The 288,358-nt window shown below is 41.3% G+C and overlaps 10 protein-coding genes and 1 long non-coding RNA gene across 14 annotated transcripts; 2 read left to right on the top strand and 9 right to left on the bottom strand.

Annotated features, from left to right (window-relative positions):
* Positions 1–24,323: 24,323 nt before the first annotated feature.
* LOC308090440 (uncharacterized protein) lies at positions 24,324–32,338 on the top strand. Of its 2 annotated transcripts, none has more exons than XM_080435627.1 (6): positions 24,324–24,453; positions 27,733–27,834; positions 28,858–29,109; positions 29,385–29,558; positions 30,098–30,361; positions 30,590–32,338. In XM_080435627.1, exons 1-6 carry the CDS (start codon positions 24,375–24,377, stop codon positions 32,059–32,061), a joined length of 2,343 nt encoding a protein of 780 aa, XP_080291753.1. In that variant the 5' UTR covers positions 24,324–24,374; the 3' UTR covers positions 32,062–32,338. The 2 variants fall into 2 exon arrangements, with proteins under 2 accessions (XP_080291753.1, XP_080291752.1); XM_080435626.1 differs by having other exon boundaries at positions 29,382–29,558.
* Positions 32,339–60,219: 27,881 nt separating this feature from the next.
* LOC308090567 (uncharacterized protein) lies at positions 60,220–112,495 on the bottom strand. Of its 2 annotated transcripts, none has more exons than XM_080435793.1 (6): positions 112,381–112,495; positions 81,483–81,547; positions 80,380–80,502; positions 77,102–77,273; positions 63,032–63,133; positions 60,220–62,030 (listed from the first exon to the last, which is right to left on the bottom strand). In XM_080435793.1, exons 2-6 carry the CDS (start codon positions 81,543–81,545, stop codon positions 60,802–60,804), a joined length of 1,689 nt encoding a protein of 562 aa, XP_080291919.1. In that variant the 5' UTR covers positions 81,546–81,547; positions 112,381–112,495; the 3' UTR covers positions 60,220–60,801. The 2 variants fall into 2 exon arrangements, with proteins under 2 accessions (XP_080291919.1, XP_080291918.1); XM_080435792.1 differs by lacking the exon at positions 112,381–112,495 and adding an exon at positions 82,738–82,893.
* LOC308089985 (uncharacterized protein) lies at positions 86,733–88,280 on the bottom strand. The gene is made up of 2 exons (XM_080434986.1): positions 87,166–88,280; positions 86,733–87,106 (listed from the first exon to the last, which is right to left on the bottom strand). Exons 1-2 carry the CDS (start codon positions 88,237–88,239, stop codon positions 87,095–87,097), a joined length of 1,086 nt encoding a protein of 361 aa, XP_080291112.1. The 5' UTR covers positions 88,240–88,280; the 3' UTR covers positions 86,733–87,094.
* Positions 100,446–202,698, bottom strand: LOC308090122 (uncharacterized protein; the record flags this gene model as incomplete). The annotated part of the gene is made up of 11 exons (XM_080435157.1): positions 100,446–101,737; positions 108,393–108,494; positions 153,418–153,516; positions 154,100–154,198; positions 155,836–155,937; positions 163,737–163,838; positions 168,562–168,660; positions 190,843–190,944; positions 193,877–194,119; positions 200,328–200,429; positions 202,626–202,698. 11 exons carry the CDS (start codon positions 202,696–202,698, stop codon positions 100,446–100,448), a joined length of 2,415 nt encoding a protein of 804 aa, XP_080291283.1.
* Positions 114,171–125,002, bottom strand: LOC308090579 (uncharacterized protein). The gene is made up of 5 exons (XM_080435806.1): positions 124,840–125,002; positions 118,397–118,495; positions 117,387–117,485; positions 115,792–116,073; positions 114,171–115,551 (listed from the first exon to the last, which is right to left on the bottom strand). Exons 2-5 carry the CDS (start codon positions 118,461–118,463, stop codon positions 114,812–114,814), a joined length of 1,188 nt encoding a protein of 395 aa, XP_080291932.1. The 5' UTR covers positions 118,464–118,495; positions 124,840–125,002; the 3' UTR covers positions 114,171–114,811.
* On the bottom strand, positions 138,327–140,626 carry LOC308090035 (uncharacterized protein; the record flags this gene model as incomplete). The annotated part of the gene is made up of 2 exons (XM_080435061.1): positions 138,327–139,757; positions 140,621–140,626. The coding sequence occupies 2 exons, from the start codon at positions 140,624–140,626 to the stop codon at positions 138,735–138,737; spliced, it is 1,029 nt and encodes a 342-aa protein (XP_080291187.1). The 3' UTR covers positions 138,327–138,734.
* On the bottom strand, positions 186,698–188,593 carry LOC308089913. The gene is made up of 3 exons (XR_013933574.1): positions 188,204–188,593; positions 187,846–187,925; positions 186,698–186,916 (listed from the first exon to the last, which is right to left on the bottom strand). It is a non-coding gene; the product is annotated as an uncharacterized lncRNA (long non-coding RNA).
* A 3,784-nt stretch (positions 202,699–206,482) lies between the features above and the next one.
* On the bottom strand, positions 206,483–207,079 carry LOC308090121 (akirin-2-like; the record flags this gene model as incomplete). Its single annotated transcript, XM_080435156.1, has 1 exon — positions 206,483–207,079. The coding sequence occupies one exon, from the start codon at positions 207,077–207,079 to the stop codon at positions 206,483–206,485; it is 597 nt and encodes a 198-aa protein (XP_080291282.1).
* A 5,843-nt stretch (positions 207,080–212,922) lies between these two features.
* LOC308090120 (scavenger receptor cysteine-rich domain-containing protein DMBT1-like) lies at positions 212,923–220,804 on the bottom strand (the record flags this gene model as incomplete). Its single annotated transcript, XM_080435155.1, has 6 exons — positions 212,923–212,978; positions 214,589–214,903; positions 216,285–216,599; positions 216,965–217,160; positions 218,828–218,977; positions 220,700–220,804. The coding sequence occupies 6 exons, from the start codon at positions 220,802–220,804 to the stop codon at positions 212,923–212,925; spliced, it is 1,137 nt and encodes a 378-aa protein (XP_080291281.1).
* A 5,433-nt stretch (positions 220,805–226,237) lies between these two features.
* LOC308090119 (chymotrypsin-like protease CTRL-1) lies at positions 226,238–241,886 on the bottom strand (the record flags this gene model as incomplete). The annotated part of the gene is made up of 8 exons (XM_080435154.1): positions 226,238–226,245; positions 226,350–226,653; positions 226,740–226,876; positions 227,400–227,668; positions 227,790–227,924; positions 240,690–240,760; positions 240,978–241,008; positions 241,861–241,886. 8 exons carry the CDS (start codon positions 241,884–241,886, stop codon positions 226,238–226,240), a joined length of 981 nt encoding a protein of 326 aa, XP_080291280.1.
* Positions 241,887–252,512: 10,626 nt separating this feature from the next.
* Positions 252,513–271,303, top strand: LOC308090593 (uncharacterized protein). 2 transcript variants are annotated; one of them, XM_080435827.1, is made up of 12 exons: positions 252,513–252,564; positions 254,026–254,122; positions 255,788–255,973; positions 264,049–264,201; positions 265,872–265,912; positions 266,236–266,429; positions 267,088–267,262; positions 267,756–268,124; positions 268,584–268,665; positions 269,347–269,532; positions 270,373–270,525; positions 271,145–271,303. In XM_080435827.1, the coding sequence occupies exons 1-12, from the start codon at positions 252,528–252,530 to the stop codon at positions 271,182–271,184; spliced, it is 1,713 nt and encodes a 570-aa protein (XP_080291953.1). In that variant the 5' UTR covers positions 252,513–252,527; the 3' UTR covers positions 271,185–271,303. The 2 variants fall into 2 exon arrangements, with proteins under 2 accessions (XP_080291953.1, XP_080291952.1); XM_080435826.1 differs by having other exon boundaries at positions 265,872–265,932; positions 266,244–266,429.
* Positions 271,304–288,358: the final 17,055 nt, after the last annotated feature.

Raw genomic sequence — 288,358 nt, 5'->3', positions numbered from 1 at the left:
TACGGGCTTGGGAGCTTAAATTCCAGGTTAATCTGGGGGGGGGGGGGGGTAAGACTCTCGTAGAGATTACAAAAAATGTCAATCGATAAAATACATCTAAGAGTGTCTTTATCTAAGGCTATAGCTCCATAGCAGCAGCAGCAATACATTGATATACATTGTTTTGTAGGATGTTGTTGTTGACGTCACTTTTATCATATTAACCCTATAGTTACATCAGCTTTTATAGCATTACTGTGGTTAATCTCCATAATAAGCAATGAGGTGTAAACGTATCTTGTAAACCAGTAGGATCTTTACTCTGTCCACAGTAATGTTAATGTGATTGTTAAGTGAAGTTAGAGCTCCATCTTCATGAATCATTGAATCCTACCAACTAAACATTTGTCATGCTGTAGTGTGTCAGGCTTAGACCATCAAGGTAATACATTGAAAATTGTTTCCCTGTCTTGATCATGGGCTGCAAATTAACAGTTTAGCTCCAAACCCACCTTTAATTGACAAAGGTTTTCTCCTAATTTCTTCAAATTATATAGCGTGTATACTTCAAGTTTATTGTTAAATCACAATTTTACAAAATGGCAAACACGCCTAGGGAACATTAACTCAGCTCTAAATACTGAAAAGGAGAGAAAACATGTCTATGATATGAATACAAGCAATAGATCGTTTGACAGACCCGGCCTATATTTTCTTTTTTATGTGTTGACAAATGTTGGACACAAGTTCGCACAACATGCGGTTTGGCACTATTGTAATAGATTTTTCATGAAGAATAAGGCATTCTAATGACATATTTGGTCCTATGTAAGTCTGCCTCCGAGCAGATGTGAGAAAGAGCGTGCCCCCTGCAAAATTCCCAGTCAAAAAAGATGAATGAATCAGACTATTTACATGGGAAGTTGTGTAAATGCATTTACGTAAAAAATATGGGCGTAAACAGCTTAGTGAATCGTGCCCAATCGGGATGCATCATTATTCAATACGTTGTAGATCTGCTCAGGCACGCCGATTTATGTGCGCGGCCATGGGGGCTCAACTCAACCCGCAGTAGCCCCGCCCCCCCACCCCCTCAGCCTCGACTGAAAAAAAGTATGTTTCTCTGTCTGGGCTATTGTTCTAGGTGTCAACGGCGCGTTAACACCTATCTGCGCCCCGCTATAATAATGGTAATGGTAATGGTACTGTAAGTTTGAGCCTGACAAACCAGAAGAACCAATTGGGCGTGGGGGCGCTGGCCCCGAAGCCCCCCCCCTATCGGCGTCCCTGGATCTGCTATTTTCAGATCACCAACGTATTATAGGTTTAAACTGGTTGCACTGATTTTGATGCTGTACATTTTGCTGGGGCTCCCCTGGAACCCCCTCAAGGACCCCTGGGGGTCCCCGTACCTCAGTTTTAGAACCACTGTATATTAATATATAATAATAATATAATATTAAGTTAGGAACTAGTTAGGCAAAAAAAATGTTACAACAACGCATAGGCGCGCTGTCTCTAGTGGCTCTACGTCCACTAGAGCCGACTCAGCGCCGTTCGAGTTATGTACCGATAGGGACAGAATCGTAATTTACCCCCCCCAGGCAGTGCCAGCGCTTAGCACTATTTTCCACCACAGAGGAAAGCCGGCCAGTGCTATCCTCTTGGAATGAGACGCAGTGACTAGGGGTGAAGCAGTTCCGCGTGCGTCACAGAAGGGGGCGTTGCCAAGCTACTACGATCAGGTAGGAAAATGACACGCGGGAGGGGGAGGGACTGGGTCAGGTGGGTGGTGCTAAGGTGCCAACCAGGTATACTTAATGAACTGGTGGATTTGTCCACATACAAATATAATTTTAAAGTTTTGTGAAGACTGAACTAGACCAACACTCTGCGACAGTATTTGCGAAGGCCTCACAGGGCGTTTAATTTCAATAAATTGCACAGTGGAAGGGGGGAAACCCTGCTGCCATGGAGGTGAAGACATTTTAAATAAACAAACACAACTTCTTCCCCTTTGTGGCTCTGCGTCATAATTGTCCTAATCTCTCAAGAACAGATTTGCGCGTTAGCTTACAAGTGGCCGTGCCTTCAGATCAGGAAGCAGACCGCGCTTTACCCAATCAAATGTAGTGGGTGGGATTTACTGTCTGTGCGCTCCCTTCCCACTGAAAACAAACCGAAACTCATTTAACAATAGCGTCCTTGGAGAAAACAAAACCACGAACGATGTTCACATTTTAACTTGCTCTTTCATCATAGAAACAAGTGGGCTTATAACCAAAACGATCCATGTTCTCTGGGAGAAGTGGTGTTAGTGTTCCGTGTAGAAATATTGTTAGTGGGAATGAAAACATAAGCGCACCACCGTAAGTGGAGCGCTGAGGGCAGACCAAAACCCCGGTTTCCTTGCGCACAGGTGCTCCATTCAGCTCGTCCCAGAGCCAAGTGAAAGAGTAAAAAACAGCAGAGGGTGCTGTTTTTCATTTTTATTTGGTGATGGGTTCCCAGATTGTAATTTTCCATATGTTTCTCCGTCACGCCCACTGCGTGGGATTCCAGTCCATGAACATTTCCATAAGTCAGTGTCGGGTCCTATGTTGCCTAGAACAGAAACACTAAAGTTATTGCACCAAATAATGAGGAGGAGAATAAGTGGGGAGGTTCCCTTACCGCCTGTGCACCTGTCTGGTCAACGTGGCGAGTCAGGCCACACTGGGGCAGAGACGGTGCTTTTGTTCTGCTGGTGCGCTCCCCAGCTGGTTGATTCCATTGGTGGATTGGCAGGTAGTGTCCCGCAATGACGCAGCCCAGCTGGGGGCGTGGCCTGCTTGGCCCTGCACCGCCTCTGCCCCACTGACTCCTCCCTGTTGAGGTGCTTACCTGACAGGCGGTTGCCTAGCGACACTCCAGTTTACTGTACAAGTTTTGGAAAAATATTCTTTCTCCTTATATTATATTGATACCCAATGATCATGTTTTAGGGGAAGTAGAACCATGGAACCCTAATGTCCTTATTAAATTCCTTCATTTCAGACCAGTGTGTGGAGTCCAGACTGCAGGTGAAGATGAACTCTCCAGACTCAGCCAGGGACATTTCTATTAAACAGGAACCTGAAGACCACCCGCACCTCAGTATGTTTAATGTTCTCTCTCTTTCTTAAATTGTTTCTGTTCTATCGTAGAGCTGTCGCAATGTAATTTCTTTACTATGCAATAATCATATATATCATGGTGCATCGCATTTGAGTCTATCTTTTGACACATTTCCATGTGTAGTCTTAAAGGGATATTTCACTTTCAAAAAAACTTTTGGTCATTTTATTGTCTACTCACGCTTTTGAGAGCCCCCCAGACCGTTTTTAAGTTGCTTGATTCAGTATTTAGATATTCGATATTCATTTTATCAGACACGCACCCTTCCTATACAAACCCATTATAACTTCAAACTCCATTTTTAACATGTTAAATTCATCAAAAACACCCGTCCTTGGTTCTGGTGACTCACCCTGCCCTCCTAATATGCGAGGGGGCCGTGTTTTTTCGATTACTTTTTTCATTTATTTTTTATATTTTTTTTGGAAAATGAAAAAATGTAATACAATAAAAAAAGAAAAAAAGAAAAAACACGGCCCCCTCGCGTATTAGGAGGGCAGGTTGAGTCACCAGAAGCAAGGAGGGGTGTTTTTGATGAATCTAAAATAGTTAGTTTTAAGTTATAATGGGTTTGTATAGGAACGGGGTGTGTCTGACAAAATGAATATCAAATATCTAAATACTGAATCAAGCAACTTAAAAACGGTCTGGGGGCTCTCAAAAGCCTGAGTAGACAATAAAATGACCCAAAGTTTTTTTGAAAGTGAAATATCCCTTTAACTCATTCAGTGCTATTGACGTGTAACACGTCCATTGTTTCCGAAGCCCAGAGTGCCAATGACGTGTAACATGTCCAAACAGTGTTTCCAGTTTTTACGCTAGATGGCGCTGTTTCCCAACCTGTGATCCACCATTTCACTTCCAGGCACACAAAGAAACAGTAGATCACATGATCGCAAAATCTCAGTCACCATTCCCTTCCTTGTTATTCGATTTGGGAAAACGTCTGTATCTTGCCTCCCTTGTTCTCGTCTGAATTTTTGGCCAGACATGCTATATTAAACGGCCAATAACTAGAGAATGGACAGTCGAAATGAGACATTTTGATTTTTGATTTTTTTGCGGAAGCACATTAAAAACCTCCGTGTTTAGCAACGATCGGGGGATCGATCATACTGGAGATAAATATTCTGTGACTACTTAAAAAGGTTAGACAAACGAGAAATCGCACTACTGGCCATTATTTATTTATTTACTTGGCACAGCATGAGTTAAGTTAAGCATGAATGATTCCCTAATGTGAATCCTATAATCTTTGCACCCAAGATTCATATGTTGGAGAGTTGGGCTTAGGCCATTTTGCCTTTAGCGTCTGCAAATATTATTGTTATTCTTGACACCACTCGGTCTCCAGTTATTACTCTTTTAACGCCATTGACTCGAAAACGCGTCAATTGCTACTTAATCCACCCACGGCTTTGACGCGTTGGACGCGCGTTCATTGTTTAATCTCTGATTGCGCTATGCTGCTTAATATTCAATCTTGGTTTCGAGTTCCACTTACTTCACCCACATCTGCATCCGGTTTCATGACCTGGGTTCCGTTTCCGGTTTATATATTTTTCCCCCGGTCATTTTCGTCCAGAATAGGGGGAAAAACGGTTTTTCACACGGTATAATAAACGAACGGACAGGTTCTCTTCTATAGTCTATGGTCTGGGTGACGATCAGTCATCGCCGTCGTGTATCACATCGTAATTTTGGCCGATCGGACAATCTGAGACCACGTCACATCCGTTTTGATGTATTTAACTGTTTGACTGGGTGTGTGGGGTGCCAGTGAGTCAACGAGCTGATCAAGCTGTCATTTGCTGCTCTCTAGTGGCGGATTTGTGCTACGTCTTTAAAAAAGCACTCTGATAATTTATTTTCATGAAAAATTACAAAATATAAATAAAAAAACACAAATTGCTGGCACTGGGGGAGTACTTTATGAAAATACTCTGGCAGTCAAAGAGTTAAAGTCCTTATTCAATTGCTTCATTTCAGACAAGTGTGTGGAGTCCAGACTGCAGGTGAAGATGAACTCTCCAGACTCAGCCAGGGACATTTCTATTAAACAGGAGGAACCTGAAGACCATCCACACCTCAGTACGTATTGTTACTAAACGATAATCTCGGCAAAAAATATAATGACAATTATAATATCTGGATATTCATAGCCATCATTAAATATCACTCAATATTCCTTTTTAGCATGTTTTATTCTCATCACAATATCCAAAAGCATGTCCTCTTTTTCACAAATGCAATACAAAGGAAAAACTGCAACAAATTGTACATTTTTCTACAGAGTAGCCGTAGACCAAAGCATATATCACATACTTTAAATCACATATGTTCGCTGTGTGACTGTGTGACTGTTATAAATATTGAGCTCGAAAACTCATCTGTGATTGGCTCAGAGACACCCAGCTCCTGTTTCACTGGGTATTACGTTAAGATATGGTTGCAAAAAGTCATTTCAGCTGGTCTATAAAGGACGACTTTACCCATTTTTAACCTATCTTCATATAATAGATCCTCACTAATGCTCTCGATAAAATGGTTACATTTTTTTTTGTCTGAGAGAAAGAACACAAACACAAACACACCGAGCCTGGGCCCAAGCCCAGACCCAAACACACACCAGACCAACCAAACAGCAAAGGACAGAAAAGGGAAAAACACACAGGTGAGAGACAGAACACCAACTGGAAAACACTGAAAATCAAAAAGAACCACACTAGTAAAAGAACTGGGCCACGGCCCTAAGGCCAGTAGCTAAACACCGGAACAAGGCAACCATTCTTAAAGAGACTAAAACGGGCAAAAGGCCCTGTAAAGGACTGGCCCAATAAGCGGCTGGAAACAGCACAGAGGCAGGAGGTAGATTGCAACCAAAGGGGCTTTTATTCATCCAAAGTGCACATACAGGATAAGAGCATCAGAAGCAAAAGGTGGCATGGTGGTCGGCAGCTCCACCATGTCCTAATACTAAAACTAAAGCTGAGTGCGTTTGTTTCTGGCAGCCTTTTATACTCAGCTGAGCCAATCAAGTGTCAGTCAATCAATTGTGGGTTCAACCATGTTGCAGGTTACCTCAAACATGCAACAAATCTACACCACACATTCCATTAAACATCTGCATCAATACCCCTGGTAAATACATATAACTTAAGCACCCTATTGCAACACAAACTTTATCACATTATTAGCAGCTTCCAATATACAACACAAAACCCCACTCTCTCTTCTACTGTGGTCCAGTCCAAACCCATATATGGTGCTCGGGCACCCTGGGGACTCTTTTGCCCGAACACCCTGGAACAGACAGACATAAAATGCTGTGCAAATATAAATAAATCAATAAATACTGTTACAATATATATGTGCAAAATAAGTGGTGTGCAAAATAGTGCCAATTATAAGTAACGGAGGACCTCTTCGTTGCAGGCCCCAACAGTCTAAAACAGAAAGACAAAGGACCAAATAAGGTCTTAGCTGGAAATAACTGGGCAAACGGCCCTACAACCAGTAGAAAACACTGGACCAAAGGTAAACTTTCTAACTAAACCAGACATGCTATATTAAACGGCCAATAACTAGAGAATGGACAGTCGAAATGAGACGTTTTGATTTTTGATTTTTTTGCGGAAGCACATTAAAAACCTCCGTGTTTAGCAACGATCGGGGGATCGATCATACTGGAGATAAATATTCTGTGACTACTTAAAAAGGTTAGACAAACGAGAAAGCGCACTACTGGCCATTATTTATTTATTTACTTGGCACAGCATGAGTTAAGTTAAGCATGAATGATTCCCTAATGTGAATCCTATAATCTTTGCACCCAAGATTCATATGTTGGAGAGTTGGGCTTAGGCCATTTTGCCTTTAGCAATATTATTGTTATTCTTGACACCACTCGGTCTCCAGTTATTACTCTTTTAACGCCATTGACTCGAAAACGCGTCAATTGCTACTTAATCCACCCACGGCTTTGACGCGTTGGACGCGCGCGTTCATTGTTTAATCTCTGATTGCGCTATGCTGCTTAAAATTCAATCTTGGTTTCGAGTTCCACTTATTTCACCCACATCTGCATCCGGTTTCATGACCTGGGTTCCGTTTCCGGTTTATATATTTTTCCCCCGGTCATTTTCGTCCAGAATAGGGGGAAAAACGTTTTTTCACACGGTATAATAAACGAACGGACAGGTTCTCTTCTATAGTCTATGGTCTGGGTGACGATCAGTCATCGCCGTCGTGTATCACATCGTAATTTTGGCCGATCGGACAATCTGAGACCACGTCACATCCGTTTTGATGTATTTCACTGTTTGACTGGGTGTGTGGGGTGCCAGTGAGTCAACGAGCTGATCAAGCTGTCATTTGCTGCTCTCTAGTGGCGGATTTGTGCTACGTCTTTAAAAAAGCACTCTGATAATTTATTTTCATGAAAAATTACAAAATATAAATAAAAAAAACACGAAAATTGCTGGCACTGGGGGAGTACTTTATGAAAATACTCTGGCAGTCAAAGAGTTAAAGTCCTTATTCAATTGCTTCATTTCAGACAAGTGTGTGGAGTCCAGACTGCAGGTGAAGATGAACTCTCCAGACTCAGCCAGGGACATTTCTATTAAACAGGAGGAACCTGAAGACCATCCACACCTCAGTACGTATTGTTACTAAACGATAATCTCGGCAAAAAATATAATGACAATTATAATATCTGGATATTCATAGCCATCATTAAATATCACTCAATATTCCTTTTTAGCATGTTTTATTCTCATCACAATATCCAAAAGCATGTCCTCTTTTTCACAAATGCAATACAAAGGAAAAACTGCAACAAATTGTACATTTTTCTACAGAGTAGCCGTAGACCAAAGCATAGATCACATACTTTAAATCACATATGTTCGCTGTGTGACTGTTATAAATATTGAGCTCGAAAACTCATCTGTGATTGGCTCAGAGACACCCAGCTCCTGTTTCACTGGGTATTACGTTAAGATATGGTTGCAAAAAGTCATTTCAGCTGGTCTATAAAGGACGACTTTACCCATTTTTAACCTATCTTCATATAATAGATCCTCACTAATGCTCCTGATAAAATGGTTACATATTTTTTTGTCTGAGAGAAAGAACACAAACACAAACACACCGAGCCTGGGCCCAAGCCCAGACCCAAACACACACCAGACCAACCAAACAGCAAAGGACAGAAAAGGGAAAAACACACAGGTGAGAGACAGAACACCAACTGGAAAACACTGAAAATCAAAAAGAACCACACTAGTAAAAGAACTGGGCCACGGCCCTAAGGCCAGTAGCTAAACACCGGAACAAGGCAACCATTCTTAAAGAGACTAAAACGGGCAAAAGGCCCTGTAAAGGACTGGCCCAATAAGCGGCTGGAAACAGCACAGAGGCAGGAGGTAGATTGCAACCAAAGGTGCTTTTATTCATCCAAAGTGCACATACAGGATAAGAGCATCAGCAGCAAAAGGTGGCATGGTGGTCGGTAGCTCCACCATGTCCTAATACTAAAACTAAAGCTGAGTGTGTTTGTTTCTGGCAGCCTTTTATACTCAGCTGAGCCAATCAAGTGTCAGTCAATCAATTGTGGGTTCAACCATGTTGCAGGTTACCTCAAACGTGCAACAAATCTACACCACACATTCCATTAAACATCTGCATCAATACCCCTGGTAAATACATATAACTTAAGCACCCTATTGCAACACAAACTTTATCACATTAGCAGCTTCCAATATACAACACAAAACCCCACTCTCTCTTCTACTGTGGTCCAGTCCAAACCCATATATGGTGCTCGGGCACCCTGGGGACTCTTTTGCCCGAACACCCTGGAACAGACAGACATAAAATGCTGTGCAAATATAAATAAATCAATAAATACTGTTACAATATATATGTGCAAAATAAGTGGTGTGCAAAATAGTGCCAATTATAAGTAACGGAGGACCTCTTCGTTGCAGGCCCCAACAGTCTAAAACAGAAAGACAAAGGACCAAATAAGGTCTTAGCTGGAAATAACTGGGCAAACGGCCCTACAACCAGTAGAAAACACTGGACCAAAGGTAAACTTTCTTAAAGTGACTTAGACGGGCAAAAGGCCCAAAACAGAAAGGCAAAAGCAAAACTAATAAGTGTCCCGTACGGGATGTATGGGACATTTAAGGAGAAAGTGGTCAGAGCGACCGCAATACAAAAATAACTTATTCTTAAAGCAGTGCTCCCTCTCCTCCCGAGACTGGCGCCCCGGCTCCTGGTGTGGGGAGTGACCGCGGCCTTCTCTCTCTCCGGACGGGAAACGAGCCCGCGCTCCGGCCGGAGACAGACGACGAATCCCCCTCTCCGCGGGAGAACGCTGGCGGCGGCCCTCTCTGTCCGGGGACAAACGACAATCCTCTCTCTCCGCGGGGGCGGCTTGGCGGCGGCCCTCTCTGTCCGCTCTGTCCGGGGACAAACGACGATTCTCTCTCCACGGGGGCGGCTTGGCGGCGGCCCTCTCTGTCCACTCTGTCCGGGGACAAACGACGATTCTCTCTCCGCGGGGGCGGCTTGGCGGCGGCCCTCTCTCCCCGGAGGCAAACGCACCTCCCTCTCCATCGAACGACGCCGACGGCGACTCTCCCTGTCCGGGGACCCACGACAGGTTCTCGACGTTCCCTCCCCAGAGACAAACGGCGCCACTCCCTCACCCGGGATGGCGAACGACCCTGGCGGACTCTCTCCAGGGACCGCCGACGCTGCTCTCTCTCCGGGGACCGGCGTCGGTTCTCTCCCTCGGCGGAAGGCGAACGTCCGCCCTCCTCCGAACGAAGTTCCCACTCCTTGGCCAGGTACCATATGGTCCCACCCGTCCGGGGCAGCGGCCCAGGCTCCCGTTCCATCGATGCTGGCCCTTGATGGGTCGGCTCGCCCGCCAACGGCTCCCACCTCCCGTGGACCGGCAGCGCCGCACGGCTCCTCCTCCCTCGGGTCCGTTTGGACCGACGTGTCAGCTGCTGACGCTCGTTGGGGCCCCGCCTCCAGCGTACGAACCCGCTGCAAAACTCCCTGGACTCTCGACCGGATCCCTGCCTGGCCCTCCAAGACGCTGGCCTCCAGCGCGTCCAAACGAGCGTCCATCCGGCCCAGGGAGTCCAACGCCACTAGCCGCGCCTCGACCCGGACCAGAGCATTAAAGATCTCACCCATGGTGAGCTGCTGCAACTCCAGGACTCCAACTCCCGGCCCGTGCTGAATGGCTGTTAGATACTGTCAGGGACCCGACCCAGATAATACTTGGACCAATAAACGGAGCACAGAACCAGGAGAATGCAGAAATAATATCCTTTACTTTTCAGTTAGTTAACACAGGAACAAAGTTACACCTCGGCAGAGGGAAAAGTAACAAAGGCAACGGCAGGAAACAAACACAGGGAGAGTTTGACACGGTAAACAAAAACAGTAGGTCACTCGACATAAAGTTTTCTAACAGCACTGGGCCAACAGAGAACGCCTGGTTAAAAGGCAATGTCAATTGTTAATCAGTGGCACAGCGCGCAGCTGGGCGCACAGCTGTAGCCTGTCTCCTCATCACCAGTAAAGAAGGGGGGAAGGAGCGAGCCAGGGTGGCGCTTGCACGCTCACACGCATTTAGTCAGCATCTGTTGTCTCAGACACTGCCACTAACTACGTAGATCACTTTTTTTTTAAATGTATTAACTCTCTCAGTATTTTTTACTTTACTAGAGTATTTCCAGTACTTTTACTTCTACTCCACTACACCTCAGTCACTGCTATAACTACAGTATATAAAATTCTTGGCCTAAACCGAATACCGAATATAGACAACACTTGGCCGAATGGCTGAAAATTATTATTTAAAAAAAATATATATAAAAAAAATTAAACGGAATGCAGCCACTCTACTCCTCCAGATGAGAGACGCAACTGACATATACTTCTCCATACAACGGTGTTTTACCGGATTTGTGATGCTATTGAAAAAGCCTTCTCTCCAGGTAGAGTTGAATGATGGTCCTCTATGCTAATGACCTTGGCCGTGGCTTCACGGCTTGGTCGTTGTTCTCACAGAACAAGTTTGTCCAGTATTCAGACCCAGCATCAGTGCATAAGAAGTTGTTGGCAGCCTTTTTTTCCTCTCTCTCGTCTTTTTTCCATTAAAAGGTAGTAATAAATGGTGTTTTCTAAAATCACATCGCGGGCCAGATTTGACGACGTCGCTCATTCGTTTAGATGTGGAAAAACGTATTGGCAGCGTGCACAAGAAATGTGGCGCTGATCGGTACAGTGGTTTGTGAAATTAGCCCCAGACACACAGACAGATTCACAGACTAATGTATAGACATACTGTACAGGGCCTGGTCATGAAAATAAGTGTACATACATTTTAAGCTACGACCCATTAACTTTCACTAGACATGTCAAGCTTTTGTGTTTGGAGGCACTTCTGTTTCATAACGTCATGCACTTCGTGGCATGAGCTATGATTGGTCTACTTTGGAGGTGACATATATACATACTGTATATGCAGACAAATCCAGTTGTATATAGCTTGGCCTACTGATTGATTGATTGATTTAATACTTTATCAGTCAAACAAGGTAAACAGCATGGAGGTACAGTAAAACATTTAGGCTAAAAGGATAACACAAAAATCTTTAATGATTCAAATTAAATATTTGTTCTATCACTGTAATTCATGTGTTGGGTAATATAACTAAATATATTGATTCAGGTTACTTTTAAAATATGTATTTTGCTATAATCTTGCTAACACTTTCGAGCCTGCTTTAGAGTTTCCAGAACCACCTGTAACAACCTGTACTTATTTAGTAACTGTTTTGTCAGTCTTGGTAGGTAATAGCTATTTACATGGAACAATAGATATACATTTTAGGAATCTGGTGTTCACTATTATGTTATTTTCCTGCTCCTAGCCATCCTGCACATGGTTGTGTGTAAAGAGGAGGATTCTCCTGAACAGAAGAGGAGCCCCAGTCTGCTCCAGGAGGAACCAGAGCCTCCACACATTAAAGAGGAACAGGAGGAGATACTTCAAAGACCAGAGGAGCCTGATGGATCAATGTTGACATTACTAGCAGTGAAAAGTGAAGTTGATGATGAACACATCTCTTCACACTGCTCTGAAGTTGAAGTTGAACTTGAATCTGACACTGAAGTCACTGAAGACAGTGATGATTGGGGGGAGACAAGTGGAGGTGTTCACACTGGAGAAAAACCTTTCCTCTGTAAACTGTGTAACAAGAGTTTCAGCCGTTCATCTAACCTGAAGCGACACCAGCGTGTCCACACTGGAGAAAAACCTTTCCACTGTAAACATTGTGACAAGAGTTTCAGTGAGTCAGGTTCCCTGAAGACACACGAGCGTGTTCACACTGGAGAAAAACCTTTCCACTGTAAGCATTGTAACAAGAGTTTCAGTTGTTCAGGTGACCTAAAGAAACACCAGCGTGTCCACACTGGAGAAAAACCTTTCCACTGTAAATATTGTGACAAGAGTTTCAGTCGGTCAGTTCACCTGAAGACACATCAGCGTGTCCACACTGGAGAAAAACCTTTCCATTGTAAACATTGTGACAAGAGTTTCTTTCAGTCAGGTCATCTGAAGACACACCAGAGTGTCCACACTGGAGAAAAGCCTTTCCATTGTAAATATTGTGACCAAGGTTTCAGTTGTTCAGGTGACCTAAAGAAACACCAGCGTATCCACACTGGAGAAAAACCTTTCCATTGTAAACATTGTGACAAGAGTTTCAGTCGGTCATATGATCTGAAGACACACCAGCGTGTCCACACTGGAGAAAAACCTTTCCATTGTAAAAATTGTCACAAGAGTTTCTTTCAGTCAAGTCATCTGAAGACACACCAGCGTATCCACACTGGAGAAAAACCTTTCCACTGTAAACAATGCGACAAGAGTTTCAGCTGGTCAAGTACTCTTGAGACACACCAGCGTATCCACACTAGAGAAAAACTTTCCATTGTAAACATTGTCACAACAGTTTCAGACAGTTAAATGACATGAAGAGACACCAGCGCATCCACTCTGGAGAAAAACCTTTCCACTGTCAACATTGTGACAAGAGTTTCTGTCAGTCACGCCAACTGAAGACACACCAGCGTGTCCACGCCGGAATAAACTCTTGTCACAGTGTTAACAGTGTGAGAAGAGTTTCAGTCACTTAAGTGCTCTAAAAAGATATCAGTGCATTCACACCAAGGGGGAGAAAAAAATCGTTCCACTATAAATCAGCTCATTGGGAGGATCAAATTAAACGGCTGCATGAGTTGGATAGACAAGCAAAAATATCATGAGATTTATAATGCTCCTGTCATTAGAAGTTTCCATTAGGACTCATCTTGTGGAGTCCTTCTCCATCTCTTTTGTTTTTTTCTTATTTTAAAACATTAATACAATCAGTTTAGTGTTAACAGTAACTTTTTTTCTTTATTCTTTTACTTAAAGGTATTCCAAATTATTGCGGTGTTATTTATTTATTTATATTAAAATGACCATGTAAACCATATTGATTGTATAAGGTAGGACTGTTTCTCCAGAATTTGAGCTTGATATCATGATTTGCTGTGTGCTATTACATGCTCAATGAATGGTGCAGCATTTCAAGTACCTTTCTTATTTAATATCAGTTAACTGAGGTAAAATACTTTGCATGTATGTTTTATGAATTATGACAGTAATTGTTTCACTTAATGAAATGGCTATGATCATTATTAAGTTGTATTACATTATTAAATTGTGATGTGAATCTGAATCAGAACCGGCTTTATTGTCACATAACAGGTTTACACTACAGAAATAAAAAAGTGGGTGAAATTAGATTTTGTGCAAGTTCTGTCGTTTTTATTTCCAAAAATGAAAGGGTAGAAGAAGAAGGGGGAGATCAATCAAAGACACAAACAAATGATCTACTAGTACCTGGGGTAAGATATAGAGGTGCGTGAGCAGAGCAGCAGATGTATAATGTACATGATATACTATGGCGTGGACGTTAAGGTCTGTTAAGTATGTCAATTAAACCATTTCAATCATTTTAATTATATGCTGGTTAACTGAGGGATGTATTTTTTTTTATGATTCATGATTAATAATTACACCTAATGTAATGACTATGATCACTATTAAGTCGCATTACATGATTAAGAGTGTGATGTGATAGCAAATTAAAGCCTGTGCAAAGCCATACAGCACACACACATATGTTTAAGATGTTTTATTACTATGCAATAAGTCTAATGGATTATTATCAGGAAAGTGAAATATAAGCTATGATCTCTTAACATTACTATTTGGGATGTGTGGAAGAATTTAGTCTGCAGGCACAATTCAACTTTAGTGTCACATCACATGATTACAGATGTAAAAGAGTGGGTGAGATTATTTTCGTACAAGCTCTCAACATCTACAGTAACAGGAAGAGTTAAAATAGAGAAAGAATATAGAAGAAAGAAACAAGTAAAACAAAAAAGACTAAACAGGAAGGAACAACTGTATGCATCTCTAGAAGTATACTGTTGACCAGTGACTCCAGGAAACAACACTGATGATGTGTCCAAGTTTGTGCATTAGTAGATGTTTTGTTAACTGAAATACTCTGGGAGTACCAGTGACCAATGGGTGACGACCACGAAGAGCGTGGTGACATCTAAAGAGACAGAGGACGGCCGGAGAGACGGCAACCCGGGGTGGTGTAGGGCTTTCACCAACTAGTATAACCACTAGTCGACCTTGTTGGTAATAGTCAAATAGTTGAATAGTTTTCTTTCATTGTTTTAATGCCATAGTAATGGCCCATTACTATTATTATTATCCTATATAATCCCCTTTTGAGTATCCTTGGAGAAGCTGCTGTGCTGCTGTGCCAGAAGCACTTCCCTTAAAACGGCATGAAAATAAAGGCAGGAGGATATTATTAATAGTAATGGCATTAAAACAATGGCATTTTTGAACACATATATATTATTATTATTATTATTATTATTTTTTTAAGTCGACTAGTCGACTACCACTGGGTCAAATTAGTCGACCAGTAAAAATCTCTAGTCGTGAAAGCCCTAGGGTGGAGAGGGTTGGCAGCCCTAACCACTTCTTCTGAGGGGAAGAACCCAAAGCAAGCTACATACTGAGGTAAAACCTGTAACATTCAAGTTTAAAAACCCATCAAGGCAGAATGAGATGTTTGAAAGCGACAACGACGACACAACGCACAGAAGTCACTTCTGGTCAGACGCAGGAGGAGCCAGGCCCGGAGGCAACCCAGAGCCAGAGCCTCCTACTGTCGCCAACACCTGCTGCCAACAGCTCACCTGCTACCCTAAGCCCCAAGAGACAGTGGGGGCAGTAGCATGCCACTTGGACACAGGCCGGGGTCTGATCAGCTTCGGTCGAGACGCCTGGAGGAGGGTGCTTGTTGCAAGACCCGAAACACCCAGTGACTCAGGAAGCAACGCTGATGATGTGTCCAAGTTTGTGCATCAGTAGATGTTTTGTGAACCTATGTAACATTTGTTAATAAACCAACAGAGCCATATCTGCAGACAGGACTGATCTTGGCCCTAGATCTTGGCACACAATAATATGAAATTTCATGATTAGTTACACCATTTTAGGTCAGCCTGACCCATTGCAATTCATCCATTACAATCAATCTATCTTACTGAACTGTTTCTTGTTTCTCAGAAGTTCGAACATTCTGGTTCAATAACCAAACTCAACTATTTGGAACATACATTGCTTTGGAACTTGTGATAATCTTACTGTGTCACAGTCTGAATATACCATACAGTCTGAATTTATTATAGACATATTGATATAGTTACATAGTTTGAAAATTATATGGGTAATAACATGTTTAATACAAGGTATGTTTTGCATCCTGTAACATGGTATATGTTAGTTCATGTTGTATCCTGCATTTCTATGAGACGTGATCAGACCTGTGCAGCATCAATGTGCACTGATGAAAGTTGTGATGGATGTAGGGCTGCAACTATCCATGACTTTCTAAGCAATTCATCTATAGATTACTTTTCTGATTAATCAAATAATTAGAAGCGTTTTTTTTCTTAATGTTTTTACTTCTCAACAAATTGATTGACAACATCAGTCCTATGTCTGTGTCGTGTAAGACATGTGCAAAAATATTGAAAATAGCTGATCTACAAGCTCAAAACGCATCGCACGGTGACGTGTCGAGAGCTTGTAGATCTGCTATTTTCAATATTTTTGCTTTTGATTATTAATCGGTTAATTTATCAAATTAATGATTAACATTTATTTTTTCAATAATAATTTGAATTGATTCGTTGGATGAACTGCTTTACTCCTAGATGGATGTTCTCTTGTCCACAGGTCTGGAAGGTCACATAGTGTTACTGTATATAAACAATGGACAGTACCCGAGACCAGCAGCAGGGGGCGGCAATACACCAACTGGTGTCTAGACAAAGTGTTCGTCAGAAGAAGAACATACCCACAATGCAGTAGTGAAAACAACATGGTGGTGTGTTGACCTGACACTTTCGAACGGGCTTGAGGTGCTGAAGCACAGGGCACCAAAAGAAGCAGCTAAAGGAGCGCTACAACATTGAAACGCGCCGGTGAAGCGTCATTTTTTTTTCGCCCCCCCCCCCCCCCCCCTTGACAAAACGCTCCCGGGGGGCACCGAACCGGGTCCAAGCACCAGGCACCACGAAGGGTTAATCCGCCCCTGCATAGATTTATATAAAAGTAAAATACAAAGAAAAGTCAAACGTGTCGTTTCTAGTGTCGTCGTTAAGCAGCAGGAAGACCTTTGTTAGCAGCTCAACCACTGAAACACAGCAGGTAAAGATCAACTCATTCATGTTGGGTTTCATCTGTTTGTATTATTAACTCATCATTAATATGGAACATAAATCTAATTGCTGTTACTTGCTAGATTATAATGCATGTGATCAGAAAAACATAACAACCAGTACTTAAAGCAATGAGGTTAATGGGGCGTCACAGGCTCTTAGAAGGTGGGGGGGATGTTTTGCGGTTTTGGGCGGATTTTGATTTCTGTTTTTGGCAACTTTATTTCGGTTTTAGGGTTAGGGTTTGGGTTAGGTTAGGGTTATGTTACTTTATTTAATTAAGCAATATTACACGAGAGGGTGTGCTTTACCGTCATTATTCCGTCATTGTTCCGCGAGCATCACTGAAGTGATCGCAGTTGTATAAACTGCGATTATACAACAGTTACCAACAAAACAAATGTATTCATACCGTGCGATACCTGGCGACGCGTTGTGAACTTGTAGATCGTCTATTTTCGCCGTGCTGTTTGTTTTCGTCTGTTTGTTTTCCTACCGTGGGACCCCAGCCAGCACGCCCACGTGGGTCCCATATGGGTTCAAGGTGGGCTAAACCATATGGGCCCCATGTCAGCGGGATCCACTTGGGTCCCATCTGGGATGCCCATGTGGGCCTTACGTGGGTACTACCTGGGCCCCATGTGGGCTTTAGGTGGGTTCTACCTGGGCCCCACATGGGCCCCATGTGGGCTTTAGGTGGGTAATACCTGGGCCCCACATGGGGCTTTAGGTGGGTTCTACCTGGGCCCCATGTGGGCATTAGGTGGGTACTACCTGGGCCCCACATGGGCCCCATGTGGGCTTTAGGTGGGTACTACTTGGGCCCCATGTGGGCTTTAGGTGGGTTCTACCTGGGCCCCAACTAGGCAAGTCTATATGGGACCGAGGTGGGTCCCAACTGGGATGCCCATGTGGGCTTTAGGTGGGTTCTACCTGGGCCCCACGTGGCCCCCAACTAGGCAAGTCTATATGGGACCGAGGTGGGTCCCAACTGGGATGCCCATGTGGGCTTTAGGTGGGTTCTACCTGGGCCCCAACTAGGCAAGTCTATATGGGACCGCGGTGGGTCTAAACTGGGATGCCCATGTGGGCTTTAGGTGGGTTCCACCGGGGCCCTAGGTGGGTCCCATATGGTTTCAAGGTGGGCTAAACCATATGGGCCCCATGTCGGCATGTCAGTGGGATCCACTTGGGTCCCATCTGGGATGCCCATGTGGGCTTTAGGTGGGTACTACCTGGGCCCCACATGGGCCCCATGTGGGCTTTAGGTGGGTTCTACCTGGGCCCCACGTGGGCCCCAACTAGGCAAGTCTATATGGGACCGAGGTGGGTCCCAACTGGGATGCCCATGTGGGCTTTAGGTGGGTTCTACCTGGGCCCCAGGTGGGCCCCAACTAGGCAAGTCTATATGGGACCGAGGTGGGTCCTAACTGAGTTTGTTTGTGCAATGGTTCCTTTGATTTCCAACGTGGGTCCTAATAAGATTTAAATATAAATAAAATAGATTAAGCAGCAAACATGAACCGTGTTAATTCTTGTAAGCACACCTAAAGTAAAAATTGGGTATAAGATTTTACACGTCTTCAGTTTTACCAGGATGAAAATAGACAATATATATATTTTGACAAATGTATTAAAAACAATATTACAAGATAATGAAAATACAATGACAATAAAGAGAGATGGCACACACATCAAATGTGCAAGTGTACATACAGTATATACATAAAATCACAAAAATGCAAAATAATATTCTAAGCCTTCTCTGCATCCTTGTGTTCTTCAGTCCTCCTAATAGAAATGACAAGAAGCCAACTGTTAGAAATTATAGAATTATAAAACTTTCCATTACTGTATATGCTGTGGCATGCCATCAGAATCAGAATCAGAATCAGGTTTATTGTCACATCACAGGTTTACAAGGTAAAAAAGTGGGTGAAATTCGTTTGTACATCAAATGTGTTGCCAAATTACATTTAAAGTTAGACAGATAAAGGAAAATTAAATACCCAAACTTACAAACATCATTAAGAAGCAGGTCTCTGAACTTCCTCTTGCCGTTAGGCGCAAAAAGGTTGAACTGGAGTGCCAAATCATGTGAGAGGAGGTACGACATTGGTAGCATCATCCAGTGAAGAGCCTCCGATATCTCCAACCATGGCAACTTTAGCCTGGACAAAACAATCATTTGCATCTACAAGAAAATAAATATTCAAAATGTTAAACTTTAAACGTAAACCATATAATGACCGGTGTTCCCAGGGGTCTATACTTGGGCCCCTCCTTTTTTTTCTTCTACTCAAAATCTCCTAGCCAGAAATGTTGCATTGTGAGCTTGTAGATCTGCTATTTCACTGAATATTTGCCTGATTTGACCTCAAAACAGTCAGCTGCCAACAGTCTGTAAAGCTGTCATTGTAGCACATGGAGGATTATTTGATTAACAGAAAGTTTGAAGAATAGAGCTGTTATTCTAAATAGAAATAGTGGTTTTCTTTCTTATCAATGTCTTGGCATTCACCAAGACAAGCAGGAAGAATGCCCAAACTGAGCAGCATAAAACAGCATAAAAATAAAGTTTAGCTTGAGAACAGAGTAATGCACAATCTACTACTTAAAGAGATCAGTACAGCATTTAAATATTTACTTACTTAGTTATGAAAAGAGAAATCCATCACAAGGCAATCCTCCTCTCTGCTTTGCTCCTTGAGTCCTTTGTCAGTTTAAATTTGAATTTAGTGGACAAAAAGAGGGGGCCTTTAGGACCCAAAGCAAACATCACCAGCCTTTATCAACATAACCTGTGCTGATGTAAACATTCGACTTTCTAAATGAACACCCGAGCGCGCGCGCTCTCTCTCTCTCTCTCTCTCTCTCTCTCTCTCTCTCTCTCTCTCTCTCTCTCTCTCTCTCTCTCACACTCCGTCTTTCTAAAAGGAAGAAATGTGTGTCCCCACTGCTGCCTAAGCTCTAAGGCTATTTTTTGTTTTACTTTTCTGACTAATCCATATTACAATAAAAATTTAAAACTAACCTTTAACACATTGACCGCCAGAGGTTAATCTCATAATGTACTCACCAGTGCCAACATTTTATTGTTGTTTTTAGTTTGTTTTTTTTCACGTCGCCATAGATCTTGTTAAAATCCTTAAGATTGAGCTGCGCACTGTTTGTAAACATCGCGGACATCTCCCTGCGTCTACCAGTCCAAACCGCATGTCAAACGGAGCTCCATGATTGTAGTTAGAGCGGATTATGTTAAACAGTGATCAGCGAGGAGAAAAACTACAATCGTAGAAAATGGCGTTACAGTGTGCGCTTTAGAATTGAGGCCAACAGGATCTGCAAAACGTGATCCTGAATAATTCCATTTCCGGTGGTGTTACGATGAAATCTGCCGTACTAGAAAATTGAAAAGTTTTTTTATCGAAAAAAAGGAAAAAGCACCACAGCCCGTAGGCTACGGGATCGGCGCTGTACAGTTGGATTTATCGGCCCGTAGGCTACGGGCCCGGCGGTGAGAGTGTTAAAGAAAGAAATAAACTAAACCATCCACCCCTCCTTCCCCACATGGCTTTGAAGTGATAATTTGCTTACCCATTGTTTCATTGTTACTATCTGTGTGTGACCCCCACAGGGTCACACACAGATAGCTATTAATAGGCAGCCATTAATAGACATTTATACTCAAATCTAAGAAAAAGTGAGTTGGGTAGCTGCCCCTTTCACCACTTAAACCCTTAGTAAACTTGTACTTGGTCTGCTCTTTTTCCCCCCTCTACACCAAACCTCTTTGCCAAAAATAGATCTACAAGCTTGAGCTTGTAGATTGGTTTATTAGCCAGGGATCCTTTTAATGGTTACCAGTTAAACGGTTAACAGTTAAACAGTTAACCTGCCATGGCCATCTCTAATAAATAAATAAAAATACTTAAAAACTTAATGTCCAATCTGTATGGTAGAGTATGTTCATACAATATAACTTATACTATATAGACAATTGGGGTGGTTGCATTTTGTCTCCCTGCTCTTCTATTGAGACATTTCGATTGTGTCAAAGGTCATGTCTCACCTAGACACAGGATCTGACACAAATTCTGACCTGATGGTCAAGATTGAAATCATCCCCTGAGAATCATCCCCTGAGCAGGCAGGCTCTATCTTAATGGTAAAATATGTCAGCACTTGTGCAGGAAACTGGGTTAAAATCCGGGGTAGAAGAGGAAGATATAGTACAACTTAAAATGGGGTTGAATATTTTGTCCGTCTTTTTGAGCTTGTAGATTGGCTTTTTGGCCTTAGCGTTTAGTTTGGCAGTGGTAAAACAAAAAACAAAAACAAATGTTTCTGTTTACACATTAATCGATTTATAGTGAGTGAGTGAGTGTGCGCGTGCGCGTGTGTGTGTGTTCCAACCCATGCCCAGTTAGCCCATATGTACATGCCAGTTAGCCCACATGTACTCCACGTGGGAATCACATGGGCTTGCCCACTTCCAACCCATGCCGGTTAGCCCACATGCAGAACACGCGGGAACCACGTGAGCTTGCCCGCTTCCAACCCATGCTGGTTAGCCCACATGCATACCACGCGGGAACCACGTGGGCTAGCCCGCTTCCAACCCATGCCGGTTAGCCCACATGCAGCCCATGCGGGAACCACGTGGGCTTGCCCGCTTCCAACCCATGCCGGTTAGCCCACATGCAGCCCATGCGTGAACCACGTGGGCTAGCCCGCCTCCAACTCATGCTGGTTAGCCCACATGCAGCCCACGCGGGAACCACGTGGGCTAGCCCGCCTCCAACCCATGCCGGTTAGCCCACAGGCAGCCCACGCGGGAACCACGTGGGCTTGCCCGCTTCCAACCCATGCCGGTTAGCCCACATAATTTGCCCAGTTCAAGCCCATGCCCACTTGGTACCCAAGTAGCCCGCATTGGGCCCATATGGGTCCCACGTGGGCGTGCTGGCTGGGACAGCGTGACGTCACAGCACAGCTGTGCCATATATGGTCTAATCAGGGGGGGGCTCGTTAACAACAAGACTACACTGACTACAAAACTGAAAAACGCTAATAAGAACAATATGCAAGTATAATCAATGTATGTATTGCGCTGGTCCTGGCCCAGGACTCCTGGTTGCCTGATTATGGATCCCACCAACGCTCCAGGATTTAGACCCGCCTTACCTGTCTGATTGGCTCCCTGGCAGGCATAGTTTTACTGAGGTTAGGGTTAAGGTTAGGTTTAGGCATAGTCTTACTGAGGTTAGGGTTAGGGTTAAGGTTAGGTTTAGGCATAGTTTTACTGAGGTTAGGGTTAGGGTTAAGGTTAGGTTTAGGCATAGTTGCAAAAACGAGAACTGTCAATCACAGCGACTACTGACCAATCACAGCAGGGTTTGCCAAGAGCTAGAGTGGGATCCATAATAACGCCTCCTGGTCTTGACAGTGGTGGTGAAAGGTAGTGTCCTCTGGATGAATCTCTTCTTCAGCGGTGGTCTCTTCATGTTGCAGTTTAGTAATGAATGGCTCAAGCTGCTCTCAGAGCCCCTTTTATGCCAGGTGACAGGTGATGGCCCAGACCCCCACCCCTCGCACCCCATGAAGACATTTGCATCACTATAGGCGAGGGTCGCTCTGCTGAATGGATAGTGTATTGGCTGTCTGGCGGGCTAACGGCCCGACGGCCAGTTTTCTGTTTGGATATTTTTTCACTGCCTGTTTCTCAGTCAGTCTTTTACTTTATTTTCTAGGGGATGCAAGATTTTAGTTGGGCAGGCGGGCCGCCTGCCTTGCCTCTATGGTGGGTACGCCACTGGTCGGAACTACCTGTTGTATATAATGTAAGGTAAAGCACACCCTCGAGTGTAATATTGCGATTATACAACAGTTACCAACAAAACACATCCAAATGTATTCATATTGTGGGGCAATTCATAATAAAAATGTTTCGCTATTATCCGTTTCCCTGTAAAGAGAAGAGTTTATTTGACTGAGACATTAAATAGTCCCTGTAGCAGCGCTCTGAGGCACCGTCTCATCAACACAGCTGAGCTATCAATGCTTGCGCAGTGGAATGAATTCCAGTAGGCTATATGCTCCGTCGTACGACCGTGTCACCAAAATAACTGATCTACAAGCTGACAACGCGTCGCGATGGCGACGCGTTGTGAACTTGTAGATCGGCTATTTTCGCTGTGCGATACCAGGCGACGCTGTTTGTTTTCGTCTGTTTGTTTTCCTACCGTGGGACAGCGTGACGTCACAGCACAGCCGTGCCATATATGGTCTAATCAGGTGCGGACTGCAGTGCGGAGTGATTTATTAATGTGATTTATGTAGATGCACGGACCCCAAGTGTGAAAGTGCAAAGACTATTTTGAACCTACTTCAAGACTGTCAGATAATATATGACAGTCTTGTATCAAGGCTAGTACATGAGTAGGCTCTTTACTCTGTCCACAGTAATGTTAATGTGATTGTCAAGTGAAGTTAAACATTTTGTCTAAACATTTGTCATGCTGTACAGTGTTGCCAGATTTTGCGAGAGAAATAAGCAACCAGGTCTATGAAAACAAGCCAAAGAAGCGATTATAGGCCACATTAAACCTATGCATCAGATATTTGCCAGACCCAGGGGGTCGGGCCTACATGAGGCTTTGTCGGTCCCCCTCTCCAAACGTTTTCGTCCATACATGGGCATAAAATATATTTGTCGGTCCCCCTCTCCAAACGTTTTCGTCCACATTGGCATAAAATGTATGGTGGTTGCCAGACTCAGGGGGTCGGGCCTACATGAGGCTTTGTCGGTCCCCCTCTCCAAACGTTTTCGTCCATACATGGGCATAAAAGAGGTCTGTCTTCTGTCCTCTTTTTGATTGGCTAAGCTTAGCGTGACGTAGTGCTCTGATCTTTCAACCACTAGGGGTCTGGCAGTACCAGGTCTCCTGGTTCCCTTGTTGAAAATAGACGATCTACAAGCTCACAACGCGACATGTTGTGAGCTTGTAGATCTGCTATTTTCAAAATAATCTTGTAACATTTCAACAACACAAAACTGGTAAGGGGGCCCCTGGCACCAAATGTTTTTTAGATGTGGGAGTAGTCTCCAGTTTAATAACTGGAGACTACTGTGTCCAGTCAGTAATGTCCTTTTCAATTCCTTCATTTCAGACCAGTGTGTGGAGTTCAGACTGCCGGTGAAGATGAACTCTCCAGACTCAGCCAGGGACATTTCTATTAACAGACATGCAAAAGTGTCACTTTTCAGCTACAGTCACCTTTTTTAACCCAAATAGGGCAATTGTGTGACACCTGACCCGAAAGAAAACAACATGTTGTCACCTTTTTCACCTCGGGGCTGTTTGCATGCCTGTATTAAACAGGAGGAACCTGAAGACCATCCACACCTCAGTAGGTTTCATTGTTGTAGAGCTGTTACAACAGACTTGACACTTTGGCACTTGACTTTGGGCTTCAGGGAGTTGTCAAAGTACACATATGTAAATTAGCGGGTGCTTATAACAAAACACATGACAAAACTAGAATGTCATTGTGAAATGGAATGCAGCACAATATTTTCATTTATTTATTTTTGTCTCTGTCAGGCCGAAGGCATGGCAGAGACTATGTTTTGCACCCTGCCCGTCCGCCCGTCCATCCATCCGTCCATCCGTCTGTCCGTCTGTGAACAGCTAATCTCCGGCACCGTTGCCTTGATCACAGTGAAACCTGATGCCAGAGCAGAGGCTATTTCCTAAATGGTTCACATGGGCCTGTTATTGCGCCACCAGGAGGCAGATTTTTGCAAAACATTTTTTTTACAGTACTCCTACAGATTGTTTCCAAACATCATGCAAATCAGTCCACAGTACAGTCATTAAACAAAATGGGTCTTTCAGATTTTTCATATTCCATCCTGATTGGCTAAGATTGGCTTCCAAAGTTTGCAGGATTGCTCCGTTTTGAACAAAATGCCTCAAATCATGAACACAGCGAGCAACTTCCGTGAACAAAGGCTGAAAAGACGCCGACTTATGTAAATAACTCCTTCAGATTTTATCCAGATTTCACGCTAATCGGTACACATGATCTTTATAGTCATGTGATTAAGACGGATCTGTTTGATTTATCATATTCCATCCTGATTGGCTAAGATTGACATCTAAAGTTTGCAGGAGTGGACAGTTTTCAACAAAATGCCACAAATCATGAACACAGTCCAATTTCGGTGAAACTTTGCTCGCATAGTCGCACTACATTGAGGAACAAATGCCACCCTTTTAATATCGCCCTATTATAGCGCCACCAGGAGGCCGATCTTTGCTAAATTACAAAATTCCTCCTAGAAATGTCATCATGCAAATCGGTACACATTGGCCCTCATTTATCAACGCAGCGTATAAACCGGCTTATATTTTTCCATATATTCGGCCGTACACCAACGTCGAAGTCACATTTATCAACGAATCCTACACAGCTGATCCGAACCTACATTTGGTCCCAGGCTTGATAAATGTCACGGCTGAAACCTAGCGTCATTTAAATAACACGCCCTTAAATATTCTCAAAACGCCCCGATTTTACGACATGAAGAAGGACCAGAATACGACCAAAGACATCAAAAGCCAATGAGAAAGAGTTTCCCCCGCCTGCCTCGCCACACACGCACACGCCCCCTCTCACTCACTCACTCACTCACTCACTCACACACACACACACACACACACACACACACACACACACACACACACACACACACACACACACACACGCCCAGCTGTGTTTTTCATGTATTGTAATCCCTACCGTAGCGGTACAATCTTTGTCACGTAGGCTTGTAGCCTACATGAATGACATATTATGATACCAATCACATCGCCATGAATGGAATACGTTTGTATATTAATTTATTTAACCCATACCGAGCAGTGCACAAGCAGTCATGTAGGATATTCCCCGTGAGACGGCAGTGGTTTCGGTCCGTCACGTTAATAAGAGATTGGAGCGTCGGGTTTATATCCTTAACCCATCCAGGTTGTATAGTCTTCAAAACTCTCTATGACATAACTCCATAACATAGGACAAGCTACTGTAAGTTTGTACACCTCACTGTCCATGAAAAGATCGTCGGCAGTCCCGACCGCGGGACTCCCGAGTCCCGACGCAAAAGCGCTTGTATATTTTGAAAATAGCAGATCTACAAGCTCACAACACGTCGCGATGCGACCCGTTTTTGAGCTTGCAGATCTGCTATTTTAAAATAGCCAATGAAACTGAATGACTGTTAAAGCAGTTTGTTTAAATTACTTTATAAAATGTTATATTTTCGCGAGGGGCACGGTGGCACAGTCGGTAGTGCTGTCGCCTCACAGCTAGAAGGTCCTGGGTTCGATTCCCGCAGGGGACGCTGTGGGCGCTGGGGGCGTGTTCTCTCCTCCGCGTCATCAGTGCCCATACCCTAGGTGGGGTTGGCGAAAGGGCCTTTCTGTGTGGAGTTTGTATGTTCTCCCCGTGTCTCCTAGGGTAGGTACCCTCACAAAAACATGCAGTAATCCTGGTCACTATACTGCCTCCCCCTGGCCAGCCGGGGCGCCTGATGGAGGGGAAGGGAACTGGTTGGAATAACGTGTTCCTTCCACGCGCTACGTCCAACCAGGGAAACTCTCCCCTGTCAGGTGACAAGAAGGTCAGTTGGCTCTCATGCATTGAAGGAGGCATGAGCTCGGCCCTGGCCTCCCTAGGTTGGCAGAGGGAAGGTAGTGCCCAGGATTACATAGACAATTAGCACTGGGTGTAAAAAATAGGGTTACAAAATCGCGGGATAAAAATTTAAGAAAAAAAAAAAATGTTATATTTTCACAGGGATTATTTATTAGTGTAGATATACATTTAGGAGTGGATTATGTGTCCAGATGCCTGTCAGACAGTCAGACAATGCTGCTCCGCAGGTCTACAATGGAATAAACGGGCGCAGCCAACGTCAACAACTGGTCTCGACCAGACGTGAGATCTCAGCGTACGGTAGGATGAAGCCCACGTCAGGATATATTGATAAATGCCGAAAGGTGCGGTGATCTCGCCCTACGCCCATTATTTGGGCTGCACCGCGTTGATAAATGAGGGCCATTATCTCTATAGTCAAGTTATCAAGACGAATCCGTCCATATTCCATCCTGATTGGCCAATTCTGAACATTGCTGGTCCACAATAACATACCTGACCTGGCAGAGACCTGTGCTCTGAGGAGCACTTTTTCTAGTTTAAATATATTTTATAATTGTTGGACACATTGTCCTCAGTACTGATGAAGTAATAACTTACAATTTTGTTTGCACCCTATGTTTTCAGTGTTTTCCTTTAAACCATTTCTACAACTCTGACCCATCAAAGGTCCATATTACTGTCCTATAGTAATCATTCTTGGTGATGAGGTGGGCGTATAAGGATGCTTGGCTGCAGAAACGTTAAAAACAGATGGGCTACTTTCAACTTATTCTCTTTACTTTAAATCATTATTGTTATTCATCACTAATATACTGTATAAGCCTCGTAATCTTTGCACCCGAGATTCATATGTTGGAGAGTTGATCTTAGGCCATATTTCCTTTACATTCTGCAAATATTATTGCTATTTTTGACACCACTGGGTCTCCAGTTATGAACTTATTCAATTCAATTGCTTAATTTCAGACCAGTCTGTGGAGTCCAGACTGCAGGTGAAGATGAACTCTCCAGACTCAGCCAGGGACATTTCTATTAAACAGGAGGGACCTGAAGACCATCAACTCCTCAGTAAGTTGCATGTGCTCTCTCTTTCTTTTCTTTTTTTCCTTCTTTCTTTCTGTTCTGTTGTAGGGCTGACACAATGTCTTATTTTCGCTATTCGATAATCATAGCGAAACATCTTGACAATGCTAATATCTCAATATGTATAGCCATCATACCAATACCTCTAAAAATATATATATATCTTTAACATTCAAAAGCACATTCTCTTATGTGTGAATCCATGTAAAAAAAAAATAGAAAAAAAAGGCAGCATATAACTTTAGAGCTTTGACAGGCTTTTTCTCTGCTTCTTGATTTAAGGTTCAACCACTTGAACTCTAGCATCCCTTTTCTGGGTGGAACAATAGAGGGTTAGCTCACTAAGTATAGAGGGTTTAAGTCATTCTATCAGATGTGAAAAAATACCTATTTGGCCTACTGGCATTGTGCAAACATTTGGCACTGATCAGTACAGCGGTTTGTCAAGTTTGCCCCGAATACACAGACAAACACATTCAAAGACTCACAGAACCATTTCTAGATTTTAAACTATGACCCAACTTCAAGGGTGGAGAAGTTTGTTTCATGATGTCATGCAGGTAAAGCCATGAGCTGTGATTGGTCTACTTTTGAGGGGAAATACATACATTACATACTGTACGTACAGGTGAACCCTGTTCTCTACAGCTTGACCTAACAGCCTAATTTACCCAAATCAGAGCTGATGTGTGAAGTTTAATGGATTAATATTGTTTCATAATTTAATTATTCAAATTTGCTGAAACAACATTCACTTGTTTGGTGAAGGAACTAAATATTAAATTCAAATTACATTTCAAATTATATTTAGCTAAAACCTAAAACATGATTTTTTGGAATTCCAGAAACACCTGTAGTAACCTGTAGTTAGTAAATGTTTGGTCAATCAAAGTAGTTGATAGCTCATTTTGTACATGGAACATGGACGATTTGGAAATTGTACATCAATGGAAATGATGTACATTTTAGGAATCCAGTTTCACTATCATGTTATTTTTCTGCTCCTAGACATCCTGCACATTGTGTGTATAGAGGAGGTTTCTCCTGAACAGGAGAGGCGCCTCAGTCTGCTCCAGGAGGAACCAGAGCCTCCACAGATTAAAGGGGAGCTACTTCAAAGACCGGAGGAGCCTGATGATGATGATGATGATGGAGTTGATGATAAAGACATCTCTTCACACTGTTCTGAAGTTGAAGTCAAGCTTGAATCTGACACTGAAGTCACTGAAGACAGTGATGATTGGGAGGAGACCAGTGGAGGTCAGTCAGTGTTAAACACAGGAACAGAACTTACATGGGTGGGGAAAACTGGGAGCTGTTATAACGGCTAAATTGGGGAATAAAAGATGAAGATAAAAAAAAACGAAAATCAGAAATATTAACAAGGACATAGTGATCCTTACCAATGGTAATTCGGTCAGATTCAAGTTGTATCTCACCAGTTGCCTCTCCCCCTCTCTCTTCTGCCCCCCCCCCTCTCTCTCTCTCCCTCCCTGTCTGTCTGGCTGGCTGTCTGTCTGTCTGTCTCTCAGAAGTGAGGTCCCAGTCTTCCCAGACTCAATTCTTCTCCTGTTCTGAGTGTTCATGCTCCTGTCCGTCTCAGGTCTTCCTCCACAAACACATCAGGAGGAGACACAATGACCTCTACTGCCAAATGCTGAGGAATGGAGTCTGGTCACCTGAAAACACACCAGCGTATCCACAATGGGGTAAAACCTTTCCATTGTACACGGTGTGACAAGAGTTTTAGCGTTTCATATAGTCTGAAGAGACACCAGCGTGTCCATAATGGACAAAAAACATTCCACTGTACAAAGTGTTACAAGAGTTTCATTTTACCTGAAGACACCAGCGTCTCCACACTGGAGGAAAACCATTGCACTGTAAACATTATGACAAGAGTTTCAGTGAGTCAGGTGACCTGAATCTTTCACACATACAACTGCTAGATTAAAAACTTTTGTTAGAATTGTCCACTCTTTCAATATGTTTAGTGATTGACAGCTTGAAGAGGCGATTAGTTGAACATGCAAATGAACACTTTTGTCCCATCGCAACACCCAGCGACCAAAATGACGCGATTCAAGTGACTGGAAAGATTGTTCATCTGTCAGTGGGAATGCACCTTAAGTAGGTGATACCTCCTTTTGTACATGGAATGGGCTGGGCTGTCATGGGGGATGGAAATGTTTGTTTACACTTCAGGAATCCAATGTTCACTATCATGTTATTTTTCTGCTCCAACTAGACATCCTGCACATGGCTGTGTGTAAAGAGGAGAAGAGCCCCAGTCTGCTCCAGGAGGAACCAGAGCCTCCACACATCAAAGAGGAACAGGAGGAGTTACTTCAAAGACCAGAGGAGCCTGATGGGTCAATGTTGACATTACTAGCAGTGAAAAAAGAGGATGATGATGAACACATCTCTTCACACTGTTCTGAAATTGAAGTCGAGCTTGAATCTGACACTGAAGTCACTGAAGACAGTGATGATTGGGAGGAGACCAGTGGAGGTCAGTCAGTGTTAAACACAGGGATAGGACTTACATGGGTGTGGAAAACTGGGAGTTGGAATAAAAGATGTTGATGAAAAATACAATTAAATCAGAAATATTAACAGGGAAGCTGTAATGCTCGTAAACAACGGCTTTCAAGTTGTATTTGTACTCACCATTTTTAACCAGCTCCTCCCCTTCTATCTTCCTCTCTCTCTCGCCCTTCTGCCCCCCCTCCTCTCTCAGGAGTGAGGTCCCATTCTTCCCAGACTCAGTTATTCTCCTGTTCTGAGTGTTCATACTCCTTCACATCTCAGCTCTTCCTCCATAAACACATCAGGAGTAAACACAACGACCTCTACCGCCAAATGCTGAAGAATGGTGAGATCACCTCATCAGCCTGTCAGCAAATCAACAGCTCTACAACCAGCCCGAGACAAGGAGAAAAACCATTCCACTGTAAATATTGTAACAAGTGTTTCACTGAGTCAGATTCCCTGAAGACACACCAGCGTGTCCACACTGGAGAAAAAAAGTTCCACTGTAAACATTGTAACAGGAGTTTCAGTCAGTCTTGTAATCTGCAGAAACACCAGCGTGTCCACACTGGAAAAAAACCTTTCCAGTGTAAAAAGTGTGACAAACGTTTCAAGCAATCAAATGACCTGATGAAACACCAGCGTGTCCACACTGGAGAAAAACCTTTCCACTGTAAAAATTGTAACAGGTGTTTCAGTGAGTCAGTTTCCCTGAAGGTACACCAGCGTGTCCACACTGTGATAAAACCTTTCCACTGTACAAAGTGTGACAAGAGTTTCACTTTATCATCTAACCTGAAGACACACCAGCGTATCCATACTGGAGAAAAACCTTTCCAATGTAAACAGTGTAACAGGTGTTTTACTGTATTATCTTCTCTGAAAACACACCAGCGTCTCCACACTGGAGAAAAACCTTTCCACTGTAAAATCTGTGACAAGAGTTTCAATCAGTCAGGTCAGCTGAAGAGGCACCAACATATCCACACTGAAGAAAAACCTTTTCAATGTAAACATTGTGACAAGGGGTACTGTGAGTCAAATGATCTGAAGAAACACCAGCGTGTCCACACTGGGATAAAACCTTTCCACTGTAAATATTGTAACAGGTGTTTCAGTGAGTCAGTTTCCCTGAAGGTACACCAGCGTGTCCACACTGTGATAAAACCTTTCCACTGTACAAACTGTGACAAGAGTTTCACTTTTTCATCTAAACTGAAGACACACCAGCGTGTCCATACTGGAGAAAAACCTTTCCAATGTAAACAGTGTAACAGGTGTTTTCCTGTATTATCTTCTCTGAAAACACACCAGCATCTCCACACTGGAGAAAAACCTTTCCACTGTAAAATCTGTGACAAGAGTTTCAATGAGTCAGGCCAGCTGAACAGACACCAGCATATACATAATAGAAAAAAACCTTTTCACTGTAAATATTGTGACATGAGTTTCAGTTGGTCAGATGACCTGAAGGCACACCAGCGTATACATAATGGAAAAAAACCTTTCCACTGTAAACATTGTGACAAGAGTTTCAGTTGGTCATCTGACCTGAAGAGACACGAGCGTATCCACACAGGAGAAAGACCTTTCCACTGTAAACATTGTAACAAGAGTTTCAGTCAGTCAGATCACCTGAAGAAACACCAGCGTGTCCACACTGAGGAAAATCCTTCATAATGTTAACAGTCTGAAAAGAGTTGCAGTCAGTTAAAGGGATATTTCACTTTCAAAAAAACTTTTGGTCATTTTATCATCTACTCAGGCCTTTGTGAGCCCCCCAGACAGTTTTTAAGTTGCTTGATTCATTATTTAGATATTTGATATTCATTTTATCAGACACGCCCCCTTCCTATACAAACCCATTGTAACTTCAAACTTCATTTTAACCATGTTAGATTCATCAAAAACACCCGTCCTTGGTTCTGGTGACTCACCCTGCCCTCCTAATGCGTGAGGGGGCCGTGTTTTTCCGATTACTTTTTTCATTTATTTTATTAAAATGCTTTATTGTATTTTATTTTTTTTCATTTTCCAAAAAAAATATTTAAAATAAATGAAAAAAGTAATTGAAAATACACGGCCCCCTCACGCATTAGAAGGGCAGGATGAGTCACCAGAACCAAGGACGGTGTTTTTGATGAATCCATCATGGTTAAAATGAAGTTTGAAGTTACAATGGGTTTGTATAGGAAGGGGGCGTGTCTGATAAAATGAATATCAAATATCTAAATAATGAATCAAGCAACTTAAAAACTGTCTGGGGGGCTCACAAAGGCCTGAGTAGATGATAAAATGACCAAAAGTTTTTTTGAAAGTGAAATATCCCTTTAAGTGCTCTGAAAAGTGTGCATTCTCAGGGAGAAAGAAGAATCCTCTATAAATTAGCTCACTGGGAGGATCAAATTAAACATCTGTGTGTTGGCAGGGAGTTGGACAAACAAACGTATTATAGAGATTTATACTGCTCCTGTCAACAGAGCTGTTGTTTTCTTCTTTTAAAACCTGACAACAATTATGTTTGAAATGTTAATGGTAACATTTTGTTTTAGTTTGTTTACCTAGAGGTATTTCAAATTATTTACGAGTAATTCATTTATACTATAATAGATAGAGAATGTGACGTTGCACTATCGAAAGTAATGGCTTTAAACCACCCAAGATGGCGCCATCGGCTCATTGAACAGTAGAACAGTTTTACAAGAATGTTAGTTTTTATATTATGATTTAATGTATTTTTTCTGTACATTTACAATTACTTTACTTATTAAATATCAGTTAAGTGAGGGAAAAAGTACTTGAATGTGTTCTTATGAATTATTACAGTAATTGTTAACACTTAATGGAAGGGCTATGATCATTATTATTGTGATGTGACAGCAAATTAAAGAAGCCTATGGAAAGCACTCTAGCGCACGCGCGCACACACACACACACACACACCTGCAATATGTTTCATTATGCTATAAGTGTAATGAATCATTATTAGGGAGGAAGTTTCGATCTCTTAACATTACTATATGTTGCGGAAATGTGCTTAATTGGCATCAATCCAAAATGGCCACCAATTTCGGTCAAAAAGCCATATAACATGGTGAGTCCAACTTTCATTCGTCTGAGATTTTAATTGACTTCCAAATACATTTTGAGGAAATTAATTAAGATAAATATCAACAACAAAAAAGGGCATTTTTGAACCAATATAACAGAATTACAATTACTTTGATGTGAAATGCTATTAGAATATCTGGTAATAAAATCCTGTAGTTCTGTAGGACTTAGTATGTTGTTCTGGTGACTTAATAGAAATGGTCTGTGAAGAAAAAAAACTTCTGTTACAATTACTTTGATTTTGAGGTCCAAAAGGAAATAACAAAGTCATTATATTCATGTCTTTGTGTTTTAGCTCTGACTCCAGAGCGCTTACTAGTGGACTCATTAGTCATGGTGGTTTTAGTGGACTAATTGGTTTTGTTAGCAGAAGTTAGTTTAAATAAAAATGTCAGACCATGCTTCTGTTTCTGTACGTTGATGATACTTTTTTAGTTTCCTCTTTTTCCCCCCATTTTGTGTCAAAAATTTGTTAAAAAGAAGTGTTCAAAAGTGGTAACAGTATCTATTATAGTGGTTCTCAAACATTTTCATGTCAAGGACCCCCAAATAAATATGTAATAATCTCAACATATTTTGTGCCGCCATTTGCATATCTCTGCTGTTCGGCCGGAACCAGCTAAATCCAAAATGGTAATTGTTCAGGAAATGAAAAACAAAATATCAATTTTTCAGAAAATGAAGAAAACCTTATATTTTTAAAACAAAGCAATACTGCCTCATCAAACTTGGTATTGTGACTTTATATATTATCAGATACTTGCATGTGTCATTATATTATCACCACTTTACCCAAATCCAGTGCAAGTGGAGTTAGGAGGTTTTGTCCATCATTGATAAGAACAGCTGGCAATGGATCTCAAAGCTCACAACACATCACAACGCATTGTGAGCTTGGAGATCAGCTATTTATGGTGAGCGCCATCCTCATATACTATAGATCGACTTAAACAACTTTTATTTTAACATACATTGTAAACAACCATGGATCTAACAAACAATTCTGCCTCAATACTCAATCATGTATTTAACAAAAGCGATCATGGCACACCAACAATAAAAAAATGGCATATAAATACAAAATACATTCATGAAAAATAGAATCTTTAGCCTATCAAATCTGTAGCCTACTGCACTAACAATAACAACCACAGTTGAATTTACCTATCATATACCTGTCAACATTTTATTATCACACTGTTGTGTGTTGTGTGTTGCGTGTGTGTGGTGGGTGTTTCTTAGTGCTTTAGATTGTCATAAAAGCTGTGAAAGTCTTTTGGCATGATCTCCTTGAGCTCTTGGAGATGTTTGAAACAAACTCCTGCACACACTCATTCTCTGTCCATTAACATTTAAAAAGAAAACAAGAGCAGATGACCTTTGTGAAGACACCCTTCTCCTCTTTACTGGGGTGACATCTATCAAACCTTGCACATACATTCTCTTCTCTTCCCAGTTTATGTTCTCCCAAAAGCATTGAAAAATCTTCTCCCTGTCTGCCTCATACAGAGCAGAGCTTCTCTGAGAGCCTGAGAGGAGGGGGGAGTTGTTTGTTTTTGACGGACAGTTTGAGCTCCAGATAGTTTAAAGGAGTTTGTTTTATTTCTGATATACTGTATGTCTCCAAAAGTATAACAGATAAAAACAGTGTATTTTTTTACATTCTTTGTTACATATTAACCTAACAATTGTCCATGATGTTCTTCACACATTTTGTTTAATTGAATCATGTTTATTATTTTAATGTAAAGTGTCTTAATCCTGAACTGTGTGAACATACCATCATATATCATTCATTACCTTCAAATAAACATAACTTAGTTTAAAAAAAAAAGGTGTCTATGTGTGAAATGTGTGGCTATGTCAACTTGTGTATGTTAACGACTTAAACCTTTTATACTTAGTTGACCGGAATCCCACAGGGTTCTGTACTTGGCCTCCTCCCTTTTTCCCTCTCAGTGTAATTTGAAGAGGAGAGGATCGGGTCATATCAACACACTTAACTTAAAGGAGGAGTTCACCCAAAAAATGATTTATTTTCTATCAATTGCACACCCCATGAAGCCTTGAATACATGGATTTATTTTGTTTTTTGTCGCATTCCTAAGCCAATAATTTGATGCCCGGGTGTATTTCCGGTAGGAGACACAAATAATCTACTTTGTGTCTCCTACCGGATACATTAGCCGGTAGGAGACAGGAATCAAATTATTAGCTTAGGAATGCGACAAAAACACAAATAAATCCATGGATTCAAGGCTCCATGGGGTGTGCAATTGATAGAAAATAAGTCATTTTTTGGGTGAACTACTCCTTTAAACATTATAGCAACCTACATCAGTCTTGGTGTGTGTGTGTGTGTGTGTGTGTGTGTGTGTGTGTGTGTGTGTGTGTGTGTGTGTGTGTGTGTGTGTGTGTGTGTGTGCGTGCGTGCGTGCGTGCGTTATCCAGGTCAAATAAAGGTCAGGTATGTCTGACTTACTTGTGTATATGTTACAGTATGATTGGAGAACCAGTACGATTGAAGAATGCGCGCTCGTTTTTACCACCCACCCAGCACTAGAGGGAGCCACAAGCCAGGCTTGTGCACAAACATATATGGCCACACACACACACACACACACACAGTCACACACACACAAACACACACGCGCACGCGCTCATGCTTTTTTTGGTTTATTGAAAGCAGGACTGTTTAGATACTTTTATTGTGTTCTGGCTTTTGTTTTACTTTCTCCCTGACACACACACACACACACACACACACACACACACACACACACACAGTGATCCATGAAAAGAACTATTCTGTCCCTATCGGTTTACAAATCAAACGGCGCTGAGTCGACTAGTGGAGCGTCGGCCGGTCACCGCGGGCACTCGCGCCTGGAGGCGCGAGGGCGCGCTTCCTCGGCCTCAAGCTCCACTAAGTCGGCGCGCCGTGCGTGTGAACGCGTGTTCAGCGTTCCCCTCATAGATATTATGGTTCCCCTAGCGTAGCTTCCTGGTTGCTATGTGGGGGGGAACAACAAAAGACAGGTCTCCGTCGGCGCATCAAAGCCCCGCCTCTCCGCGCTCTAGGAGAGGACGGGACGGTTTAAAACGCGAGGAGGAGGAGGAGGAGGAGGCTCCTCTTCCTCGCGAGCCTCGCGTAATAACCCCCCGCCTCGCAGCGCCGTCCTCCTCCTCCTCGCGAGCCTCGCTAATAAACCCTGTCTCGAAAAGCCCCGCCTCGCCCCGAAGGAGCCCCGTGCCTAAAAACGAGCGCTCTGTCTTCAATCGTACTGGTTCTCCAAACGTACTGTGACATATATATATATACACATATATATATATACACACACACACACACACACACACACACACACACACACACACACACATATATATATATATATATATATATATATATATATATATATATATATACAAGTAAGACGCGCGAACGCGGGACGCGGGACGCGAACGCAGCGCGAAAAGAACAATAAGAAGAATAGAAAGGAATGAGTAATTGTAGAGAAGTGGGTGGTACAGTTAAATTAGTGAGAACAGGGCCGCCACAAGAAGGCTCCATACCGCTAGCCCCATTAGTTTTTTTGTCTTTTTTAAATAGTTATTTTTTTAATAATTTTTTTAAACTGTCCTCAAACTAAGGCGTTTTCAACTTGCCATCCGGCCTGAAATATGCACAAATGACATGGAATTCTTAGATATCCCAATAGATGAACTCGTGTACATGCTTTTAGATGTGTTTTTTTTTACTGTAGCTGCTATATTTCTCTCAGAGGAGTGTAATTAGTCACCGAGGGGCACTTCTGTCAGCAGCCAATGAGAGTGTGAGTCACATGGGGGCGCGGCTGCACACAGGGTGCACACAGGAAGTGCACACAATACTGCACACAGACACACAGACACACAACCCGAGCACGGTTTCATAGTAAGCTCCACTTCCGCTGCGTTCGCAATTAAATTTCAGTGATGGGATATTTGACATGATGCTACACACTCGTGTACAGTAGGTGGCGATATGCACCTTTAAGTTGGTTGCGAACCGCCAGTAAATAAGAGAAGAAGGAGTAGGGTGTGTTGCAACACGGATGAGAGAGAGGGACGGACAGACACGTACCCAGTGTTTCTCCCTCTCTCGTCCGGGTTGAAACATCCATCACGTCCGTTGTGAACGAGAGAGCCAAACAAACAGCAGAGAGTGAACGTGATACAGAGAAAGTTTGTTATATTATGAGTTTGCAGTGAACAAACCTTTGTGTACCTTGTGTCTGAGATTGTCTTTGTACGTCTGTGTAAAGTTGTGAAAACAGGAGGAATATACACACGAAGTTCAAAGACTGTTTGTATATATATATATATGATATTTTATTGTTGTAAACCAAATGTGAATAAGTTAAAAGGTGTCATTACTCAACCAGTAAATTGCCACAGTTACATGTGACTCAGTTGGCCACCGTCACACCAGTACTGGATCCTTCCCCGGCTTATTGAATGGCAAAATCCATGCCCTTTTGCATCCAACTGGCATACATCATTCACTCCAAATTGTATTAAAAAGTATCATTACCCTTTTTAAAGACTCAACTGGCAGCTGACAAAACATGGCATAACATAACTGATCTTTCCCTGGAGCTGTATATCCAGTATCTTGCAAAGCTATTTGTAATTCTACCATTGTAAAATCCACATCTAGAGCTGACATATCCTTCTCCCTCTTCTCCCTCACATTTTCATTCTCTCTGAGTACCCATTCCTTTTCCGGTCTATGCATATTACCCAAATGCTCACCACTATGTACTGCAGCAAAGGCCCTGCCTAACGCATCTGCTTTCTCTTTATCTGCCAAAACCAGTCTCTCTCTGTCAACTAATGCTGAGAATTTAACTGTTCCTTTTCCCACTCATCCTCTTAAACATAGACCAAACCTCCCCCAACTCTACTCCTCTGCCTATGCTGGAACAGAACTCTCTCCATGTCTTCTTTTTTGCATACTTGATTGTCCTACGAGCTACTGCTCTTTTCCTTTGATAGCCTACTCTGTAATATTCTCTTGGGACAGGTTCTTTCTCAGTTCTCTAAAATGCTTTATCTCGATCCTTCACAATCTGCTGCACTCCTCATTCCACCAAGGCACTACTTTCCTCTTACCCTGCGTTGTTCTTTTTGGGATACCCACCTGTGCTGCATTAATAATATGTTGTGTAACTTCATTTGTACACTCCTCTATACTTCCTTCTAAAGTTACTAACTGCACAGACTCTTCACAGCACACCCTAAATTTCCCCCAATCAGCCTTTTTAAAACACCACCTAGTAATGGTACTGCCTTCTTGCATATACACACTTGTATTCACTACAGTGAGGATCGGAAAATGGTCACTTCCTATGGTTGACTTTTCCTTAACAACCCATTCACAGGCATTTACCAAACTAACTAATCTCCACACCAAATCTCCGTCCTTTATACATTCCCAGCCATTTCTTTGAACATATCTGCTGTTAACATCTGACATGGGTTATAAGAATTAATTACCTTAATATTGCATTCCTCCCCTGATCTACATACTTCAATAATAACAGATTATATATCTCTCAATAAAGGAATCCTCCTATAGCCTAGCCCATCTTTAATAAACGTAGCACACCCTCCACCAGGGGCCTGTTCCTCAAAAGGTGAATTAAAAAAGCCTGGCCTTAAGCCAAATCCAGGCTTGACAAAGTCGGGTCCGAAAAGCCTCGTTTATTCCGTTCCTCAGACGCCAAGCCAGGCTGAAAAGGAGCAACTTTGTCGAGCTAGGCTATGTCAAGCTAGGCTGTGTCCAGCCAGGATAACGAAGCCAGGCTGAATGGGCGGCGATTCCCCGGCGACGTATTTCTATAAAAGACCATGAACTCAAGCGCAGATTCCTTGAACTTGACCAATCATGGCAGCGGGGAACAAAACTCGAGCAGCGTTTTTCTCTGTGGCCGAACAGCAGCAGCTCATGCAAGCATATGAGGAAGTCAGACATGTTATCAACAGAAAAGGAAACGCGACCGCAATAAATAGATCCAGTGAGAAAGCGTGGCAAAGTATTGCAAGCACACACAGAGTGTGTTTGTGTGTGTGTGTGTGTGTGTGTGTGTGTGTGTGTGTGTGTGTGTGTGTGTGTGTGTGTGTGTGTGTGTGTGTGTTTGCAACGGACGGGCAACGGGACGGACGGGATGGGACGGGACGGGACGGGGGGACGGGGGGGTTGACCGCGACGGGATGAACGGGGGACGGGACGAGACACGCAATAACCCCACATTTGCAAGACCACTTTGGTAGAGATTTGGGTTGTGTAGTTACCTTGCCATCATGATGTAACTCCAAAGGTGGACAAGAAATACCAAATAATTTCTCCATTGACTAGAAATTGATAATTTAAAATATGCTCCTTATTGACTTACAAAGAGGCTCCTTTAAACCTGTAACTAATAATTTATATATATATTTAAATATATGTATTTATATATATGTGAACAAGGCCGTAATTGTATCACATTTGACTTGCAATTATCTTGAGGTATTGCACACTCTATTTGTCCTTTAATAAATAATTCAATATCAAACTCACAACAATAAAATATCAATGCACAGTAAAGTGCTGGGTGCGTAATTATTGTGAGTTTCAGTCTGAATATTGTTTAGTTTGTCGACTACGCCACTTTTTTTATAGAGGAGAGTCCCCTTTAAATACACCTTTACTTCTACAGGCTTTCACAGGTTCGAGTTACTGGTAAGTTTCAATACTTTGGTTTTGAGAACACACTTTAGAAAATTCCCCTGAGAAACTGGACACGGATGCAAAAGGTATCAAAAAGGTAAGTATATTTATTGGTCCCTAATACAGTGGCTTCTGTGCCTTAAAAACAATCAAAATAACACTATACTAATAAAACCTAACTAAAACACAACAAAGTAATTTACACAACAACTATAAAATGAATTATAAAGTTGTGCAAATTACGCAGGGCTTGGTCAACAGGTTTGCAATTAGCAGGGGTTTCTGTGCAACAATACTTCATAAGAAAAGTGCTGTGCCAATAAAGTGCTTTGAGATACTCAACACGTTTCGTTTCAGGGGGAAATGCTGCATGTCCATATATGGGGGTAAGTAGGAAGAGGGTTTATGCCAGTCGTCTTTGTCTTCTTTTCTTCTTCTCTCCTTCTGCAATGATAGAAACTATGACCAGTTCACTGTGCATTGGTAAAATACATGCGCGTTTTCACAGTTGGTGGTTTATACAAGGATGAACGTTGCATGGATCGGTACTTACTGACAGGCCAGGCTTTTACACCTGGCGCTGAGTAGGTTGCGTATGCAACGTTTATCACCACTCTCCGTCTCAGCGCTCCTTTTATGGTCTGGTCTCGGTTCGTATGGTCCTCTGTTTATGGTCTGGTCTCGCTCTCTCTTCCTCCCCTTCGGTTCATAGATAGGTACACCTCGGCTTCCAACTGCTTGGTGGCTGGTGTAACTCGCTCAAGTTCCCTCACTTTATTCCGGGGCTCTCATACAACCTCCTCCTCTGCTTCCTCTCTCCGTCTGACCCTCCTTCTCTCTGGGCTCTGCTTCTGCTTTCAACTGTCCCGCCTCCTCTTTTATACCTGTCAAAACCACACCTCTCTCTTCCTTCATTTGTCCGTGGTGACATAATGTCTGGGGACATTGGCCATGACCGTGGCCTTGGGCGGGACCTCGTGACCACCTCTCTGCCACTGAATGTCTCTCAATGAGTGAACCAAGGGACCGGGGGAAAACAATTGTAACCCAATACAGTGCAAAACGGTTGTACAAAAATAATAAGATGGTGGTTAAATGAGCAAATAATTATACATTAAGCACCAATAAAAACATTTACAAAAGTTTTAAGAAACCCCCGTTTCACCTTTGTCACATTCCCCCCTACTTTTCCGTTGGCAGTCCCTGACAACTGGTTCTAATCGTCATGTCCATACCTCTCAGGTGGCTGTCCTAGGTTCGCTCTTCCAGAGCGTCGCGGACCTTCAGGTTCCCTAGGACCGGGAAAAAACCCTATATAAGGCGGCCATACAGGTCCCACCGGTTCTGACACTGGGGCAGGTGCGGGGCTCTCCATCGGGGACCTGGGGGCTATACACACTTTTAATGCATTCCTATGGATCGTTTTATCTCGCCCTCCTTTCTCAGGTCGGATCCTATATACTAACCCCGCATCCCCCACCCTCTCCAACACCACAAAAGGTTCTGGGTCCCACCATGGGCCCAGTTTACCTTGTCCCTGGCGGTTCCTGTTTCGCACCCATACTCTCTCTCCAGGCAATAGCGGTGGCATGCCAGCTCGGCGGTCATAAACCTGTTTACGCTGTGCTGCTATATTTACCATTTTTTTCTCTGCTGTCCTATACGCTGTGGCCATTCGTTTCTGGTGATCCTGCACCCAATCTCCCACTCCCATTCGATTCTGTGACAGCGGTACTCCTAATGCTACATCTACCGGACGCCTCAGATGGCGACCGAACATTAAGAACGCAGGGGCATAGCCTGTAGCACTATGTTCAGTATTGTTATAAGCATGTACTAACTCAGGTAGGTGTTCATTCCATCTTCCTTGGCGATCAGTATCTAAGGAGCGCAACATGTTCAACAGGGTTTGGTTAAACCTCTCCACCCCCCCATTACCAGCTGGGTGGTAAGGGGTGGTGCGACTCTTAGTAATACCGTAAGTATGACACAATTGCTGCATTAATTCAGATTCAAAATTTGGGCCTCTGTCAGAGTGGAAACGAGCCGGGCAGCCAAAGGGCTGGATAATATGTGTCCAAAGCGCACGGACAGTCGTGGGCGCTGTTTGGTCACGCGTTGGAATAGCCCAACTGTACCGAGTAAACAAATCGGTTGCTACAAGAATATTCTGCCATGCATCATTAGGTCTACCTAATGTGAGGAAATCAATAGCCACTACCTCCATAGGATACGACACTTTAAATGGCTGTAAGGGGGCCCTCGGTTCTAACCTGTCCTTCAGTAGGCTGCAGGCGACACAACCTCGCTGGAACTGGCGCACCGCCCCCTCCATGCCCGGCCAGTAGAACCGGCGCCGAAGCTGCGCCAAAGTCCGGTCTAACCCGGCGTGTGCCGCAGCCACATGGAGTCCTTTCCACACCTCCTCTCGTCGCGCTCCTGGACAAACAAGTTGTGAGGATGTTTCTTGTGTATGTTGATCAGTCACTTGCCTATATAACACATTGTCTCGTATGCGTAACCTGTCCCATTGTCGCAGCAGCTGTCTGGCTTCCCGTGACCAACCCTTCTTCTCCATAAGAGTAGGCAGCCTCCTCCGCTCTACACAACTCCTCACCATTTGGATGTCTGGATCCCGATCCTGTGCTTCCCGCCACTCAGCTCCAGCCCACCCATCCTCCCTAGCCACCGGCGTCAACTCCACCACGGCCACTCCTACAGGTTGAACAGGGAATCTAGACAGGGCATCTGCATTTGCATTGTTTTTTCCAGGTCGGTACTTTATGTCGTATGTGAACGATGCTAATTGGGCCGCCCAGCGCTGTTCCACAGCGCCTAGTCGAGCTGTTTGAAGATGCGCAACGGGGTTATTGTCTGTATATATTGTAAACTGAGCGCCGGTTAAATAATCCTTAAATTTTTCTGTCACGGCCCATTTAAGGGCCAAGAGCTCTAACTTAAAGGAACTATAATTTGCATCATTTTGCTCGGTCGGGTGTAGACTTCGGCTGGCGTAGGCAATCACTCGTTCCTGGCCATCCTGGACCTGCGCCAGAACCGCACCGAGCCCACGGCCACTCGCATCAGTATATACCACAAAAGGCTGGTCATAATCTGCGTAAGCCAGTATTGGAGCCTGCGTGAGGGCAGTTTTTAGAGCATTAAACGAATTTTGGCATTCAGGGGACCACACTATTTTACACTGGTGGGACTTGACATCATTTGGGATTCCGATTAACAAACTATTTAGTGGCCTAGCTATAGCAGCAAACGAGGACACAAAGCGGCGATAATACCCGGCCAGACCTAGAAAAGCGCGGACCTCACGGACAGTCGAGGGTGGGGACCAATCTCTTACCGCCGCCACCTTTTCAGGGTCCGGTCGCACTCCCTCCTTGTCTACAACATGGCCCAAGAATTTTACCTCCTTTTGGAGGAGCTTGCATTTGTCCAAACGCAACTTCAGTCCGTGTCTCCACAACCGCTCGAAGACCTGGTCAAGGTGCTGCATGTGAGAGGAGAAGTCAGGTGAATAAACAATAATGTCATCAAGGTACACTAATAACGATTCTGTCACCTGGCCACTCAAACATCGCTGCATTAGTCTTTGGAAGGTTGCGGGGGCGTTACATAACCCAAACGGCATCCGCTGGAATTCGAACAGTCCTAGGGGGGTGGTGAACGCTGTCTTCTCCCGATCCCGAGGGTCCATGCCCACCTGCCAATACCCGCTAGCCAGGTCGAGTGTGGAGAACCACTGGGCTTTGGTCAGGCTCGTTAAGGTCTCCTCGATCCGAGGTAAGGGGAAAGCATCTTTGTGGGTTACTGCATTCAGTTTTCGGTAGTCGACGCAGAAACGCCAGCTGCCATCTTTTTTCTTCACCAGGACAATGGGCGCTGCCCATGGACTGCAACTTTCTTTTATCACTCCCTTGTCCAGCATGTCACTCAGTAGAGTCTTCATTTCTCTGTACATGGAGGGCGGCAGCGGTCGGTGCCTCTCACGAATGGGTGCCGCGTCTCCAGTCGGTATTTGGTGCTGTACAACGTCCGTCTGCCCGAAATCCTCATCATGGACTGCAAACACCTTCTTCCATTTACACATCATCGCATGCAGCTCCTTCCTCTGCTGTTCAGGTAAGTCATCTCGTCGGGTCAACTCCTCCATCTCCTCAGGTAAGGTCTTCACTGGTCCATCGTCTTCTATGCTCACCAGGGACACTTCCACTGCTCCATCGGTTTCCAGGGACAGGTTCAGGTCTCGTCTCCCGCGGACGTCGGCCTCCTCCACCGGATACAGCTTCCCTAATTTTTGATATCGGCCCACGGACAGGCTATACGAGTGGGGGTTGCAAATGCGCACTGGGACTCGACCATTACGCACGGTGACCAACGCTCGGGCCACTCCCAGATCCTTCCCTTCCGGTATGGCCTCCATCAGGGCCTCGTATTCTGCTCCATTTGGTCCTTTCCATGCACGGCCCCATACTACTAATTCACTGCGGGCGGGGACTCGGATTCTCCGCCGGCCGACAGGCCACACATAGCCCAACGCTCCATCTTCGTGGGTTACGGCTTCCACCCTCCTACAGGCGGCGAAGGCTTCTCTCCATGGCGTCCTCTCCTGTTGGCATGGAAACACAGACCTCCCAGGTAATTTAAATAGTGCGTGCCACACGGCGTGGACCACATTCATTCCAATTATCAGCGGCTGGATACAATGTTCATCTTTCATCTTTCACAATTACTATTCCTCTTCCAGGTATCTTCAGTCCTTCTAATTCTAAATCGAATATGGCATAGCCAGAGTATGGTAAATCGAGACCATTCGCTGCCCGTAGGCTAAACACCAGAGGCCCATTTTCCATCTTTTCTTGTGAGAACTTTTCGTTAAACAAACTCTGTTGCATCAGCGTTACTTGGGACCCCGTATCTAATAAACCCCGCAATTTGACTCCCCCCATCATTATCCCAATTGTCGGACATTCCCCAATAAACACTTCATTGGCCCTTAACTTTTTCAGTGAACGTTGCACCTCTGCCCCCCGGACCTCGGCGACAGGGCGTACTAGTTTAACTGAGCTCGATCGGATCTACAGAACCTCGCTATATGACCAGCCTGCCCACACTGTCCACATATCGGCCTACCTCCTTCATCCCATTCATAGCGCTGAGAGGCCGTGTACCGTCGTTCAGGTGGGGGCGGAGTGCGAGATCGTGCGTCAGCGGTGCCAGTGCGGAGGAGCGGTCTGATTTCTTTCATGAGTTCCTGCGTGAATCCTTGCATTTGGGTTTTAACGTCGTCCATGATTTCCTGTTTTAACTTTTCTCTCCAAGCGGGGTCCTGAGAGGGTTTGGGGACAGAAATAGGATTAACAGCGTGGCACATTATTTCAGTAGTTCCATGTTCAGCATCTAACAGACAGGCTTCTTCGCGCAGAGCAGCAAAATCTTCATCAGGGTGTCGTCGAGCATATACTTTTAAGGCTTGGCCCAGAGGGCCCTCAGCTAAGCCCATAATAAACTGATCACGAAGAATGGCATCGGAGGGAGCGGTGCCTGAGTCGTGTCGCCGCAGCCCACAAAACAGCTCTCTAAGTCTCAGGATATAGGTTTGTACATTCTATCCTGCACGCTGTGCGCACCCATAAAATAAAGAGCGCATTTCTGCGACTGAAACAGTTTCTTTATATAAAGTGTCTAAGTATGTAAAGATTTTTGCCACTGTGTCACGTTCGCCATCATCAACCACACTAATTTGCCGTTTAGCTTCGTTCGTGAGTGTTTTGATTACAATAGCAACTTTTTTTACTTCTGTTAGTTCCTGGGTACTTAATAATCCTTTGATCTGCTCTTTCCATTCCTTATATCTACTCTCACCTTCTGTACCACCAAAAGTGGGCAACCACGGGGCACCGGGATACACTGGCATCATCATCATTATAAAGCAAAAACAAAACACAAAAATAACAAAATAACAGTACAGTTTCTCTTAAGGGTTTTTTCTGTGTGTTCTCAACCAGTCCTGCCGCGCTACGCCAAATATGTGAACAAGGCCGTAATTGTATCACATTTGACTTGCAATTATCTTGAGGTATTGCACACTCTATTTGTCCTTTAATAAATAATTCAATATCAAACTCACAACAATAAAATATCAATGCACAGTAAAGTGCTGGGTGCGTAATTATTGTGAGTTTCAGTCTGAATATTGTTTAGTTTGTCGACTACGCCACTTTTTTTATAGAGGAGAGTCCCCTTTAAATACACCTTTACTTCTACAGGCTTTCACAGGTTCGAGTTACTGGTAAGTTTCAATACTTTGGTTTTGAGAACACACTTTAGAAAATTCCCCTGAGAAACTGGACACGGATGCAAAAGGTATCAAAAAGGTAAGTATATTTATTGGTCCCTAATACAGTGGCTTCTGTGCCTTAAAAACAATCAAAATAACACTATACTAATAAAACCTAACTAAAACACAACAAAGTAATTTACACAACAACTATAAAATGAATTATAAAGTTGTGCAAATTACGCAGGGCTTGGTCAACAGGTTTGCAATTAGCAGGGGTTTCTGTGCAACAATACTTCATAAGAAAAGTGCTGTGCCAATAAAGTGCTTTGAGATACTCAACACGTTTCGTTTCAGGGGGAAATGCTGCATGTCCATATATGGGGGTAAGTAGGAAGAGGGTTTATGCCAGTCGTCTTTGTCTTCTTTTCTTCTTCTCTCCTTCTGCAATGATAGAAACTATGACCAGTTCACTGTGCATTGGTAAAATACATGCGCGTTTTCACAGTTGGTGGTTTATACAAGGATGAACGTTGCATGGATCGGTACTTACTGACAGGCCAGGCTTTTACACCTGGCGCTGAGTAGGTTGCGTATGCAACGTTTATCACCACTCTCCGTCTCAGCGCTCCTTTTATGGTCTGGTCTCGGTTCGTATGGTCCTCTGTTTATGGTCTGTCTCGCTCTCTCTTCCTCCCCTTCGGTTCATAGATAGGTACACCTCGGCTTCCAACTGCTTGGTGGCTGGTGTAACTCGCTCAAGTTCCCTCACTTTATTCCGGGGCTCTCATACAACCTCCTCCTCTGCTTCCTCTCTCCGTCTGACCCTCCTTCTCTCTGGGCTCTGCTTCTGCTTTCAACTGTCCCGCCTCCTCTTTTATACCTGTCAAAACCACACCTCTCTCTTCCTTCATTTGTCCGTGGTGACATAATGTCTGGGGACATTGGCCATGACCGTGGCCTTGGGCGGGACCTCGTGACCACCTCTCTGCCACTGAATGTCTCTCAATGAGTGAACCAAGGGACCGGGGGAAAACAATTGTAACCCAATACAGTGCAAAACGGTTGTACAAAAATAATAAGATGGTGGTTAAATGAGCAAATAATTATACATTAAGCACCAATAAAAACATTTACAAAAGTTTTAAGAAACCCCCGTTTCACCTTTGTCACATATATATATATGTATATGTATATGTATGTGACATTTTTTATAATATTTTTAAAAAAATGTAATATATTATCAAACATCTAACAACAATATGAACTATAGTGTTAACAGAGTGACAATGACATATCACATGAGTCATTGTGAAACAATTATGATTCATGGTCACACACTATTTCAGTAATATAATTAAATTGATTATATCTTATTGTATTTATTTCATTTTATTTGAATGCAATGTCATTAAAATGAGTCCATATTCAAACACATGTGTTGAATTAACTGTGGAAAAACTTGAAGAACAAGGCACTGGATTAAGTAAGCTTGGCTGTTAGCCTGCTCCTGACTGTAGTATTGGCTTATACTGGTTGGTAGGAACCTTTGTGAGGAACCTTTGTGAGGGAGCATTTGTACACGGGGGGACACGCTAATAAAGTACACCAGACCTACAGCAGCATCGTGTGGCTCTCCGTCTATATGTATATATGTTACTATATATTGTGGTACACATAACCACTCAACATGGTATCAGAAGTGGATAGTATTACGCGCCAGTAGTAGCGGGTATTTTTTTTGAACCCCGTTTGTTGTTTTTACGTGAAAGTAACGTCGTCCTAGCTTAGCATTTTAGCCGGCCGGCTAACGTCACAGCAGCGCCATGAATCAGTTTCAAGTTCCCCCACCGGAGAAGTTCTCATTCAGTTCGGAGGATTGGCCTAAATGGATCAAACGTTTTGAAAGGTTTCGGATTGCGTCAGGATTGGAGACGCAAGCAGACGAGAACCAAGTTAATGCTTTGATCTATACTATGGGAGAAGAAGCAGAGGACATACTCGTTTCACTGCACCTGACCGCTGAGGAAGCGAGCGTGTACACTACAGTGAAAGAGAAGTTGGATGCTCACTTCATAACACGCAGAAATGTGATTTTTGAGAGGGCCAAGTTTAATCAAAGACATCAGGAAATGGACGAGACTGTGGACGGCTTCATAACGACGTTACATTGCCTTGCTGAGCACTGTGGATACGGAGCCCTGCATGATGAGATGGTGAGAGACAGACTGGTGGTCGGGTTGAGAGATAGAAAACTGTCAGAAATGGACCCTAACCTGACGTTGATAACGGCCGTTACCAAGGCTCGACAGAGTGAGCAGGTCAAAAAGCAACAGGAAATGCTAAAAAGTAATTTTAAAGGGGACAGTATGAACACACAGCTTGACAGTATGTATGCCCAGCAGCGAGGTGGAGCAAGATACAAGCAGGCCAAGCCACAATTCTCTCAGCCTCAGTCATTCAAGAAAACTGCACAGACAGAGGCCTTCAATAAGAGACAGTGTAAATGGTGCGGTGACACCAGAGGCCACAGTATGCAGCAATGTCCAGCTAGAGAGGCGGTGTGCAACCACTGTAGGAAGATTGGACATTACGCTAAAGTGTGCAGAGCCAGAACGGTTCATGAGGTGAACATTGCCTCACTGACGGAGGACGAAGCTGCCTTCCTTGGCTCTGTGACTACTACTGTGGATGATGGTCCATGGATGACAGAGATAAAAATGGACGACTGCAATGTAGTGTGTAAAATAGACACAGGTGCAGATGTGACAGCAGTGCCAGAAACACTCTACAGCCGGGCCCGGTTCAATAAACTAGAGAGAACAACAAAGCACATATATGGACCGGGGGGGATGGCATTGAATGTGAAGGGCAAGTTCACAGCTATGCTCTGTAAGGGAAACAGACACACAGAGCAGGACATCTATGTGGTGGAGGCGTTGGCCACACCATTGCTGGGCCGGTCAGCTGCCACGGCCCTGCGTTTAGTAGCCAGATTGGATGCTGTCAGCCTGTGCTCAAAGGAGACAGTAAAAGCCCAATTCCCAAAACTTTTCAGTGGCCTGGGGAAAATGCAGGGGGAATACAAAATTGTACTGAAGCCTGGTGCAAAGCCTTTTTCCCTCTCTACAACCAGGCGCATCTCCCTCCCCCTTCTACCAAAGGTGAAGGAAGAATTGGACCGTATGGAACAGCAGGGGGTCATTTCAAAGGTGGAAGCACCCACCGATTGGTGTGCGCCCATGGTGGTGGTCCCCAAGCGTACAGGGAAGGTCAGAATCTGCACTGACCTCACAGAATTGAACAAATCGGTCATGAGGGAGAGACACCCACTCCCCTCAGTAGAACACACGTTAGGACAGCTTGCTGGGGCCCGAGTGTTTTCTAAACTGGACGCCAATTCAGGCTTCTGGCAGATCCCTCTCTCCAGTGAGTCCTCTCTGCTCACAACCTTCATAACGCCGTTTGGACGGTACTGTTACAATCGTTTGTGCTTCGGGATTTCTTCTGCACCAGAGCACTTCCAGAGGCGCATGTCACAAACACTCGAGGGCCTGGATGGTGTTCTGTGTCAGATGGACGACGTGCTCATCTGGGGGTCCACACAAGAGCAGCACGATGAAAGGCTGCACGCAGCACTGTTAAGGCTTCAGGCAGCTGGGGTCACGCTAAATGAGAAGTGTGAGTTCTCCAAGAGACAAATAAAGTTCCTGGGGCAGGTCTTGGATGCATCAGGTGTAAGTGCTGACCCTGACAAAGTGGATGCTGTGAAAGCCATGACTGAGCCCAGCAATGTTAGCAAGGTGAGAGGACTGTTGGGGATGGTAAACCATCTCGGCAAATTCTTGCCCCATTTAGCCGAGAAAACCCGTCCACTGAGAGACCTGCTAAAGAAAGAAAACATGTGGATGTGGGGGTCCCAACAGCAGGAGGCTTTCAATCAACTCAAGAGAGAGCTAACGACGCCCCCTGGCCTAGCACTGTACGACGCCAATGCCGAAACCCTGGTCTCTGCTGACGCATCATCATATGGACTGGGCGCTGTCCTCCTCCAAAAGAATGCAGCCCAGGGGTGGAGACCGGTGGCGTATGCTTCGCGAGCCCTCAGTGGTACTGAACAGAGGTACGCACAGATAGAGAAGGAGGCACTGGCCTCCACGTGGGCCTGCGAGAGATTTGCTGAGTTCCTCATTGGAAAAGACTTTCACATCGAAACAGACCACAAGCCTCTGGTCCCCCTCCTCGGCTCGAAAAGCTTAGATGAACTGCCACCACGCATACAGCGTCTTCGAATGCGTCTGATGAGATTCTCATACACTATATCGCATGTGGCAGGAAAGAACATTGCAACAGCAGATGTGCTGTCCAGATCCCCAGTAATCAGCACAGCAGAGGGGCTACGTGAGGCTGACATAAACCTCTATGCGGACTCTGTCATGTCAAGCCTGCCAGCTACAGAGCGGAGGCTCAGGGAGATACGGACTCACCAGGATAACGACACCACACTCCGCCAGCTGAAACACTACTGCATGGACGGCTGGCCGGATAAATTCTCAGTTGAACGTGAGTTTCAGCCTTTTCTGCCATTCTCAGGAGAGTTAACTATACAACAGGGTCTACTGCTAAAGGGGGAGAGGATCGTAATCCCAAAATCACTCAGAGCAGAGATATTGAGCAAGCTGCATGAAGGACATCTTGGCACCACAAAATGCAGAGAGAGGGCTAGACAGTCTGTGTGGTGGCCAGGCCTCAGTAAGCAGCTGCAAACGTTGGTGGAGACCTGTGACGTCTGCGCACGTGAGAGAACAAACCTTAGAGAACCAATGATGCCCACTGAATTCCCTACAGGACCATGGTCCACTGTGGGAGCAGATCTCTTTCAGACAGAGGGAAAAAACTACTTAATGATTGTAGATTATTTCTCAAGATACGTTGAAGTTGCCAAACTGGAAAAGACAACGTCTGAAGCTGTGATCGTGCATTTCAAGTCCATATTTGCCCGGCATGGTATCCCAGCGGTGGTGCGGTCAGATAATGCTGGCCAGTTTGCATCAGAAAGCTTCCGCAAGTTTGCACGGGACTGGGGCTTCAGCCGTGTGACGTCCAGTCCTCGTTTCCCGCAGAGTAATGGGGAGGTGGAGCGAGCAATAAAGACAGTCAAAAAGCTGATGAAGAAGTCAGGTGACCCCTATCTCGCTCTCATGGCCTACCGTGCTACCCCACTAGCTAATGGATATAGTCCCACCGAGCTCCTCATGGGGAGGAGAATCAGAACACCTGTTCCAGTCATCCCGTCCCTGCTCGACCCGGTGTGTGTGGACATGAGACAGCTGAGAGAGACAGAGCAAGCGTACAGGCAAAAGCAAAAACAAAACTACGATCGACGACACAGGGCACACGACATGTCTCATCTGCACCCAGGTGCACATGTGTGGATCAGAGACACTATGGAACGAGGCACAGTGGTCTCTACAGCAGACACACCCAGATCCTACATCGTGGAGACACCAGGAGGCACCCTACGGAGGAACAGGTTTCATCTCTCTCCAACCCCAGTGGCTCCGGAATCTGCTACAGGCCCGCCTGACACATCGGCAGAGACAGACACCGCTCCAGCAGCAGCGACGTCGCCGCCTGTCTCACCAGAGGTCCAGGGTCAACATCTGCAGCAGCCCAGTCCAGCGGTGGTGAGCCGATACCCATCCAGGGTGAGGAGGCTTCCAGGGTACCTACGTATGTATAACACTGAGTGAGCATGGGGCAGAATAATCCCCACACTCAGTAGAAGTGCTGGGCAGTCTACCCGACACTTCTTTAAAAGTAAAAAAAAAAAAAAAATGAAAAGGGATCCTGAGATACAATGACTTTTCCTCACGTTAAATGCACTGTTATGTTGTTCAGTCAAAAAAAAAAAAAAAAAAAAAAAAAAACAGAAAAGAAAGACTGAAGGTTATGTTGTTTATTATTATTCTATTTGTTATTCTGGAAAAGAAAGCAATAAGAAATGTTTTGATGTTAAGACACCACCAGAGAAAGAGACTCTATCCCAGAAAGGAGGATGTAGTATTGGCTTATACTGGTTGGTAGGAACCTTTGTGAGGAACCTTTGTGAGGGAGCATTTGTACACAGGGGGACACGCTAATAAAGTACACCAGACCTACAGCAGCATCGTGTGGCTCTCCGTCTATATGTATATATGTTACTATATATTGTGGTACACATAACCACTCAACACTGACCAGGCTAACTTCACAGCTAAATTGCCATGGTAACTAAGCTAGGCTTGCTTCAATTCTCTTTTGAGGAATCGGATATGGCTAAACTTAGCCAGGGTGAACTGGCTAAACTAATCTTCAAGATAATTCACCTTTTGAGGAACCGACTCAGCTCTAATCCTGGCTAAATTAAGCCAGGATAGGTGGTAAAGCCAGACTTTAGCTCTAATTCACCTTTTGAGGAACAGGCCCCAGTTTGGTTATCATTACTTCTGTCTTGTTTAATTGAACTATACCCCGGAATAACAAAATCTAACTGAGGCCTTAACCATGTTTCCTGTACACATACCACATCTGGAACTACTTCTAATTTATGCAAATACTTTTTAAATTCCTGTCCATTAGCAATGAGATTTTGTGCATTCCACTGTAGTATGTGAAGGACCATGATAAAAGCCTTAATCCCCATCTATAAATTGTGGATCTTCCTCCATCAGTGCAATTATCTGATCTACTGTAACATCTTTCATGCCAATATCGTCAGTGTCCAGCTGGGACCAGCTAACTCCTTTTTCAGTTTTTTTTTTTGTTTTTCATAAATCAACGCTATTGAACCCCCTCTACATCTGTGTAATTTTTTTTTTAAATATAACATATGAAAAGTATTAAAAGGCGCCTCTGACGAAAACTCCTAACTCCATTGGACCCTCAAACTGTCCGTCAAAAACAAACAACTCCCCCTCCTCTCAGGCTCTCGAGAAGCTCTGCTCTGTATGAGGTAGACAGGGTGAAGATTTTTCAATGCTTTTGGGAGAACATAAACTGGGAAGAGAAGAGAATGTATGTGCAAGGTTTGATAGATGTCACCCCAGTAAAGAGGAGAAGGGTGTCTTCACAAAGGTCATCTGCTCTTGTTTTCTTTTTAAATGTTAATGGACAGAGAATGAGTGTGTGCAGGAGTTTGTTTCAAACATCTCCAAGAGCTCAAGGAGATCATGCCAAAAGACTTTCACAGCTTTTATGACAATCTAAAGCACTAAGAAACACCCACCACACACACGCAACACACAACACACAACAGTGTGATAATAAAATGTTGATAGGTATATGATAGGTAAATTCAACTGTGGTTGTTATTGTAAGTGCAGTAGGCTACAGATTTGATAGGCTAAAGATTCTATTTTTCATGAATGTATTTTGTATTTATATGCCATTTTTTAAATTGTTGGTGTGCCATGATCGCTTTTGTTAAATACATGATTGAGTATTGAGGCAGAATTGTTTGTTGCACTCAACTGTAGAAGAACAACAGTGGTAACAGTTAGATCCATGGTTGTTTACAATGCATGTTAAAATAAAAGTTGTTTAAGTACAGAATTCAGCTTGATCTATAGTATATGAGGATGGCGCTCACCATAAATAGCTGATCTCCAAGCTCACAATGCGTTGTGATGTGTTGTGAGCTTTGAGATCCATTGCCAACTGTTCTTATCAATGATGGACAAAACCTCTTAACTCCACTAGCACTGGATTTGGGTAAAGTGGTGATAATATAATGACACATGCAAGTATCTGATAATATACAAAGTCACAATACCAAGTTCGATGAGGCAGTATTGCTTTGTTTTAAAAATATAAGGTTTTCTTCATTTTCTGAAAAAAATATATTTTGTTTTTCATTTCCTGAACAATTACCATTTTGGATTTAGCTGGTTCCGGCCGAACAGCAGAGATATAATGTAGCTGCTTTCACTAAATCCTTAATTCAGTCAGTTCTTGAATTCAACTGTGTTGTAAAATTGATGGCGTGACAAATGAAAGCCACAAAGTTCATTTTTTCCCACTACAATTGACTCATCTTTGACTTTACGGTTGTGATCACCCACATTCTGTATAGATGTCCCTATCATTTCTTGACTTTGGCTCTGACTTTCTGCAGCATGCCTTTCATATGGCAATCCCCTCTCACTCCTGGTGAACACTCCTGTCGCCCGTACCTCCTGCAATGCTTCTGCATACGACATTTTCTTTATCATCTTCACTTTCTGCACCTCTCTGGCTTCTTTCTGCACTACACATCCTCCAAATGCAGCACTGTGATCTCCTCCACAGTTACAGCACTTAATTGGGGCATTCTCTTCACATTTCCCATATTCATGCTGCCCTCCACACCTGGCACCAGTGGCGGAGCGTCCGGGGAGGCGGCCGCCTCCGGGCCCGCGACCCTGGAGGGCCCGGGCCGTCAGATAATAAATCAGTAAAATCAGGCAAAAATAAGAATTAAACAACATAACCCTAACATTACCCTACCCTAACCCTAAAACCGAAATAAAGTGACAAAAAGCCCCCCAAAAAGTGACCGAATCCGCCCAAAGCCCGCAAAATTTTGCACGCGCACGGGACGTGCACCCTGCCTGCACACCTTAATTTTCCCTTACACTGCTGTGCAGTATGTCCCATTCTTTGACATGCAAAGCACCTGAGCGGATTGGGAATAAATTCCCTCACACTGAAGTTCATATAACCAATTTGAACTGATTTGGGAAGTGTTTTCTCAAACTGTACAACAACAGATAGTGTCTCCTTAAGAGTGACCCATCCCTTTACTCATGAGTCTTGTAGCCTCAACAATTTTACCTCCTTTACTCTCCATCTTAACCTCTTCCATAGTCATACTGGGGTCATACCTATGTTCCCCGGACCTATGTTCCCCCACTAAGGTTATGGTTAGGGTTAGGTTTAGGTTAGGTCCTATATTCCCCGCTCTCCTAGGAAAGCGGGGAACATAGAACCTGGGGAACATAGAACCTGGGGAACATAGGTACGGTCCCGTCATACTCATAGGTACTCCTGAAATGACCCCCTTTAACTTAGCTACTGCCCCGGGAACATGTGCCTTCATAGCTTGTCCATCAAGTGTATCCATTTTAAGTATCTTCTCTTGCTGTTTTCTCCCGTTTGCATATATCATCACTTTCTTGTTGTTCAAAATCCTAGCAAATTGAATTGGACCAATAGCTTTCGTTATCGCTTTGGTAAGTTTAACCGGATGACAGTGCCCTCCATCCTGGTTAAATTCAATTATCACTTTCCACTCCATTTCTTGTTCCTTCTCTTGCTCTCTTCTTACCCTCTGACTGTCTTTACGCTTTTTGGATCTGTAATCCTCACTATCCCTGTCCGACCAACTTTTATGCCTCTGCTCTCTCCCTCCATCTCTCTCTCTGGCTCTCTTCTTTCTTTTAACTTCTTCCCAATCCATTTCCATTTCCCTTCTCCAGCCATCTGAGGTATCCGACATGATGCTACAGTCAAAGTACAGCTTATGCGAATCCGTCAAACAAACTTTCAATATTACCGCCTCCGCTCACTGTTTCCGTGTCCGTCCTGTCTCCACACAAACAACACTAACACACCCTACTCTTGAGTTCCCGCAGATTATTAACCCCACAAATGCTGATTTACATTAGCCTGGTAAACCCTCCCTCCGGAAATCTCATTTCCATTCAAATGGAAATGAGATTTCCGGAGGGAGGGTTTACCAGGCTAGGTTTACATTATAAACATGAAACATTGTTTTCAATAGAACTGTTTACATACAGTTCTGAGTTTTGTTTATTGTACCAGAATGTTCTGGGAAACAAACAGTACTGTAAGATAGATTGATTGTAATGGATGAATTTCACTGGGTCAGGCTGACCTAAAATGGTGTAACTAATCATTAGATTTCATAATATTGTACACCAAGTAGGGCCATAAGAAGGTATAAAACAAGACCCACAAAGCTGTGTTATCAGTTCTGTCTGCAAACATGGCTCCGGTTGTATATCATCAAATGTACTGTATATAACCTATATAATTTATATACTTCTGAAGATGCATATACCGTACCAGTTTTGTAATCTATTTTGTTTTACTTGTTTGTTTCGTCTATATTATTTCTTTATTTTAAGTCTTCCTGTAACTGCAGATAACTGTGACTGTAATCATGTGATGTGACAATAAAGTTGAGTATTCTGATTCCTGCCTCAAGAAGAAATTCTTCCACACATCCAAAATAAAGTAATGTTAAGAGATCATAGCTTATGTTTCACTGTCCTGATAACAATTCATTAAACAATTCATAATAATGAAACATATTGCATGTGTGGCCGCATTAAACAATTCATAAGAATGAAACATATTGCACGTGTGTTCATGCATTAAGTGCTTTCCATAGGCTTTAATTGTCTCCACCAGGCCAAAAGGCATGGCGAGAGAGTATGATTTCCCCCTGTCTGTCCGTCCGTCCGTCCGTCTGCGACCAGCTTATCTCCGCCAGACCGCCACCGTTGGCCCGGTCGCTGTGAAACTGCGCAAACACACTCCCTGGATGCCACAGCAGAACCTCTGCCTGTCATAACGCCACCATGAGGCCGACTTTTGCATAACGCATTTTTGGATATTACTCCTACATATTTTGTCCAAACAACACGGGCATCGGTGCACAGCATCTCTATAGTCATGTGATCAACACGGATCTGTCCGATTTACTATATTCCATCCTGATTGGCTATGATTGGCTTCCAAAGTTTGCAGGATTGGTTTTGAACAAAATGCCTCAAATTCATGAACGCAGCATGCGATTTCTGTGAAGTTTTCCTCATAGATTCCCACTTGGCCCAGGAAGAAATGCCACTTGAAAACTTTCCAATCAGCCTCATGGTGGTGCTATAACAGGCCGATTCACGTTTTTACCTATAACACAGATTTATAGGCCCACTAGGCCGAGGAATAAATGCCCCCCATTTCACATTGGCCTGTTATAGCGCCACCAGCAGGTCTAATTTAGCAAACCCCATTTTTCGAACAAAATGCCTCACATCATGAATGCAGTGTCCGATTGCTGTGAAAGGCCTAAGAAGAAAAGGCACCCTTTTCACATTGGCCTATTATAGCACCACCAGGAGGCCATAATAACCTACCTGACCTGGTGGAGACTTGTGCTCGGAGGAGCAGTTTTTCTAGTTTGCTATCACATCACAATATAAATGTAATACAACTTAATAATGATCATAGCCCTCCCATTAATTGTAACAATTACTGTCATGATTCTTTAAAAAATGATATGCACAGTATTTTCCCCTCAGTTAACTGATATTTAACATGCCCATTCATTGGGCATGTTACAGAACACATCAAATCATAATATTAAAATTAAGATTCTGGTAAAACAGTTCTAGCTTATACAATTGATATGGTTTACGTGGTCATTTATAATTAACAAAATTAATAACACCACACTATTGTGCAAAAAATATATATTGTCCTAAAAATAATGTTACACTTCTAAATGATTGTTGTAATTTTTTAAAAGAAAATAAAAAAGCTTGGGAATGTATCCTAAAGATGAGTCCTAATGAAAACTTCTGTTGACAGGAGCAGTATAAATATCCATTATATTTTAAAATGTCTATCCAACCCCCTGACAACATACAGCTGTTTAATTTGATTTAAGTAGTTGTTTAAGTACAGAATTCAGCTTGATCTATACTTAGTATATGAGGATGGCGCTCACCATAAATAGCTGATCTCCAAGCTCACAATGCGTGGTGATGTGTTGTGAGCTTTGAGATCCATTGCCAGCTGTTCTTATCAATGATGGACAAAACCTCCTAACTCCACTTGCGCTGGATTTGTGTTTGGACAAAACTCCTAACTCCACTTGAGCTGGATTTGGGTAAAGTGGTGATAATATAATGACACATGCAAGTATCTGATAATATATAAAGTCACAATACCAAGTTTGATGAGGCAGTATTGCTTTGTTTTAAAAAATATAAGGTTTTCTTCATTTTCAGAAAAACATTTATTTTGTTTTTCATTTCCTGAACAATTACCATTTTGGATTTAGCTGGTTCCGGCCGGACAGCAGAGATATCATATAATGAATCATCATATCTTATTAATGAATGTGTTCACAGACAGACAGGCTACATACAGATAGATAGATAGATGGATATAATATTTGTTTTTATGCTGCTGATAGATATAGATATATTAGTTTTTATGCTGCTGATAGATAGATAGATGTAGATATAATATTAGTTTGTATACTGCTGATAGATAATCTATTCCTTTTTATCCAGCTGTTGCATCATGTGACATTCAGTGTAGGCTGCTTGATGGTGAGTTAGTAGTGTAACAGACTGCTTCAGACAGAACATCTGACAGTCAGTGGTGGACTGTAACTAAGTGTACTTAAGTACAAATTTGAGGAATTTTCACTTTACTGGATTATCTTAAATTTTCAGTACTTTTACTTCTACTCCACTACATCTCAGAGGCAAATATTGTTCTTTTACTCCACTACAATTTAGTTACTTTGTAGATTTGTATTATTACAAAACACGCATTAACCACTTTATCCCTATATAAATAGCCGATCTACAAGCTCACAACGCGTCGCTTTGCGACCCGTTGTGAGCTTGTGAGTATTTCTGCATTGCAGTACTGATACTTTTACTTAAGTACTTTTTCCACCACTGCTGACAGTAGCCTATTACACCTACCTACCAAGTAACAGTAGACTAGCAGGTCACACAGTGGATCATTGATATACATATGCATCCAGCTAATGTTAATTCATGGTGTTGATAAACTTTTGTAAGCGAGGTGCGAATTGTTGTTTTTAATCGATACGCAAGGTCCGTCGATCCATGTGCGTGCGTGCACTCTTTATGCGGGGACACCTTGGCTGTTTCACCCGCGTTTGGTTAAAAGTTATATCGAGTGACGTTCGAACATTGCAAACTTTGCAATTAACTTTAGTTTGCACCGTGTCGGTTTTGGAATATCCAAATGAGCCTGACTCTCCGTCCATTACTGCTGTTGTGCAGACTGACAAGAGCGACGACGCCGCCAAGAAGAAAGGGGTGGGGACTTTGGGAGCCTGTGTGATGAACACAACAGATCTTCAAGCAATCAATGCGGTCCGGACGTGCGGTCGAGACGCGTTGTTAGCTTGTAGATCTGCTATTTTTGACGAACGAAACCGTCGTACTACAGAAGTATAAATTAAGGTATAGAACTGCAAATCATAGAATGTGAGTGCACACTCTATGACTGAGTGACTCACTTTATGACGATAGATATATCTCTGAAAACGCATATCGTGGGGACATTCTATCGTCTCGATATTGTGATAACTATTGTGATAGTTATCACAATATCGAACACCCCTAAGCTCAGGTGTCTTTAGATTGCCTAACCCACTGTATCTCGTCATAATGTCTACAGTGGAAAGGTTTTTCTACTAAGATCTTCCACACATCCAAAATGTCGTAATATTTGGCGATCATAGCGTTTCACCTTCCTGATAATAATCCATTAACCATATAGCATAATAATGAAACATCTTCTGTGTGCATGCTTTAATTTGCTATCACATCACAATGTAATAATGTAATACAACTAAATAATTAACATAGCCATCCCATTAATTGTAACAATTACTGCCATAATTCATAAAAAAACTGCATGCACAATATCTTTCCCTCAGTTAACTGATATTCGATAAGTAAAATAATTGAAATAGTGCCCCATTCATTGGACATGTAATAGAACACAGAAAAATGACATTAAATCATAATATAAAAACTACAACATTCTAGTAAATCAGTTCTACCTTATACAATTGATATGGTTTACATGATCATTTATAATATAAATTAATACCAAAATAATTTGCAATACCTCTAGGTAAAAAAGAAAGAAAGTTACCATCATAAACTGATACAAAACAAAAGAGCTGGGGACTGACTCCTACCTAATGAAGTCCTAATGGAAACTTCTGTTGACCGTAGCAGTATAAATATACATGATATTTGTGCCTCTCTATCCAGCTCCCTGACAACATACAGCTATTTAATTTGATCCTCCTAGTGAGGTGATTTATATTGGAATGCGTTTTCTTTCTTCCCTCCTTTGGTGTGAATGCATTGATGTCTTTTCAGAGCACTTAACTGAAACTCTTGTCACAATATTTACAGTGGAAAGGTTTTCATCCTGTGTGGATACACTGGTGTGTCTTCAGTGAACCTGACCAAATGAAACTCTTGTCACAATGTTCACAGTGGAAAGGTCTTTCTCCAGTGTGAATACGCTGGTGCCTTTTCAGGTCAGATGACCGACTGAAACGCTTGTCACAATGTTTACAGTGGAAAGGTTTTTCTCCTGTGTGGATACGCTGGTGTGTCTTCAGTGAACCTAACTCAGTGAAACGCTTGTCACAATGTTCACAGTGGAAAGGTCTTTCTCCAGTGTGAATACGCTGGTGCTTTTTCAGGTCAGATGACTGAATGAAACTCTTTATACAATGTTTACAGTGGAAAGGTTTTTCCCCAGGTTTTTCCCCAGTGTGGATATGCTGGTGTCTCATCAGGTGAACTGACTTATTGAAACCCTTGTCACAATGTTTACAGTGGAAAGGTTTTTCTCCTGAGTGGACACGCTGGTGTGTCTTCAGGTCAGATGACTGAGTAAAACTCTTGCCGCAATGTTCACAGTGGAAAGGTTTTTCTCCTGTGTGGATACGCTGGTGTGTCTTCAGAGAACTTGAAGTAGTAAAACCCTTCTTACAATGTTTACAGTGGAAAGGTTTTTCCCCACTGTGGACATGCTGGTGTGTCCTCAGGTCAAATGACCGACTGAAACTCTTGTCACAATATTTACAGTGGTAAGGTTTTTCTCCTGTGTGGATACGCTGGTGTGTCTTCATTGAACCTAACTCAGTGAAACGCTTGTCACAATGTTCACAGTGGAAAGGTCTTTCTCCAGTGTGGATACGCTCGTGTCTATTCAGGTAAGATGACTTAATGAAACTCTTATTACAATGATTACAGTTGAAAGGTTTTTCTCCATTATGGATCACCTGGTGTCTCTTGAGACAATATGAACTGCTGAAACGCTTGTTACACAGTTTACACTGGAAAGGTTTTTCTCCAGTGTGGATACCTCCACTTGTCCCCCCCAAATAATCACTGTCTTCAGCGACTTCAGTGTCAGATTCAAGTTCAACTTCAATTTCATAGCACTGTGAAGAGTTGTCTTCATCATCACTTTTCACTGCTAGTAATGTCAACATTGACCCAACAGGTTCCTCTGGTCTTTGAAGTAGCTTCATCTGTTCCTCTTTAATGTGTGGAGGCTCTGGTTCCTCCTGGAGCAGACTGGGGCTTCTCTGCTGTTCAGGAGAATCCTCCTCTTTACACACAACCATGTGCATGATGTCTAGGAGTAGAAAAATAACACGATATTGAACAATGGATTTCTAAAATGTAAAACTATTCTTCCTTTGTCCATGTTCTATGTAGAAAATGAGCTATTACCTACTTAGATTGTCCAGTTACTAAGTAAAGGTTATTACAGGTGTTTCTGGAGACTGACAGCCTGAACAAATTCAGGCTTCAAAGTTTTAGCAAGATTTCAGCTAAATACATATTCTAAAAAGTAATCTGAATTGATATATTTAGTTACTTTACCCAACAAATGAATAATGGCGTTAAAGCAAATATTTAATTTGAGTCCTAAAATTATTAAGCAATATTAAAACAATGCTTCACATGTGAGCTCTGATTTGGGAGTAAATTAGGCTGTAGGCCAAGCCGTATACAACAGGTCTGTCTGTCTGTTTGTTGTCTGTTGTCTGTCTTTACAGTCTGCCACTTCCAAAGTAGACCAATCACAGCTCATGCCGCTAAGTGCATGACGTTATGAAACAGAGCCACCTCCAGACATGAAAACTTGATATTTCTGGTGAAAAGTTTGGAAGTACATTACATTTACATTACAGTCATTTAGCAGACGCTTTTATCCAAAGCGACAATAAGTGCATTCAACATAGGTAGGCAAGGAAACTACTAATCACCTTAATCACTTAATCACCTTAATCTTAAGTGCATTTTCTTCTGAAACAAGCAACTAGGAGTATACCTAGCGCTAAGGTAAAAGTGCAATATATCAGCTACCTACTTAAACCTACTTAAACCTCTTAAACAGAAGAAGTAATTAAACACCACCGTAATAAATCTAGCACTGTGTGTGTTGTTCCTAATCAGACACCTTGAACACCTTAAACAGGAAGTAGTTTAAAATCTATGTAAACAGATTTTTATGATGTGGCTCTGTATGTCTAGACATTTTTGTTTTACCATTGTTATTGCAGTGCAAATTTGATATTGTGACAGTCCTACTGAACAGAAAATATGAAAGAAAGATAACATGAAACTTACTGAGTTGTGGGCATTCTTCAGGTTCCTCCTGTTTAATAGACATGGCCCTGGCTGAGTCTGGAGAGTTCATCTTCACCTGCAGTCTGGACTCCACACACTGGTCTGAAACGAAGGAATTGAAAAAGGACTTTAATGACTTGAGACCTAGGCTAGTGGTCTCAAGAATAACAATAATATTTGCAGAAGATAAAGGAAATTGTCCTAAACCCAACTGGGTACAAAGATTATGGGATGTATGTTGGGGAATAAATCACTCTTAAGCCAAGATTACATAAGGACAAATGTGTCGATGGACTCTTTTGATGCAAATAATGGTCTCAAGTGAATAAGGTGAAAGTCGTTTTCTGTTTCTGTTTTGAATGTTTCTGCAACCAAGCAACAATATATGTCCACCCTTCCACCATTTATAATCCCACCCCACCCTCCCAAACAATGAATGCACAGACAGAGTTCCCTTTCACTCCGTCCCTAAAAGCCAACATGATGGAAAGAGAGCCTTTGGCCAAACAGATTCAACAAATCCAATTCATCTTTTTGGAAACACTTTGGTTTCAAGGTGTCTGATTAGGAACAACACACACAGTGCTAGATTTATTACGGTTGTGTGTGTGCACCACAAGACAATTTGTTTAATCATCTGAAATTCAAATACAGTGGTCTATGGCCAAACAATGAAGCAGCAAAAACATATTTTAGTTCAATACTTGATATTTCCAATCAGTGAGTACAGTATACATGTTAAATAATCATGATCGCTATATTGACGCGCTATGAAATAGATCATGGGGATACTGAAACTGTTAAGATCTTCCAGGAAGCATGACTGCACTGAGCAAGTTTTATGGCAATCTGCCCATTACATTTTGAGACATTGTGTGTGCAGGTGTAAGGTTTGACCTAAGGGTGGCGCTAGAGGAAAGGACATTTGGCAACAAATTAGTAAGGTTCCTCTCTGCTGAGCACATTAAAGATGTTAGTAATTTTGTATTTGATGTTTTAGTGTTGAACAGCTCTATATTCTGATAGCTATTGCCTTCATGTCTCAGATGTTCCTCCGTAAACACATTGCTGTATAGAGTATTTGTTCAGTAACAGGGGTCTCTCAATCTCCCTAGCTTAACAGAAAATACTGTTTCAGGTCAGATTACCAATCTTAGCCAATCAGGAGAGAGAAGTCATACAGGATACAGGATAAACAAGTGAAACTGGAAGTGGTTAAAGGGTCTACACCATGAAAATCACTTTTTTCTTGGTTTTTTGTATTTTTTTGGGGTCCCCATTGTCTCTTGTACCAAAAATTTTTTTTTTTTAAAATTCAGTCATTCCTTCTCATTTCATGGATTTCCAGAATGGGCGTGTCTGAACAGGCGATCTCAGAATGGAAATGTTCATGATGTCACAAACATTTTTGATGGCAAACCCAATGTTAAATGAAAAGTGCCCGAATCGCTCCGAAACTTTTTAAGTGGTGGTCTACGAACAAATACTTCGGGCTCGGATTTTGGCTCCGCCCCCCGGAAGTGGGTGAAACAGGCACCTCAAACACTTGGTGGAATTGTTCAAAAATGTTCAAAGTGTTTTTTTTCCGATTTTGTATTTTTCTTAGATGCTTCTTTCATGCAGAATTTTTGTTTTTTTGTTTTTTTTTAATATTCTTTTAATATTTTTTTAATATTTTTTTAATATTTTTTTATAATAAAACAGACAGAATTGCTCAGTAGCCCCCCCCTGCCCAAGAGGACGTTTTGGTATTGCAGCTGAAAGTGCTGTATAAGCCAGAGACAATTGACTTGGGATGAGTATATCTGAGTGATGATTTAGGCTCAAACCTTTTGAAAAAGGTTTGAGGGACATACACCATATCATATTAAATATCAAATATTTGTTTTAAATTCATGGTGTAGATCCTTTAAAGATAAAAGAATGAGGAGGCACCATTTAAACACTTACTGGAACACTCCTGATTGGGTGAAATTGGCAACCCACCTCACAATGTATTTTCTGTTTATTAAAAAGCTGGAGACACGGGGAGGCCTCTGCTACTGAACAAAAACTCTATAGTGTTTGTTCTGTAACACTATAGAGAACCAACCATGACCTCTCTGGTCATCTGGTAAAGGTCTGCTTTCAGTCCCAGAGACAAAATAAAAGTTTTAACACGGTAGCTCCCTTCAACATATTTATTGTTGGTACCACCAACCGAGCTGAGCAACGTTTCGAGCACACTGCTCTTCTTCTGACTGCTTTCAGTCGCTAGAATCAAAACTTAAAATAGAGAAGCAGCATGTAGTTTTCATGCACCACATTTCTAGAACAAACTCCCAGAAAACTGCAGGTCTGCTACAACTCTGTTCTTTTAAATCACAGCTAAAATTGATCGATTGAATACTTTATTAACAGTTTGCAAAGACAAGCACAGGGAAGTACAGTTTTTTTTAAGCCCAAGAAAGCACTGTGGCTGTTTTCCATTGGGGTCCTTTGTACTCAATTCCTCGAAACATTTAATGACAAATATACACTAGTATGCAAAAACATCATATAAACGGGTAAAATAGGGTAGAATTGTTTAATTCTTCTTCTGCACTGTACATTTACTCTCTTATGTTTCAGTTTTATTTGTACTTTTGTTTTTACTGTACTGTATTCTAATGCCCTTTTAAAACGTGTTTCCTTTGCTTAATGTTTTATGTAAAGCACATTGAAGTGCCTTGTTGTTATAATGTGCTACACAAATAATAAACTTGACCTGCCTATTTTTTTTATTTTTCATTTTTGTTGGCCTTAAATATTGCTGCTGTTCCTCTATCTATGCAGATATATTTTTGTTTTTGATGGTTGTTTACATCATTGGAAAGCCTTTTTGTTACGACCTGACTCAAGGTTGCAACAAAAGGGAGACACAGGCACAGTTAAAAGTGTATAAAAGGTCTTTATTTAAAGATAAACTAACTAAACAACAAACATAACACATCAGTAAATATGAATGAGCATCAGTGTGAAGGCAGTGTATGTAATGGGTGCGAGTGTATGTGCAGTGTGAACGTTGTAAGGTGTAAACCAAGGTAGGTTAACAAACAAACTGGGGAGAGAAGAGAAGAGAGAATCTGACAGAAAGAGGACTAAAGCCCTCAGAGCAATAGGCTCAGGTGCTCCAGATCAGAGCTGATGGCCTCCCAGCTCCACCTACCAGGCATTCAACAGACTAGCACTGATAGACAGAGTGGGAGGGCGTCACAATGGCCATGTTGAGATCATATAGTTTAAAATATATTGTGTCTCTAGAACTCTTACTGAATTGTCATCCTGAAACGTTTTTTAAGTGAAAAGACGCTGTCTGCACCTGCAGCCTGGACTCCACAGAGTCTGAAATGAAACAATTTAACCCAAGAGTTTGGCATTAATTAAGAAGAGAAACACCTCAAACACTCAACATCAACAATAACAGACAATAAGGAAGGATTAACTTATTTAATCACTTTTCAACTGGGCAAGTTGCTGTTTCACAGAGCACTTATCAACTATAATTAACCTTTTCACTTCAAGTTGTCCAGCATCAAAATATTGTTTGGAAAAAAATTATAATAATGAACAACCTTCTTTTTCATGTGCAGCACATGAAAAATTAAAAAGAAAAATACATCAGCAAAGAATTGATAAGTCACTGACGAGTTTGTGGAGCTGTAACGACACGTGTATTAAAAGTCTGAGAATGGACTGATACAATTTGAACATGATGTTTAAGCTAGTTCTGACATGATGCATGACACAAGAGTTTCTAGTTATCGCAACATTAGTGAGACTCCATGGCGTTTCTAAAGGATGGAAAGGATGGAAAGGGTCATCAAATTTACCATTTACATTACCGTGTCCAAATTTACTTTGAACTGGATTTTAATTGGATGAGCAAGTAAAACATGGCTCTTGCAGTATTATCCTTCAGAACTTTTTAAGTAGGCCTACAGTCTGTCTGGTTTAAAGGAGAATTCCGGACAAATTAAGTGTTATCTTTCATGTCTCGTTACTCACCTAGCGACGTAAAAAGTGGCGTTCTTTTTTTCCATATATTCCCCTGTCGTCATTTTTTAAACCCCCTCCGTTGTCATAATGGGAGCTGGATGCTTGTTTCTTTCCAGAACCTGGCAACTCGTGTTGCCAGATTCTGGAAACAAGCAACCAGTGTTAAATCGTTCGCCATTAACGGCAGGCTCGCAGGAATTTTCAGCGCATGTTTGACTATCATGAGACTCTACAATGAATTGTAGAAGAGAAAAAAATAACATTGCATCGGTTATAATAGACGAACTTCACTAACCCACGTGCTCCCATTATGACAACGGAGGGGGTTTAAAAAATGACGACAGGGGAATATATGGAAAAAAAGGACGCCACTTTTTACGTCGCTAGGTGAGTAACGAGACATGAAAGATAACACTTAATTTGTCCGGAATTCTCCTTTAAGAAAACAGACAATATATAGTTAATGCCAGTTTTCTTGTGCAAGATATAATCGTTTTAACCCATTCCTTCTGGTGTAAACGTGTGATGTGACGATGAACTTGGTATACACACTATATCATTTGTTTATGATAATGCTAATACATAATGATGATAAAACAATAAATGTGTTAGAGGCCAAACTGACCATTTGCAGCCCATGAAGAAGACAAAACTATTTTCAATGCCATACATTACCTGATAGGTCATTCTATGCCTGACAAACTACAACTACAGCATGGCATGGTGACACGGATCTGTAAAACTTTACTGTGCAAATCCTGCTCATTTACAACCTAATGAAGCTATACGTTTGCACCTCAGTGATTACATGGAGATTGACCAATGACATGCTATAGTATTCAACATTTATGTAATGTAACTAGGGTTCAGTGGTGAAAAGTAACTAAGTACATTTACTCAAGTAATGTTCTTAAGTACAAATTTGAGGTACTTTTACTTATACTGCTTCTACTCCACTACATTTAAGCAGCAAATACTGTACTTTTTTACTCTACTACAATTATTTGAAAACTGTAATTACTGTGAAGATTTTGATTATTATTACAAAACATGCATTAACCACTTCAGCCCTATGCATACTTAGGCTATTTGAAAATAGCCGATCTACAAGCTCACAACGTTTGGAGCTTGTAGATCTGCTATTTTCAAAGCATCTTTACACATTTGGAAACTTGTAAAAGGGGAAATTCTGCCAAATTAGTACTTTCAGTACGTAAGTATATTTCAATGCGAATACTTTTGTACTCTTTCTCAAGTACATTTTGAATGCCGGACTTGTACTTGTAAGAGTATGTCTACATTGTGGGATGAGTCATTCTAGGCCTGACACACTACAGCATCAGCGTTGCCATTTCTGCTAATATTATAAGCAACTTGCAACTCTGTAAAGTCGCTTGTAAATATTGGTAGTTGTGTTTTTTGGGGCTTGTTTCTAAAGTCCAGAACTGGGCTTGCTTCCCTAATGTTGTTTAAATCAGTGGTTCTCAAACATTGTCAAGTCAAGCAAGGACCCACAAAATTGACATGAATTGACCCACCCCCCCTCATCTAAAAAACATTTTGTGCCAGGGGCCCCTTTACCAGATTTGTGTTGTTAAAATGTTTCAAGATTATTTTGAAAATAGCAGATCTACAAGCTCACAAAGTGTTGTGTTGTTGTGAGCTTGTAGATAGTCTATTTTCAAATATCCTATGCATACATTTAAATGAGAATTCCAGTCATTTTAGATGTTTGCTTTGATGTGTCGCTAATCACTCACCAAGATACAAAGAGCCGTTGAATTTTTCCAGAGAAGCCCCTGTTGTCCATTGTGGAGACCCCTTCCACTGGCATAATGGAGTAATGCGGATAAACAAAAATCGCCTATTTTAGCAGCTCCAAAGTTTTTTATTTCCACTAATCCTCATTATGCAGTGTACTGACACTCAAACATGCACTGAATGTCCCTTATGAGCTGCTGTTCATGCAGAACGACATGGAGCTGGTTGCTTGTTTCTCTCACAGAATCTGGCAACACCGAGGACTAGCTTCACGTCCTTCTGCATGAACGGCAGCTCATAAGGGACATTTAGTTTATGTTTGAGTGTCAGTACACTGCATAATGACTGGAATTCTCCTTTAATGTGGCCTAGTCGCTTCTTTTAGGCTTGTTTTCATAGACCTGGTTCCTTATTTATCTTACAAAATCTAGCAACACTGTACAGCATGACACATGTTTAACTTCACTTGACAATCACATTAACACTGTGGACAGAGTAAAGATCGCTGCCAACACTCCTGGATCCGGATCCAGGAGAAACTCCCCAAATTCAACAGAACACAGGAAATTTAGAGATGCTCCGATTAATCGGCAACCGATTACAATCGGCCGATAATGCCTCTATCGGCTTTTATCTGAGTTATAAAAAAACCAGATAAAAACGGGCCGATCAGATGGCGTTTCAATATAGTGAATTTTATAGAGTGCATGGCTGTCTCTCGATGTTATGAAACTTCATTGGCTCCCAAGTTTCCTAAGGGGGTGTGTCAGTGGCGAAAGAGCGACTCTAGTCTCTTCACACTGCGGCGCATGTGGGTGAAAACAAAAACAACAATGGCGTAGCCGGTCTGGAAGTTTTACAAAGTGTTGGAGAAGGACATAAAGTTTGCCGTTTGTAATGTGTGTGCGAAGGAGGTACCTCGTGGAGGATTGCTTCCAAAGTATTTCAACACCACGAACCTCATTAGACATTTGAAAGATCATCACACCAAGGAATATGGCGAGTATAAAATATTAGCGAGCGCTAAGGCAGTGAAAGAGAAAGAGCGAGCAGCAACCCAAACGCCACTCACTCAGCTGACCGTAACGGAGACATTGAATCAAAAGAATCCCTACAGCGAGACAGCAAGAAAAAAAAAGAATTCAATAAAAAAGTAATGGTATTCATATGCCTCGATCATCAGCCGCTGTCTGTTGTGGAAGATGTCGGGTTCAAACGCCTCGTTTCCAGCTTGGATCCACGATACACGCTCCCAGGTCGTAAACATGTCACTGATGTTTGCCTGCCGGAATTATATATGACCATATACAGGCACATCGAAAGCCTTATGGCGGACGACAAGATCGCGTCAATCGGCTTCACGAGTGACATTTGGAGCTCGAGTGTGTCTCCTTTGTCCATGCTAAGCCTAACTGAGCAGTTTATTGATGAGAAGTTCGAGATGAACAGAGTTTTGCTTCACTCACAAGAGTTTTCTAGGTCACACACCGCGGAAACTATCGCTGAGGCTTTCAGAGCCATGTTCGCAGCATGGGGGATCCCAAAGAAAAAAGTGCACGTCATTTTACGGGATAATGCTAGGAATATGGAGAAGGCTATGAGGGATGCAGGTTTCCCAAGTCTCCCGTGCATGGCGCACACACTCCAGCTCGATGTGAACGAGGGCTTTTAAACATTTTAAACATTCCAATCTTGCCTACTCCAGACGTCCCCACCCGGTGGAACAGTACTGTTGCTATGCTAAAAAGTTTACTGGAACAGAAACGTGCCCTATGTTCTTATGCAGCTGACTATGATTTGCCAGCAGGGTTCACCACCAGCCAGTGGAAATTGGTAGAAAATATGATTTCACTGCTTGACCCCTTTGACGAGCTCACAAAAACGATAAGCAAATCAACTGCATCAGCTGCAGATGTTATTCCATCCGTCAGAGCTTTAATTCGTCTTCTGGAGAAAACAGAAGAGAGTGACCATGGTGTGAAAACAACCAAAGCCACCCTCTTGGAAGCTGTGAAGAAGAGATTCAGTGGCCTTGAATCAGAGCGTCTGTACACCCTCGCTACAGCCCTAGATCCAAGGTGAGAACGTCACATTCCTCTGTGTCTGTGTCTGTGTCTGTGTGTGTGTGTGTGTGTGTGTGTGTGTGTGTGTGTGTGTGTGTGTGTGTGTGTGAGAGAGAGAGAGTGGGAAGAGAGACATTTATTATTATTATGATTATCTAGTAGCTTTGGCCTAAATGATTGATAAAAGGGGCTATGCTTAAAGATAACATTGAACAATAGTGTTGTGTTGTGCTATCCTGTAGTGTAGGATAGGATGGTTTGCATTTCACTCAAATTCACCTACATTTCATTTACAAATGAGTACTTAATATAAACTGTATAGAATAAAAACACATTTGGACTATGCTATGAGGCCAGGCAAGCAATGAATAATCAAAACATGAGTTAAAGGGGAATTTTGGACTAAAGTTTTCTTACCTTTTCTATGACGTTATGATATCTTAGGATGAATGGTACAGTAGAAAATTTTCATAACTCCACCCCTGAGCCGCCACAGCTTAAAAGGTGCGCGGATAGGCCTTAGGTTAGATCACATATTTTAATAGCTTTTTTTATTTTTATTTTTTTTAGATCTGACGTTCATAGTGACAGAACACTGTCCCCAAAAAAAAAAAAAAAAAAAAAAAACAGAAGTCTCGCTAGACGAGATTGAAATCTCGAGATTTCAATCTCGTCTAGCGAGACTTCTGTTTTTTTTTTTTTTTTTTTTTTTGGTTGCATAGTGTTCTGTCACTATGAACGTCAGATCTCACCAAAAAAAACTAACCATTACCATTGGTTCATCCTAAGATATCATAACGTCATAGAAAAGGTAAGAAAACTTTAGTCCAAAATTCCCCTTTAAGCATGACATTTAAAGTCCATCATGATGAATTAATAATGAATGTTTAATTTTGTTTTGTTCTGATAGGTATAAAGACAGATTTTTCCACGGCGCCCTCAAGCTACAATTACGCGGGCTGCTTTCTGACGTCCTGGCCACTGCAGAGGAGCAACAGACTGGTGAGGAGAGTTCAGCAGCGAGCGGCTCAGACGCCGAGCCCCCACAGAAGGTACCACGAACTGGCTTGCATGCTATGTATGCTGAACTGTTGGCTGAAGATGGGCAACATGAAGCTGCTGACAACGCAACATCATCTGAGATAACTCTGTATCTATCAGAGCCAGTTATCCCAGACAACGAACAGCCACTTGCTTTTTGGGAGGCCAATAAAGGCCGCTTCCCTGCTCTCTCACAAGCAGCACGATCCTATCTCTGTGCACCTTGCACAAGCGTAGATAGTGAGCGCCTTTTCAGTACAGCAGGACTTATTGTAGATGAGAAGAGGAACAGGTTAACTCCCAAAAATGCTGAGATGCTTATATTTACCAAGGTAAATCTGCCATTCATGCTGCTTAATCAGAAGAAGTAAGCTTTGTGTCTGAACTCCAACCCCCCCTTCTCCCTATCTTTCTAAAAGTCACAAGAAATGCCTCAGCTGAGATAATTACAGGAGATATAGCCATTAGCCAGGCCTACAGATAGAGCTGCAATGTTTTTTTCTTTCTTTTGTATTTACTGTGCACCTTATTGCCCATGGCTCTCTCCCTACTCTCTAAAGACCACAGAAACTACCTCAGCTGAAATAAATAGATACTACTAGATAGGCCTACAGACAGAGATAAACTACCTCAGCTGAAATGGTTAGATAGATAATAGGCCTACACAGATATTAGATCAATGTTTTTTGTTTGTTTATTGCTGTGAACTTGTTTGCCCACTTATTATTCTGTCTGACAAACTGTTACTATATTTTGTATTTTTGCTATAGCCTGTTTATGTTGCAGTTTGAGTTTACTTTTTGACAGGAAAGCTACAGTATAAGTTCTGTCTCCAAGAGAGTGTCTCTAGAGAGAATGTTGCACATGTGACAGTTAATTAGTTATTCTCATTTTTATTTTATGATGTATTTATTTTATTTTCCCCCCAAAAAAGCTTGTATACAGTAAGCTGTTGATCTCTATAAGAAAGAGCCTCTAGAGAGAGTGAAATGTTTATTGTTGGTGCACATGTGTGTTGTGCAGAATGTGCACATAATCTATTTTTTATTTTAAGATTGAATACATTTTTCCACAGGAAAGCTACAGTTTACACTACAGTCTGTAAGCTCCAAGTTGTGTCTCTAATAGAGAGTATGTAGAGACTGAGTGAAATGTTTACAGTTGTCTGTTGGTGCACATGTTGTGTGTTGTACACATAATAATGTTTGAGGTTTTTATTTTACCAAAGGTAAGCTACAGTTTACTGTAAAGCTCCAAGTTGTGTCTCTAGTCTCTAGTGTGAACTGAGATATTGTACGTTGCCTCAGCCTGCAATAAAACGGTTATTTTAATTTAATCATGATACTAATGATTAAATACACAGATATAGATACATGATACTACACAGATAGTCATTTAATTCATGATACTTTCTCATCTCCTAATTTTTATAATCTGCATACTCAATGTTGTGTAAGAAGAATCATTAAATATATAAATGCTGCTACAGTAACAGAATAAATAGAAGAATTTATGGATTTGACGCTGTGATCGGTATTATCGGGATCGGCAGATAACTGTTTTCAGTGATCGGTGATCGGCCCCAAAAATCGTAATCGGAGCATCTCTAAGGAAATTACGTCTACTATGTTAAAACGTTTCTGGGGGAGGACCCCCCGCTTGGGGGGTGTGGTCAGTGCATGCCATCATACAGAGATATTAACTTTTAAGTAATGCATGGTTATTATTAAAGATGGGTCTTACATTGCTAAAGTCATCAAATCAATTTGTATAGACCTAACTTTTAGCATTTTAATGGATGAAATTGTACCTCCGCCATCAATAAACTCCTCAAACTCATGGACAGCATCTCTCCCCTCCCGGACCTCAACCTGACTCCCCCTCACTCAATATCCTCATCCTCCTTGACCTCAGTGCTGCGCAGTGAACGCCTCAAATCCACCCTCGGAATCACCGGCACTGCGCTCTCCTGGTTCACATCCTACCTCTCCGACAGACATCATTGTATTTCCATAAACAACTCCAAATCCAACACAACCTCTGTCACCCACGGTGTCCCCCAGGGCTCAGTGCTTGGCCCTCTCCTGTTCATTATGTATATCCTCCCCCTCGGACAAATCCCTCGTCGCCATGGCCTTAGTTTCCACTTCTATGCAGACGACACACAGCTCTATCTCCCCTCCAAAACCATCACTGCTACCACCCTCTCCACCCTCACCACCTGTTTGACTGACATTAAGTCCTGGATGCAAGAAAACTTCTTAAAACTAAATTGCAACAAATCTGAAGTCCTCATTATCGGTACAGATGCCCTCCACAGCATGCTCCACTCACAATTTCTCCCTTAATATCGACGGCTGCATTGTCACCCCCTCCACCAAAGTCCGCAACCTTGGTGTCATCCTGGATCCCACCCTCTCCTTCCAATATATTTTATATTTGAAACCTGAACGATTAAGTACGGACCCCCAAGTGTGAAAGTTCAAAGACTATTTTGAAATAACTCCAAGACATATCATTATGACCGTCTTGATCCAAGGCTACTCATGTACAAGCGACGTTTGCACCTCATTGCTTATACGGAGATTAACCATTACATTGATAATAAACTGCTCAATAAAGTTCGGAAACTTAAAGTAATACTAGGTAACTTTTTCAACAAAACTAAAGTTAAATTGTATATCTTTTGTGAGTGGCAAAAGTTTCACAACACCCACTCCATGAATTTCACCCCCGAAAGCCTTTTATACATATATTTTCTATTGAACGGTGATATGCACCGGTTTCCTGTTTGGCCAGGAACTACCGCATCGGTTTCCTGTTTGGCCAGGAACTACCAGGCTAATAACAAAAGGGAAACTCACGCTGATTTTAAGAGATTGTATGATTTGAAGGTCGAAAAACAACAGAAAAATAAAACACAGCTCACGGTAACTAAAGCTCCACTGGCTAAGAGAAACGATCCACAGATCGTATAAAACAATTAAAAGAACGCTTTTTGAAACGCTTCCGTCTTCCGGTGAAAACAAATGGAATTCTGGGTAACAGAGGAATAGACAAACGGCCTGCAGTGATGGTAATGACCAGCAGAGGCTGCTAAAAATCGTTGCACTGTATAACTTTAACTTCGGTCAATTATATCTCCCCTTTAATAATACCAATTGGTATTGTGTTTTATATCATTTTTATTGTTGATTAGTCACCTTTACAACAAGGTATAGCTTGTAAGGATCGGGCATTCGTGGAATGAGCAACACAGCTAAACGTGTGGGTAGCGCCTCCAAAAAAAATGCCCAAATCACCCAATATGCTTCTGTTGGTAATCGCTCTTCTTTTGAGCAACCTGCCAGCACACACCTGCTGGCAGGGTGTGTGACTGTCACAGGTGTGTGACTGGCACCTGAACATGGGGTCTGCACCTTTGTTGAGTTTGTGTGGCAGCAACACTGCCACCATGGAAAGATGCCAATTTTGTCCCTTCAGGATAAGGCCTGTGCAATAGGGAAATGAAGCTGGTGTTCCGTTACGCAGATTACGCATTATTTGATGTCAGCCCTGGTACCATTTGCAGGCAGGTGTGTGCCAGTCACAGGTGTGTGACTGGCACCTGAGCATGGGGCCTGCAACTTGACATCTGTCTTTGGTACCGTTGTGCAAATCTTGCCTGTAAGTCTATGGTTCCTCAGTGTAGCAAGGGGTCTTGGGTTGTTGTCTTCCTTGTTGACTTCACCAGTCTCACAGAACTTGGTCCTAAGTTTGGAAATGGTACCAGGGCTGACACCAAATAATGCTGTCACTCTGCATAACGGAACACCAGCTTCACTTGCCATATTGCACGGGCCTTATCCTGAAGGGACAAACATGGCATCTTTCCATGTGGGCAGTGTTGCTGCTTGGAGCTTACACAAACTCAACAAAGTTGCAGAACCCATGTTCAGGTACCAGTCACTCACCTGTGAGGCAGTCACACACCTGTGACTACTGGCACACACCTCTCAGCAGGTGTGTGCTGGTAGGTTGCTCAAAACAAGAGCGATTACCAACAGAAGTATATTGGGTGATTTTGGCAATTTTGTTGGAGGCGCTACCCACACCTTCAGCTGTGTTGCTCATTCCACGAATGCCCGATCCTTACAAGCTGTACCTCGTTGTAAAGGTGACTAATCAACAATGAAAAAGATATAAAATACAATACCAATTGATATTATTAAAGGGGAGAAATAATTGACCGAAGTTAAGTTTCCGAAATTTTTTGAGCAGTTTAGTTAAATCAACAACATATGTTGCAAAACAATGTATGTATAGTAGAGATGCGCGGATGGGTTTTTTTGTCACCCAAATCCGCGTTAACAAGTTCATTATCCATCCGCCATCCACCCGCGGTACTTATATCATCCTATTTATAGATCCGCACCAACCGCACCAAATAATTGTTATTTTCCTGACGTTAGTTTTCTTATAAACAGTGTTACTCACCACTGTCGCGATGCAGTGACTGTATACAATCCACAACCATGGTAACAACAAGCGCACGTCTTCATTAAGTTACTTTCGCTTTCAACCACTTTGTTGCCATGTCAGCTTTTTATAAGCTTTTTATAAGCGACTTTTAATATAATAAACTTTATTTATATAGCACCTTTCATGACATAAATGCAGCTCAAAGTGCTTTACAGAAAAAGAAAGAAAAAGTGAAAACAAAACACAGAGCAAAAACAATGCTCTGTGTTGCGACTTTTGGGCTTGTTTGGCACTTGTTTTGGGCTTGTTTTCATAGACCTGGCTACTTATTTCTCTCGCGACCTGGCAACACTGGCTGCCTGGAAAGCAACATGTCGTGAGCGGCTATTTTGTGCCTGGTGTAAAATGACGTAATATTAAAATACTACAAACGCACACACGGTGAAATTTAGTGCTTTTTAAAAGCTATTATAGGCCTATAGATTGATATCATTAATTTAATTCCCGCATTATTTCACCCGCGGTTTATCCAATATGAATTAATAATTATATTTGATTGACCCAAATCCACCCAAACTGCGGTTAACTGCGGCAACCGCGGCTAAAACCGCGATCCGCGCATCTCTAATGTATAGCTAAATTAAGCATATTTTGGACTTTTATTTTTTGCTTTCTACATGGCTTACCAAGTGCTACGAAAGAAAAGGAGGCCTGGGCCTGATCTCACCTTGTTCACGGAGGGGAACCAGGCGGTACACCTTGTAAGGCTCAGGGATGTCCCGCTGCCACCGACCAGAGACCTCACTGAACTCTTTGCTTTTGTTAAGGGCACAACGCATTCGTGTCTTCCAGTTAGCTGCAGTGTCAGAACCAGAACCTTTCTTGTACTCTGCCCATGCCTGGAGGAGGAAGGAGGAAGGGAGGGGGGTCAGTCATGTTTCAAAAGGCTCCAAATACTACGGGACAGAAGCCCCAGGCAAAGCGTGCTCTACTGTCAATTGATCAAGAGAAGGACAGACGGGTGCAGACTCTCAGTGAACAGTCTATCCACAAGTTTCCTAGGGCGTTGTGGGCATCACTTCCTGTCGATTTCATTGGATATCATTGTATTTCATTGTATCAAATCGACAGGAAGTGATGCCCACAACGACCTAGGAAACTTGTGGATAGAAACAGTCCACACTCACAAGGTGGATTTTATTTGTTTTTTTTTAATTTACCACAGCAGCAGTCATGACAAACTGTTTTTGTGAGTGTGGACCGTTTCTTTTTTTTTTTAAAGATGAATTTATTGACAGTACAAAGTACATCCACATTCTAAAGGATATTGCAAAAGGCTCTCATATTTCTGTCCTCATACTTTGTATCATGTCCAGTGTTTTGTGTGTATTTATACAGGCGGGTAGCTCTGTGTGTGTGTGTGTGTGTGTGTGTGTGTGTGTGTGTGTGTGTGTGTGTGTGTGTGTGTGTGACATGATTCTTACAGTGCATTTGTGTTGAACCATCATCAGAACAACTTGATCCTTCTATGTAGTAACATCACCTGACCTACAGAACTTTACAGTAAATATATACAGTAGGCTACTACTGAATAGACCGATTGCTAAGCTCCACCCCTCAATGCCCTGCCACGCCTATGTTAGACATTCTGAGAGCTTTTTTCCCACTGACTTGAATGGGGATATCACAGATTTTACACATAAAAGTATCAACAATTTCTGGAGCCAGAACTCCAAAATGTCATCCTCATCTCGTCAACAAAGCCTACAGTATGCATGCCATTACTATTTCAACAAACAAAATACAGGCAAATGTTTTTCACTACCAAAAGAAAGATGGATCTATGGCAGTAGCCTGGCATGGCCACACTAATATCACTGCTAATCTGCCAAGGGCAAATTGTTTTTGCAATGGCAGATTCATCTGGAACTAGGCTACTATGGCATGGGTCTTCAATGTTTTTCAGGCCAAGGACCCCCTAGCTGAGAGAGACAGAGAGAGAGAGAGAGAGAGAGAGAGAGAGAGAGAGAGAGAGAGATAGATATGAAGCAGGGACCCCCCCCTGCATATTGTATAAAATTGTTCATAGATTTCATAGATAGCTTCATAGACTTGTTTGACAGCACTATCATCAGTGTATGTTGGATTCATGTTAATATAATTCATGTTAATTTTCAGACATTTCAACCCCTTCAGTGCTAATGAAATAAAAAAATTATTGCAAACTGTGCCAGCCAAAAATACATAGTTAAAAAAAAGTGCTCAGGAGCCGAGATACAGCCCTTTTCAGTAATAAGTTAAACAAGAAGTGAATGGAGCAGCAAATCTTCAAATGATGATATCTTGGGTTCTGAAAGTTTTTTTCAGTTTTCTTTTTTTACATATTTTTTCAAAAACACGTGAAACACGTCAATGGCACTCAATCCGTCAATACTTAGTAAACTTGACCTTTCACTCTGTACTTGGTCGGCTCTTTTCCCCTCTACACCAAACCTCTTTGCCAAAAATAGCCGATCTACAAGCTTGTAGATCTGCTATTTTTGGCTAAAGATCTCTTCAGAATTAAATAGGAATGCTACGGTTCAAGTTAATGAATGTAGTAACTCTGAGGACCCCCTAGGGGTCCCGGACCGCAAGTTGAAGAACCCTGATCTAAGGCATCCAATATCAATCAACGACATTAACTCCATCATCACCAGACAGGAGTGTTTTATAGACCCAACCTATAAGTAAAATGCAAACGATATTTTTCTTTCTTTCTTTCTAGCTAAGAGGAATCGGAGGAACCGGATCCAACATTGAGGAACCGGAATCGTTTCCATCACAATTGGAACTGTTTCATGAACCACAGGTTTATCACACCAGTGGTTCTAAAACTTAAAAATGTCAAGGACCGCCATAACTCTGAGAGTGTACAAATGGAATCAAATTTACCAAATGGACCTCTGTTTCATGTGTACACTCTCATCCAGTGCCACATGACGTCAAGTGGCCTGACACCCCGTGCGCCACATGACGTTTTTTGGAAAAACATGTTCAGAACCCAAGATATGATGATTTGAAGATTTGCTGCTCCATTCACTCTTTGTTTAACTTCTAACTTAAAAAGGCTGTATCTCGGCTCCTAAGCCCTTTTTTTTTACAATGAATTTTAGCTGTGGCACATCATTAAAGGGAACCGTTTAAGAATCAGACCGTTAACCCATTCAAACCGGGAACGCATCCCGTGTAACCACTTTATCCATATGTTATACTTTAGCTATTCAAAAATAGCAGATATACAAGCTCATAGCGCGGTTGTAGATCTGCTATTTTTGAATGATCTTCAACACTTGTACAAATATTTGACAATATATATATTTTTAAAGGGAACATTTTTGACTCAAATCTTTGCTTCTGGGGGGTCCCTGGAACAACATATTGTTATATACATAATATATATGTATTCAAAGATTTGACCAAAATGTTCCAATATTTTTCAAAAATAGCAGATCTACAGGCAGTTTTTTTTTTTTCTCCACGATTTCTTTTCACCGACTGCCAATTGCCTATGTAATCCTGGGTGCTACTCTCCCTCTGCCAGCCTAGGGAGAGGCCAGAACTGAGCTCATGCCTCCTTCAATGCATGAGGAGCTAGCAAGCCGGTTCTTATCACCTGACAGGGGGGAGTTTCCCTGGTTAGACGTAGCGGGTGGAAGGAACACGTCATTCCAACCAGTTCCTTTCCCCTCCATCAGGCACCCGGCTGACCAGGGTGAGGCGGTATAGAGACCAGGAATACTGCATGTTTTTAGTGAGGGTACCTATCCTAGGGGACACGGGGAAAACACTCCACACAGAAAGGCCCTTTCGCCAACCCCACCTAGGGTATGGGCACTGATGACGCGGAGGAGAGGAATAGCCAAAGTATAACATATGAATAAAATGACACAGATGCGTTCCTGGATTTAATGGGTTAAGAGGGAATCATTAAAGTCCCAAAGGATCCCAACTGCGTATTCGTACCTTGAAGAAGGCTGCGTCCTCGTCGCTGCGGAAGTCCTGCTTGCCAGCGTGTTTCCATGGGATACGGAACATGGTCTTGTTCTCATCGTCCCACACCAGGCCTGGATACTTCCCACTGTTGACCTGGAGTCACAAACATCACCACCATCAACACCGATACCAAAGATACAGTGTTTCCCCTATTATGCATTTAACCGTGGTGCACCACCACAGCTTAAATTTGAGCACCAGTTAACATTTTCTGTAAATCATTTTTATATTTATTTTTTACAATGGAAAATGGTTCCATCTTATATGTCTGTACTATTTGTGACATAATTTCATAACAATCATACACATAATTATTTTCCTAAATCTTGAGACAATTCATATTTAAACTAGACAGTTTAAATATGTATTGTCTCAAGATGTATGAAAATACTTATGTGTATTATACAATTATGTCACAAATAGTAAAGACACAAGATTCCATTGTAAAAAATAAATAATAATAAAGATAAATACATTTTGAGCACCAATTCCCCCCCCCTTTTTGCTACACTGCTACAACTTCATCCTAGGGGAAACACTGAGATAAGACAAACGGTTCAATTACACTAGTGGTTCTCAAACTTTTATGTGCCAAAGACCCCCAAATTGATAAATATTTGGCTGCAGACCCCCATCTGAAAAGGTTTTGTGGCCAAGGGCCCCCAGAAGAAAAGATTTGTGTAAAAAAATGTGTTAAAAAATAGTACAGGCTCGCAGCGTGGCACGAAGTGGAGTGCTGGGAGCATGTACATATGCTATTTTTTTTAATCGCCTACGCATAAATAGATAACGTGGTTAAAATGATCGTGATGCTGTATTGACACATTTTGCTGGGGACCCCCTGGTACTCCCCTTAAAGACCCCACTTTGAGAACCACCGAATTACACAATTTAACACACCAACAGTACTATACTCCTGACCATTGAAAATGCATTTTTGTATTTTATACATGAAATAACAAAATATATATCTTTACTGAAAAACTTGTTCTTTTCATTATTGTCAGGATGGTGGCACTGGTTGAGCCAAATTACTACTGTTCATTATTTTATTAACATCACTCAAAACTCACCTGTTCTACAATCCAGGAGCACAGTTTACGCGTGGAGCGGATCTTGGCGGACCCAGATGGCATGACTAAAAACATTACAAACAATGCATCGCATCATTAGCATCGTGAGGATATATATCTAAACATATATATCTAAACTTCCCAAAGGAAGTTTAGATATATTCAGTCCTGCACTCATTTCAGGCCCCTTGCCCAGACAGAAAGTCGTCCGTGTGCAGCTCGTGGAAAAGAGGAGATATTTGACTAATCACACGTTTTCTGGCAGAACTTTCAAATGGATATGAAACTAGAGGACAATATCTCACTCCAAGTCTTAGGAATTAATTATTGGGCGAGTACAGAAGAGTTTGACGCCGCGCAAATCGGGAGCTACAGCGCATCGGCCAGAGCGTTCTATGACTGTGTATTTGAAATACATGAAATGTATGTAAGATGACAGACATTCTAGGGCTAGATGTCTTACTGCTGTTGCTAGTATATTTACTCGTTGTAAAGTGTTTGTGATCACATTAATTATAGCAACTAGCAATTAGATTCATGTTCCATCTTAAATGAGGAGTCAATAATAAGATATAACAAATGGATTAAACACAACATTGATTTGTTCATTTTAAATGATAGATGAAACATAGCCGTGGTCCAGAGCGTTAGATCAGTTCTCTCGAACGCCCTGCCAGACACTGGGCTCTGCGCTTGTACAAGGAATTCCACTGCCCTGCGAGGGCTCCAACAGTAGTGAAAATAAACAAAACCATTTCGCTACACACCTAAACAATGGCTGTTTTGTGTTGTTGAAAGTCTGTTCTCGGAGGTGGGAAGCCTCTCAGCACCCCATCTTCTCTGTATAATACACTTTTTGGCCAGAAAAGAAAATATTTCACCGGGAGGAAAATAATATTTTGGTTGCTCCACAGTGCCCTCTACAGATCTGGCCAATGGAATGTTTCTATTGACCAGATTTTTTCCTTCCGGTGAAATATTTTCTTTTCTGGCCAAAAAGTGTATTATACAGAGAAGGTGGGGTGCTGAGAGGCTTCCCACCTCCGAGAACAGACTTTCAACAACACAAAACAGCCATTGTTTAGGTGTGTTATGTAGCGAAATGGTTTTGTTTATTTTCACTACTGTTGGAGCCCTCGCAGGGCAGTGGAATTCCTTGTGCAAGCGCAGAGCTTAGCGCCTGGCAGGGCGTTAGAGAAACTCACTAACGCTCTGGACCAGAGCTATAACCCATCATGAATGAGTTGATCTTTACCTGCTGTTTCAGTGGTTGAGCTGCTAACAAACGTCCTCCTGCTGCTTAACGACGACACTGTTTAGAAACGACACGTTTGACTTTTCTTTGTATTTAACTTTTATATAAATCTATGGTATTTTAAAGTGTCAACAACAGTCAGTCAACACACCATGTTGTTTTCACTACTGCATTGTGGGTATGTTCTTCTTCTGACGACCACTTTGTCTAAACGCCAGTTGGTGTATTGCTGCCCCCTGCTGTTGGTCTCGGGTACTGTCCATTGTTTATATACAGTAACATTACTATGTGACCTTCCAGAACTGTAGACAAGAGAACATCCATCTAGGAGTAAAGCAGTTCATCCAACTAATCAATTCAAATTATTAAAAAAAATATAATTGTTAATAATTAATTTGATAAATTAACCGATTAATAATCAAAACCAAAAATATTGAAAATGGCAGATCTACAAGCTCTCGACACGTCACAGTGCGATCCGTTTTGAGCTTGTAGTTCAGCTATTTTCACATGTCTTACACACAGACATAGGACTGATGCTGTCAATCAATTTGTTGAGAAGTAAAAACATATTAAGAAAACAACAGCTCCTAATTATTTGATTAATCAGAAAAGTAATCTATAGATGAGTTGCTTAGAAAGTCATGGATAGTTGCAGCCCTACATCCATCACAGCTTTCATCAGTGCACATTGATGCTGCACAGGTCTGATCACGTCTCATAGAAATGCAGGATACAACATAAACATATACCATGTTACAGGATGCAACACATACCTTGTATTAAACATGTTATTACCCATATCATTTTCTACAGTATGTAACTATATCAATATGTCTATAATAAATTCAGACTGTATGGTATATTCAGACTGTGACTTAGTAAGATTATCACAATTATTTCAAAGCAATGAGTTTGGTTATTGTACCAGAATGTTCTGGGAAACAGGAAACAGTTCAGTAAGATTAATTGATTGTAATGGATGGATTGCACTGGGTCAGGCTGACCTAAAATGGTGATCATATTATTGTGTGCCAAGATCTAGGGCAACAAGAAGGTATAAAAACACACCCAAAATCCTATTTCATCAGTCCTGTCTGTTGGTATATAGAGCACCGAGTCTGACGTAATTTACACATCCTAGGTTTGTCTACCTGGTTCGCGGTTTTCCACCCCATTCTGAATCCCCATAGACGTATTTAATATCGCGTGAAATAAGAACTGTGTTCCAAAAATAAACAAATGACCCTGGCGGTTTTACTCTTATGGATATAAAGCATCAACTGACGGTGAGAAAACTATAATGTTACTTCCGCCGAATTAGTTACATTTTCGCCAGAAACAGACGTATCAAATATAAGTGACTGACTATCATAAACGATACAGAACCTCCTCCCTGACAAAATCGCAGAGACAGTTTGTTTATTTTTGGACCACAATTCTTAATTGAGACGATTCTATGATGACCCAATGTTATTCTCCATAGAGAAATTACTTTACGAACCTGGGGATGAACGAGTGACGTCAGGACTTCTGTACTCTATTAACAAATGTTATATAGTTTCACAAAACATCTATACTGATATACAAACTTGGACACATCAGTGTTGTTTCCTGAGTCACTGGGTGTTTCGGGTCTTGCAAGTTGCAACAAGCACCCTCCTCCAGAAGTCCCGAGTTCGACCGAGGCTGATCAGACACCGGCCTTGTCCAAGTGGCATGCTACTGCCCCCACTGTCTTTTGGGGGCTTAGGGTAGCAGGTGAGCTGTTGGCGACACTAGGAGGCTCTGGGCACTGTGGGTTGCCTCCGGGCCTGGCTCCTCCTGCGTCTGACCAGAAGTGACTTCCGTGTGTTGTGTTGTCGTTGCCGCTTTCAAACATCTCATTCTGCCTTGATGGATTTTTAAACCCTCTTGAATGTTGCAGGTTTTACCTCAGTATGTAGCTTGCTTTGGGTTCTTCCCCTCAGAAGAAGTGGTTAGGGCTGCCAACCCTCTCCACCCCAGGTTGCCGTCTCTCCGGCCGTCCTCTGTCTTTCCAGATGTCACCACACTCTTCGTGGTCGTCACCCACTGGTATTTCAGTTAAAAAAAAACATCTACTGATGCACAAACTTGGACACATCAGTGTTGTTTCCTGGAGTCACTGGTCAACAGTATACTTCTAGAGATGCATACAGTTGTTCCTTCCTGTTTAGTCTTTTTTATTTTTTACTTTTTTTTTAATTCTTAAGTCTTTCTCTATTTTAACTCTTCCTGTAACTGTAGATGTTGAGAGCTTGTACAAAAATCATCTCACCCACTCTTTTACATCTGTAATCATGTGATGTGACACTAAAGTAGAATTGTACCTGCAGACTAAATTCTTCCACACATCCCAAATAATAATGTTAAGGAGATCATAGCTTATATTTCACTTTCCTGATAATAATCCATTAGGCTTATAGCGTAGTAATAAAACATCTTGCACCTAGAGAGTGTGTGTGTGTGTGTGTGTGTGTGTGTGTGTGTGTGTGTGTGTGTGTGTGTGTGTGTGTGTGTGCGCGCTATAGGGCTTTGCCACAGGCTTTAATTTGCTATCACATCACACCCTTAATCATGTAATATGACTTAATAGTGATCATAGTCATTACATTAGGTGTAAATATTTGTCATAAATCATAAAAAATACATCCCTCAGTTAACCAGCATATAATTAAAATAATTGAAATGGTTTGATTGATTGATTGACATACTTGACAGACCTTAATGTCCACTCCATATTATATCATGTACAGTATACCATATTACTGTATATCATGTACAGTATACATCTGCTGCTCTGCTCACACACCTTTATATCTTACCCCAGGTACTATGTGTAAATATGTAGATCATTTGTTTGTCTTTGATTGATCTCTCTCCCCCCTTGCTCCCCTTCTTCTTCTTCCCTTTCATTTTATCTATGGAAATAAAAACAACAGAACTTGCACACTATCTAATTTCACCCACTTTTTTATTTCTGTAGTGTAAACCTGTTATGTGACAATAAAGCTGATAATGATTCAGATTCACATCACAATTTAATAATGTAATACAACTTAATAATGATCATAGCTATTTAATTAAGTGTAACAATTACTGTCATAATTCATAAAACATACATGCAAAGTATTTTAGCCTTAGTTAACTGATATTAAATAAGAAAGAAATTGTAATGGTGCCCCATTCATTGAGCATGTAATAGCACACAGCACAATGACATCGAATCATGATATAAATACTTACATTCTGGAAAAACAGTCCTAGATTATACGATCAATATGGTTTACATGGTAGTAGTATTTTATTTTGATCTTAGCAGGATACATTCAATATATTCAACATATCATCATATCATATCATGTATGATTAAGACCAAAAAGGAGAAGGCTGAAGCCAATGGCTTATTTTGCCTATCCTTTTTCACACAAAACAAATTGACGTAAAGGAAAAAAAAAAAAACAGACAAAAAACAGACAAAAGAGAAGATTAACACAACAGAGAAAAAAACAAGACAAACGTGATCACAACGACCAAAAGACAAGACTTAAAGAATTCTTGAATTATCATATTACAATATCCATATATAATACTATAATAATCAATTTGAATAATACTTTATAATACATACTTAGTATGTAATTACGATATAATTTATAAGATAATCTAGCAAAGCTAACATTCCTTCAAGTATTTATAATTTACATTAATGTTCTATATTTATCTATTATTTTAGATTTATATATTCTTTTAAATTTATTTATGGAACTACATTTTTTTAATTCATCGTCCAAACCGTTCCAAAGATTTACCCCTCTGACACTAATGCATCTACCTTTTTTATTGGTTCTTGCCTTAGTCCCCTTAAAGATACCAAATCCCCTTAGGTTATACCTACTCTCTCTTGGCTCAAACAGCTCCTGGATACATCGCGGAAGCAGATGGTTATGTGCTTTGAACATTATGGCTGCAGTGTTAAGGTCAACAAGATCATGTAATTTTAGGGTGTTTGAATGAATAAAAAGTGAATTTGTAGGTGTGTAGTAATCAGGTGTAGGTGTGTGGTCATTTACATTATAAATAAATCACACCACAATCATTTGGAATACCTTTAAGTAAAAGAAGAAAAAAAGTAAGTTACCGTTAACACTAAACTGATTGTAGTATTTGTTTTAAAATTAGAAAAACAAAAGAGATGGAGAATGACTCCACAAGATAAGTCCTAATAGACACTTCTACTGACAGGAGCATTATAAATCTACATGATATTTTTGCTTGTCTATCCAACTCCCTGACAACCTACAGCTGTTTAATTTGATCCTCCCAGTGAGCTGATTTATAGTGGAATCTTTTTTTCCTCCCCCTTGGTGTGAATGAACCGATATCTTTTCAGAGCACTTACCTGACTGAAACTCCAGCGTGGACACACTGGTGTGTCTTCAGTTGCCGTGATTCGCGGAAACTCTTGTCACAATGTTTACAGTGGAAAGGTTTTTCTCCAGTGTGGATACGAACATGTGTCTTCAGATGACTTGACTGAAAGAAACTCTTGTAACAATGTTTACAATGGAAGGGTTTTTCGCCAGTGTGGATACGCTGGTGTTTCGTCAGATTACCTGAATCAGTGAAACTCTTGTCACAATGTTTACAGTAGAAAGGTTTTTCTCCACTGTGGACACGCTGGTGTTTCTTCAGATGACTTGACTGACAGAAACTCTTGTCACAATGTTTACAATGGAAAGGTTTTTCTCCAGTGTGGATACGCTGGTGTTTCTTCAGATGACTTGACTGACAGAAACTCTTGTCACAATTTTTACAGTAGAAAGGCTTTTCTCCAGTGTGGATACGCTGGTGTTTCTTCAGATGACTTGACTGACAGAAACTCTTGTCACAATGTTTACAATGGAAAGGTTTTTCTCCAGTGTGGACACGCTGGTGTTTCTTTAGGTCACCTGCACAACCGAAACCTGTGTTACAAAGCTTACAGTGGAAAGGTTTTTCTCCAGTGTGAACACGCTGGTGTGCATTCAGGTCACCTGACTGACTGAAACTCTTATCACACTGTTTACAGTGGAAAGGTTTTTCTCCAGTGTGGACACGCTGGTGTTTCTTCAGGTTAAATGAACGGCTGAAACTCTTGTTACACAGTTTACAGTCGAAACATTTCTCTCCAGTGTGGACACCTCCACTTGTCTCCCCCCAATCATCACTGTCTTCAGTGACTTCAGTGTCAGATTCAACTTCAACTTCAACTTCAGAGCAGTGTGAAGAGATGTGTTCATCATCAACTTTACTTTTCACTGCTAGTAATGTCAACATTGATCCATCAGGCTCCTCTGGTATTTGAAGTATCTCCTCCTGTTCCTCTTTAATGTGTGGAGGCTCTGGTTCCTCCTGGAGTAGATTGGGTCTCCTCTTCTGTTCAGGAGAAACCTCCTCTTTACACACAACCATGTGCAGGGTGGCTAGGGGCAGAAACATAACATGATAGTGAACACCTAAAATATATATATATTGTTCTATCTTCCATGTAAATAGCTATTACCTACTAAGACTGACAAAACAGTTACTAAATAAGTACAGGTTGTTACAGGTGGTTCTGGAAACTCTAAAGCAGAATCGAAAGTGTTAGCAAGATTATAGCAAAATACATATTTTAAAAAGGAACCAATATATTTAGTTATATTACCCAACAAATAAATTACAGTGATAGAACAAATATTTAATTTGAATCATTAAAGCTTTTTGTGTTTTCCTTTTAGCCTAAATGTTTTACTGTACCTCCATGCTGTTTACCTTGTTTGACTGATAAAGTATTAAATCAATCAATCAATCAATATGTGAGCTCTGATTTGGGAGTAAGTGAGGCTGTAGGCCAAGCTATACAACTGGATTTGTCTGCATGTACAGTATGTATGTATGTCACCACCAAAGTAGACCAATCATAGCTCATGCCACTAAGTGCATGACATTATGAAACAGAAGCACCTCCAAACACAAAAGCTTGACATGTCTGGTGAAAGTTAATGGGTCGTAGTTTAAAATGCATGTACACTTATTTTCATGACCAGGCCCTGTACAGTATGTCTAGAAATGAGTCTGTGAATTTGTCTGTGTGTCTGGGGCTAATTTCACAAACCACTGTACCGATCAGCGCCACATTTCTTGTGCATGCTGCCAATAGGTCAAGCAAGTTTTTTTCCACATCTAATAGAATGCGCTGCAAGTCATGGTCATTATATTATTCTTTTTTTTTTTACAGATTATTAAAGTGCAGAGTGTGTAAGCTTTCAAATGACGTGCCATGCATGAAATCATATCAGGTATGTCAGGCTTTCATGTACTTCTGTTTCATGATGTCATGCACTTAGCGGCTTGAGCTGTGTGACAGACAAACACGGCCACTCTGTAGAAAAATTTACAATTTGTTGCAGTTTTTCTTTTGTATTGCATTTGTGAAAAAGAGGACGTGCTTTTGGATATTGTAATGAGAATAAAACAAAAAAGGAATATTGAGTGATATTTAATGATGGCTATGAATATCCGGATATTATCATTGTCATTATATTTTTTTGCCAAGATTCTCGTATAGTGACCATACGTACTGAGCTGTGGATGGTCTTCAGGTTCCTCCTGTTTAATAGAAATGTCCCTGGCTGAGTCTGGAGTCACCTGCAGTCTGGACTCCACACACTGGTCTGAAATGAAGCAATTGAATAAGGACTTTAATAACTGGAGACCTAGTAATATTTGCAGACGCTAAAGGCAAAATGCCCTAAGCCCAACTCTCCAACATATTAATTTTGCAATCGTGCAAAGATTATAGGATTCATATTAGGGAATCATGCTTAACTTAACTCATTCTGTTTCAAGTAAATAAATAATGGCCAATAGTGCGATCTCTCATTATTCTTACCTTTTCAAGTAGTCACAGAATATTTATCTCCGGTACGATCAATCCCCGATCGTTTCTAAATAGCATGTCTGGCCAAACATTCAGAGGAAAACAAGGGAGGGAGGCAAGGGAGGCAAGATACAGACGTTTTCCCAAATCGAATAACAAGGAAGCGAATGGTGACTGAGATTTTGCGATCACATGATCTCTGTTTCTTTGTGTGCCTGAGAGTGAAATGGTAGATCACAGGTTGGGGAACAGCGCCATCTAACGAAAACACTGAAAACACTGTTTGGACGTGTTACACGTCATTGGCACTCTGGGCTTCGGAAAAAATGGACGTGTTACACATCAATAGCACTGAATGAGTTAAGACTACACATGGAAATGTGTCAAAAGATGGACTCTTTTGACACTCTTTGCGATGCAAATAATGGCCTTAAGTGAATAAGGATAAAGTAGCCAATCTGTTATTCATGTTCCTGCAATCATGCACAGACAGAGTGATTACTATAGGGCCGTACAGACTTTGATGTGTCATGAGTTGTAGAAATGGTTTCATGTAAAACAGACGAAGCACATGGTGCAAAGAAGTGTAGTTAAAACACTGAGTTGTGACCCAAAATACATCCCCATGTTACAACTAATGTTCACAAGTAGGGATGGGATCACATAATCAGCCTTTATTTGACCTCTGTGAGAGCAGTGATCAAAGTAGGACTGCTCAATTAATCAATGTTTTTTTAGTTTTAGTTCTTTGGCTTCTTACAATTATGAAAAAAGCACCCATTCTTTTATGGACCCGACAAACCTAAAATGCTGTTCTAACACAGTATAGGCGAGATGTCAGCTATAGTCCATATGAAATATGAAATCTAGTCTAGCTGTAGCAGCCTACAATAAGAGACAAGAAGAGACATTCACTTCGATGAATAAGGAATCCATGATCACACATGCCACGGTGCACTTTGATTCCACAGAGGTTTGATGTGCTTTGTGCGTGCGCTCTCTGCTCTCACCTTAACTGACGGAGGAACAACTTTGTTCCCATAGCCTATATTGAGCTGCAGTAATCTGATCCCTGGTCAGTCAGTCTATCATAGCAGCACTTGATTCTTGCAGCCCGAGCCCCACGGGCATCTGCTTCTTTCACACCCACAGGCAGAATACAAAGAACAACGATTTGTTGTGTATTAGCTCGTCTGGCACCTAGTTGATCGATGAGAGAGCAACGTAGCACACGTAGCCAGTAACAGAACGGTAATTGCGGCGAGAGGCAACGATGCAGTCAATGCACAACAACAATTGCGCAACACAATGGGAACCAGCACCAGTGGGGAAAACAAATACAAATAAATAGACCAGCGGTCGGCGAGATCGACAAGTCGATTGCTAAATAGTCAAAATAAATAAATCTTCCGGTGCTTATGGTGTGTGCACCGCAAAACACAACCAATTTGTTTAATCAATGGGATATTATCATGATATATTTTGTCATGATTATTGCATAGTAAGAAATATATATTGCGACAGCTCTACAATAAAACAGAAACAATGAAAGAAAGAGAGAGAACATTAAACGTACTGAGGTGTGGGTGGTCTTCACGTTCCTGTTTAATAGAAATGTCCCTGGCTGAGTCTGGAGCGTTCATCTTCACCTGCAGTCTGGACTCCACACACTGGTATGAAATGAAGGAATTGAAAAAGGACATTAATGACTGGACACAGTAGTCTCCAGTTATTGAAGTCAAACAACATATGAACGTTGGGTGCAAGGATAATGGTTTATACCGTTTATATACAGTATTGTAGAAGACATCACGCTTAATTTAAGATTACACAAGGGAAATGTATCAAAAGATGGATTCCAATGATGCAAATAATGGTGTAAAGTGAATAAGGTGAAAGTAGCCAATAAGTGCAGTTCAAACACTGAAATGTGGCCCAAAATACATCCCCAAGCAACAACTTATGTTCACAAGTAGGCATGGAGAATTGTATTTGATCACATAAGCAGCCTTTATTTGACCTCGATGAAGGCAGTGATCAAAGTTGGGCTGCTCAATTATTCACATTCTATTGTCAATTACAATTTTGGCTTCCAACAATTATGAAAACAAGATAAAACAATGATCATGCCACAATCCATTTCTCACAATGATCGTTTTGTCTTGTTTTTAGTCATAAATCCAGTGCAACTTTGGCCCCTCCCTAAAAGCTCAAACTCAGTCTCAGTTAGACTATGATGGAAAGATGATGATGGAGAGCCTTTTTCAAGGAATCTGATGAGGAAAAAAAAACAAAGAGCAATAAAGCAGCCCATGAACAAGACAGGGAAACTATTTTCAATGCCATGCATTACCTGGATGAGTCATAGGCATGACAACATCAGTGTTTCCATGCCTGCTAATATTATAAGCGACTTTGGGCTTGTTTTTCTGTGAAGTCGCTTGTAAATATCGGTCGTTGCGGGTTGTGTTTTTTTGGGCTTGTTTCTAAAGTCCAGTTGCTTATTAGGGCTTGCTTCCCTAATGTTTAAACCAGTCGTTCTCAAACATTGTCATGACAAGCAAGGACCCCCCAAATTAATTTTAATTTATGACCCCCCCCCATTTAAAAAAAACATTTTGTGCCAGGGGCCCCCTTACCAGATTTGTGTGTTTTTTTTTTAAAGGTTTCAAGATTATTTTAGCAAATCTACAAGCTCACAACTTGTCACATTGTGAGCTTGTACATAGTTTCAGAGACCTAGTTGCTTATTTCTCTCGCAAAATCTGGCAACACTGTACAGCATGACAAATGTTTAACTTCACTTGACAATCACATTAACATTATCTGACAGTCCCTTGGTAGGTTCAAAATAGTCTTTGCACTTTCACACTTTGGGTCCGTACATCTACATAAACGTTCAAATTTCAAATATAAAGTGCTTACCCCATGGCCACGGATGTTACAATTACGGGCCCTCAGAAGTACCAGTATCTTCCGTATTGTTCAATAAAAAACATTTTAATCCTGATCGGTGGCCATTTTCCTCGTGGAGTTATAATATGTCAGAGTGCAATACACCTCCCAACCAATAGGGTCACGAAGTTGAAAGCATAAGGAGATCTGACACAGATCGGATTAAAATGATTAAAATTTAACATTACGAAAGATACGGGTACTTCTGAGGGCCCGAACATAATTGTAACATCCGTGGCCATGAGGTAAGCACTTTATATTTGAAACCTGAATGTTTAAGTAGATGTGCGGACCCCAAGTGTGAAAGTGCAAAGACTATTTAGAAATGGTCCGGGTACGGACCAAAAATAACTCCAAGGCGTTCATTATGACCTATGACCGTCTTGATCCAAGCCTACTCATGTACAAGCGACGTTTGCACCTCATTGTTTATATGGAGATTAACCATTACATTGATAATATTCACAATCACATGAATTATAATCTAGCGATTAACAGCAATTACATTTATATTCCATATTGACTCAATAAATACAAAGTAAACCCAACATGAATGAGTTGATCTTTACCTGCTGTGTTTCAGTGGTTGAGCTGCTAAACAAACGTCCTCCTGCTGCTTAACGACGACACTGTTTAGAAACGTTTGACTTTTCTTTGTATTTTACTTTTATATACATCTATGGTATTTTAAACTGTCAACAACAGTCAGTCAACACACCATGTTGTTTTCACTACTGCATTGTGGGTATGTTCTTCTTCTGACGACCACTTTGTCTAGACGCCAGTTGGTGTATTGCTGCCCCCTATTGTTGGTCTATTGTTTATAGACAGTAACAGTACTATGTGACCTTCCAGACCTGTAGACAAGAGAACATCCATCTAGGAGTAAAGCAGTTCATCCAACTAATACATTTAATGTATTATTAAAAACAAATTGATAATCAATAATTTAATACATTTATCAATTAATGATCAATCCCTAAACTTCCAGAGCTTAAAGAATAGTGAAAAGAGCCGATCTACAAGCTCACAACGTGTCACGATGCGATGCATTTTGAGCTTGTAGATCAGCTACTTTCACTAGTCTTGCGGGATACTGTTGTACAGCATAGTATAACATAAGGCTAAAGTAATTGATTGATTCGTTGATATATAAAAATAAAAATAAAATATATTCTTGATTTTTGGTTGAATCTGGAAAGAATAATCTTGAAGAAAGTCATGGATAGTTACATCCAACACAGCTTTCATCAGTGCACATTGATGATGCACAGGTCTGATCACGTCTCATAGAAATGCAGGATACAACATATACAAACATACCATGTTACGATGATATGATAAATATTTGTAAAAAATAACATGTAAATGTATCACTATTTATATGATACATTCAAACTGTATGGTATATTCAGACTGTGACACAGTAAGAACATCACAAGTTATTGTTTTAGCAGAAATATTGTTTATATGAATCATTGAATACAAGGACCTCAATGGAAACAAGACCGCAAGGACTTTTTTGGACGGACCTTTTAGTCAAAGTATTTTAAATGTAATTGTGCCGTTTTTCCTTTATTTTTTGCCTATTTCTTTTGCCTAATAAAATATTCAAACAATCAATCAATTGCATGGAGAAGAGAATGATGGAATGCATGTTCCAGACAGTTCAGAGTTTGGTTATTGTACCAGAATGTTCTGGGAAACAGGAAAGCAGTTCTGTAAGATTTATTGAATGTAATGGATGAATTGCACTGGGTCAGGCAGACCTAAAACGGTCTTAACTAATCATGAGATTTCATATTATTGTGTGCTAAGATGTAGGGCCACAACAAGTTATAAAAGCAGACCCACAATCTTATTTTATCAGTCCTGACTGCAGATCTGGCTCCATTGGTATATTAATACATGCATATACTTGCTCCTTCCTGTTTAGTTTAGTTTAGTTTGTACTTGCTCTTTGTTATTTTCTTCTATATTCTTGAACTCTTCTTGTAACTTCAGATATTGTATAATTGTAATCGTCCTTAACATCTGTAATCAATCATGTGATGTGAACATGTGACACTAAAGTTGATTCTGAATTGTGCCTAAAGAATAAATTCTTCCAAACATCCTAAATATAGTAATGTTAAGACATCATAGCTGATGTTTCACCTTCCTGATAACCATATTATACATTATAGCATAATAATGAAACATCTTGCACATGTGTGTGTGTGCACGTGCGCACACACACGTGCGTGTGTGTATGTGCTATGTGCTTTGCATAGGCTTTAATGTAATATCACATAACATTCTAATAATGTAATACAACTTAGTGATCATATTCCATTCATTGTAAAAATACTGTCATAATATAATTAATATTAAAATACGTGAATTTTCTCCCCTCAGTTAACCAATATTTAATTAATTGAGTAAAATAACTGAAATTGTGCCTCCCATTGGGTGTAATGAAACACAGCAAGATTACATTCAATCATATGAAAACTGCAGAATTCTAGAAAAAACTGTTGTACCATATACTGTATATAGTTATATATAGTATAAGGGAATAACAACAATAATTTGCAATACAGAGAACTGCAAGTCTGACATTAAGGTTTTTCTTTTTCCTACAAGAACTTCTTTAATCTACTTGTCCCATCCAAATACCGTTGCCAGTGGTGCAGCGCATACATTTCTCTCCCAATATACTTCTCAAATACGTTGTCTGTTGGTCATGTGTAAAACACTACAGAACATATCATTATCTATATTACATCAATAATTCATTATACAATTATATTTAATTGTAGATTAAAATAAGGTTCCAGGTTTCAACAATTTTAAACAGTCATTTGAAGCATGGACAGGTAAATTCAATATGGCAGAAACTGAACCAATCAAATCAATCAGTAGTAATTTCAGATCTGACAGGACTCCATACTAACTTTTCCACTGGTAGCACTGGTGCAGTACTGTCCCTTTAAGACTGAGGGCCCTAACTTGAGCAACACCATGTCCCTTATGACAATCTCAGCCGGGGCGCCTGATGGAGGGGAAAGGAACTGGTTGGAATAACGTGTTCCTTCCACGCGCTACGTCAAACCAGGGAAACTCCCCCGTCAGGTGAAAAGAAGCGGCTTGCTAGCTCTCATGCATTGAAGGAGGCATGAGCTCGGCTCTAGGCTCTCCCTCAGCTGGCAGAGGGAGTGTAGCGCCCAGGATTACTTAGACAATTGGCACTGCGTGAAAAAATGGGTTACAAAAATCGTGGGATATATATATATATATATATATATATATTTTATATATATATATTAGTAGAGCGGAATAGCAGTACGATTGTGCACTTTTTGTAAGAAGCGTGAAACTTTCAACATAGTAAATACCATAACATACATTTTCAGAAGGGGAGGGAAGACAGATTTGACCATTCAAATCCAAGATGGCCACCAGTCCACTGGGGCTAAATGTCAAACATATAATTTTGGAACTAAATACTGCAGAAAAACATATTAGGCATTCTTAACAACTAAGTTGGGGTTGCCCATGCATTTGATGATACTTTGGAGATTGCCAGAACCCAAGGACATACACTACATTAAATCAAGGTCAACGTTACATAGTAATAAGTATGTTTTAGCTTGGACACTGGATTATACTGCAATATAGTGAAACTGTACTTCCATTTTGTGACAATAGGAACAATACAAAACAAATTAACAGAATAAACACATGGTGGTAGTCTATTTTAATACTATAATAATAGTAAATGACAATAATAGTCATAGATGTGACTTTATAGTCACATCTTGCGTACAGGAAAGAAAGAAAAACAAGACCAAAAAAAAGTTATGATAATTATCAAAATGTAACAGTCTCCAGAACAGAGGCACATTGCAGTACATTTGAGTGCAGCTTTGGCACACTTGCATCGTCCAGTACACCCTTTCGTGCAGCGACAGCGGATTAATTCATGGCACGATTTTGATGCTTCAGAGAGTGGTCCAAAATGGTTGTTTCCTTTGTCCAGCCCCGGTCAGATGACTCTGGCATCTCTGGTTCCAGTACCAATGCCTGGTTCCAACAGTTGGCCTGGTAGCAAGTGTGCTTGATGTGTTGCTTGAGAGCTGCCTGCGTTTGGAGGAATGTCTCTAGTGTTATTGACTTCTGTGTGAAGAGCTGTTTCCTGGTATCATTCACTTCCGTACACTCACTGGTTCGGTCATACATGAGCACCACAAATCACTCTATCAGGAACATTGATCCTTCACTGACCTAACTTGGCATGTGTAGGAGTTCACTGAAAGCCTCATTCACCTCTGGGAATGACCTCCAAGTTTCCCAGGCAGTCTCCTTTCCTCTGCCAGCGAATGCAGATACAGTGTCACACCCGGTGAAAGCGTGAAAGACTGGGAGAGTCAGACACTGTGTTGGAGTCATTGTGGCAACCATTTCATGAACAGCTATGTACCGGAAGATTGATCAAACACCAAAGGGAACCCACAGCTCATCGGAATGAAGCCAAAGACAGTACTACCACATCAGTATGAACAGTACGTATGGTCACCTTCTTACACCCCTTTAGCACAGTATCTGCCACAAGCAGAAGCAGACGAGTGTCAGCCTCCTCTTGTGAACATGGGGCAAAGCAGGCCAAGTTTGAATCAGCAGGAGAATCAGGAGAACAGACGACTCCACTTCCATTGGTTGCATAAAGTTTCTTGCCCTCTGCTAGAGGAATGTTAATTAATTCATTGTCTAAACCCCTTCAGATGTGCATTGTTGGTGTCGCCTATATAAGAGACCCATGTTTGTTACACTGCCATTTGTTGATTCTGAGGAAATCATTGAACTATTTTTTTGGGCACATTTTTACCTTGACCTCGACCTAAATGCATTTCCTTGAAATCTGGTGATCTCGAAAGTATCAACAAATGAAAAGGCATCCCCTATTTAGTTGGAAATGATACTTGAAACGTTTTTCTACTGTGTTTGGTTCCAAACTTAAGTTGGACTACCGGCTATTTGGGATTTGACCTCTCACGGTCCTCAGAGGTCAAATCTGACTTCCCTACCCTTCTGAAAATGAACATTATGGCATATACTAACTATGCTGAAAATTTCACGCTTCTTACAAAAAGTGCACGATTTGCTCAAAAACAGCAAGTTAAACCGCTCTACTATATACTATATATACTAGACCATACCCGGTGAAGTGCGCAGGCAAAAGTAGATACAAACGTGGGGTTATTGCACGTCCTACATACAGTACATACATATATACATATATATATATATACATATATACATATATACATACATACACACACACACACTATATATATATATATATATATATATACATACATATATATATATATATAATATATATATATATATATATATTCTGTCATTCATTGTACTATAATGAATTGATTACTACAGCAAAAATAATTATACAACACTGTTAATACAACTTGTACAACTATTATTTCAACTTAACAACAACAATATAATTATGTGCATGCAGATATGCACTTAAAGGGTGCACATTCAACAGTGGAGAATGCATGGGCGTCCTTAACAAATAAACGCTCTCCACCATTCGTTGCTATCCGGGGCGACCGTGTTTAGGGGCGAGACAATTAGGCGCAGATTGCTCACCCCAGACCGTTCGGTGCGAGCCGGGGCGACCGTGTTTAGGGGCGAGATTGTGAAACGGCCGCATCGTTAGCTTGTACAGATTTTCGGAGACTCGACATGGTGCAATGGCTAGATGAGATTAACTTTTGTGTCTCTGGTGGAGAGATTCACTTAAACGCGACGTGCTACCACCTTTGCACGAAAGGATTGCAGTGCATTACATGCACACTCTCACACTCACACACACACACACACACACACAGCTCTCTCTCTCTCCCCCTCTCTCCCTCCCCCTCTCTTTCTCTCTCTCTCTCTCCCCTCTCTCCCCCCCCTCTCTCTCTCCAGCCAGCATAAGCATGGCGAGATTGTCTGATTGAGACTGTCTTTGACATAAAATGCGAATAAACAGCTGAGATTGTAACTTGGGGGAAGCACGTTCAACACACACACGCGCGCGACCCGTTGCGAGCGCTCACACTCACACCAGGCCAGACACACACACACACACACACACACACACACACACAACGGTACATCCAACACACACGCGCGCGACCCGTTGCGAGCGCTCTCACACACACAGCTCTCTCTCTCCCCCCCCCCTCTCTTTCTCTCTCTCTCTCTCCCCTCTCTCCCCCCTCTCTCTCTCCAGCCAGCATAAGCATGGCGAGATTGTCTGATTGAGACTGTCTTTGACATAAAAATGCGAATAAACAGCTGAGATTGTAACTTGGGGGAAGCACGTTCAACACACACACGCTCGCGACCCGTTGCGAGCGCTCACACACACACACACACACAGCTCTCTCCCTCCCCCTCTCTTTCTCTCTCTCCCCTCTCTCCCCCCCTCTCTCTCTCCAGCCAGCATAAGCATGGCGAGATTGTCTGATTGAGACTGTCTTTGACATAAAAATGCGAATAAACAGCTGATATTGTAACTTGGGGGAAGCACGTTCAACACACACACGCGCGCGACCCGTTGCGAGCGCTCACACACACACATGCGGTACATTCTCATGCGGCCAGACACACACACACACGACGGTACATCCAACACACACACACACACACACACACACACACACACACACACACACACACACACACACACACACACACACACACACACACACACACACGGTACATCCCGGCCAGAGCTGTCCCCCATCGCAAACACACATACGCGGCGGTCGCACGAACACAAATAATGTACATTTTGACACATGCCTCCCGAACATGCATGCGCATGTGCGTGTCCGCGCATACACGGCCGCGGAGGCGAGTGTTCGCTCAACAGTTATAGCAGTGGGGCTGTAGATGCGAGCATGGCTACATTCTTTGACACAAAAATGCGAATAAACAGCTGAGATTTAGTGATATCGAAAAACGGGCTTGACAGTTTCATGCACATGGTAATGGTCAATGGCTGTGCACAATTTGAGAGCAATAGCTCCAGGCACTGAGGAGAACCGGGCAGGAAAATGTTTGGCTTCACAGGTTTGGTCTCAGAGGTCACTAGAATTATAGGAGGATATATATATAGTGAAAATAACCGATCTACAAGCTCACAATGCATCAATGTATTTGGCTAATTTCAGTATTTTAAAATGTTTTTAAAATCCTATGTTATAAATGTCTAAAGGAGGGTGGGTAGGTGGACTCCGGCCACGTCACTCTGACTCAACCATAAACAAACCTGATACGCGCATACAGTAGGCAGGACCACGACCATGTCACTATAACTCAGAGAACCCCAAACAAACCCGAAAAACATAGGGCCCTTAGAGTCTGCAGTGCGTGCAAATGACATCATCTAACAAATCATAATATAAAAACTATAACATTCTATTAAAACAGTTCTACTTTATACAATGATATGGTTTACATGGTCATTTATAGTAATAAGACCAAAATAATTTACAATACCTCTAAGTAAAAGTTACTGTTATAATACACTGATGACTCCAAAAGCTGAGTCCTAATGACAACTTCTGTTGACAGGAGCAGCATAAATATTCATATTTTTGCCTCTCTATCCAACTCCCTGACAACATATAGCTGTTTAATTTGATCCTCCCAGTGAGGTAATTTATATTGGATTTTTTTTAATTTTTTCCCCTTTTGGTGTGAATGCATTGATGTATTTTCAGAGCACTTAACTGACTGAAACTCTTCTCAAACTATTAACAATGTGTCAAGAGTTTTCTCCTGTGTGGATAAGCTGCTGGTGTCTCTTCAGGTCTCGTGACTGACTGAAACTCTTGTCACAATGTTGACAGTGGAAAGGTTTTTCTCCAGTGTGAACACGATGGTGTCTTTTCAGGTCAGATGACGTAATGAAACTCTTGTCACAATCTTTACAGTGGAAAGGTTTTTCTCCAGTGTGGATACGCTGGTGTGTCTTCAGCTGATCTGACCGACTGAAACTCTTGTCACAATGTTTACAGTGGAAAGGTTTTTCTCCAGTGTGGACACGCTGGTGTATCTTCAGGATATCTGACTGACTGAAACTCTTGTTGCAATGTTTACAGTGGAAAGGTTTTTCTCCAGTGTGGATATGCTGGTGTGTCTTCAGTCCAGATGAATGAATGAAACTCTTGTCGCAATGTTCACAGTGGAAAGGTTTTTCTCCTGTGTGGATACGCTGATGTGTCTTCAGTCCAGATGACTGAATGAAACGCTTGTCGCAATGTTCACAGTGGAAAGGTTTTTCTCCTGTGTGGATATGCTGATGTGTCTTCAGTCCAGATGACTGAATGAAACTCTTGTCGCAATGTTCACAGTGGAAAGGTTTTTCTCCAGTGTGGACACGCTGGTGTTTCTTTAGATCAGATAACTGAATGAAACTCTTGTCGCAAAGTTCACAATGGAAAGGTTTTTCTCCAGTGTGGACACGATGGTGTCTTTTCAGGTCAGATGACTTAATGAAACTCTTGTCACAATCTTTACAGTGGAAAGGTTTTTCTCCAGTGTGGATACGCTGGTGTGCCTTCAGGTGATCTGACCGACTAAAACTCTTGTTGCAATGTTTACAGCGGAAACGTTTATCTCCAGTGTGGATATGCTGGTGTCTCTTCAGTTCAGATGACTGAATGAAACTCTTGTCGCAATGTCTACAGTGAAAAGATTTTCCTACATGGTGGACACACTGGTGTATCTTGAGATGATATAAATGGCTGAAACTCTTGATACACAGTTTACACTGGAAAGGTTTTTCACCAGTGTGGAAACCTCCACTTGCCTCCTCCCAATCATCACTGTCTTCAGTGACTTCAGTGTCAGATTCAAGTTCAACTTCAACTTCAGAGCAGTGTGAAGAGTTGTCTTCGTCATCAACTTCACTTTTCACTGCTAGTAATGTCAACATTGACCAATCAGGCTCCTCTGGTCTTTGAAGTAGCTCCTCCTGTTCCTCTTTAATGTGAGGAGGCTCTGGTTCCTCCTGGAGCAGACTGGGGCTCCTCTCCTGTTCAGGAGAAACCTCCTCTTTACACACAACCATGTGCAGGATGTCTAGGAGCAGAAAAATAACATATAGTGAATACTGGATTCCTAAAATGTACATCTATTTTTCTATCGTCCATGTTCCCTGTACAAATTGAGCTATCAGCTACTTTGATTGACCAAACATTTACTAACTACAGGTTACGACAGGTGTTTCTGAAAACGGAAATTCAGAAAAATCATGTTTTAGCCAGGTTTAGCAAAATAATAATTTGAAATGTAATTTGAATTTAAATATTAGTTATTTTACCAAACAAGTGAATGTTGTTACTGCAAATTTGAATCTGAATTACATTATGAAACAATATTAAACCATAAAACTTCACACGTCAGCTCTGATTTGGGTAAATGGTAGGTCAGGGGGTAGGTCAGGGGTGGAAAACAAAATTCCAAAACAAAAACGGTCCGGGGGCGGTGCGCCGGTTCGGACCAAAATGCCAGGGCTGAATTTTGGTCCCAGCCCGCCCCTGTTTATCGGCACTCTCGCCAGTAGTACCCCATTACTCAAAAAGCCCATAATAGTCACATATGTGATAAATAAGGGATATTAACTATTATTTGTTATAACTTTGTTTTTATTTAGCATTTAGTAATACTTCTATCAACTTACTACAGCTGTACTGCTAAACAAAACTTCACATTCCTGAGTATGCCTTTCAGAGTATTGCTGTAACCTTGGCTTACAAATATACAAAAATGAACACTAGAATTATAGTTAATAAGGCTTCTATTAAAATAAACAAGAGCGCGCTCTACTGGTGGACTGTTGAATGGTTCACGGAAAGTTGCATGTTTGGAACAGTTGAAGGCAATAGTTCACCATTTCGGATATGTTTAGATTACTTTGTTTTTCTTTGTGATAAAACGTTTTTGGCCTGGGGGCCGCATTGAGCCGCCAGTTGCCCATCCCTGCTGTAGGTCAAGCCGTAGAGAACAGGGTTCACCTGTACGTACAATATGTACTGTATGTATTTCCCCTCAAAAGTAGACAAATCACAGCTCATGCCTTTACCTGCATGACATCAAGAAACTTCTCCACCCATGAAGTTGGGTCATAGTTTAAAATCTAGAAATGGTTCTGTGAGTCTTTGAATGTGTTTGTCTGTGTGTTCGGGGCGAACTTGACAAACCGCTGTACCGATCAGCGCCAAATGTCTGCACAATGCCAGTAGGCCAAAGAAGTATTATTCATATCTGATAGAATGACATAAACCCTCTACAGTGTAGAGGGTAGAGGTATCGTAATGATGGCTATACATATTGGGATATTATCATTGTCAAGATGTTTTGTGCTATGATTATCGTATGGTGAAAATTAGACATTGTGGCAGCCCTACAATATAACAGAAATAAAAGAAGAAACAAGAAAACGAAAGAAAGAGAGAGCAAATGAAACTTACTGAGGAGTTGGTGGTCTTCAGGTTCCTCCTGTTTAATAGAAACGTCCCTGGCTGAGTCTGGAGAGTTCGTCTTCACCTGCAGTCTGGACTCCACACACTGGTCTGAAATGAGGGAATTGAATAAGTTTATAACTGGAGACCCAGTGGTGTAAAAAATAGCATTAATATTTGCAGAATGTAAATGCAATATGGCCTAAGATCAACTTTCCAACATATGAATCTCGGGTGCAAAGATTATGAGGTTTATACAGTATATTAGTGATGAATAATAATAATAATAATTTAAAGTAAAGATAATAAGTTGAAAGTAGTCCATCTGTTTTTAACGTTTCTGGAGCCAAGCATCCTTATACACCCACCTCATCACCAAGAATGATTACTATAGGACAGTAATATGGACCTTTGATGTGTAAGAGTTGTAGAAATGCTTTAAAGGAAAACACTGAACACATTTCTGTGTTCTTCTCTCCTCCCCGCCACCCCCACACACACACACACAGACACAGACACAGACACAGACACAGACACACACACACACACACACACACACACACACACACACACACACACACACACACACACTCCAGAGAAACTACAAGCTCACTAAGTGTTGTTTCAATTTCAGCTCATTCAAGCCTTTTTTCTCCAGTAGAAAAAACTTAGCGACTATTCAACTCTACTACGTGCGTGAGATGAGCACGGGCCCGGCTGCATGCATCCCACCCGTGATATTTAAAAAAACGTGGACTTTTGTCACATGTGCTGCGGTTCCCTAGTCCCTAACAGACGTGTGAAAATACAAAGATGCAGCAAGCAGCTTATAAAGCCTTCCTGATATCAGATTCAGAACAGCAGTGCCAGCCCAGTCCCTCAGTTTGTTTATTGAAAGGTCAAAGCTTAGCATGTGTCAAGTCAGACGAACGTAAACTGTTGCGAACGTTCAGGGCATACTTGCCAACACTGGCCTATAGATGGAGATCCCCATAAATGGAGACGATCGACCTACGAAGTCGTCATAGAGACCCAAGACGTGCCATAGATACGGGGTCTGACATATGCGAACCCTTCCCAGAGACTCCATTTATGGAGATGGCCGTCACGTCCAGGACTGACGTCATGGTCCCATATTTGGGCATAACTGACATGGGCAGCTCCATGTATGGAGATGTCTGACACTATCTGACATCCTCGTGGTGACATCAGGGGCACAGCCAGCAATATAAAGGTCGCTGGAGGCCCTGGTTAAGGCAGTGTCCTCAGCGACGCTCGAAGAGCATCTTAACTCTCTCCAGAGTACCAGGAGATTGGCTGGCCTTACAACCCAGTTAATCACGGATTGAGTCAGGATGACTAGCTGGCCTTACAACCCAGCTAGGCCTTCACAGTGGCTCTTGAGTCCGGTTCTAAACAACCAGCCGATTATCTGTATTACATAAACCCTTCAAAAAATTCAACCATTTCCGCCTAGACAACCAACATCCCAGGTCTTGCCCAGCATGTTTTTGTGAGGGTAGTCAGGGTACCTACTAGGGGACACAGGGAGAATATACAAACCCTTTCGCCAACCCCACCTAGGGTATGGCCACTGATGACGCGGAGGAGAGAACACAGCAACACGCCCCCAGCGTCTACAGTGTCCCCTGGCGGGAATCAAACCCAGGACATTCTAGCTTCTAGCACCTTAGTGTCAACCCCTGGGTGGGCTTTGATTTGGGAGTAAAGCTGTCAACAATAGGGTTTGTCTGTATGCGGGGAGTCCGCCACACACATTTTGCCTTGGCGCATCACCAAGACAGAATTTGCCAGCGCCTAGACTAAACGTCAGAAAAATATAGGCTACCACAATGCATAATGTAGCTAGTTGTGCCACTTTCATATCTGATAAAATGTACAGTTTTTTCCAGATTATCAAAGTGCAGACTTTAATCTGTCAAATTCTTGTCTCATGCACTGAAATCTGAAAATAGTTGAAGATATACTTACTTGTTGACGTGTTTAAATCACAAAAACCCTATATACATCCCACACTAACCTTTCTGTACTTAGTGAACTAATACTTAGTTGAATGGGGTACAGTTTGCAATGTACCCTCTACAACAAATCTCTTTACCTAAAATAGCTGATCTACAAGCTCGAGATCTTGAAGATCAGTTAATTTCAGTGAATATTTCCCCCAGATTAGGGATGCTAGGGATCAAGTGGTTAAACCTCAAAGCTGGCGTCGGCGGAAACTCCGGAGAGGAAGGTACCGAGGCAGACGCGCGGGGATACTGGTACGGGCGAGGAACCGTGCGGGTAGGCTCCCATTGCCATCGATACTCCTCGCCAACGTCAACTCGCTGGACAACAAAATAACAGAACTACAAGCGCGGATGCGGTTTCAGGGAGAGACAAGGAACACTGGAATTGTTTGTCTCACTGAGACGTGGCTGGACGTTGCGGTCCCCGATTCAGCGATGGAGCTCCCTGGCTACTCTCACTTCCGTGTGGACAGGTCCAAACAGCTGACCGGGAAGGGAAAAGGGGGAGGAGTCTGCGTCTACGTCATGGACTCCTGGTGTTCTGATGCACAGATCATTGGCTCCCTCTGCTGTCCAGACGTGGAATATATCATGATTCATCTCAGACCATTCTGGCTTCCCAGAGAGTTCAGTGCTGTGATTTTTATTGGTGTCTACATCCATCCAAGAGCCAGTATAGACACAGCACTGGGCGAGCTGCACATGGTCATCAGTGAAAAAGAGACTGCTCAGCCAGAATGTGTCTTTGTGGTGGCCGGAGACTTTAATAAAGCAAAGCTTAAAAAGGTTCTCCCCAAGTTCCACCAGCACATCACCTGCAATACCAGAGGTGATAGCATATTGGATCACTGCTATACCACCTTTCCAGGCGCCTACAAGTCCCTCCTCCGTCCTCCTTTTGGAAAATCGGACCACAGCGCCATTCAGCTTTTGCCTGCCTATAGGCAGAGGTTGAAACGAGAGCCCATCTGCAAAAAAGAGGTACAGATTTGGTCTGAACATTCGGACTCTGTACTACAAGACTGTTTTGACGTGGACTGGGGGATGTTTCGGAACGCCGCTGTTAACAATGTCAACGAGTTTTCAGACAGAGTCACGTGTTTTATCAGCAAGTGCATTGAGGACGTTGTTCCAAAAAAGACAGTTCGGATTTTCCCTAACGAGAAACCATGGATTAACAGCGAGGTACGAGCTGCTCTCCATGCACGCAACAACGCCTTCAGATCTGGGAATCTGGGGGACACCCGTGCGGCACTCCTGAGAACCATCAGGAAAGCCAAGAGGGATTACACGACCAAGCTGGAGGCCCAGTTTGAGAGTGGGGATGTGAGGGGTAGGCAGGGGCTGCGTGCTGTCACAGACTACAGAGGGAAAACTAAATCTGCAGAGAACCCCTCTGCCTCCCTCCCTGGCGAGTTGAACACCTTCTACGCCCGGTTTGAGTCCGGAAGCACAGAGCAGCCACTGCCTGCACCACCTGCGGACACCAGCCCTCTAACCATCTCAGAGGCTGACGTGCACAGAGCCTTTCAGTGGGTGAATACCCGCAAAGCTGCCGGCCCGGATGGTATCCCGGGCCGTGTACTAAAGGCATGTGCATTCCAGCTGGCAGGAGTCTTCACAGACATCTTCAATCTCTCCCTCTCCCAGGCTGTGGACCCCTCCGGCTTCAAATCATCTATCGTGGTCCCGATTCCTAAGCACTCCAAGGTGACGTGCCTCAATGATTGGAGACCGGTCGCTCTTACACTGATTGTCAGTAAGTGCTTCGAGAGACTTGTGAGAGACTACATCTGCTCCGTGCTGCCTGCCACGCTGGATCCATGGCAGTTTGCCTATCGTCAGAACCGTTCAACTGATGATGCAGTTGCCTTGGCTGTACACTCTGCACTCACCCACCTAGATAGGGGGAAGAACAGATGTGTGCGGATGCTCTTTGTGGATTATAGCTCTGCCTTTAATACCATCATCCCAACCAGACTGGACGCAAAGCTCAAAGACCTGGGCCTGCACTCGACCATGTGCAGCTGGATTCTGGACTTTCTGTCGGGCCGACGTCAGGTGGTGAGGATGGGAAACATCACGTCGGACCCCCTGACCCTCAACACAGGAGCCCCACAGGGCTGTGTGCTGAGCCCTCTCCTCTATTCCCTGTAAACGTATGACTGTACAGCCACGTACAGCTCCAACGTCCTGATCAAGTATGCGGACGACACGACGGTGGTGGGCCTGATCGACGGCGATGACGAGACGGCCTACAGAGCTGAGGTTGGTGCACTGACACAGTGGTGCCAGGAGAACAGCCTCGTTCTGAATGTCGGTAAGACCAAGGAACTGATAGTGGACTTTAGGAGGACTGAGAGGGTGCACGCACCCGTTTACATCAACGGTGTTGCAGTGGAGCAGGTCTGCGACTTCAAGTTCCTTGGGATACACATCTCAAGGGACCTGAAGTGGGCCACACACACCACACAAGTGGTGAAAAAAGCCCAACAAAGACTATACTGCCTCAGACGCCTGAAGAAGTTCAGAGTGAGCCCCCGTATCCTCACAGCACCATTGAGAGCGTTCTGACGAGCGGCACCACGGCCTGGTTTGGGAACTGCACCGCAGCAGAACGAAAAACACTGCAGAGAGTGGTGCGAACAGCGCAGCGCATCGTGGGAGGGGAGCTTCCCCCTCCAGGGAATACACAAGAAGCGTTGTGTGGCTAAGGCCGAAAACATCATCAAAGACATTTACCATCCCAGCCATAATCTGTTGGAATCGCTGCCGCATCCACGGCCAGGCAAACGGTATAGGAGCCTGGCGAGCAGTACCACCATATTATTGAACAGTTTTTACCCAGCAGCAATCCGGCTGCTGAACAAAAACTAAGTCTGGTGACACTGCACAGAACTGTGAAATGTGCTTTAAAAGGGACATTTCTTATAAACACTTTTATGCACTCACTCACATTATTATAATATGTAGATTAGTCATATTATGCACTTTAAGCTTCTCCTCTCTCTCTATGAGATGACTATCTTTTTAACTGCAATGATGAGCCTGCACAACCAAGAATTTCACCCACTTACTTGTAATGTGATGTGACAATAAAGATTGATTCTGATTCTGATTCTGAGGGAAAAGCCCATTGAAGATCGGTGTTATTATTGTAACAGCTCTACAACAGAACAGACAATATGAAAGAAAGAGAGAGCACATGAAACTTACTGAGGTGTGGATGGTCTTCAGGTTCCTCCTGTTTAATAGAAATGTCCCTGGCTGAATCTGGAGAGTTCATCTTCACCTGCAGTCTCGACTCCCCACACTGGTCTGAAATGAAGGAATTGAAAAAGGACATTAATGACTGGACACAGTAGTCTCCAGTTATTGAAGTCAAACAACATATGAACGTCGGGTGCAAGGATAATGGTTTATACAGTTTATATGCAGTATTGTAGAAAACATCACACTTAATTTAAGATTACACAAGGGAAATGTATCAAAAGAGTGATTCCAACTATGCATGGTGTAAAGTGAATAAGGTGAAAGTAGCCAATAAGTGCAGTTCAAACACTGGAATGTGACCCAAAATACATCCCCAAGCAACAACTTATGTTCACAAGTAGGGATGGGGAATTATATTTGATCACATAAGCAGCCTTTATTTTAACTCGATTGAAGGCAGTGATCAAAGTTGGGCTGATCAATTATTCACATTCTTCTTGTCAATTACAATGTTGGCTTCCAACAATTATGAAAACAAGATGATGAACAATGAAAAAACATTTCGCACAATGATCGTTTTGTCTTGTTTTGTTTTTTTGTCGTTTAGCCATAAATCCAATTCAACCCTTTCATTTACATCGGTGCTCTTTCGCCCCTCCCTAAAAGCTCAGTCTCAGTTAGACTGAGAGGTTTAGATAAGATCTAGTCAACATGATGGAAAGATGATTACGGAGAGCCTTTTTCAAGGAATCTGATGAGGAAAAAAACAAACAAAGAGCAATAAAGCAGCCCATGAACAAGACAACAAGCAGCCCATGAACAAGACGGGTCCCTAACGAATTCAAGAAAGCAAGGGTGACCCCTCTGTACAAAAAAGGAAACCAATTAGACCCTGGCAACTACCGCCCTATTTCTATTATTAGCTCCATCTCGAAAGTCATGGAAAAAATAGTCTATGAACAGGTTGATAAGTATCTTGCCAAGAAAAATCTAATTTACAAATTCCAATCTGGTTTCAGAACAAACCACTCCACTGACACATGCCTTCTCTATTTGAACGACTCTATCAAACAAGATGTCGACAATGGCAAATATTGCGGCATGGTCATGCTGGACCTCCAGAAGTAGCCTGGGACCAGATGAATCTGCGAGTGCAAAAAAATTTTGCACTCTGCGATTTGGGTCTGGCAGACTGGCACCGCTCCATAGAGAATCCATTTCCTGCTCCAGAAGACGTGGGTAACCAATCAGGGCCCAGTATTCGAATATGGGAGACTGTAATTGGTAGTTGGTTGTAGGTCTAACCAATTGCGTCGAGGGCCATTGTTTTGATCCCGCCTCTTAGGGAAAAAAAACGTCCTCATGGAAGCACCAGACTCATATCCACGCAGTGATATAGTCTGGCTACGCCAGGCTACTCCAGAAGGCCTTTGACACCGTTAATTACCCAATTATGATCGATAAGCTCAAAGCAATAGGTTTTGATGATACGTCGGCGAGCTGGATGAGATCCTACCTGGAAGGGAGGGAGCAAGTGGTGGAAGTAAACGGCACCCAGTCCCCTCCCCTCCCAGTGACTTGTGGTGTTCCGCAAGGAAGTATACTAGGACCTCTACTGTTCCTGATATATGTGAACGATATGTCTTCAGCTTGCGACTGCAAACTGTTCCTGTTTGCAGATGACTCGGCTCTGCTGGTATCGGACAGGGACAGGCTGCAGGTTGAGAAAACTCTCAGCTCTGAACTCAACAAGATCCGTATCTGGCTCTCCGACAACAAACTATCATTACACCTGGGTAAAACTGAATCCATCCTCTTTGGGTCCAGTTCTAACCTTAGCAAGGCTGAGAGTTTCACGATCAAAGTGGGTGATGATGTTATCACAAGAAAGGAGGAAATTACCTACCTGCATGGGTTCCATCTTGGAGGGAAACCTCTCCGGTAACAAAATGGCCGAAAGAGTGATCAAAAAGGTCAACCAAAGAATACGCTTTTTGTAAAGGATTGGCCGTCTAGTCAGCAAGAATACTCTGAAGATTCTTGCAGGGGCCCTCATACAAGGTTATTACGATTATGCATGCTCCTCATGGTATCAAAACACCTCCAAGGCCTTAAAAACAAGGCTCCAAACATCCCAAAACAAACTAGTAAGGCTACTTCTTGGCCTCAATCACAAAACCCATCTAACCCCTGCTAATTTTGCTAGGATTGGATGGCTTAGGGTTGAGGACAGAGTACAGCAACTTGCTATGGGCCTGGTCTTCAAGATACACCACAACATTGGGATCCCCCTGTATTTGTCAAAATACTTCCAAAACGTTAACGAAGTCCACGATCATAACACCAGAGGCAGCTCCACGAATCATGTTCAACCCAGATTTGGCTCAACAAAGGGAATGAACTCGTTCTCATGCTATTCATCAAAAATGTGGAATGCCCTACCAAAAGGAGTAAAGGTATGTAAAACCCTACTCACTTTCAAAACTGCCCTAAAGATACACCTTCAGGAGGCTGCAATTTGAAAATGCCCCCTGTCTAAGTCTTAACCTACCCCCCCCCACCCCCCCTCCCCCCTCCCCGTTTTTTCTTCTCTTGTACATATTTTTCACTCTTCATACCAGTAACCTGTAAGCTGATTGTATGACGTTCTATATAGTAGTGTGTATATATGTCTGTCTCTTATGTCATCATGATTTGTGTGCATGGGGATCTCATCTTAAACAAGCTCAGTGCTTAATGCGTCTTCCAGTTTAGTAGACCTTGTATTGTGAATTTGTGCTTCCATGTACTGTTGTTCTCATGTCTTACTAAATAAAGTACACCAACCAATCAATCAAGGGAAACTATTTGCAATGCCATACATTACCTGGATGGTCATTCTAGGCCGAACACACTACACTGACTACAGCATCAGTGTTGCCATGTCTGCTAATATTATAAGCGACTTTGGGCTTGTTTTTCTGTAAAGTCACTTGTTTCTAAAGTCCAGTTGCTTATTTGGGCTTGCTTCCCTAATGTTATTTAAACCAGTGGTAGTGAGCTTGTAGATCTTTTCATAGACCTAGTTGCTTATTTCTCTCGCAAAGTCTGGCAACACTGACAGCATGACAAATGTTTAGACAAAATGTTTAACTTCACTTGACAATCATATTAACATTACTGTGGACAGAGTACAGATCCTACTCATGCACTAGCCTTGATACAAGACTGTCATATATTATCTGACAGTCTTGGAGTAGGTTCAAAATAGTTTTTGCACTTTCACAGTTGGGGTCCATACATCTACATAAACGTTCAAATTTCAAATATAAAGTGCTTACCTCATGGCCACGGATGTTCCAATTATGTACGGGCCCTCAGAAGTTCCCGTATCTGCCGTATTGTTCAATAAAAAGCATTTATCCTGATCGGTGGCTATTTTCTTCATAATGTATCAGAGTGCAATACACCTCCCAGCCGATAGGGTCACGCAGCTGAAAGCATAGGAGGCCACCGATTGGAAATGCTTTTCATTGAACAATACGGAAGATAAAGGTACTTCTAACGGCCCGTACAGTATTGTAACGTGGCCATGAGGTAAGCACTTTATATTTGAAACCTGAACGTTTATGTAGATGTACGGGTTATAAATGGAGAAAGTGCCAAAACCAGGTGAAGTTCCGTCATGACGCTATAGTGACAGACGATCGTCATGTCATGTGAACAATTTCTACTCAATACAAGCTACGTTTGCACCTCATTGCTTTAAGTACTGGTTGTTATGTTTGCCAGACCCAAGGGGTCGGCCTAAAGGAGGCTTTGTCGGTCGGTCGGTCGGTCGGTCTGTCCCTCTTTTCCTCTGCACACACGTCATGCGAAGTCCGGCCATTCAGGGGTCTGACAGTGCTCCGAGGAGCAACTTTTCTAGTTTTCTGATCACATTCGAATTATAATCTAGCAAGTAACAGCAATACATACAAATGAAAGACAACATGAATGAGTTGATCTTTACCTGCTGTGTTTCAGTGGTTGAGCTGCTAACAAACGTCCTCCTGCTGCTTAACGACGACACTGTTTAGAAACGACACGTTCTACCTTTCTTTGTATTTTACTTTTATATAAATCTATGGTATTTTAAAGTGTCAACAACAGTCAGTCAACACACGACACCATGTTGTTTTCACTACTGCATTGTGGGTATGTTCTTCTTCTGACGACCACTTTGTCTAGACGCCAGAGTATTGTTGCCCCCTACTGTTGGCCTCGGGTACTGTCCATTTTCTATATATTAACAGTACTGTGTGACCTTCCAGACCTGTATACAAGAAAACATCCTGATAATCAATAATTTTATATATTTATCAATTAATGATCAATCCCTATTTTGGGGATGTCATTATTTAAAAAAGAACTTCCAGAGCTTAAAGAATAGTGAAAAGAGCCGATCTACAAGATCACAACGTGTCACGAACGATACGATGCATTTTGAGCTTGTAGATCAGCTACTTTCACTAGTCTTGCGGGACACTGTTGTGCATCATAGTATAAAATAAGGCTAAATTAATTGATTGATTCGTTAAATAAAAATAAAATATATTCTTCATTTTTGGTTGAATCTGGAAAGAATAATCTTGAAGAAAATCATGGATAGTTGCAGCCCTACATTCATCACAGCTTTCATCAGTGCACATTATGCTGCACAGGATCACGAATCCTAGAAATGCAGGATACAACATATACAAACATACCATGTTGCAAGATAAATATTTGTAAAAAAGAACAACATAAATATATCACTATTTGTATGATACATTCAAACTGTATGGTATATTCAGACTGTGACACAGTAAGAACATCACAAGTTATTTTTTTTAGCAGAAATATTGTTTATATGAATCATTGAATACCAAGGACCTTAATGTAATGCCACATAACACTCTAATAATGTAATACAACTTAATAGTGATCATAGCCATTCCATTAATTGTAAAAATACTGTCATAATTCATTAAAATACGTGAATTTTCTCCCCTCAGTTATCCAATATTTAATAAGTAAAATAACTGAAATTGTGCCTCCCATCGGGTGTTATGAAACACAGCAAGATTACATTCAATCATATCAAAACTGCAGAATTCTAGAAAAAACTGTACCATATACTGTATATAGTTTATGGCCATTTATAGTATAAGTGAATAACAACAATAATTTGCAATACAGAGAACTGCAAGTCTGACATTAAGGTTTTTCTTTTTCCTACAAGTACTTCTTTAATGTACTTGTCCCATCCAAATTCCTCCTGGCCCTGTTTAGGGGGTACCGTTGCCAGTGGTGCAGCGCATACATTTCTTCAATTATTCTCAAATCCATTGTCTGTTGGTCATGTGTAAAACACTACAGAACATATTATGCTTAATATATCAATAATTCATTAATTATATTTCATCGTAGATTAAAATAAGGTTCCAGGTTTCAACAATTTTAAACAGTCATTTGAAGCATGGACAGGTAAATGCAATAAAAACAGGCAGAAACTGAACCAATCAAATCAATCAGAAGTAATTTCAGATCAGACAGGACTATTAAGCGTGCCAACGTGTCCTCACCAGCAGAAGGGGCAAATCAGCCTGCGGGGGCGAGGCATTGGGCGTGGCATTGGGCAATGTTAAGTCAACCTGGTTTTTACCCCTCAAAGATGTCCGCAGCTACCAAAAGACACTTAAATGTTTTTTTAAATACTATGTTATAAGTGTCTAAAGGAGGGTGGGCTGCCGGACTCCGGCCTCGTCACTCTGACTCAACCACAAACAAACCTGATACTCGCATACCACAAACCAACCCGAAAAGCATATTATATATATATATATATATATATATATATGTCACTATGACTCAGACTTAACCATAAATAAACCCGATCCGCCCATAGGCATATAGGATCTGGTTGTCCAGATGCTATGCCCATATATGGTGAAATGCATAAATGGGACCGACAACTCTAGTAATAAAAAATGCCTATTAAGATTAGGCAAAATAGGGCCCTTAGAGTCTGCAGTGCGTGCAAATGACATCATCTACATCATAATATAAAAACTGTAACATTCTAGTAAAACAGTTCTACCTTATACAATTGATATGGTTTACATGGTCATTTATAGTAATAACACCAAAATAATTTACAATGCCTAGGTAAAAGTTACTGTTATAACACACTGATGACAGCTGAGTCCTAATGAAAACTTCTGTTGACAGGAGCAGTATAAATATTAATATTTTTGCCTCTATCCAACTCCCTAACAACATACAGCTGTTTAATTTGATCCTCCCAGTGAGGTAATTTATATTGGAACGTTTTTTCTTTTTTCCCCTTTTGGTGTGAATGCACTGATGTCTTTTCAGAACACTTAACTGACTGAAACTCTTCTCAAACTGTTAACAATGTGTCAAGAGTGGAAAGGTTTTTCTCCTGTGTGGATACGCTGGTGTCTCTTCAGGTCACCCGACTGAATGAAACTCATGTTGCAATGTTCACACTGGTAAGGTTTTTCTCCAGTGTGGATACGCTGATGGATCTTCAGTCCAGATGACTGAATGAAACTCTTGTCGCAATATTTACAGTGGAAAGGTTTTTCTCCAGTGTGGATACGCTGATGTGTCTTCAGTCCAGATGACTGAATGAAACTCGTGTTGCAAAGTTTACAGTGGAAAGGTTTTTCTCCAGTGTGGACACGCTGGTGTTTCTTTAGATCAGATGAATGAATGAAACGCTTGTCGCAAAGTTCACAGTGGAAAGGTTTTTCTCCTGTGTGGATATGCTGATGTGTCTTCAGTCCAGATGACTGAATGAAACTCTTGTCGCAATATTTACAGTGGAAAGGTTTTTCTCCAGTGTGGATACGCTGATGGTTCTTCAGTCCAATTGACTGAATGAAACTCTTGTCGCAATATTTACAGTGGAAAGGTTTTTCTCCAGTGTGGACACGCTGGTGTATCTTCAGGTGCTCTGACCGACTGAAACTCTTGTCACAATGTTTACAGTGGTAAGGTTTTTCTCCAGTGTGGATACGCTGGTGTTTCTTCAGATAACACGACTGACTGAAACTCTTGTTACAATGTTTACAGTGGAAAGGTTTTTCTCCAGTGTGGATACGCTGGTGTGCCTTTAAAGAAGACTGGGACCTCACTTCAGAGAGAGATAGAAAGAGAAAGAGAAAGAGAGAGAGAGAGAGAGAGAGAAATGGTGAGTACAAATACATAGCTTCCATCATCAAACAAGTCAATTGTTTAGGAGCACTACGGCTTCCTGGTTAATATTTCTGATTTAATGTTTTTTAAAATCTTTTATTCCCCAATTTAGTCGTCATACCAACTCCCAGTTTTCCAACACATGTAGTTCCTGTCCCTGTGTTTAACACTGACTGACCTCCACTGGTCTCCTCCCAATCATCACTGTCTTCAGTGACTTCAGTGTCAGATTCAAGCTCAACTTCAACTTCAGAGCAGTGTGGTGAAGAGATGTCTTCATCAACTTCAATTTTCACTGCTAGTAATGTCAACATTGACCCATCAGGCTTCTCTGGTCTTTGAAGTATCTCCTCCTGTTCCTCTTTAATGTGCGGAGGCTCTGGTTCCTCCTGGAGCAGACTGGGGCTCCTCTCCTGTTCAGGAGAATCCTCCTCTTTACACACAACCATGTGCAGGATGTCTAGGAGCAGAAAAATAACATGATAGTAAACACTGGATTCCTGAAGTGTAAATAAACATTTCCATCCGCCATGTTTCCATCCTAACCCTAACCCAGATGTAGTCTACTGCCCAGGGACACAATTTGTACACATACTGCAGATATAAAATGTACACAGGGACCCCTCCAGCGTTAATTTAACTCTGGAGTGTACAAATTGAACCAAATGGACATGTAAGGGACCATTTGGTTCAATTTTGTACACTCTCAGGTATACAGAAACTCCCAAAATGGCTCAGTTTCTGACTGTGCGTCTACAAGGGCTTGTGTGTTGTCTTTGCTGTGTTATTGGTTCCCAAAAGAGGACATTTGGCCATAGGCCAAGCCATATAGAACAGGTACATTAAAAAAAATACCACCAAAGTGGAAAAAGCGGCACTCCAAAGTAATAGATGCAATACACGTTCTTCTATTCATAGAAAACGCTAATGAGTTTCGTATAGAACAGGGTTTGTCTTTATGTATGTACAGCATGTATTTCCCCTCAAAAGTAGACCAATCACATCTCATGCCGTTAAGTGCATGACATCATGAAACAGAAACATCTCCACACATGAAAGCTTGAAATGTCAGGTGAAAGTTGGGTTGTAGTTTAAAATCTATGTAAAATAGTTTTTATGGTGTGGCTCTGTACAGGGGCGTGCTGGGACCAAAATTCAGCCCTGGGATTTTGGTCCGAACCGGCCCACCGTTTTGTCAACGGGGGGGGGTTTAACCCAGCAACCCTATGTAAATTACGCCACTGCTGAAAAACGTCCCAGCCCAAACAGTAACGTAACTAATAATTGGGCCGCGCGACCCGGAAATTACCGTAATAATCCTAAAACGGGAGCAAAAACATTTTTCAATAAAAATAAAATTGGCGCGGCCGTTCTTGAATTTTCCCGAATTTCCCAGTGGCCAGCACGTCCCTGGCTCTGTACGTCTAGAAATAGGTCTGTGAATCTGCGAATCTGTCTGTCTGTGTGTCCGGGACGAATCTCACAAACCGTTTTGACGATAAGCGCCAATTTTCTGCACGCTGATCAAGGAAGTATTCTTCCACTTCTGATAGAATGTACTATATACAATGTGTTATAAGGTGCAGTTTTTCTATTAGTGTTGCATTTACGCAAAAGAGATGTGGCTTTTGGTTATGGTATTTCGTTATGGTTTATTATTGTCAGTGTCAAGACATTTTTGCAATGGTTATTGTGCAGTGAAAATTTGATATTGTTGCAGTTCTACAACAGAACAGAACAAAATGACAGAAATAAAAAGCACATGAAACTTACTGAGTGGGTGGTCTTCAGGTTCCTCCTGCTTAATAGAAATGTCCCTGGCTGAGTCTGGAGAGTTCATCTTCACCTGCAGTCTGGACTCCACACACTGGTCTGAAATGAAGGAATTGAATAAGGACTTTAAAGGTTTCATGACGTTCAGTTTTACCACACATTAAGTCTTTGTCATGGTCCTTCAAACGTGTATAGAAAGTTTTAACAAAAAATTCCACTCCATTGATCCATGGCAGGTGTTTTTCTCTCACATTTCTAAAGCCTTTTCAACTGCAATGAAAAAAGAAATCTTTGCCTGCGGGTGTCGCTGGTGAGGGATTTTGCCTGCCTCTGCTCCGCCCCCCCCCCAAAGGAAAGGATAGGGGAGGGGAGGGGCGAGGAGGAGAGTGGGCGGTATTAATCGGCTGTGACCTCACTGCCGAAGGGCCAAGCTCAGATTACTTTTCAGCCTAATTATTCAGAAAACCCCAGACCACAGAAAATCCACTGAATGTTCAAAGTTCAGATTTTTTGGGTGTAATTGAGGTCATAGAACCCCCAAAAAAACATAAAAAAATTAAAAAAGTGAAAATGAATGTCATAGAACCTTTAAAACTGGAGACCTAGTGGTGTCAAGAATAACAGTAATATTTGCAAAAGGTAAAAGGCAATATGGCCTAAGCCCAACTCTCTAACATATGAATTTTGGGTGCAAAGATTGTAGGATTCATATATTATGCAAGAAATCATTCATAATTTAAGATTACACAAGGAAGAATGTGACAAAATATGGACTCCTACGATGCAAATAATGGTCTAAAGCGAATAAGGTGAAAGTAGCCAATCTGTTTTTTATGTTTCTGCAACCAGACAGAATGAGCAATTTGTTTAATCATCAGGATATTATCATTGTCATGATATATTTTGTCATGATTATTTCTCAGTAAAATTAGATATAGTGACAGCCCTACAACAGAACAGAAAAAAATTAAATAAAAACATTCAAGAAAGAGCGAGCACATGAAACGTACCGAGGTGTGGGTGGTCTTCAGGTTCCTGTTTAATAGAGATAGCCCTGGCTGATTCTGGAGAGTTCATCTTCACATGCAGTCTGTTCTCCACACACTGGCCTGAAATGAAGGAATTGAATAAGGACTTTAAAGATGGGGTTCCATGGTTCTTTTCCCCTGGACAACTGGATATCTGAAGAACTCGACGGCGGAAACCACACTCCCTCGAGTCCTTGCTGCTGCGCGCGCCGAGTTTGAAGACGGTCTGTCCCATATATGCACATGACCATATAGGGGCATAGCGGTCGGATCTGTGGCTCTCTGTATCTGTCAGTCCTTGTCCCTTTTATGCCCATACTGTAGAGATTGCTGCATGTCATCAGTATATGCCCCTATATGCCCATATGCTGACCAGAGCCTTCTATTGGACAGTTACGTCAACTAGCCTAGTTGACGTAACTGTCCAATAGAAGGCTCTTTCTGCCCCCTAGTCTAGGGGTAGCACCACCTCAGCACCACCCACCTGACCCATTCCCTCCACCTCCTCCTATATGACCACCCACCTATCCTAGTCCCCCCAACCCCCTCCTCATGAAAGGACAGCCCGTTGCTCTGCACAGTTGTTTACAAAAGGGTCTAGAACAGTGGTTGTCAAACTGACTTCCGGGGACCCCAGCTGGGTCCTTGAGAGGGTTCTGGGGGGGTCCCCCCTGCAAAATGCCATCAAAATCAGTGTAACCAGTTTAAACCTGCCCATATACAGTACGTAGGTGATCTGACAATAGCAGATCTACAAGGTATTGAATAATGATGCATCACGATGAGACACATTGTGAGCTAGATCAGCCTTTTTTTCTTCTTTTATTTTTAGAACTTTTAATTTGATAATGGGATGAACAAGTACAACATGGTTTGTGACAGTGTGACCACACACTTTCACTGTTTGGACATGGCCTATCAATGGTGCACACTTGTAAGGTCTTATGGACAAACAGAAAACCATCAAACAAACATTCATTCTCTCTCTCACCGTGGCTCTTCACTGGATCCTAAAAGAGTCAGGGTGGGTACACTTGACACTTTGGGGGAAATAAACTTGTTAAAACTTGCCCTTCTGCGTGCTTTGCCATCCTTAGTGAATATGTCTGATAGTACTTGAAAGTTATATTACTACAGTGTGTACATAGTTAATGGGTTTGGAGCTAAACTGTCAATTTGCAGCCCAGGAACAAGACAGAGAAACTATTTAATGCCATGCATTACCTGGATGGTCATTCTAGGTCTGACACACAACAGCATGACAAATGTTTAGTTGGTAAGGATTCAATGTCTGGTGCATGAAGACATGGAGCTCTAACTTCACTTGACAATCACATTAACATTACTGTGGACAGCGTAAAGATCCTACTGGTTTAAAGATACGTTAGTGTAGCAGGATGGGCGTTGTCTCCCACTCTGCCCATGGCCCATCTTCCTCCCACTAATCAGTGGGCTAATTACCTGCAGTACATAAGCAGTACACACTCTGCCCTTGGTAGCTGTCTCCTCATTTGTGTGCGTGTCCTCACTGACCAAGTTCTAAAGCTGGCCCGTTGGGCTTCAGTGCCGTTACCACGCTTGTCACCGGCGTGTGTGTGTCCTCACTGACGTGCAACTTCCTCAAACAAAGATGGCCTGTTGGGCTTTCAGTTATATGTTATGGTCGTGAACTTGACCGGTTGTTTTTATGTCATTTTAGTCTGTGATACCCGCAGCTCTGCTTGAGAGCCAGTCTGCGACGGAATAGTCACCGTGACAAACTAATCTCTCTATGAACATGAACATGAACATGAACATGAACATCTGTGTTGTGTCCTACAATGCGCGAGGGCTGCGTATTGGCCACAGTGAAACCGATAAATCACGCCGTATTGTTGTGGACAAACTGTTAGAGGGATGTGACATTTTGTGTGTCCAGGAGACATTCTTGGCTAAACAAGACCTGGAAGGTATTAACTCTATCCATAAGGACTTTCACAGTGCGGGGGAATCCACCACGACCTGTGTTCTAAAGTGGTACGAGGGAGGATTCCAGGTGGAGTTGCCACTCTGTGGAATAAAAATATATGACCAGTCGGTTAATGTCATTAGATTGGGAGTTAACTGGGCTATTGGGATAGAGCTGTGCTGTCACGGTAAAAAGATAATAATTTTGAATGTTTACACACCATATGAGTGCTATCAAAATGAGGATAAATATCTCAGTAGATTGGCATTCATCATGTCTTTTATTCAGGACAACCCTTCCACCTGCATATATGTGGTCGGTGACATGAATGCAGATGTAACTGATGTTAAATCGTTATTTGGTAAACATTTAATGGATTTCTGTGCAGACAGTGAATTGATTTTATCTAGCAAGGTTTGTCTACCAGAGAATAGTTATACCTATATCAGCGAGGCTTGGCACACGACGTCCTGGCTTGATCACTGCCTCTGTACAGTGGATGCTCACGACTCGATTGATACAATAGACATTGTTTATGATTTGGCTACCACAGACCACATACCCTTTCGTGTGGTGTTAAAAACAGGCAACTTACCTGTGTTGTTGCCTGTGGATAACAGCATGAGTGCTGGGAAAATAGATTGGTCGAAATTAACCAAAAAAGATCTGGATAAATACTTGAAGCATTCTGATGCCTTACTGGGTAATATTGAAATTACAAAAGATGTTGTCATGTGTCGGGATATGAACTGCAAGAACCCACAACACTGATATATTATGTTCCCTGTATGAAGCTATTGTGGAGTCTCTGTGTATATCCAGCAGGCCTCTCTATAAGCACAGGGCAAAAGTTTTTAATGCTAAGCCAGGGTGGAATGACCATGTTGAAGAGCTTCATGCAGAGGCTAGAAATGCTTTTAAAATGTGGGCTGAGTTAGGCAAAGGTAGACATGGACCTCTGTTTGAAAAGAAAAAACGCACTAATGCTGATTTTAAATATGCTCTTCGCTTTATAAAAAGAAATGAAAACTCTATGAGGTCAGATTCTCTAGCAAGAAAGTTGCATAAGAATAATGTAAATGACTTCTGGAAGGAGATCAAAAATATGAATAATTGCAAAACATGTCTCCCATCAAACATAGATGGTGTGAGTGGGTCTGAAGCAATCTCACAATTATGGCAGAATCAGTATTTTGAACTGTTTAACTGTGTGAAAAGTAACCTGTTTGTAGTGGATCAGGTAGATTTCAATGATGAAGTGATTGTCACTCCTGGTGAGGTCCATGAAGCTATTCTGAAGCTTGGTGATAATAAGGCCTGTGGGCTGGACAATATAACAGCTGAACATCTCAAATTTGCCAGTAAGAAACTGTGTCCTGTAATTGCAATGTGTTTTACAGGTTTCTTTGTTCACGGGTTTTTACCTGATTCTATGCTCTCTGTTGTGTTAGTGCCGGTCATTAAAGACAAAGTGGGGAAGCTAAACAGCTCAGACAACTATAGGCCTATAGCCCTAGCCAGCGTGCTGTCCAAAATGATGGAGACAATTATTCTGAGTAGACTTGAGAAACACATCAAGTCTATTGACAACCAATTTGGCTTCAAACGTAAGCATGGCACTGATATGTGTATTTTTGCACTTAAAGACATTTTAGATAAATATAATAGGCAAAATTCTACAATGTTTATGTGTTTTATTGATGCGTCACGTGCGTTTGACCGCATTAATCATGAGAAATTATTTTTAAAATTGTCACAAAGAGGGGTCCCTAGTTTTCTAGTCAGAATCCTGGTCTTCTGGTATGCTCACCTGACGATGCGAGTGAAATGGGGGAGGTCAACCTCTGCTCCCTTTCGTGTGAACAATGGGGTACGCCAGGGGGGGATTTTGTCCCCTTTTCTCTTCAACGTTTATATGGATGATTTATCTTTGATTTTAAACGCATGTGATACAGGGTGTAGGGTTGGAAATTCGCTAATTAATCACCTTATGTATGCGGATGACCTGGTCATCTTCAGTCCTTATAGTGCTGGTCTTCAACAGCTTCTGAGGGCATGCTCACAGTATGGTGTTGATTTTGACATAAAGTACAATGCTAAAAAGAGTAAGAAAAAAATGTTTGTCCGAAGCAGAGAAGACAGACAGTCAACTTTTCCTGACTTCTATCTCTCAGGCACTGCCCTTAGTGTCTGCTGTGAGATTAAATATTTGGGCCATATAATATCAAATGACCTCTCTGATGACAAGGACATATATAGACAGCGTCGGAAGCTGTATGCTCAAGGGAACATGCTGTGTCGCAAATTTAGCATGTGCTCAGTACCGGTGAAGATTTCACTCTTTAAATCTTTTTGTACACCTCTGTATACTGCACACCTGTGGTGTCGCTACAAGCAAGGCAGCATCAGACGACTCACAGTGGCTTATAATGACTGTATGCGGCTGCTGCTGAGAGCTCCAAGAAGCTCCAGTGCAAGCCAGATGTTTGTTAGTGTTGGGGTACCCACCTGCCCTGCTGTGCTACGCAATCTTATGTATAGATTTATGTGTAGGGCATCTGAGTCAGTAAATGACATCATTTCTGTCATAATAACCCGTTACGTAGTTCTGTCAGGTTCTCCTCTAGACTGTGGAACCATTGGCGCACTTGTCTGTATGTTCGAAACTGAACATGGTGGAATTCTTTTTATTGTATTTCTTTTTCTTTTATTGTTATATTTTGTGTGGTGTTTTTTTATTTTGTGATATGGATCGCCTTGGGTCTGAAATAAAGATTGAATTGAATTGAATTGTGTGCAACTATGCGTTTTGTCTTGACGCGGTATATTTAAATCTCTCTCTCTCTCCTGTTGCGTCATTGATTTAAAGCACTATTTAATAGTAGGCTAACACACTGCTGCTTATGTTTCCAGGGCTTGGTGAGGAGGAAACTCAAAGCTGCTGCTTTGCATATTTGTGTGTATATCACCACTGATCGACAGCCCTCGTTTTGGATTATTTATGAAATTATGTTGCGTGAAATCCCCAGTCTGACACTGTCCAAATGTGAATTGTGTTTTAATGTATTATCTGGGTCTTCACTAATGTAGGCTACTGTTCCCGTTTTTAGGCCTGGTGCTGGGGACTCAAGTTGGGATGACGGCCGCTCCAGTGGTAGTGGTAACCCCCCTTGTGTTGCTGTTTATTTTAGTTTTTGGCATGCTGTGGTTTATTGGGGTGCCGCTGCCCTGGGCGGTCAGCCTGCCTCCCTCCCCCCAGCATTGGCCCATATGAATGTAGGCTACAGTGTATTGCAATGTTCATCAATAGTGGTAATGTATACGTTCATCCCACTGCATACAATCTTTGATTTTGATGATATTTTATTGTTAATTAATTAATAAAGCTTTGTATTTTTGTTACAACCCACGTATCTGCTTTATTTAATTGATTGCAACAAACTGTGTGAGGAATACTTTGTCTCAGGTTGTTTACCTCAATTAGATTACTAAAATACCTAATTCTTGGGGTGCAATTCCCTAGGTGGCTATAACTTACTTAATTCAGACCGCCCTACATAGCACCTCATTGCTTATTATGGAGATTAACAACAGTAATGCTATAAAACACTGATGTAACTATAGGGTTACAATGATAATAGTGACGTCAACAACAACATGCTACAAAACAATGTATATCAATGTCTTGCTGCTGCTGCTGCTGCAGCTATGGAGTATAGCCTTAGATAAAGACTCAAAATTATGTATTTTATCGATTTTTACTTTTTTTTTTAATCTCTACGAGAGTTTTAGCTACCACCCCCTCAGATTAACCTGGAATTTAAGCTTTAAAGCCTGTACTTCTCCAAACATGTACAACTGCAAATTATAAGGTGCTTACCCAGTTGCCCCAAATGTTAACTCAGTGTTCGGCCTGTTTGTGCAATATATTAGTCCATATTCTTTAACAAAGAATTGTTTTAATACAGTTTGTGGCCGAACGCCATTTTTCCTCCTCGTTTACTTAGTTTTCATCGAGTGTAATTCCGGCTTTCACCGGATGCGCCCCCTCACTAACGCCCATTGATAACTTCCGACAGAATCGTCCACAAACGGGATTAAAACACTTCTTTGTTAAAGAATATGGACTAATACATTGCAAAAACACGCCGGACACCGAGTTAACATTAGGGGCAAGCGGGTAATCACCTTATATGTTGCATTTGTACATGTTTGGAGAAGTACGGGCTTTACTGGTGACATTCCAGGGCAATCGGGGGGGGGGGGGGGGGGGGTGATCGGTAAGACTCGGTAAGGCATATACTGATGACTCTGTTTGTGTTAATGATCACTTCTTAACAACCTAACAGCTAAGACTAATTAGATTTATATTTCAACTTAAATGATGTTAATAAAGACAAAGATTAAACAAGACGTGATCCGTTCATCTTAAATGTTATAAATAGATGAAACCCAACATGAATGAGTTGATCTTTACCTGCTGTGTTTCAGTGGTTGAGCTGCTAACAAACGTCCTCCTGCTGCTTAACGACGACACTGTTTAGAAACGACACGTTTTACTTTTCTTTGTATCTTACATAAAATCTACTATGGTATTTTAAAGTATCAACAACATAGAGTTAAAAATAATAGAGAGGGCACCCAAAATCCCCTCCCATCCACTTGCTCACCCAGCGCCCTTCTTCCGGGTTGGAAAGTGTGATGGGCGTAGCCTATTTGGGGCCACTGTGATACGTTCTGCGTCACAGAAGTGACGCGTTTTACGTCACAGAGGTGCGCGGCCCCGTGCGCAAGCTTGTGCGCAAGCTCGTGAGTCGAGCCCATTGGTCGAAACTCGAAACAGTTTTCGCTCGTACATTGTGCAGTGGCCCCGTCCGTTTAAGCTGCAGTACCTACGAATGGCCAGCATGTCCATTTCGCTTCAATGCAACCACTGGGTTCTGGGGGCTTGGTTCAACCAAAGATTGTTAATATAGAAAGATACACATTCTCCATTGGAGCCACTAGAGGCGAAGTAGTACACAAATCCTACAAATGGTCTCCTAAGTAGGCGTGGTTGTCTTCTCCCCCGACCATCCCACCACCCTCCCCCTCCCCTCTCCCTGGCTGACAACATCATGTGGATGTGTATTTGTGTATTTTCTTCATTAAAGTAAATAAATGCTTTACATGTTTGAAAGTGCACTGTTATTGGCAAAGATGATTTTAAAGAAACCCCAAAAAATCCCACCACAAACTCACACGTATTATTCAGTCTTATCTTCTGCTAGATATGCTCCTGTTTCTGCTCAACATTGTAACAGGTCCTTTTATTTATAAGGTATATATTTTACCACTATAGACTATAATGTGTTTAGCATGAATGTTTAGCAAAATGTCATGATTACCAAATCATACCCCATCAACCAAGACAGTTAATAATGGAAAATGATATTATTGAGCATTGAAACACACATTTTATTTAATTTTTGAAATGTCCATAATGATTTCAGTAGGCCTACCACATTCACATATAGAATCTCAGTTTATCAGTTTTTAGAACATCTTATGGGGACAGAGCATAGTTAAAATCTAATATAATAATACAATATAATATAAGGGACAGACAGAGCCCTATGTCTCGTCCGTCAGACTGCAGATGGACTCTTCAGATATCTTCCCAGATCTCGCGAGAGTGTGTTGCTAGGATAGAGAAAGGTGGATAACAAAGTAGATTTTCTCCTAATTTGTGTCAACAAAAAAAAAGCCATTTTAGTATGAAAATCGTGCATATCGTGTGTCTTGTGACGATCGGGTCCACTATTTAGTTCAGTGACCATGGAGCTAAAGAATGGTTCAGACGCTGTGTTCACGTTGACTCTTCCATTGGAATCAATAGACTCCAACTTGCTTCCTGTCTCCTAAAAAGGTGTCCACCTACGTCACGCAGAAAATAGGAGAAACGGGAAGTAAACCGGAGAATGCGCCTCTTGCTATTTTCCTCTTGGGTTCAACCCAAGAGGAAAATAGCAAGAGTTGCATTCTCCGGTTTACTTCCCGTTTCTGCGTGACGTAGGTGGACACCTTTTTAGGAGACAGGAAGCAAGTTGGAGTCTATTGATTCCAATGGAAGAGTCAACGTGAACACAGCTTCTGAACCATTCTTTAGCTCCATGGTCACTGAACTAAATAGTGGACCCGATCGTCACAAGACACACAATATGCACGATTTTCATACTAAAATGTATTTTTTTGTTGACACAAATTAGGAGAAAATCTACTTTGTTATCCACCTTTCTCTATCCTAGCAACACACTCTCGCGAGATCTGGGAAGATATCTGAAGAGTCCATCTACACAGTCTGACGGACGAGACATAGAGGGCTCTGTCTGTCCCTTATATTATATTGTATTATTATATTAGATTTTAACTCTATGCTCTGTCCCCATAAGATGTTCTAAAAACTGATAAACTGAGATTCTATATGTGAATGTGGTAGGCCTACTGAAATCATTATGGACATTTCAAAAATGTAATAAAATGTGTTTCAATGCTCAATAATATCATTTTCCATTATTAACTGTCTTGGTTGATGGGGTATGATTTGGGAATCATGACATTTTGCTAAACATTCATGCTAAACACATTATAGTCTATAGTGGTAAAATATATACCTTATAAATAAAAGGACCTGTTACAATGTTGAGCAGAAACAGGAGCATATCTAGCAGAAGATAAGACTGAATAATACGTGTGAGTTTGTGGTGGGATTTTTTGGGGTTTCTTTAAAATCATCTTTGCCAATAACAGTGAACTTTCAAACATGTAAAGCATTTATTTACTTTAATGAAGAAAATACACAAATACACATCCACATGATGTCAGCCAGGGAGAGGGGAGGGGGAGGGTGGTGTTGTTTTCACTACTGCATTGTGGGTATGTTCTTCTTCTGACGACCACTTTGTCTAGACGCCAGTTGGCATATTGCTGCCCCCTACTGTTGGTCTCGGGTACTGTTGTTCATATAGTTTCAGTACAATGTGACCTTCCAGACCTGTAGACAAGTGGTTTTCAAACTTTTTCATGTCAAGGACCCCCAGAATTATATGTATTTGGCCACGGACCCCCATCTCAAAATATTATAATATACTAACCTTAACCCAGAAGCAAAGGTTTGAGTTACAAATGTTCACTTTAAAATATATATATTCAAAGATTTGGACAAGTTTTCACGATTTTTCAAAAATAGCAGATCTACAAGCTCATAGTGTATATCTGCTATTTTTGAATAGCCAAACTATAAAATTATGTTTTGAGTGGTTAAAATGATTGTATACACCTCCAAGGACCCCTGGGGGTCCCAGGACCCCACTTTGAGAACCAATGCTGTAGACAAGAGAACATCCATCTAGGAGTGCAGCAGTTAATCAAAATAATACATGTCATTTAATGATCAATAATGTAATCCCTGTTTATCTCTATTATAGTCATGTCATTGTACACATTGGGGCGGCCATAGCTGAATGGTTAGAGAGCCTGACTGGGAAGCCAGAGGTCTGATTTCAGGCCTCAGCAATGTGTCAAAGTGTCCCTGACAAGACACTTACTTAACCTCTACTGATTGATTGTAATGGATGAATTGCACTGGGTCAGGCTGACCAAAAATGGTCTTAACTAATCATGAGGTTTCATATTATTGTGTGCTAAGATGTATGGCCACAACAAGTTATAAAAGCTGACCTGGCTCCATTGGTATATTAAATGTATATACTTCTGAAGATGCATATACTTGCTCCTTCCTGTTTTGTTTAGTTTAGTTTGTACTTGCTCTGTGTTCCTTTCTTCTATATTCTTTCTATATTTGAACTCTTCCTGTAACTCCAGAGGTTGTATAATTGTAATTGTCCTTAACGTCTGTAATCATGTGATGTGAACATGTGACACTAAAGTTGATTCTGAATTGTGCCTGCAGACTAAATTCTTCCAAACATCCTAAATATATGAATGTTAAGACATCATAGCTGATGTTTCACCTTCCTGATAACCATATTATACATTATAGCATAATAATGAAACATCTTGCATGTGTGTGTGTGTGTGTGTGTGTGTGTGTGTGTGTGTGTGTGTGTGTGTGTGTGTGTGTGTGTGTGTGTGTGTGTGTGTGTGTGTGTGTGTGTGTGAGTGTGTGTGCTATAGTGCTTTGCATAGGCTTTAATGTAATACCACATAACACTCTAATAATGTAATACAACTTAATAGTGATCATAGCCATTCCATTAATTGATCATAGCCATTCCATTAATTGTAAAAATACTGTCAATTCATTAAAATACGTTAATTTTCTCCCCTCAGTTATCCAATATTTAAGTAAGTATAACTGTAGAATAACAGAAATTGTGCCTCCCATTGGGTGTAATGAAACACAGCAAGATTACATTCAATCATATCAAAACTGCAGAATTCTAGAAAAAAAAACTGTTGTACCATATACTGTATATAGTTTATAGCCATTTATAGTATAAGTGAATAACAACAATATTTTGCAATACAGAGAACTGCAAGTCTCCTCCTGGCCCTGTCTAGGGAGTACCGTTGCCAGTGGTGCAGCGCATACATTTCTCTCACAATATACTTCTCAAATCCATTGCCTGTTGGTCATGTGTAAAACACTACAGAACATATATATTATGTATATTACAATAATTAATTTGTTATATTTAACCATAGATAAAAAAAGGTTCCAGGTTTCAACAATTTTAAACAAGTCATTTGAAGCATGGACAGGTAAATGCAATATGGCAGAAACTGAACCAATCAAATCAATCAATAATAATTTCAGATCAGACAGGACTCCATACTAACTTTTGCACTGGTGCAGTACTGTCCCTTTAAGACTGAGGGCCCTAACTTGCACAACACCATGTCCCTTATGACAATGTCATTAGGCATTTTTAAAATGTATTTTCAAAAACATTTAAAAATAGTGAAAAGTAATCCTGGTCTCTATACTGCCTCCCCCTGGTCAGCCGGGGTGCCTGATGGAGGGAAAGGAACTGGTTGGAATAACGTGTTTGTAGTGTCAATAAGTCCTATACTTATAAGGCACTACATGGTTGCCAGGCTAAAAAGAAGTTTCGACGTGTGCTCAAGAACTTAATTCCAAACTGTCCACTTAGTTCAAAAAAGGTTTATTCACCGTCACTGTCAGCATACAAAACATAAAATAAAACGTAAACTTAAATGCACGGGAATAATAGCCCAACCGTTCTCTCAAACACAGTCTAAAACTGTGTGCCTCTGCCACAAGCAACCGCCTGCGCTTGATTGCAGCCTGGCCTAAGTATCCAGACACACCTTGAACTTGACCGCGCCCCGCAGACGCAGTGACGTCATAGAAAGGAAAAGACAGACATCAAATGGCTCTAACACACCAGCCCCTAATTGCTACTGGTGGAAAAAACAGAGCAATTAAAACAATATTCCACAAAAGAGCCATAAACGAAATCAAAATACAAAAACCTTTCTGGCAATAATACTCAGGCAATATTAATTATTGCGAAAACCCAAAACTCACACAAACAATAGGTTTAATCTGTACCTTCACACAAAAGGCAGATTTTAGTTATAGGTCTTTCAATTACATTTGTCTTGGTTTGAAGACGAACTGAACGTACGAGACCCTTCTTATCGGGAAAGGTTTGCAGTATTCTTCCAAGCAACCAAGATCCTCTTGGTGCTGAAGAATCCACCACTGCAACGATATCTCCAGGCATAAAACACCTTTTTTCCTCCATTTTTGTCGTTCTTGCAGTAGCGGTATACTCGTGCACCCATCGCTTCCAAAAGAGATCGGCGATATATTGGTTCTGTCTCCATCTTCTCTTTGCATATTGATCTCCCTTGTCAAACAGTCCTGGTGGAAGAACTGGTTTTCCTTTCATTAGGAGTAGGTGATTTGGCGTCAAAGCCTCTAGGTCATTTGGGTCATCAGAGGGTCTGGTGATGGGGCGATCATTCAGCATAGCTTCAACCTCGCACAACACCGTTTGAAAGCCTTCATCGTCCAGTGTTTGCTGGCGAAGCACAGAACATAAGATCTTTCTGATCATTCTGATGATGCGTTCCCATACGCCACCGAAATGAGATCCAGCCGGTGGGTTGAAACTCCATTTGACTCCTTTTTGTGCTAGAGATCTTTCGATGAGGGTTTGATCAAAATAAGCTAAGGCCTCTCTTAGCTCTCTTTCTGTTCCCACGAAGTTGGTACCGTTGTCCGATCTTATGTGAGAGACTTGTCCTCTCCTGCAGATGAATCTTCGGAGAGCGTTGATACAAGAGCTTGTATCGAGGGAGTAAGCCACTTCCAGATGAACGGCTCTACTTGTCATGCAAGTGAAGATTACTCCATAACGCTTTACAATGCTTCGACCTCTTTTCACGTCGATGGGCCCAAAGTAATCTATACCAACGTTAGTGAACGGAGGGAGATCTGGAACAACTCTCTCTGTGGGCAAATCTGCCATCTTTTGTTCCCCGATTTTTCCTCTGTAACGTCTGCAGAATCTGCACCTTGTGGTGATCTTCCTCACTGCAGAATTGGCGTTTGTAATCCAATACTTTTTCCTTACAGTAGAAAGTACATGGTTCCTTCCTGCATGACCCAGTCGTTCGTGGAAATGCCGGAGGATAAGGCTCGAGATGTGTTGATCTTTAGATAAGATGAGGGGGTGCTTTAACTCTTCTGGCATTGCCGCTCTGTTCAGTCGCCCCCCAACTCTCAGAAGACCTCCATCTAAGATTGGATCTAGCTTGTAGATGGTGCTGCTCCTCTGCACTGCTTTTCCACAGTTTAATGCAGTTATTTCTGGCTGAAATCTCTCTTGCTGACAAAAGGAAACGATAGATTCCTCCGCTTCTGAGAGATTGTCAAGCGACACCTTCTGGCATCCTAAGGAAGCTCTCACAGCTTGCATTTCCTTATGCACGTCCAATACGGGTGATCCATTACCACCAGTGCTTACAAGCTGTAGCTGTTTTCTTTTCCTACTCAAGATTAGTAGGACCTCCTTTAGTTTAAGGATCCAGGCAACTGCAACCTTTAATCTCTGCCAGTCAGAGTAATAGGCTATCAGTTGGTGAGTAGCGTTTACAGCATCAACAACGGTTGCATTCACCAAGAGATTTCGCTTAACCTCTGGGTCGTCAGCAGTGATGTAGACATCCACGGGAGCTTCTGGCCACCTTTCCTTAGGCTGCCATAGAAACGTTGGGCTCCCAATCCATTTCTGTTTGACCAGGTCTTCTGCCTTCAATCCTCTAGAAGCATCGTCGGCAGGGTTTTGTGATGTGGGGATGTATCGCCACTGTGACACATCCGAGTGGTCCCGTATAGTTGTTACCCTGTTTGCAACAAACGTTTGGAACCTCTTGTCTTCATTTTTAATGTACTTTAGGACTGATGTGCTATCTGTCCAAAAGACGTATTTCCTCAGTGGAAGCTGTAGCTCTGTCTGAAGCATTTTATCCACTCTGACAGCAACAACGGCGGCTGTGAGTTCTAGGCGGGGTATGGTAACAGGCTTCAGTGGTGCCACTCTGGCTTTTCCAAACAGGAAAGCAACATGAACTGCTTTTTCCTCGTTCTCCATTCTGAGGTAGGTGACGGTACCATAAGCGCTTTCACTAGCATCGGAGAAGTGGTGCAATTGAGCAGTTGCAATACCTCCGAAATCCTTGGGCTGCAAGCAACGACAGATCTTGAAATCTGCCACATTCTCAAGATCTGCTAGCCACCTGTTCCACTTGTGCTGGAAGGCTTGAGGTATTGAGTCGTCCCAATCACACTTCTGTCGGCATAACTCCTGCAACAACAGCTTGGCAGGGAGTATGAGTGGTGCGAGGAATCCTAACGGATCATAGACAGAACTGATGATGGATAGCATGCCACGCTTGGTGTGGGGCTTCTCCTTGACCTTCAGCTTGAAAGTAAAGGTGTCGGTCTCAATGCACCACTGAAGACCTAAAGCTCTCTCCATTGGCAGCTTATCTCTGTCCAGATCCAGTTCATGCAGGTTTTTCGATTTGTGTTCTTCTGGAATGCCTTGGAGCACCCTCCTGCTGTTACTGATCCATTTTGTAAGATTGAAACCTCCTTTCTGGCAGACAGACATGAGTTCCGTAATCAAGAGGACAGCATCCTCGTCAGAGGGCAGGCTTTTCAGAAGGTCATCCATGTAGAAGTTTCTGTTAATGGTGTCCGTCACTTCTACTGGAAAGCTGTGCTTGTTGTCCTCAGCAGTCTTTCTAAGAGCAAAGCATGCGCAGCTGGGTGACGATACTGCTCCAAACAAATGGACGGTCATGCGATGCTCTACAAGATTCTGCCTTAGGTCCCCTTCAGGCCACCACAGGAATCTCAAGAAATCCCTGTGCTCCTCTGCCACTTTGACTTGGTGGAACATAGCCTCTATGTCTGCCATTACTGCCACAAACTCCTGTCTGAACCGTAGAAGAACTCCTACCAAGGAGTTGGTTAGGTTTGGGCCTTGCAGAAGTTGACTGTTGAGTGAGACCCCTTTGAACTCCGCTCCACAGTCAAACACCACCCGTAGCTTGCCCTTCCTAGGGTGGTACACACCATGGTGGGGTATATACCACACCCTTCCCTCCTGTGGTTCCAACTGATGGTGTGGCACTTGTTCAGCATAACCTTTGTTGATGACATCAGTGAGAAAACTTGTGTACTCACTGTGAAACTCTTTATTCCTCTGCAGTTTCCTTTCCAGGCCACGAATACGTTGCTTGGCAACGCAGAGGTTATTTGGCAAGGTAATGTCTTCTGACTTGAAAGGCAACTTCATTTGATAATGCCCATCTTGTAGCTGAACAGAGCTCTCCACAAGTTCCATATACTTCCTTTCCTCTCTTGACATCTCCTCTTCGTCTGTAGATGTCCTCTCATTGAAATCATGATTGTACTGGTTAATAAGCAGTTCCTCCAACCTGTTTACAACTGTGCGATTGACAGTAGCTGTGGGGCAGCCACTCCCACTTTGCATTTTATTCTGCAATGGACCATTGATTACCCATCCCAGTAGGGTTCTGACAGCATACGGTCCATCCCCATGGCTGTTAATCACCTCCCACGGTTCCATTAACTTGGAGGCATTGGTACCAATTAACAGGTCCACAGTAGCTGCTATTCGAGGGATCTGGATACCTTGGAGGTAAGGCCACTTATCCAGCTCCTCTTCACTGATCAGATTGTCAATAGACACAGGCATTTCCCTTTGGGTGAATACATCAGGAAGCTCAAAGAACTGATTGCCAGTCAGCTCTGAGATCTCCAGGCCACTAATAATGCAGCTCGGCACGGTCTTGCTATGAGCCATGGTGCGCAAATGGATCTTCGCTCTCCGGCCTTCTATGTTTAACTTATTCACCAGCTGTTCGGAACAGAAAGTACCTGTGCTTCCTGGATCCAGAAAAGCATAAGTCTGGACCACCTTGCTGCCCTTGGAGCACTTAACTTGTACGGGCAAGATGGGGAGTATGCCGTTGTTGCCAGCCCCTGTATGGCCACAAGTTGATGATGTAGTGAAACTCTCTGCTTTTACTTTGGGCACTTCGGTACCTCCAAGGCTCCCCATTTCCTTCCTCTCAATATGTAGCACACTGGGATGTGTTTTGTTGCAGTGCGAACAAGTAATGCGCCTGTCGCAGTACTTGCTTATGTGCCCTGTGCACAGGCACCCAAAACACAGGCCCTTCTCCCTTAGAAAGTCCAGCTTCTCTCTGTGTGCCTTCTTCCCCAGTTGAGGACATTGCTCCACAGCATGTCCACGTGTGCAATACAAGCAGGTTCCAGGGATTGTCTTTCTGTAGGAGATACTCTTGCTCTGAAACGTATTCTGGTGTGGCTAAGACTTTGACTCGTCGTCATTAACTGCCACATGAGTTGCAAAACTATTTCTTTTGAACTGAGATTTTATTTGAGGTTGAGGCTTGGTTTTGATTCCTCCTTTTACCAGAGGAGTGTCTTGGATGTCACCAAAGACAGGATCGGAAGTGATCCTGACCTGTTGTTCGATAAATTTCACAATGTCTCTGAAACAAGCTCTTCGTCTTTGCTTGTCAATAATGTCGAATGCCTTGCCTCTCCACTGCTCCCTGAGCTTGTATGGGAGTTTCTGTATGAGAGCTTTCATGTTAGCCGGCACGTTTAGCTCCTCCAAATACTGTAGCTCCTCCATGGCATTAGAACATTGTCGCAAGTACAGTGCGTAGGCTTGAAGACCTTTCGCATCCTCTGCCTTGACATTTGGCCAAGCCATGATTTTGTCCATGTAAGCTGCTGTTACTTTTATTGGATTTCCAAAGTGCTCCTCGAGTAGGTCTTTAGCCAGAATGTAACCTCTCGCAGGGGGAACATGAAGGCAACTGCGTACCAGGTCCCTTGGCTGTCCCCTAGTAAACTGCTCAAGGTAATACAAGCAGTCACCCCGGTCACTGGTTTTAGCCTCCACACAATGCTCGAAGGCCTTTATGAATGAACGAAACTTTAAGGGATCACCATCAAACTCTGGGATTTGCCTGCGTGGTAGGAAGTGAGAGGCTTGTGTTTGCACAAGGAGTGCCATCATTTCATTTTGACTTTGAAAAAGATCTCCTGATGGTTGATTGTTGTTTGGAGATGATGATAGAGCTGCATGGGGTAATTTTTGCCTTTTTTGCCTTTCCACAGGCCCCCAAGTAGATGTGCCAAATGTTGATTTATTTTGTCGAGAGTTGAAACGATCCTTATGAGCTGCATCCTTTCCTTTGTGATGCTCAGAAGTGACAGACGTTAGCGGTGGCTGAAGCTGTTGTGAGGACTGCTGTACACCAAGAGTAGGTACGGTTTTAGGTTTAGCACCTTTCCTAAAATAGGACTCCATGCCATCAGATTTCCTGCCAGTAACACTGCTACTGGCTTCCTGGAAGACTGTTATTTTAGCATCAGAGGCTGCTATTTGAGCGTTCAGCTCCAGCTGCTCCTTTCTCCTCCTAGGAGCCTCAGTCTCTTCATCCTGTGTTCTCCTCAGAGCCTCAGCCTGTTCCTCCACTGCATGCACCTCCTTTAGTGCAGCAGCACGAGCCACTAGTGCGGCCCTTTCCGCCTCTGCCTTTATGCGTGCAGATGAGGTGGATGATCTTTTGCTCGACCTTGAAGTGGTGGATTTATGGTGTTTTGAATGAACTTTGTATGTAGCAACGGACGGAACATTTGAAATGCTGTCATGGGGCTCAATAACAACCTCAACATTTTCACCGTCATTGGTGGCAACAAAACACTCATTAGCATTTTCACCTTTGCCGGCGGCAACAAAACCCTCATTATCAACCTCATCATGCTCATCATCACCATTGTCATCATCATCATCATCAAAATCACCTTCATCATCATCATCAGGGGAACCTTGTACCTTGCATGTGAACCTGCCTTCATTCACTGCCTCGATAAACCCATCAAAATTCAACATTTTTGCATCATACCATGTTTGGTGTTTCTTTGCTTCATCCTCAGGCAGCAAACCCATTAAAGTACCCTGAACCTTTTTGGCTTCACCATATAAACCCATAAATGTGCGAAATGCATCATTTGCCTTGTTTGCATTTCGCTGTTTAAACAAGGCAATGATGTCTTCCTTAACTTTTAAAAGTTTATTCAGTTTAGCCTTTCGCTCCTTCTCCAAACCATCAATTTTGTCCAACAACGCTTTGGGTGTCATTTTTACCGTGCGTTTCCCCAAAGCCCCATCCCCACCAACCTCAAGTTCAACCTCTTCATCAGCGCAAGTTTGCGCCTCCCCTTTCTCCATAATAAATAAATAAAGTCAATGCTCCGTGCTCCACCCGCAATACAGTCTTGTCCAAACAATACGCCTTAACGCGCAAAGTCTTTTTTAAGGCGCTTGTTACCAATGCATTGGGTTTGTTTAGGTTAGTGTGCACACATTTTTACAATGGCCATTGCTTTATCGGCGCTGCGCCGCTAATCGTACTAACCAACACACTGACGTCCGTCAGCGTACGAGATGGTGGTGTAGGTCGGAGATGGTGTGCACCCGACGTGCGGTCCGGTCCAGTCGCGCTCTCCGCTGGGCTGGCTGCTGCTGGCGTGCGGTGTCGTCTGTCGGATGTCCCCGGTTCGCTCCTATAGCTCCGGGTGGCGATCGCTCACAGAACCGCACCTCGCAGCTGACCGCCCGCTGATCGTCCGCCGTGGGTCCCCGTCTCCGCCGTGGCTCCGTCGCCTCCGTCCACTCCACTCCACAACAAACACACACGGCCTGTCCGTGCGCGTTCCCAACGAGCCTCGCTGATGTGATTTGTTCCCAATAAACAAATCACCCTGAACTGAGGCAGTTTTAGACCTAAATGTAGTGTCAATAAATCCTATACTTATAAGGCACTACATGGTTGCCAGGCTAAAAAGAAGTTTCGACGTGTGCTCAAGAACTTAATTCCAAACTGTCCACTTAGTTCAAAAAAGGTTTATTCACCGTCACTGTCAGCATACAAAACATAAAATAAAACGTAAACTTAAATGCACGGGAATAATAGCCCAACCGTTCTCTCAAACACAGTCTAAAACTGTGTGCCTCTGCCACAAGCAACCGCCTGCGCTTGATTGCAGCCTGGCCTAAGTATCCAGACACACCTTGAACTTGACCGCGCCCCGCAGACGCAGTGACGTCATAGAAAGGAAAAGACAGACATCAAATGGCTCTAACAGTGTTCCTTCCACGAGCTACGTCTAACCAGGGAAACTCCCCCCTGTCAGGTGAAAAGAAGCGGCTTGCTAGCTCTCATGCATTGAAGAAAGGAGGCATAAGCTCGGCTCTAGGCTCTCCCTAGGCTGGCAGAAGGAGTGTAGCGCCCAGGATTACTTAGACAATTGGCACGGGGTGAAAAAATGGGTTACAAAAAGTGTGAAAAAAATTATAGTAAAAACAAAACAAAAAGTTAAAATAACCGATCTACAAGCTCACAATGCATCAATATATTCGGCTAATTTCAGTATTTAAAAAAAATGTTATAAGTGTCTAAAGAAAGGTGGGTGGGCGGACTACGGCCACGTCCCTCTGACTCAACCATAAACAAACCTGATATACGCATACAGTATAGGCAGGACCACGACCATGTCACTATAACTCGGAGAACCACAAACAAACCCGAAAAAAGATTATGTATATATATATATATAGAGGCATGTCACTATGACTCAGACTTAAAGGTAGGGTAAGTGATTTTCTTTGGTTAAAATAAGTGTTAAATAGCTCTATATTCTGATAGTACTCATTGCTATAGAGTGTTTGTTCAGTAAAAGGAGTCTCCTTGTCTCTCCAGCTCTTTATAAAACAGAGAATGCATTTTCAGTTTCAGTTTCATTTCCAATTTTATCCAATCAGGATAGAGAACTCAATCAGGATATAGATTAAACAAGTGAAATTGGAAGTGATGACACTAAGAAATGAGCAGGCAAAATTGGAACTGGAACACTACAAAAATGAAGCTTAAAATGGGTACTTTCTCCTGATTGGCTGAGATTTTGACACCTAACGCAAAAGGTATTTTCTGTTTATTAAAGAGCTGGAGAGACGGGGAGACTCCTGTTACTGAACAAACACTCTATAGCAATGATTAGTATCAGAATATAGTGCTTTAACCTTTTAACAAAATACTTTTTGTTTTAACCAAAAAATATCACTTACCCTACCTTTAACCATAAATAAACCCTATACGCCCATAGGCATATAGGATCCAGATGCTATGCCCATATGAGGTGAAATGCATAAATGCAGGCATGCAAACAGCCCCGAGGTGAAAAAGGTGACAACATGTTTTTTTTGGGTCAGGTGTCACATGTTTGCATGTCTGATAAATGGGACCGACGACTCTAGTAATAAAAAATGCCTATTAAGATTAGGCAAAATAGGGCCCTTAGAGTCTGCAGTGTGTGCAAATGACATCATCTACATCATAATATAAAAACTATAACATTCTAAAACAGTTCTACCTTATACAATTGATATGGTTTACATGGTCATTTATAGTAATAACACCAAAATAATTTACAATACCTCTAGGTAAAAGTTACTGTTATAATACACTGATGACTCCAAAAGCTGAGTGCTAATGAAAACTTCTGTTGACAGGAGCAGTATAAATATTCCTATTTTTGCCTCTCTATCCAACTCCCTGACAACATAGAGCCGTTTAATTTGATCCTCCCAGTGAGGTAATTTATATTAGAAAGTTTTTTCTTTTTTCCCCTTTTGGTGTGAATGCACTGATGTCTTTTCAGAGCACTTAACTGACTGGAACTCTTCTCAAACTGTTAACACTGTGTCAAGAGTGGAAAGGTTTTTCTCCTGTGTGGATACGCTGGTGTCTCTTCAGGTCACCCGACTGAATGAAACTCTTGTTGCAATGTTCACACTGGAAAGGTTTTTCTCCAGTGTGGATACGCTGATGTGTCTTCAGTCCAGATGACTGAATGAAACTCTTGTCACAATGTTTACATTGGAAAGGTTTCTCTCCAGTGTGGATACGCTGATGTGTCTTCAGTCCAGATGACTGAATGAAACTCTTGTCGCAAAGTTCACAGTGGAAAGGTTTTTCTCCAGTGTGGATACGCTGATGTGTTTTCAGTCCAGATGAATGAATGAAACTCTTGTCGCAAAGTTCACAGTGGAAAGGTTTTTCTCCTGTGTGGATATGCTGATGTGTCTTCAGTCCAGATGACTTAATGAAACTCTTGTCGCAAAGTTCACAGTGGAAAGGTTTTTCTCCAGTGTGGACACGCTGGTGTATCTTCAGGCGCTCTGACCGACTGAAACTCTTGTCACAATGTTTACAGTGGTAAGGTTTTTCTCCAGTGTGGATACGCTGGTGTGCCTTCAGAGAACCCGACTGACTGAAACTCTTGTCACAATGTTTACAGTGGAAAGGTTTTTCTCCAGTGTGGATACGCTGGTGTGCCTTTAAAGAACTTGACTCATTGAAACTCTTATTACAGTGTGTACAGTGGAAAGGTTTTTCTTTAGCGTGGCTAAGCTGGTGTGTCTTCAGGTCACCTGACCAACAGAAACTCTTGTCACAAAGTTTACAGTGGACAGGTTTTTCTCCATCTGGTTGATGTCTGTCGTTCAGGAAGTCTATGTAAGCCTTTAGTTCTTTTGGTTGAGTTAAAGCCTTGGTAAATTGTTGATGACTATAGGATCTTGGTTGATCAGCATCTCCTTGTTTCTGTCTGGTTGTAGAGCTGGTGATTTGAGTCTGCGAAGACTGGGACCTTATTTCTGAGAGAGAGAGAGAGAGAGAGAGAGAGAGAGAGAGAGAGAGAGAAATGGTGAGTACAAATACATATAGCTTCCATCATCAAACAAGTCAATTGTTTAGGAGCACTACGGCTTCCTTGTTAATATTTCTGATTTAATGTTTTTTTAAATCTTTTATTCCCCAATTTAGTCGTCATACCAACTCCCAGTTTTCCCACACATGTAGTTCCTGTCCTTGTGTTTAACACACTGACTAACCTCCACTGGTCTCCCCCCAATCATCACTGTCTTCAGTGACTTCAGTGTCAGAAGCTCAACTTCAACTTCAGAGCAGTGTGAAGAGATGTCTTCATCAACTTCACTTTTCACTGCTAGTAATGTCAACATTGACCCATCAGGCTCCTCTGGTCTTTGAAGTATCTCCTCCTGTTCCTCTTTAATCTGTGGAGGCTGTGGTTCCTCCTGGAGCAGACTGGGGCTGCTCTCCTGTTCAGGAGAATCCTCCTCTTTACACACAACCATGTGCAGGATGTCTAGGAGCAGAAAAATAACATGATAGTGAATACTGGATTCCTAAAATGTACATACATTTTTCTATCGTGTTGTTCCCTGTACAAGTTGAGCTATCAGCTACTTTGATTGACCAAACATTTACTAACTACAGGTTACTACAGGTGTTCCTGAAAACGGAAATTCAGAAAAATCACGTTTTAGGTTTTAGCAAAATAAACAATTTGAATTTAAATACTAGTTATTTTACCAAACAAGTGAATGTTGTTACAGCAAACTTGAATCATTAAATTATGAAACAATATTATACCATAAAACTCGCGTCAGCTCTGATTTGGGTAAATGAGGCTGTAGGTCAAGCCGTAGAGAACAGTACCTGTATGCACAGTATGTTCTGTATGTATTTCCCCTCAAAGGTAGACCAATCACAGCTCATGCCTTTACCGGCATGACATCATGAAACAGAAACTTCTCCACCCATGAAGTTGGGTCATAGTTTAAAATATAGAAATGGTTCTGTGAGTCTTTGAATCTGTTTGTCTGCGAGTTCGGGGCGAACTTGACAAACCGCTGTACCGATCAGCGCCAAATGTCTGCACAATGCCAGTAGGCCAAAGTATTTTTCACATCTGATAGAATGACTTAAACCCTCTATACCCCTTAAACCCCTCCCTCCGGATATCTAATTTCCATTTGATATCAGGAGTGAGTCTGGCCTGCAGGCCTGTCTGGGCATTTCTGCGGAGTTCATAACATGAACTCTCCAATCAGCGTCCTCGCTCATTGTTCTGTGATTGACAGCGGACGTAGGCCAATCAGGTGGAACCCGAGTGAACCCGAATGGAGCCGAGTGCAGCCGACCAAACTAGGACGGCCGCCATTGAAATTCTGTCTGCTCTTTTCGTCTCTCTTTTAAAACTTCAAAACGCTCTCAAACGTATTTTTTGAGGCACGGAATTTACTTTTAAGATATCGTTTGGATAGAATTTAGTTGTTTAACTTCATATATGTGGTCAATTAATCATGACAGAGCCTATTTAAAAATGAAAAGAACCGGCAGGGGCGGGCAGTGACACGCATGTATCCCAATAAAGCAACCTATTTTCGATGGGCAGTGACACGCATGTATCCCAATAAAGGAACCTATTTTTGGCATGGCCCTTTCAAAAGTCTGCTTGCGTCACGTTGCTCTGGTGGTGCTGTAATGAACTGCTGATTGGCTGAAGGGGAACAAACTGCTGATTGGCTGAAGGGGTTGTCAGTCAACGGTATTACTCCCACCCAGCTCCAGCCCACAGCCAAATTGCCCATAAAGGCCTGTAGGCCAGACCAATTCCTGAAATCAAATGCAAATGAGATTTCCGGAAGGGGGGTGGTTTACCAGGCTACTATACTAAAGACCTCTACACACTGTACGATATTTGAAATGGTCGGCGAGTGAACAGATCGTTAAGCCTTTCACATTGCACGAGTTTCTCTCTTGAAATCAGGCTAAATATATCGTTGTGATTCTCGCACGATTGATTGATCGGCGACAGGGGTTCACTGATTGCAAGATATTTCACCACGATGTGATCCCGACCCAATACATACATTTGTTTTTATTCCAAACGTCTCACGAAAACGTGAAAGGCTCCCATGATATATGCGCGAGACCGAGACAGGACGCTAATGAGTGACATTAAATAATTCTCAATTTCTCTGTATTTCTGTCTCTCTCTCCCTCTCTGAAACAAACGTTTCAAAAGTCAACCAGGGTGCAATTCAGATCAGAAACAGTGTTGCCGTGTCCGCTCATTATAAGCGAGTTGCTTGTAAAAAATATTGGTGGTTGCGTTTCTTTTTAGCTTATTGCCAAAGTGTAGTTGCTTATTTGGCTTTATTTATTAATGTTGTTTTTTTTCTTTGAAAATATCTGCGACGCGTTGTGAGCTTGTAGATCGGCTATTTTATTTGTATATAGGTTTAAAGTGCTCTCGCTTTTGTTGGGCTTATTTTCATAGACCTGGTTGCTTATTTCTTGCGCAAAACCTGGCAATACTGTTCAGAGATACATACGTGCGTCACACCCACACCCACACCCACACACACACACACACACACACAGCTCTCTCTCTCTGTCTGCAAGCCCTATTCCTCTCTAATAATAAACAGCCCCATCGCTCACTCTAACAATCTGTTTTATCATGTTTAACTAATACAGGACTGGTCTGTCTGGACGGTAATATTGCGGTTCTATGCGGGAGGACTAGCCACGGTGCGTGGCTGTAATGTGCTCTCATTGGCTGTAGCGTGCACTAGATCGGGGCCGATAGACACAATTATCCAACAAGTTTGAAATCTAAAAGTTATCGGGAACCCCTCGCCGACCGTACTTTATCGGGGTGTTTCTTCTCGGAATACCTTACACACTGCGCGATCAACACCTCGCCGAGGAATGCCCGATCTTAACTGAGATCGGTGGTTTTGTCGGCGAACACCAAAAAATATCCCCGATAGTGAAATCGGGTCAAATATCGTACAGTGTGTAGAGGTCTTTAGTGAGCTAAACCTCTATTGTTCCACCCAGAAAAGAGATGCTCGAGTTCAAGTGGTTGAACCTTATATCAAGAAGCAGAGAAAAAGCCTGTCAAAGCTCTATTTTTTTCTCTTTTTTTTTTACATTGATTCACAAATAAGAGGATTTGCTTTTGGATGTTAAATATATTGTAATTTTGTTTTAGGTATTGTTATGATGGCTATACATATTGGAATAATAGCATTGTCAAGATGTTTTATGATCTATGATTATCGTATAGTGAAAATAAGACATTGTGGCAGCCCTACAACAGAACAAAAAAAAAAGAAGAGAAAAAAAGGGGGAAAAAAGAGAGAGCACATGAAACTTACTGAGGAGTTGGTGGTCTTCAGGTTCCTCCTGCTTAATAGAAATGTCCCTGGCTGAGTCTGGAGAGTTCATCTTCACCTGCAGTCTGGACTCTACACACTGGTCTGAAATGAAGGAATTGAATAAGGACTTTAATAACTGGAGATCCAGTGTTGTCAAAAATAGCAATAATATTTGCAGAATGTAAAGGCAATATGGCCTAAGATCAACTCTCCAACATATGAATCTCGGTGTAAAGATTATGAGGTTTATACAGTATATTAGTGATGAATAATAATAATGATTTAAAGTAAAGATAATAAGTTGAAAGTAGCCCATCTGTTTTTAACGTTTCTGCAGCCAAGCATCCTTATACGCCCACCTCATCAGCAAGAATGATTACTATAGGACAGTAATATGGACCTTTGATGTGTCAGAGTTGTAGAAATGCTTTAAAGGAAAACACTGAAAACATAGGGTGCAAACAAAGTTCTAAGTTATAATTACTTCATCAGTACTGAGGACAATGCGTCCAACAATTATAAAAAATATTTAAATTTGAAAAAGTGCTCCTCGGAGTACAGGTCTCTGCCAGGTCAGGTATGTTATTGTGGACCAGCAATGTTCGGAATTTGCCAATCAGGATGGAATATGGACGGATTTGTCTTGATCACTTGACTATAGAGATAATGTGTACCGATTTGCACGATGTTGGGACATTTGTAGGAGTAATTTTGTAATTTAGCAAAGATCGGCCTCCTTGTAGCGCAATATTAGGGCAATATTAAAAGGGTAGCATTTGTTCCTCAACGTAGTGCGAGCAAAGTTTCACTGAAATCAGACACTGCGTTCATGATTTGCGGCATTTTGTTCAAAATGGGCCACTCCAAGCTTTAGATGTCAATCTTAGCCAATCAGGATGAAATATGATAAATCAAACAGATCCGTCTTGATCACATGACTATAGAGGTCAAGTGTACCGATTTGCGTGAATTTTGTATAAAATCTGAAGGAAAAATATAAAACTAGAAAAAGTGCTCCTCAGAGCACAGGTCTCCGCCAGGTCAGGTAGGTTATTGTGGGCCAGCGCAATGTTCAGAATTTGCCAATCAGGATGTAATATAAAAAATGGGACGGAACTATCTTGATCACTTGACTATAGAGATAATGTGTACTGATGTACATGATGTTTGGACAAAATGTGTAGGAGTAATATAAAAAAGAAAAATCGGCCTCCTGGTGGCGCTATAATAGGGCAATGTTAAAAGGGTGGCGTTTGTTCTTCAACGTAGTGCGAATGTGCGTGCAAAGTTCCACCGCAATCGGACGCTGCGTTCATGATTTGCGGCATTTTGTTCAAAACGGGCCACTCCTACAAACTTTAGATGTCAATGTTAGCCAATCAGGATGGAATATGAAAAATACTATAGAGATCATGTATACCGATTTGCGTGAAATTTGGATAAAATATGAAAGCTTAATCTCAAAATATGTGTTTTACATAAGTCGGCCTACTGGTGGCGCTATAAAAGGCTAATGTGAAAAATGCAGGGCAGATGTTTTTCCTTGGCCTCTAGGGAGTATGCGTGCAACGTTTCACGCAGATCGGTGCAGTTACAGTTAAAAGCGCAAATTGGTCTTTTATAGCGCCACCATGAGGCTGATTTGAAAATGTTCAAGTGGCATTTCTTCCTCGGCCTAGTGGGAATGTGCGTGTGAAATTTCACGGTAATCGCAAGTTGCGTTCATGATTTGAGGCATTTAGTTCAAAATGGACCAATCCTGCAAACTTTGGAAGCCAACCTTAGCCAATCAGGATGGAATATGGAAAATCAGACAGATCCATGTCGATTTGCGTGATGTTTGGATAAAATCTGTAGGAGTACTGTCAAAAAATGGGTTTTGCACAAATCGGCCTCCTGGTGGCACTATAAAAGGGCCATGTAAAAAAATTGGGGCAGAGGTTCTGAATTGGCATCCAGGGAGTGTGTGTGCACAGTTTCGCAGCGACTGGGCCAACGGTGCCGGAGATTAGCTGTTCAGACAGATGGACACACACACGGACACACACACGGACACACACACGGACACACGGACGGACGGACAAGGGGTAAAACATACTCTCTCGCCATGCCTTTCGGCCTGGCGGAGACAGAAATCGGCCTCCTGATGGCGCTATAAAAGGCAGATGTGAAAAATACAGGGCAAAGGTTTTTCCTTGGCGACTAGGGAGTGTGCATACAAAGTTTTACACAGATCGGTGCAGTTATAGATTAAAACACAAATCGGCCTGTTATAGCGCCATCATGAGGCTGATTTGAACATTTTCAAGTGGCATTTTTTCCTCTGCCTAGTAGGGCTGGTGAATTAATATTCAAATATCGAATATTGCTCGAATATGGGGGAAATATGTATATTCGAATATTAAAATTAATATTCGAATATTAAAAAATATGTAATGTTTATTTGACAGGGACAATACAAAAAACAATGTATCAAGTTATAAAAACAAACAAAAGATATGTTGTATTGGATCCGAGCACTCGATACATTGTTTTTTGTATTGTTTCTGTCAAATAAAATGTTTTCTTTTTTATTTTAAATGTTTTTTTATAATAATAATAATAATAATAATAATAATAATAATAATAATAATATTCGAATATATTCGAATATCTGCCAATTTTTAAGACCAATATTCGAATATAATTTCTGAGGAAAGTTGACAGCCTAGTGGGAATGTGCGTGCAAACTTTCACGGAAATTGCACGCCGTGTTCATGATTTGAGGCATTGTGTTCAAAACTGAGCAATCGTGCAAACTTTGGAAGCCAATCTTATAGCCAATCAGGATGGAATATGAAAAATCTGAAAAACCCATTTTGTTTAATGACTATAGAGATACTGTGTACTGATTTGCGTGATGTTTGGAAAAAATCTGTAGGAGTACTGTCAAAAAATCGGCCTCCTGGTGGCGCAATAACAGGCCCATGTGAACCATTTAGGAAAAAGGCTCTGCTCTGGCATCAGATTTCACTGTGATCAAGGCAACAATGCCGGAGATTAGCTGTTCACAGACGGACAGACAGATGGACGGACGGACGGACGGACGGGCAGGGTGCAAAACATAGTCTCGGCCATGCCTTCGGTCTGGTAGAGACAAACATGAAAAAAATGAAAATATTGTGCTGCATTCTATTTCACAATGACATTCTAGTTTTGTCTTGTGTTTTGTTATAAGCAACTGCTAATTTACATATGTGTACTTTGACAACTCCCTGAAGCCCAAAGTCAAGTGCCAAAGTGTCAAGTCTGTTGTAACAGCTCTACAACGTATCAGAACATAATTATGAAAGAAAGAGAGAGCACATGAAACTTACTGAGGTGTGGGTGGTCTTCAGGTTCCTCCTGTTTAATAGAAATGTCCCAGGCTGAGTCTGCAGAGTTCATCTTCACCTGCAGCCTGGACTCCACACACTGGTCTGAAAGTAAAGGAATTGAAAAAGGACATTAATGACTGGACACAGTAGTCTCCAGTTATTAAACTGGAGACTACTCCCCCCCCACATCTAAAAAACATTTTGTGCCAGGGGCACCCTTACAGGATTTGTGTAGTTGAAATGTTTCAAGATTCTTTTAGCAGATCTACAAGCTCACAACATGTCATGTTGTGAGCTTGTAGATCGTCTATTTTCAAATATCTGATGGATAGGTTTAATGTGGCCTATAGTCGTTTCTTTGGCTTGTTTTCATAGACCTGGTTGCTTATTTCTCTCGCAAAATCTGGCAACACTGTACAGCATGACAAATGTTTAGACAAAATGTTTAACTTCACTTGACAATCACATTAACATTACTGTGGACAGAGTAAAGATCCTACTCATGTACTAGCCCTGATAAAAGACTGTCATATATTATCTGACAGTCTTGGAGTAGGTTCAAAATAGTATTTAAACTTTCGCACTTGGGGTCCCTACATCTACGTAAACGTTCAAATTTCAAATATAAAGTGCTTACCCCATGGCCATGGATGTTACAATTATGTACGGGCCCTCAGAAGTACCCGTATCTGCCGTATTGTTCAATAAATAACATTTTAATCCTGATCGGGGGCCATTTTCCTCAAATAATTATAATGTGTCAGAGTGCAATACACCACCCAGCCGATAGGGTCGCGCAGTTGAAAGCATACGGAGATCTGAATCTGACACAGATCAGATTAAAATGATTAAAATGTAACAATACGGAATATGAAGGTACTTCTGTGTTAAAGTGCAAAGACCATTTAGAAATAACTCCAAGACATTCATTATGACCGATGACCGTCTTGATCCAAGGCTACTCATGTACAAGCGACGTTTGCACCATCATTGCTTAATACGGAGATTAACCATTACATTGATAATAGTCACAATCACATGAATTATAATCTAGCAAGTAACAGCAATCCATATTGAGTCAATAAATACAAAGTAAACCCAACATGAATGAGTTGATCTTTACCTGCTGTGTTTCAGTGGTTGAGCTGCTAACAAACGTCCTCCTGCTGCTTAACGACGACACTGTTTAGAAACGACGTTTTACTTTTCTTTGTATTTTACTTTTATATAAATCTATGATATTTTAAAGTGTCAACAACAGTCAGTCAACACACCATGTTGTTTTCACTACTGCATTGTGGGTATGTTCTTCTTCTGACGACCACTTTGTCTAGACGCCAGTTGGTGTATTGATGCCCCCTACTGTTGGTCTCGGGTACTGTCCATTGTTTATATACAGTAAAGGTCCTTGCACACTGGTGCGTCTTTTCGTTGCGTTTTATTTTTTTTCATTGTTTTTTCAATTTTTTTCATTGTTGTAAAAAAAACGCAACGAAAAGACGCACCAGTGTGCAAGGACCTTTACAGCACTACAGTATGTCCTTCCTGACCAGAAGAAAAAATCCATCTAGGAGTAAAGCAGTTCATCCAACTTATAAAAAAAAAAAAAGATAATCAATAATTTAATACATTTATCAATTAATGATCAATCCCTATTTTGGGGATGTCATTATTTGAAAAAAGAACTTCCAGAGAATAGTGAAAAGAGCCGATCTACAAGATCACAACGTTTCACGATGCGATACATTTTGAGCTTGTATATCAGCTACTTTCACTAGTCTTGCGGGACACTGTTGTGCAGCATAGTATAAAATAAGGCTAAAGTAATTGATTGATTCGTTGATATATAAAAATAAAAATAAAATATATTCTTGATTTTTGGTTGAATCTGGAAAGAATAATCTTGAAGGAAATCATGGATAGTTGCAGCCCTATATCCATCACAGCTTTCATCAGTGCACATTGATGCTGCACAGGATCACGAATCATAGAAATGCTGGATACAACATATACAAACATACCATGTTACATGATACATATTTGTAAAAAAGAACATAAATATATCACTATTTATATGATACATTCAAACTGTATGGTATATTCAGACTGTGACACAGTAAGAACATCACAAGTTATTTTTTTAGCAGAAATATTGTTTATATGAATCATTGAATACCAAGGACCTCAATGGAAACAAGACCGCAAGGACTTTTTTGGACGGACCTTTTAGTCAAAGTATTTTAAATGTAATTGTGCTGGGTTTTTTTTTATTCAATCAATCAATCAATATTATGGAGAAGAGAATGATGGAATGCATGTTCCAGGCAGTTCAGAGTTTGGTTATTGTACCAGAATGTTCTGGGAAACAGGAAAAAGGTTCTTAAGATTTATTGAATGTAATGGATGAATTGCATTGGGTCAGGCTGACCTAAAACGGTCTTAACTAATCATGAGAATTCATATTATTGTGTGCCAAGATCTAGGGCCACAACAAGTTATAAAAGCAGACCCACAATACTATTTTATCAGTCCTATCTGCAGACCTGGCTCCATTGGTATATTAATAAATGCATACTTCTGAAGATGCATATACTTGCTCCTTCCTGTTTAGTTTATACTTGCTCTGTGTTCCTTTCTTCTATATTCTTTCTCTATTTGAACTCCAGATGTTGTATAATTGTAATTGAATTGTCCTTAACATCTGTAATCAGGTGATGTGAACATGTGACACTAAAGTTGATTCTGAATTGTGCCTGCAGACTAAATTCTTCCAAACATCCTAAATATATTAATGTTAATACATCATAGCTGATGTTTCACCTTCCTGATAACCATATTTTACATTATAGCATAATAAACATCTTGCACGTGTGTGTGTGTGTGTGTGTGTGTGTGTGTGTGTGTGTGCGCGCGTGCGTGTGTGAATGTGTGTGTGTGTGTGTGTGTGTGCGTGCTATAGTGCTTTGCTTTGCATAGGCTTTAATGTAATACCTCATAACACTCTAATAATGTAATACAACTTAATAGTGATCATAGCCATTCCATTAATTGTAAAAAAAAAATACTGTCACAATTCATTAAAATACGTGAATTTTCTCCCCTCAGTTAACCAATATTTAATAAGTAGAATAACTGAAATTGTGCCTCCCATTGGGTGTAATGAAACACAGCAAGATTACATTTAATCATATCAAAACTGCCGAATTCTAGAAAAAACTGTTGTACCATACTGTATATAGTTTATAGCCATTTATAGTATAAGTGAATAACAACAATAATTTGCAATACAGAGAACTGCAAGTCTGACATTAAGGTTTTTCTTTTTCCTACAAGTACTTCTTTAATCTACTTGTCCCATCCAAATTCCTCCTGGCCCTGTGTAGGAGGTACCGTTGCCAGTGGTGCAGCGCATACATTTCTCTCACAATATACTTCTCAAATCCATTGCCTGTTGGTCATGTGTAAAACACTACAGAACATAAATATTATCTATATTACATCAATTGTAGATTAAAATAAGGTTCCAGGTTTCAACAATTTTAAACAGTAATTTGAAGCATGGACAGGTAAATGCAATATGGCAGAAACTGACAGACTACGTACGGACTACGGCCACATCCCTCTGACTCAATCATAAACAAACCTGATACGTGCATACAGTATAAGCAGGACCACGACCATGTCACTATAACTCAGAGAACCACAAACAAACCCCCCCAAAAAAACATATATATATATATATATATATATATATATATATATATATATATATATATATATATATATTTTTTTTTTTTTAAATTATATATATATATATAGGCATGTCACTATGACTCAGACTTAACCATAAATAAACCCGATACGCCCTTAGGCATATAGGATCCTGTTGTCCAGATGCTATGCCCATATATGGTGAAATGCATAAATGGGACCGACGACTCTAGTAATAAAAATGCCTATTAAGATTAGGCAAAATAGGGCCCTTAAGAGTCTGCAGTGTGTGCAAATGACATCATCTACATCATAATATAAAAACTATAACATTCTAGTAAAAAACGTTCTACCTTATACAATTGATACGGTTTACATGGTAATTTATAGTTATAACACCAAAATAATTTAGAATACCTCTAGGTAAAAGTTACTGGTATAATACACTGATGACTCCAAAAGTCCTAAGTCCTGTTTACAGGAGCTGTATAAATATTCATATTTTTGCCTCTCTATCCAACTCCCTGACAACATACAGCTGTTAAATTTGATCCTCCCAGTGAGGTAATTTATATTGGAACGTTTTTTCTTTTTTCCCCTTTTGGTGTGAATGCACTGATGTCTTTTCAGAGCACTTAAGTGACTGAAACTCTTCTCAAACTGTTAACAATGTGTCAAGAGTGGAAAGGTTTTTCTCCTGTGTGGATACGCTGGTGTCTCTTCAAGTCCCCCGACTGAATGAAACTCTTGTCACAATGTTCACACTGGAAAGGTTTTTCTCCTGTGTGTGTATAAGCTGCTGGTGTCTCTTCAAGTAACATGACCGACTGAAACTCTTGTTGCAATGTTCACACTGGAAAGGTTTTTCTCCTGTGTGGATACGCTGGTGTCTCTTCATATCACCCGACTGAATGAAACTCTTGTTGCAATGTTCACACTGGAAAGGTTTTTCTCCTGTGTGGATACGCTGATGTGTCTTCAGGTCAGATGACTTAATGAAACTCTTGTCGCAAAGTTCACAGTGGAAAGGTTTTTCTCCAGTGTGAATACGCTGGTGTATCTTCAGGTGATTTGACCGCATGAAACACTTGTCACACTGTTTACAGTGGAAAGGTTTTTCTCCAGTGTGGAAACGCTGGTGTGTCTTCAGTGAAGATGACTGACTGAAACCTTTGTCACAATGGTTACAGTGGAAAGGTTTTTCTCCAGTGTGGACATGCTGGTGTATCTTCAGGTGAACTGACCGACTGAAACTCTTGTCACAATGTTTACAGTGGAAAGGTTTTTCTCCAGTGTGGACACGCTGGTGTACCTTTAGGTTAGATGAACGGCTGAAACTCTTTTTGCAATGTTCACACTGGAAAGGTTTTTCTCCAGTGTGAATATGCTGGTGTCTCTTCAGTGCAGATGACTGACTGAAACCTTTGTCACAATGGTTACAGTGGAAAGGTTTTTCTCCAGTGTGGACATGCTGGTGTATCTTCAGGTGAACTGACCGACTGAAACTCTTGTCACAATGTTTACAGTGGAAAGGGTTTTCTCCAGTGTGGACACGCAGGTGTCTCTTCAGTGCAGATGACTGACTGAAACCTTTGTCACAATGGTTACAGTGGAAAGGTTTTTCTCCAGTGTGGACATGCTGGTGTATCTTCAGGTGAACTGACCGACTGAAACTCTTGTCACAATGTTTACAGTGGAAAGGTTTTTCTCCAGTGTGGACACACTGGTGTACCTTTAGGGTAGATGAACGGCTGAAACTCTTGTTACACAGTTTACAGAGGAAAGGTTTTTCTCCAGTGTGGACACCTCCACTTGTCTCCCCCCAATCATCACTGTCTTCAGTGTCAGATTCAACTTCAACTTCAGAGCAGTGGGAAGAGATGTCTTCATCATCAACTTCACTTTTCACTGCTAGTAATGTCAACATTGACGCAACAGGCTCCTCAGGTCTTTGAAGTAGCTCTTCCTGTTCCTCTTTAATGTGTGGAGGCTCTGGTTCCTCCTGGAGCAGACTGGGGCTCCTCTCCTGTTCAGGAGAAACCTCCTCTTTACACACAACCATGTGCAGGATGTCTAAGAGCAGAAAAATAACATGATAGTCAATACTGGATTCCTAAAATGTACATCTATTTTTCTATCGTCCATGTTCCCTGTACAAATTGAGCTATCAGCTACTTTGATTGACCAAACATTTACTAACTACAGGTTACTACAGATGTTTCTGAAAATTCAGAAAAATCATGTTTTAGCTAGGTTTAGCAAAATAATTAAATTTCAATTTAAATATTAGTTATTTTACCAAACAAGTGAATTTTGTTTCAGCAAATTTGAATCATTAAATTATGAAACAATATTAAACCATAAAACGTCACACGTCAGCTTTGATCTGGGTAAATTAGGCTGTAGGTCAAGCCGTATAGAACAGGGTTCACCTGTACATACAGTATGTACTGGATGTATTTCCCCTCAAAAGCAGACCAATCACAGCTCATGCCTTTACCTGCATGACATCATGAAACAGAAACTTCTCCACCCATGAAGTTGGGTCATAGTTTAACCCATTTTTGGCAGGAACCCCTTTTTGTAACTATACCTTTCAGGACGGGAAACCCTTTTGGGGTTCCTATTACTATGTACAGTATATAAAAACATGATGTTTTTGTAATTTTTGAATAAATATTTGAAGTTTTTCAGAAAACTTAGGTCAGGATTTAGAAGGCGTTTTTAGAATCGGCCTCAGGTCTAAATGGGTTAAAATCTAGAAATGGTTCTGTGAGTCTTTTAATTTGTTTGTCTGTGTGTTCGGGGCGAACTTGACAAACCGCTGTACCGATCAGCGCCAAATGTCTGCACAATGCCAGTAGGCCAAGGAAGTATTTTTAACATCTGACTTAAACCCTCTATACCTAGTGAGCTAACCCTCTATTGTTCCACCCAGAAAAGAGATGCTAGAGTTCACGTGGTTGAACCTTAAATCAAGAAGCAGAGAAAAAGCCTGTCAAAGCTCTAAAGTTATATGCTGCCTTTTTTTCCTCTTTTATGTTTACATGGATTCACACCTAAGAGGATGTGCTTTTGGATGTTATATATATATATATATATATATATTTTTTTTGTGGTATCGTAATGATGGCTATACATATTGGGATATTATCATTGTCAAGATGTTTTGTGCTATGATTATCGTATGGTGAAAATGAGACATTGTGGCAGCCCTACAACAGAACAGATATAAAAGAAGAAGAAACAAGAAAACGAAAGAAAGAGAGAGCACATGAAACTTACTGAGGTGTGGATGGTCTTCAGGTTCCTCCTGTTTAATAGAAATGTCCCTGGAGTCTGGAGAGTTCATCTTCACCTGCAGTCTGGACTCCACACACTGGTCTGAAATGAAGCAAGTAAATAATTACTTTAATAACTGGAGACCTAGTGGAGAATAACAATAATATTTGCAGACGCCTAAGTCCAACTGCACAATATTTTCAACAAGAGTTTGTATGTTTACTGTGATACCGTGATGAATACTGGTTGTCCTAAACAGAACACCTACATGAAGTAGTGATGCTTTGTACATGTTTTCAATTAGTCATTTTGTCAAACCAAACGGTATATTATTTACAACAAACTACTTTTGGTCACGTTGTTAATTCTGTTGTAGACGTGCTGAGGCTCGGGTTTTACACAAAAAGAAGTGACTGACCAGAGACTTTTTGTGTATTCTCACCAGAATAAACTGTCAATAAGAGAGAGAAGTGGTCTGGAACTTCATAAATCCACAACATAACGCAGATCAAACGTTACATGTGCGCCACAAGACAATATGACCAATTTGTTACTACTATTACCTTTAAATCACATTTCATTTTGTCTGGTTCCACACTGTTGAAGCAGAATAATTTCCCTGCGAATAGTGCAGCTAGCAACTGACAATTAAAGACAAATGAAGCTGGAAAAGAGAGAGACTTACAGAGGTATGGCTGGTCTTCAGGTTCCTCCTGTTTCATTGAAACAGGTCTGGCTGGGTCTGGAGAGTTCATCTGCACCTGCAGTCTGGACTCCACAGAGTCTGGAATGAAACAATTAAAATCCCAGAGGAGATTAGGATTAATTAAGAACAGAACGTCCTCTTATAATCAACTTCAACAAATAACAGACAATAGAGAAGGAGTAACTTATTTTGTAAATCACTTGTCAACTGGGCAAGTTACTTTTTTCACAGAGCACTTTGATTATGAATAATAACCTTTTTCACATCAAGTTGCCCAGCATGAATATTATGTGGATATATTATGAATATAATGTAAATCTCTCTCTGAAAGAAAATGTTCCCTCTTAATCCTACATTTTCATGTTTTCTTTTTTCAGGTAAAACACTCCAGTTACACAATTTTCTTATTCACACACACACACACACACACACACACACACACACACACACACACACACACACACACACACACACACACACACACACACACACACACACACACACACACACACACACACACACACACTTAACAACGCACTATTCAGCCATCCTCTTTGTTCAGATTCAACAGAGTAGCACTACCCTCTAGTATCTAGCATAGGCTAATGAATCAAAGATGTTTGAAAGACTACTTGACAAGTGCTTATTATATGTTAAAATTGGTTAGTATCCGCCGATTAAAAAAACCAGCTAATTGTTATGGTTAGAGTGTTTGCCGTGAGATTGGGAGGTCGAGGTTCAATACCCCGGCCGGGTCATACCAAAGACTATAAATAGGACGCTCTGTCTCCCCGCTTGATCACTCAGCAACAAGGGTTGGATTGGGGTAAGTCTGTGTACACATCATGGCTGGGGGATATACTTGTACCAAGCCACCTCACACCACAGAAACAGGAGATAAGATCCTGCCCTATGGGCCACATGGCTCGGAAATAATTGGTTCTCAAGGCTTACTTACCTACTTACCCGCCGATGTGATTTCATATTATGTTTTTGCTTGACAGGAAGTAATTCAGATTGGAAAAATTATTATGTATGTATTTATTTTTTGGCATCTATTGTCAACTATGTCCCCATTACGACCACAGATATTCTCTGAAGAGTGCAAAACATGCTTAGTTAACTAATACTATTGTTGAGCAGGGTCAACTCTGTACTTGGTCCCTTCTCTTTTCCCTCTACACAAAATCTATTAAGACACGTTGAGTTTGTAGATCAGCATTTTTTCAATTGCCCCCCCAATACAGGGATGCTAGGGTTGAAGTGGTTACACCTCAAATCAAGAAGCTTCTAAAAAGCTTGTCAAAGATCTGTTATCTCACACAGAGCAGACTAACAGAACCATTTCTAGACGTCTCACCCCCTACAAAGGCACGCCATAGTTTTCATAGTTTTAACCTACTACCAAACTTTTAACAGGCATGTCAGGCTTTCATGTGCTTCTGTTTCATGACGTCATGCACTTAGCGGCTTGAGCTGTGTGACAGACAAACCCTGTTCTAGATGCTTTGGTCTACGGCCACTCTGTAGAAAAATTTACAATTTGGTGCAGTTTTTCTTTTGTATTGCATTTGTGAAAAATAGAACGCCCTTTTGGATATTGTAATGAGAATAAAACATGTTAAAAAGGAATATTGAGTGATATTTAATGATGGCTATGAATATCCAGATATTATAATTTTTCACCAAGATTATCGTATAGTGACAATACGTACTGAGGTGTGGGTTGTCTTCAGGTTCCTCCTGTTTTATAGAAATGTCCCTGGCTGAGTCTGGAGAGTTCATCTTCACCTGCAGTCTGGACTCCATACACTGGTCTGAAATGGAGCAATTGAATAATGACTTTAATAACTTCTGACTGTACTACATGCACTGTAGTAACAATCTTGTTAATAAGTAATCAATCAAACAATACAACTCCTCATTATTTAGCTGTAACTTCACGTTCTTTGTTCTAAAATAATAACAGAGGAAAAGAGACAAGTTATGTCTTTGTTCAAGGAAAGGTGTTATAAGTTTAAATACCTGTAAATAAAACAGTACATACCTATCCTGTACAACTTTACTAACTTTACTACAGGTTGTAAATAAAACAGCACATACCTATCCTGTACAACTTTACTACAGGTTGTAAATAAAACACTACATACCTATCCTGTACAACTTTACTACAGGTTGTAAAAAAAACACTACATACCTATCCTGTACAACTTTACTACAGGTTGTAAATAAAACACTACATACCTATCCTGTACAACTTTACTACAGGTTGCAGCATTGCATCAAACAGTCCATGTCTCTGGTCCATCTGTCGCTGTTCCTCTGACCATGTTAATGATCTTTTGGAGGCCATCTCTCTTGATAGCGTAATCTCTCCCTGTGGTGCCCTGTGGAAATCACCAATAGAATAAAACATTTAGTTATCAATTATCATTCATCAACCTCACATTTAATCAAATTAAACTATCATTCATCAACCTCACATTTAATCAAATTAAACTATTGCAGAGTGCTGAGATATGGTGTAAAAGCTTTAACCCACTACCAGAGAGACATATAAAATGCCTCAGATACATTACAATCTCAGTTTTACAGTAAATGTGGTTTATTTATTTATTTAAAGTCTGACACTCTCACTACAAGACGTGAAGGTCAGAGACAAAAGTATTTCTGAGTTTCGCAGAGTGATCAGTTCAACACTGAATACCTCATAAACCGTACTGATGAGCTAAAGAAAACCAGTAATTGCTTTCTCTCCATTTAAAAAAATGTAGGCTACTCATTTTTTAAATACTTTTTTTTAACAGTAGGCTACTATTTATATATTTTTTTCCCATCATTTTATAGTGTACTGTTCTATTTTATTTAACAGTAAGCTACTATATTATTTTCTATATATATTTTTTTAATAGTGTACTCTTTAGCTATGTTTTCTCTATCCTAAATAACATTGATCATTTTTTTTGTATCCATAATTATTTCTGGTATTTTACCACTTTCCCAATTTGTTCCAATTGTTTGGGAAAACACACACACACACACACACGTTCGGTGTTTGTGTACGTTGTGTCCCAAAACCTCAACGTCCACTTCGCTCCTGGGTGAGTCAGATCAAAGTGTGGTTCCTTAGTTAACGTTCCTGGACGTCCCTCAGTTATCCAACCGTCACAGGGTCAGGTTTAGCAGCAGGTTAACGTGGTATTTCACTCACTGTCTTCTCAATCTCATCCCACGTTGCCAGAGGAACACAAGAGTGAAGCCCTGGTTGCTCAAAGCTCTATCTTAGCTTAGCATTAGCATTAGTCCATAAAACAAACAGTATTTGAACTTCGTGTGTAAATTCCTCCTGTTTTCACGTTACACAGCCTGTCGTACAAAGACAATCTCAGACACAAGGTACACAAAGGTTTGTTCACTGCAAACTTATAATATAACAAACTTTCTCTGTATCACGTTCACTCTCTGCTGTTTGTTTGGCTTTCTCGTTCACAACGGACGTGTGGATGTTTCAACCCGGACCAGAGAAGGACGAACACCGGATACTTGTCCGTCCCTCTCTCTCATCCGTGTTGCAACACACACTACTCTTTGAGTTCCCGCAGATTGTTAACCCCACAAATGCTGGTTTACATCATAAACATGAAACATTGTTTTTAAACAGAACTGTTGACATACAGTTCAGAGTTTTGGTTATTGTACCAGAATGTTCTGGGGAACAGTTCTATAAGATCGATTGATTGTAATGGATGAATTTCACTGGGTCAGGCTGACCTAAAATGGTGTAGATTTCCTAATATTGTGCACCAAGACTTAGGGCCGTAAGAAGGTATAAAACAGAACCACAATACTATTTTGTCAGTTCTGTCTGCAAACATGGCTCCGATTGTATATGAACAAATGTACTGTATAGCCCATTTAATTTATATAGGCCTACTGTCTTCTGAAGATGAATATACCGGAAGCTGCCTGGATATTTGTTATTACATTTTTTTCTATGTTGTTCCCTTCGTCTATATTCTATTTGAACTCTTCCTGAAACCACAGATGGTGAGAGCTCGTACAAGAATAATCTCACCCACTCGTTTACATCTGTAATCATGTGAAGTGACACTAAAGTTGAGGCTTTTGATTCCTGCCTCTAGACTAAATTATTCCACACATCCAAAATAAAATATACTGTAGTAATGTTAAGAGATCATAGCTTAATATGTTACACCTTCCTGATAAAAATCCATTAAATTTATAGCATAATAATTAAACATATTGCATGTGTGTGAGTGCGTGTGCGTGCACACACACTATAATGGTTTCCATAGGCTTTAATTTGCTATCACATCACAATAATAAAGTAATACAACTTAATAATGATCATAACCCTCCCATTAATTGTAACAATTACTGTCATGATTCATAAAAATGTACATGCAAAGTATTTTCCCCTCGGTTAAGTGATATTTAATAAGTAAAATAATTGAAATAGTGTCCCATTCTTTGGGCATGTTATAAAACACAGCAAAATGACATTACATCTTAATATAAAAACTGTAACATTTGAGTAAAAAATTGCTACCATAATTGCTAACTAATTGATATGGTTTACATGAATAACACCAAAATAATTTGCAATACCTCTAGGTAAAAAACTAAAAAAGAAAATAGAAAAAAATCCACCGTTAACATTAAACTGATAGTAGTAAGGTTATAAAAGAAGAAAACAAAAGAGCTGGCGAATGACTCCAAAGGACGAGTCCTAATGGTGGCCTCTGTTGATAGGAACAGTATAAATCTCTATATTTGTGCTAGTCTAATATAATAAAAAACAATTTAAGTAAATGGGGAAAGTATATATAGTTGGAGGGGGTACAGCATTGTGTTAAACAAAGCTATGTCACATTGCATTGGTATATACTGTATGTACATGCTATATATACAGAGTATGAAGCTTTTTTTTTTAACAAATAGCAGCGATCTTTTTCAGTCACTTTGGGATAATTAGCAACATTTGTTCTCAAAACTATTTAATCAGTATACAGAAAAGCCTCAGATTTCAAATGTTTTAAATGTAGCAGCTCTGTCTGCACTAATGTCTTTTCAGAGCACTTCACTGACTGAAACTCTTGTCAGACTGTGGACACAATGGTGTGTCTTCATGAGAACTGACTCATGGAAATTCTCGTCACAATGTTTACAGTGGAAAAGTTTTCCCCCAGTGTGGACACGCTGGTGTTTCTTAAGAGCACTTGACTCATTGAATCTCTTTTTACACTGCGTACATTGGAAAGGTTTTTCTCCAGTGTGGATACGCTCGTGTCTTTTCAGGGCGCCTGACTGAGTGAAACTCTTGTCGCAATGTTCACAGTGGTAAGGCTTTTCTCCAGTGTGGACACGCTCGTGTCTTTTAAGGCCAGATGGCTCACTGAAACTCATGTCACAATGTTTACAGTGGAAAGTTTTTTCTCCAGTGTGTAAACGCTGGTGTGTCTGCAGGTGATATGACTGACTGAAACTTTTGTCACAATAGTGACAGTGGAAAGGTTTTTCTCCAGTGTGGACATGCTGGTGTATCTTCAGGTGAACTGAACGACTGAAACTCTTGTCACAATGTTTACAGTGGAAAGGTTTTTCTCCAGTGTGGACACGCTGGTGTACCTTTAGGCCATCTGATTGACTGAAACTCTTGTTACACTCTGTACAGTGGAAAGATTTTTCTTTAGTATGGACAAGCATGTGCCTCTTCAACTGACTTAACAAACTGAAACTTTTATCACAATGTTGACAGTGGAAAGGTTTTTCTCCAGTGTGGATATGCTGGTGTTTCTTCAGGTTAGATAAACGGCTGAAACTCTTGTTACACAGTTTACAGTGGAAACATTTTTCTCCAGTGGGGACACCTCCACTTGTCTCCCCCCAATCATCACTGTCTTCAGTGACTTCAGTGTCAGATTCAAGTTCAACTTCAACTTCAGAGCAGTGGGAAGAGATGTCTTCATCAATTTCACTTTTCACTGCTAGTGATGTCAACATTGACCCAACAGGCTCCTCTGGTCTTTGCAGTAGCTCCTCCTGTTCCTCTTTAATGTGTGGAGGCTCTGGTTCCTCCTGGAGCAGACTGGGGCTCCTCTCCTGTTCAGGAGAATCCTCCTCTTTCGACACAACCATGTGCAGGATGTTTAGGAGCAGAAAAATAACATGATAGTGAATAGTGGATTACTAAAATGTAAATCTATGTTTCTATCTTCCATGTACAAAGCCATTACCAACTTAGAATGACTAAAGAGTTACTAAATAAGTACAGTTTGTTACAGGTGGTTCTGGAAACTGAAAACCAGACTTCAAAGTTTAAGCAAGATTTGAGCAAAATATACATTAAAAAAAGTAACCTTAATCAATATATATTTAGTTATATGACCCAACAAATGAATTATGGTGGTAGAACAAATATTTAATCTGAATCATTAAAATATGTTTTGTGTTATCCTTTTAGCCTAAATTAGTCCCCCCAGGAAAACGCGATTCCGCGATCGCGGAAATTACCGCAGATTTGAAGGCCATCCGTGGATTTCAAAGCCGTCCGTGGATTACAAGGCATAGTGCAGAAAACAAGAAAAATCTCTGTAAAACACCGCCGTATGGAGAAGTATTCTCTCTCTGTCTCAGGGCAGTGCGAGCTGCTGCTAAACTCCCCCCCTCCTCTCACACACACAGGCACGTAGAGAGAGAGAGAGGGAGAGAGAGTGAGAGTGCTGCGCAGAACTAAGCTAAACTTCAAAGCACGTTAACGATGGCTCGTTGACCCCAATTTGACCACTAGGCAATCAACACTGAACAGCACTAATTAATGGCAGCTGTGATTCTTGTGTCTGTCCATGCAGCCTAGATATCAAGTAATTCCCTGTAGAGGGACCCTCTCCCTCATGTTCAACTTCAAGTGTGACTTCTAAGTTCTACTTCTCCTCAAAAGGACAACTTTATTATTTCCCATCCTGAATGACAAGCCTAATATTATTATTGCATTTGGCTATGTGCAATAATTGCAAGCCAATGTTCAGAGGCATTATCAGTATTTGTCTTAATTTCTTTAATTCATATTTCTTTAGTCGCCAATAATTCAACTGTAAGCCAGTGTTTTGAGACATATTGTCTTGTATTTCTACAAAATAAATGGTAAAAATGCATTCTAAATGCATAAATGCAAAAATAATAAAGAATGATTGGATCGGTGAATGCTATCGGCCTGATCGGACCACCTCTATTTATAACCAGTAACATTGACTCAATTACTATGTTCCATGGTATTTTAGTGTTTTAGAATGGTGACAATTAATTGTATCCATTTCATTATGGAATTTACTTGATTATTAAAACTTAATCTATTTTTGCTTGATAACTGGTAATTTCAGGTTGTTTATTAATGCCAGCGGAATATTAACGATAAGCCGCGGAATCAAGACTTGCTCTCCGTGGAATCTAGACTTTTTCTCCGCGCTTTCCTGGGGGGACTACTAAATGTTTTAATGCTCTACTTCGTCATTCTATGTCACCAAAAAGTTGCAAAAATAGCCGCTTTACGAGCCCAAAACATGTTGCAGATGCGATGTGTTGAGCTTGTAGATCTGCTATTTTCGTAAATTTTCAATTAGAATCCTGAATTATTTGTTGTTATTTTTTAATTGGAATTGCGATGCTAGGGTTCAAGTGGTTAAACCTCAAATCAAGAAGCTTATAAAAAGCCTGTCAAACATCTGTTATCTCACACAGGGCAGACTCACAGACCCATTTCTAGACCTCTCACCTCCTACAGAGACGCCATAAAAGTTGTCATAGTTTTCAACTACTACCAAACTAACCAGGCATTTATGGCTGTCATGTCTGGATGCGCTTCCGTTTCATAACGTCATGCACTTGGCCACTTGAGCTGCGAGCTGTGTGACAGACAAACCTGCTTTGGTCTACGGCCACTCTGTAGTATTACATATTTAATGATGGCTATGGATGTTGCTTGATTGATTGATTACTTCATTAGTCAAACAATATAAATAGCACGGAGGTACAGTAAAACATTTAGGCAAAAGGGCACAAAAGGTCCTGGGGACTTGTTTCCATTGTGGTCCTATAATATCTGGATGTTATTATTGTCATATTTTGAAAAAGAGGAAGTGCATTTGGATATTACGATGATAATAAAAAAGGAATATTGAGCGATATTTAATGATGGCTATGAATATCCGGATATTATCACTGTCATTATATTTTTTGCCAAGATTATAGTATAGTGAAAATACGTACTGAGGTGTGGATGGTCTTCAGGTTCCTTCTGTCTAATATAAATGTCCCTGGCTGAGTCTGCAGAGTTTATCTTCACCTGCAGTCTGGACTCCACACACTGGTCTGAAATGAAGCAAGTGAATAAGGACTTTAATAACTGGAGACCTAGTGGAGAATAACAATAATATTTGCAGAAGGTTCCCTTCCAGCTGAAACAGTGCGACTTGTAGTAGTTTATTATGGTATATGATTATATATCATGTTCCACAAGTCATAGTACTTGTATCTTTCAGCTGGAAGTGAGATTCCCCATTCTAGTGAATGAGGCAGCCTAGAGAGCAGGCCAAAGAGTACACCTTCCGCATGTCACTGATCACATGACCCCAACAATCAATCATCCAGTTCTAGGCAACACAGAAGGGGGGAGACTTTATTCTTATTTCCAGACAACAGCTCTGAGGTGGTGTATTAATGACATAGTTCAATGCTGAAAAGTAGTGGTATTCCCCTTTAAGTGCAAGACATCATGAAACAGAAACATCTCCACACATGCATGTTTGTAATATCTGGTAAAGGTTCAAGTAAAAGTAGCAGTTTAAAATCTATATTAACCGATTTTCATGGCATGGCTTTGTACGTCTAGAAATGGGTCTGGGAGTGTGTGAATCTGTATGTCTGTGTGTTCGGGGCGAATCTCACAAACCGCTGTACTGATCAGAGTCACATTTCTGCACACTGCCAGAAGGCCAAGGGAGTATTTTCCACATCTGACAGAATGTGTTGCAAGTCATCGTCATGCTTCAGTTTTTGCGCTGATTATGACAATGCCAATTGTAAGCTATGATGTGTCATGCACTAAAATCTGAAAATATAGTAAGATATACTTGTGTTAATCGTGTTAACCACTTAAACCTTCTATACTTGAACTAAGACTTAGTTGACTGGGGTTGGCTCTGTACATACTCTTTCCCCCCTCTACACCAAATCTCTTTACCTAAAATGGCCGATCTACAAGCTCACAATGTGTTGCAATGCAACACATTGTGAGCTTCTAGATCGGCTATGTTCAGCCAATGTTCCCCCCAGAATAAGGATGCTAGGGTTCAAGTGGTTAAACGTCAAATCAAGAAGCTGAGAAAAAGCCAAAGATCTTCTCACACAGATCAGACTAACAGACCCATTAGTAGATGTCTCGCCTCCTACAGAGCCACACCTACATACATATCAGCATTTTATCATTGTCAGTCATTATTTTTTGTTTGCCATGGTTATTGTATTGTATGAGATACTATGGCAGTTCTACAACAAAACAGAAACATAAATAAAAAGAAACGGAGCACATGAAACTTACTGAGGTGTGGATGGTCTTCAGGTTCCTCCTGTTTAATAGAAATGTCTCTGGCTGAGTCTGGAGAGTTCATCTTCACCTGCAGTCTGGACTCCACACACTGGTCTGGAATGAAGCAAGATAATAAGGACTGTAATAACTGGAGACCTAGTGGAGAATAAAAATAATATTTACAGACGCCTAAGCCCAACTATCTAACATATGAAACTTGAATGCAAAGATAATGAGATTGATATGTTAGGGTAGAAATCTCCCTTAAGGGTTAGTTCAGATTTTCTTTGTATTTTATGTAGGAAATACTTACCATTAATGTAGTGGTTGCAAAGGTATTAATTGATTGCCTGAGTCCCGTGGTCAGAGTTATGGTCTGGTTCTGATGAATATGAAGTAGTTCCGGTAGATTAGTAGATTTGGTGGGGGCCGCTCATTAAAAATAAATAAATTAAAAAAAATAGCGTCATTTGTATTGTTGACCTATTTCTAGCATATAGTGCAGGTTTCGTTCAACTTCGACCCCTCTGTCACATGGTACTAATGTTTGTGTCCAGAATCACTGCGCCGCGGCAGCCTACTCACACACAAAATATATGACACAAAAAATAGTACCATGTGACAGAGGGGTCGAAATTGAACGAAACCTGCACTATATGGAAGAAATAGGTCAACAATACAAATGACGCTAGTTTTTTTTAATTCATTTATTTTTAATGAGCGGCCCCCACCAAATCTACGAATTTACCGAAACTACATCATATTCATCAGAACCGGACCAGAACCGGACCAGAACTCTGACCATGGGACTTGGGCAATCAATTAATACCTTTGCAACCACTACATTAATGGTAAGTATTTCCTACAGAAAATACTCGAAAAATCTGAACTAACCCTTTAAGATTGCCAATGACATCCTCAAGCTACAACTCCCTAAAATCCCAAACTCAATCTCAGTTAGACTGTGAGATGTTTAGTTCAGATGTAGCCAAGATGATGAAAGAGAGCCCTTTTTCAACAAGAAGAGTTGTTTCCTTTGTTCAACAAGAAGAGTTGTTTCCTTTGTTCAACAAGAAGAGTTGTTTGGAAACATTTTAGTTTCCAGAAGGCAGATGAGGACCAACAAGAAATATTGTTCAATATGTATTATGGTGTGTGTGTGTGTGTGTGTGTGTGTGTGTGTGTGTGTGTGTGTGTGTGTGTTTAGTGGGTTCCACTTGCTCCCTAAGTAAGGGCATTTCTTATTGGTTAGTGGGCGGCACCTCATTGGTAAACACGGGCGTCCATGTTAGAGTGGTGCCAGTCTAAATTATATTTACCCAAGGTTGATTGATTGATTGATGACATGTACTGTCAATAAGAGAGAGAAGTGGTCTGGAACTTCATTAATCCACAACACAACGCAGATCAAACGTTACATGTGCACCACAAGACAATATGAGCAATTTGTTACTACTATTACCTTTATATCAAATTTCATTTTGTCTGTTTCCACACTGTTGAAGCAGAATAATTAAACTCAGAGGAATACCGTTGGAGGCTCTCACGTCACACCTGAGATCACTTGCGTTTCATTTTGAGAGGATTGATCCCTCCAAAATAATGTTTTTGCATCAAACGGTTACATTTAGCGCATTTGTGGCGCCCCCTATGGATCAAAGTGGAAATGCTTTTGGGGATTCGTTGAGTAAACCACCCTTGACATGTGTTTCAAATTTGGGATTGACCGGAGGTTTTGTTCGTGATTTTTGGTCTTTTTTGTAAAACAGGCCCCTCCCGCTAACTTTGGAAGGCATTCACGGACGAACGGTATGGACTATCAAAATTCCGCTTGGAGATGTTTATTGCATTGGTCCAGAGATCATCTGTACCGATTGTTGTGAAATTTGGACAAAATTTGTGGGAGTAGGTGCTAAAAGTGCGTTTTGAAGAAAATTCAAAATGGCGGAAAATCTATCCTGACGCAAATGGGCGTGGCCTATATGGGGAGCTCCGTCGTGGCCCAAGGAATCTAGGGAAATAATGATTTTTATTTTACGACCTACGGTTCAAGAGTTATAGACCAAAACGCAAAGTGGGCTGTTATAGCGCCACCATGAGGCCGACTGATGTAATTATTTTTATAATTATAATTTCGTTCAATTATGAATGAGTCGTGAAACTCTAGCCCTTATGGTTTCTGAGAAAAAAATACTTCAATGGGAGTTTTTTCATTTTCCCATGAAAGTGGATGGGGAAATTTAATGTACTAATAAATCAATATCAATTAAACTATGTAACCAATCCCTTTGCAAAATACACGCACATGATTCCCGGTGAAGCCGGTCATTTTGACATATAGCACTAAATTGGGGGGAAAAAACTGTTGGAGGAGTAGCGTGGCAAAATAAAGTTTATCTAGAAAGAAGAAGAAGAAGAAGAACTAGACGGGTCGCAATTCTGGGAAATTGCAAAGTGTGGTTGCGCCGACGCCGGTCGCAGGTCGCCGCCGCCGGGACTTGAGGAATACACTTGGAGGAATACCGTCGGAGGCCGCGCGACGTGCCATTCGAATTTGGTGCTGATTGGATCCTGCGTTCGTGATACATGGCGTTTTGATTTTAAGATATAGGCCCCTCCCACTAAATAAATAGGCCCCTCCCACAAATGTAGCGGGCCAATGACATCGTCTTGTAACTCCTGAGATCACCTGCTTTTAATTTTGAGGAGTGATCCCCCCAAAAATCATGTTTTTGCATCAAACGGTTACGTTTTGCGCAGTTGTGGCGCCCCCTGTGAATCAAAGTGGAAATGCTTTTGGTGATTTGTTGAGTAAACCACCCTCGACATGTGATTTAAATTTGGGATCGATTGGACGTTTTGTTTGTGATTTTTGGCATTTTTGGTAAAACGGGCCCCTCCCACTAACTTTGGAAGCCATTTACGAACGAACGGTATGGACTATCAAAATTCTGTTTCGGTCCAGATTATCGCATGGGTCCAGAGATCATGTGTACCAATTTTTGTGAAATTTGGACAAAATATATAGGAGGAGGAGCTAAAAGTGTGTTTTGAAGAAAATTCAAAATGGCGGAAAATCTATCCTGACGCAAATGGGCGTGGCCTATATGGGGAGTTGCGTCATGACCCAAGGAATCTAGGGAAAAAGAAATTTTACGACCTACGGTTCAAGAGTTATAGGCCAAAACGTAAAGGGGGCTGTTATAGCGCCACCATGTGGCCGATTAGTGTAATTATTTTTTCAATAATTTTGGACTAAATTATAAACCTCCCCACCAAATCTGGTAACTCTAGCTCTTACGGTTTCTGAGAAAAAAATACTTGAATTTGAGTTTTTTCACTTTTCCATTAAAGTGGATGGGGAAATTTAATGCACTAATAAATCAATATCAATAAAACTATGCAACCAATCTCTTAGCAAAATACACGCACAGGATTCCCGGTGAGACCGGTCATTTTGACATATGGCACTAAATTGGGAAAAATAAACTGTGGGAGGAGAGACCCGGCAAAATAAAGTTTATCTAGAAGAATAATAAAGCCGGAGGATTACTATAGTCTGGTTGCCCTGTTAGGGCAACCACACTAACTAGACGCGTCGCAATTCAGGGCAATTGCAAAGTGTGGTTGCGCCGACGCCGGTCGCAGGTTGCCGCCACCCACACTTGAGGAATATGCTTGGAGGAATACCATCGGAGGCCGCGTGACGTGCCATTCGAATTTGGTGCTGATTGGATCCTGTGTTCGTGATACATGCCGTTTTGATTTGAAGAAATAGGCCCCTCCCACTAAAATAAATAAGCCCCTCCCACAAATGTAGCGGGCCAATGACATCGTCATGTCACTCCTGAGATCACCTGCTTTTGAATTTGAGAAATCATGTTTTTGCATCAAACGGTTACGTTTTGCACAGTTGTGGTGCCCCCTATGGGTCAAAGTGGAAATGCTTTTGGGGATTCGTTGAGTAAACCACCCTCAACATGTGATTCAAATTTGGGATCGATTGGACGTTTCGTTCGTGATTTTTGGCATTTTTGGTAAAACGGGCTCCTCCCACTAACTTTGGAAGCCAATTACGGACGAACGGTAAGGACTATCAAAATGCCGTTTGGATAGGTTTATCGCATGAGTCCATAAATCATGTGTACCGATTTTTGTGAGATTTGGAAAAAATCTGTAGGAAAAGGTGCAAAAAGTGTGTTTTGAAGAAAATTCAAAATGGCGGAAAATCTATCCTGACGCAAATGGGCGTGGCCTATATGGGGAGATGAGTAGTGACCCAAGGATTCCAGGGAAAAAGACATTTTGATTTTACGACCTACGGTTCAAGAGTTATAGGCCAAAACGTAAAGGGCGCTGTTATAGCGCCACCATGTGGCCGATTAGTGTAATTATGTTTTCAATAATTTCGGACTAAATTATGAACCTCGCCTCCAAATCTGGTAACTCTAGCTCTTACGGTTTCTGAGAAAAAAGATACTTGAATTTGAGTTTTTTCACTTTTCCATTAAAGCGGATGGGGAAATTTAATGCACTAATAAATCAATATCAATTAAACTATTTAACCAATCTCTTAGCAAAATACAAGCACACGATTCCCGGTGAAGCCGGTCATTTTGACATATGGCACAACATTGGGGGATAAAAACTGTGGGAGGAGTAGCACGGCAAAGTATGTTTATCTAGAAAGAATAATAAAGTTCATCAAGTACTATAGTCTGGTTGCCCTGTTAGGGCAACCACACTAATAAAGTGGAACTATTACTATAGTCTGGTTGCCCTGTTAGGGCAACCACACTAATTAAACACTATGAAACTGGAAAAGAGAGAGACTTACTGAGTTCTGGCTGGTCTTCAGGTTCCTCCTGTTTCATTGAAACAGGTCTGGCTGGGTCTGGAGAGTTCATCTGCACCTGCTGTCTGGACTCCACAGAGTCTGGAATGAAACAATTAAAATCCCAGAGGAAATTAGGATTAATTAAGACCAGAAACTCCGCTTAAACTCAACTTATAACAATAACAGACAGTAAGGAAGGAGTAACTTGTTTCATTAACCACTTGTCAACTGGGCAAGTTACTTTTTCACAGAGCACTTCAAATATGAATAATAACCTTTTTCAGGTCAAGTTGCCTAGCATAAAAATATGTTCTTTGCAGTCTTGAATATTATGTGGATATATTATGAAGATGATGTAAATCTCTAACTGAACTATCTCTTTTTCAGGTAAACACTCCTCACTCACAATCACACACACAATGTGTTACTGTTATACAGTAACACAATATTCCTGTACACACAGTCACACACATATTCCTAATGTACACACACACACACCCACCCACCCGCGGAAACCCCATAAGAGAAGATTTTTACGGCTCTAGCATTGATTTTCAACCATTGGGACCCCCACTTGGATTAGGCTACGGACCCCCATTTAATGGCATTTCTATGGGGCCGCAATTTATATTGTAAAATCAATGTTATTTTAACTCTGAGAGTGTACAAATGGAACCAAATGGACCCGTTACACTCATTTGTACAATCTCATTTGTACACTCTCAGAGTTACAGACCCATAAGGGTCCATTTGGTTCCTAACTATCCATAATTTAGCTGAGGACCCCCTGGAACTCCCTCAAGGACCCCACTTTGAGAACCAATGCCTTAGTTAACGTTCCTGGACGTCCCTCAGTTATCCAACCGTCACAGGGTCAGGTTTAGCAGCAGGTTAACGTGACGTCACAGGGTCAGGTTTAGCAGCAGGTTAACGTGACGTCACAGGGTCGGGTTTAGCAGCAGGTTAACGTGGTATCACTGTCTTCTCAATCTCATCCCACGTTGCCAGAGGAACACAGAGTGAAGCCCTGGTCGCTCAAAGCTCTACCTTAGCTTAGCATTAGCATTAGCCCATAAAACAAACCGTCTTTGAACTTCGCGTGTAAATTCCTCCTGTTTTCACAACTTTACACAGAATGTCGTACAAAGACAATCTCAGACACAAGTTACACAAAGGTTTGTTCACTGTAAACTTATAATATAACAAACTTTCTCTGTATCACGTTCACTCTCTGCTGTTTGTTTGGCTTTCTCGTTCACAACGGACGTGGTGGATGTTAGCTGTGTTCCGTAAGCAACGATAACGGAGCAACGATAACACTTCCGGTGGACGATCTCTTCAGAATAAGAGTACCCTCTAGAGCAAAAATGAGCCATTGAAAAACGGTTAATTTGCACATTAAAACTATAAATTAAAGGGCAAGACCACTTTGGTAGAGATTTTGGTTGTGTAGTTACCTTGCCATGATGTAACTCCAAAGGTGGGCAAGAAATAAAAAATAATTGCTCCATTGATTAGAAATTGATAATTCAAAATATGCTCCTCATTGACTTACATTGTATGGTAAAACAGCTCTCAAAGTCACTCTTTTAGCACATAAACGAACACAAACAAAGTTGATTCAGACAATATAGAACATCAACAAATCCAGTACCGTTTTTAAAAAAAAATAATTTCCTGTTGATTTTGCCATTTTAGTAGAAAACCTGGACTGGATCTTCAAATAGTAAAATCAACAGGAAGTTGACATTTTTATTAAAAAAAACAAACAGGGTTTGGTGATGCTCTATATTGCCTGAATCAGCTAGGTTTGGGTTCATTTATGTGCTAAAAGAGTGACTTTGAGAGCTGTTTACCATACAATGTAAGTCAATGAGGAGCATTTTTTGAATTATCAATTTCTAATCAATGGAGCAATTATTTTTGATTTCTTGCCCACCTTTGGGGTTACATCATGGCAAGGCAACTACACAACCCAAACCTCTACCAAAGTGGTCTTACCCTTTAAGCATTTAAACGACATGTTTCTATACAACACATATTATGTTTCTGTGTAACAAGAAGGGGTTTAAAACATTAATAATTTATCTATCTCTAGGAGGCACGGTGGCGCAGTCGGTAGCGCTGTCGCCTCACAGCTAGAAGGTCCTGGGTTCGATTAAATGCGATGCTCTTACTTTGAAGGCAACCGGAAATCTTATTGTTGCTAGCTCAAAAACCGGATGTCTTATCGTTGCTACCGGAACGGAGCATAGAGGTATAACCATAGATATTAGAAACCTAGATACCTCATTGGCCTCTGCAGTTCATTGGAGCGACATGCTTGGTATGGTAGCCACCATATTTCCGGGGGGAACGGGCACTGGCCAATCACAGCGTGTTGACTACTGGCCAACCACAGCGCGTCTTTTCCAGGACTTGTCAGAATCTAGTTGTGCCGCCCCCACCTGCGTCTGATTGGCCTACTGAACGCCCCCTTCTGTGACGCAGACGGAAATTTCCAGCTGCCCCCCAGAAGCATAGAGGAAGCGGAAGTGCGTCCGAGATGCCGACGCTTCAGAGCCAGAGGAGGCGTCTACCTTTATATGTCTATGGGTATAACCAAAGATTGTTAATATAGAAAGATACACATTCTCCATTGGAGCCACTAGAGGCGAAGTAGTACACAAATCCTACAAATGGTCTCCTAAGTAGGCGTGGTTTGCTTCTCCCCCGACCATCCCACCACCCTCCCCCTCCCCTCTCCCTGGCTGACAACGTCATGTGGATGTGTATTTGTGTATTTTCTTTAAAGAAAATAAATGCTTTACATGTTTGAAAGTGCACTGTTATTGGCAAAGATGATTTTAAAGAAACCCCAAAAAATCCCACCACAAACTCACACGTATTATTCAGTCTTATCTTCTGCTAGATATGCTCCTAATTCTGCTCAACATTGTAACAGGTCCTTTTATTTATAAGGTATATATTTTACCACTATAGACTATAATGTGTTTAGCATGAATGTTTAGCAAAATGTCATGATTCTCAAATCATACCCATCAACCAAGACAGTTAATAATGGAAAATGATATTATTGAGCATTGGAACACACATTTTATTTAATTTTTGAAATGTCCATAATGATTTCACGTAGGCCTACCACATTCACATATAGAATCTCAGTTTATTCGTTTTTAGAACATCTTATGGGGACAGAGCATAGAGTTCAAATCTAATATAATCATACAATATAATATAAGGGACAGACAGAGCCCTCTATGTCTCGTCCGTCAGACTGCAGATGGACTCTTCAGATATCTTCCCAGATCTCGCGAGAGTGTGTTGCTAGGATAGAGAAAGGTGGATAACAAAGTAGATTTTCTCCTAATTTGTGTCACAAAAAAAAAACACATTTTAGTATGAAAATCGTGCATATTTTTTGTCTTGTGACGATCGGGTCCAATATTTAGTTCAGTGACCATGGAGCTAAAGAATGGTTCAGAAGCTGTGTTCACGTTGACTCTTCCATTGGAATCAAATAGACTCCAACTTGCTTCCTGTCTCCTAAAAAGGTGTCCACCTACGTCACGCAGAAAATAGGAGAAACAGGAAGTAAACCGGAGAATGCGCCTCTTGCTATTTTCCTCTTGGGTATAACGGAGCTCTTGGTTTCAACCCGGACGAACACCGGATACGTGTCCGTCCCTCTCTCTTATCCGTGTTGCAACACACACTACTCTTGAGTTCCCGCAGATTGTTAACCACACAAATGCTGGTTTACATCATAAAATATGAAACATTGTTTTCAACAGAACTGTTTACATACAGTTCAGAGTTTTGTTTATTGTACCAGAATGTTTTGGGAAACAGACAGTTCTGTATAGATAGATTGATTGTAATGGATGAATTTCACTGGGTCAGGCTGACCTAAAATGGTGTAACTAATCATTAGATTTCATAATATTGTGCACCAAGACTTAAGGCCATAAGTAGGTATAAAACAAGACCCACAATCCTATTTTGTCAGTTCTGTCTGCAAATGGCTGTTGTTGTAGGCTGTATATCATCAAATGTACTGTATATAACCTATATAATTGATATGCTACTGAAGATGCATATACCGTACCTGTTTTTTATTTGTTTTACTTGTTTGTTTCGTCAATATTATTTCTTTATTTTAATTCTTCCTGTAACTGCAGATAACTGTGACTGTAATGATGTGACAATAAAGTTGAGTATTCTGATTCCTGCCTCCAGACTAAATTCTTCCACACATCCAAAATAAAGTAATGTTAAGTAGTAATGTAAAGTAATGTTTCACCATCCTGATAACAATTCATTAAACAATTCATAATAATGAAACATATTGCATGTGTGTCCGCATTAAACAATTCATAAGAATGAAACATACAGCATGTGTGTCCACACATTATAGTGCTTTCCATAGCGTCACCTTGCTAAACTAATGGCCTACGTCATTTTTTTAGGAAAATTATATTTTTGCCTAAGTCAGCTCCTCATGACACTGGCCACCATCCTAATTGAAAAGGATCATGCTATGCCCGCCCCTTTTAGTATAATGGCCTAACTCCCTAGTGTGACTTAGGCCAAAATCATTTGGCATAGGTCAGGTTTAATCCTATTTAAACCTATTTAAATCTTGGGTGAAATGATGAAGAAATGTCCTATAGTTTTGTTTTGGATACATTTTTCCTGAAAAACTAAAAAAATGACATAGGCCATTAATTTAGCAAGGTGACGATAGGCTTTAATTGTCTCCGAAAGGCATGGCGAGAGAGTATGTTTTGCCCCCTGTCCGTCCGTCCGTGTGTCCGTTCGTCCGTCCATGTGTCCGTTCGTCCGTTCGTCCGTCCGTCCGTCCGTCCGTCCGTCCTTCTGTCTGCGACCAGCTAATCTCCGCCACCGTTGGCCCGGTCGCTGTGAAACTGCGCACACACACTCCCTGGTCTAATAAAAGGTGATAATGTCCCATTCAATGCATTGAAAGCATCCGAATCAGGTGCCCTGGATGCCACAGCACTATGACAGGCTGATCTGTAAAATGTGGGGCAGAGGGCCCCACATTTTTCAGATCAGCCTGTCATAGTGCCTCCATGAGGCCGACTTTTGCAAAACACATTTTTGAATATTACTCCTACAGATTTTGTCCAAACAACACGCGCATCGGTACACAGTATCTCTATAGTCATGTGATCAACACGGATCTGTCCGATTTACTATATTCCATCCTGATTGGCTAAGATTGTCTTCCAAAGTTTGTAGGATTGGTTCGTTTTGAACAAAATGCCTCAAATCATGAACGCAGCTTGCGATTTCTGTGTAGATTCCGTGTAGATTCCCACTTGGCCCAGGAAGAAATGCCACTTGAAAACTTTCCAATCAGCCTTATGGTGGCGCTATAACAGGCCGATTCGCGTTTTACCTATAACTGCACAGATTGGCTTCACAAGTTTGCAGGATAGGTCCGTTTTGAACAAAATTCCTCAAATCGTGAATGGAATGTGCGATTTCCGTGACATTTTGCACGCACATTCCCACTAGGCCTAGGAAGAAATGCCCCCCTTTTCACATTGGCCTGTTATAGCGCCACCAGCAGGTCTAATTTAGCAAACCCAACTTTTCGAACAAAATGCCTCACATCATGAATGCAGAGTCCGATTGCAGTGAAAGGCCTAAGAAGAAAAGGCACCGTTTTCACATTGGCCTATTATAGCGCCACCAAGAGGCCATAATAACCTACCTGACCTGGCGGAGACTTGTGCTTCGAGGAGCACTTTTTCTAGTTTGCTATCATATCACAATATAAATGTAATACAACTTAATAATCACCATAGCCCTCCCATTAATTGTAACAATTACTGTCATGATTCTTTAAAACATTACATGCACAGTATTTTTCCCTCAGTTAACTGATATTTAACATGCCCATTCATTGGGCATGTTACAGAACACAGCAAAATGATATCGAGTCATACATTTAAAACTGTAAAGTTCTAGTAAAACAGTTCTAGCTTATACAATTGATATGGTTTACGTGGTCATTTATAATATAAAAAATGAATAACACCACACTATTGCGCAAAAAATATATATTGTGGTAAAAATAATAATGTTACCGATAACACTTCTGATTGTTGTAATTTTTTAAAAGAAAATAAAAAAGCTTGGGAATGTTTCCTAAAGATCAGTCCTAATGAAAACTTCTGTTGACAGGAGCAGTATAAATATCCATTATATTTTTAAATGTCTATCCAAACCCCTGACAACATACAGCTGTTTAATCCCCCCAGGGAAGGTAATATATAGTAGAAAGTTGTTGTTTTTTCCCCCTTGGTGTGAATGCACTGATGTCTTTTCAGGGATCCTTACTGACTGAAACTCTTGCCAAACTGTTAACATTGTGACAAGAGAAGAGTTTTCTCAAGTGTGGACAAGCTGTTGTCACATTGTTTACAGTGGAAATATGTTTTTCTCCAGTGTGGATACACTGGTGTAACTTAAGGTACCCTAACCCATCAAAACTCTTGCCACAATGTTATTAGTGGAATCAGGGGCGCCGATTTATGTCCGCGCTATTGGGTGCGCAACGCAACGTGCACAAATGTACTCCTTGAAGTGAAGATGTCGGAGGTCTTTTCTTTTTCTTTTTTTTAGATGAGTTTGTGATGGGTGCTCTTCATTTCCCCTGGGTGCTTTAGCCCCGAGAAACCCACAGTATCGGCGCCCTTCAGTGGAATGATTTTTCTCCATTGTGGACATACCGGTGTCTCTTCAGCTGACCTCCTGACTAACTGAAACTCTTGTCAAAATGTTTACAATGGAGATTTTTCTCCAGTGAGGATAAGCTCAGGTGTCTTTAGATTGCCTAACCCACTGAATCTCTTGTCATAATGTCTACAGTGGAAAGGTTTTTCTCCAGTGTGGACTAAAATCTTCCACACATCCAAAATGTAGTAATATTTGGCGATCATAGCGTATGTTTCACCTTCCTGATAATAATCTATTAACCATATAACATAATAATGTAACATCTTGTGTGTGCATGCACTATAGTGTTTTCCATATGCTTTAATTTGCTATCACATCATTATGTAATACAACTAAATAATTAACATAGCCATCCCATAAAAAAAACTACATGCAAAATATCTTTCCCTCAGTTAACTGATATTTAATAAGTAAAATAATTGAAATAGTGCCCCATTCATTGGGCATGTAATAGAGCACAGAAAAATGACATTAAATCATAATATAAAAACTAACATTCTAGTAAAACAGTTCTACCGTACACAATTGATATGGTTTACATGGTCATTTATAGTATAAATTAATACCAAAATTAGCAATTAGCAAATTAGCAATACCTCTAGGTAAAAAAGAAAGAAAGTTAACGTTATCATAAACTGATACAAAAGAAAAGAGCTGAGGAATGACTCCAAAAGTCCTATTGGAAACTTCTGTTGAGAGTAGCAGTATAAATATACATGATATTTGTGCCTCTCTATCCAACTCCCTGACAACATACAGCTTTTAATTTGATCCTCCCAGTGAGCTGATTTATAGTGGAAAGTGTTTTCTTTTTCCCCTCCTTTGGTGTGAATGCACTGATGTCTTTTCAGAGCACTTAACTGACTGTCACAATATTTACAGTGGAAAGGTTTTTATCCTGTGTGGCTACGCTGGTGCTTCTTCAGAGAACCTGACTGAGTGAAGCTCTTGTCACAATATTTACAGTGGAAAGGTTTTTCACCAGTGTGGACACGCTGGTGTCTCTTCAGGTGACCTGAATCACTGAAACTCTTGTCACAATGTTTACAGTGGAAAGGTTTTTCACCTGTGTGGATACGCTGGTGTGTCTTCAGTGGACCTAACCGAGTGAAACGCTTGTCACAATGTTCACAGTGAAAAGGTCTTTCTCCAGTGTGAACACGCTGGTGCCTTTCCAGGGCATATGACACAATGAAACCCTTGTCACAATGTTTACAGTGGAAAGGTTTTTCCCCAGTGTGGATAAGCTGGTGTGTCTTCAGGGTATCTGACCGACTGAAACCCTTGTCACAATGTTTACAGTGGAAAGGTTTTTCTACAGTGTGGATACGCTGGTGTCTAGTCAGGTAAGAATACTTAATGAAAGTCATGTTACAATGATTACAGTTGAAAGTTGTTTCTCCGTTATGGATCATCTGGTGTCTCTTGAGAAAATATGAGCTGCTGAAACGCTTGTTACACAGTTTACACTGGAAAGGTTTTTCTCCAGTGTGGACACCTCCACTTGTCTCCCCCCAATAATCACTGTCTTCAGTGACTTCAGTGTCAGATTCAAGTTTAACTTCAATTTCATAGCAGTGTGAAGAGTTGTCTTCATCATCATCACTTTTCACTGCTAGTAATGTCAACATTGACCCAACAGGCTCCTCTGGTCTTTGAAGTAGCTCCACCTGTTCCTCTTTAATGTGTGGAGGCTCTGGTTCCTCCTGGAGCCGACTGGGGCTTCTCTGCTGTTCAGGAGAAACCTCCTCTTTACACACAACCATGTGCAGGATGTCTAGGAGCAGAAAAATAACACAATAGTCAACACTGGATTCTTAAAATATAAATCTATTTTTCTATCTTCCATGGCCAATGTACAAAACTATTACCTAAGACTGACCAGTTACTAAATGAGTACAGGTTGTTACAGGTGGTTTTGGAAACTCAAAATCAGGCTTCAAAGTTTCAGAAATATTCTAGGTAAATACATATTTTAATAAGTAACCCGAATCGATATATTTAGTTATTTTATCAAACAAATGAATAATGTTAACAAACACTTAATCAATAATTAACATGACTACTTCATATGTGAGTTCTGCTTTGGGAGTAAGTTAGGCTGTAGGCCAAGCCTGCATGTATGTATGTATGTATGTATGTATGTATGTATGTATGTATGTATGTATGTATGTATGTATGTATGTATGTATGTATGTATGTATGTATGCATGTATGTATGTATGTATGCATGTATGCATGTATGTATGTCACCTCCCAGGTAGACCAATCATAGCTCATGCTAAGTGCACATAAGTCCATGTCTGGTGAAAGTTAATGGGTCAATGTTTAAAATTTATGTAAACTGATTTTCATGAAGGTGCTCTGTATGTCTAGAAATGAGACTTTGAATCTGTCTGTGACTGTGGGTAATTTCACAAACCACTGTACCGATCATTGCCAGATTTTGTGCATGCTGCCAATAGGCCAAGCAAGTATTATTATTGTACATATCTCTGCTGTCCGGCAGGAACCAGCTAACTCCAAAATATTCATTTTTCAGAAAATGAAAAAAAGAAAAACAAAAATGGAGTTAGGAGGTTTTGTTCATCATTGATAAGAACAGCTGAATGGACCTCCAAGCTCACAATAAGGTTGGAGGTCAAAAGGGGGTGGAGCCTAGCCTGATTATCAGCCTGAAGCTGCGTGGAGCTTCAGTCTGAAATTGGCTGCACTGTAGTCGATTACTTGGGGGTGGGGATTAGCATTTCCCTAAACCAATCACAAGAGATCCAAGGATCCGCCTACATGTGACGTCGTGTGAAGGCGACACGGGTGCACACATTAGTGCGCATGCGTGGATAACAGAGAAAAACACTTTATACGAGAGAATAAGGAAACAAACTAAACAACACAATGGCAAACAGCGATAAAGGAGAGATAGAGAAGACATGCCGTCTATGTAATAAAAATGTGGAATTTAAGGGGGTCATATCAAATACAAGAACATTATTTAGCGGCGAGAAACCCTTAAGTGAACGTTTCAAAGACATAGGCGTCGTTCTCCCGAGTAAACCCGGCATCTATTCTGGGAGGATTTGTAAGGCATGTTTCAATGCACTTATCAGGGTTGAAGACTCCATAAGTACTCTTAATAAATGGAAGCATGAGCATAACGTTGTGGCGGCGGAAAGAAACGACGGAGGGGACAAGAGGGGTCGTGACACACCAACGAAGACGCCACGTAAAAATAAACTTTGTAAAAGTCTCTACCCAGAATCTCGTGTCAGTACGATGGAGGTAAGCTAACAGAACACACTGTCATGCTGAAACGTGTCAATAACACAACATATTTGACTGTAGTTTAGCTGTTATCAAGCTCCATTGAGCTGTGAAAGGTCTGGCTATGTGAGACTGTTGTTGACTAGTATATGTTTGTAGTGTTTATCATTTTAATAATGATGCACCTTTTTCTTATTTGTATTATTATTGCTATTACTTTAGCTTTGTTCAGGACCAGTTAGAAGTTGAGTTTGATCATTAATAATGTTTAATTAATATTTAATACATAAACGAAATACATAGAACTCAAAGTTAGTTAATTCCAAACAGACATTTCTGCCTCACTCTCTGTAATCCTCGTCCACATTCCTAAGCACAACATTTCATTCTGTCAAAAAATATTAGAATATTTCATTATATTATGGGTCTTTCTATCTGTGGCATCACAACTTGGCCACCACTGCTATGCTCTATTAGGTGGGTTAAATAAGTTTACTTAGCAAGATTATAGACATACCATATTATAGGCTATTATGTTACTGCTAAATAACTGACTATTATCCTATTGAAAAGTCGGTCTTTTATTTCATCCTTTTAGGTGTACATCAATTACCCCAGTAAGACCGCCCCAGAGAAGTATAGATGTGACCCTGGCATCAGTGGAGTCATAAACAATCTGGCAAAGAGCAACTTCACCACAGCAGCCACACTAATGGTGCAGAATGCAGGTAAATCATGGCTTCATCTCAACACTAACTTGTCATAGTTATATTCTTACCCTTAATAGCCTGCAACTCTTAAGGCCAGACCGCACCAATGCAACTAGTCACAACAGTTTTAGTCCACACCAATGCAACTAATTTCAACTGCCATTGGTGATAATGCTTGCAAGGAGTTACATGTTGCAAGGAGTTGCATTGGTGTGGACTGGCCTATGTACATTTTGTCCTGTTTTTCCTAACTTTATATACTGTATAAGGATTACTTTTTTTTAAATTATTGTTTGTACAGTTTGTTGCATGTTGTTCTATGTCTTACAAGTGAACCACAATGGAAACAAGCTTTGGCGTGTATAATCCACCTTTTTTTAAGGATGACATTGTTGTGATTTTTGAAATTACCAATACAAGTATTTCATTCTATTCAGGTCTTATGGATGCCCTCAAACCTGTGATGGAACTAGTTATTGACAAGGAGTGCCAGAGTCTCTGCCATCGAAGTGAGGGTTTCATGCTGTGGAATAGTTCCCCAGAAGAATTGAAGAAATTCTCCTTGCACAACCTTAGGAAGGATTTTGAGAAGATGGCACCGTTCATGTTCTCTGTGATCTGCACCATATCGGGAATGAAAACCAACCATGCCTGTGCTGCTGCTGCCATTGCCCTTCGTGGGAGAGAGAGCCATCTCTACGGCAGTACGGTGCAGTACGGTGCAGTACGGTGGTGCCAAGAAAGCAGTCTTTGAGCGTTTGAGCAGGATGGGGATCACCACCAATGCTGTCCTCAAACAACAAGCCATGTCAGCACTCTGTGGAGAAGACCTACACAAGCTAAAAGCTAAAAGAGAAACACCTGCCACAGCACAGGAGAGCATAGAAGAGCCGATAACTGACAGTTTCAATTTTCAGAATCAGAGATATCTGACCTGGGTATAGGTTTTCTAGCATTGGATGATGCTGACGACATAACCCCAACCCTCCCATTGTCTCCTCCACATCCTACTCCTTGTAAAGAGGGCACCATGCCAGCTCCAACCCTCCTGCTGTCTCCTCCACATCCTACTCCACTAGCTGCTTGTAAAGAGGGCACCATGACAGCTCCAACCCTCCTATTGTCTCCTACACATCCTACTCCACCTACTGCTTGTAAAGAGGGCACCATGCCAGCTCCAACCCTCCTGCTGTCTCCACATCCTACCCCACTTGCTGCTTGTAAAGAGGCCTCCGTGCCAGCTCCAACCCTCCTGCTGTCTCCTCCACATCCTACTCCTCCTGCTGCATGTGAAGAGGCAACATCTAGTCTCCCACACAGCATACCACCCTCTTATTCTGTCATATTTGACAATCTTGATTTTTTTTGCATGTACACCATCAAACAACTACAAACCAGAATAAATCCGTTCACTGGACCCACCATCCACCATGCTGTAGTGGAGGACAGAGTCCTATTGCATCATCTCAGTGAAGAAAAGCCACTCATCAATCTTAAGGACTATGACCTTGCCTGATGTTCAGACCCAGAAAATCATGCGTCGGGACTTTATTGTTCTTGCCAGCAGGGTTATCTGCAAACATCTGGCAGCATTCAAGCCTTTCTCCTCATTGGTGGTTCATCACATACCCCATCAGTATTCTGACCAGATGTCAAAGCCATCCACCTCAGTAAGTTGAAATACTTATTTACATATCGCTTAAAACATACATACATATCTCCCCTATAAAACTTTGAATATGCCCACTCCACCCACTTATCCAGTCTGATATCAGGCAACCACCATGCCTGGGTTCAGACCATAGACTCTTCGCACTTCAGTGAGTGGACTGATTGGAAATAATTTGGCAATTCAGTCTGATATTAGGCTAGGAAACGTCAAGACTAAATAAAAAGATATATATATCGTGTTAAATTATCTCACTGTGTTTCTCTCTCCTCACCCCTGGCCCTCACCCACCCTCTGTCTTTCTCTCTGATTTCAGCATCCAATGGGACTGCTTTTAAAGAACGAGAACGTCACATCAGATCTTGTTCAAATTCTGCAGCACATACAGAAAGAGTAAGTTGTTAAACATGGGCTACCACACTGCTTCTCAATGTTTGGTCCCCTACAGGTCTTTAACACTGAGATTGTAAAATGGAACCAATTGGACCACAAGAGTCTATTTGAGTAAATTTGTTTGAGTTAAATATGTGCAGAGAATTGTACATTCTACACTAAAATGTTCAGTGTTACTTTCCCTTGGTGGTTGGTCTCTCTCTCCATCTCTCTCGTGTGTGTGTGTGTGTGTGTGTGTGTGTGTGTGTGTGTGTGTGTGTGTGTGAATATTCTTATACATTTTTTATAATTGACCTAATAGGTCTGCACAAGGGGGCTTAAGCACAAGCCCTATTTTATACTGCTGTAAAAGGACTTGTGATAAGACTATAGACCGCCGAAGTCTGACGTCATTTACACATCCTTTGTTTGTCTACCTGGTTCGCAGTTTTCCACCCCCGTTCTGAATCCCATAGACGTATTTAATATCGCGTCAAATAAGAACTGTGTTCCAAAAATAAACAAATGACCCCGGCGTGTTGACTCTTATGGATATGAAGCATCAACTGACGGTGAGAAAACGCTAATGTTACTTCCGCCGAATTAGTTAAATTTTCGCCAGAAACAGACTGTATCAAATATAAGTGACTGACTATCATAAACGATACAGAACCCCCTCCCTGACAATAACGCCGACACGCGGTGTTTATTTTTGGACCACAATTCTTATATGAGACGATTCTAAGATGACCCAATGTTATTCTCCATAGAGAAATTACTTCCGCAAACCTGGGGATGAACGAGTCACGTCAGGACTTCGGTGCTCTATTGAAAACATCCGTTCTACAAGTTCACAACGCATTGCAATGTATGTCATTGTGATGCGTTGTGAGCTTGTAGATCTGCTATTTTAGATGTATTGTTTATTTTATTAAAATATTAGCTTTTGCTTTACAATCAATTCAATTGATTAGTTTGATTAATTTACCTAAATGTGGTATGATATCTTAATTTATCTTTGTATCATTGAACTGATGCATTTCACTATTTGCCTGGGCATAGGTATGTGCCAAGTGCCCCTGATGGATCTACTCCAATATTAGTTGGAGGCGACAGGCTTACTGAGGCAAATAGTCGGAATGTCCAGTGGGCCTTCGCAAATGGTGGAAGTATAAAAGATAGACTGGAAGACCTGCTATTCATGTTTCTTGACTGGCATGCTGTTAGAAACTTGTATGAAGTGAGTGGTAAACAATAAGGATACAGTATAGGAAATGTGACGGCTAAATGCCCCTTTACATTTGATGATAATCCAGTTTCTTATTTCCTTGCCTGTAAGGATATGGTGTGCATGGTCATGTCCAACCAGTTGGGTTGAAGAAGTTCCAACCAGTTGGGTTGAAGAAGTTCAGGGTGAACAAGTTCTGGGTCTATTTCAAAGTTGAATTTGAGAAGTAAACAAAAAAACGTTTTATGCATGCTGCATGCTGCTTCCTATCTTTTGAAACTTCAGTTGTTTGACAATAATGTTGTCAAAAACACATACCAATATAAGTTGTGTAATTGCGTACTATGTTCTGCTTCAGATCTATCACAGTATATTTTTTAAGGAAGGATCGGCTCGGGACCATGGGACACTGTGTGCCAACATGAACAGAATGAAGTGCAGCAATGCCAAGGTGGGACCACACAAGGCATACAACCCCTTCAAGGAGGTGGTCAAGAAAGACACTGCAGCACTCCTTCTGGCAGCTACAATGGAGCACTTGGGCCTGAAAAACGCAGATGGTAATGAAAATAATGTTGACTTCATGTGAACAAATTACAATACACGTAAATACTGTGATCAGTGTCACTGAAATGTAATTAAACCTTTTGGTACATAAGGAAAAGAAAAGAAAAATAAATACTAAGAAGGCTTTGTCCAAATACATTTCACATGTATTATAGCTTGAGTGCCCCTTTAACTTAATTAGAATGTCTCATTCAAACCCATGCATGCTTATGTAATACCTATAGCGGTTAAGAGGTGCACGCCAATATGTGGCCTTCGTGAGGAACCTGACGAAGGCCACATATTAAATTATGTTGGGATCATCAAGACGGTGTGGGGACCTTCTCCATGTGCACCCACATGCATGCACAATACCTATAACACAATGTGCTTTACATATTTCCACAGATGTTCCTGCTGGTCTGATACCTGATGGGGTGTTACAGGGCACAGAAGAGGAGAAGAGGAGATGGCTGCACAACACTGTTGCAGAGGTCATCGACTCATTTGCCTTGTTTAAAGACCTAGATGCAGCAGATGGTCTTAGGGAGCCACCAAAGAAGAGCAGCCGGTGGTATAAAGGTGTACATGTATGCCAAGACACGCTCAAGGCATGAGTTAGATAAACATGCACTAATACATGATAATAGCACCATGACAGAGCCCAGTTGTCCGACTAAATCAGATCATGTGAAGGAACACTCAGAAGCCAGGCTCAGGTTTGGGTTATTCTTGGCTGACATGCAGGATGCTGTAAAAGAGGGAGATGGAGAAAGGCTCATGCACCTGTACAGGATGGCTTTGTTGTACTACAAGGTCTATGGACACACTCACTATGCTTACAGTACACTGCTTCTCACTGTACAGCTCAAAGCCACCTTGTCTCCAAGGATGGCACATTCAGTGACATGGAACAGATTCTTTAATAGGAAGGGAGGAACATTCCTTTAGATCTTCACCGTCCTAGAGCATCTAAATAATTTATTAAAATCATTTTTAAAAGGTGTCGGTCCAAACCTGACTGACAGCACTGCCTTAAGGATCAGTAAGTCCCTTGCCGTTCTTAGAGACCTAATGGACAATGTTGACCAAGAGATAGGGATGACTAGTCCATCTGGATATCACAAGAATAGCAGAGAAGATGAGGACATCTTAGCTCTGTTGAACTATCCATGGAGACGGGGCTTTTCAAGAAATGTCCAGGTAGAGAGCACACAGCCTTCCCAGCCTTTAATAAATATCTCTTCTCCAAGCTCAATTACAGTGAGTTGTGGCAATGGATGAAGAGCAAGCTAAATGAATTTAGCATGGTACACATCTAAGATGTCAAAACTTGTATCTCCAGTCCAAATGCCATTTATTTTTTTTAAATACTTTTGTTGTAGGACAGCATCATGCAAACAGCCGCCCTACAAGCTCATGTCCAAAATGGTCCATCAGGTTGAAAATGAATCTGTATTTAACCAAGAAATTATTAACAAGAGCTTGTGACTAAATAACTACCCTTGAGGATTTGTTTTAGTGTGTTCTATTGAAATGTAGCCGTTTTGAACATACAAGGTGTCTAATATATATGTCTTTAAAAAAGTATAGGCATGTTTGTCCAAACCACGTACAATGTGTTGATGCTTCACATGTCTTGAGCATTGATAAATAAATGCAGCCATATCCACAGTACATTTCTTCAGTTATCATTTATTCAATTTCAAGTGTACATTCAGGTCTTACTTTTAAGCAGTGGTGGAAAATTACTAAGTATATGTATTCAAGTACTTTTACTTCAACTCCACATGTCAGAGGCAAATGTTGTAGAAATGTTTTACTCTGATATAATTATTTGAAAACCTTTGTTACCACGGTAGTTACTTTGTAGATATTTATATAAAATGTACATTAACCACTTGAGTGAGGCCTTTTCAAACTCTAGTTTATATATATTCTTTTACATTTCAAAATGTGTGGGACATTCTGTATTGAGTACTAACACTTATACTTTAACTCAAGCACATTTTGAATACCAGACTTATAATTGTTGCAGAGTATGTGGTATTGCTTCTTTCATGAGTGAAAAATCGTACTTCTTCCATCACTGATTTTTAGAACACTCACAATGTGATACAGGGTGATACAGGTCTAGAAGACCTTTGAAAACAAGTTAAGGAATATGGCTGGGTGATATGGACTATGGACTATGGAATCAAATAGCACAATAATCACCCAAACCTCTTGATATTGTGGCAATATTTTACATATAAAATAATTTAACAAAAAGCTAAAAAAGCCAATCTACAAACTCCAGCGCATCAGAGCGTTGTGAGCTTGTACATTGGCTATTTTAGATCATTGATAGATCATTGATAGCATAACATGGGGCTTTAATAGTTAAAAATAGGAAGACGCTTATGCCATGTCACAATATCCCAGACACATTCTAGTCTCATATCACAATATTGACATATCTAAATATATTGCCACGTCCCTTTCCAACTTTCAAATTATATCTGGGAGAAAAAAAAGGATAAAGCGTGTGTGTATATGTGTTAAGAGTTGACTGATTACAACAACATTTTACAAATAATTATTGGGACACTGTGTACAACATTTATTTCAATCAAACATCATCATCAGAGTTGTTACCGAGCACCTCAGAAACATCACCAGCATCATCAATGTCAAAGTAACCCATGAAATCGAGATCGGGCTCCAACAATCTCTCTTCCTGGAAGCTGAACTGATCTAGGACTATGTCTTCAAAGACATCAGCAATGATCTTAAGGATCTCTTCGGCATGCTGCAGTTTAAAAACAGGAATGTTGTCCATAATGTAACCAACATCAAATATGTACTGACATTTTTCAACAACAGCCTCAATCAATTCAGTACTGAAACCTGAGCATGCTGACCTGTCAGTGTACAGACATGTGTCTTTTACCAGTGTTGACCTGAAGTCCTCTAGCAAGTCCCTGATCAAGTTTCTCTGAGATGGCTCTACCTCTCTACACTTTGTAGGAGTGGAAATAACTTCTTCAGTTATTTCATAGATGGGTCGAGGTACTGCACATTCCCCTGAGTCACAGGTACAAGCTAAATGACAAAATGTACAACACAGATGGCCAGGCTCAATGTTGGTTGGGTTGCTTTCAAAGTAGCCATATAGTGTTTTCCTTATACAACCCTGTTTCTGGTTTATCAGGTCTCTGACAGATTTGTCAACATGCACGTACTGTTTGGTGTGATACATGACTGCATGTGCATTTAAACCATTTCTACCAGCTCTGCCTATTTGCTGAACAAGGTCCTCAGCATCTTCTGGGGCACCAAACATCACAACATGTTCAATGTTGGGAAAGTTCAAACCCATCCCTAATGATATCGTGGCAACGACAACTCTACAGTTCCCATCACCATTAAATGAAGCTAACACGTGTTTTCTGTTTGCTTCCAGTGTACCACTGTGGAACATTTCTATGATTAGGTTATCTGGCTGTTTGTCTTTCTCAACCCAAGCACTGTCCCCAAGCTCTTTTTTAAGGTAACCATACACTTTCCCAATGGCTTTTAGTGTACGGCAATAAATGATGATGGGTGACATCGACTGTCCTTTATCTAATACCTCCTTTACAACCCAATGAAGACACTTAAGGTTGGTGGTTGCTGGCACATGACACAATCCTAATCTGATATTTGGGCGATTTGGGCTAACAGTCACTTCTGTTACTCTCTTCATGTTGAGTTTCTCTCTCACATGGTGCCGGGACTCCAAATCAGCAGATGCCGTCAATGCCAGCACAGGTGTACCTGAAAACATCAGAAAATAAATTATGTTATAGCCTATAACCTAAGTGTTTTTATAATACAGATTTCTTTGTCAACAGGGGACATAGAGCAGATGAAAAAAATATATAAAGTTGGTCATTAATCGTGCACATCCAATTTGTCACGCACAGGATGGCCATGTTGTGTGCATGCTCTGTGCTCACATGTTGCATGTGCACACAACACTTGGCTGCTGTGGGGAGAGGACATTGCTTGATGGGGGAGGCTGTGGGGGAGGACAATGCTTGTTCTGACGCCTGGTCTAGTTAGGTGTGGCCTGTACTGACTTAATCAACCACTTTGCACATCAATGGCTTTTGTTCTAACCAGGGTGTCGGTGAGACTGTGCCTCTCAGCAAGGCACCAACACACAGCACAGCCAGAGTGTCTGTAGTGTATTGTACTCTTTGTTCTCTCACCCCTAACTATTTAGAATAGGAACAATGTCCAATTTTCAGTACTTTTACTTCTACTCCACTACATCTCAGAGGCAAACGTTGTACTTTTACTCCACTACATTTATTTGAAAACTTTAGTTAGTACTTACTTTGCAGATTTTGATTATTATTACAGAACATACATTAAAAACTTCAGCCCTATATACATTTCGGCCATTTCAAAATAGCAGATCTACAAGCTCAACCTGCATCGCGATGCATTGTGAGCTTGTAGATCTGCTATTTTCAAAAGATTGTTATTACATTGGAAAACCTGACATTTTCAGGTTTTGGGACATTCTGCACAATGAGTACTGGGACATTCTGCATAATGAGTACTTTCGACTTTTGGTACTTTAAGTACATTTTGAATTCCTGACTTTAACTTGTAATAGAGTATTTCTATATTATATTGCAGTATTGATACTTTTACAAAAAAATTGAGTACTTTGTCTACCATTGGTGTTAACATACCTTCATTGGTGAGAGACCGGAGCTCTTGCAGTCTTCCAAAGCTCTCTCGAAAGGCTGGATCTCCATTCTGGCCCTCCCCCCTTTAGAACATAAAAAAGCAGCAGTAAAAAAAAATTAGTGATATGGGTGCTGATTGACAAATAAAAAAATAGTAGCCTACAGTGGGACTGTGTGGCAAAATGGATGGTTAACTACATTGTAAATGGTGTCAGAACAAAAGTTGATCATCAAAAGGCAAATCCATGACTCCAATATTGTACAACTTTCTCTCTCTCTACAGATACATAATGTTTTACCAACTTTCACTTAGACACCAGGTGCTTTAAATAGATTATCTTAATCTTCCCATGGTACTTACCATTTGTATGTCATGTGGACTTCATCCACGACGATACCAAACAGCTTCTCTCTGTAGATTTCAGAGTTCAGCATGTTCCTCCATTTATCATCCCGTATCCATGCCTCTGGTGTACCGAAAACAAGCGAGCAGTTGCCGTTTAATATGTCACTGTCGTTGTGCACACCGATCTGCATCGCCGTTAAATCAATCTTCGCCGCTTCCTTGATCTGGTCCTCCATTAACGCGAGTAATGGAGAAATAATAATCAATATATTTTTACCCATACCCATCTCCTCGAGTACAAGAGGTACGAGTTGGTAGATAAGACTCTTGCCAAATCCAGTGGGAAGAACACAAAAAACATTGCCCTTTTGAATGAATGCCTTCAAAGCTGTGTGTTGTTCTGATTTCAAAGTAATTGATACTTTAAATATTTTTAAAACAGCCTCGATAGCAGCGTCAATCCTATCTGTAGCCATTGTAGTGGTTCTACTTCTCCTGCTCTTCCGTAAACAACTACAGGTTGTTGTGTCGCAGGCTAGTGTGTCGCACAGCTTGAGAACGCCCCGTGGCGCTGATTGGCTTGTCGTTAGACCCACCCCCACCCCCACCCCCACCTCCGACTCTGATTTGTCAGGTATTTCTTCGATCGTGAAATATAGGCCGACATTATAATGCCAGACCAAGAGGAGCTCACTCAGAGAGTGGGCGGGGTCTATGGTCTGGAACCAGGCTAGGTGGAGCCTGGAGTAAAGAAAAACTGCTAACTCCACCCCCCCCTGGAGTTGCCTGGTTTAGCACAAAATTTGAGGATCCAATGGAGTTAGCTGCTTTTGTCAGAAGCACTTTTTAATACTTTTCATTGGTTCAATATTTTTTTTTAACAACACACAGACATAGGCTAAAGGGTGTTCAATAGCACTGATTTATGGGGAAAGAATGCAAACGCGGAAAAATGGAGATAGCTGGTTCCAGCAGGACAGCAACAATTTAATATAATGTGCTGCATTTTATGATCATGTTTCAGTTTTGTACAGATCAGATTATTTAAGTGCAGACTGTAAGCTTTCAAGTGAAGTGACATGCACATAAATCTGGTTAATTGTTGAAGATATGCAATTTTTAATGTTGTTAATCACACAATGCACATATGTGATTTAAAGTATGTGATCTAAACGCGTTGAGTTGCACACTGCAACAAGGCAGTGCCAAATAAAGTGTATGTTACTACATTGGCCATTTCTCACCTCAAACCTTTTTGCAAACATTTAATGTACTGTTTATAACGTAATTAATAATTCACCATTAGGCCATCCTCTTTGTTCAGATTCAACATAACAGCACTAATTAGTAGCATAATTATGAATCATAGCTTTTTGAAAGACTACTTGACAAGTGCTTATTATAATTATGTTAAAATTAATCTCAAGAACAGATTCAGAGCTGCGCTACTGAATCTGTCGGGAGCCCCGTTCAGAACGTGTGAGCGTTGGCCTAAGTGGGCGTGCCTTCAGATCAGGAAGCAGGCTGCGCTTTACTAAATCAAACGTAGTGGGCGGGATTTACATCTGTGCGTTCGCTTCCCACTGGAAACAAACCCAAACTAATCTAAGAATAGCGTCCTCTGAGCCGACAAAACCACGGAAAGTTAGTAACATTTTAACTTGTTCTTTAATAATAGAAACAAGTGGGCTTATAACCAAAACAATCCATGATCTTTGGGAGAAATGGTGTTAGTGTTCCGTGGAGAAATATTGTTAGTGGGAATGAAAACATAGGGGCACCGCCGGAAGTGGAGGGCTGAGGGCAGAGACCAGAGACCAGAGTCAAGTGAAAAATTGAAAAACGCTGGGGGCGCTGTTTATCCTTCTTATTTGACGATGGGTTCCCATATTGTGTTAAAATTGGTTGGAGTTTCCACCCTGAGATTGGGAGGTCCGGTTCAATCCCTGTTCAATGTCTCCCCGCTTGGCACTCAGCATCAAGGGTTGGATTGGGGTAAATCCTTGCAACATGCTTGCGTCATGTCCAGAGGTTGTACTTGTACGTCATGGCTGGGGGATATACTTGTACATCAAGCCACCTCATGCCACAGAAACAGGAGATAAGATCCTGCCTATGGGCCACATGGCTCAGGAATAATTGGTTCTCTAGGCTACCTACTTACCCGCCGATGTAATCTCATGTTATGTTTTTGTTTGTAATTAAGATTGATGTAAAACTTCAACAATTATATATTTTTTTGGCAACTAACTATGTCCCCATTACAACCACAGATATTCTCTAAAACTGTGAGAAAAATGCTAAGTGAACTATAACTAATGTTGAGCAGGGTCGACTCTGTAATTGGTCCTCTCTTTTTTCCCTCTACCCTAAATCTTTTGTGATGCATTGTGTGCATCAAAATGGCAAAGAAGTTTAGGGATAATGGGTAAGGCACCCGCGAAAATAGGGCCCTTAGGCTAAAAGGCACTAAAAGTCCTAATTTCCTAGGGCGTTGTGTGGGCATCACTTCCTGTCGTTTTGATCCCTTGATACCTGATCAAATCGACAAGAAGTGATGCCCAAAACGCCCTAGGAAACTTGTGGATAATATCTGGATATTATTGTCATGGTATTTTTTGCCAAGACTGTCATATAATAGTGAAAATACGTACAGAGGTGTGGATGGTCTTCAGGTTCCTCCTGTTTAATAGAAATGTCCCTGGCTGAGTCTGGAGAGTTCGTCTTCACCTGCAGTCTGGACTCCACACACTGGCCTGAAATTAAGCAAGTGATTAATGACTTTAATAACTGGAGACCCAGCAGTGGTTTCAACAATAACTATTTGCAGAATGTAAAGGCAAAATGGCCAATGCCAACTTTCTAAAATATGAATCTTGGGTGCAAAGATTGAGACTTAATTCTATGGAAATAATCACACTTAAGATTACACAAGGGAAAATGGGTAATAGGAAGAGCATTTGACAATTAAGGTCTAATATTTCTACAATTGCTACAAAACCTGAATATCCAATCATTTTAGGCATAACACGAAGTTGAAGGGTAAATTTAAGTCTGATAATGATGTACCATAATGCATGTTCACATCATGTATACTTTACACTACTTAAGACCATTTTTCAAATATTTAATCTTTTAACATTTTGGATGAAATAGCAATTATCAAGGTGCCCCACTCTTATTGTATCTGGAAGAAAATATCAAAAGATGGACTCCTGCAATGCAAATAATGGTCTAAAGTGAATAAGGTGAAAGTAGCCTATGTGATTTTAATAGTTCTGCCGCCATGCATCCCATCCTTCCTTCTGCACCCACGGCCACCCCACAATTACTGTTCAATTAATACCAAACTTTAACCAGGAATTTCAGGCTTTCATGGCTGGAGGTGCTTTTGTTTCATGACGTCATGCTAGCTAATTAAATCAAGACAATCGTAGATGTTTTTTATTGCGTCTGACTTTTACTTTTGTATCTACGAGAGTCTTAGCGACCCCCCCCCCCAGTTTGGCCTGGAATTTCACCAGTAAAGCCCGTATTTCTCCAAACATGTACAGATGCAAAATATAAGGTGATTACCCACTTGCCCCAAATGTTAACTAGGTGGCCGGAGTATTTGTGCAATATAATAGTCCATATTCTTTAACAAAGAAGTGTTTTAATCCCGTTTGTGGCCGAACGCCATTCCCCCTGCAATCTGGTATCCTGACATCCATAGTCCACTCTGTATAAACCATCATGATTCTGAGCAACATCTAGAATCCAAACTTGTACATTGCTTGCCACAACCGTATTGTCTGATCTGATGCAGTTAAAATATGTATGCCATCCAGTGCAGCAATGTATAAACATTCAAGAGTGTTACCAGATTGGTTTGGTTATGCTTGTGATGTCTTTGCTAGCATCCTTAATACACATGTTTTGTTTTTGTTGACACCAGTCATAGACAAACTGCCTATAAAAGCTGAAACAGAGCAATATTTAGCAAAAAAAACATAGACTCTATGTGGAGGAGAAGGTGCTATATGAATGAATGAATGACATTTTTATTTTCGTGTCATGCCACCGTTTTGGCCCATCCCATATGGGATTATATGACACATTACACAAAAGGAAATATGTACTCTTAGGTGCCCATGAACTGTCTAACCCTGTTACATTTGTTTCCCTGTAAATTAATAATATTAATTTGTGGATTCAAATAAATAATTAAAGTGTGTGTGTGTGTGTGTGTGTGTGTGTGTGTGTGTGTGTGTGTGTGTGTGTGTGTGTGTGTGTGTGTGTGTGTGTGTGTGTGTGTGTGTACACACACTGGTGTAACTTAAGGTGACCTAACCATTCAAAACTCTTGCCACAATGTTAACAGTGGAATGATTTTTCTCCATTGTGGACTTATGGTGTCTCTTCAGCTGACCTCCTGACTAACTGAAACTCTTGTCAAAATGTTTACAATGGAGATTTTTCTCCAGTGAAGATAAGCTCAGGTGTCTTTAGATTGCCTAACCCACTGAATCTCGTCATAATGTCTACAGTGGAAAGGTTTTTCTCCAGTGTGGACTAAAATCTTCCACACATCCAAAATGTAGTAATATTTGGCGATCATAGCGTATGTTTCACCTTCCTGATAATAATCCATTAACCATATAGCATAATGAAACATCTTCTGTGTGCATGCACTATAGTGTTTTCCATATGCTTTAATTTGCTATCACATCACAATATAATAATTTAATACAACTAAATAATTACCATAGCCTCCTATTAATTGTAACAATTACTGCCATAATTCATAAAAAAAACGGCATGCTAAATATCTTTCCCTCAGTTAACTGATATTTAATAATAAGTAAAATTATTTGAATAGTGCCCCATTCACTGGGCATGTAATCGAACACAGAAAAATGACATCATAATATGAAAATCATAATACAAAAAAATGAAATCATAATACAAAAACTATAACATTCTGGTAAAACAGTTCTACCTTATACAATCAATCAATACAATTGATATGGTTTACATGGTCATTTATAGTATAAATTAATACCAAAATAATTAGCAATACCTCTAGGTAACACAGTATGCACAGATGTCTTTTCAGAGCACTTAACTGACTGTCACAATATTTACAGTGGAAAGGTTTTTATCCTGTGTGGCTACGCTGGTGCTTCTTCAGAGAACCTGACTGAGTGAAGCTCTTGTCACAATGTTTACAGTGGAAAGGTTTTTCACCAGTGTGAACACGCTGGTGTCTCTTCAGGTGACCTGAATCACTGAAACTCTTGTCACAATGTTTACAGTGGAAAGGTTTTTCACCAGTGTGAACACGCTGGTGTCTCTTCAGGTGACATGAATAACTGAAACTCTTGTCACAATGTTTACAGTGGAAAGGTTTTTCACCAGTGTGGACAAGCTCGTGTGTCTTCAGGGTATTTGACCGACTGAAACTCTTGTCACAATGTTTGCAGTGGAAAGGTCTTTCTCCAGTGTGGATACGCTGGTGTCTATTCAGGTCAGATGACTTAATGAAACTCATGTTACAATGATTACAGTTTAAAGGTTTTATTCCGTTATGGATCATCTGGTGTCTCTTGAGGCAATATGAACTGCTGAAACGCTTGTTACACAGTTTACACTGGAAAGGTTTTTCTCCAGTGTGGACACCTCCACTTGTCTCCCCCCAATAATCACTGTCTTCAGTGTCAGAATCAAGTTCAACTTCAATTTCATAGCAGTGTGAAGAGTTGTCTTCATCGTCATCACTTTTCACTGCTAGTAATGTCAACATTGACCCAACAGGCTCCTCTGGTCTTTGAAGTAGCTCCACCTGTTCCTCTTTAATGTGTGGAGGCTCTGGTTCCTCCTGGAGCAGACTGGGGCTTCTCTGCTGTTCAGGTGAAACCTTCTCTTTACACACAACCATGTGCAGGATGTCTAGGAGCAGAACAATAACACAATAGTCAACACTGGGTTCCTAAAATGTAAACCAATTTTTCTATCTTCCATGGCCAATGTACAAAACTATTACCTAAGACTGACCAGTTACTAAATGAGTACAGGTTGTTACAGGTGGTTCTGGAAACTCACAATCAGGCTTCAAAGTTTCAGAAAGATTCTAGCTAAATACATATTTTAAAAAGTAACCTGAATCGATATATTTAGTTATTTTATCAAACAAATTAATAATGTTGAGAACAAATACTTAATTTGAATCAATAATATACATGACTACTTCATATGCGAGTTCTGCTTTGGGAGTAATTTAGGCTGTAGGCCAAGCCATTTACAACTGGGTTTGTCTTTACGTACTGTATGTATGTATGTATGTATGTATGTATGTATGTATGTATGTATGTATGTATGTATGTGCACACACGCGCGCGCGTGTGTGTGTGTGTGTATGTATGTCACCTCCCAGGTAGACCAATCATAGCTCATGCACATAAGTACATGTCTGGTGAAAGTTAACGGGTCAATGTTTACAATCTATATGAACAGATTTTCATGAAGTTGCTCTGTGTGTCTAGAAATTAGACTTTGAATCTGTCTGTGACTGTGGCTAATTTCACAAACCGATCCACTGTACCGATCATTGCCAAATTGTGTGCATGCTGCGAGTAGGCCAAGCAAGTATTATTATTGTACATATCTCTGCTGTCCGGCAGGAACCTTTTCAAATAGTTCAAATAGCCAATCTACAAGCTCACAACGTGTCGATGTAGATCGGCTAGTTGAACTATTTGAAAATGTTTTTAAAATTAGTAAAAAATGGCAAAGAAGTTTAGGGATAATGGTCAAGGCACCGGCGAAAATAGGGCCCTTAGGCTAAAAGACACAAAAAGTCCTGGGGACTTGCTTCCATTTGGGTCCTATCCACAAATTTCCGAGGGCGTTGTGTGGGCATCACATCCTGTCGTTTTGATCCCTTGATACCTGATCAAATCGACAGGAAGTGATGCCCACAACTTGGATTGTGGATAATATTAGTCCATGAGCCAGACAAGATTTCATTATCGAAAGAGTGGGCAAAACCATACCTATATTAAATTGTTTATAGGGTCAATATAAGTAAATAAATATATGATAACCTTTCCACAGGAGCAGCTTTTTCATATTTATCACACATTTTGTTATTTTCCCCATACGTACATGACAGGTGAAAAAATGACATTTAAAAAATTGTTATCATAATGAAACTTCCCCAGTTGATTACTTACATGAAGACAATGATTTATCGTTTTACAAGTTTTCTGAAATTGTATATTTGAATATGCAAATTAGGCATTAGGAAAATATGCCCGAATTTGCATAACTTTCCAGAATCAACATTGGAACATTGGACAAAGCCAGAGTCAACATTCTTATTTCATTTTGTTAAGATGTTGGAGTCAAAGGTTTTTAACAAGGGAATATTCAATATCTGGCTCAATGTTGGGGCTCTGGCTCATGGACAGAGGCCTCTATTTAGGCTCGAGTTTGCTAAACACACTAATATCTGATTTAAGACTAGGCAAGAGGCGTTTCCCCGCAAACTTTGCTATTCTGGGGCACCCCCCTTACCCGCCAAACACCTGCACTACCCCTTACATTATGCACAGGTGTGGTTTGGGCGTTACAATGATAAAACCAATCACCGTGCCAGAAGCCATTGCCTTTAAGAGAAGACTGCGCTAGCCATCATCCCCAATCCAATATATGCTCTCCTGTCTCCCTGTCTGCACTGTTGCCTGGTCTGATTATTATAAGCCACATTGGGCTTGTTTTCCTGCCGGGTCCAATTGGTCACGTATTTGTCGGGCTAGGCTAGGCAACAAAATACAACTTTTTTATTTTTATTTGATCCAAATATATTTTTATATTAATTTGTAGCCTATTGTGTTCACAATAAGCAACTTGTCATATTAGTCAGATCCGGAATAGAATATGAAAGTCATTTAACATATTTATACTATTGGAATCTTACACACCGGCTGCTCCCAAATAATTAGTTACATCATGTTGCGCTGTGAGCAGCGCGACCAGAGCGCTCCTACAGGCAGCCATGGACCTCCAGCTGGTCGACCCCCGCGCCCGGCGGTGGTACACAGACATGCAGTAGCATGGCTATAAATTGACCAGTTTTAGGAAAGGTCTATATGTACTCACGTTGGCTGTTATTTTTCTATTTCCACCATTGTAACGGATTCCAGGGGTGTGTAAACATCTCTGAAGTAGCTCCATTTAGTTTCCTCTGAAGTGACGCAGTTAATTTACATCCATATTGTCCCCGTTCTCTTTCATCATCCACCTTTGTTCATTAATCCCGCACAGAGCTACACTGTAAGTTTACATCAATCATAGCCTCTCAAACCCAGATACATTGCTGCGATGCGTAATGTGCGTTGCCTACCTACCCAAAATAACAGACATACAAGCTATCAACGCGCTGCGTCATGCCGTGTCGACAGCTTACAGATCTGTTATTTTGGGCAGCATAAACAATGAGGCGCCATCGAGCGGCGCATGAGGACTGGAGTAGCCTATAGATAACATTAACGAGCATCAACGAGTGTCAGCTGGACACAGACATACACACCTGCCCTCTGCAGTGTTCTAATTTGAAAGTGACTGTCTCTTTTCTCAGCAAAAGCCCTTGAATATGATGGAATATGATTATGGATTACTGGGATTATGGAAAGCTCACATTTCATATCACACACACCATATAGTGAGAACTCCTGAAACTTATTAAAAGCTTTTTTGAATGCATGGCCAGGGACCACCTGCAATACCTCCGCGGACCACCGGTTGAAAACCCCTGATATAATATATATAATATATAATATAATATTCACCCGCAGCTGGGTTTAACGAGACAGCCAAAATGAAAATGCGACGTTTCCTAAATGTGCTATCATAGATAGCACGTTTCCGATCATCTTATAAAAAATGTAAGTGCTCAAGATTTTAGCCTAAACCCGACGGGACCCGACCCGGCCCGTCGGCACGGGCTGGGCCGGGTCCAATTGGTCACGTATGTGTCAGGCTTTGGGTCGGACTGGGCTAGGCAACAAAATACAACTTTTTTATTATAATTTTTTAATCCAAATAAATTCATATATTAATTAATTTGTAGCATATTGTGTTCACAATAAGCAACTTGTCATATTAGTCAGATCCCCAAGAAATATATATATATATATATATATATATATATATATATATATATATATAATATAATATAGTATATGAAAGCCATGTAAAATATATATAGGCTACTATTGGAATCTTACACAGCTGCTCCCAAAAAGTTAATCACCAGCGCAGCGCAAAAGTATAGGTCAAATCAATCAGCTGTCTTGTCACTGCAGCAGCAGGGCAAGTCAGAGCCCCCTTTAAAGTTTAAACCATAACATGACATATAGAATGGATCTTCGGACAAACTATTGAGATTGAAAAGCTTTCTTCATGTCTTCCTCACCTCAAACTAAACGTTGGATTATTTCTTCAAATGACCAGAGCACAGGCAGCGGGTAGTACGAGGTAACATGGGCGATTCACACAGTTTTTATATTGGATGTGATTTCTCCATCGCAACTCTTTCCCATCAAACAAAGTAATCCAAACTATTTTGTACTGCTTATTTTGCTTGTTAAAAGCATGATTTTATGAAGACATGACAGCAATATGGAAAAAACGAAAATATCTCAATTAAAAATATATTTCATAGAATAACCGAATATCATTTTGAAAATGGTTATAGGGTGTATATATTTATATAGCCCTATTTGCTCCAAGCAGTTTTTTAAATAAAATATAGACTGTTGGAATAGGGTAGAATGACTCCTGTTCTTAACAAATTACCAAGATTTAATGAGAAAAAAGGCTGCATGCAGCAATTAAGCTTCTTTAGAAAAAGGACTGACGGGCTGGGCTGGGCCCAATTTGTCAATTATGGGTCGAGCCAGGCTGAAATATTTAGGGGATATGAAAGCTCTAGTTTGAAGTGCTCATGTGGCCCGCCTTATAGTCGCTTCTTTTTGTTTTCATAGACCTGCGGTTGCTTATTTCTCGCCAAGGCTGGCAACACGGCTCATGGTCCAACATGCGCTATGTGGCTGATGGGGCTGATGTTTCGTTTCTAAGTCTAAGCTTGCCTTTCAGTAAAACCACATTTGATAGACATAAATATCACCTACATATTACTGATTAGAGAGAATTTTATATTTTTGTAATCAGTTAATTATTTCCTGCATAATCAATGAATAAAACTGACGTGTAAAGTGGAGTATTGCATTGCAGATGCACACATTGTCTTATTTAAATAGACTATCATCTTATATAAATACAATTGACACAAGGAATTGACACCCTTCCTTCTGCTGATTATAGTCAAATTAGAATCACAGAGATTTGTTGACAATAATAGCCTAGAGAGAGGTGCGCGCTTTGCGTCCTGCCTCCACATAGCCATTGCAGTGTCTGTGTGCACTTGGCGGGTGGTTTTAGAACCCGCTGTCCCCCCTCCCAAAGCCGTACCCATGTGTGTGTGCAGAATAGCAATGTGGGGGATATAGCAACAACACACCCACGGGCACGCCTCCACGCGCAAATAACGGTGTCGGCATAATGGGTGACGGGTAGAGCAGGTGCTAGAATAACATTTTGGGACAGGGCAGCTCCCTTATCCGTATTTAACAGGTTCAGGGTAGGGTTTAGGCTTTAGGAGCTGCCGCTGAATAGCGCCCTAAATGCCTAATTTGCATATTTAAATATACGATTTCAGAAAACTTGTAATACGATAAATCATTGTCTTCATGTAGGGTGACCATACGTCCTCTTTTACCCGGACATGTCCTCTTTTGGGGTGCTGTCCGGCCTGTCCGGTGGGGGTTTATAAAATCCTTCAAATGTCCGGTGTTTTGGGATTATTATAATTTTTTTTTACAATGAAAGCACTAACTATGGTATCTCCGTAACCCCGGTTTTGTAAATTGCGAAGGAGTTGTTCACATTGTTAGTGTTGCCATGTCCGAATATTTACCGCAACTTCAAAAACAAAAATTTGCTTATTTTTCTGGCTTGTTTTGGAGGAATGTTTCCTTATTTCTCTCACGAGACTTGGCAACACAGCTGCTGACAGGCTGGAGGCACACGTGACCAAACATGCAACTTCACAGATGAAATGCGCAAAAAGTACCAGTGTTTTCGTCTGGGTCGTGACAAATGTGAAGCAGAGTGTACTGTTGGCAAAAAGCTGAATGTTCATACAGAACTTAACATGAAATATTATAGAGCATATTTGTATGAGAGTGATTATTTTGTTATCTACCTCTCTTTTCTTTTTGTTTAAATGTTGAGGCATTATTTATATTTTTTACATTAGCCATAGGAGACATTATTTTGAAGAATGAGCTATAACATTGAAGAACAGGCTACTTCTCTCTTTTCTTTTGTTTAATTAACAGGTTTTGAGGCATTTTTTACATTTTGACATTATATACTTGAGAGAGAGGTTATTTTGAATAATGGGGTACCTCACTTGTTCTAAGATAAGACTTGTTGAGAGAGAGATGTTATTTTATTTTGTTAAAAAGCTGAATTATTAAGCTGTGATTATTTTGTTATCTGAAACAAACAGAGGAGACATGCTTTAAATGAATAAATATATTATTTATAAAGCAATATTTTTCAGTACCTCAAAGAGGCTCAGAATTAACCAAATTAACCGAATTAAGGTACCAAAAAAACCCTCAAAAGTTACAAATCCGGGGTAGAACCGCAAAAAAAATCACGGAACGCATTCGTTGGGTGTCCTCTTTTTGGGAATTCAGAATATGGTCACCCTATGTAAGTAATCAACTGGGGAAGTTTCATTATGATAACTATTTTTTAAATGTTATCATTTTTTCACCTGTCATGTACGTATGGGGAAAATAACAAAATGTGTGATAAATATGAAAAAGCTGCTCCTGTGGAAAGGTTATCATATATTTATTTACTTATATTGACCCTATAAACAATCTAATATTGGTATGGTTTTGCCCACTCTTTCGATAATCATTGCTCAATTTTGGGGCTCTGGCTCATGGACTATATCTGGATGTTATTATTGTCATGGTATTTTTTGCCAAGACTATCATATAATAGTTAAAATACGTACTGAGGTGTGGATGGTCTTCAGGTTCCTCCAGTTTAATAGAGATGTCCCTGGCTGAGTCTGGAGAGTTCATCTTCACCTGCAGTCTGGACTCCACAGACTGGTCTGAAATGAAGCAAGTGAATAATGACTTTAATAACTATAGACCCAGCAGTGGTTTCAACAATAACTATTTGCAGAATGTAAAGGCAAAATGGCCAATGCCAACTTTCTAAAATATGAATCTTGGGTGCAAAGATTGAGACTTAATTGGGTAACAGGAAGAGTATTTGACAATTAAGGTCTAATATTTCTACAATTGCTACAAAACCTGAATATCCTATCATTTTAGGCATAACACGAAGTTGAAGGGTAAATTTAAGTCTGATAATGATGTACCATGGCACGTATGTTCACATCATGTATACTTTACACTACTTAAGACCATTTTTCAAATATTTAATCTTTTAACATTTTGGATGAAATAGCAATCAAGGTGCCCACTCTTCTTAGTTATCGCCACTCTTCTTGTATCTGGAAGAAAATATCAAAAGATGGAGTCCTGCAATGCAAATAATGGTCTAAAGTGAATAAGGTGAAAGTAGCCAATGTGATTTTAATGTTTCTGCCGCCATGCATCCCATCCTTCCTTCTGCACCCACGACCCACCCCACAATTACTGTTCAATTAATATCAAACTTTAACCAGGAATTTCAGGCTTTCATGGCTGGAGGTGCCTTTGTTTCATGACGTCATGCTAGCCTTAGATCAAGACTATCGTAGATGTGTTTTATTGAGTCTGACGTTTACTTTTGTATCTACGAGAGTATTAGCCCTAGAATGTCTGTGATCTTACATACATTTCATGTATTCCAAATACACAGTCATAGATCACCCTCGTCGACCCACTGTGTAGTGACGATCTGCGCGGCCATAAAAGTGCTCTAAACTCCGTCTGTACTCACCCAATAATTAATTCCTAAGACTTGGAGTCATATTTTGTCCTCTAGTTTCATATCCATTAGAAAGTTCTGCCAGAAAACGTGTGTTTAGTCAAATATCTCCACTTTTCCACGAGGTGCACACGGACGACTTTCTGTACGGGCTAGGGGGGGCCTGGAATGAGTGCAGGACTGATACATGTAAACTTCCTTTAGGACGCACAAATGTTTGGGACACACAATTGGCAGATGGAGTGATTCATTACCCCGCACCAATCACAAAAACCTGTCAATTGTGTTCCCCATTCGTTTGTGCTTCCCTGTGTCAATTTGTTATGACGTTTGTGATGACAAGATGTTTGGGTAACTTCGGTCCATCACTCAAGTCGCGCCCCCCCTAGCCCGTACAGAAAGTCGTCCGTGTGCAGCTCGTGGAAAAGTGGAGATATTTGACTAAACACACGTTTTCTGGCAGAACTTTCAAATGGATATGAAACTAGAGGACAAAATATGACTCCAAGTCTTAGGAATTAATTATTGGGTGAGTACAGACGGAGTTTAGAGCACTTTTATGGCCGCGCAGATCGTCACTACACAGTGGGTCGACGAGGGTGATCTATGACTGTGTATTTGAAATACATGAAATGTATGTAAGATCACAGACATTCTAGGGCTACGAGAGTATTAGCGACCCCCCCCCAATTTGCCCTGGAATGTCACCAGTAAAGCCCGTATTTCTCCAAACATGTACAGATGCAAAATATAAGCTGAATACCTGCTTGCCCCAAATGTTAACTAGGTGGCCGGAGTATTTGTGCAATATAATAGTCCATATTATTGAACAAAGAAGTGTTTTAATCCCGTTTGTGGCCGAACGCCATTCCCCCCCTCGTTTACTTCCCGTTTACATTGAGTGTTACTACCGCAGGAACTTCCGACAGAATCGGCCATAGACGGGATTAAAACACTTCTTTATTGATGAATATGGACTGATACATTGCACAAACACACCGGACACCTAGTTAACATTTGGGGCAAGCGGGTAATCACCTTATATTTTGCATTAGTACATGTTTGGAAAAATACGGGCTTTACTGGTGACATTTCAGAGCAATCTGGGGGGGGGGGGGGGTCGCTAAGACATGACTTAGCGGCTTGAGCTTTGCTTTGTTGCATTTGTGCAAAAGAGGATGTGCTTTTGGATTTAGTAATGAGAATAAACTATGTTAAAAGGAATGTTGATACATTTTTATTATGGTTACGCATATCGGGATATTATCACCAAAGATGATCATATACACAGTGACGATTAGATATTGTGGCAGCCCTTCAAAATAACCAAAAATGTGAAAGAAAGAGAGAGAGAGCACATGAAACGTACTGAGGAGTGGATGGTCTTCAGATTCCTCCTGTTTAATAGAAATGTCCCTGGTTGAGTCTGGGGGAGAGTTCATCTTCACCAAAAATCTGTCTTTGCGCTTCGTGTGTAAATTCCATCACAACAACGTGCAGCTTGTCACTCTGACACAGGTTATACACAAAGTATTTTTTGTTCGCTACAAATATAATATAACACATATTCTCTGTATCAAGTTTGTTTGTCTCTCTCCCAGACGTGGTGGATGTGTTTCCACCCGGACGAGAGAGAGGGACGGACACACCAGACCCGTGTCCGGGTTGAAACACACACTTAAGTCTTGTGTTCCTGCAGATTGCTAGTCCCACATACACATGTATTAGAACATAACTCAGGGCATACTGGTGAACCCAGGTGAAAAGCTGTAATTATCCCCAAGTTGACAAAATAAGAATATCATATTTAATATTCTATATTTTATTTAGTAATAAAATGGTTGTTTAGTTGCAGTTTCATCTGGAGTGGACATGGTTTTACAGTGATTGTGATCTACCACCAGCAGATGCAGTAGAACATTGCACAGTAGAACAGCAATTTGTCAGGTAGTGATTATTCTAGGACAAGTAAGACGCGCGAACGCGGTAAGCGAACGCAAAAAAAATAAAAAAAGAATGAAAAAAAAAATGTAAAAAAAAATAACCAATAAAAAAATTTTATATTTTTTTTAAAAAATCTGCGTTAAAAGGAGCATCTTAGAAAAATACAAATTCACCAAAAAAAACTTTGAATGTTTTTGAACAATTCAACAAAGTGTTTGAAGTGCCTGTTTCACCCACTTCCGGGGGGCGGAGCCAAAATCCGAGCCCGAAGTATTTGTTCGTAGACCCCCACTTAGGGGGGGTAGAAAAAGTTTCGGAGCGATTCGGGCACTTTTCATTTAACATGGGGTTTCAATGGGGAGTTTTTAGGAGCCTTCTCCGGGGCGTGGCTTCCGGGGGAAGGGGCGGGCTTCAACGCAACCTTGACAGGTGTGTTCAGTTTTCAAAGACCTTTCATTTGATGTATGGTACGTCTATATTGGACATTTACTTGGCTGCACACAGGGCTGAGGATATACTGCACACAGAGACACAGACAGAGATTACTGCACACAGAGACACAGAGACACAGAGAGAGAGAGACACAACCCAAGCAGGGTTACATAGTAAGCTCCACTTGGTCGGAGGCGCGGCTTCGCCGCGCCTCCTCCCGCGTTCGCAAATACACAAGCGTGTGTGTGTGTGTGTGTGTGTGTGTGTGTGTGTGTGTGTGTGTGTGTGTGTGTGTGTGTGTGTGTGTGTGTGTGCGTTTGTGCGTGTGTGTGTGCGTGTGCGTGTGCGTGTGTGTGTGTGTGTGTGTGTGTGTGTGTGTGTGTGTGTGTTGCTTTAAAACCTGTGGATGTCATTATGGCATAAACAATAAGTTGAAGGGTACATTTTGGAGGTTCAAATCATGTACAGCCTACTTATTTCATACCCTTTTCCCAAGCATACTTTTATTATTTACTTTTTCACATTTTGCAAACAACTGCCAATGTCAACTGCAAAACATACATACACAACACATATCTGGTGTACGGCTGAAACAAAGCATTTAATTTCCTTGAGATTATGGTCTGAATAGAACTTGTAACAACCATGTTACAATATGTTTGATGTAGTAGCCTAATGCAGGTGTAAGACCATTGTGTTTGTGTTGTGTATAATGCATAGTTTTCTATGCATTATGGGGGTTTTGGGGGATTTGGCCCAGGATTGGTGTCCCTTATTTGAATCTCTGGGTGTTGGCAACCCTACCCGGTAGTGCTCCTCCAAAATGGGCCTGAAGGTCCTCTGTAAAAGATTGGGAACTGGACTGTGAATTCCTCATCTTTTTTTAATTTATTTCACCCTTCCACTATAGTGTATCAGATCAAGGTCCTTTCTTTAGAGCAAGGGTCTTCAACGTTTTTTAGCCCAAGGACCCCTTAGCTGAGAGAGAGATGAAGCAGCCCCCACCCCCCTGTATATTGTATGAAATTGTGTTGCATACTAAACTTTTTCATAAGATTTCATGGATAGCTTCATAGACTTGACAGCACTGTCATATCAGTGTTGTTTAAATTTATGTTTTTTGTTTATTTACCACATTATCTTTTCTATTAATATGTTGGATTCATGTTAGTATGTATTTTCAGTAATTTAACCACTTAAACCATCAATACTTAGTAAACTTGACCTTTGGCTCTGTACTTGGTCTGCTCTTTTTTTCTTCTACACCAAATCTCTCTGCCGAAAATAGTCTACCTATAACTACAAACGCCTCGTGTCAGTTTGTAGAGCGGATATTTCCGGCTTATGTTCCGCTCAGAATTGGGATGCTATAGGTTTGAAGTGGTTTATAATGTAAAAAAAAAAACTCTGAGGACCACCTAGGGATCCCGGACCCCCTGTTGAAGACCCTGCCCTAAAGTGCAGAAGCAATAGCAATCACAGTAAAGACCGATGAGAAGTCTGTCTCCTGGATCACTCTCAGCCATGTCCGGAAGCAGCTGCACCAGGACAGAGACGACCTTCTTCAGAGTTCGAAAGATACATTCAACTTCTATATGCTAACTATTCTAAAATGGGTGATTGGTTTATTGGCTCAACAAAAAAAAAAGAATCAATGTAAATGTGATAGAATTGTGCTGCCACAATACAGTTTTTTTTAAAGATATATATAAAGAAATAAAAACACGGGAACCAGCAGGGCATTTCCCACTATAAAGCATCCCATGAGGGCACATTGTTTCCCATGCAGGAGCACTCATCTTCGAGCATGTGGGGCAGTCAATATGGTATTTCATCAAACATGACAGAGCAAAGAAAATAATATTATAGCTGAAAGAAAACAAAGTCAGTAATTTTCCTCTCCCACTCCCACTTCTCCCGTATAAACATTTGTTTCAAGATTGAAGATCAGAATTCAATAATGTTTTTACCATTTTCACTAAAAGGTTGACTGGAATTTGTCTCAGTGTGTGCTCAGGGTTAACAAAAACAACAGTCCTGAAGTCCTCTTCCATAACTGTCGGTTCCTTTGCCCTTTGTTTCTACATTAATTCTCGATGGAGATCAACTGGGCGTAGCAGTTTATATTCTTAGAGAACTTCTCCCTTTCCAGCCATGTTTTTCTATGATGCCGCTTCGAGCACATTCAGGCGCTCTGCTTTCTTTGCCATCTGAATGAAAGGAGCCTTTTTAAGGGTGGAAATCTACTCATCTTTCCTTTCCTCTCTCTCTCTCTCTCTCTCTCTCTCATTGCCTCGAACTTGATCTCGGCCATTGTAGGGAATGTTAAAAAAATCACTCGCAAACCAGAAGAATGTATCTGCTTTTGGTAGTCATGGCTTCCATGCCTGCCAGTTCCCATCTGGTAGCTGCTGTGTGGGAGTACAGACTGCTCCAAGCTGTGCTGATCCTTGCAAAAGCTCATCCGTATTCATGGGAGGGAAGCCAGGCGGGCAATCTTTGTCATGGCAGCAGGCAACTCCTACTGTACGGGCTGGGGCGGTGTCTGTCGGTGGGGGGTGTTGAACGGCGAGGAGTAGGATGGAGGGGGCGCTACGTCCTCCCGGTGGTAACTCCTCACTGGCAGGTGAGCCAATAGGGGCAGCAGTAGGGGTCAAATCGGGTTCAAATCAGGCTGAAACCTTGCCCAAATATGGAGTCATACATCATAGATGACTGGCCACTTGAAGTCCGAGATCCACATGAAGCCACGCCTTCTTTGGGCCTTGGCTTGTTTCTTGAGACTTGACTCGTTAGCTTGCATCAAGAGAAAGGTTGCCCTGCCTGGTAAGGATTTTGTACCACACTCATTTAATTGATATAACTTATATGTCTCTCCCCAAACTGCCGCATCCACTGATCCTGTGTAAACTTCACAAAGGTATCGTATTGTTCAGCCAATTTCGATGACAAAGTCTCTTCATACTCCTCTCGCACTTTCTCTTCCCTTTCCTTCAAGAGGCGTTCACAGATCATTCTAACTTGTCTGAGGGTGAACAAAGGTTGCTCTCTCTTTGTCGGAGAAACGGCTCCTCCACAAGACGTTCCCGGCATGTTGTTGAAACCACTCATAATAGACAACTGAGATGGTGACACGGGGGGAGAATAGCAGCCCTCTGACTGCTGGTGGCCTCCATCTAGATGTTTAACTTTCTGGAAGCGTCTACATTCCTGCTTGATGTTGTTCAGGAGTTTTTCTGCATTAAGTTCCGAAGACTGCGATTTCCCAAATGGAGATGGTTCCGTGCAAAGGTACTTCCTAGGGGCTGATGAAGATGATGATGGGGATATGCACCTTCGTCTTTTGTAATGCGAAGGAGCGTCCTTTCTTCGTCTTTTGGGGGAAATCGGACTCATCATCAGTGGATCGAAATCCATGGTCCTCTTCAGGGTGGCTGCACACGCCATGATGACTAGAAGATGTTCAAGGGTCTTGAAAAGCTTCCCTCCCAATCACTGTTAAAATGACTTAAACCTGTGAACAAGGAACTAACTATTAAGGACTTATTCAGTGATGTCCGGGCTTAATATCCAGGAGAATAGTTATCGTTTGACTATGAATAAGGTCAGGTAGGTCTCTTTCGATCTCTGCTCTAACAGATCTCCTGTAGGCGGTGAAGCTTGCCTGTGTATGTCTCAACACTGCTCTTCACACTCGAATGAGGTCTCTGCTTATAAGCCAAGGTCATGGCGTCAGTCTTGCCCAAATATGGAGTTCCACATGACATAGACTGGCCTCTAATTACGACGATTTGGAAATACATCTGGTTACCCATGCCTGGGCTTAGATGACCCCCCCTCCCCCCCCCGACTGCACACAAGCAGGTCCCTGATTGGCCATAAGCCATAAACAACGCAAGAGCTCTCCTCTCCCACACCTAATATAGGCTAACAGCAAGGGTAGACATGTCATCATTCCCAAAACACAAATATTAAATAATACGGTGTTTCCCAAATGGGTCGTGACCTTAATTTGAGTCACGTACCCGTTTTTCTGGTTTGTGAGTAAATATCCCATATTTAGACTTTTCCTACAAAAAAGTTGAAATGAGATTCATTTTAAAAACATGTAAAAATAGCAGATCAGATGGTGAGCTTGTAGCTATTTTCACTATTTTGGAAATGGGGCTTAAAGGGATATTTCACTTTCAAATAAAATAAACATTCAAAAAATATATTAAAAATAAATGAAAAAAGTAATGGAAAAATCACGGCCCCCTCACGCATTAGTGTGTCCTACTAATGTGTGAGGGGGCCGTGATTTTGCCATAACTTTTTTCATTTTTTTTAAAGGTAGGGTAAGTAATATTTTTTGGTTAAAACAAAAAGTATTTTGTTAAAAGGTTAAAATACTATATTCTGATAGTAATCATTGCTATAGAGTGTTTTTTCAGTAACAGATGTCTCCCTGAGTCTCCAGCTCTTTAATAAACAGAAAATACATTTTTCGGTAGGTGTCAAAATCTCAGCCAATCAGGAGAAAGTACCCATTTTAAGCTTAATTTGTATAGTGTTCCAGTTCCAATTTTGCATGCTCATTTCTTAGTGTCATCACTTCCAATTTCACTTGTTTAATCTGTATCCTGATTGAGTTCTCTGTCCTGGTTGGATAAAATTGGAAATGAAACTGAAACTGAAACGAAAATGCATTTTCTGTTTTATAAAGAGCTGGAGAGACAAGGAGACTCCTTTTACTGAACAAACACTCTATAGCAATGAGTACTATCAGAATATAGAGTTATTTAACAATTATTTTAACCAACGCAAATCACTTACCCTACCTTAAAATATATTTTTTTAATGTTTATTTTATTTGAAAGTGAAATATCCCTTTAAGTGGTTCATTCATGATGTATTTCTGTAAGTTTGGGTCTCAAGCGGAAAAGGTTTAGGAACCCCTGTATAAAGCGGTTGTTGCCATCTGTCTGCTCTGCTGTACTGGTGGAAGAAGTACTCTGATATTTCTTTACTTTTAATTGGGGGTGGTACAGAACTGTGGATATAACCTACCAATATACGTGTGCGTAAATTACATTTTCTATTTTCCCACTCTGAATATTGGCTGCATCTTCCTGAGTTGAAAACTCCTGACACACACCCTACGCCTACGATGCTCCCTACCCATGTTCCATAACAAATGGGCTGGCCTGGAATCCAGACTGATTCGCTCCGTTCAGCTGATTTATTTTAATTTTTTATCAATTAACTTCTCAGTCTGGTACTCATGCTATTTCCAGGGGACAGGACGGAACGAGGGGGGATAGAATAGAGTAGTTTTCCAGTCACATAACATCAGATTACAGTGAAGAATTAGCAGACAAATCCTCACAATCAGTGTGTTTCCACAGGTGTCAGCCTGACGGGCCACTTGGTACCACACTGTCCCATCACGCCCTGTGGAATCTGTGCAGCTGCAGTCGTACAGTGACCAGAGAATCCATTCAACCCAGTGGTTTTCAACCATTTTCATATCAAGGACCATTATTTATTCTGCATTTGAGCCATGGAACCACCATTTGATGAGATTTAGGCTCTCAGACCCAAAACTTGGAATATTTTGGTATCATCATAGGAGAGATAACAGGGAAACATTGATCAAAAATAACAATTCTTCTCCATTCTCTAATTGTGTAGACTTCTTGTAAATTAAGTTTAATGCCGACCTTACGGATCCATTTGGTTTCATTTTACACCATTTTATACCATGCTAGCCAGTCGCAGGCCAACTTTGGATTTGACTCTGGCCACATTGATTGATTGATTGAAATTTTTATTAGGCAAAAGAATGTAAAACAACACAGTTATATTTATAATGCTTTTGTCTAAAAGGTCCGGCCAAAAAAGTCCTTGCGGGCTTGTTTCCGTTGGGGTCCTTGAATAAGTTCAGAAGCTTGTAATGTTGAGCGATGGACTGTAGGAGAACGATTTACAGCTCTGATGAATATACAGACAATTACTCTCCCACACAAGAATACCATACGATGTGTTGAAAAATGCATCTAGAGCCCTGACTCTATACAAAACTTAAACAAACTTAAACAAACTTAGACTTAAACAAAAGAGAATAATTTAAAGATATGTCGACAGATGATGGCAATTCACATTTACCATCGGTTGGAGGGTCAGGTCTGTTTTCAAATCTTTCAAAGGGTTAGGACTCAAGTCTTCAAAGCCGGCAATCAACTTTTACTAAAATATGAAATATCTAATAAATAAATAAATATATATAATTTACTATTTTACTATTTGCCTTCGGTGGCATGAGTGAACATAAACTGATGACTTTCTTCCTGTTCCTACCACACACTGTCTACCTCTCATTCTTCCTACTCTCCCCATAGACAAGTCATCAAATAATAGAGGCTCTGTCCAATGGCTGCCAACCCGTACATCTCCATGATTCATCAAAATAAAAAGAGGAGAGAAAAAAAGACAAAAACTAAACAAAGAAATGAGAGAACAAAGAACGAGAGTACAAGGAACTTCAGATCAGGTGTCAATGTATTAATGTGTCAGGTGTCAAATTAATCTCTTCCTTAAAATTGTTTCCAGGAACATCAAGAATGTCAATGAAGTGTTATGTTCCAGCAACAATGAGCAATCTGCATGTCTGACTTGTCTATTGTTCCTTGTAAAAGCTACTGTTCCATGTGAAAACCTTCCACCCAGTGCTGAGGGGCAGTACAGAAAGTTGGAATGAGAATAAAGTGATGGAGGCATAAAACATATCTGCACTGTTCAAAGGGATGACTGTCTATGGGGATGTGGGTTAATGTTGAACATCAACATCTGTCCTTGTTCAGAGACTGAGGCCTTGTCTAAAATGATGCTCTTACTCAATGTCAGGTGGCATCTTGGTACTTGAGACAAACAAGGGGTTGAATTCGTTCTCCTGCTATGCAACACAAATGTTTAAAAAAGAAAAACATAAAATATGTTTTACCAAAAGCCGGGAAGGAGTTTAAAACCCTTCTCTCCGTCAAAACCGCCCTAAAAGAGTACCTACAGGGGGCTGCAATTCAAAACTGGCCCCTGTAAAAGCAATAGCCGAATCCCCCCCCCCCCCCCCGCCGAACTGTTTACTGTACATATCTTATGTTTTTCTTTTTTAAACTATTTATATGATGTTCTGCATAGTAGTGTAAATCTGTCTGTCATTTAACGTCTCTATGAATTGAGTACAACTTAACTGAACGTTAACCTATTAAAAATAACTTCTGGTGAGTAGTTGGTTAACACTAACAGCCACCTGTGTTGTGAACTGTGGTAGATAATGTGATGATGTCTCCATCTAGTGGTACATCTCAGTTTTTGCAACCAGGAGAAAACTGTGTGTGTGTGTGTGTGTGTGTGTGTGTGTGTGTGTGTGTGTGTGTGTGTGTGTGTGTGCGTGCGGGGGTGCGTGCGTGTGTGTCCTTTTAAAAAACGGGACCAGAAAGTGTTGCACAGTTTATAACTGTTTCAGATAACTCTAAACTCAAACACATGATACACTATATTACTGTCTGCTAATCGTTGTCATATTCATATGTTTTGGTTGTGTTAAGGTCGCTCTCTTCATTTTGGAAGTCTGTTTTTGTCATTTAGTCTAAAGTCACTACTGGCCCCATTGCACCCTCCTATGAAATATGAAATATAATCTGTCTGTCCCGTTGAGTTGGTATTGATCTTGACCTACTGTATCATCTGACCTTTGCATCTTTACACCATGACCTTTATTTAACCATAACTTATTTAATATCTACTATTATTTTTTATTTTTTTTATTTATTTTTATTTTTTTATCTATGAAGCTTCACGTTGTGTATTGAAATGCATCTCTTCTGTTTGTTATTTTGTCTGTTTTATAACCCTGGAACCCTGGTCTCCCGCATGGAAAGCCAACATCTTAACCACTAGCCCAGGGGTTTTCAACTGGTTATGAACCCTGGGGACCACCACCCTGACTGATAATCAACCTGGGGACCACTGTTGTGTTGGGAGGGGTTGATATGGGCGTGGAGGAAAAAGTTTGAAATTAAATAATGACTGTTAAGGGCTTAATTTGATTTATTCCTTTCCCATGGTTGTGCTTATTCTGTTCTATTAAATAGCTCTTAAATGTTCTGATAGTAATCATTGCTATAGAGTTGTTTGTTCAGTAACAGGAGTCTCCCATGTCTCTCCAGTTCTTTATTAAACAGAAAATGCATTTTCAGGTCGGGATACCAATTGTATCCAATCAGGATAGAGAACTCAGTCAGGATACAGATTAAACAAATGCAATTGGAAGTGATGACACAAATAAATGAGCAGACAACATTGGAACTGGATCACTATCAAAATGAAGCTGATAAATGGGAACACTCTCCTGATTGGCTGAAATGTTGTCACCTACCTGAAAATGTATTTTCTGTTTATTAAAGAGCTGGAGAGACAGGGAGACCCTTGTGACTGAGCAAACACTCTATAGCAATGATTCCTATCAGAATATAGAGCTTTAACCTTTTTACATAAAGCTTTTTGTTTTAACCCAAAAATATCTTCACTTACCCTACCCTTTAACCTTCCATATTAAACTCATGCTGACTGATTCATTGTAACTTATGTATGAGCGAGCAGACACATGCCATTGATTATGGGCATATTTCCTAATAATGGTGACTCAACCAGGCAATCAGGTACAGGTTCCCTTGAGATTCTAACTCCCTTTTCTGTGGAAGATATTGACGTCCGACTTTCCAGTAACTGACAACATTGGCGCGTTATCATACGTCACCAGGCCATTTACTGCACTGTTTCTCAACTAGTGGTCGGTAAAATCAAATCAAATACAAATCTTCACTTTCCTACATTACTAAATGCATGATCAGGGACCACATGCAATACCTACACAGACCACCAGTGGTCCACGGACCACCAGTTGAAAACCCTTGCACTATAACCTATAAAGAAATTCCCCCTTAATCTCATCAGGCAGAGGCTCTGAGACACTACTGGTACATATAGATAAATTGTATTTATACACACTATCATCACTTAAGAGGAAACACAAAGAGGCAGAAATGAATGCTCAAGTATTTTATTAATTGATTGGGATTTGATTGTTGAATATTATATAGAAAAGATAAAATAGAAATCAGATGAACATTTTTATAAATGTTGACAAAACAGATGCTGATGACATGAGATTTCATAAAATTCCCCTTGGTTTTGTTAAGTAATAATATAAATCACAGAAATCTAAAATCTAAGTCATATATTGGGACTCATCATGGCATCATTGGAAGGGCCTCTGGTTCAGCCCGCCACATTTCCCCTGAAGATCCTGGGGACAAAAAACAGATACATAAGGAAATGGTTAATATTCCCTGCTCCATTGGAGCTGGTCTCCCTACACTTCCATTGAGACATTTCAACATTGGTGTCGGTTGGGACACCTACTGGTTGACAACTGGTACTGCATGAAGCTCATAAAGCTCCCCAGGCCAAGCGGGGACTGCCTCTAAAAGGCCCCTTTTCCACCGGGGTTCAACCGGTTCCGTTCTTCTTTCCCGCCTAATTTTGATACAAATGAATTGGTTCAGAACCCCAAAAACTGGTTCGGAAACTGAAACAAAAAACACTTTTTTTCTTGCCCTGAACTGGATACCGAAGTGGGCGTGTCACTATTCTACAGGTTGGAAGATGCAGATGTGATTTAAACAATGGCGAACACAATCGAAAATGTGTCATTAACACATTGAGTGCCAAAAACGGTCCGTACCGTTTTTGAGAAGCTATGCGTTATGTGCCATTAACGGTCCGGACCGTTTTTGGCCCATTTTTTTATATATATATTTTTCCCACGTGGAGCACTCTAACAAAACTTTGGCATCATCCAAGGAGTCTCTAAGAAGGAGAGGCCGGATGTGGATCCATGTAAAAAATGCTTCCGGTCGTCCGCTCCATTGTTAACTCCTTGACTAAAAGATTAATATCTCCTATTTCTTTTTAACGTGGTGGAAGTGAGCCGTTTTCGATCGGCGATCACTCTGCAATGGAGGATCGCGTTAGAAATATTATTGTTCCAGGCGTTAGTCGGGACCCATCGCCGTCTCGCACGCAGGCTTTGTTTACATGCGCGTCCTCGTCGGGGCTTCTACAGCACGCAACATATCAGCGTAAGTGGAAGCACCAAGGAATAGGAGTTGGCCGCCGACCAGCCACACTGAATAATCAACTGAGTGAGAAGAAAAAACATACATGTACAAGCATGATAGAAGGAATAAAATAGAGAAACACACAGCCGAGAATCATGATGAGATATATTTATAGATGGCAAGACATGCTTACCCTCAGTAGAAGGCGGGGTTGTGTTTGGAGACCTTGTAGAGCTTGCAGAGTTACCTGAAGATTTCATTGAACAGTAAAGAACAAGCAACTTTGAATAAAATAATTAATATTCCATATTGAGAATTTGTGAAACCATTCTCTATCTATAAGTATCTGGGTCACGAATTATTATTATTATTATTATTTTTCCACTACTTCATAAGATTTCATAAAATACAAAGTGAGGTGCTTCCCCAGTTGTTTTGTTTATGGAATATTCCATATTGTGTATGCATTTGAAACAAAAACCTGCCTCATTAAGATGCTCACCTAAAGCACTTGCCCTCACTGACTTAAGTGAATATAACCTAATGACTTCCTCCTCTTCCTACCACACGCCGTCTCAGCCTTTCTATTCTCTCAATTAAAATCACTATGTAGTAATGACTAAATGCACTCCAACCTGTTCTCCGGAAAAGGACCCAGTGCTTCTCAGAATAGGACTGTAATATTTCAATAGACCGTTTGTATTTGTGTTTGTATAGCACATCTCATTGAGAAAGGCAATTCCAAGTACTTATAAAAGGGCATAAAGACATAAAGGGTATTTAAAAACAAGTTTACCTTCACAAGTAACACCAGCATCTTCACTATGAGCACAGTTGTGGTTTCCAGTCCCAGAATGGCCGCACTGTGAGAGGCTTGTTTCGCTGCCAGAACAGCTGACATCGTCCAACAAGATGCTCCCACCACCCTGTCCGTAGTGTGCCGACCCTGGTGCTGACAGAGCCCTTCCACAGCCTAACTGTCTACACACTACCTGGGCATCATTCAGATGCCAACTGTCGTCACACACCGTCCCCCAACTGCCACCATGGTAGATCTCTACTCTGCCAGAACAGGAGTTTGGGCCGCCGACCAGCCTCACTGGATAATCAGCTGAGTTAGTAGAAAAACATAACATAAAAATAAAGGAATAATTATAAATTGTTATTATACTACCAATTGCAAAAAAATTAAACAATAGTCCTCAAAGAATATTTCAATGCAATTTTAACAAATGACAACACACTTAATGCCATATTTATTCATAATTATGTATTACCTTCACAAACAACACCAGCATCTTCACCATGAACACAGTTGTGGTTTCCAAACCCGATATGGCTGCACTGTGAGAGCCTTGATTCACTGCCTGAACATCTGACATCATCCATCAAGATGCTCCCACCACCCTGTCCAAAGTGTGCCGAGTGTGGTGCTGACAGAGCCCTTCCACAGCCTAACTGTCTACACACTACCTCAGCATCACTCAGACCCCAGGAATCGTCACACACCGTCCCCCAACTGCCACCATGGTAGATCTCTACCGTTCCAGAACAGCTTTGACCACCGACCAGCCTCACTGGATGAATCAACTGAATGAGAAGAGAAACATAAGAACATAAAATGTGGTGTTGTTACAGGAAGAACAGGCCCCTCCCCCCCCTTAAAGTTTGTTGTGAAATTTGTCTGGACTTGAATTGCCTCCTAAAACTTAAGACTCCCCTCCCCAAACTGCTCCCAGATGTGTTGGAACACCTTGCGACTTAAAATCTGCTCACCCTCTACCATACGCATAAATCCTAGCTCCAACATTGAAGTATTATCCAGCAAAAGATTAAAGGAGTAGTACACCCAAAAAAAATCTTATTTTCAATCAATTACACACCCCATGAAGCCTTGAGTTCATGCATGAAACACAATATTATTAATTGGGGACATATTTGAAATACAGTTCATCCAGGTGAGATTAGCACAGAGAAATAAACCAGGACCCTTCTGAATGAACAAAATCTCAGTTTCTGATGTGGCAAAAGCATAATATCCATTATGGTCCTGTGGAATTAATAATAAACATACATTTTCATAATACTATGAATTACTTTAGAAAGTATTCTTAAAGGAGTAGTTCACCCCAACAATTACTTATTTTCTGTCAATTACACACCCCATGAAGCATTCAATATATATATTTTTTTTTAGACTCATTCCTAAGCCAATAATTTGATGACCGGCGGAAAGATGCTAATGTATCCGGTAGGAAACTCAAAGGAGTCTCTTTGAGTTTCCTACTGGAAATACACCCGGTCATCAAATTATTGTCTCAGGAAAGCGTTAAAGACTAAAAAATCGCATTGAATTCAAGGCTTCATGCGGTGTGTAATTGATAGTAACTTTTTTGGGTGAACTACTCCTTTAAAGCAATTTGTATAAATGGCAACAGACATACAGTACAAACACTGAAGTTCATGATCAAATAAGTATGTTCTATATTTACCTTCACACACAACACCGGCATCTTCATGGTGACCACAGTTATGGCTTCCAAACCCTAGATGGCTGCACTGTGAGAGACTAGATTCACTGCCTGAACAGCTGACATCATCCATCAAGATGCTCCCACCACCCTGTCCAAAGTGTGCCGAGTGTGGTGCTGACAGAGCCCTTCCACAGCCTATCTGTCTACACACTATCTCAGCATCACTCAGACCCCACGAGTCGTCACACACCGTCCCCCAACTGCCACCGTAGTAGATCTCTACTCTGCCAGAACAGGAGTTTTGGCCGTCGACCAGCCTCACTGGATAATCAACTGAGAGAAAAGAAAATATAAAATCATGAAACTCTGTGTTTCTATAGGAAGAACAGCATGAAGCTGCGTTGTGCAAAAGGTCACAGAGCCTGAAAATTATTAAATGATGATTTATTAAGACATACAGCTACAGACCAAATATGCAGAGGATGACTGTCCTTGTCTTATTCCATTGTTTTATCTAAAGCATGTTATGACTATCTCACTACTCAAAGCTCCACCTAAGACTTAGGATTACCCTCCCCAATCTCAGTGCAAGATGAATGGCAGTCACAGCTGCATCAGTACCCTTTAAAAGCCAATATGATCATGTATATAAAACTGCCCACAAAAAGTTCGGAAACTTAACTTATTATTACACTTACCTTCACAAGTAACACCAGCATCTTCATGGTGACCACAGTTGTGGTTTCCAGTCCCAGAATGGCTGCACTGTGAGAGTCTTGCTTCACTGCCTGAACAGCTGACATCATCCAACAAGATGCTCCCACCACGCTGTCCGAAGTGTGCCGACCCCGGTGCTGACAGAGCCCTTCCACATCCTAACTCTCTACACACCACCTGGGCATCATTCAGTTGCCAACGATCGTCACACACTGTCCCCCAACTGCCACCATGGTAGATCTCTACTCTGCCAGAACAGGAGTTTTGGCCGCCGACCAGCCTCAATGAATAATCAACTGAGTGAGAAGAAAAAAACATACATGTACAAGCATGATAGAAGGAATATGATAGAGAAACACACAGCCGAGAATCATGATAAGATATATTTATAGATGGCAAGACATACTTACCCTCAGTAGAAGGCGGAGTTGTGTTTGGAGACCTTGTAGAGCTTGCAGAGTTACCTGAAGATTTCATTTAACAGTAAAGAAGAAGCAACTTTGAATACAATAATCAATATTCCATATTGAGAATTTGTGTCACGATAGTGAGTATCTGGGTCACAAATTATTATTACGGGGCCAGAGCTCAGCTCTGGACCTGTTTTATTATTCGCTTTATTACGGGGCCAGAGCTCAGCTCTGGACCTGTTTTAAGATTCGCATTATTCCGCTTCTTCTGCCACTTTTCGCAGTTCTGGCTTAACCGTGCATACGCTTTTTACGAAACTCGGCCATATGGTAGATGGTCATGAAAAACTATCAAGAAATAATTCTCACAATCTTTCGTCAAAAGGTGGCGCTATAGCACTCAATTGAAAATGACAACTTTGAACAGGTACAACTCATGCCCTGTTTGACCTAGAGCCATGAAACTTGGATACACATATGCGTCTCCTCATGCTTCACCCCCTGACTTTTGACCTCTGACCTTTAGATCTCCCACCATTTTGAATTATATGAAAAACAGTCATTGGCTCCTAACTTCTGCATTTTTTCAATTATGGAAAATCCGCTATTAACGTTTTGTCGGCACAGGTCCAAAGTTCATGTGTAAAGAATTTCGTGCAAATTACTCAAAAATCCCAGGAGGAGATAGATTTTAACTATTGCAGTTTTATGAAAATGATTCATCTGCCCCTAACACACACATGCAGACTCACATTTCTTTGAAACTTTGCAGAAAGGTTGAGGGTCATTCCAAATATCACTGACACCAATCTTACTCCAATTGGCCAAAGGGGGGCGCTATAGCAATTTTTTGAAAATTCAAACTTTAAACAGGCATAAGTCATGCCTCGTTTGGCCGAAAGTCGTGAAACTTGCTTACACTTTTGCCTTGACTCACGAGGAACACAGGTATCACTTTGACCAGTAAGCGCCGCCCTTAGATTGTCCGCAATTTTGAGCAGTTTGAAAAACACTTGTTTTTGGCAGTTCTGGCTTAACCGTGCATACGCTTTTTACGAAACTCGGCCATATGGTAGATGGTCATGAAAAACGATCAAGAAATAATTCTCAAAATCTTTCGTCAAAAGGTGGCGCTATAGCACTCAACTGAAAGTGCCAACTTTGAACAGGTACAACTCATGCCCTGTTTGACCTACAGTCATGGAACTTCGATACACACATGCGGCTCCTCATGCCCGACAACTTTCGTGGTCTGACTTTTGACCTCTGAGCTTTAGATCGCCCACCATTTTGAATTATATGAAAAACAGTCATTGGCTCAGTGCAAGATGAATGGCAGTCACAGCTGCATCAGTACCCTTTAAAAGCCAATATGATCATGTATATAAAACTGCCCACAAAAAGTTCGGAAACTTAACTTATTATTACACTTACCTTCACAAGTAACACCAGCATCTTCATGGTGACCACAGTTGTGGTTTCCAGTCCCAGAATGGCTGCACTGTGAGAGTCTTGCTTCACTGCCTGAACAGCTGACATCATCCAACAAGATGCTCCCACCACCCTGTCCGAAGTGTGCCGACCCTGGTGCTGACAGAGCCCTTCCACATCCTAACTCTCTACACACCACCTGGGCATCATTCAGTTGCCAACGATCGTCACACACTGTCCCCCAACTGCCACCATGGTAGATCTCTACTCTGCCAGAACAGGAGTTTTGGCCGCCGACCAGCCTCAATGAATAATCAACTGAGTGAGAAGAAAAAAACATACATGTACAAGCATGATAGAAGGAATACAATAGAGAAACACACAGCCGAGAATCATGATAACATATATTTATAGATGGCAAGACATACTTACCCTCAGTAGAAGGCGGAGTTGTGTTTGGAGACCTTGTAGAGCTTGCAGAGTTACCTGAAGATTTCATTTAACAGTAAAGAAGAAGCAACTTTGAATACAATAATCAATATTCCATATTGAGAATTTGTGTCACGATAGTGAGTATCTGGGTCACAAATTATTATTACGGGGCCAGAGCTCAGCTCTGGACCTGTTTTATTATTCGCTTTATTACGGGGCCAGAGCTCAGCTCTGGACCTGTTTTAAGATTCGCATTATTCCGCTTCTTCTGCCACTTTTCGCAGTTCTGGCTTAACCGTGCATACGCTTTTTACGAAACTCGGCCATATGGTAGATGGTCATGAAAAACTATCAAGAAATAATTCTCACAATCTTTCGTCAAAAGGTGGCGCTATAGCACTCAATTGAAAATGCCAACTTTGAACAGGTACAACTCATGCCCTGTTTGACCTAGAGCCATGAAACTTGGATACACATATGCGTCTCCTCATGCTGAGCAACTTTCACCCCCTGACTTTTGACCTCTGACCTTTAGATCTCCCACCATTTTGAATTATATGAAAAACAGTCATTGGCTCCTAACTTCTGCATTTTTTCAATTATGGAAAATCCGCTACTAACGTTTTGTCGGCACAGGTCCAAAGTTCATGTGTTAAGAATTTCGTGCAAATTACTCAAAAATCCCAGGAGGAGATAGATTTTAACTATTGCAGTTTTATGAAAATGATTCATCTGCCCCTAACACACACATGCAGACTCACATTTCTTTGAAACTTTGCAGAAAGGTTGAGGGTCATTCCAAATATCACTGACACCAATCTTACTCCAATTGGCCAAAGGGGGGCGCTATAGCAATTTTTTGAAAATTCAAACTTTAAACAGGCATAAGTCATGCCTCGTTTGGCCGAAAGTCGTGAAACTTGCTTACACTTTTGCCTTGACTCACGAGGAACTCAGGTATCACTTTGACCAGTAAGCTCCGCCCTTAGATTGTCCGCAATTTTGAGCAGTTTGAAAAACAATTGTTTTTGGCAGTTCTGGCTTAACCGTGCATACGCCTTTTACGAAACTCGGCCATATGGTAGATGGTCATGAAAAACTATCAAGAAATAATTCTCAAAATCTTTCGTCAAAAGGTGGCGCTATAGCACTCAACTGAAAGTGCCAACTTTGAACAGGTACAACTCATGCCCTGTTTGACCTACAGTCATGGAACTTCGATACACACATGCGGCTCCTCATGCCCGACAACTTTCGTGGTCTGACTTTTGACCTCTGAGCTTTAGATCGCCCACCATTTTGAATTATATGAAAAACAGTCATTGGCTCAGTGCAAGATGAATGGCAGTCACAGCTGCATCAGTACCCTTTAAAAGCCAATATGATCATGTATATAAAACTGCCCACAAAAAGTTCGGAAACTTAACTTATTATTACACTTACCTTCACAAGTAACACCAGCATCTTCATGGTGACCACAGTTGTGGTTTCCAGTCCCAGAATGGCTGCACTGTGAGAGTCTTGCTTCACTGCCTGAACAGCTGACATCATCCAACAAGATGCTCCCACCACCCTGTCCGAAGTGTGCCGACCCTGGTGCTGACAGAGCCCTTCCACATCCTAACTCTCTACACACCACCTGGGCATCATTCAGTTGCCAACGATCGTCACACACTGTCCCCCAACTGCCACCATGGTAGATCTCTACTCTGCCAGAACAGGAGTTTTGGCCGCCGACCAGCCTCAATGAATAATCAACTGAGTGAGAAGAAAAAAACATACATGTACAAGCATGATAGAAGGAATACAATAGAGAAACACACAGCCGAGAATCATGATAACATATATTTATAGAACTCATGCCCTGTTTGACCTACAGTCATGGAACTTCGATACTCACATGCGGCTCCTCATGCCCGACAACTTTCGTGGTCTGACTTTTGACCTTTGAGCTTTAGATCGCCCACCATTTTGAATTATATGAAAAACAGTCATTGGCTCCTAACTTCTGCATTTTTTCATTTATGGAAAATCCGCTACTAACGTTTTGTCGGCAGAGGTCCAAAGTTCATGTGTAAAGAGTTTTGTGCAGATTACTCAAAAATCCCAGGAGAAGATAGGTTTTACCTATTGCAGTTTTATGACAATTATTCATCTGCCCCTAACACAATCATGCAGACTCACATTTCTTTGAAACTTTGCAGTAATGTAGAGGGTCATTCCAAATATCACTGAAACCAATCTTACTCTAATTGGCCAAAGGGGGACGCTATAGCAATTTTTTGAACATGCTAACTTTAAACAGGCATAAGTCATGCCTCGACAGCGATTAAACCTGCTTACACATGTGCCTTGACTCATGAGGAACACATTTATCATGTTGACCAGTAAGCTCCGCCCTTAGATTGTCCGCAATTTTGAGCAGTTTGAAAAACACTGAAACCCAGGATTTTTCAGCAATTTGCGTGAAACTGTATCATCTGTTTGATCTCCTTTTTCACAGGAGCTTATCTGTTGGTCCAATAGCTTCTCTTTTAAACTTGTGCCTTACAACCTGAAGGTCGCCAGTTCAAACCTCACTTGATGCAGGCTTCATTAAAGTTACATTGCACACAACATGATTGTGTCAATTAATGCATGTGCAATTGTTAAAGTAATACTAGGTAACGTTTTCAACAAAACTAAAGTTAAATTGTATATCTTTTGCGAGTGGCAAAAGTTTCACAACACCCACTCCGTGAATTTCACCCCCGGAAGCCTTTTATTTATATATTTTCTATTGAACGTGTACGGGGGGGACTTTCCCGGGAAAATGACGTTCCTGGCCAACGTCATGACGTCGTGGCCGACGTCCTCAGGAACTACCGCAACGGTTTCCTGTTTGGCCAGGAACTACCGCGCTATTAACAAAAAGGAACCTCACGCTGATTTTAAGATAATGTAGGATTGGAAGATCGAAAAAGAACAGAAAAAGAAAGCACAGCTCATGGTAACTAATGCTCCACTGGCTAAGAGAAACGATCCGTAGATAGTATAAAACAATTAAAAGATCGCTTTTTGAAACGCTTCCGGCTTCCGGTGAAAACGAATGGAATTCTGGGTAATCGAGGACTAGGGAAATTGTATGCAGTGACGGTAGTGACCAGCAGAGGTTGCTAAAAATCGTTAGTTGTGATTCTGCATTGTACAACTTTAAAGGGAAAACAGCATGAATTTCATTTTTTTTTTTTGGGGGGGGGCGTATTTTTTGGGCTCCCCAGTGTCTCTTGTACCCCAAAAAAATATATTTTTTTAACATTCAGTCATTCATTCTCATTTCAGAGATTTTCAGAATGGGCGTGTCTGAACAAGCCATTTCAGAATGGCAATGCAAGTGACATCACTTGCATTGCCATTGCATTGATGCTGGCCAGACAGAATTGCTCAGTAGCCCCCCCTGCCCAAGAGGACGTTTTGGTATTGCAGCTGAAAGTGCTGTATAAGCCAGAGACAATTGACTTGGGATGAGTATATCTGAGTGATGATTTAGGCTCAAACCTTTTGAAAAAAGGTTTGAGGGACATACACCATATGATATTAAATATCAAATATTTGTTTTAAATTCATGGTGTAGATCCTTTAAAGATTACCTGAAATGCTTATTTGAGAGTATGTTTTTTCAATGTATGACAAACTTCATTGTGAAAATAGCCAATCTACAATCTCACAACTTTTCAGATAGCAACGTGTTTCTGAGCTTGTAGATCAGCTACTTTCACCAGTTTCAGCCAGGGGCTTGGTTCATGACAGAAGGCAAAAGTTTATTATCTTCAACAGACAACTTAAGCCTGGACAAAGCTATAGCACTATAGGTAGTGTCTCAGCCTGTGAGTCCGAAGGTTGAGAGTTCGATTCCTGTCAATGGCAATAGGTTGAGGTGTCCATGAGTGAGGTTCTTAACCTAGAATTACCCCCCTGCGTCCTATTTATGACCACCTCAGCTGGGTTGAGCTGAAAAGTAGTTTTGCCTGTTGGAATCATTTCCTTTGTCTCAATTTCAATCTATTCCGTTTCCATATCTTATTGTGCTATTATTGCACTTTGCTTTTTTGTCTGTCTGTCTGTCTGTCTGTCTGTGTCTATCACTTTGTCTGTCTGTCTGTCTGTCTGTCTGTCTGTCTGTCTGTCTGTAACTCTCACTCTGTCTGTCTGTCTGTGTCTGTCTGTCTGTCTGTCTCTCTCACTCTGTCTGTCTGACTGTCTATCTGTTTCACTCTATCACTCTGTCTGTATGCCTGTCTCTCTCTATCACTCTGTCTGTCTGTCTGTCTGTCTGTCTGTCTCACTCTGTCTGTCTGTCTGTCTCTGTCTGTCTGTCTGTCTGTCTGTCTGTCTGTCTGTCTCTCTCACTCTGTCTGTCTGTCTATCTGTCTCTCTCTCTATCACTCTGTCTGTCTGTCTGTCTGTCTGTCTGTCTGTGGGTGGGTGGGTCATTCCACTTTTCAATTGCATCGCACAAAACATGACTGCATCAAATAATGCATGTGCAATTTTTAAAGATAACATGAAATGCTTATTTGAGAGTATGTTTTTACAATGTGTGACATACTTCATTGTGAAAAAAGCCGATCTACAATCAAATAACAGCTTGTAGATCGGCTACTTTCGCTAGTTCGTTCTGAGGAGACAAAACAAATCTTTATTGCTAAATGGTTTGTGAACCAGTGCTCTAGAGTAGTTCGGGACACAGCTTGGTTCATAATGGACGAAAATAATTATAGATGTCAACAGACACCGTCAGGGAGGCCATATATCTAGCTCAATGAGAAGAGAAGCAGCCTGTGAGTCCGTAGGTCGCTGATTCGATCCCTGTCCGTGACAATGTATTGAGGTGATCATGATTTGGCATTCTTAGGTTTACACATAGTGTTTCTTGAGGATAGGCTTAGGCGTTGTTTTACTGAGGTTAGGGTTAGTGAGTGTTTAAAATGCTCATTTGTTAATTGCATGGTCTTCTTTCTCTCAAGTTCAGTCTTATATGTTTCAGTGGCTTATTGTGCATATTACTTGTCATTGCTTCTTTCTTTCTTCTCTCTGCAATCCCTGACCCCGTATTATCGCTGCTTTCAGCTATATTTACCGGGCCAGGCTGCCAGCATGGCTCGTAGCCCTGTTTTAATATTCGCATTATTCCGTTTCTTCCGTCGTTTTTGGCAGTTCTGGCTGAACCGTGCATCCAATTTTTACGAAACTCGGCCATATGATAGATGGTCATGAAAAACGATCAAGAAATAATTCTCACAATCTTTCGTCAAAAGGTGGCGCTATAGCACTCAAATGAAAATGCCAACTTTGAACAGGTACAACTAATGCCCTGTTTGACCTACAGCCATGACACTTTGATACACATATGCGTCTTCTCATGCTGAACAACTTTCATACTCTGACTTTTGACCTCTGACCTTTACATCTCCCACCATTTTGAATTATATGAAAAACAGTTCAAACCTATGTCTTCCTGGGATATTTGAGTAATCTGCACGAAACGTTTTACACATAAACTTTGGACCTATGCCGACAAAACGTTGGGAGCGCATTTTTTCTAAGTGAAAAAATGAAGCTTTAATGGGCCAATGAATATTGCAGTTTTATGACAATTATTCATCTGCCCCTAACACATACATGCAGACTCACATTTCTTTGAAACTTTGCAGAAATGTAGAGGGTCATTCCAAATATCACTGAAACCAATCTTACTCCAATTGGTCAAACGGGGGCGCTATAGCAATTTTTTGAAAATGCAAACTTTAAACAGGCAAAAGTCATGCCTCGTTTGGCCGACAGCCATTAAACCTGCTTACACATGTGCCTTGACTCATGAGGAACACATCTATCACGTTGACCAGTAAGCACCACCCTTAGATTGTCCGCAATCTTGAGCAGTTTGAAAAACACTTAAACCCAGGATTTTTCAGCTATTTGCGTGAAACTGTATCATATCTTTGACCTCTTTTATCACAGTTGTTGTTTGTTGCTCCAATGGCTTCTCGCTTGAGCGTGTGCCTTAAAACCTCAAGGTTGCCAGTTCAAGCCTCACTTGATGCAGACTTCATTTAAGTTGCATTGCACACAACATGATTGTGTCAATTAATGCATGTGAAATTGTTAAAGATAACCTGAAATGCTTATTTGAGAGGATATGTTTTTGCAATGTATGACATACTTCATTCTGAAAATATCTGATCTACAATCTCAAAACTTTTCAGATAGCAACGTGTTTCTGAGCTTGTAGATCGGCTGCTTTCAATGGTTTCGGTTCCGAGGAGACATACAATTTCTCTATTGGTAAATGGTTTGTGAACGACTGATCTTAGTGTTAGTGAAAAAGGGGCTTGGTTCATGACAGAAGGCAAGAGTTTATTCTCTTCAACAGATAACTTCAGCCTGGACAAAGCTATAGCACTATAGGTAGTGTTGCAGCCTGTCAATCCAAAGGTTGATGGTTCAATTCCTGTTAATGGCAATAGGTTGAGATGTCCATTCAATCTATTACGTTTCCATGTCTCTCACTCTCTCTCTCTTCATTCTTCAATCACTGGCCCCGTATTATTGCTGCCTGCAGCTAATTTTTTTGATTATGTTTTGATTATTTTGTATCTGTGCTGTCCTTTATGTATGTGGGTTTGTATGTGGGGTGGGGGAGGGATGTGGGGGGGTTGTATGTATACTTTGTGAAAAATTCAAATAAAATAAAAAATAGGAAAATAGCATAGGCTGTACAGTATATGCAGCAAATGTTCACCATGTAAGTAAACGTAAAAGGTGTGTCACTGAAGACTATATTTAACTCACTGAAGACTATATTTAACTGCTGAAACTCAGCAGTTAAATATCTGTGTTCTGTTTTAGAACTTACTGTACACTGAGGTTTTGGGTTTTACATACTGTACATTTTCTTAACCTTATTGAGTCTGACCCACTGTAATTCAACCAAAATATAGGTCAACTGGCTAGACAAAATGAGCCGCCTTAGCAGGGAATTATTGCTCTTTAGCCAGGTAAAAGAAAAAAAGAGCATTTTTATGTGGTGATTTAGGTCGTGACGGCCACTCACGTTTGGATGTGGTTGTAGGAGGGATGGCGGTGGTAGGTGTAGTTGGTATATTTGGTGCAGCTGTTCCGACTGGTGGCACGCCAGTACAGGTGACGTTCACGTCACTGTTAGTCCCAGAGGAGGTGAAGGTGATAAATCCTGGCTGGTCGCTGCTGATCTGACTGTTGATCCAAGACTGGTACTGAGACACTCTGGTGTTGACTCCAGGTTTATTAGGCAGGGCACAACCCTCACCGAAGCTCACTATTCCAGACTGAATCCAGCGGGCTCCGTCTTTGCTCACCATTGGGCCTCCTGAATCTCCCTGTAGGGAAGCACATACTGCATTAAAACAATGAGATGTTTCCAGGAAGAAATACTCACAATGAACACAACCATTCAAATGATCACCTGACATGAGTCCTTCCCTCCAGCACTAAATCCAGCACAGATCATATTGTCATTGATGGTGCCCACTCCATAGTTGCATTTGCACTGTCTGTTCCCCACCACTGGAACCTCCACCTCCTGGAGGTTTTGGGGGGAAGGGAGGGCAATTAGGGAGACACAAAGTTAGTTTCATGAGCAAATGACTATATCAAATGTTTTGTTTTCTTTAATCACAGTCAACTGACCCGCTGCATAATGGTGATGACTACCTGATATGAACATATCTCCCATCCTCTCTTTCTGTACTGCACCATTTATAAGATACGTGGCTTTAAATGGCTTAGCTCCTAACTACTCTGACCTGCTCACTATCTGTAAACCAAACCAGATCATCAGGCACTGAGATAAACATATAAATCTATCTAAATCTGTGTGTCTTTAATTCTTCATTTAATTATCGACCAGGGACAATACACATGAATTAATCACAAGATAAAGATAAATATGATATAATCTGAATTGTGGATGGTTGACTTTAGAAATGCTGTGTGTGTGTGTGTGTGTGTGTGTGTGTGTGTGTGTGTGTGTGTGTGTGTGTGTGTGTGTGTGTGTGTGTGTGTGTGTGTGTGTGTGTGTGTAAATAAAATGGACTATACACTATACACTATTCACTATACTCACGACCACTTCCAATGGTGCCCCAGCCAGTGATCCAGCTGTCGATGCCACTGTAGAAGGTGCTCCCCGATGCTGCCAGGCAGACTGGTCGGATATAATCGGTAAACGTCACCGGCGATGCAAGTTTCAGAAGAGCGATGTCATTATCATTAGTATCACTGTTGTAGTTGGCGTTGCGGATGACCTGGCTAACCGACCGAGAGACCTCGTTGGGGTTGGCTAGTTCTTGACTCTGCCGACCCAGATAAACAGTGAGACCAGCTGGGCTATTACTAGGAGTAAAGAAAAAAGACAATCCATAATGAGCACAATATTCACTTTTTTTTTTTTTTTAAGTATTAATGAAATGGTCCTGGGAGAGTAGCGGATCTCTTGCTGATAATAATATCCCACCTTGAGAAGCAGTGAGCAGCTGACAGCACCCATTCCTTGTTAATAAGAGATCCTCCACAGAAGTGACCACTAGAGGTGTGTAGACTGGCCTGCCAGGGCCAGCTCCCAGCTGGAGCGTCTTCACCTCCAACTATCCTGGTGGTCAGAGGAGGCTGGCCACACACTGAGAGAAACACAACCGTCCAATAGAGTAATGCTTAATTTCCACTTCAACAGGACTCTATGCTAGATTCTCCAGTTCTTCTACAACAAATCTCTTCGCTGAAAATAGCCAATCTACAATGCTTTGTAGCTCACATATGTGAAATTGTACAACTGAATGAATGGTAAAATAGCATAGGCTGTACAGTATATGCAGCAAATGTTCACCATCTAAGTAAGGGTAAAAGGTGTGTCACTGAAGACAGTCTGCTGACACTCAGCAGTTAAATATAGTGTTCTGTTTTAGGACTTACACTGAGGTTTGGGGTTTTACATACAGTAAATGTTCGTAACCTTATTGAGTCTGACCCACCAAAATATGGGTCAACTGGCTAGGTTAGACGAAATGAGCAGCCTTAGCAGGGGATTATTGCTCTTTAGCCAGGTAAAATAAAAAATAAAATAAAACTTTACTTACCATTTAATTGTGAGTTAGCCCCTGAAAAAGGAATGGAAACAATCTATTAAAATGACAAATTTAAATAATTTACACCACATCATTTGTTTTGTTCATCGGGACAGTGGGAACAGAGGTGCTGCATACATTGTTTCCGGGACGTGTCAGAATCTAGTTGTATATATAAAAAAAAATGTTATATTTTTATACAACTAGATTTTGCCAAGTCCCGGAAAAAACGTGCTGTGATTGGCCAGTAGTCAGGAAGCTTGCCTTCTCCAAAATGGTGCCCGAGATGCAGACGCCCCAGAGTCGGAGGAGGCGTCTACCTTAATGTCTATGCTAACAGTGTTAGCGCCCACGGGGTCTGTTGTCCAGTTTACGCTCCCCCCATAGAGGTATAATATAACTAGAGGGCGGATATCCCCGCCCCCAGCTATTCATTTCAATGAAATTGCTCAGTGGCGTTTTGAAGCACCCGGAAGCCTGCCGGAAGTAGAATTATCGAGATGTTTTTGAGACGTTTCGAGCAACCATAGAGTTATGAGCATGCGCACTAGTGTCGCTTTTGCATCCTACGTCACAACCTGCCTCCATGAACGAGCCCTTGTTTATATTTATATTTATTAAATACACTCGAGATGCATATCTATATGTTAATGCATATGTATTTATGTATAATATGTTTACATATTTATTATATATTATATATATTTATAGATATATAAATATCTCTGTATTTTTTGCTCGTGCATGTATTTCGCCCCGCCTGCAGTTCCAGCTTTGGCAGCTTCAATGTTTCTCAGCAACTCTGGGGGCCTGGCTCTCCCAGGCTATGGGATGCACGGTCCCAATCAGTGGCCAGTCCCTGGGTAGACTTTGCTACGGGCTGAAGCTCTTGTGCTAATATTAGAGCGATGAGCATGTAGATCGTTTACTCGGGCATTGATACAACGGATGCAGCGCTTATTATGTGTGATCTCACCATGGTCAGAAAGTACATTAATTCAAGTATTTTCACTTGAAAATAAAACACTATATAATTTGTTGACCAGGGGTCCTCCAGAGGTCTATACTTGGAACTCCTTTTCCCCTCTACACCAAAAATAGTTGATCTACCCCACAACGGGTTGCAGCGTGACATTTTCACCAAGGGTTCACCTATTACGGCATGCCCAATGCCCATCAAGGAACCTAGGGTTAAACATGGTAAAACAGATTAAACATAGAAAAAGCAGGAGAGTATCACCGTGATGCTATCACCTACGGTACAGTAACAGGTCACCAATGACCCAGTTACTTTATTATCAGTCTATGAATAGCAATTGGAATATAACAGCCTGTTATAAACACACCATGAATGTTACATCATTCTCACTACTTAAACTTCAACAAATATTTTGGTTTATAACTATTATTTGTCGCCATTTGAGAATAATACTGTACATTTTTTATTGCCATTAAACTGTAAGTGCTACTTTTGAAAGGTCTGCACTCATGAATGGAGCACACATTTATTTAAGATAAGGAAGTACGATTAGAAAAGGCTTGAGATAAGAGAATAATAAATTAATCATGACCCAAAGGTTTGGCCCATTTCTACTACGTGACACATGACTCATTTTTTCCCAGAAACGTGCAAAAGTTTGTGATAACAAGGAGATGTGTATGTAATCAGTATGCAAATTATATTTAAGGTTGCAGTTCTGCTATTTTTGTCAAATGTTCTGCTACGTAGAATATGGATACTATGGTTCATGTGGTTCACAGGAATATTGTTAGTTGAAAAGGAACTAATGGCTAAATACTTATTGCGTTACTTCATTCCACTTCACTGTAGTTCCAGTGACGTGGCTATAATGAATGTACTGTACATCTAATCACTTATTGAATCACTGTACCAGCTCAAGTCATCAGGATGGGAGTTGCACTGGTCTTAATGGAACCGAAAATATAAAAAGTGTGATAACAGTGTTTAAATCACATTTTGGCACATAAGTCCCCATGTCTGTTAACGTCTATGAAAATCTTGACTCCCATGCAAAACACCCTCCCTGTACGAATGAACGCCTTCAAGCAGGGGCTTAAAAGTACTGCAAACCCTATGTGCAAACCACAGTTCAAAATGTAAGAAGAGAGATATACATTTATGTTCCCAGCTTTATTCAGACCCTGCTCGAGTCATCGGTTAATTTAAGTAGCACTAAATAAAAACGAATAGTAAGATCCACTGCATTCTGCATAATAAAACATAAGATCTAGAACAAACTAGAAAGAGTGCTCCTCGGAGCACAGGTCTCTGCCAGATCAGGTCGTGGCCTCCTGGTGGCGCTATAATAGGCCAATGTGAAAAGGGTGCCATTTCTTTTTAAGTTCCTTTCACATGGCAAGCGGCCAACGCGCCTATGTAATTCATTTCCGGCGGGCGATTATTTGGGACGCACTGAGAAGTTGAGGGGCGGTGAGGCAGGCGGGCCCGGCCCCGTGAAATTCTCGCGAGCCTGCTCGTTTGTTTATGCGCGCGCGGGTGAGCTTTTCTTTTCACCGCACCGCAAAGGAGGAAAAAAACAACAATGATCATGGCGCGATCACCGCTAATCTGAGCGGTACCGCCCGCGTGAACCGCTTGCCGTGTGTTACGACCTTTAGGCCTTTGATGGCAATCGGACACTGTTTTGTTCCAAAAATGTGTTTTGCTACATTAGACCTGCTGGTGGCGCTATAACAGGGCAATGTGGAAAGGGTGGCATTTCTTCCTCAATGTAGTGCAAATGTGCGTGCAAAGTTTCACCGCAATCGGACGCTGCGTTTATGATTTGCGGCATTTTGTTCAAAACGGGCCATTCCTGCAAGCTTTAAATGTCAATCTTAGCCAATCAGGATGGAATATGGGAAATCTAACAGTCTTGATCACATAATATAGAGATCATGTGTACCGATTTGCGTGAGATTTGGATAAAATCTGAAGGAGTAATATCCAAAAATGTGTTTTACATAAGTCGGCCTCCTGGTGTCACTATAAAGGGCAGATGTGAAAAATGCAGGGCAACGGTTTTTCCTTGGCCTCTAGGAAGTGCACATACAAAGTTTTACACAGATCGGTGTAGTTATAGGTCAAAACACAAATCGGCCTGTTATAGTGCCACCATGAGGCTGATTTGAAAATTTTCAAGAGGCATTTCTTTCTCGGCCTAGTGGGAATGTACGTGTAAAATTTCACGGAAATTGCATGCTGTCATGCATCATGATCATTTTGTTCAAAACGAAGCACTCCTGCAAACTTTGGAAGGCATACTTTGCCAATCAGGATGGAATTTCGTTTAATGACCATCGAGATACTGTGTACCGATTTGCGTGACGTTTGGACAAAATCTGTAGGAGTACTGTTAATTTTTTTTTGTTGCAAAAAGCGGCCTCCTGGTGGCGCTATAACAGGCCCATGTAAAAAAAATGGGGCAGAGGTTCTGAATTGGCATCCAGGGAGTGTGTGTGCACAGTTTCGCTGCGATCAAGCCTACGGTGGGATAGATTGCAAAACATACTCTCTCGCCATGCCTTTCGGCCTGGCGGAGACAATTATTTGTGGCATTAAACTACAGAGTCTTAATGAGCGAGTCACCATGAGTTCCCTTTGGTTTAACATCTAATGCAAACTGAAGGCAATAATTGCTTTGTCGACAGCATAGCAACATCCTCTGTGCTGATTCAGGTACATGTTACTAGTTTGACCCACCACACCAAAGAGCCTGTCATTGAGGCTTTTTTTTTTGTTTGTTTTCTCATGTCATATGAAAGCAGGGAATCATACAAAAAGCTACAAATTGACATATTGATTGTGCAGTTTGACCCACCAGTTTAGGAGATATGGCTTAGACTGACTATTTTAGTCCAGAGATCCTAAACCCACTATTTGGGGATTTAGCATGGCGTAAGGGGCGTTCCCGTGCAAAAGTTGTTAATTTGGGACCCAGCTTTATCCGCAAAACACCTGCACTAGCCGTTATATTATGTATAGGTGTGGTTTGGGCGTTATAATAATAAAAGCAATCACCGTGCCCAGGGGCGGCCTTAGTGATCTGGGGGCCCGTTTCAAGAGCTAATATGGGGCCCCATATTATTATTATTATTATTTTATTTTTTTAAATAAAAACCTGCCCATGTACGTTTAATTTTGCTATCATCAGTAGTCTCACTGTCTGTCACAATTCACCGGCAACAAAACAACAACACCTTGTCAGGTCAAAACAAATACCTATTAGCTGCTGCCAACTAGTGGTGTAGAGGCTGAATAATTCTTATTCAATTCTTCCATGAAATTCTTGGACGTCGGGCAGCCAGAGGCGGGCCCCGGACTGAGATGCAAGTCCATAAAAAAAAAAAAAATATATATATATATATATATATATATTTTTTCCTCACGTCCTCCACTCCCGCCTTAGCCCTGCTTCCGAACGAGGAGGCGAGGAGGGGGTTAAAGACCTGGTTGCTTTAGGGAATCGGAATGCTCAGTTAGCGTCATTTTGAAGTGACAGCAATTATGTTATGTCAAACAGTTGGATTGCTGGGCTATTCCGGAGCTCAGAGGGTTGTTATGTGGAGGAGGAGAAATTATATGCCACGCATTTCAACAAGGACAGTTCCGCAAAAGATACATCATACATGAAAAATACACTTGTATCTTTGCCAGATATCTCACTCCAAGTGGCTTCGGGTGATGCTGGCTCCTATGCCCGAGATACTAGGCGCTTGTGAGTGGGCATGACTGTGTGTCAGGCAGACAGGGGTGTCCCTATGTCAGACTGGCTCACAGGAGAGTCGGTGTCTGGTTGGTGGCTGACAAGTAATATTCCGGGGGGCCGCCAGTGACTTATCATTATGGCTTGGAGCGAAAATCCCCAAAATAATTTGGGGACCCCCTGGGCCTGGGGTGTTGTCCAAATTGTCCAAAAATAAAAAGTATATTCATTATAATCATTACGGGGCCAGGCTGCCAGCATGGCTCCTGGCCCTGTTTTAATATTTACGGGGCCAGGCTGCCAGCATTGCTCCTGGCCCTGTTTTAATATTCGCTTTATTGTCTTCGCCAGGCCGAAAGGCATGGCGAGAGAGTATGTTTTTCCCCCCGTCCGTCCGTCCGTCCGTCCGTCCGTGTGTCCACGTGTCCGTCCTGTCTGCGACCAGCTAATCTCCGCCACCGTTGGCCCGGTCGCTGTGAAACTGCACACACACACTCCCTGGATGCCACAGCAGAACCTCTGCCCCACATTTTTCAGATCAGGCTGTCATAGCGCCACCATGAGGCCGACTTTTGCAAAACACATTTTTGGATATGACTCTTTTTGTCCAAAAAAAAACACGCAAATCGGTAGACAGTATCTCTATAGTCATGTGATCATCACGGATCTGTCCGATTTACCATATTCCATCCTGATTGGTTAAGATTGGCTTCCAAAGTTTGCAGGATTGGTTCATTTTTAACAAAATGCCTCAAATCATGAACGCAGCATCCGATTTCCGTGAAATTTTCCACAGAGATTCCCACTTGGCCCAGGAAGAAATGCCACCCTTTTCACATTGGCCTGTTATAGCGCCACCAGCAGGTCTAATTTAGCAAACCACATTTTTGGAACAAAATGCCTCAAATCATGAATGCAGTGTCCGATTGTCGTGCAAGGCCTAATAAGAAATGGCACCCTTTTCACATTGGCCTATTATAGCGCCACCAGGAGGGCACAATAATCTACCTGACCTGGGCTGGCGGAGACCTGTGCTCCGAGGAGCACTTTTTCTAGTTCTGTCACTTTTTCTGCCACTTTTGGCAGTTCTGGCTAAACCGTGCATACGCTTTTTACGAAACTCGGCCATATGATAGATGGTCATGAAAAACAAGAAATAATTCTCACAATCTTTCGTCAAAAGGTGGCGCTATAGCACTCAATTGAAAATGCCAACTTTGAACAGGTACAACTCATGCCCTGTTTGACCTACAGCCATGGAACTTCCATACATACAGTATCTGCTCATGCTGAACAACCTTCACACTCTGACTTTTGACCTCTGACCTTTAGATCTCCCACCATTTTGAATTATATGAAAAACAGTTCAAACCTATCTACTCCTGGGATCTTTGAGTAATCTGCACGAAACTTTTTACACATGAACTTTGGACCTATGCCGACAAAATGTTGGGGCGGATTTTTTCCAAGTGAAAAAATGAAGCTTTATTGAGCCAATGAATATTGCAGTTTTATGACAATTATTCATCTGCCCCTAACACATACATGCAGACTCACATTTCTTTGAAAAATTGCAGTAATGTACAGGGTCATTCCAAATATCACTGAAACCAATCTTACTCCAATTGGTCAAACGGGGGCGCTATAGCAATTTTTTGAAAATGCAAACTTAACAGGCAAAAGTCATGCCTCGTTTGGCCGACAGCCATTAAACCTGCTTACACATGTGCCTTGACTCATGAGGAACACATCTATCACGTTGACCAGAAAGCTCGCCCTTAGATTGTCCGCAATTTTGAGTAGTTTGAAAAACACTTAAACCAAGGATTTTTCAGCTATTTGCGTGAAACTGTATCATCTGTGTGATCTCCTTTTTCACAGGTCCTTGTCTGTTGGTCCAATGGCTTCTCGCTTACGCATGTGCCTCACAACCTCAAGGTCGGCAGTTCAAGCTTCACTTGATGCAGACTTCATTGAAGTTGCATTGCACACAACATAATTGTGTCAATTAATGCATGTGTAATTGTTAAAGATAACCTGAAATGCTTATTTGAGAGGGTATGTTTTTGCAGTGTATGACATTCTGAAAATAGCCAATCTACAATCTCAAAACTTTTCAGATAGCAACGTGTTTCTGAGCTTGTAGATCGGCTGCTTTCACTGCTTTCGGTTCCGAGGAGACATACAATTTCTCTATTGGTAAATGGTTAGGGAACCAGTGATCTAGAGTAGTTAGCAAAACAAAAGCCTGGTCCGTCAGGGACCGAAATACTTTTATATATCAACAGACACTCTAAGGGCTATCATATCTCTAGCTCAATGAAAATAAAGGCAGCCTATAAGTCCAGAGGTCACTGGTTCGATCCCCGTCCCCGACGATGTGTTGAGGCGATCATGATTTGGCATTCGTTAGCCTACGCGTAGTATTTCTTGAGGTTAGTGGTAGGCATAGTTTTACTGAGGTTAGGGTTAGTGAGGGTTTAACGTGCTAATTTGTTAATTGCATGGTCTTCTTTCTCTCAAGTTCAGTCTTCTATGTTTCTATGGCTTATTGTGCATATTACTTATCATTGCTTCTTTCTTTCTTCTTTCTGCAATCACTGGCCCCGTATTATCGCTGCTTGCAGCTATATTTATTAGTATTTTTCCACTACTTCATATGATTGCATAAAATACTTGTAAAGTGAGTGGCTTCCCCAGTTGTTTTGTTTATGGAATATTGCATAATTATTGTGTAGGCATTTGAAACAAAAACCTTCCTCATTAAGATGCTCACCTAAAGCACTTGCCCTCACTGACTTAAGTGAATATAAACTGATGACTTCCTCCTCTTCCTACCACACGCCGTCTCCCTCTCAGCCTTTCTATTCTCTCAATTAAAATCACTATGTAGTAATGACTAAATGCCACCATGGTAGATCTCTACTCTGCCAGAACAGGAGTTTTGGCCGCCGACCAGCCTCACTGAATAATCAACTGAGTGAGAAGAAAAAAACATGTACAAGCATGATAGAAGGAATAAAATAGAGAAACACATAGCCAAGAATCATGATAAGATATATTTGTAGATGGCAAGACATACTTAGCCTACCCTCAGTAGCAGGCGGAGTTGTGTTTGGAGACCTTGTAGAGCTTACAGAGTTACCTGTTTTTTTTCTAACCACTTAAGCCCTATACTGTACTCTTAGCAAAAGTATATAGGTGTACAGTACAAGCTCACCATGCAGAAAGGCCCATTGGCGATAAGGGAAGACCCACAGACATCCATGAAAACCCATTCAATCCGGGAACGCATCTCTGTCATTTTAGATTTCTTTGGCTGTTAATAAATAACAGATATACAAACTCATAATGCAGCACCGAGGGCCGCGCTATGAGCTAGTAGATCTGCTAAAAAAAATATACAGTGAAAATATGTGCAAATCTTTGAATATATATTTTTTAAAGCGAACATTTGTAACTGTCAAATGTCTCAACAAATGTCTTAATTTTTCTGAAAAAACTATTGTTGCTGTATGGTGCTCAAACATTTTCATGTCAAGGGCCCCCAAAATTATTAGTTTTTGGCCGCCGATCCCCATCAAAATATGTTGTTCCAGGGACCCCCCCAGAAGCAAAGATTTGATTTATTTTGTTTAAAGGACAACTTAGTTTTTTTACAACCAAGGTTTATGTTTTAAGTAAATAAGAGATGAGTGTTAAATTTTTTTCATTTACTGTTTTCTATAGTTTTAGCAATTTTCGCGATCTTTTTTTACAGTGGGCTGGGGCATTCAGTCAGGTGGCTAAATATGTCTTCTTTTACAAAATAACCCGGCGATTTCTTTATTATTATTTACAGTAGCTCTTCTAGCCCCCAATAACTCACATCTGACCATCAAAGACCACGGGACCTTTTTTATTGTGTATTGTGTAAAAAAATACATATTTAGCCTAAATATGTCTATATGTCCTTTAACAAAATATAAATATTCAAAGATTTGCACAAATGTTCAAGATAAAAAAAAAGAAGATCTACAAGCTCGTAGCGTGGCACTCGGTACCGCGTATCAGCTTGTAGATTTGCTATTTCTGAAAAGCCAAAGTATAAAAATAATGGTTGTAGCTAAAATCTAAAATGACACAGATGCGTTCCCGGATTGAATGGAAGTAACGGCGGTGTCCCTGTCCCTCATATCATTTTTTGCTTTATTTTTTAAAGAAAAAAATTCTAAAGATTTTCAATGTATTATTACCCCCACAATTATACAGGAAAAAAATCTAAAATCCATTAAAAAATCCATTAAAAATACACTTCAGATGTAGTGAAAATAGCAGATCTACAAGCTCACAACACGTCACATCGCGACACGTTGTGTGCTTGTAGATCTGCTATTTTCACTAGTTTGGGTCCCGGGAAGACATCAAATTTCTCTTCTGGGTCACAACACAAAAAGTTTGGGAAATTGTCTAATGATACCTCAGGTCCTTACACATCTAGCGGAGCGGCTAAATGCTTTTTTCTGGCAGAATCTTTCAATTTATGATACAAGCGTGAAAATTGGCATGAGCAGTCTCCATGGGTCACTTGACAAGAAAATTGTCCGAGGCAGTTGTAATTTCAAGATGGTGGCCATTTTACAAGATGGCCAACATCTTAGTGGGCAGTTAAGTGACATGATGGTTTATTTGGTGATACAAGCATGAAAATTGGCATGAATAGTCTCTGTGGGTCACTTGACAATAGGCCACCCACAGCTACTTGACATTTCAACATGGCGGCCATTTTTCAAGATGGCCAACACTTTAGTGGAGCAATTAAGTTATATAATGGTTTATTTGGTGATACAAGCATGAAAATTGATATGAGCAGTCTCTGTGGGTCACTTGACAATATGCCACCCACAGCTACTTGAAATTTCAAGATGGCGGCCATTTTTCAAGATGGCCGACACTTTAGTGGAGCATTAAAGTTATATAATGGTTCATTTGGTGATACAAGCATGACAATTGGCATGAGCAGTCTCTGTGGGTCACTTGACAATAAGCCACCCACAGCTACTTTAAATTTCAAGATGGCGGCCATTTTTTAAGATGAAAAACCACCACAGTTAAGCTTAAGAAATCATTTAGTTGGTGATACAAGCATGAAAATTGCCATGAGCCGTCTCAAAAGGTCATTTGACAAGAAAACCCACAACCACCACTTGAAATTTCAAGATGACTTTCGTCCGCCATGTGGATCTTTAAATGATACCTTTTCTCATAGAAATGTATTGGGTTCCTCAAAAAGCTCTGTCAAGAGAGGTTGTTTGACTGTGTTTTGTCTGACTCCTCGCCCACGACCTGTCCAGTTTGGTAAAACCTGTCAGGAGTTGCCTCCCACTGGCATAGCTCTCAGGGTTCACTGAGGTACTCAAGCTCCCTTACCACGACACGGTAACAGTCACAAGGGAGGATTTTTTTTTTTTTAATTTTTTTTTTTAAACTAACAGCCATTACATGTGTCAAATAAATACTAAGAGATGGGGGAACAAAAAATATGACTAATAAATTAGCACAGTTGAGGTGCTGATTAGCACAGTTGTGGTGCTGAACGGACAGTGCTCCAAAATTATAATTGAGCAATGGCTAATACTGAATGACAGTAGCCACGGAACCATGACAAACTATAGTAAGGAACTAAACTGAAAATGTGCTTCACTGTTACGTATGGCAGTGGAAGGCAGTGGAAGCAATGTTACAAAGTAACAACTGAAAATTACACACTAATAGACTGGTGACAAAGTAAAACATGATGCACCGATGTGGCGAGGGGAAGCCGAGCCATAGGCCTACACTTGAAAACAAAGAGGACAACGGGGAAAAACTCTGGCAAAATAAACATGCAAATAGGTTCTAGCAGGGGAAACTACATAGGCATGTGCAACTGAGTCCATATTTGAAGCACTTACACCTTCCAGTACATGAGGGCTGGGATCTTCTTGACATGGATATCTTTGGTACCTTCGGTGTCTTCAGCAGATGTAGATGCTCTCTTTTGGGCCCTTTCCAGCTCTGTGTTGTTGAACCTAAGTTTACAGCTTAAATGATATTTTGCTCTGTTTCTTGTCAATGTGCTTTCTATGCCATCACCTTCATCTAGTCGGGTTAGACTAAGTAAGATAGGCAGAGCATTGATCTTATGAAATAATGGAAAATTTCTTGCAATGGTATCATAACCAGTACGATCGTGCTCTCTGTTGAATAAACTCGGCTGAATGAGTTTTTCCTTGGTGACCTGCTGACAAATGAAACATCTGTCCAGTTAGTTTTCTCAACTGTTATGATGGCTTCTGCCATGTCTGCAGCATAGGCAGAGGCCGAGGGTTTATCCTTTTACCACCTTTTACCAAGCACTTTGATGTATGGGATACAACTAAGTTCGTGCCTTAACCCTACACTTAGTCCGATCGTTCATCCAATGCCATTTAAATCCCGTGCGATCTGTACACCATCCGGTTAACTAAAACCCCATTAACCTTGGCTCGGCTCTCCCGCGCTGGCACAACCTGTCAATTCAGGTGCGGCTATCTAATTGTTTTGGGGTAAATTAGACAGCATTTGGGATACTAACTTTCAATTAGCTGACATTGAACCCCACTCTGAGTTTAACAGCAGTGATATCACCAGTGTGCCCTGGTAGTGCAGATATTCACTCTTATCTAATCTATCTATGATCAACAAATCAACACAACTGTATTGTGATGTGTTAAAAGTTGTTCTTTAGCATAATAACAATAATCGTATAATTGTCCTTAATGAAAAAAAATACATACATTTCTATGAGAAAATGTATCTTTTGAGGATCCAGGGGGTGGCCATCTTGAAAATAGAAATTTCAAGTGGCTGGGAGTGTTTTCTTGTCAAGCAACCCTTAGAGACTGCTCATGCCAATTGTAATGCTTGTATCACCAAATAAACCATTATATAACTTAATTGCTCCACTAAAGTGTTGGCCATCTTTAAAAATGGCCGCCATCTTAAAATTTCAAGTAGCTGTGGGTGGCCTATTGTCAAGTGACCCACAGAGACTGCTCATGCCAATTTTCATGCTTGTATCACCAAATAAACCATTATATAACTTAATTGCTCCACTAAAGTGTTGTCCATCTTGAAAAATGGCCGCCATCTTCAAATTTCAAGTAGCTGTGGGTGGCCTATTGTCAAGTGACCCACAGAGACTGCTCATGCCAATTTTCATGCTTGTATCACCAAATAAACCATCATATCACTTAACTGCACACTAAGGTGTCGGCCATCTTGAAAAATGGCCGCCATCTTGAAATTACAACTGCCTCGGACAATTTTCTTGTCAAGTGACCCATGGAGACTGCTCATGCCAATTTTCACGCTTGTATCATAAATTGAAAGATCGTAGCACTTATCTGCTCCGCTAATCAGGAGTGTGACAAATATCTAAACAATCTGAAAATATGTCTGCAAATATTTAACGTCAAACCAAACCACGTCTTGTGGTTACCCCCCCATAATGTTAAGCATCATATCATTTGTATCCTAATATAAGAACATTAAGAGGCAGTTTACCTGGTCTGGCAGTAACAGTCTGAATTAACAGGACCAACAGAACAGCAGATACTCTCACCATGGTGCACATCCTGGAGATCAGACACAAACATGTGAAAACAACAACAAAAGGGCATTTAGACAGACTACAGCAATGCAAAGAAATGTTTTACTTGATGAATGCAACATTCATTCAACATTCATAGATATGCCCACATCCAAGAGAATCACAAATGATTTACGGATAAAAAAGGTGCAGAACCTCCTAAACACATCAATCCCATCGGCCAATGCAATTGCCTCTCTTACCTGAAGTAGGATGTGTTTGAGCATCCTCACCCTGCAAGTGAGAGTTTATATACCTACAGTATCCCTGTGTCATCCTGTAACTGATCCAAGAATATGTCTTTGCAATGTGCCAACGACTCTGCAATGTGCCATCCATCCTTCCTTCTGAGGGGGAATGGCTGTTATCTGGAAATGGCCAGGCTTCATTGTTATCTTTGGATTATGTTACATGCCAGCCTGATCTCCAGAGATCTCCGTAACATTGCACGGAAGAGTGCACTTCATTCCGTGGATAGTCGCCTAGAAACCCCGAAATTGCGTGCATATGTACGGCGAGTCCCACGGTGGGCGTAACCAGTCGCAAGCAGTCCCCACAACAAAATGTACGATTCTGTGCCTATCGGTACATAACTCAAACGGCGCTGAGTAGGCAGAGGCGAACGTCACACCGTTCAGGACGGCAACTCGGTCGCCTTAGCTCCCTCGGTGGTCCTTCACGGGGTGACAGTTCGCCTGTGACTGCGCGCCTCTGTCATGGTTTAGTCACAATGGGGGAGATGCGAGGCGGCTATTCATGGAATTTCGGGTTTTTCCGTGTCTATTCACGGAATTTCTAAAAAACTTCAAAAACGTTCAAAGAGAACGTTTCCTCTGGAGATCGGGTTGTACGTGCAGTTGGTCAATAATGTGCTCCAGATATATGAGTGAACTCGTGCATGTCTTGCTACGTGTGTCTTAGTGAAGCCATTCATCATTAGGCAGCTGCCATGTGGCTCAGGAGGTGGAGAAGCGGTTTGGGAACTGGAAGGTTCCAAGTTTGATTCCCAGCTCCTCCTGGCTTTGTGGTGAAGCATCTTTGACCGAGAAACTGAACCCCTAAATGCCCATGAGAGTCATACTGTACCTTGCACCATCGTCTACCACAATCATTTCACACTCTCTGACTCTGCAGTGTGCCATCCACCATTCCTTCTGGCTGTGAATGTGTGTGTGAATGGGTAGGAAACTGGCACATTGTGATTATGATAATGCTTTTAGATAAAGTTGGTATAGAAATGCAGAGCATTTAGGCATACCTTAATACAGGCCAAGATGATATACTTCTATTGTAAGAGATTACTAACAAATTATGTTTGAAAACACCCGCCCAATGGTGAGGTAATGAGAATAATCACCGGAGGCATTTATTGCACTTAAAATCTGAATCTTATATGTTATGTATGTTTAACATTTGAAATGATATGATATTATTAGTGAATAAATTAGACAAACCTTAATGCAGGCCAAGGAGATATACAGTACTGTGCAAAAAGGTTACGGTCCTTTGGGATGTGGGTTAAAGTGTGTGTTGCACTTCAAAATTTGGCCCCTGGTCAGAGACTGCATGAGACAGAGGTTGGGCTGAAATGCCTTTAGAATTATACCATTACTCAAGGTAAGGTGGCATTCTGGTACTTAGACCACGGCGGCAGTACAGAAATTCAGCAAATTGTTCTCAGAATTTGGATATATTTCTGATTGCTGAAGCCAAGTTGCAGCCAGTTTACAGCAGATATGTTTCTTGTTGAGGCCAGTATCTGTCTCATCTCAGCCAAGGGGACAGGAGGTCACTAATGTTTTTTTAAAAATGGAAGATGTCATTTTATTTCTTCCTTCTATCTTGAAATAGAATTTATAATGGAAGGAACATCAAGAACGTCAATTAATGTGCATGACTGGCTTGTCAACGGTTCCCTGTGAAAATCTAACCACCCAGTGCTGTATGGGTTACCCATATAAAGTTGGAACGAGAATAATGCACTGGAGGCATACAACTGTTTTCCGCTCTGTTCAAAGAGATGACTGTCCATGGGGATGTGGGTTAAGAGTGTATTGAACTTCAAAATCAAACGGAGGCACGGTGGCGCAGTCGGTAGCGCTGTCGCCTCACAGCTAGAAGGTCCTGGGTTCGATTCCCGCCGGGGGACGCTGTGGGCGCTGGGGGCGTGTCTTCTCCTCCGCGTCATCAGCGCCCATACCCTAGGTGGGGTTGGCAAAAGGGCCTACTCTGTGTGGAGTTTGCATGTTCTCCCCGTGTCTCCTAGGGTAGTTAATACCCTCACAAAAAACATGTAGTAATCCTGGTCGCTATACCGCCTCCCCCATGACAGCCGGGGCGCCTGATGGAGGGGAAGGGAACTGGTTGGAATAACGTGTTCCTTCCACGCGCTACGTCCAATCAGGGAAACTCCCCCCTGTCAGGTGACGAGAAGGTCAGTTGGCTCTCATGCCTGAAGGAAGCATGAGCTCGGCCCTGGCCTCCCTACTGTCGGGGACTGGTGTAGTGCTGGTGTAGGGCGTGTGAAGCGCCCAGGATCACTTAGGAAATTGGCACCGGGTGAAAAAAATGGGTTACAAAAATCGTGGGATAAAAATTTAGAAAAAAAAAAAGAACTTCAAAATCAGTCCTTGCTCAGAGACTGAGGCTGGGCTGAATGCCTTGTCTGTCAGGTGGCATCCTGGTACTTAGACCAAGCACCTCCAAAACCTGTAGTTAGTTAGTTAGTTGAACAAACTTAATTCAAGGACATTAATATGTATCACTGAAGTAGGCTAAGTCAATCAGGATGAGAGTTTGGTCCTTTCCTATGGATGTGAATCCTGATTAGAGCGTGTATCCTACTATATAATTGGAGTAACCTCTGTCTGTCCGTCTGTCTTGGGTCGACCGGGTATGGGCTAGTTCTTTAAATTCCTATAGTTTTTGGCTCATTGCAACCATCATCTTTCCTATGGTTATTGGTTCACACAAGGGGTCGTGAGGGCACAAGGATGTACATGGACTAAGCATTGAGTGTATCAACTATGCCTTATAGGAAGCTTATAGGATGTGCAGACATAAATTATAACAAAATCCTGATCACGGTTCAGGGACATAGATAAGGATTATACGTATTCTTCCGCATGTCCCCCTTTTGTCCATTCTAGGACAACTCACACTGCGGTGTTGTAGTGACGAAGTCCTGTACACACACACACACTGTATGTGTGTGTGTGTGTGTGTGTGTGTGTGTGTGTGTGTGTGTGTGTGTGTGTGTGTGTGTGTGTGTGTAGGTGTGTGTGTGTGTGTGTGTGTGTGTGTGTGTGTGTGTGTGTGTGTGTGACGAAGTCCTGTACACACACACACACACACACACTGTGTGTGTGTGTGTGTGTGTGTGTGTGTGTGTGTGTGTGTGTAGGTGTGTGTGTGTGTGTGTGTGTGTGTGTGTGTGTGTGTGTGTGCGTGTGTACTTTTTTGATGCAAAAGTATTGGCATCAAAATATGCTTTGAATTTCCCATTGACTTGATTGGGTGTTTAAAGTTAAATATTTCAAAAACTACAAAACATTTCAAAATGACATGAACAAGCGAACAATTCCACAGTAAGCTGAAATCTTTACAGTTTGAATGGAGTTTCTAGGTTGAAGTATGTAGGACTAGTAGTGTGGCAAAGTTTTTGGAAGATACTATAAATAGTTTTGGAGAACATGAGCTCGCTGCTGCTGCAGAGAGCACACAATAACAAAGCCAACCTTGGCCTTGACCATGCCTTGCAGTGACGTCATCGAAGGAGAAACAACAACATAAATCATATGGCTCTTACAGGTGTTTTAATACAGGTGAACAGAGAAGACAGCACAGATAAACAAACAATGTGACACTAAACAAGCACTGAGTGGGGAGCAAGACTAATATATACACATGAGGGCTGATTACACATGAGAATGAGACACATCTGGGGAAGACATGGACATAAAACTATGGAAAACTAGACAATGAACATAACACACAGACCTACACATACAAGACCTAGACAAGACAACACTACAAAAGTCAACTTATTTTTAGCTGACTTGAGTCATCTGATGTTCACTGTGCTTAGTATCCCTGCTTTATCCCTGATTCTGCTCAGACTGACTGTCTGATATGATCACAATTTAATATGTTTTCTTTTTTATGGAAACCACATTAATCCTGGGCTGGCATGCCTACTTTTAGAATGTCAGAATCTTCAAAATTTCAAAAAATAGCAAAAATGGGCCCTAATGCAAGGGATAATCAATGGGGAGCGGGTCATTTCCCCCACGCGACCGACACACACCCCATCCCTAAATCTACAGTTCGGCTACACTTGTATCTCTTTGTGACCGATATTTTCCTTATGACCCTTGGATGAACCAATAACAGGAATCTGTACCTGCAGCAACAAAATGATTTACAATAACCCTAAGACAATAGGGCGGTATGAGGAAAGAAACTCAATAATCTACCTTTAACAAGCAAATATTTTTCAGTCGCTTCTGATGTCCTACACACTCTAAATAACTTGTGTCTGCCATGTTACCAACGCCGGACACGCACGCGTGCACGCACGTGTGCACCCCCCCCCACCCCCCCCCCCCCCACACACACACACACGCACGCACGCACGCACGCACGCACGCACGCACGCACGCACGCACGCACGCACGCACGCACGCACACACACACACACACACACACACACACACACACACACACACACACACACACACACACACACACACACACACACACACACACACACAGATGACTCAGGCTAGCTGATTTATTTTCATGTAGTGATACTTCCTTGTAGAGAGAGAGAGAGATAATACACCTTCACTACATCCTCATTCATGGTTATTCACTTAGTGAACATCAGGTGACTCGGGCTAGCTGTAGTGTTACTTCCTTGACAAGAAATTATTCTATTTTATTTTGTTATTATTATCATTTGAACTTGTATTGACGTTATGCAATGTAGTTGTAAGAGCAGCTTTGGGTTATTTGCATGTGGCGTTACTTGAGAGAAATGTAATTTAAAAGCCAGCCGGCACACTGCTGCCCGTGCAATGCACTATGAATGCCTGCCAATTAAGGTATGTCATTCAATTCATTGTCTTTCTGTGCTGTCATCCACTCTTTCATGGATGTCTGTGGGTCTTCCTTCACTGCCACATGATTACAGCAGTACAGGTGAAATAAACATCAAAGATGCTCTGCTAGAAGTAGAATGAATCGGCAGGAGCTACAACATGTAAGGTTGGTAGACAGCCTTATTCTCCATTAAAGAGCTACAACATGTAAGGTTGGTAGACAGCCTTATTCTCCATTAAAGTCGGCTGCATGTGGTTTCCCAGCAACATCAGTGAAACACCCAGTGGTGGAAAAAGTACTACATTTTTTTACTTGAGTAAAAGTATCAATATAGTTACAAGTAAAAGGCCTGTGTTCAAAATATTACTTGAGTAAAAGTACAAAAGTTTTTGCATCAAAATATACTTAAAGTACCAAAAGTAAAAGTACAAAAATGTTTGAAAATATCAGATCTGTAAGCGGTCAACATGTCGCGATGCGACGCATTGTGAGCTTATAGATCGGTCATTTTCAAATAGCCTCTGTATAGAATAGGGCAAAAGTGGTTAATGTATGTCTTGTAATATAATCATTTATAACTGCAAAGTAAAAGTACAATATTTTCCTCAGTGATGTAGTGGAGTAGAAGTAAAAGTATTACAAATTGGCAATACTCCACTAAAGTAAAAACATACTTCAAAATTTTACTTACAGTACGTACAGTACTTGAGTAAATTTACTTTACACCACTGGAAACTCCTGTAGAAAGCCACTGGGGGGAGATAGCCATGGCAGCCCAGACCGCATCAACATGATTGATTGATGATATCGCACAGTTGGAACCCATCAGCAGGTGAAGGCTACTCTTATATTCTTCATGGCCCCGCTCAGCTGAAGTGTATAGAGGTACAGTATATACGGTCAGGTACAGTATATACGGTCAGGTACAGTCTATATGGTCAGGTTCAGTATATACGGTCAGGTACAATATATACGGTCAGGTACAGTATAAACGGTAAGGTTCAGTATATACGGTCAGGTACAGTATATACGGTCAGGCTCAGTATATACGGTCAGGCACAGTATATACGGTCAGGTACAGTATATACGGTCAGGCTCAGTATATACGGTCAGGCACAGTATATACGGTCAGGCTCAGTATATACGGTCAGGCACAGTCTATATGGTCAGGTTCAATACGGTCAGGTACAGTATATACGGTCAGGTACAGTATAAGGTCAGGTACAGTATATACGGTCAGGCACAGTATATACGGTCAGGTACAGTATATACGGTCAGGTACAGTATATACGGTCAGGTTCAGTATATACGGTAAGGTTCAGTATATACGGTCAGGTACAGTATATACGGTCAGGCTCAGACTTGGTTCAGGTAGTAGGATGTCCCTACCATGCATGGTCCCTTGTCCAACTGCAGGGAGCGGCAGGAGATATTGCATTTTATTTTGGTCTTTAAAGCACTTTTGGTTGGCTTCTGTCATTTTAAATGTGTATATAAATACATTTTGATTTGAGTTGAGATGTACCGTGGCAATGGTCTATGTTCCACGACTCTTCTCCTTTTTCAAAAAGGGCAAAATTAGCAGATCTACAAGCCCACAATGTATCACGTTGTGACATGTGAGCGTGTAGATCTGCTATTTTTTATATTTGTCATCTATCATGACAAAGACTATAGGGCATAAGTGGTTAGGAAAATGTACCCCACTCGCCCACATTTTTGAGTGTTACTAAATCTTGTGTGAATTGGATGTCTCCCAAAATGAACTTTAAGGAAATGCACCTTCATTGCATCCTCATTTTTGTTGTGTTGAGCTTAGCGAACATCAGATGACTCAGGCTAGCTGTGATGTATTTTCATGTAGTGATACTTCCTTGTAGACAGATAGAGGTCTATTTTATTTGAGTTATTCTATTATAATTTTAACTTGTATTGACCACATGTAATGTACTAGTAATACAAGAAAAACAGTCTCATGTAATCTCAAAACATGAGTTAGTTTCTCCATTACAAATATCTCTTCCACAATGCTCAGCCTGGACCATAACCTTGTAAATGCTTTCTTCCAAGCTAATATTTTTACTAGGTATATTATCTCTTTGTATTTTTTGTGTCAGGTTTCCTATATTTAATAGTTCCACCCATGTTTTGGGTATCTCATAACCTTAATATCTTATTTATCACCGACCCAATTCACAAATAATCTTTCATATCTTTCAACACAGTGTTGTTAATTGGGGACACAGTTATGGTATCATGCAAACTAACAGCGCAGTTAATAATGATAGATATTCATATTTACCTTCACAACACCAGCATCTTCACGGTGAACACAGTTATGGTTTCCAAATCCTGACGTTTTAGCTCAAATGTAATAGTTTTTTTTATGTATTTATATATATATATATTTTAAAATATCAACTATTTAAAGCTTAATCTGTATAGAAGTACAGACTGCTTAAATATGTTGTTTTTAATTAAATAATTACAGTCAACTAAAACATAGTTTTGCTCTCCTGTAAAATTCTGAAAATGTCACTTATGTATTTTTTCTACTTTGTAGGCTACACATAATGTACTACTACTACATAATGTACTACTACTACTACATAATTTACATAATGTACACATAGCGTTAACACATTTTGCTTTTTAAAAACAAATATAGTTTTTTTTAATATTGTTTTTAAAAAGAAAAACGTTTTTTACACTAATCTTTGCTTCTGGGGGTCCCTGGCAGAACATTTTTTGAGATAGGGGTCCGTAGCCAAATACATAATTTTGGGGGTCCTTCACATGAAAAAGCCAGTGCACGCACGCACACGCACACGCACACACACACACACACGCACACGCACACGCACACACACACACACACACACACACACGCACACGCACACGCACACGCACACGCACACGCACACGCACACGCACACACACACACACACACACACACACCTAGCGTCTCTAGGAGCTGCTTTTTCTTGTTTCAGTTGGACGTCTCCCAAAGTAAACTTCATGTGAACACAACCTTTCACTGCATCCTCATGTTTGGTTGTTATTGAGCTCAGACACACATCAGATGACTCGGGCCAGATATGATTTATTGTTCATTGTTTAGTGTTACTTCCTTGTCATCTGTAGAGAGACATTTTTATTTAGTAACCCAGTACCCTCTTAACCATTTAACCCATTTGGATTAAATAAATGTCTAAAGTTTTCTGAAAAACTTATGTTGCTATTACAGTAATACAATTATATAGTATTTGGCTGCGGACCCCCATCTAAAAAATATTTTGTTCCAGGGACCCCCAGAAGCAAAGATATGAGTTCAAATGTTTCGCGTTCGAAGACATAATTTATTCAAGGATTCGCACAAATGTCCACGACTTTTCAAAAAAGATGAGGGGGGGGGGACGACCATTGGTTCTCAAAGTGGGGTCTACATTAACTACAAAAGTAATTAATATAGCATCACAATCATTTTAACCACTTTATCCATTTAGTATATGTTGGCTATTCAAAATCTTTGAAAAATATCGTCTATCGTATATTGTGTCCACTAGTTGAGCAACAGTGCAGTAAATGACATGGTGACCTAAACGGTATGATGACACATTAATGTTGTCACTTACTGGAATCTCAAGGGAAAGTGTACCTGATTGCCTGGTTGAGTCAGCATTATTAGGAAATGTGCCCATAATCAAAGGCATGTGTCTGCTCGCTCATACAATGAATCAGTTAACATGAGTTTAATATGGAAGGTTAAGAGAACAGAATAAGGGCAACCATGGGAAAGGAATAGATCAGGGTTTTTTTTTAGCTCTGGGCCAGGGATTCCGTTAGCTGGTATTTACCGGCCATTGACCGGTAAAATGTTTAATTGGCCGGTATAAACACCACCGGCCACCGTGGCCGGTTGGGAAAATGCTGTTATTAGGCTATTTTATCATTTAAGCCTATTATTAATATTATTATTTGGATAAAGTAGTTGGTTACAACCATTCAAATCATAATCATTTTAAGTTTTTATCATGATCTGACTGTGTGGTTTAATTCCGACAGCCTGCTCTGCGCTGCAGTTATAGAATATAGCCTATTCGTTGTACTATGGTGTCGCGCGTTGAAAATATCAGAGCTACAAGCTCACAGCACGTCGCAACGTGCTGCGTTGTGAGCTTGTATGTCTGCTATTTTTGCCTGGGGGGCGGTGAAAACAAGCGCTTCTTTTCCAATTTACCTGGAATGCCAATTTACCTGTAACATAGACACTAGACAGAGTGGTTCGCTCGGGTGTTGATAAACAGAACCGGGATTTTCCGAGGTGATAGAATCTGAACCAAACTGGACCTAATTGTCGATAAAGGGACCCGTCCCGAACACGTGTGGGTCGTGGATATTATGCAAGCACGGTGACTGTCTGTCTGCAATGGCAGTGGTGAAAGCAACTATAGAGGCAAGTAGGCTAATCAACCTCGCGCAAGGCCACATATATCATGACACATATAATTCACGTGAACAAAACAAAACAAAACCTACTTTTGCATATCAAGGTTGAATGAGAATCGATGTAAAGCCCAAAATATATATTAATGTGTTTATACTGTGCAACGGTGTTGCGCAGGGAAAGGCTGTAAGGCGCAGGGTAATTAGGACTCGCCCCAAAACACCCTCGCCCCCATTTTTCAGGCGGACCAGTGGTTCTTGTATTCTTGTATTTTTTTTACTGAGGATAAGGGTAGGATAGGAATAAGGTTAGGTTTAGGCATAGTTTACTGATATGTTTGTTTAGGAATACCCTACCAGGCGAATGCCGCCGGATTTTCCCCGGGGCGACCGTGTTTTGGGGCGAGCCGCCGCGAGCGGACGTTTTGGTATTCGTTGCGCAGCAGTTCACTCATGCCCACTTTATTCATTTCATTTTTGGAAAGCGACATCTCTGCATGATATAGTAGATCATATAATTTAGTTATCTATAAAAACAGGAACAGATTGCATCTGTGATAAAGTGGAAAGAAGCGCAGCTCTAACGTAACGAGGTGTAATGATCAGTTGGGTGCATGTATGTATGTAGTGCAAACACGCATATGACGTTAATTATAATATGGCCGGTAAATGTATTCTTTGGCCGGTAAAATATAATCCTACCGGCCATGGTGGCCGGCCCAAAAAATGCCTAGCGGAAACCCTGCTCTGGGCCACTAGCATGTCTCAGTTAAATAATGACTGTTAAGGGCTTGATTTAATTCACCTCAAATTAACACATTAAATTAATCCCTTAACAGTCATTATTTAATGTCAAGCTTTCCCCCCCACACCACCCCCTTATCCTCAGACACCACGCCCATATCCCCCCACACCACGCCCATATCCCCCCTCCCAACACAACAGTGGTTCCCAGGTTGATGCTCAGTCAGGGTGGTGGTCCCTGCTTCATAATCAGTTGAAAACACCCTGAGCTAAACCATAAAGCAACGCGTTGTGAGCTTGTAGATCTGCTATTTGTTTGGTTTGGCAAGGTAGCTTCAATAGGTGAAAGTCGAAGGCATGAGTCCAAGTCCAAGGCGTTTTCCAATGTAACAATGGAAAAAATACACACACTAAAAGCTACACTTGTCTTGATTTATAAGAAGTAATCATGTTAGACGTGTAATGTTACATGCTTCCCGCGGAAACGTCAAGGATCAAAACACACCAAAAACACTGGAACAAGGAAACTTGAGAGACAGAAAAGATATGAGTGATTAATGAAGGGCATGCCAGGATTTTAATTGAATGCAGTGTCACAATAGTTTGATGCGAAGGCACCTGACTTTGATCAGAGGTGAGATAACTTTTAGGTTGGAGGAGGTCCTAGGCTGTGGATGGAGGTTTACCATGGTGATTGTGGAGTTTTGTTATAGTTGTTATTGTCATTATTTGACACTTTGAAACGCTTTCTCTCAACTGATGAAAATCAGCTTTACTTCCATTTCTGCCCTCCTTCTCCTTGGTAGCAAGCAGATCCTTCTGAACAGATGACATCAGTTTTTGATCTTTTCCTGCACCATAGGACAGTGGTCCCTCACATGCCGTTGATTTAAATTATTTCATTGTCTGACCACAACACATACGTTGTCTTTAAAAAAAAGAGGGGAACAAAGAGGTTTTCTCCAGCAAAGGATTGAAAGGACATTTTACTACAGTATTTTCACAGAAGTGAGGCAGATATTAGCATAGGATATATATATATATATATATATATATATATATATATATATGTATATATATATTTTTTTTTATCAAAATAAAAAATGTGCCACAGACATACGGTAGACATGTTTTGCCACGGTCACGTTTGTCGGACATCAAATCAATCAATCTCTGTCTCTGTCTGTCTGTCTCTCTCTCTCTCACTCTCTCACACACACACACGCACGCACGCACACACGCACGCACGCACGCACGCACGCACGCACGCACGCACGCACGCACGCACGCACGCACGCACGCACGCACGCACGCACGCACGCTCGCACTTACACACACACTCTCTCTGCTGCACCCCATGGGGATATCCCCAGATACAAACTATTTCCTGGTGTAAACATATATATATTATATTACTGCTGTGTTGGTGACATTCTGCATGAGGAGGAGGTGACATCAACATGGAGACTGTGGCTTTGTTTCTCATCCTTCTGACACGTAAGAACAATTAATATTATTTAATATTATTATTACTATTGTTATTATTATTACCCTTATTATTGTTATTACCCTTATTATTATTATAATTTAGTTAATAGATTATATGAACCATAAAAATATATATGAATCCATTAAGACCGGGAACACATCTGTGTCATTTTAAGATTTCTTTAGCTATTCAAAAAGACATGTCTTGCAAACGTGGAAAATGTGTGCAAATCTTTATATCTGTTTTAAAGCGAATATCTTTAACTCTGGAACAACATATTTTGAGATAAGGGTCCAGGCCAAATACATATTCTTGACATGGAAAAGTTGGAGCACCACTGATATAGCAACATACTGTTATGGATTTAGTAAACATTTTTAGATATGCATTTGGCCGCGGACCCCCATCTCAAAATGTTTTGTCCCAGGGACCCCCCAGAAGCAAAGATTTGAGTCAACAATGTTTTGCTTTAAACAATATATAATATTAAAAGATTTGCACCAATTTTCAAAATGTTTCAAAAATAGCAGGTATACAAGCTCATAGCTGCGCTATGAGCTTGTATATCTGCTACTTTTGAATAGCCAAAGACGTTTAAAGTGACACAGATGCGTTCCCGGATTGAATGGGTTAAACATGTTGGGATGCTTTTGAGTAAATACGTCATTTATTCATAAACAAGTTAGAAATTAAACTTTAAACTCGGTCGACAGTGGCTCAAGAAAATAGCAGACCTGTAAGCTAGGTCTGCTATTTTCACAATATTTATCTGTGGAACGGAGTCAAACTAAATGGGGGGTCCCCAGTTCAAATATGATTATTTTGGGGGGTCCCCAGTTTAAATATGATTATTTTGGGGGGTCCCCAGTTCAAATATGATTATTTTGGGGGGTCTCCAGTTCAAATATGATTATTCTTGGGGGTCTCCGGTTCAAATATGATTATTTTGGGGGGTCCCCAGTTCAAATATGATTATTCTGGGGTGTTCCCAGTTCAAATATGATTATTCTGGGGGTTCCCAGTTCAAATATGATTATTTTGGGGGGTCTCCAGTTCAAATATGATTATTCTGGGGGGTTCCCAGTTAAAAAATGATTATTCTGGGGGGTTCCCAGTTCAAATATGATTATTCTGGGGGGTTCCCAGTTCAAATATGATTATTCTGGGGGGTTCCCAGTTCAAATATGATTATTTTGGGGGGTCACAGCCTGAACAGGTTGAGAACCACTGTTCTAGTTCATCTTTGTGTCAAAGTGTCCACAGTGGGTTGTCACGGCAACCATGAGGAAGTCCAGGTCAAGCCTGATGACAGGCGGCAGAACCAGTACAGGACGCTGCTGAGCCTTTTTCCTCACGCGGTGGGGAGAGAGAGAGAGAGAGAGAGAGAGAGAGAGAGAGGGGACAACTTTCTAACATGAACAGGTTGAAATACATGTATTAATGAATTAATGAATTACGTTTTTTGACAGTTGGACAAAGAGTGTGTTCAAAGAGTGTGTTCAACGGCTGGCACAGATATTTGTACCGTCGATGTCCAAGCGGACAAGCTGTGTCCCGCATAGCAAGGTAAATAATTAACACACACACACGCACGCACGCACGCACGCACGCACGCACGCACGCACGCACGCACGCACGCACGCACACACACACACACACACACACACACACACACACACACACACAGTCTTGAACTGTAGATAAGTTATGAAAGAGCTGGTTCAGCAGCAGTAGAAGCCGCTTCTAAATAGAGAAAGAACTAGTAGATAGAAGGCATTGTGGTTCATTATTGTGGTTCAATGGGATCATTATTTTGTGAAAAACTGTATTTTTTATATATCTTTTATAAATATTGTATGGATATCGTAGATGGTATATTGTGTATATATATCTGATGCATCCCCTACTACTCAATCTCACACAATGTGGTACATATTATATTATCTCTGTCGTCACTTGATCAAGATGTATCCGTGAGATTCTTCTGATTCCATTCCATTTGGCTATGATAGGTAGGCAACCTGGCCTGGCGGAGACCTGCGCTCCAAGGAGCAAATTGTTCTAGAGTTCAGTGGTTCTCAACCCAGGGGGGTCCTCACATGATGGGGGGGTCCCCAGATAACAGTGAAGTGACAATTTAGGACTTTTAAGACCTTGTTTACCTAAAAAACAAAAAACAAAACAAAGAAGACCATTTACTGCATTAAAAGTAATCAACAAACTATACTATAAAACATTGGCCAAATTGTCAAATAATATGAGAAAGAGGCAAAAGTTGTGAAAATAAGCCTCGTTGCGAGGCGTTGTGAGCTTGTAGATCCTGGACCTTTTAGACAAAAGCATTATAAATGTAACTGTGTTGTTTTACATTCTTTTGCCTAATAAAATTGTCAATCAATCAATCAATCAAATCAGCTATTTTCACAATATTTATCTGTGGAACGGAGTCAAACTAAATGGGAGGTCCCCAGTTCAAATATGATTATTTTGGGCGGTCACGGCCTGAACAGGTTGAGAACCACTGTTCTAGTTCATCTTTGGGTCAAAGTGTCCACAGTGGGTTGTCACGGCAACCATGAGGAAGTCCAAGTCAAGCCTGATGACAGGCGGCAGAACCAGTACAGTCGCCGCTGAGCCTTTTTCCTCACGTGGTGTGTGCGCAGTGGTGGAAAAAGTACTCAGATATTTTACTTAAGTAAAAGTATTAATACTGCAATATAGAAATACTCTGTTACAAGTAAAAGTCCGGAATTCAAAATGTAGTAAAAGTACAAAAGTATTGGTATCAAAATGTACTAAAAGTACCAAAAGTAAAAGTACTAAAACGTTTCAAAATGGCAGATCTACAAGCTCACAACGTGTCGCATCGCAACGCGTTGTACGCTTGTAGATCGGCTATTTTCAAATAGCCTAGGTATAAAAAGTGGCTAAAGTGGTTACTGTATGTTTTATATTACAATAATTGATAATTGCAAAGTAACTAGTAAGTAGCCTACATATAATTGTAGTGGAGTAAAAGTATAATATTTGCCTCTGAGATGTAGTGGAGTAGAAGTGAAAGTAATGAAAATTGGAAATACTCCAGTAAAGTAAAAAAATACCTCGAAATTGTACTTAAGTACAGTACTTGAGTACATGTACTTAGTTACTTTACACCACTGTGTGTGTGCGTCCTCGATGTGTGTACCCAGAGGAACTTGAATAACGTGTGGTTTTCCTCGTTATCGACAGCGTTCACAGCGACCGTTATCAGGACCGTCGGTGGAGCGTAGCCTGCAGACCGGCAGTGAGCTTCACCGGATGTTACTGGTCTGGATTCGTCAACAACTTTGCTCAAAACATCGACCACAGCTGCCACACCAACTATGTCATCGCTGGAGTGTACAGTTACCATAGCAACCATCATGATGACAGACGGTGAGTCCGTGATGATCTGATTGTGTTGAATTGACGGGCACATTGTAACTGTATGTTCTGTTCACTTTGAACAATGTCTTCTATTTAACCACGCTAACTTGGAAGATTCTTGGAATCTCCATCGATGATGCCATAGGGCATAGCAGTGGTGCCCATTTTCTGGTTCCACTTCAAAATAGTCAATGCATTTTTCCCATTGACATTTCCAAAAATATTTATATCAATTCATTTAAGCCTAGAATCAAGCCATCCAGGGTCCTGGTGAATCATGACCATTAAACATTTTTTTCTGTGATTTTTTATAATTGTATATTTAATTATATGATATGCTATATTTAATAAATACCCTTTGTTTTGCCTTTTTCAAAAAAGTGTTTTCACAGAATCAAACGTTTTATGGTCATGATTCACCAGGACCCTGGATGGCTTGATTCTAGGCTTAAAATAATTGATATAAAGATTTTTGGAACATTTCAATGGGGAAAATGCATTGTCTATTTTGAAGTGGAACCAGAAAATGGCCGCCACTGCTATGCCCTATTGGTAGGTAGGTTTGTGAACTGTCCAATGGTCGCCATCTTATAATGAGCATTAGTGAGGACCAATTACATCTTATAATGAGCATTAGTGAGGACCAATTACATCTTATAATGAGCATTAGTGAGGACCTACCACATCGGTAGCACTTGCTATGCATCCTATGTGTACAATGCATCATGAACATACTTATAAGGCATTATAATCTTCTCATAACCCTGTATAATCAGATTTATAAGAGCTCATAAATACTCATAATGCTTTATTACCATAACCATAACACATTATAAGGCATTTTATAATGACTTATAAGTATCAAGTGTTATAATACTTCATAATTGCTGCCAAACTGGTAACAATGGCTATGCATCCCAAATTATTTCTCATAGTTATAATCCATTATAATCAATTGATAATGCTTTATTATTATAATGTGTCATAAATATTATAATGCATTATTATAATGCATTATACTACGATTATAAGTTATTATAAGCGGTCATTTGTTACTTTATGATCATTTGATGAGGCTTTATTATCACGTTTATAATGCCTTATTATGCACTTATATTTGTAACATTATGATCATTTTATAAGATGTTATTATTACATTTTTATCGCCTTTAATTCACTGTAATAATGCATTATAATTACTGTTATAATGCATTACACTATGATCATAAGTTATTATAAGTGGCCATTTGTTACTTTAAGATCGGGCGGCCATAGCTGAGTGGTTAGTGAGCCCGCCTAGGGAACCAGCTGGCCCTGGTTGCCCCAGGTTCGATTCCAGGCTATCCCAGCATATGTGCCGATGATATGAAATTTGTCCCTGAGCAAGACTCTTAACCCCAATTGCTCACAGGTTCTCATTGGAAACAAGACCGCAAGGACTTTCATGAACGACCTGTTAAAAGGAATTATCCTTATCCTTATCATTTAATAATGCTGTATTACAATGTCTAAAATGCCTTATACTCACTGTCATAACGCATTTTAATCAATGTTATAATGTTATTATCACTTATAATTTGATTATAATGCATTATAGCAGAGTATTATCAATTGATTATAATGGATTATAACTATGAGAATACATTTTGGGTTGCCTAGCAAGTTTTACAAAGTGGGGAGCAATTATGAAGTATTATAATACTTGACATTATAAGTCATTATAACATGTTGTATAATGTGTTATGATTGCATTATACGTTGTTATGAATATGTATAACTGTAATCATCACGTGTTATAAGCATAATACAATCCATTTATACTTGAACTTATAAGTCATTATAATAATCTTTATAATGTGTTATGGTTATAAAGCATTATGATTATTTATAAGCTCTTATAAATGTGATTATAACGGATTAAGATCAGCATTACAATGCCTTATAAGTATGTGTATAATGTGTTATACACATGGGATGCATAGCAAGTGCTACCATTACGTCTTATAATGAGCATTAGTGAGGACCAATTACAGTATATCTCTGTTGTCGGGCACTCGGGCAGAAACCAGCTAACACCATACTACCTCATCAAAGTTGGCATGGTGACTTTATACATTGTCAGATACTTGAATGTGTCCTTACATTATCATCACCTTACTCAAATACATTATATTAGTATTATTATATTAAATGCATTATATTATCATCACTTTACCCAAATACATTATATATTATTATTATTATTATTATTATTATTATTATTATTATTATTATTATTATTATTATTAAATATATTTATTATATTAAATACATTATATTATCATCACTTTACTCAAATACATTATATTATATTATTATTATTATTATATTAAATACATTATATTATCATCACTTTACTCAAATACATTATATTATATTATTATTATTATTATTATTATTATTATTATTATTATTATTATTATATTAAATGCATTATATTATCATCACTTTACCCAAATACATGAAATTATATTATTATTATTATTATTATTATTATTATTATTATTATTATTATTATTATTATTATTATTATTATTATATTAAATACATTACATTATCATCACTTTACTCAAGTTGATTGATTGATTGAAATTTGTATTAGGCAAAATAATGTAAAACAACAGTTACATTTATAATACTTTTGTCTAAAAGGTCCGACCAAAAAAGTCCTTGCGGACTTGTTTCCGTTGGGGTCCTTGAATTAATTTTTTGAACATGAATGTGGAGATCACGCCATTCTAATCAATGATGGACAAAGAAACTTAGCCTGGTAAACCCTCCCTCCGGAAATCTCATTTCTATTTGATTCCTGGAGTGAGTCTGGCATGAACCGCCTCTCTGCAATATTGGCTGTGTATGCCAAACGGCCGCGCCTATCAGCGTCGTCGCTCATTGTTCTGTGATTGACAGCTTACGTTGGCCAATCAGGTGGCGAGTTCGAGTGAGCCCAAAACACGAACGGCAGCCATCTTTTTCTTGTGCGGCCAATTCTCCGCTATTTTTTTACTTCAAAAAGCTCTCTAACTTCTATTTTGAGGCACGGAATTTACTTATAAGATATCGTTTGGATAGAATTTAGTTGTTTAACTTCATATATGTGGTCAATTAATCATGACAAAGCCTATTTAAAAAAAAATAATTAGAGAACCGGTAGGGGCGGGCAGTGACACCATTGTACCCGAAAAAGGCAACCCATTTTGGGTATGGCTGTCTCAAAAGTCCCGTCGCGTCACATTAAGACTGGTGAACTGCTGATTGGCTGAAGGGGAAAAATTATCATTGGCTGAAGGGGTTGTCAGTCAACGGTATTACTCCCGCCCAACTCCAGCACAGCCAATATTGCAGACAGGCGGATCAGGCCAGACTCACTCCTGAAATGAAATGGAATTGAGATTTCCGGAGGGAGGGTTTACCAGGCTAAAAGCAACTATCTCCACAAGGTGGAGTTAGGAGGTTTGATTGACAGTTTGAGGATCCAATGGCGTCAGGAGGTTTAGTCAGAAGTGCTTTTTAATACATTTCATTGGTTCAATGTTTGTAAAACCCTAATCTCTCAAGAACATATTCTGCTCTGCGTTGGAATCTGTCGTGAAGGCTCGTCATAACATGTACGCACTGGGCTACAAGTGGGCGTGCCTTCAGATCAAGAAGCAGGCCGCGCTTTACCCAATCAAATGTAGTGGGCGGGATTCACGTGTCCGTCGATCTTTCCCCCTCGAAACAAACCCAAACTAATTTAACAATAGCGTCCGAGGAGCAGACAAAACCACGGAAAGATATTCACATTTTAACTTACTCTTTCATCATAGAAACAAGTGGGCTTATAACCAAAACGATCCATGTTCTCTGGGAGAAGTGGTGTTAGTGTTCCGTGTAGAAATATTGTTAGTGGGAATTAAAACATAGTGGCACCACCGGAAGTGAAAGCTGAAGGCAGACCAAAACCCCGGTTTCCTTTGCGCACGGGTGCTACGTCGCCATTGTCCCAGAGCCAAGTAAGATAGTACAAACAGCAGAGGGCGCTGTTTTTCATTCTTATTTGGTTCTGGGTTCCCAGATTGTTAAAACCCACACACAGACGTAAAGGGTGTTCGATAGCACTGATTTATTAAAGAAAATTAAATAAGTTGAAAAATGGAGATAGCTGGTTTCTGCCCGATAGTGACGATATGAAGATAAGGTTGAAATGGATGAAGTGCTTCTAAAAAAAATCAACAACCAGTGGTGGAAAAAGTACTCTCATGTTTTACTTAAGTAAAAGTATCAATACTGCAATGCAGAAATACTCTACAGGTCTGGATTTCAAAATTTACTTATGTAAAAGTACAAAAGTCTTGGTATCAAAATGTACCAAAAGTAGAAAGTACTCATTATGCATAATGTCCCATTTCACAAGTTTTCAAATGTATAAAAGCCTTTTGAAAATAGCAGATCTACAAGCTCACAATGCGTCAGAATGTGACGCATTGTGAGCTTGTAGATCTGCTATTTTCAAATGGCTTAAATGTATATAGGGCTGAAATGGTTACTGTAGGCTATGTGTTGTGATAATAATAAAAATCTACAAAGTAACTAGTAAACTAGGGGTTACGTAGGTAACCCCAGTTTTCTTAGTTTCGTAGTAAGAAACTTACTTATGGGATATCATCGCCCTCTGGCGATGGCACAGAGCACAACACATGAGCTCCCGGTACTAATTCCATTTGTTCAGGGTCATGGGATGCGAAACCGGAATCCGGCTCGGGTATAAAACCCCTCGCGTCACAGAGAACACCCTCGTAACCCTTCACTCTGCATGCTAAAAAGCGCACAGAAGGGGTTTTAGGTAAGTTTCTTACTACGAAACTAAGAAAACTGGGGTTACCTACGTAACCCCTAGTTGTTCTTTCGTTTTTCCATAAGAAACATACTTATGGTACACATAGACGTCCCCTGAGGGAGCCCCTGCTGAACCCCATCCGTACCACACCTCATGGCCCCAGACCCTGCCCTCCCGGCAAGGTCCAGGCCACCAGGTGCCTGACCCCTCAGGCCAAGTCGGGAAAGAACCAAACGCAAGGACCTGACAGACCAAAGTCTGACTCCATCGGTCAAAAGAGACTGAACTTGTCCATCTCTCAGGCCGAAGAACAGGACCCCAGGCCTCCGGACGCATGACACTCCGGGTCAGAGGCGAGGAAGGCCTCAAGGCAAGGACCCAACAGACCGAAGTCCGCCCTTCCCAGCCATGGAAGTAAAGACCCCGTCCACCCCCAGGCATAGAAGACCAGGTCCTCCTTCCCCCTACCTCCATCCCCGCTGGGCCAGGGGAAGCATCGTGTCGCCACGACCAGGTAGAAGGCCACGAAGTCAAGACCCCCTTGACCCGAGGGCGCCCCGTCAGTGGAAGGCGAAAGAGCTCAAGCCCTGTCACCCACCGCCTGACTGCTACCGGCCGCCACGCCCAGGACCGTGTGCGCCATTTCAGATGCCGCCACGTCCAGGCTGTAGAAGGCCGCAAACGTGGAGGGACACGACCAGTTTGCTGCCGAGCAAATGTCCTGCATCGGAACCCCCTTGTAGTGTCGAGGTTGTTGCCGGAGCGATACTCCCGACCCACCTGGGGAGTGTTGACGGGGCGACACCGGGGACCACTCTCCTGACCACGTCCGCCTCCAATCGTCCGCCATCTTGGTGAGGTCAATTGGTCCGGCCCTCTTGTGCGGTGTTGTGCTTCGCGCTTCTCGTCCTTGCGCCTCGGTTCTCCTGGTCCAAGAAAACCGCCCGGCCGCTCCCAGGAGCTGGCTCTCGCGGATGAAGATGTAGACGAACCACGTTTCCGTCCGGCCGCACGCGGCCCACCCGAGGCCCATTGCTGGTGCTGCCTAGCTGTACCAGATGGGCCGGGGGTGAGGAGGCCTGCAGCGGTCTCCTGCCTCTGCTTCTCCTCCGCCTGCGTCTTGGTGATCAAATCCGCGGCGGTGTCGAACAGATTATCCGCCTTAAGCGGTAGGGCGAGGAGTCCGGTGGACAGAATCGCCTTACACTCCGTGGCGAGGTCCAGCCATTTGACCCTTTCCAGGTCTGCGGTGAGGGCCATGGCCCGGCCGGTCCACATCAGCCCATGGCAGGTACAGAGGATGGCAACTTACATCAGTCTCTCGAGCTCCTTCGCATCCTCTACCCACTCCTGGTGGTTCACCGACGCGAGCGTTGTAGGTAGCAGAGTCTTAGCCGCCAGCTCCTTGAGCCTAGCGGCGGCCGACCCCTGGAGAAGCGACACCACGTTGAAAGTCTCTGCAGCCGAGCCCGAGGCTTTGTAGAGAGTGTTCAGCGTGTCGGTGTGTGTCCTCTTAGTGCGGTCCACGAACATGGGCCTGTTCTCCAGGCCGTGTCGTACTGAGCCGCTCTTCGCCTGCTCGATGGCGCTCGCCAGGGTGAAGTCCATCGGAGGAAGACGCAGGACCCCCATGTCCTCTCCGGAGATGATCTTAACGGGGAAGTTAAGCTTCTCCGGTTCTTTCCTCCCCGTCTGCCACGAGAAGTGCAGAGCCGCTCTGACTCCCTCAGCTTCGGGCAGCAGTTTGGACTCGATCTGTCGGGGAGTGAGGGGTTCCAACCCCTGGAAACCCGGGATGGGGGCCCCGGTAACCACCTCCATGGGCTGCTCCAGTTCGCATCTGTTGATTGCCCGTTTCAGGATGGCCGCCACGGGTTCGGAGGACTCCGCCGCCCCGCTGGGAGCCACTGCCGCCACCGCCGGAGCCACTGGAGGATCCGGGCCGGCCACTGCCACCTCCTGGCTGACTTGGTAGGAGGTGAGCTCGCTCTCTTCTTCCCCTTCGTCCATGACGTCTTCTCCTTCGGATCCGTCGCCGTCCGAGTCGATGACGTCCGACTGGGAGCCGTCCCAGGTGAGGGAGACGGCGGGAGAGAGAGGAGCATCGATCGGCGAAGAGGTGAGCGCCTCGCGCTGAGTCTTCTTCGCGGCACCGCTGGAACGTGGAGCAGCATGTAGCGGTGGGCCCATGCCTGGGCCTGTGCTCACCGCCGACGCCATAGAGCCCATGGCGAGGCCAGCGTCGGGGTGAGCACCGCTACCTCCGGAGGCCGCTAGCCTCCTGGCTCTGTCGAAGTGGAATTCCAGCTGGTGTCGGGAGAAGTCGCCACAGGCCTTGCATGCGTCCGAACCCTTCGGACCATCCAGGGCTATCCACGCGTGGTTAAGCCCCAGGCAGGAGATGCAAAGGCGGTGACGATCTTCTGCGGCGACGAAGAGGCTGCAGCTGTCCAAGCCGCAGGCACGCGGCGCCTCCATCTTCTCCTCTTGTTTTTCCCCCGAGGCTAACAGGCTAGCTAGCACTTAGTTCTCCTAACCAATCAGAGTGCAGAGGGGCGTCGCTCTAAATTTGGTGACGTCAGCGTGCTCCGTGCACAGGCCGAGGGGGGGAGGGGAGGGGAGGCGGGGACATAGATTGGTGAAGCAATAGGAAGCCACGCACAAATCCAGGCGGCTGTGTTTGGGTCCGCCCTTCAAGACCATGGATTGAGCTCGTAGCCTCAGGCTACCCGTAGAGTGACACTGGGTGCCCTCGCTTTGGGAGTTGCTGGGATCCGAAAAGTTTCCTTGTGCTGTAGTGTTGCTTCAGGCTCCGTGCGCTTTCGCTTTGCAGAGTGAAGGAAGAGGGTGTTCTCTGTGACGCGAGGGGTTTTATACCCGAGCCGGATTCCGGTTTCGCATCCCATGACCCTGAACAAATGGAATTAGTACCGGGAGCTCATGTGTTGTGCTCTGTGCCATCGCCAGAGGGCGATGATATCCCATAAGTAAGTTTCTTATGGAGAAACGAAAGAACAACTAAAGTTTTCAAATAATTGTAGCGGAGTAAAAGTATAATATTTGCCTCTGAGATGCAGTGGAGTAGAAGAAAAAGTATTGAAAATTGGAAATACCCCAGTAAAGTAAAAAAAATCTGAAAAGTGTACTTGAGTACAGTACTTGAGTAAATGTACTTAGTTACTTTACACCACCGACAACAACAACGTTAAAACCTGATTAATTCCAGGTGGCAGTTCCTGTGCTGTGGGAGCTCTGGATTGGCTACATATGACTGTCATGTGACTCCCTGGGTGAACGGCCTGGACGAGGACTTCCACTGGAGCGTTCCTGGAGGAAACTACATGACGGGAGTCACCAGTTACCATGACAACGGTAGAGAGTAAGTATACATTCACAAAGTATTATTATATATATACTGTACAATTATACGTTAAATATTACATCTACACTTTGTCTGGATGGGTACGATTGATATCCTTTTTTGGGTCAAATTTGAATGAGAAATATAGCTCTGAATAAGATGCCAAATTACTGGACAGCAGTAAAAAAAAAAATCTTCTTTTAGTATATAGAGTATGTTCTCCCCGCTCACTTTGCTAGCCTGGTAAACCCCGCCCTTCCGGAAATCTCATTTGCATTTGATTTCAGGAATTGGGTCTGGCCTGCGAGCTTATCTGGGCGTTTCTGTGGAGTTCACAAAATGGACTAGCCTATCAGCGTCCTCGCTCATTGTTCTGTGATTGACAGCGAACGTTGGCCAATCAGGGGGAACCCGAGTAAACCCGAGTGCAGCCGAGCGAAAACAATTAAAACTCTCTCTGTTGTTTTGTCCGCTGTTTTAAAACTTCAAAACGCTCTCATACTCCTTTTTTTGTGGCACCGAATTTAATTTTTAGATATTTTTCGGACAGAATTTAGTTGTTTAACTTCATATATGTGGTCAATTAATCATGACAGAGCCTGTTTTAAAAAAGAAATTCAGAGAACCGGCAGGGGCAGGCAGTGATACTTTTGTATCCGTATAAAACAACCTATTTTCGGCATGGCCCTTTCAAAAGTGGTGGTGGAACGAACTGCTGATTGGCTGAAGGAGTTGTCAGTCAACGGCTACTCCTGCCCAGCGTGCACAGCCAAAAATCCAAACAGGCCCTCATGCCAGACTCACTACTGAAATCAAATACAAATGAGATTTCCGGAGGGGGGATTTACAAGGCTAAGTCTGGGTTGGCTCAAGGTAGAAGGCACTGGCAGAGTACACAATCTCTGAATGGGTCTGGTCTTTAAGATCCTTAGAGGATCGATGGGTCTGGTCTTTAAGATCCTTAGAGGATCAATGGGTCTGGTCTTTAAGATCCTTAGAGGATCAATGGGTCTGGTCTTTAAGATCCTTAGAGGAAACAATGGGTCTGGTCTTTAAGATCCTTAGAGGATCAATGGGTCTGGTCTTTAAGATACTAGAGGATCAATGGGTCTGGTCTTTAACTCATTCAGTGCCAATGAAATAAAAAAATATGTGCGTACTGTGCCAGCATTTTTTACATTTTCTTACCTTTTTCAAGTCACAGCATATTTATCTCCAGTATAATCGATCCCCTGATGGGTGCTAATCACTGAGGGTTGCACTATGTGGTTTTACAAATGTCAACGAGGTCATCGCGACCTAGTTGACATTAATTTTCTGCCTTTGAAAATACTGTAACATGTCTGGGCCAAAAATACATAGTAAAAAAAAAAGTGCTCAGGAGCCGAGATACAGCCTTTTTCAGTAATAAGTTAAACAAGAAGTGAATGGAGCAGCAAATCTTCAAATCATGATATCTTGGGTTCTGAACGTAAAAAATAAATAAATATATATATATATATATATATTATTTATTTTTCAAAAACATGTCAAACACGTCATTGGCACGTTGCGCCATTGCGGTAAAACACGTGAAACACGTCATACTCAGAGTATCAATTTTATTATTTGAAAACGAAGCCATTTGCAATTATAAGATAAATGTTGAGAAATTACGTGATTCTTTTTTTTCCCTTTCTCAATGGCAGGGATCGCCGCTGGCGTTTCCGATACTGCAGAGCCACTACAGGTGTGTGTGTGTGTGTGTGTGTGTGTGTGTGTGTGTGTGTGTGTGTGTGTGTGTGTGTGTGTGTGTGTGTGTGTGCGTGCGTGCGTGCGTGTAATCTGTTCCTAATCCTTAAACCCTTTGGAAAGTTATATTTTCATTCATAGAATGAATATTGGTGACTGAGGATTGAAGCATTTATTTTATGTATTTATTACGAACAACCATTTACATATTTATTATTATGATTATTATTTATTTTATGTATTAGGAGCAGGTCATTGAGCAGAGGGGGAACATCCATTTAACATATTCATTATTATGATTATGATTATTAATTATTTTAGGTATGAAGGGCAGGGCATCGAGCAGAGCATCGAGCAGAGCATCGAGCAGAGCAGAGTCAGACATCTATTCACGTATTTCTGACATGAACAGAAACATGAAAGGTCTGACTGAAGGTGACATCATGGTTGCAAAGTCTCGGAACGCCATGATTTGCAGTCAATGTAAATGGAAGAAAAGCGCCAACATGGTTGAGGTAAATATGAACATAATTAAACCTTGTCCTGCTTGAAAAACCAAGCTGTCCTGAAGTCATTGACGAGCCTACGGGCCTCGGAAACATCTCATAGCATCTCACACACAAAATGTCAAAACCGGTGGTCAGTGTTGTAAGTACAAGTACTCAAGTACTGTACACTTTTGATGATTTTTTAAAACTTTACTAGAGTATTTCCAATTTTCTGTACTTTTACTTCTACTCCACTACATCTCAGAGGTTTTACTCCACTACAATTATTTAAACATTTTAGTTACTAACTTTGTAGGTTTTGATTATTATTACGAAACATACATTAACCACTTCAGCCCTATATACATTTCAGCCATTTGAAAATAACCGATCTATAAGCTCACAATGCGTCGCGGTACGACACATTGTGAGCTTTTAGATCTGCTATTTTCGAAGGATTTCTATACATTCGAAAACTTGTGAAATGGGTCATTCTGCAGAATGAGTACTTTCTACTTTTTGTACTTTTAAGTACATTTTGATAACGATAGTTTTGCACTTTTACTCAAGTCTTTTGAATTCCGGACTTTTACTTGTAACGGAGTAAAACATGTTAGCACTTTTTTACACCACTGGACAAAACTAAGATAGAATTGTGTGGATTTATGTCTCTTCTCGTCTGGAGGTGCCGTACGTCATCGCCAGTTCCTTCACCAGCGAGCACAGAGCCATGATCATCAACGCCATGGACGCCTTCCATGAGAAGACCTGCGTCAACTTTGTTCTTCGAGGCAGTCAGTCGGACTACCTGAACATCATCAACGCAGGCGGCTGCTACTCCTACGTGGGGAGAGCAGGAGGTAAGCAGTGGTGTAAAGTAACAAAGTACATTTACTCACAAGTACTGTACACTTTTGAGGAATTCTTACTTTACTGGAGTATTTCCCATTTCAATACTTTTATTTCTACTCACTACATCTCAGGGGCAATTATTATACTTTTACTCCACTACAATTATTTGAAAACTTTAGTCACTAGTTTACTTTTTAGATTTGGATTATTAATACAAAACATGCATTAACCACTTCAGCCTATACATTACAGCCATTTGAAAATAGCAGATCTACGCATTGTGAGCTTGTAGATCGGCTATTTTCATATACATTTTGAACTTGTGAAATGGGACATTCTGCACAATGAGTACTTTCACTTTTGGTACTTTAAGTATATTTTGATGGCAATACTTTTGTACTTTTACTCAAGTAAATTTTGATTACCGGACTTTTACTTTACGTAACAGAGTATTTCTACACTGCAGTATTGATACTTTTACTTAAGTAAGTATTTTTCCAGGTAAACAGCCCGTGTCTCTCCACCACTCTGCGCGTGGGAGCTGTTTCAACACCGGCACCATCCAGCACGAACTGCTTCACGCGCTGGGCTTCTGGCACGAGCAGTCCCGGAGCGACCGCGACCGCTACGTCAGGATCAACTGGGACAACGTCAAGACCCGGAACCTACCCAACTTCAACAAGCACGTCACCAACAACCTGAACACTGCGTACGACTACGCCTCCGTCATGCACTACGGCAGGACCGCCTTCTCCAGCAACGGACGAGACACCATCACTCCCATCCGGAAGCGTTCTTCTGCGGCGATCGGCCAGAGAGAAGGAATGACCGCCACAGACGTTCTGAAGATCAACACGCTGTACGGATGCAGTACGTATGACGTGAAATCAATAACAGTTAGGAAATAACACCATAATATCTCTGCTGTCTGGCAGAAACCACTGCGGCAGAAACCACTCCAAAATGCCAGCTAACCAGCTAACTCCGGTGGAGTTAGCTGGTTTAGCAGAAAGTTTGAGGATCCGATGGAGTTAGCTGGTTTTGTCAGAAGCGCTTTTTAATGCTTTTCATTGGTTCAACCTTTTTTTTTATCAACACACATAGACGTAAAGGGTGTTCAATGGCCCTGATTTATGGAAAAAAATGCAAAAGCGTCAAACTGGTTTCTGCCGGACAGCAACGTTATGATATGGACGTAATTAAAAACCACCAGGTTGTTACGATTAAAACGTTAGAATGCAGCACCCTGTTTACCGATATTATTATATCATTATGAATGTACCATATAAGCTCATTCATTCATTGTCTCATTCATTCATTTCAATGCAGCTGTATCCAGATGGGACAACGAGTGGAACGCTACATTGAATGTGAAATGTACGTCTGGCCAGGCTGTTTCTGCTATTGAAAGGTAAACAATGAACAGTGGTGGTAAAAGTACTCACATGTTTTACTTAAGTAAAAGTATCAATACTGCAGTGTAGAAATACTGTTACAACTAAAAGTCCGGTAATAATTTACTTGAGTAAAAGTACAAAAGTATTGGTATCAAAATATACTTAAAGTTCCAAAAGTAAAAGTACTCATTGTATTGTGCAGAATGTCATTCAAAAGTTCAAAATGTTTAAAAAACGTAGAAAATAGCAGATCTACAAGCTCACAATGCGTCGCGATGCGACCCATTGTGAGCTTGTAGGTCTGCTATTTTCAAATGGCCTAATATATAGGGCTGAAGTGGTTAATGTATGTTTTGTAATAATCAAAATCTACAAAGTAACTAGTAACTAAAGCTGTCAAATACTTGTAGTGGAGTAGAAGTTAAAGTATTGAAAATGGGAAATACTTGAGTAAAGTAAAAATACCTGAAAATTATAGTACAGTACTTGAGTAAATGTACTTAGTTACTTTACACCACTGTCTATAGTAAACACTATACACATCTAAAGTAGTGATTCACACTCTTCATGCGTCTTGTTTGTATCTGATAGTGTTGGTATTCATATTAGACACATTCATAACAATCTAAATTATCCTTCATTTAAAGAACACTGCCTGACACTTTTCCACCTCCTTATGTCCGTCTGTATCAAAGCATTCACAGTAACGGGGCAGAAGATCGTAGATGGAAGATTTCCTGCAGGTACTTCGGAGCCCCCGTTTCTTGTCAGTGGTCCGGTTATGTGAACGCATTTGACCAAGCGGTCCAGTTCAACTGCCCAAAATACCACGTCATTGCGGGGGTCCACAGCACACACCACAACCACAATGAAGACAGACGGTAGGTTTCTGATTAAATGACCTACAGTCCATACACAACCTCTGTTTGCTTTATATTGGAAGAGATTACTTTCAAGGTGAGGCAGCGATCACAGTGATCAGTGTAAAACATAAAACGAGTTGAGTAGAGAGTTTAGAGAATAAACACTTTACCAGTAGCCTACAACATTATGTCATTTAAGTGTTGACAACTGAGATAACGACCTTATTATCATTATTAATGTCAAATCTGTTCAATTTAACAGCTATTATGATACAATGTTAACTATTTTAATCCTGACAAAGGCCACATGTTAGTGTTAATGTAATCTCTCAAGAACAGATCCATCGCTGCGCTTGAATCTGTCGGTAGCCGTGTTGACAACCCGTGTGCGCATTGGTTACAAGTGGGCGTGCTATCAGATCAGGAAGCAGGCCGCGCTTTACCCAATCAAATGTAGTGGGCGGGATTTACGTGTGTGCCGTTCCTTCCCCACTAGAAACAAACCGAAACTCATTTAACAATAGCGTCCTCGAACAAAACAACCACATGTCGACTCACCCCAAGCCTAGGCAACAAACATGTCAGTGTCAACAGTGCAATCAGAACAATAACCACAGCCTAGTGCCACCAAGAAGGAAACAACGGTGATATGCTGCCTCTGTGCTACAATGTCAGAGTCAGTGTTGATGATGGCGTCCAGGGGGTGGGAGGGGTTCGCCATGATGGCGTCCAGCTTCCTCGCTGTACGCACCTTTGCCGCCTCCTCCGCCTCCTCTACCTCCTCCACCTCCTCCTCCAAGCCCTCCAGTGCCAACGATAGACCACAAACTAAATGTTGATAATTGCTTTGTATTCCAGGTGGTCATTTTACTGCTGCAAAGCCAGCTACACTGTCTCTTCAAACTGCCAGGAGACTCATTACATGAATAACTGGGAGGAACGCTTCAAGTGGGATGTACCTGGAGGAAACTACCTCACTGGAATGTACAGCTCACACAGCAAGACCTATGAGTGAGTTAATATGATCTATTATAAATATATATATATAATATATACAGCACTCACAGCAAGACCTCATGAGTGAGTACATTATGATATATTATGTACAATATTCACATCCAATGGGGCACAGCAGTGGCGGCCATTGTGTTGTGCCACAGATCAAGAGCCCATGAATTTTTCCCACAGAGATTTCCGAAAATATTTATATTCATTATTTTAAGCTTCGAACCAAGATCAGGATCCTGGTGAATCATGACCATAAAAGATTTGATTGTGTGTCAAAAAATATTTGTATAATTAATTAGATTATACCGGTATACTATATTTAATAAATACCCTTTTTTTGTGGTTTACAAATATTTTTTTGACAGAATCAAAATGTTTTATGGTCATGATTCACCAGGATCATCGATGGCTTGATTCCAGACTTAAAATAATTCGTATAAATATTTTCGGAAATCTCTATGGGAAAAAATGATGGGCTTTACATCTGTGGCACCACAAAATGGCCGCCACTGCTATGCCCAATGACGTGAACCACTGATTCACATCATTCGTACTGCATCCATTTAACTAATTAGGATGTCTACAAAGACTTTTGCTAAATTATGTGTTTTCTCTTTGACAGGGATCGCCGTTGGGGTTACAGATACTGCCAGATGCGTTGACCATCGTCTCCACGTTGGGGCCGTCGGCCTCTGCTGTTCCTATTCACCTGTTTCCTAGGCTGTGTGTTTTCCACTTCCTGTCGATTTGATCCAATGAAATCCAATGAAACTGGTCAGATGACCAATGATATCCAATGAAATCGACAGGAAGTGGAAAACACACAGCCTAGGAAACAGGTGAATAGAGACGCTTAACCCTTTAAGACCGGGAACGCATCTTTGTCATTTTAACATTTATTTGGCTAGATAAAAATAGCCGATATACAAGCTCATAGCACCGCACAGAGTGCCGCGCTATGAGCTTGTAGATCTGCTATTTTTTTAAAAAATCGTGAAAATGTCTGCAAATCTTTAGTTTGAATATATATATATTGGAAGTGATGACACAAAGAAATGAGCAGAGACAATGGGAACTGGTACACTATAAAAATGAAGCTGATAAATGGGTACGCTCTCCTCATTGGCTGACATTTTGTCCCCTACCTGAAAATGTATTTTCTGTTTATTAAAGAGCTGGAGACAGATAGACCCCCGTTACTGAACAGACACTCCATACTATAGCAATGATTACTATCAGAATATAGTGCTTTAACCTTTTAATAAAAAACTTTTTGTTTTAACCAAAACATATCACTTACCCTACCTTTAAGTTTAGACATAGTTTGAGCGAGGTTAAGGTTAGGTTTAAGGATAAGCACACTAGGGGCGGTCCCTGGGTGAAACACCCTGGCATTTTTCTCTTTTTGGGGGATTAAGGATTTCTGTGTTATTATTTTTCTGGACATTATTTTTGGATTCTGTCAAAGGGAAAATAAACACAATTTGTTTTGCATCATATGGACTTTGTCTGAGTTTTGCATTTTATGTCTATCTATGAGAGTAATTCACTGTGAAATATGATACTTTTCCAGCATGACTAACTTCACTCAATCTAAAGGTCTTGTTCATACATGCCATGAGCCCAGAGCTGGAAAGTAACCAAGTACATGTACTCAAGTCCTGTAAGAATGTTAATGTTTTGATACTTCATACTCCACTACACCTCAAGGGCAAATATTGTACTTTTTACTCCATTACAATTATTTGACAACAATTAAGCTTTTAGTGACTAGTTACTTTGTAGATTTAGATTATTATTATTACAAAACATACATTAACCACTTCAGCCCTATGTTATAGGCTGTTCTAAAATAGCAGATCTAAAAGCTCACAACGCATCAAAAATGTGAGCTTGTAGATCTGCTATTTTTAGGAAAGGTTCAACATATTTTGAAAAGTCTCAGTACTTTTAGTGTAAGTACATTTTGATGCCGATTATATTTTTGTACTTTTACTCAAGTAAAAGTTTAAATCCAGGACTTTTATTATATATATTTACAATATATATTGTGGTTTTGTTACTTTAGTAACAAACCAAAATAATCCATTGTACAGTTTGTATCCAAACACACAACTAAAGGTGTGTAACATGTAGTGTTGTTCCAAACACACAACTAAAGGTGTGTAACAGTAGTGTTGTTCCAAACACACAACTAAAGGTGTGTAACAGTGTGTAGTGTTGTTCAGACCTGCAGTGTGTTTGTTTAAGGAGGGAGTTTACTGGCATTCAGCTACAAGTGGATTACATCACTATCCTCTCTGGCAGGTGGAAAGCTTGTATGTCCATAATGTTTAAAATAATAACCTGTGTTTCAATGGCTCCAATGTAGTTATTATTTATTATGAAAATAATAACCTGTGTTCCAATGGATCAATGTAGTTATTATGTATTATAAAAATAATAACCTGTGTTCCAATGGATCAATGTAGTTATTATTTATTATAAAAAATAATAAACTGTGTTCCAATGGATCAATGTAGTTATTATTTATTATAAAAAATAATAAACTGTGTTCCAATGGATCAATGTAGTTATTATTTATTATAAAAAATAATATCCTGTATTCCAATGGATCCAATGTAGTTATTATTTATTATAAAAAATAATATCCTGTGTTCCAATGGATCAATGTAGTTATATCAGAATCAGAATCAGAATCAGTTTTATTGTCACATCACAGGTTTACAAGGTAAAGAAGTGGGTGAAATTCGTTTTTGTACATCGTTCCCATCGCAACGTTAATTTCCATAGAAAGAAGAGGGGGGGGGGGGGGGGGAGAAGAGGGGGTGGGGGGCAAGTGGGAAGGAGATCAAAACAAGAGAGCAACAGAAGGCCAGACAAGTTATCTACATATTTACAAAGTACCTGAGATAATAAAAACTAAGGTGCCTGAGCATAGCAGCAATGTATGTATACTGTGCATGTTATACTTATACTGTGCATGATATACATATGGACGTTAAGGTGCTTAGAGAAAAAAAAGAGCACAATAAAAAGACAAAAAAAGTCAGTGCGTTATACATGGGATTAAGGTGCAAAAGGTCAGTGCGTGTCCACCTAGGGTGGACTGACCCTAGTATAATCCGCAAGTAGCTCCATGAGGGAGTGCAGCAAAAAAGTCATTTGTACCTGGTGCAGTCCACAGGTGTGTCCGAGGGGGAGCTAAGTCCAAGTCATTGTCCCTGGTATAATCCACAGGTGTGTTCAGGAAGAGCCAGAAAGGTTTTGCACCGCCTGCTGTCAGGCTGCTGAACAAGGCTTATGCTTCATTCAGCATCCTGACAGCAGCCGGATTAAAACTACACCAGAACCTGGTGGTGGAACTCTTGATACTGCGGTAGAGCCCCTTGCCCGGTCGCGGTCGTTGTAGGGGTTTGAACAGTCTGTGACTTGGGTGGTGCTTGTCCTTGATGATGCGCTTGGCTTTGACCACGCACCGCTTTTTGTACAGTTCCTGGAGCGCTGGGAGCTCGATTCCCATTATCCGCTCTGCCGATCGCACTACTCGCTGTAGGCTGATCTTTTCTCGGGCAGTGCAGTTCCCGTACCAGGCCGTGACACAGCCTGTTAGGATGCCTTCAACAGAACTGTTGTAGTACAGCCTGAGGATGCGACGTCCTACTCCGAGCTTCTTCAGGCGGCGGAGCCAGTACAGTCGCTGCTGAGCCTTTTTCCTCACGTGTGTGGTGTGCGTCTCCCATTTGAGGTCCTCCTCGATGTGTACTCCGAGGAACTTGAACTCGCTGACCCTTTCCACTGCAGCACCGTCGATGAGGATGGGCGCATGGTCTCTCCGCGGCCTCCTGAAGTCCACGATCAGTTCTTTGGTCTTGTCGACGTTAAGAGAGAGGTTGTTCTCCCGGCACCAGCGTGCCAGTGAGTTGATCTCCTCTCTATAGTCAGACTCGTCGTTGTTGACGATTCGGCCTATCACTGTCGTGTCGTCCGCGTACTTTATGATGGTGTTGGATACATGTGTGGCTGTGCAGTCATACGTGTACAGGGAGTAGAGGAGAGGGCTCAGCACGCATCCCTGGGGTGCTCCGGTGTTGAGGGTCAGGGGGTCGGATGTGATGCTGCCCATTCTCACCACCTGATGTCGGTTGGACAAGAAGTCCTGTATCCAGTCGCACATGCTTGGGTGTAGCCCTAGGTCTCTGAGCTTTTTGTCAAGTATTGCTGGGACAATGGTGTTGAATGCTGAGCTGTAGTCCACGAACAGCATACGTACATATTTGTCCTTCAGCAGCTTGTTGTCCATGTGCGAGAGGACGGTGTGGAGAGCCATGGCAATAGCGTCGTCGGTGGATCTGTTTTTGCGGTATGCATACTGCCACGGATCCAGCGAGGCAGGTAGCGTGGAGCTGATGTATTCCCTCATCAGTTTCTCGAAGCACTAGCTGACGATCGGGGTGAGAGCGACAGGTCTCCAGTCGTTCAGGCATGTCACTTTGGCCTTTTTGGGAATGGGCACAATGGTTGACATTTTGAACCCTGCAGGGACCACAGCCTGGGAGAGGGAGAGGTTAAAGATGTCAGCGAAGACACCCGCCAGCTGGTCTGCACATGCCTTAAGGACCCGGCCTGGAATCCCATCAGGTCCGGCTGCCTTGTGGATGTTGACCCGTGCGAAGGCTGTACGCACTTCTCTCTCCGAGATGGTTAGAGGGTTCTCCTCTGCTGGTGCTGCTGATGGCCCCGCTTGGCTGCCGCGGTTGGGGCTGATCTCAAACCGGCCGTAGAAAGTGTTCAGTTCGTTGGGGAGGGAGGCAGGCGGGTTCACCTCGCTTCTGGTTCTTGTTTTGCAGTCTGTCAAGGTGTGTACCGCCTGCCATGTGCTCCTGATGTCGCCATTGCTGAGTTTGTCTTGCATTGTTATAATTTATTATAGAAATAATATCCTGTGTTCCAATGGATCCAATGTAGTTATTATTTATTATAGAAATAATATCCTGTGTTCCAATCAATGTAGTTATTATGTATTATTAAAATAATAACCTGTGTTCCAATGGATCAATGTATTTTCAGCAATTTTTTTAAGTATAACATTTTGATAAAGTGGTTAAAATGATTGTGGCGCTATATTAACTAATTTTGCTGGGGACGCCCTGGTAAAATATTGCCCCATATTGTGGGCTCCTCTCTCACCCATTCCAAAATGATGCTAAACTGGTTTATAACGGCTAACAGCCAACAACAGCCAGATTTTGGTTTGTCCATTAACACGATGACCTGACCTTTTTTTACCGAAACCGTCTGTAACATTGGTTCTCAAAGTGGTGTCCTGGGACCCCCAGGGGTACCAGGGGGTACCAGGGGGTCCCCAGCAAAATTAGCTAATATAGCGCCACAATCATTTAAACCACTTTAACCATAATTGATACTTTGGCCAAATTGAAAATGTGTGCACATTTTTTAATATATATTTTTAAAGTGAACATTTTTAACTAAAATCTTTGCTTCTGGAGGTCCCTCGCAAACAATTTTTGAGATGTCTAAATACATATCAATTTGGGGGTCCTTGACATGAAAAGGTTTGAGAACCACTGGTCTATAAATCAAGTTACCTACGCGTTCGCTTGGTCTGGTCTGGGGATCTTAGTATCCTTTTTGCAATTACACTAAGATCCCCAGACCGGTCTGATGACCACCTGTAGGCCGGTCTCTGTGTCCAGAGCAGGGGTCTTCAACAGGGGGTCCGGGACCCCTAGGGGGTCCTCAGAGTTGCTACAGGGGGTCCGCCAAATCTTTGTGTAATAGGATTTAGTTTTTTTACATTAACCACTTGAACCCTAGAATTCCTTTTCTGAGGGGAACATTAGCCGAAAATAGCAGATCTACAAGCTCTCAACGCCTCGCAGTGCGAGGCGTTGAGAGCTTGTAGATCTGCTATTGTTGGCAAAGAGGCTATAGGTGTAGAGGGGAAAAAAGAGCAGACCAAGTAAAAAAAAAAAAAACTTTAATCTGAAACACAATTTTATACAATATATAGAGTAGGGGGTCCCTGCTTCATCTCTCTCTCAGCTAGGGGGTCCCTGCTTCATCTGTCTCTCAGCTAGTGGGTCCCTGCTTCATCTGTCTCTCAGTTAGGGAGTCCTTGGCCTGAAAATGTTGAAGACCCCTGGTCCAGAGGATAGACACAGGAGAAGGGAAAACTCATTGGAAGACCTGATGAGATGCTATTTGGTAGACAAATAAAGTGTTGGGGTAGATGGCATGAGGTGTCAGGTGTCAGGGGCGGCCATAGCTGAGTGGTACGATTCCAGGCCAGGCCAGCAAAATGTGTCGATGAAATGAAATTCGTCCCTGAGCAAGACTCTTAACCCCTAATTGCTCACAGGCCCTCAATGGAAACAAGACCGCAAGGACTTTCATGAACGGACCTGTTAAAGGAATTATCCTTATCCTTATGAGTGCTGTTGGTCTGAAAGACAAGAGGTTCACACCGGGGAAGCGTCTGTGTCATTTTAGAATTTAGCTATGTATACATGTATATAGCAACATAGGTTTTTCAGAAAACTCTTAGGATTTAGAGCAGTGGTTTAGAACAGTAGTTCTCAAAAATAGCAGATCTACAAACTCACAGCACATCACTGTCTCGTACGTCTGCTTATTTTTTTTTAATCTTGAAAGTGTTTGAAAAAAATAAGTAATATTTTTGAATTGTTTAACACAAAGCTTTTCTCTGGGGGACCCTGGCACAAATCATTTTCAGATGGTGATCCGTGGTCTGTGTGTGTGTGTGTGTGTGTGTGTGTGTGTGTGTGTGTGTGTGTGTGTGTGTGTGAGAGTGTGAGTGTGTGTGTGTGTGTGTGTGTGTGTGTGTGTGTGTGTGTGTGTGTGTGTGTGTGTGTGTGTGTGTGTGTGTGTACATATATCATTGTGGGGGTCCTTGGCAGTTTGAGAACTACTGATTTGTATAATCAGCCTCAGGTCTTAATGATTTAAATGGACCAGTTGAATGAATCTCCTCACCAAGTATCAGTATACTGTATATAGAACATCATTATACATTCATTAAAATAATGCACAAACACGTAATGAAATATAATTAACATAATGTATTTCATTTCACACAACTAAACTGATAGAGTTATTCTAGTTATTCTTGTTGATTATAATTTGTCTAGTGTCATAACCTGCTTAAATGTCAAATTAATATAATGGTGTCATATTGGCCTAATCCAGTCATGTCAAATATGCTTCTATTCTCCTATTCTCCTTCTTTCTATGCAAGGTCAAGCTGGCTACAGGCTTTCTGTGTCTATCTGTCGGCTCCTCGAGTTATGTCAATATTGCCAGTTAAAAGGAATGTTTTCAGAAAACAACATCACGGTGTTCTTCTCCAATGCATAACAATTCTTTCAGTGCCACGAGTGACCACTGACCAGTGACCGGTCAAAAGCTGAGGTCAAAGTGTTGTGCCAGACCCTTTGGCGCGGGTGATCTTCATCATCTACCATCATCATCTTCATCTGACGATTAAGCAATATTACACGAGAGGGTGTGCTTTACCGTCATTATTAGCACGCCTGTGATGCGGTCAGGAACGAGGCGAAGCCGAGTTCCGCCGCGATCACAGAAGTGCTAATAATGTAAGGTAAAGCACACCCTCGAGTGTAATATTGCGATTATACAACAGTTACCAACAAAACACATCCAAATGTATTCATATTGTGGGGCAATTCATAATAAAAAAAAGTTTATTTGACTGAGACAAAATAGTCCCTGTAACAGCGCAGCACTAGTCTCTGAGTCATCGTCTCATCAACACAGCTGATTCCAGTAGGCTATATGCTCCGTCGTACGATCGTGTTACGTGGCCAAAATAACTGATCTACAAGCTCACAACGCGTCAAGATGGCGATGCGTTGTGAACTTGTAGATCGGCTATTTTTGCCGTGCGATACCTTCGTACGATAAAGTATAACATACACTGGACTGTTAACGAAATGGGAGTAATTTTACTTTAACACAGGAGGATATTTATACAGTATGGATGTTACCATTAAATAAAGCACACTTTTTTCCAGTTATTCCTTTTATTATAGGATTTTAGGCGATTTAGTGTGCTCTCTTCTAACCATTGATCAACCGTAAGTCCACCAAATAAGTCAAAATTAACAACATAGTCCATTTTGCATAGCTGTTTGTTCTCCGGTGGCGGTGGGTCAGGCTACTGTCTGTTTGTTTTCCTACCGTGGGACAGCGTGACTTCACAGCACAGCTGTGCGATATATGGTCTAATCAGGTGCGGACTGCATTGCGGAGTGATTTATTTAATGTGATTAGGCCCGTGCTATGATGCTGGTTTGAAGCACGGCTAGAAAGCTATTTCAGCCAATCAGATTGCTTGGTCGGAACTACCTGTTGTATAACAACGTATCATCACTCTCCACCAATGGCAGGATTACACCTCCACGGCTGGATGCTCGATGTGTCTTCCATGATGTCATATGTTTATGTTACCTAACTGATAACGGGCCCTGTAAAAGCCCAGTCTTTTCGTTCTATGTTATGAGAAACGCCGACCGATGAAGCATGAAATACCTGTGATACTGTAAACCTCTCTGTCTGACTAAATATAATATAAGCATTTTACCCAATGGCTGCCAGCCTGTCTCCGTCTTTCCTTGTCGCCTTTCTGAAAGTTACCGGTACTATGGATGGGTGATAGGGAAAAACAGCTCCATCATAAACTCTGGTAGTTTTTAACCTGTGATGTAACACAAGTATCAATCTCTTGAATGTATGTGCAGCCTGTAAGGACACATCTAATCATCATGATGACAGTAGTGACAATTTAAAGATTTCTAAGTCTGAAAAGGTCGAGAACCGCTGGTATAGTCATTAAGTGAAGAAGGTAAGTCTAAAGGCTTTGCTAGTTTAGCTTAGTTTAGTAAAGGTTTAGTTTTAGTTGAGTTTTTGGTGTTTTTTTTATTGTAATATGGATTAGTCAGGAACATAGCAAAAATGGCAGATCTACAAGCTCACAAGTTCACAATGCGTCGCATCACGACACATTGTGAGCTTGTAGATCTGCATTTTTTCCGATTTTTGACTCGACAAAACCGAGGACATTTTCTCCATGATTTTGTTTAGTTATAGTTAGTTTATTAAACACACAAAACAGTTTATTTTAGTTATAATTTTTTTTGTCTCATTCACATTTTTTTTTTTCAGTTAACTAAAATGTTTCCTCAATTCTAGTTTTTGTTATTTCGTTATTATAACCCTGATCTCAGTTCCCAGGTATACCCAATAGGGTAACAGCTCTGATGAATATACAGACAATTACTCTCCCACCCAAGAATACCATACGGTATGAAATATATGCCTAAATGTATATTTACTATTTTAATATTTGCCTTCGGTGGCATGAGGGAACATAAACTGATGACTTCCTCCTGTTCCTACCACATACTGTCTACCTCTCATTCTTCCTACTCTCCCCCATAGACAAGTCATCAAATAATAGATGCTCTGTCCAATGGCTGTCAACCCGTACATCTCCATGATTCATCAAAATAAAAAGAAGGAGAGGAAAAAAAGACAAAAACAAATAAATGAGAGAACAAAGAACGAGAGTACAAGGAAATTCAGATCAGGTGTCAATGTATCAATGTGTCAAATTAATCTCTTCCTTCTAGCTCAAAAACATTTCCAGGAACATCAAGAATGTCAATGAAGTGTTGTGTTCCAGCAACAATGAGCAATGTGCATGTCTGACTTGTCTATTGTTCCTTGTGTAGTATATTTGATAACATAACATACATATTTGTTAGTATTATTGAACTTCACAAGTCTACAGTACAAGTAGGCTACAGAGAGAAGAAGTGGATTGAGTCAGAGAGAGGTGCCGGTGTGTCTGAGCGGGGTGTGGGTGCTCTTAGCATTTTCTTTGTCTTACCTGCAGGAGACAGAGGGCATGTCCCCCCCATTTCCCCCTTCCTGCCCTTTACAGTTGCAAATGTGGGGGCCGGGAGGTGGGGGGCTCACCTTTGAAGGCTGACACACCCATACATGTTACCTCCTCTTATTCAAAATGTGACCACTGCTATAAAGAATATGACATGTAAGCTTGTAGTGTGTGTGTGACTCAGCAGCCGGCAGGCTGTTGTGTGGTGTGGTGGGGACCTCAGGGTCCCCATAGGAAGCTGTTTGTACTTATGCAATAAATGGAAGCAACGAAACCTCACTAACTAGTGATGACTCCTTCATTCTACAACCATTCATGCTCATCTCTGGGACAACAAACTTATCTGCAATATGGCGTTGTTGGCAACTACGAAAGCAATAGAAACCTTTAAGTCTGTGGTTTTCTGATACCACATTATGGCGTCAAGTCGGCAGTAGCGTTGGTTTGTTTTTTTGGAGGCGCAAGTCTCCAGGGATACTGAGCCAGGCGTCGAAAGAACGTGCGGCGGGACATCGGGACGACGTGACGACAACTTTTCGAGAATCTACAAGGAGAGGACTTCATGACCGGATCTAGGACGGCTGTACGACTCATCTGGCTGCTCAACATATCTTCTGCGATCGCTAGAAGGGCGCGCTGCGGTGCAGACGGCAGAGCGGAGAAATTGGTGTGTCGAATTTCTTCGTGGCGGGTATGTTGTGGGGAGAGGACAGCGGGTGCCGGCAGAGTGGAGGACTTGCGATGATGGGGTTCTTCGTGGAGAGTGTGGTAACACATCTTCAGCGATCGCAAGTGGAGCGCTCTGTTGTTAAAATGCAGCTATCTGTTGGAAAATCTGGGTACGGCGCTGGAGCACGGCTGGGTGAGAAGATGACATTGAGGGAGACTGCGAGAGAGACATTATCGAGCGGAACGCTGCGCATATGGGACCTGGGGTTATGTTTTTGTGATAAGGGTGGGTTAAACTATGGGGCTATGGCTGCCATGGGAAGTGATGCGAGGGTATTTTTTTTACTTTCTGGTCTCCTGTGTTTAATGTGAGTTTACTTTGTGGATTATTGTTTCATGGGGGGGTACGCTGCCTTCTTTTTTCCGTGTAGACACTTTCGTGGTAGTTGTCATATATGCTTGATGGTACGGTGTAAAACTTAGGGATAAGAATTAGGCTATCTTTGAGTATATTTTGGTGACTGGGCGAGGGGGACATTGATCTTGGGGGGTGGTGTTATCGCTTGGTGGGCGTGATTCGAATGTATGCTGTCAGCTTCCACTGGGTGGCTGTGTAATGTTTTATCCTGGAGTTTAAAAGGCTAACAGAGGGATCCTGCACGCTAATTAGTTTTGGGGGTGTCTATTTGATGTAATTCACCGTGTCGCTGTACTATGTAATCTTGGTTTTTGTATGTGCATTGTTCTGTGTGATGTTGTTTGCTGTTTTAGTTTTCCTGAATGTTTACTTTTTTTCCTGGTTGATGTTCCATTCGCTTTTCATGGGGGGCGGTTCTTTGTGGTTCTTTTGAAATATACGTGTTTGTGAGAGACGTTTAATGTCTCTCATGGGGGGAATGTAGTATATTTGATAACATAACATACATATTTGTTAGTATTATTGAACTTCACAAGTCTACAGTACAAGTAGGCTACAGAGAGAAGAAGTGGATTGAGTCAGAGAGAGGTGCCGGTGTGTCTGAGCGGGGTGTGGGTGCTCTTAGCATTTTCTTTGTCTTACCTGCAGGAGACAGAGGGCATGTCCCCCCCATTTCCCCCTTCCTGCCCTTTACAGTTGCAAATGTGGGGGCCGGGAGGTGGGGGGCTCACCTTTGAAGGCTGACACACCCATACATGTTACCTCCTCTTATTCAAAATGTGACCACTGCTATAAAGAATATGACATGTAAGCTTGTAGTGTGTGTGTGACTCAGCAGCCGGCAGGCTGTTGTGTGGTGTGGTGGGGACCTCAGGGTCCCCATAGGAAGCTGTTTGTACTTATGCAATAAATGGAAGCAACGAAACCTCACTAACTAGTGATGACTCCTTCATTCTACAACCATTCATTCTCATCTCTGGGACAACAAACTTATCTGCAATATGGCGTTGTTGGCAACTACGAAAGCAATAGAAACCTTTAAGTCTGTGGTTTTCTGATACCACACTTGTGAAAGCTACTGTTCCATGTGAAAACTTTCCACCCAGTGCTGAGGGGCAGAACAGAAAGTTGGAATGAGAATTAAGTGATGGAGGCATACAACGTATCTGCACTGTTCAAAGAGATGACTGTCCATGGGGATGTGGGTTAAGGGTGTATTGAACATCAACATCTGTCCTTAGTCAGAGACTGAGGCCTTGCCTAAAATGATGCTGTTACTCAATGTCAGGTGGCATCTTGGTACTTAGACCAAGCACCTCCAATACCCATTGTTATGTTTTTGTGGAACAAATTAACTAATGACTGACTGGTTGACACTTTGGCTGGATCAAGAAATCCCCAATCCCAAATCTAAAATCCATCATTTCAGAGTCTGCACATGTGCAGAAGCATTTTTCTAACCCCTTAAGCCCTATACTGTACTCTTAGCAAAAGTAGGTGTAGAGTACACTACATCTCTTGGCGCTGTTATCCACTCCCACGACTTTTCCTACCACTGCTATGCCGATGACACCCAGCTGATCCTGTCATTCCCCCCCTCTGACAAACAAGTGGAGGCATGCATTGCTGCTTGTCTGGCTGACATCTCGGAGTGGATGTCGATTGTCGACGCACCACCTGAACCACAATTGTACCCCACACCACCACAACTCGAACTGCGAGGAATCTGGGTGTGAACCTGGACGACCGACTGTCGTTCTCGGCAAACATCGCATCAGTGATGCGGTCCTGCAGATTCCTCCTCTACAACATCAGGAGGATTCGCCCCTTCCTCACTGAGAAGGCAGCGCTGGTGCTCATCCAGGCTCTCATCATCTCCCGCCTGGACTACTGCAACTCCCTCCTTGCTGGTGCCCCGGCGTCTGCCATCAGACCTCTGGAGCTTTTTCAGAAAGCTGCGGCTCGTCTGGTGTTCAACCGCCCCAAGTTCTCCCACACAACGACCACACTGCCCGACCACTTCGGTCTGCCGCCTCGGGGCGACTGTGGTCAGTGGTCCTTCTGGCCGATCTTCGCGGTCACAGCTTTTTTCTGTTCTGGCCCCACAGTGGTGGAATGAACTCCCCACTGATGTCAGGACAACAGAGTCACTGCCCGTCTTTCGCCGCAGGCTGAAAACCCACCTCTTCAGGAAACACTACCCTGACCCTTCCACTTAGCCTTGCCTACTTGTTGTCAATTATTTGTACGAGCTCTTGTTTTATTGGATCTTGTTTATTTTGATACACTTATTGCTTTTAGCTCTTGCTCATTTGATTGTCCTATTTGTCTCATCTGTTTAAGAAAGTAGGTATCTGATATAGTGCACAATTACCTTAGCGCTAGGTATACTTTTAGTTGCTTGTTTTAGAAGAGAATCTTCCGGTGATTAGTAGTTTTCTTGCCTACCTATGTTGAATGCACTTATTGTAAGTCGCTTTGGATAAAAGTGTCTGCTACATCAGTGGTTCTCAACCTGGGGGTCGCCAAATAATTTGGGGGGGTCGCCCAATGTTTTGAAAAAATAAAATAAAAAAAATTTTACAATATTTTTTTTTAACAAAATATTTTTGTATTTTATTATTAATTCATTTGTTTTATCAGTTAATTTACTAAATTCAAGATAAAAATATTTCATTATTAACATTAGGAACCCTAACCCTAACCCTAACCCTAATAATTATCAAATAACCTATTATAATTAAATAACCTAACCCTAACCCTAACCCTAACCCTAAAACCGAAATAAAGTAACCAAAAACCGGGAAAAAACATACCCAATCCGCCCAGTACCGCGCGTGCATGCGGGGGGTCGCGGGAAATAATATAATTATTTTGGGGGTCGCGGCCTGAAAAGGTTGAGAACCCCTGTGCTAAATGACCGTAATGTAATGTAATGTAATGTAATGTAATGTAATGTAATGTAAAGTACAAGGTCACGTACCATGTAAAAAGGCCCATTGGCGATGGGGGAAGACCCACAGACATTCATGAAACAGTGGAAGACACCATGAATTGAAAGACAATGCATTGTCTCCCTTCATAGAGTGCATGTATTTAACCCATTCAATTCGGGAACGTATCTCTGTCATTTTAGATTTATTTGACTATTAAGAAATAGCAGATATACAAGCTCATAACGCAGCACCAACATATAGATCTGCAATTTCTTTTTAAACGTGAAAATGTGTGCAAATCTTTGAATATATATTTGTAACATTTGTAACTGTCAAATCAACATCAACAAATGTTTTCATTTTTCTGAAAAACTATTGTTGCTGTATCAGTGGTGCTCAAACTTTTTCATGTCAAGGACCCTCAAAGTTATATGTATTTGGCTGCCAATCCCCATCAAAATATGTTGTTCCAGGGACCCCCCCAGAAGCAAAGATTTGAGTAAAATATTTTGTTTAACAAAATATATATATTCAAAGATTTGCACAAATGTTCAAGATTTAAAAAAAAAAGATAGCAGATATACAAGCTTGTAGCGTGGCACTTGGTACCGCGCTATGAGCTTGTAGATTTGTTTTTTTTTAATAGCCAAAGTATAAAAATATAGGAAGCTAAAATCTAAAATGACATTCCCGAGGCCTGTTGCTGCATGTCCTTCCCCATTTCTCTATCCTGACATTTCCTGTCTCTCTCCACTTTCACTGTCAAATAAAGGCTTGAAAATGCCAAAAATGTGTCCGTATATTGATGGCGACGCAGCATCGCGACCTAGCGTTAATATTCCTCGCTGTCATTGCATGACTCCATAGCAAGCATACACTTCCGCCCACTTCTTCCCACTTCCGCCCACTTCTGCCCACCAGGGGCCACATGTGGCCCCTGGTGGGCGTAGATGTATGGAAGATGTATAAGACGATTAGACGGGAAGGGTACCAGCCATGAGGCTTGGAAACGGTGGCACTGACGAAAAGACAGGAGGTGGAGGTGGCAGAATTAAGGATGCTACGATTCTCATTAGGAGTGACAAGGAAGGAAGGACATCATCAGAAATTATTAAATTAGAGGATCAGCCCAGGTGACAATAAAGCGAGAGAGGCAAGGTTGAGATGGTTTGGACATGTGAAAAGGAGGGATGAGAGGTACATTGGGAAAAGGATGCTGAAGATTTAGCTGCCAGGTAAGAGGAGAAGAGGAAGGCCAAAGCGGAGGTTTAAGGATGCAGTGAGAGACGACATGCAGGTGGCTGCAGGATTCACTGAGGAAGACATAGAACCAGATGGGATCTTTTTTTGTACAGGTTCATTCATGAGATTTTGTTTTGCTTTAATCCCTAAGTTGACTGTGAGCACAGCTGTAGGGCGTGTTTCTGAAAAGTTTTAATTTAGATGGTTATAAATGGTAACTCCTGTTTGAAAATGTTCAAAAACATACTATGGTAGTGCTATTTGGTGATCTGGTGATTGACCTCAAATGATTAAAGGCAAAAACTAATTTTGGTGGCCATCTTGAAAAAAGGCTGCCATCTTTGATTTAAGAGTGGCCTGGTTTCCTAAATCGAAGCGTGATCTCCAAAGATGATTTGTACCAAATTTCCCGCTTGTATCACCATCTGAACAATTCTCCCAAAATATTGCTGTTATCTAGGCCACTCCCATTGCAACGCCCCCTTTTAGGCAATTAGCATGAACACACCCACACACCTTCATACTCACATACTTGAGCAACATTTCGGCCTACTAGGACAAAAATTAGGAAGATTTGATCAACCGCTGGTGGCCATTTTGAAAAATGTCTGCCACACCTTGCCATGTTCTTATATATGTTCTTTTTTAAATTAAAATGTTTATCTTTACAGAGGAAGTAAAACTACATGAAAATAAATAATCTCTGGCCAGAGTCATATGATGTTTGTCTGAGTTCAATAACAACAACCAAACATGAGGATGCAGAGAGGCTTGTTCCCATGAAGTTTACTTTGGGAGACGTCCAACTGAAAAAAGCGACGCTAGGTCAGAGTCACACATTTCATTGTGTGTGTGTGTGTGTGTGTGTGTGTGTGTGTGTGTGTGTGTGTGTGTGTGTGTGCGTGTGCGTGTGCGTGTGCGTGTGTGCGTGCGTGCGTGCGTGCGTGCGTGTGTGTGTCTGTGTGTGTGTGTGTGTGTGCTTGTACAGTATAAGATATTTGCTGTGCAGAGCATGTGGTGTAAAGTGTTTCTCAAACTTTTTCATGTCAAGGACCCCCAAATTGATATGTATTTTAACACGGACCCACATCTGAAAATGATGTTCCAGGGACCCCCAGAAGAGAAGATATGTTAAAAAATGCAAAGATTATTCAAATCTTCCAAACATTTTCGATATTTTTCAAAGATTTTGAATAGCCAACATATACTAAATGGATAAAGTGGTTAAAATGATTGTGATGCTATATTAATTACTTTTGTAGTTAATGTAGACCCCACTTTGAGAACCAATGGTCCCCCCCCCCCTCACCTTTGTTGAAAAGTTGTGGAAATTTGTGAGAATCTTTGAATGCATTATGTCTTTGAACGCGAAACATTTGAAATCATATCTTTGCCTCTGGGGGTCCCTGGAACAAAATTTTTTTTTAGATGGGGGGTCCGCAGCCAAATACTATATAATTGTATTGATAGCAACATACGTTTTTCAGAAAACTTTAGATTTTTTTTTAATCCTAATGGTTAAGAGGGTTACTGATGATATATATATTTAAATAAAAATGTGACATTTTTAGACATTTTAAATGTCTCTCTACAGATGACAAGGAAGTAACACTAAACAATGAACAATAAATCATATCTGGCCCGAGTCATCTGATGTGTGTCTGAGCTCAATAACAACCAAACATGAGGATGCAGAGAAAGGTTGTGTTCACATGAAGTTTACTTTGGGAGACGTCCAACTGAAACAAGAAAAAGCAGCTCTTAGAGACGCTAGGTGTGTGTGTGTGTGTGTGTGTGTGTGTGTGTGTGTGTGTGTGTGTGTGTGTGTGTGTTTGTGTGTGCGCGCGAGTGCGTGTGTACGTGCGTGCGTGCGTGCGTGCACTGGCTTGTCTGAGCAAGGTATGCCAGTGCTTCTCAAAACGTTTTATGTGAAGGACCCCCAAAATGTATTTTATTTGGCTACGGAACCCTATCTCAAAATATGTTGTGCCAGGGACCCCCAGAAGCAAAGATTAGAGTACAAAAAACGTTTTGCTTTTTAAAAACAATATTAAAAAACTATATTTGTTTTTAAAAAGCAAAATGTGTTAACACATTATGTGTACATTATGTAAATTATGTAGTAGTAGTAGTACATTATGTGTACATTATGTGTACATTATGTGTACATTATGTAGCCTACAAAGTAGAACATAAGTGCATAAGTACTACATAAGTGACATTTTCAGAATTTTACAGGAGAGCAAAAACTATGTTTTAGTTGACTGTAATTATTTAATTAAAAACAACATATTTAAGCAGTCTGTACTTTTATACAGATTAAGCTTCAAATAATTGATCTATATATATATTTTTTTACAAATCTCTTTATTACTTTTTCAGACAATAAAAAGTAACATTGTGTCAAGCAGTGAAAACAAAGAGGTCTGATTTTTCTGACAAAAACAACAATTAAACAAAGCACAACAGAACAAAACAGTAAAATAGGTACAGTTATCAACGTACATGTTAAATGCAAGACATGAAAAAATAAAAATAAAAATAAACTGACAAAAATAATTGATATTTTAAAAGATATATAAATATAAATAAATAAAAAAACGATTACAT

This window comes from Gymnoscopelus braueri (assembly GCF_963280865.1).
Source record: "Gymnoscopelus braueri genome assembly, chromosome: 8".
Classification (NCBI taxonomy): Eukaryota; Metazoa; Chordata; class Actinopteri; order Myctophiformes; family Myctophidae; genus Gymnoscopelus; species Gymnoscopelus braueri.
This window is presented reverse-complemented; position numbering and strand designations above follow the sequence as displayed.

Bases quoted from the DNA above. Each gene is read 5' to 3' on its own strand.
- LOC308090567 (XM_080435793.1), bottom strand. From the start codon at position 81,545: ATGCCATCTGGGTCCGCCAAGATCCGCTCCACGCGTAAACTGTGCTCC. The intron at 80,503-81,482 runs GTGAGTTTTGAG...TTGTGACTCCAG, and splicing joins GCTCCTGGATTGTAGAACAG to GTCAACAGTGGGAAGTATCC. The intron at 63,134-77,101 runs GTGAGATCAGGC...CCTTCGTTTCAG, and splicing joins GGTTCCCCTCCGTGAACAAG to ACCAGTGTGTGGAGTCCAGA.
- LOC308090593 (XM_080435826.1), top strand. From the start codon at position 252,528: ATGGAGACTGTGGCTTTGTTTCTCATCCTTCTGACAC. The intron at 252,565-254,025 runs GTAAGAACAATT...GTTTTTTGACAG, and splicing joins GTTTCTCATCCTTCTGACAC to TTGGACAAAGAGTGTGTTCA. The intron at 264,202-265,871 runs GTAAGTATACAT...TCTCAATGGCAG, and splicing joins TACCATGACAACGGTAGAGA to GGATCGCCGCTGGCGTTTCC.
- LOC308089985 (XM_080434986.1), bottom strand. From the start codon at position 88,239: ATGTTTCTGCCCCTAGCCACCCTGCACATGGTTGTGTGTAAAGAGGAG.
- LOC308090579 (XM_080435806.1), bottom strand. From the start codon at position 118,463: ATGAACTCTCCAGAATCAGCCAGGGCTATCTCTATTAAACAGGAACCT. The intron at 117,486-118,396 runs GTACGTTTCATG...CCTTCATTTCAG, and splicing joins TGAAGACCACCCACACCTCG to ACCAGTGTGTGGAGTCCAGA. The intron at 115,552-115,791 runs GTCAGTCAGTGT...CTCTCTCTGAAG, and splicing joins TTGGGAGGAGACCAGTGGAG to TGAGGTCCCAGTCTTCTTTA.
- LOC308090440 (XM_080435626.1), top strand. From the start codon at position 24,375: ATGTTGTCACCTTTTTCACCTCGGGGCTGTTTGCATGCCTGTATTAAA. The intron at 29,110-29,381 runs GTCAGTCAGTGT...TCTGTCTCTCAG, and splicing joins TTGGGAGGAGACCAGTGGAG to AAGTGAGGTCCCAGTCTTCC. The intron at 29,559-30,097 runs GTAAAACCTTTC...TGCTCCAACTAG, and splicing joins ACCAGCGTATCCACAATGGG to ACATCCTGCACATGGCTGTG.